At 32.5% G+C, this 260,787-nt stretch overlaps 14 protein-coding genes, 1 long non-coding RNA gene and 1 pseudogene across 23 annotated transcripts; 10 read left to right on the top strand and 6 right to left on the bottom strand.

Annotated features, from left to right (window-relative positions):
• Positions 1-3,683: 3,683 nt before the first annotated feature.
• LOC148628281 (uncharacterized) lies at positions 3,684-6,499 on the bottom strand. The gene is made up of 4 exons (XR_015919405.1): positions 6,370-6,499; positions 4,829-4,885; positions 4,265-4,336; positions 3,684-3,691 (listed from the first exon to the last, which is right to left on the bottom strand). It is a non-coding gene; the product is annotated as an uncharacterized LOC148628281 (long non-coding RNA).
• A 4,622-nt stretch (positions 6,500-11,121) lies between these two features.
• On the bottom strand, positions 11,122-20,340 carry LOC148628280 (ficolin-1-like). Of its 4 annotated transcripts, XM_088585456.1 has the most exons (7): positions 20,170-20,305; positions 18,329-18,400; positions 16,946-17,102; positions 14,601-14,660; positions 14,268-14,395; positions 13,639-13,732; positions 11,186-11,694 (listed from the first exon to the last, which is right to left on the bottom strand). In XM_088585456.1, exons 3-7 carry the CDS (start codon positions 17,010-17,012, stop codon positions 11,612-11,614), a joined length of 432 nt encoding a protein of 143 aa, XP_088441582.1. In that variant the 5' UTR covers positions 17,013-17,102; positions 18,329-18,400; positions 20,170-20,305; the 3' UTR covers positions 11,186-11,611. The 4 variants fall into 4 exon arrangements, 2 of the variants coding, with proteins under 2 accessions (XP_088441582.1, XP_088441573.1); XR_015922550.1 differs by lacking the exons at positions 16,946-17,102; positions 18,329-18,400 and adding an exon at positions 12,707-12,860 and having other exon boundaries at positions 11,122-11,694; positions 20,170-20,340; XR_015922549.1 differs by lacking the exons at positions 16,946-17,102; positions 18,329-18,400 and adding an exon at positions 12,790-12,860 and having other exon boundaries at positions 11,130-11,694; positions 20,170-20,340.
• Positions 20,341-23,454: 3,114 nt separating this feature from the next.
• On the bottom strand, positions 23,455-31,081 carry LOC148628279 (ficolin-3-like). Its single transcript, XM_088564714.1, has 4 exons — positions 30,995-31,081; positions 29,842-29,938; positions 24,154-24,317; positions 23,455-23,723 (listed from the first exon to the last, which is right to left on the bottom strand). The coding sequence occupies exons 1-3, from the start codon at positions 31,046-31,048 to the stop codon at positions 24,175-24,177; spliced, it is 294 nt and encodes a 97-aa protein (XP_088420840.1). The 5' UTR covers positions 31,049-31,081; the 3' UTR covers positions 23,455-23,723; positions 24,154-24,174.
• Positions 31,082-44,894: 13,813 nt separating this feature from the next.
• On the bottom strand, positions 44,895-55,319 carry LOC148628278 (fibrinogen-like protein A). Its single transcript, XM_088564713.1, has 4 exons — positions 55,215-55,319; positions 48,597-48,693; positions 45,756-45,920; positions 44,895-45,450 (listed from the first exon to the last, which is right to left on the bottom strand). The coding sequence occupies exons 1-4, from the start codon at positions 55,239-55,241 to the stop codon at positions 45,209-45,211; spliced, it is 531 nt and encodes a 176-aa protein (XP_088420839.1). The 5' UTR covers positions 55,242-55,319; the 3' UTR covers positions 44,895-45,208.
• Positions 55,320-65,831: 10,512 nt separating this feature from the next.
• Positions 65,832-70,973, bottom strand: LOC148628277 (fibrinogen-like protein A). Its single transcript, XM_088585434.1, has 4 exons — positions 70,858-70,973; positions 69,385-69,481; positions 67,503-67,667; positions 65,832-66,374 (listed from the first exon to the last, which is right to left on the bottom strand). The coding sequence occupies exons 1-4, from the start codon at positions 70,882-70,884 to the stop codon at positions 66,133-66,135; spliced, it is 531 nt and encodes a 176-aa protein (XP_088441560.1). The 5' UTR covers positions 70,885-70,973; the 3' UTR covers positions 65,832-66,132.
• Positions 70,974-79,334: 8,361 nt separating this feature from the next.
• On the top strand, positions 79,335-92,705 carry LOC148628276 (uncharacterized). 2 transcript variants are annotated; one of them, XM_088585413.1, is made up of 8 exons: positions 79,335-79,477; positions 80,396-80,512; positions 83,999-84,148; positions 85,595-85,738; positions 86,790-86,944; positions 88,238-88,544; positions 90,428-90,558; positions 91,266-92,705. In XM_088585413.1, exons 1-8 carry the CDS (start codon positions 79,454-79,456, stop codon positions 91,339-91,341), a joined length of 1,104 nt encoding a protein of 367 aa, XP_088441539.1. In that variant the 5' UTR covers positions 79,335-79,453; the 3' UTR covers positions 91,342-92,705. The 2 variants fall into 2 exon arrangements, with proteins under 2 accessions (XP_088441539.1, XP_088441546.1); XM_088585420.1 differs by lacking the exon at positions 91,266-92,705 and having other exon boundaries at positions 79,350-79,477; positions 90,428-90,562.
• Positions 92,706-94,962: 2,257 nt separating this feature from the next.
• On the top strand, positions 94,963-101,521 carry LOC148628275 (uncharacterized). The gene is made up of 2 exons (XM_088585402.1): positions 94,963-95,013; positions 95,824-101,521. The coding sequence occupies exon 2, from the start codon at positions 96,070-96,072 to the stop codon at positions 98,242-98,244; it is 2,175 nt and encodes a 724-aa protein (XP_088441528.1). The 5' UTR covers positions 94,963-95,013; positions 95,824-96,069; the 3' UTR covers positions 98,245-101,521.
• A 5,084-nt stretch (positions 101,522-106,605) lies between these two features.
• LOC148628274 (uncharacterized) lies at positions 106,606-115,520 on the bottom strand. Of its 2 annotated transcripts, none has more exons than XM_088585370.1 (4): positions 115,361-115,520; positions 110,631-110,715; positions 107,875-108,026; positions 106,606-107,531 (listed from the first exon to the last, which is right to left on the bottom strand). In XM_088585370.1, the coding sequence occupies exons 1-4, from the start codon at positions 115,410-115,412 to the stop codon at positions 107,257-107,259; spliced, it is 564 nt and encodes a 187-aa protein (XP_088441496.1). In that variant the 5' UTR covers positions 115,413-115,520; the 3' UTR covers positions 106,606-107,256. The 2 variants fall into 2 exon arrangements, with proteins under 2 accessions (XP_088441496.1, XP_088441504.1); XM_088585378.1 differs by having other exon boundaries at positions 107,935-108,026.
• A 1,929-nt stretch (positions 115,521-117,449) lies between these two features.
• Positions 117,450-125,687, top strand: LOC148628273 (perlucin-like). Its single transcript, XM_088585390.1, has 5 exons — positions 117,450-117,546; positions 121,031-121,100; positions 123,224-123,312; positions 124,130-124,217; positions 125,411-125,687. The coding sequence occupies exons 2-5, from the start codon at positions 121,046-121,048 to the stop codon at positions 125,635-125,637; spliced, it is 459 nt and encodes a 152-aa protein (XP_088441516.1). The 5' UTR covers positions 117,450-117,546; positions 121,031-121,045; the 3' UTR covers positions 125,638-125,687.
• Positions 125,688-128,873: 3,186 nt separating this feature from the next.
• On the top strand, positions 128,874-130,718 carry LOC148628272 (uncharacterized). Its single transcript, XM_088585358.1, has 2 exons — positions 128,874-129,342; positions 130,427-130,718. The coding sequence occupies exons 1-2, from the start codon at positions 128,944-128,946 to the stop codon at positions 130,700-130,702; spliced, it is 675 nt and encodes a 224-aa protein (XP_088441484.1). The 5' UTR covers positions 128,874-128,943; the 3' UTR covers positions 130,703-130,718.
• Positions 130,719-135,123: 4,405 nt separating this feature from the next.
• On the top strand, positions 135,124-143,857 carry LOC148628271 (plasminogen-like). 2 transcript variants are annotated; one of them, XM_088585338.1, is made up of 5 exons: positions 135,128-135,363; positions 136,612-136,743; positions 138,310-138,486; positions 139,728-139,910; positions 143,311-143,857. In XM_088585338.1, the coding sequence occupies exons 1-5, from the start codon at positions 135,273-135,275 to the stop codon at positions 143,565-143,567; spliced, it is 840 nt and encodes a 279-aa protein (XP_088441464.1). In that variant the 5' UTR covers positions 135,128-135,272; the 3' UTR covers positions 143,568-143,857. The 2 variants fall into 2 exon arrangements, with proteins under 2 accessions (XP_088441472.1, XP_088441464.1); XM_088585346.1 differs by lacking the exon at positions 136,612-136,743 and having other exon boundaries at positions 135,124-135,363.
• Positions 143,858-143,995: 138 nt separating this feature from the next.
• On the top strand, positions 143,996-150,208 carry LOC148628270 (uncharacterized). Of its 2 annotated transcripts, none has more exons than XM_088585326.1 (5): positions 143,996-145,569; positions 146,810-146,941; positions 147,785-147,961; positions 148,943-149,125; positions 149,894-150,208. In XM_088585326.1, the coding sequence occupies exons 1-5, from the start codon at positions 145,479-145,481 to the stop codon at positions 150,148-150,150; spliced, it is 840 nt and encodes a 279-aa protein (XP_088441452.1). In that variant the 5' UTR covers positions 143,996-145,478; the 3' UTR covers positions 150,151-150,208. The 2 variants fall into 2 exon arrangements, with proteins under 2 accessions (XP_088441452.1, XP_088441443.1); XM_088585317.1 differs by having other exon boundaries at positions 143,996-146,414.
• Positions 150,209-153,211: 3,003 nt separating this feature from the next.
• LOC148628269 (uncharacterized) lies at positions 153,212-166,827 on the top strand. 2 transcript variants are annotated; one of them, XM_088585306.1, is made up of 7 exons: positions 153,212-153,334; positions 156,805-156,964; positions 157,757-157,830; positions 158,322-158,462; positions 160,415-160,529; positions 162,357-162,426; positions 163,761-166,827. In XM_088585306.1, the coding sequence occupies exons 2-7, from the start codon at positions 156,872-156,874 to the stop codon at positions 163,988-163,990; spliced, it is 723 nt and encodes a 240-aa protein (XP_088441432.1). In that variant the 5' UTR covers positions 153,212-153,334; positions 156,805-156,871; the 3' UTR covers positions 163,991-166,827. The 2 variants fall into 2 exon arrangements, with proteins under 2 accessions (XP_088441432.1, XP_088441425.1); XM_088585299.1 differs by having other exon boundaries at positions 153,245-153,502.
• Positions 166,828-173,171: 6,344 nt separating this feature from the next.
• LOC148628266 (uncharacterized) lies at positions 173,172-256,803 on the top strand. The gene is made up of 8 exons (XM_088585272.1): positions 173,172-173,299; positions 243,467-243,659; positions 244,058-244,174; positions 250,097-250,198; positions 251,370-251,543; positions 251,868-251,966; positions 252,689-252,809; positions 256,058-256,803. The coding sequence occupies exons 1-8, from the start codon at positions 173,210-173,212 to the stop codon at positions 256,110-256,112; spliced, it is 951 nt and encodes a 316-aa protein (XP_088441398.1). The 5' UTR covers positions 173,172-173,209; the 3' UTR covers positions 256,113-256,803.
• Positions 242,316-242,982, top strand: LOC148628268 (uncharacterized; annotated as a pseudogene).
• On the top strand, positions 244,836-246,616 carry LOC148628267 (uncharacterized). Its single transcript, XM_088585286.1, has one exon. The coding sequence runs from the start codon at positions 244,903-244,905 to the stop codon at positions 245,665-245,667; it is 765 nt and encodes a 254-aa protein (XP_088441412.1). The 5' UTR covers positions 244,836-244,902; the 3' UTR covers positions 245,668-246,616.
• Positions 256,804-260,787: the final 3,984 nt, after the last annotated feature.

The raw sequence follows: 260,787 nt of genomic DNA, 5'->3' as shown, positions 1-260,787 counted from the left end.
CAAAAAGCATACTAATATTGAAATCAAAATTAACTAATTCTTGATCATGTGGGAACTTCAATGTTTAATGACTTATGAAGAACAAAACGAAGAAAAGAAACAAACTAAAATACAACTAAACAAAACACAGAAGAAAGCGAACGACAATGAAATGATAAATGAGGAATTATAATATTCATTTAATTATATTTATTATATTAAGCTATGTGCATTGAGACGATCAGAAAGATTTTACAATAAAAACATAAATCAAAATTAATATGAATTTTTTTATCAAGTGTTGTTTTTTGTTTTGTTTTTTTTCTTTTGTTTTGGGTTTGGTTGGAAATAAAAGTTAAGTGACTAAATAGGATCGGAGAGTAATGATGATTTTATTTATTTGTTTATTTATTTATTTATTGTTTTATTATGACCTTATTATGATAATCGATCAAGATTTCTGTTCAAAAGTCAAATCAATAGATGTGAAAGATGTTTTTATTTGGCATTATAGTTTTGAGGAGTTATTTACGGAACCGATACTCGAGCGGAATCTTAATTAAATAAGGATAGTAAGCAAAGGTCTTTCAGAAGCAAGAAAATAGTATTTTACTCATTTTATGAAAGTAGTACTCCACGTTAGAATCATGCAAAATGTGTGTTTCATAGTCGGAAAGTTTAAAATTTCATAGTAAACATAAAGAACCATGAGGCTTTATCACCCTTGTTCTTAGGAGATAAAAATATATAGAATGTACCATAGAATTCAACATTAAGGGAGGGGGATAACTGTATAAATGACACAAAAATACAGTAGAAACTGTTGGATTTTAAATGTGGATTATCTCCTAAGAGCAGACAGATTGGAATGAATAATTATACATTTCATCATATAGACCTATACAGCAACTTGATAACAAAAAATAAAAATGTGACGCCTTTTTTAGGTGTATCACACCTTACAGAATTTGCGTGATTCTTACAAAGGCTACTACTTAATATGTATGTTATTATCACCACACAAATTATTTTAAAGAGCAACAGTTTGTATTACATTAAGGTTTATCAATGTCTTTTGTAACCATAACTTAATCTGTTCACTGTAAAACATATAAATTATGACCCGATGGAACCTAATTCACAAAGTTGTTAAAGTTACCAACAATATATCATTTTTAAATAATTGTCGACGTGACCATGCAAAATGGCATTTACAAAGTTCGAAAGAAAACAGTTTAAATCTGCTATTTTACATAAATATACAAAAGAGCCCCAATTATGAATCATTTCACAATCTATATTATGTAAATAACTTCAAAGGCTAAATATTTAATTACATTGTGTTTCAACCTACCGAAATATGCTTATTTTATTTTTTATGAAACCCTTTAGATATTTCAGTTTTTCTTGATAATGGAACAATCAGAAGGAATTGTATAAGTCATCAGAAGACGCACGAAATGTAACAAGATAAGAAACTGGTAACAGCAAGCACTGTATTCTATAATATTTTAATGGGAAAAACAGCTTACAAGATATACGATAATTAAAGACTTTTGCACGCTTGTTTTAAGCGTGTGTTAAGAGCCTGTCTATGAAAAAACGTTCACATATACACATTTTGTCCAGGAGCAACTTTTAAAAGGTGAGGAAATGAGTTATTTATTTGAAGGATATCTATATAAATACTCATTTGGCACATAAAAAAATCTCTCCGAAATTAACGTTTCTATTTTTAGAAACAAGGTTTTCCTAATTTTATGATAAAATTTCCCAGAATTTGGAGAACGATTTTAATACTGCTGGAAGTATTATGTGTGGTAGCTCTTACAGAATAAATATAGCATATTCATTTACATAATGCATAAGGGTTAATGTAATACATTTAATATTACGACCTTTTCAAGATTTATGCAGGAAATCATATTATAATACAGAAATGTATTGCTTTTCTCAGCAAAAACATATTTCTGAGACTTTTTTGAAAGAAAGAAGTACGTTTAAGGACGCAAACAACATATATTTATATCAGTATTTTTTTAGTTTATACATTTTCCTTTGTAGATATCCAAGATACTTTCTTGAATTATTTCTCTTTTTTGTTGTCATCATCATGAAGTCGTGGATAGTGACGGTGTATCCGTTTGTACCATAAGAACAGATTTCTTCAATGTGTCATAGTTTCACATTCCTCTTTCGTTTACCCCGACTTGACTTTTTATGAGCATCTGCCGTGAAAAGCAGAAAACGATTACTCTACCTGGTCCATACTACCAGTTTTATTGGAGTACGACTTGCTAATTTACTTTTGTTTCTTTGTACGTAACATTTTTGCTATTTTATGTTCTTTATTGCGTATGTCTGTTTTCCCTGTCTGGTCTTTGTCCTCTGATTGCGTTTTCTTTTTATTTCCGCAAAATTTTGGTTCACTTAATTACTCTTTAAGAACAATTTTTGTTAACATACAACATGGTGACAAGAAAGTTCTGTAAATTCTGCCTTATATTTTTCAACTGACTTTTATTAAATGTCCGTCAAGTTATGGGTGAATCATGTTGGCAAAATGTGAAAAATCTTCTAGATATTTGTCAGAGTCAACATGAATCCCTTATTATGGAATGCAATAGGCAAACCCATATCATCTTCGGAGTTTTCCTTGTAATTCCTAAGACATACAATCAAAACTACTTGAGGCGTTATTAATTCTGTATAGAAGTGGCATATATTGCCCATATCATGGGTGCAACACTCTCAGTCAAAGTTGACGGTTTCGGAATTCCTATTTAAATCTCGTTTGGTTTTAATTCTTTACACTATGATTTGAATTCAGAACAGCTTTTGGCCTCGTTCATACCTGATGAAGCTAATTGCTGAACTATGCATGGTGTGCGTCCTAAAACTGGTATCATTTTATTTGATATGCAACAGATACTTTAGTAAATATAAACAAATAAATCAATCTTACAGAATAGTTAAAATTTTGCACACTATTTTTGGTTAACGACCAAAGGGATATTCTGACCTTTAAAAGTCATTGGGAAGAGGTAGAATTTTTTCTCGATTTTCTTGATTAAAATCTTGGAATTATTACATAGCCAGTTATCATTTGTTAAAAAAAATCCGTTTGGGATACATGAAAAGCGTACGTTATACACATGAATTTAACCTAAATATTTATTACTCAGATGTAAGAAAAACAAAAATCTCAAAATGTCCCCTCAAAATTTTCCCTAGATTTCTTGCAATGTAAATACACTTCTTATTGTTCTAAAAGTATGCTTTGTACTATATTCACATACATTGACAATCGCGTCAATAAGTTTTCTTTTGAGTATTATGAAAAAGAGTGGGATTTTTTTAAATTAGTTTTCAAAGATTTCTAGGGGTAGGGGTAAGATCTTTCATATTTTTAAACTTTGAATTATATTATCAATGCAAACCTCATGTTTTTTTTGGAAAACATATACATGTATGCTCATATTTTATGAAATACTACATATGTGTACATAAAAGCAAGTTAAACTTAACAAAAGGTCCATCATTAAATAATTGAACAATAAAACTGAAACCTTAAAAAATTAATATGAAAAATGCCAACTGATTTTCTTGAAAATATTTTTTTTTATACTTCATGTATCAAATTATAAGGATAGCTAGGTAATGAAGATGAATGGGGGTCTACAGGAAACCTAATAGTGTCCAGTCTAATAATCTTTAAAAAAAAAAAAACACCATCAATTATACAACAAAATAGGTAAATTTTGAAGTGCTCTTCTGTGATTACTGATCATTTGCAAAACTTTTATTTATCATTTATATATTTCAAGTACAACATGAAATTAATAAAGTTATAATGATTTAGGCGATTAAGTTGAGGATGTAGACCCCCAAACACACTAGATAAATACATCCACATTTTGCTTTATATTTTGAACACCTTGGCAATACTTTATCAAATCGGGAAATATGGCTTATTGGATAAGACTATTTTTTTTTTTTCTTTTTTTTTTTGGGGGGGGGGTGCCAAATTTGTTTCTATGCATGTGCCTTTTAAGCCTTCATAACTATTTGCCATTTTTCTCAAAAATGACACCCGGATTACTTTACGTAGTCAGGCTCTTGATATTTTTAAAAGTCTACATTGGGATTTTCACATGTACCGTAGAACATTTTTTTAATGGAAGTCTTTAACAATGACACGATGGACAAATCAGTTCTAAACCAATTAAACGTATATGTATATTGTACATCTAGTTCATTTACAAAAGAGAAAAAAACAACTTACGATTAAAAATGAATGTTGAATATTTCAATAATTGATCTGGCTGTGTTTCAGGGTTAACCCCTAGACATGACCCTGAAATTGATATTGTATACATTTCAAATGTCCATAAATGTCGGCGATACTATATAAAACCTCGAGGCATTAAGACATGCAGGTGATTAATTGTGCTGCGCACGTATAACAATAATGTTAATTTGAGATTCTGATTCTGTAGTTTCTTACTTGAAAATGAACTACCCAATAGTTGTAATTGAAAGTAAACAATGACTGAAATGCTACATGCCTTTACATCGACATTTTTCCTTACTGAAACATTCTTATAATTAGAGTTTCTATATGCAAATTCAAAACTATATTTCATTTATGTGTAAGATAGGTACCCCACGAACAATAGTGCTTTCACATCACATTAATAATAATAATAATAATAATAATAATAATAACAATAATGTGTTTGAATGTTTGATTTACCAACATTTAGACAGGGCTCTAGTCTCTGAAAGTTTTATATAATTGAATTCGACGTTAAATTGAATATTCGAGTAGAAATTTATTGTTACATACCATGAAGTTCTTTCATAAAATCGTCTATAGATCTGTTTGTTAATGAATCCACCTTGTCTGGAATTTATCATGAAATAAAAATAACATATAAAAAAGTCATCTTCGTGAGCGACAGTAGTGTATATGGCTTAGTTTGACATTTTCATCCCTGTAGGGTTGTCTCTTTGGTATATGTACCAGACCCATTCTCGTTATATGAACAGCTAACGTCTTGACACTACACATAGTGTTATATGCTTTCATGATAACCAATCTAAAACATTCCTCAATAATACAATGGCATGATTGTGTAAACCATTGAACAATAATTTCATATAAGCAGCTAAGTAATTTTTTGTACCTTAGATATATTTCATTCTGTTCCAAATAAATATTTAATTTGAAATAATCTACAAATTAATCAAGAGTTTAAGGAAGTAGACCAAGGGTACCGCCAAAATGTCCCCAAAATTTGTACTTAATATCATACTAATTGTATTACATCTTCCGGCATTTCTTTCAAAAACTCATATTTTGAACAACTAGAACTAACAAATCACTACTTTTAAGAAATATGAAACAGTAGATAAATAAATCATGTTTAGGGCCGAGAGTCGATTTGTACAAAAGAAAATAGCAATTACATATTAAGACAAATCAATTGAAAAAGTATTAATTTACAAAATATAACATGAACCTTTTATTGGAGTATTATTAGAGTAAATACCACTTGTGATGTAAGATACACACCTAGCACTATTGACATAAACATGTAATGTATGTCAAATGAAATCGGGTTCCATTTTATCTCAATTATTAACTGTTTGAGTTAAGTTTGTATATTTCAATAAACGGTAATTCTATAATCTAACGTCGTCAAATTTGACTTATGCTTGTTATTGCATGTCTGAGTTGTTTGTATGAATCAGGCTAAATTGGAGAAAAAAACACATTCATGCATAAACTCCACCGATCTGACAATATAGTTTTACTCCTGGATGCTGTCTTAATTTGATAAGACCATAATTTGATCTCTACACCACTGGATTAGCTGAGAAATGTTTCAATAAAATGTAAGGAAAACAATCGATAGGGCTTTCTGCCTTTGAAATGTTCATTTTCTGTGCATTTCAATGGAGTTATGACTGATTAAGTGATATGGAAAATATTGTCTTTTTTCCTTGATTCTGATTTTGCAAATAGTCAAATTAAAGTTTAAAACATGGTTGGTTTTTTCCATTTAATGTTTCACCCACTGCCCGATTATTATGGAATATGACACAGGATAAAATAAGTAAAAATGAAGATGAAATAGTAAAACAAAAGCGTAATACCCAGAAATAACTAGAAATGATAATTATTAGCGTTATGACAAAAAAAAATACACTGTTACGTTTTCATAATGTCAACATTCATTTTCGCTATTGAAATTGTTCTTTTCTTTTCTTCTTGTGTTCATTTGTTTTGTTTTGCTTTGTTTTGTTCTTTTTTTCATTTTTTTTTATAAATAATTATATCTCTTACGATAATGCATTTTGTCTAATATAAATCATTTTACTGACCTTGTTGCATCAAATCTCCTTTCCCTAATGTACGAAGGGAATAAGATTCCACAAAAACTGTCAATGTAATTATAGCTGAAAGTTTGAAAAGAGCAGCCATGTTTACCAGCCTAGATTAGTTAGATTTTTGTGTTGCTTTAATTTCAACATTTATTTCATTTGAAGAAAACTACGACGCAAATATTACTAGTCAATTTTATCTTTTAAAGAAAGAACCAAGAAAAAAATGTTTATGCAAGCTTTTAATATTGTTTTTAACGGTTTCAAGATCGTGATGAGAAACAGAGACCCTGTGTATCATAAATTTTAGACGTCTTATTGTGAAATGTTCGTAATCATAAGATAAGATATGCCAGAAAACTGAGATTCTCAATGACAGAATGAGTTTAAGAGAAAAATGTGTTATTAACCAAACGACAAGTAAGACTATTGAAATAAAGAAGCATACTTTCGTGTACTTAATAACATAAATTAGCTAAGAAAATAATTACTTACATTTCAATTAAAACGTATATGACAAACCGATAAATCAAAATCATGGAATAGTACTGGCTAGGACTACTTATATCTGGATTATTTGATACCAGTTTGAATGTTAAAATTCCGTATTGGATTTTAAAAAGTTTGTACCAGTGTCGCATGTGCATATAATTAAAGACCGTTTTGTAAGGAAAGTCGATGAAACGACAACTTGATTATTTCCTAATCGACTAAACGACTATACATGGATGAACCAATGGTATTTTTTGATACAATATTGTCTTTTACAACTTCAATCGAAAACAAATTGAATGAGTTGATATTGATGCAAGTCGCAGTTTTATTTTCGTCGAGTTCATATGTCAACGTGATCACATTTATAAGTTTGATTTTGAGACTGCGACTTTGTGTAATCTTATTGCCAAATGTTTTATTCCAAATATAGTCCAAATAGTTCTGATAAAACAGTTTACTTGCTTCTTATTAATCTCATTATTTATTCGTTCCTTAACTGTTCGATTCTCTAGATTAGAATTTCATCATTGTTATTTGTTCTGAGTTAATCCTTTTATTTACGATTCATGTGCTTTTTTAAAAAGACATTAATAGTTCTTACGAGAAAACCCCATAGTTAGTTTGCTCTGCAATTACAGATTTTAAGCCAAACATTGTCGACAAGTAAAATATTTTTGGATTATTCCAGTCCTTGAACTAACTATTTTTTTTTGAGAATTTAAAAAACAAATTTAGGGAGATATCGTTCAGTTAGACTATTGAGCCGGATGGTCTTATACATTTTTATATGGGTTGGTCGAAATAATCGTATACACCTATTTTGATTCAAATATTAATATGTAATTAATATGACACCGGACATTGTAGCATTTTTTAGTATTGAAAAAAAAGATTTAGTGAAATGTATTCATCTTTAAAATAGTAATTACCTTCTTAAAAGATAGTTAAAATAGGAATCAAACCTTCATCTAGAACTGATTGAATAATTTATGATTGTTTCAAAAATGTGGAAAAAAAATAATGTCGTATATGTATTTATTTTCTATCACATTTCAATCATGTGAATGAAACTTTCATTCTACCAAATGGTTATAAATATCATGTATTGCTACGTTTGCATACCTATAGAAAAAAACAATCCTGAGACTATGTTTTTATATACGAGTCACAGCTTGATGTCAAGCTTAAGATGCCGAGCATTTTATTCAGGTTATGTCTGACATTTTGTCTCCGTCATGTTAAACATTCAAATTCTGCTATGTCTTGTATAAGCTTTAATATGTATTCAATCATTTTTCATTATTTGTTTACCATCACGTTCTTTAAATAATATAATTCTATCAACGCTTTCAATCGATTCTTTTATGTAAATTTTAACTTGGATTTAAAATAATCAAAAATTCTACATCATTCGTTTTTTAGTTATTGAAATAACCTGATCTGCACATTTTTGTCAGTGTTAAACTAGTGCATGGGTTATTTCATAAAAATTAAAAAAAAAATAAATTGAAATATACTTGAAGCTTTTACACCCCCACCATATGGTCCTCCATTAACTCATGTACAGTTATGGTGTACCCATCGGCTCCATAAGCACCAATTTGTTTACTGTGTCATAGCTTTCCTCTTTTCAATCTTGAACATGACATCTTATGAGGAGCCTTACGGATATATTTGAAAAAAGCATAAACTCGCTCGGCCTTCTAGCGAACTTGGCCCATACTCAAAGTGAAGTGGTTAATCGAGTCCGGGTTGGTGCTTTAATTTTGCTTCTGTTTTCGTCTTTTATTTATTTGGTTATTTCTTTGTTCTGTTTGTTTTCTCTTTCTTTTTCTTGTTGTCACCCCGAGTTATGTTCTTTCTGATTACCGTTGGTTTTCTTCCGATTTTCCTTGCACAGAGGAAAGAAATAACTCATTTTGAAAACCGATTAGCAGGTAAACACGCGGTGTACTAGTTTTTAATACTATTCAAACATTTTATTTATTATAAAGAAGAGACAATTAAATAGAGGAGGGGTAATGTATATTAAAGCAGAAGGTGAATTTAAAAGATAATGGTTCAATGAATAGTTTTGATTTAAATGGATTACAATCTAAGAAAACTTAGGTAATTAATCTATTTTATTCCCAATAAAATTTAAATAAATAGTAATGGTAAAATATTTGTGAAATATAATATATTTAGTTCTAATTCTGCCTATGAAAGGTTACTCATTCAAAGGTTACTCATTCAAACAACTATGACAGTGGTCTTGATTTGGAGTAGTAACTAGTAATGTAATTGCAGAGGGTTTTAGAATGATTTAAGAATAAGTTATTAAGTATATCAGTTAACTATGCCCTTGTTGTTAATAACTCATTTTACATTAAAAAAAATGGTTTTGCTTATCCTGTGATAATTTGGGACTTATAAAAGAAAACGATGCTCCATATCTGGATTTTTTTCAAAATAATACCTAAAAGTATTTATAAAATACGGACTATTTTTTAGTATGGCCATTTTTCATGATTTTTATGATACGGCTTAAAATTTAGCACATGCGTCAGTTGATGAAGCGACATGACATGGGGTAGTTGACATATTACAGCATTATTTGTTTACATATGTTGTGCTTTATTATCAAGGAGTTTTGAAATTCTTTAAAGGTAAGGTGTTTGATTTTGCCACTTCTCTTGACGAATCGATTGAAGGCGTGAAACGGTAGTTATCTGCTTTATTCAATTCATTTTCCGTATGGATATTCAAAACAACTATTGTGAAAGAATAGTTATCAGTAGTCCCTTATTGACTTTGAATATTGAAATTGACAACCATTTTGCGTTGTCGGTTAAATGCCGCCATTTGTAGTGTCAATTTCGCGTGTCAATTTCATTGAAGGAGAGTTTACAAGAAGACAAAAAATGATAAATATATTTCAGACAGTTTGGAATTGGAATTAAAAGGATGAAACATTGTCTTTTGGAATTAATTTGTTTTGTAAGTAAATGGTCCAATTTTACACATCGATAAATTTTGAAAAAAAAAACGAGTTTAATCATATAATAATAACTTGTTTACAAGACATTATTAACAACATCTGCATTCCCCTACATAATTCGTAAAAGGAGTTTTTTCGTCAGCACGACAGCAGACGATGCATAGCCCTTCCTGTAAGAATGTCGTACTCGTGGCGTTAGAAAAGTAGTGCATTTTATATTATATTAGGATAAATCTTTAAGAGATTTGCGGTAAAGCTGTACGTGTAGCGCGTATTTATTTATAATATTGTTTGCAGTGTCGGCTATTAGTACAAGTTTGTCGGTTGCCATATTAGATAGTTAGAGCATGCTTATTTCGACTGACCCGTTTGAAACATTTTTGCTCTAATTTGAACACTTTAAGTCGGAAATTCCAAAAGACGCACCGTTTCAACCACTACATTGTGTGGAATTTTGCATTATGTAATAAACAAAAAAATTAAAAGGCAAAGAGAGCTGAATGGTTTGAAAGATTTATATGATGAAAATGTTTTATTGCTTAAAAAACAGTATGATATATGAATATTGTAGATTGTATGCACTTTATATGATAAAATATTTGATTTGTAGTGTCCTCGACCCCATAAGAAAAAATGTTCAAATCTGACACATTTTTGTTTGTGTTTTTGTCTTCAAATATTTGTTATTGTAAAGTTGTTTGTCGTATATTAACTTCACACACAGCATTTTGTATCGTTTTAATTCATGGTTAAACACCTATTGTCTCGTGATTCCCCAAATTATCCAAACATGTAGCGGTATTCGTTTCGTGACAGTTTAAAATAGCTAAGGCATTACCTAGTGAGCCAATTTATGAACAAAATACCGGAAATTTTGGTTCAAGTAAACCAAATATAACTATATCTTAACCCCCTAAATATTTCTGAGAAAACAAATTCTACGACGATTTTGGATGGATCAATTATGGTACCATAGACAACTATCATGCTTTAATTCTAGGACAATTATGATTACACAGCTGCGAAAATGTTTTATGATTATTATAATTTCACTATTTATAATACATTTACCCCAGCGTGTATGACCGGTTACGGAGATTATTTTTCTTTTGTGTTTAGACGACCTTATTCAAAATTTATATATTTTTTTCATGTAATGTTTTTTAGCTCACGTTACCCGATGTTGTTTTCCTACTATCTGGATATTATAAATTTGCATTTAGTAAAGATAAGGGTTTTATTACGATTTTGAAAAAAAAGTATTTTGAAATTAGCCCTTCTTGTATATAAACAGGGTCTTTTGAAATGAACTTTTGCCTCCATCCAGCATGAGGTATAAAAATCTCTGAAGAGATATATAATCGTTCAAGTGTCCGTTTATTGTACATGTTTCTTTATCGCATTAAACATTAATAAATAGGAAATAATCGCTACAATTCAAGAACACAATTAAAGCTAATTAAAGCCTTAATAGATCATACACCTTTAGAATATGGAAAACAACCATTACGAAAAAGTTATAATGACATTTTATTAGATGCAGGTCTGTTGTTGCTTTGTTTTTAAAAGATGGATCCAAAATGTTCAATGAAAATCATTTTTGTAACAGTTAATACCGCCGAATCATCATTCTCGAAAACCGCATGGAATATCCTCCTTTCGCCTTTTGCCATTCTATACCGTTGTCACCACTGCCTTTTGTGTGTACGCCGTTCAGGTTGACATCGTCACAATTATTAAACCACCAACCGCCTCCACCACTTGTCATTACTGCACAGTTTTTGTATGTCTATCATTATCTCTATCCATAGTTGTAAATTGCATTCCATTGTGGTAAGAAAACGAATCTCCTGCAATACAAAGTTATCGATTTTTTTTAGAATGTGAAAACGAGTCGATTTTTCTAGTTTGATACATCGCATATAAGTAATATACACGACGACAACAACAAACGATCAGAATGCAACATGATACCATATCACGCTAGTGCAAATGCAAATATAATAACATTTGTATCATACGCGTATAATCCGGTTTCCCTATTTTATCATTCAGGTTATTTCTTGTTTAACAGCTCAAGGATCTGATGGTATAAAGAAAATGAAATGAAATGAAATAATGTATATTTATATAGTTAACTATAACAAATTAAAAAAAAACCGAAATTGGTTAATTGAAAGTGTTAAAATCATTTATTTTAACTGTTATGGTGAATTGAATCATTCTTTTTTTTTGGCGGAAGACGAGACAGAATGCAAGGTTATAAAAATTACTACGAAATGTATGTATTTACTTTTGATTAACGTTTGAATATTTGTAAACTATGATCAAAACTGGTAATACAATACAAAATACAAAAGTATCCCTAGACGGGATTTAGCAGTCTAATACGTCTTATTGGCGTGGTTAAAATATATATAGACTTAGGCCAATATGTTGTGTTGGAATTGTTGGTCAATAAAGGTGAAATTGCGTGAGGTTCGGTCAAATTGGTTTGGTTTTGGTCCTCGGCAAATCATAATGGACCATTACTGAGCAAACATGGGAAACCTTAAGCAATAATACTATAGTATGTCGTATGTTATGGTGAGTTAAATTGAAATGGATCAATATACAGACTTTATAACAGTGTCAAAATACAAACAAATAGAAAAAAATATGAGAAACTTCTGCAAGGTAATAGATTGATAAAAACAGTGTTTTTTTTCTCTCTCTCTTTTAAGTGCGTTATTTTTTTCAAGTTAAACATTTATTTGCATTTTATTGTTCTTATGTATTATCATAGATACTGACATATTTCGAAATGTTCAAGCCATGATTTCTCTTTTGTTAATCATCTATAATATATAGCGTAGCCTTTGCCTGCTGTGCCACTATATTGCCCTATTGTTAATTGATACTGCAAATCTTCATCGTCAATGTGAAACATTTTATATATAGCATACCAAGCTTCTCCTTCCCAACTCCTACGATCGATTCGAAGTTCATATAGTCCACTTGAAGTAAGTCTATGAATCTTTTCATTCCCAAAATGTAAATACTTTGATAAGAAAACGCATACAAACGTGATAAAAAAATCGATTATATCGCCATGCACTGCTATACGGTTTAGCCATACAAGTTTAAATTACAGAAAAAAAAACGTTGGATATTATTGCCACATTCCCATGTACAAGTGAAAGTTGCTTTTACACATGTCAGTACGTTTGAAATGTTATGTTATCAAACACATTATTTAAAGCTACAACACACACCATACAGCGTTAATACACACTATCGTGAGGCAATAAATTCGTACACGAAAAGTGTGACTAACAGCATCGTGATTTATTTTTTCGTTTTTGTCACTTTGCATGTATTGTTTTAGTTACTTTTGTTCTTTGTTGTGTTTGTCTGCTTGCCATGTCTGGTTTTGTCCCTGGATAACATTCTTTTGATTTCCGCTAGAATCTTGGTTTCCTTGATTACTCTTTTTATGTAAACGTAAGTGTTGCAAACAGGGTTTATAATAACCAAAGAAAGTTAAAAAGTATTAAGAAATCTCTGAAGGGTAAAATAAGTAAAACCATTTTTTGATACGGAATGATGACTTTTCTCCTGACTTAGGCTTTCTGATTTATTGATTAGTCAATGAGGTAACCGATTTTTGGACAAGTGTGAAAAGTGATATGATATAACATATGCAGTATGAGAATCACCAGTATGGTAGCTTTTTTAAAAATAGTGCAAGTGAAATAGTGAAACAATAATAACATACACATTAAAAAATGGATTTGTGAATAACCAATTATTACCTAGCCAAAATTCGTCTAAATTTCCAAAACCATCTTTATACTCTTGCCACGTCCTGTTAAAAGCAACTGATCCGTCATTCCTTTGTTGAATAACCTTGAAATAAACATACAACCGCAATGTTGTTATTTTTAAACGCATTGAAATAACACCGACGTACTCATAATAGGACACGAATTGACAAACGTTAACGTTAACGTTTAATTATATGTTTTTATTGAAATACTATTTTTCGTTATTTTTGTTTTCTTGGTTAAAAATAACATAGGACATTTATTTCGAATTAGAAAAAAAATAGTTATATTAATATTTCGGTATGCTGTCACATGATTCAAGAAGTCACTTTTCATTAGCAGCATTAGTTTAAAATACAGGAAATGATAAAAAAAAAATGTAAACAAGAAGCAATCAAAACCTAGAAATAGATATATCTAGATTTGGAAAAAATGATATAATTGCTATCTATGTTAAAACAACAAATTATCCTTATAAAAACGCGTTTAAAGAAACAGACGCCAAGGTTTTTACAATATCTTATCTTTCTAGACAAAATTGCATGAATTTAGAGACTGCTTGTTGGAAAAAGTAAAAAATATCATCCTTTCAGAAATTATTTTTTAACAAGCCTTACCGTCCAGTTACCTCCATCTACATCCATATTACATCTGACTAAAAATGGAGTCGACCCTCTTGCATATATTGTATGTTGACCTGTAGTCCTTGGCCAAATTTCACTACAGTCACGAACCTGACAAACTTCTTTAAAGTTAGAAAGAAATTTACTGATCAGTAATAATGTAAGTAAAAATGAATCTTATTGCGTACACCACATTTGGTACATAATTAACATCATGAAATAAAATTCTATAGAAACTTTAAGAACAACAAGTTACTTTTATTGACGATAAATGATTTACAATTTAAAGAAAGAATATGTTAAAAGGAAATGTAAAAGAAGACATACCTTTGGAGTCTCTTAGCATCACATTGTACATCTGTTCATATTCTGCGGAATCCCATGATGCTAAAATCAATAGAATAAAGTAAAACACATTTCCCATGATGCTTTTATAAAATGAACAAAACCCAGCAAATAAACTTATTGTCAATAATCAAATCAGTTATCCGTCTTATTCTGTCTTTTTTACGAACAAAACAGTAGGGTTTACAATTTTAGAAATATCACAATACTTTGTTGAAATAAACTAACTATCATTATATGTATAACAATGTAGAAATAATCTGTTTTACAAAAAAAAGTAGAACATACAGTTGTCACAGATTGAAAGAATAATTCTTTTTTTTTAGAATAAAGAACACTTCAGTATTCGTCTTTGTGAGAATCATAAAAATTCTGTGATATATTATACACCACAAAAAGCACATATTTTGTTATTTTTTTTTTGTCAAATTGCTTTATAGGTCAATATTATGAATATGTAACTATTCATTACAATCTGCCTGCTCAGAGCAGATAATCCACATCGGAAATTCAACAGTTAGGTCCTATTGTACTTTAGTGTCATTTACAGAGTTATCTCCCTTAATGTTGAATTCTACATTACATTTCAAATATTTTTATCCCATCAGAACAAAGGTGTTAAGAAAATCCACGTATCAATTTCTGTTTTCTAGGCAAAATATCAATAATAAAACCATGTAGGCTTTCCAACATTTTGCATGATGCTTATCTGGCGTGCTATTTAAATTAGAAGTGAAAATAAACGAAAGCAAACAGCAAGAAACAATACAAACTAACGTATCTGTAGCTAATTTTACTTACTATCAAGATATACTACATTTTTTTTTAAAGTTCTGTTTATACATGTGTATACTCTGCAATCATTCAACTATAATATTGTAAGTAGTGCCAAAATATGTAGCGAAAAAAATGATTACATGTATCTGTTATGATGACCGTAGTTTTACATTCAATGTATGCATTTAGAATTATTTGTATTTTGTTATATATAGTAGATTGTTTTGTAGGAAACAAAAAACAAAAAACAAAAACAATAAAAACTTTTGAGAATATGAATTTTTTGAAATACGACGATACAACAATACTAGAATATGGCAAGTCCCTACTGTATTGAAATATAAGTCATTTAGGAACTTCTCCGTCTAAAAATCTGGCAAAATGTGTATAAGGTGTGGCTTATCATAATATGACATAAGGTAGTACAATACAGTTAGGTTATTTCTGAAAATTTGGTCTCATTTTTTTGAAATAAAGCTGTTTTGAGGCAGTCCACACAGAAATTTCTAGTGTTTTGTCATAAACAAAGTACATATTTTTTAAATCCTTGGTGTATGGAGGTTCAAGTCATTTATAAGTAATTTAGTGACTATTCTTATAAAACCCAGTAGCCATGGTAACATACTGAAAAACATATTATTGAGTTTTAGTACAAATCAAGGGTGCCTTTCCAAAACTAGCATCCAAATACTATGTTTTATAAAATATTAGGCACTTAGATACTACAATAGGATAAAAGCATGCATGGAGTTGGTGGAAAAAAGGTAAAAATAATAAGACCCTTTTCGATTCATTCTCTCACAATTTCAGTCCCAAAAGTTCGTGCGAAATAAGGTATATTGAAAATCAGCCATCTGATGCTGAGGAGAGAACCTAATACGGCAGGGGACTGAAACGTTCCGGATACCATTTTTCATTTAAATTTCACCTGTTTACCATAACATATATTACATCTGCCTATGTATAAATGCTTATCTACATTTAAACAATATATCCACCAAATTAAGACTTTTAATGTTAAGTTTCACAAAATTTAACCGGGTTAACTTGGTGTGCGAAACAGTGCGCCTTAATGTAACTGTATAGTGCACCCTAATTATATTTCATTCATGTACGAGTTATGAAATATCATTTCAAAAACTACATAGCATATACGTAACTATGTGCGTTATATAAACCATAAACCTAATTAATGCGTAGTATTTGAATACTCAATTATTTTTGACATTTTTATAACATTTTGAATACTAAATTGGTATCTGAAATCTAAGATATAAAAATATCAAGTTGGTTTGTGATGTAACATCTTTGTTTTAACAAGGTTGAAAATACAGAGGGCATAAATATTCTTCTTGAAATATTTCAGTGTTTTGAACCAACTTATCTCTCCAGATAATAAGCTTAAGATTTCTTACGTGCTAGATATATCAAGTAGAGAGAAAGAAATAAATCAAGACTTGGCTGAAGAAGAGTGCAATTTGTCCATAAAATCAGGAAAAAAATCTACAAAAATGCATAAAAACTCGAACCCTCTCACACATTAAACATACTTTGATGGTCAAAGAAACAACTGCATTCATGTGCAGAAAGGGTAATAATCAGGGAAAAAGATGTCATATTTCTTATGATTTTTACTGTCAAAGACTGCCTGCACTTCTTTGGCGATTTTTCTCTTAACGTCCAATGCTTCTCTATAGGTTTTTATTTCTAAAAAAAATTGTAGTCAATTAAAACTCAAGTGAAGATCGTAACACGACTGTTTAATGATGACATTAGGCATTTTATTTGTGTCATGAAAACTATAAAAAAACATAAATGTTATTTTGATTGGTTAGTAAAGTAAGGATTGTGTTCCATTTTTTGCCCAATTAATCGATTGTGATAAGCGTATTGTTTTTTTGTTTTTTTGTTTTTTGTCTTTTGTTTTTTGTTTTTATTTCGGTTCAGCAAATACCATGCTTTATTTGGCATGTAATATTTTGACTCTATATAGACAGTCTGAGTTTAAAACAAAGATATTGACAAAATTAAAATATATTAAGATAAAGACCTTGTATTAGTATGAGGCCAGGTATATAAATATTAAGTTTTTTTTAGTAATTTGCGTAGTCTGCATGTAGTTCTAGAGAAAAGCATGTAAAACCTTCAGCTCAATCAATATGTTTTTGTCACCACAAAATTAGTTTTAATAAATTAAATTCAATAAACCACTTTGTTTCTTTTAAAACTTTAACAATAAACTTAAACAAAGTGGATAAAATGCCAACTTAAGAAAACAAAATTTTCGATAGCAAGAAAAGTGCTAGATCTAAGGATTATGTTAGTGCTTAGAATACATACCCTATCCCGGTATTTAAAGACTGCTCAAAGATTTGTTTGACTGAAGAGTTAAGTTTCAATCAAATCTGAATGGTTACTTTATTTGAATTAGTAGAAAAATATATGTGGACCGTCAGAAAATATTAAGTGGCGTTTGTTTATATGTATTTATTACTTATCTATTTATTCACTTTTTCAAATCTTAGTGTAAAAAACATGTAGTATCTTGACAATACTTTAATGCAAAGAACATCAGTAGGGTAGCAGTCGTCTTGTATTTTCTTTCAAAGAACAATCGCCGAGTTTCTCATATGAGGTCAATATTGATTTTTAAGCGAAAAAATACTACATTGGGTACAGATATGTTATCATTGTTGAGATGTCTACAACATAATGATAAATGGGTTTAAACTTTTTGAAGTGACAACTTTAGTCCTAAATAATTTTTAAAAGTTTAAGAATTTCAAGAGTAAGAAGGAAAACAAACACGGTTCAAAATAATAAACCAATATACTATAAAGACCTAAATCTTTTAAATTTAACGATGTCAACAACAAAGAAAGAAATAAGTGAAAAGCGTAATAAACTTAAATTTAATGTATGTGCAAACTTACGATTAAAGATTTGTGTTGAATATTTCAATAATTGATCTGGCTGTGTTTCAGAGTTAACCCCTAAACACGAATCTGAAATTAATATTTTACAAATTGATGTTCAATGGAAAAAATGCGGAAATGCAATAGTTTTATTAAATAAATTGATGAAACATTCGCTGTACAGGTATAGTAACCAAATATAACTTTATGACACATAACTGATTTGGGATTATTCTATTGGTTCTGGTCAATAGAAAAGTTAACCATCAACAACTACTGTCAAACACTTACTAAATGTCTTGAAATGGCTGTTTCTTCATCACATTGGGCATGAAAGTTATGCTTATTTAAACTTTGTTTAAACATTATTCCAATGGTATGAACAGGACGTTAGTAGTTAATCTGAAATTTGTTGACCACTGATCTCATTTGTTGGGAATATGATATGCTGAATCAAGTTGTACGCTGTGTCAAAACTTTTTTTAGTTTCTTTGAGATGATAAAACTTATAATAAAATAAAATTCGTATATTTTGTTTGGCATACATGTCATCGATGACCAAAACTACGTTTTAAAAGCTCTTTAGAAAAAAGTTATGTTTAGGTCTATTGAGACAAGATAAATATTCTTGAAAAAGCAATAACAACATACCATGAAGGTCCTTCATGAAAGCGTCAATCGATCTGTTTTCTGATTGATTCAATTTGTCCGCTATGAATAATATATTATACAAAATCTAATTTCACAAATAAGAATCATCACAAAAACAGGTACATCACAATAAATGTTGTAAATGATACGCATATTCGTTTATTAACTTCTTTAACCATTCACTGATATGTCTCCGACTATGAATAAAAAAAGAATAACAATATTTCTATTTACAAGGTATAAAAATATTAAAAATATTAACAATTGTGAATTAAACAAGTAATTAAGAATAAAACAAGTAAATAATTCATAAATGATAAAAACAAACACACATACAAGAAATAATCAAAAAACCTAAGCACAAAACAAAGACAAAGCCATAATCAAAACCAATGAAACTTTTATCGGGCAATGCTAACATACGGTTTTGTGTTTATTTCTTTTGTTTTGATTTTTGTTTTAATTTTATCTTACGCAAAATCACAACACATTACAAATTAGATGTGTATTAATAAGTAACCATGTGTTGGTGTTCAATGTTATGTATATTTACATTTGAAATTATTTCTTTGTTGTATCCCCGCTTGACATAATCCTTATCCATGGGGTAGTTTTTGAAATTGATTTGATTTAAATATTCTTTATAATTTTAATTTTATATATTTTTTTCCTTTTGGTTTTCGTCAATGTTCGAGTCTTTTTTTCATCGGAACCAGTTTGATTTTAGTGCAACCATATATATGTATAGTAATGTTGACGTTTTGAATGTGTTTGTCTGAAAATCAACCATTTAGTGGGTTATTTTTTAAGATGCCAAATTTTGCGACTTGTTCTATGAATAGGGATATTAGTTTTTAGGTCTTTATATTTTGTGTCCATTTACAATATTCATTGGAGAAAAGAACATATTTGGCTTCAAATTTGTGGATCTTTTATTTATCCTTTTTGCACTTTCTACACAGTATAATCAGAATTGTGTTGTATGTTATACATTTAAATCATCTTCAAAAAGAAAAAAAAGTTTTCTACCTTATAATTATGCAGAAATATAACTAGTAAACAATAAACTGCAAAATACAAACTCTGAAAAATGAAACCGAAAAAAAAAAGAACATTTTTCTCTACTTATATATATAATATTCCCTATAATTTAACCAAATTTGCTACTTACATAATAAACATGCGAAATACTACTAATTATACCCTACCTTGTACCAAATCTCCTTCTCCTAAAGTTTGGACGGAAGAAGATTTCACAGTAACAATCAATGTTATTAAAACTACAATGTAATAAACAGTTGTCATATTGAATTGCAAATGGACTTTACGGTTTTAGCTTCACGTGTTCATTCTAAATAATTAATTTATATAAAGATTTCTAGCTAAGAAACAGCTTATCAATGATATCAATTGAGAAAAAACATTTAAAGGAGACATTGTAAGTGATCTCGAGACGCCTTACGGAGGTTACAAATGATAACTTAAAACGGACTCGTATTACGTAAAAAATGAAGTCACGTACGTGTTGTGGGCGTGAAGATGAAGAATGAGTTTGTTTTAGATAATTTCTAGCGATGCAGCACGAAATTGTTTTCCCAAAGAGATAACAAGTCTGCAAAAATGGGAAATACAAGCACACGCAACGACCGATGAAGGTCGATGATCAAAGAAAACATTTAAACTTTGTTAAAAGCTTACAAATCAGTAATGTATGTCTAGAACTATTCAGTGATTAATTTATGTTACAATGGAAATAAGACACAGGGGCTGGATTCATTTACTAAGAATGCATTTCTAAAGCGTCTATAAAAGGTATCCAGATCTAGAAGGACCATTAAAAATATTAACACATAGTTTTGAAATCTAAGTTTAAATTTTAATTTCTGAACTCCTTCTCGTAATTTGTAATAGGGGTATGGCAACAACTATTTTCTTATTTATTATTTTCTTTATTTTTATTTATTATTATTATTATTATTTTTATAAAGAGTATTTACATTTTATTACATTTCATCCTATTACAATCTCCCCATGTTGTCCAGAGAAAACTAATAAGGGGTTTCTTGTAAAAATGACAACCATAATTCACAGAAATAACACACATAATAAGACTTATTTTTTTAACATATACATATAAAGTTTAAATGCATGTTCACTATGTATGCCTAACATTATGGATTTAAAAATCACGTGTTTACACTCAATATAAATGAAGAGCTGCATTATTTCAGCACGGTAAGGGCTATATACCTGTATAACAAACAACGTTTTACAATACACGACATTTAAGGTAAATATACACATATATCTGTAGTTGGGAAAAAAAAACAAGAACATCTAAACTAACCAGTATATGTAATACTGTATTAACATGAAAGTCTATAAATAGTCTATAGAAATTTCCCGTTATGGTTTGTAAATTACCATCAATATAATTGTTTCTTTTTTAAAATATTTAACTTTAATTTCAGCTATTATCTCTACCAATTTAGAAACGCAAACTGATCGAGCTGAACTCGTAATTTCTAAATTGTCCATTTATTCAAATAAATGAAAAGATCGAATTCCATTTTTTTCTCTCCTTGTGCATTTATTCTAAATAAAATGTCCTTTTTATGCAGATATCGAATTAAAATTCCTTAATTCTGACATAAATTTTGAATTTATTCGTCGTGTCATAGTTTTCCATTACTTTTTCGTCTTCCTCTAACTTGACCTTTTATGAGCAACTCGGAGGGTGTGTCTAGAAAAGCAGAGGACGCTTACCGTACCGGTACATTTGGTCCTTGCTCTCAGAGTTAAAGTGGAGTCCGAGTTGCTCATTTGCTTTTGTTACTTTGTATGTATGATTTTTGTTACTTTTGTTCTTTGTTGTGCATGTCTGTTTTCCAGGTTTGGTCTTTGTTCCTGGGTGGCTCTCTTTTGATTTTCGCTATAACCTTGGTTCCCTTGATTACTCTTCAATAATTATTTTGATTTCCTACAATTGAAAAAAAAAACATGTCAGACATATCTTCTTAATTATTATGCAAAAAATTTTATTGAAATTGTTTTATCTTATTTTTCTATGGGCTTCTTTTTTTAAGATTTAACCATATTTCTATCCAATGAAAGAAACCAATACCGAACATATTTTCACACTTTAATTGACACTTTGGTTTAACATCTTTACGAAACATTCTTTGACTTACTTCAACCTCAACTTCCTTGGTTTAATCACTAGGTCCTTATTAATCATTACTTCCTACTTTGAATTCATTCTTATATTACCTTTTTCAATTTGTTGTGGATTCCGTACGTGTGTATGATTTTATTTTTCAATGCATTTTTAAACACTCATGGAATAGCATTTCAAACCTTTGATTATTCGGAAATGCAGTTTCTTTTATCGATTAAATTATGATAAATCACGTGAAATGTTTTGAAATTATTTTAATTATTATCCCAAATATCACACAGACCTATCATTCTGCTCTTTAAAAAAATGACACCATCATTAACGATTTATATTGACATTTTATACTTCTATTTTAAAATAGCCTTTGTTTTAGGACATCCTCTTAATTTCGGATCCAGTTGTAATAAATACAAAGTTCGGCCATATTTTACTTTGGATGATCAATTATGTACTTTAATGTCCTGGTTTATTTAGTAACAGTAGAGAAGAAATAATACTCTCCTGATGGGATTTTGTTAGACACACGGGCTTTCCATACGTTTTTTCTGGATAAACTGTTTATTTTATAACATCAATATCAGTAGATTTTTAGATCTTTTGCGTATGAATGTTCGTATAGAAGGTTGACAACTTACTTATCATGGTTGTGTCGTGGATTTATGTATTTATGTACATGTATTTTCAAAGATTTTTCTTAGTCTAAGTCGCTTTATATCTGAGCATTAAAATATGCTCCAAGAAAAATTTGGTGATATGTAGACGAAACTTGTAACAAAGGTTTACAACAAAATATTCGAAATGACAGACAAAACATGCAGCCAATAGTCAACATGTAGAGTTAAAAAGGCAAATCCATATTACAACCAGCAATATGACGACAACAGGAAAGTTGGACATTTATAATGACTTGCTTGAAGCATTTATGATAGAATTGGTTGAATTGGGTTTTATAGCGCCCATATCATATCGCTTCCATTACAATTTACTTTTACCGGTATATTGCAATATCAGCAGGCAGCAGCACATTTCTACCACCGGGGAAAATAGGAAAAAATGGTAGTCAAAACAGTTCAGAACTGGAAGATATATAGATGATATAAGATAAATCCCTCTTTTTTGTTATATTTTTCTCATAAACTAATATTTCTTCGTGGATGTTTTATCTGTAGTCACTGAAATATTTTTCTGTGCAAAATATTAACAAAAAACAATATACTTATAATTATAATTTCCAACATGGCTACTGAAAAGAACATGTAAAGTACGAAGGTGAATTATGTACAGATGACAATGACATAAAGGAAAAATATGTAGCGTTTATTTATTCAGAAAAGCAATTAGAAATACGCGTACTGATACATGTATCAGTATCTTCGAATCATCATTCTAGAGTACTTCAAGGAATATGATCCTTTGGCTTTTGTCCATTCAATACCTTTTTCACCACTGTTGGTAGAGTAAATTTCATTTAATTGTACCACCAACCACCATCGCCATGAGCGGAGGTACATTTCGAACTGCTTAAGTCGTCATCCCTGTCTTTCGTTGAGAATTTCATATCGCGGTGGATTTCCATTGAGTCATCTAAATAATATAATATGTTAATTATGAAATTATGAAAATAAACCATAATTCAATAAGCAATTTAAAAAAAACAAATACATGTATCTACATTTGTCAAATACCATTAAAAAAAAGTGCATGTAGTTATTTCAATTTATAAGACCCCTAAAACAAACTATTTTGTCCTATATTAACTTAGTGTAATTTATATCATAATATTTATGCAATGCCTCTTTATTGCTACTGGTTGATTAACAGGAGATACATATTATCGCATTATTATAAAAAAAAAAAAAAAAAAGACTTTTTAAGACCTTACCTGCTTTACTATATATTTGTAATCTTCGACCTCATTTTGTTCCAGATGACAAAATGTTTCTCTTCAGACAAGAGTTGTGCTTTCCAGTAAGTAGTGTGAACATTGAATAATTTATTCTTTTTAAATTTTTACCTGCGTTTCCACTGTATTGTCCTATAGTAAGTTTATACGCTGAATCTTCATCTCCCACGCTGAACAACTTATACCGGCATACCATAATTGACCTTCCCAGCTTTTGATGTTAACATGTAATTCATATCTACCACTTGTTGTTAGTCTGTGAAGTTTGTCGTTTCCTGTAATACATCCCTCTAATATTAATTAAGGTAACTTGGAATAGTAATTAGTAAGGGAACCAAGCTTATAGCGGTAATCAAAAGAATGTAATCCAGGGACAAAGACCAGACATGGAAAACAGACACACACAACAAAAAACATAAAGTAAATAAAATCATACATACAAAGTAACAAAAGCTAATGAGCAACTCGGACTCCACTCTAAATCTGGGAGCATGGACCAGGTGCAAGGGTAGGGTAGGCATCCTCTGCTTTTCTAGAAACACCCGCCGAGTTGCTCATAATAAGTCAAGTCCGGTGTAGACAAATGAGGAAAGGAAAACTATGACCCGTTGAATAAATCATGGTGCAGATGGATGCACCTCAACGATCCACGAGTTCATGATGACGACCATAAAGGTACCAGTATCGTATTGCATATCCCTGAGCAGGTGTACGTCAAAACATGGATGCTATAAAAATATAGTGCATTTTCTTTTTGCCTCTCTACAAACTAATATTTTGCCAAAAGATATGAACAATGACTTATAAAATAGAGCAAACATCACACTGTAAGATGAAGAACTTTTTTAAAAGAAAATCTAACATAATATCATAAAAATGTTCCACTGAAAAGGTTGGTTTGGTGAGTGCAAAACGAAAGTGAAAGTAGGGACAATGGCTATTTATAGTTCGAGACTACTTTTCTGTCCGATCTTCGTGGACTAACCCTATTTTCTTTGCGGGAAATTATTTTTTCACATATCCTTAGAAATGCTACATAAGTGAAAGTTTTATTGAATCAATTTACATATTTTTTAAAAAATCCTAAAAATATGCACTTCACTATAGAAGTCTATGGGAAAATTAATACGATACTGAGACCTAAAACGTCTGTAGAGATGACTTCAATCTTCTAGTAACATAACCATATTCCAGAAGCCTATTTGTTAGAGTTCTAGCGCGATACAAAAAGTCTGCGTAGTTTCGGCAAGCTCTGGCATAACATATGAGTTGTGATATGAACACTACATACGCAGGTGCCGAAGGGATCTTGCCACAGATGAAAGTAAAGTTGACAATTCTGAATGAAAAGTCATCACGTTTGTCGTAAAGTTTGGTCAATAGTTTTCCTTTACCATCGATTTCTAAGTGTAGGTCAAGATATGAGGCTGACTTCACAGTGTCTGTAGTATCCTTTATCTCAAGTTCTTTTGGGTAGATGTGATGTATAAAATTCCCGAAATTAGGATTGTTTAAAAATAAAACGTCATCTATATAGCGGAAACTGAGATTGAAAGATCTAGCCAAACGATATTCTTTCTTTCTGATCAGATCGGCTATAAAGTCAGCCTCGTAAGAGTGGCGGAATAGGTCAGCAAGTAAAGGAGCACAATTTGTTCCCATTGGAATGCCGACCGTTTGTTGAAAAACACGTCCACCACACTGGACATATGTTGTCGATTAAACATTCCAGCATTTTGTAAACATCTTCCTCTGTATATTTGGAAGATGATTGGGAATTATTTCTTACAAAGTATGAGGAATCTCTACCACGAACTATATATTTGTATCTAGGTGTACCATCTTTTTTTGCAAAAACTACGATGTATGATGTTTTTTAAGTCGGGACTTTAACTGAGTATGGGGAATAGAAGAATACAGTGTTGAAAAATCATAGGTTTTAATGCTATTATATTCAGATAATAGTCTTGAACTGATTGTCTCCAAAAGTTTGCAATATTTCTGTAAATGATAAATTTTTGGCCCATAATTTCACTTTCAAATGCCCGTACCAAGTCATGAACATAGTGGTTATATTGCAATTCATTTGGTTTTGTCTGTTCAGTTTTTTATTTAATATGTCTCTCGCTTTGTTATTATTAGTTCGGAAGTTTTATTATTGCCTTTTGTTGCTTCTGTCTGCATATAAGGCTTCATAGTGGTAACAATTGTTTAGGGTATTGAGCATTATTATACGATCTTATAATCCTAATAAAAATTATAATTAAGTGAATTATATACCTAACCAAAAGTCTCCTTCAATGTTTCCGAATCCGTCTTTATACTCCTGCCATGTTCTTTTAAAATCAACAGATCCGTTTTGTCTTCGTTGAATTACCTAAAATGGATTGAACAGAATGGGTCAATCAAATTGCAAAGTTTGGTCATACTAATTGTTATATAATAAATCAGGAGATAATGTTAATCTCATTCCAATCCAAAATCGCAAATTAAAAACAATCAGTAAACTTGAATAAGAAGCCTGAGGTACAAACGGGGGAGAGGGATTTCAGAAGAGCACCACACGAACAACATTTCAATCACACATTTTAAAACATCCCAAAAATATACAAAGAAAAACGATAACATCAAATGCTTCGCAAGGTTGATCAGTTTTTTTTTCTACTTAAAAGACACTTGCCATGCTTCACGTTAAAAATATAGTCTGCATATTTATAAAGCTTTGAGGTCATTTGGAATGGTTACTCACTTTGATATATTTATAATGAAATGAATATCTTGAACAAAATGAAGTGATGTGATGAATTTCTAAATAAATTGTCTACATATACAGAAGTATACAGCTTTTTTTCCTAAAGACAAAACACATTAAACAACGCGTAGCTTTGACTATTCAAACCGCTTCCTTCTAGATCAGGTACGCCAAACTATTTAATAAAAAAGACAACCGTTTACTTATCCTATCTCACCCCTTTCAGCTATCGTCTTTTTTCTTAACAAAATGTACAAATGTATAGGTGCGGTGTTTGATAAATGTTGGCTAACTCACAGTTAGTGTGTGCTATTGTTGATATTAAAACTAACGGAATATGTATGCAAGCATACAAGTATTTAAAGAGTAATCAAGGAAAACAAGGTTCTTGCGGTAATCAAAAGAATGTAACCCAGGGAAAAAGATCAGACATGGAAAACAGACATAAACCAAAACAGATAAACATATAACAAAGAACATAAAGTAACTAAAATAATACGTACAAAGTAACAAAAGTAACTGAGCAACTCGGACTCCGCTAAAAACTTGGAGCATGGACCAGGTGCACCGGTGGGGTAAGCGTTCTCTACTTTTCTACAAACACCCGCCGAATTTAATTGTCGTTCACACAAAAGAATAAAAACTACACTATGATATATTGCAATATAAACATATTCATACCGTCCACTTACCTCCCTCTTCATTCATAACATACACAACATGGAAAGGTGTCATACTTTTAATATAAATGTCATTTACGCCTGTTGTTCGTGGTTCAACCTCACTGCGGTCATGCACAATACACAAGTCTGCAAAATAACAGTACACACACACACACACACACACACACACACACACACATAACACACACGAACAAGCTACAAGGTTTTTACTTCTCACAAAGTCAAAGTCAAGCATTTCCTGCAGCATAAGTACTTAGCAAAATATATAATATTTTTTATTTAAAACCTTCTGATTAAAATTAATATTACACGTATTATATAAGGGAAAGCTTCAATATTGAGTTAAAAAGTAAACACGGGAATAAAACTATGAATTTCCAAAGCAAACTACAAAGTACACCAGCTCTCATTTGAATCTTTAGTTGCATACCTCTTGAGTCTTTCAGCATTAGATTATAAATTTGATCATATTCCTCAGGGCTCCATGTTGCTAAATATACAATAAGAGAAAAGGCGTGATAAAACTTATATCAAACCACAAAATAAGTTATTCAATTAATTTTAGCATCTTTTTCTAAATCACAGCTGATTGTTATATAACCCAAAGTAAATTGAGTAATTATCATACAAAAACTGAAAGTTAATTAGAGAAACACAAAGACGTCCGTGGACTACAAAAAATAAGGTGAAAAAAATGTCATTTTTTTTAACAAAGTTGACATTCACAACATTATGTAGGTTCTTTAGAAATTAAGAGAGCGATTTATTTTTATCTAGGCCCAGTATTTCAAAAATCTATCCACTACATTTATTCAGTGAATAGTTTGCATAGATTTCAGTGGACTTATTCAGAGGATTACTTTTGTCCAGAGGATAAATATTTTGTGCAACCGGGCTATAACACTTACCCGCAAGTGTTGCCTAAACTTCTTCAGCTACTTGTCTCCTCATATCCATTGCCTTTCAGTATATCGTTATTCCTACAAAACGGATTTTTTTTTAATAAAATATGTAAGAATAATTTGGTTAATAATATAAGAGTAATATGACATCCCACTACTATTCATATTAACCAAAATGAATATAAAAAGATAGAACCTTAAGTAGCAGTCTAATGATATATAATTTGATTTCGGATAAATCTGTGACTGCTATTACACACACACTTTTTTGTTAAGTTATAATGTTGTTGTTGTTGTTGTTGTTGTTTTTTGTTTGGTAAATTATACGAAAACAATGCTAAAACCAAATAGTTGTTAGTAAAAGCAATTGGTGGGAAAGAAAAAAAAAACCTATTTGTACCAAGAAGCGATCGAATTCTGTTTGTATGGTACTGTTTGCGTTTTTCCCCACCTACATTTGTATTCTCTATACTTTAACGTGTATGCATGTATTAAAAAGTTTCAACCGTTAACATATTGAAAGAAAACAGTTTAATTGTGAAGGCCTTTGTTATTACAAAGAAAGATGTTCATCAAATATTGTCACAATTTAAAAAAAAAATTAAATCCATGGAAAATATTGCCAAGTTTATTTTATCATTTAAATTCACACCAGACGACAGGTGAATTATATTGACTCTCGGTTTAATACCGACCTTGTTTCAAGGCAGATTTCTTGATATCGAGCACGAGGGACGAAAAACAGTCAAGGACAAATAACAAGAGCTATATAAAACAAATCATGCCTTAAACTTTTTATCTCAATTGTATCCCAGTAATGTAATATTTACCAATTTTCCTATGTTGAACAAAAGTCGTAAACGACAAGTGGATACATTTTGTGGTCTATTATGTCGATTCCTTTTGTGGCTGTTGCATTTGTAAACATCTTCCTCTGTATATTTGGAAGATGATTGGGAATTATTTCTTACAAAGTATGAGGAATCTCTACCACCAACTATATATTTGTATCTAGGTGTACCATCTTTTTTTGGAAAAACTACGATGTATGATGTTTTTTAAGTCGGGACTTTAACTGAGTATGGGGAATAGAAGAATACAGTGTTGAAAAATCATAGGTTTTAATGCTATTATATTCAGATAATAGTCTTGAACTGATTGTCTCCAAAAGTTTGCAATATTTCTGTAAATGATAAATTTTTGGCCCATAATTTCACTTTCAAATGCCCGTACCAAGTCATGAACATAGTGGTTATATTGCAATTCATTTGGTTTTATCTGTTCAGTTTTTTATTTAATATGTCTCTCGCTTTGTTATTATTAGTTCGGAAGTTTTATTATTGCCTTTTGTTGCTTCTGTCTGCATATAAGGCTTCATAGTGGTAACAATTGTTTAGGGTATTGAGCATTATTATACGATCTTATAATCCTAATAAAAATTATAATTAAGTGAATTATATACCTAACCAAAAGTCTCCTTCAAGGTTTCCGAATCCGTCTTTATACTCCTGCCATGTTCTTTTAAAATCAACAGATCCGTCTTGTCTTCGTTGAATTACCTAAAATGGATTGAACAGAATGGGTCAATCAAATTGCAAAGTTTGGTCATACTAATTGTTATATAATAAATCAGGAGATAATGTTAATCTCATTCCAATCCAAAATCGCAAATTAAAAACAATCAGTAAACTTGAATAAGAAGCCTGAGGTACAAACGGGGGAGAGGGATTTCAGAAGAGCACCACACAAACAACATTTCAATCACACATTTTAAAACATCCCAAAAATATAGAAAGAAAAACAATAACATCAAATGCTTCGCAAGGTTGATCAGTTTTTTTTTCTACTTAAAAGACACTTGCCATGCTTCACGTTAAAAATATAGTTTGCATATTTATAAAGCTTTGAGGTCATTTAGAATGGTTACTCACTTTGATATATTTATAATGAAATGAATATCTTGAACAAAATGAAGTGATGTGATGAATTTCTAAATAAATTGTCTACATATACAGAAGTATACAGCTTTTTTTCCTAAAGACAAAACACATTAAACAACGCGTAGCTTTGACTATTCAAACCGCTTCCTTCTAGATCAGGTACGCCAAACTATTTAATAAAAAAGACAACCGTTTACTTATCCTATCTCACCCCTTTCAGCTATCGTCTTTTTTCTTAACAAAATGTACAAATGTATAGGTGCGGTGTTTGATAAATGTTGGCTAACTCACAGTTAGTGTGTGCTATTGTTGATATTAAAACTAACGGAATATGTATGCAAGCATACAAGTATTTAAAGAGTAATCAAGGAAACCAAGGTTCTTGCGGTAATCAAAAGAATGTAACCCAGGGAAAAAGATCAGACATGGAAAACAGACATAAACCAAAACAGATAAACATATAACAAAGAACATAAAGTAACTAAAATAATACGTACAAAGTAACAAAAGTAACTGAGCAACTCGGACTCCGCTAAAAACTTGGAGCATGGACCAGGTGCACCGGTGGGGTAAGCGTTCTCTACTTTTCTACAAACACCCGCCGAATTTAATTGTCGTTCACACTTAAGAATAAAAACTACACTATGATATATTGCAATATAAACATATTCATACCGTCCACTTACCTCCCTCTTCATTCATAACATACACAACATGGAAAGGTGTCATACTTTTAATATAAATGTCATTTACGCCTGTTGTTCGTGGTTCAACCTCACTGCGGTCATGCACAATACACAAGTCTGCAAAATAACAGTACACACACACACACATAACACACACGAACAAGCTACAAGGTTTTTACTTCTCACAAAGTCAAAGTCAAGCATTTCCTGCAGCATAAGTACTTAGCAAAATATATAATATTTTTTTATTTAAAACCTTCTGATTAAAATTAATATTACACGTATTATATAAGGGAAAGCTTCAATATTGAGTTAAAAAGTAAACACGGGAATAAAACTATGAATTTCCAAAGCAAACTACAAAGTACACCAGCTCTCATTTGAATCTTTAGTTGCATACCTCTTGAGTCTTTCAGCATTAGATTATAAATTTGATCATATTCCTCAGGGCTCCATGTTGCTAAATATACAATAAGAGAAAAGGCGTGATAAAACTTATATCAAACCACAAAATAAGTTATTCAATTAGTTTAAGCATCTTTTTCTAAATCACAGCTGATTGTTATATAACCCAAAGTAAATTGAGTAATTATCATACAAAAACTGAAAGTTAATTAGAGAAACACAAAGACGTCCGTGGACTACAAAAAATAAGGTGAAAAAAATGTCATTTTTTTTAACAAAGTTGACATTCACAACATTATGTAGGTTCTTTAGAAATTAAGAGAGCGATTTATTTTTATCTAGGCCCAGTATTTCAAAAATCTATCCACTACATTTATTCAGTGAATAGTTTGCATAGATTTCAGTGGACTTATTCAGAGGATTACTTTTGTCCAGAGGATAAATATTTTGTGCAACCGGGCTATAACACTTACCCGCAAGTGTTGCCTAAACTTCTTCAGCTACTTGTCTCATATCCATTGCCTTTCAGTATATCGTTATTCCTACAAAACGGATTTTTCTTAATAAAATATGTAAGAATAATTTGGTTAATAATATAAGAGTAATATGACATCCCACTACTATTCATATTAACCAAAATGAATATAAAAAGATAGAACCTTAAGTAGCAGTCTAATGATATATAATTTGATTTCGGATAAATCTGTGACTGCTATTACACACACACCTTTTTGTTAAGTTATAATGTTGTTGTTGTTGTTGTTGTTGTTGTTTTTTGTTTGGTAAATTATACGAAAACAATGCTAAAACCAAATAGTTGTTAGTAAAAGCAATTGGTGGGAATTGAAAGAAAGATGTTCATCAAATATTGTCACAATTTAAAAAAAAAATTAAATCCATGGAAAATATTGCCAAGTTTATTTTATCATTTAAATTCACACCAGACGACAGGTGAATTATATTGACTCTCGGTTTAATACCGACCTTGTTTCAAGGCAGATTTCTTGATATCGAGCACGAGGGACGAAAAACAGTCAAGGACAAATAACAAGAGCTATATAAAACAAATCATGCCTTAAACTTTTTATCTCAATTTTATCCCAGTAATGTAATATTTACCAATTTTCCTATGTTGAACAAAAGTCGTAAACGACAAGTGAATACATTTTGTGGTCTATTATGTCGATTCCTTTTGTGGCTGTTGCATTTGTTTTTTTTTGTTTTGTTTTTTTTTTTTTTTTGTTTTTTTTTGTTTTTTGTTTTTTGTTTTTTTTTTTTTGTTTTTGTTTTTTTTGTTTTTTGTTTGTTTTTTTTTTCGATGCCAACAGCAGCATCGCTCCCATTGTCATGGAAGATAATTGTTCATTGGCCATTGGTAGGTCCTATCACCTGCTACTGCAATGATACTTATAACAAAACTGCAATTTCTAATGATAACGTTACGTATAGTCGACTGTGACTTCACCGATAAACTGAACAATGTCTCGCTAATCTTTGAACAGTCGGACGGAATTGATGTCATCGAAGCTAAGAGAGAGGTATGGTATCATGTTATATGATCGCCTAAAATGTTATTACCTTTGGTGCAGATAACATAAAGAAAACAATAGTTTAATACATATGCAAAATCGGCGTTATTTCAATAAAATATGTAATAATAATCGTTATCTAAAATATTTTTTTATCAACGGTTTAATAATAAACTCACGATTTAAAGAGTTAGAAGTATGCTTCAACAGCTGGTCAGGCTTGGTACTTTTGTCAATTCCTAGACAAGACCATGGAAAAGAATAGTCTGCTAGAATTCATTTTGTTATCAAAAAGGTATTGATTACTTCAATTTTAACTTTGTAAATACCAAATTGTTGAGTCCGTATATCTTAAAATCTTGAAGATAAATTCCCAAGACATTACGTTATAAAACCAATACTGACACAGCAAAAAAACCGATCGTTTTATTGCTAAATGGCTTTCAAAACTTTGTTTACCAAGATATGGAAAAAAAGTTTAACAAACGATGTCTAATAAGATTCGAAACTAAGTATATTGACTTATTTGGTATGTTTACTATTATACTATAATTTTACGATTTTTGTTTATTATTGGGAAAGACAACAAAACCTTCATGATTATTTTTCATAAATATTTGATTCATCGAGATATAGACTTGTTTTAAATATTGGTGACATCATATGTCCTGATAATATACTATTAATATTTAAAGAGCGTTAGAATCCATGAGCAAAACATGTTCATGAACATATCAACTCAATCGGTACATCTTCGGCCAATCCCGGCAATGCTCGGAATCAACGATCCAGAGATTGGCCGAGAAGTTGCGATTGATATAAACTGTTAGCAAATATATCAACTGGCACAAGGACAACAGTTAGAGTGACAAAAAAAGAAGAAATACAAGGAAGCGAGTAAGAATCTTACCAAAAAATGCGAGGAAAAAATCAGGTGCTCCGGGAAGTGAGCAATTCCTGTACTGCCACTTAAAGTTTGAATATAATAAATATGTTTAAACATAATTTTTATAGATGGCAAAATGACATTGCACTGAACTACAACATTGTTTTTTTTTGCAAATAACATGAATAGTGTAACGATTTTGAATTACGAACAAATTACTAAAATTAAGAATTAAATACTTTATGATATAATCATATTTTTACTGTAGCTGAGAACATTTTTAACTTAGCAAAAAGGCCTGGAGTCCATTTCACAAAAACAAATATCATCATGTTGATTGTAATACTCTCGAATAAAAACTACTCTGACTTTAATGATAAAAATTCAAAAATCTATTTTCAATATGGAATTGTTTTCGGTAGCCATGCAATATGAGCCAATTCAGAATAAACAAAAAACAGAGGACGCTTACACTACCGGTGCACCTGGTCCTTGTTTTCAGTTTTTAGTGGAGTCCGAGTTGCTCCTTTGCTTTTGTTACTTTATATGTAGGATATTTGTTACTTAATGTTCTTTGTTGTGTATGTCTGTTTTTCATGTCTGGTCTTTGTTCCTGGGTGGCTCTCTTTTGATTACCGCCATAACATTGATTCCCTTGATTAGTCTTTTACATTTGTAAAATAGTACCAAGCGGCCAAAACAAATCTAGTATATTTTATTGCATCTTTGAAGATATATCATTTTTTTAATTTGAAATAAGCGATTGTACATGTTAAAAAAGTTTGTTTTATAAATGACTTTATCATTATTTATTGATATTTATATGTGAATTTGTTTCCAATACACAGCTATTTATTTGATGCATTCAACACTTGAAGATTTAAATATTTGATTTTTTTAAGATCACAAGTGTTTCTTTTCTGAATAAAGACAACACGTATGGAAGATTTCATATTTTAGTAGCACAAGTCTTTTTTGTTAGTACATGCCTATACCTTTTAATATATTTATTCAATAACTTTTTTACCTTTCATTAAGTCGCACCTATTCGTTGATCCGACAGAATTAGCCTCCATAACTTTAAAAAGCAACAGAACTAATAACATTTCAAAAGAGACGGCCATTTTGCAAATGATGTGTATATCTATGGACGTTTCGGTTCAGAAATAAACAAGGTTGCCGACAACAACTGTTTTATATGAAAACTTGACCCCTATACTTAGTTTCGTACGTTCCGTTATAAGAAAGATTTATTATGTGTTGTTATTCTAAAGTAATAGGTCTGGTTTACGAATAACACACTTTGGTGTTTCAAAATCTAAGTTTTTCATACGACTATCTATTATTCCAGATAAGGGTTGTGACCTGTCAATATCACTTTATGATACAAGGAAGTATCATTGCTATGAAACAAAATTTCAATAGTATCCGATTCCCTATTGATGTACCATTTTTTTCTAACTTGATAAGCTGAGGTTGATTAATGACGTATATGTTTACTTAATGAATCAAGGACATACCGTAATTATATATTACTGTGTACAATCATATTCCATCTGATGACGGAAAGAAAAAATTAAAATTCTCCAAGATATAGACCCTTGTATTCTTATTCAAATGTGGTTGAAAGAGCAACTAACTGAAAGCAGATGTTTACCATAAATATCTCCATAGATAATATTGTGTATATTCTTCATGGAAAGTAAATTAACTTTTAACTGACTACGATGTAAGGGAAACAACGTTGACAAAAACATGATTAAAGATAACTATACATTATTTGCAATGAATGGATTATTTCAATTCTCGTGAACTCATAAAATAACTTACTATTTAGCAACACTTCGTTAGATTATCAGCAATGAGTATTTACGTGAAAAAAAATTCCCGGTGATAGTTATCTGGATTCGGTAGTCAGTATATTCCACCTTACTATGTTATTGAAAAAAGATTTTTAACTCTTTTAAAACAAGGGTTATCTCCCTTAAGTTAGCAGGTAAGTGTACACTACTTAAATCTCTTTTTTTAAAATAAATAAAACAATAATACTTAAATAAAATAAATAATATTTGAGTGTGAATATTACGTAACTAATCGGCAGCTTTATATCAGTTTATAAATTTGAGATGTATAAAATAGTTTATATACAAATTTAAAAACTCAATGAATGCAATGAGATGACATAAAATTTCACTTTGAGAAAAAATCAAATTAATAAAAGTCGGTATTTAAAAATCTTTTCGTTTTTATTTCGTTTTCGTTTTTTTAGATACTTTACCATGATGAAGTGGGAAGCCAATCACAAAGTATTTGGGGATTCCGTATCAGAGCACCGTTATAATTGATTAACAATCGATGATTCTATATCAAAACAACAACATAATTGATTAGCTATAATGAATACTTAGCCGTGGTAGTAATTAGAAATTATGAATAGATAAAAACAAACAAACAAACAAACAAAAACAAAAACAAAAGAAATATGTTTTAAGAAATATCAATTTCAAATCTACACTAACAATACCAAAATCTGTTACTATCAATGTTTTGAAAGCACTGAACAAACGAAATTTAGATGAGACACTTACATTCTGAAAAACAAGAAGAAGGCACATCCGTTTTAGGTTCTTTCCGACTAAGGTCCATCACTTCCAAAAACAATAACAACACATTTAAAAGTTCACTATATACAACATTTTGAAGAGACCCTTTAATTCAGAAAAACATAGAACATGCAAATCTGTCTTAGAAAATTGGAAGTCAGGGATCATCACTGAAGCCATCTATTTAAAAACAATATCAGATAAAAACGCATCATTCAGCATTTTTAAAATGTCCTGCTTAATTGAGCTGAATGGTTTTATATGAGGAAGTGTCAAGAAAGTTATAAAACAAAACTACTTTAACTTTAGAAATATTAATTGAATATTTCAGTAAAATGGAGAAAGCGCTTTAAATCTCAACTGCAATAAAAATTTTCATGGGTGTAATAAATTGCTTTCTGTAAAATCAGAGAATGTCATGCATGACTTCATTTATACACTAATAATTGATTTTTCAGACTTCTTTTACAACCAAACAGTATATTAAAGCGTGAAAATTTTAGAAAATTGAAATAATCAGCTGCAAATCGATTAAAATGGGAAGAACTCTACTACGTGAAGAATCGATATGATCGCCTTTCAGTGTATAACATTTAAAAAAGTGTGTTTACTCTTTCGAGTTAAAATACATAAGTATTAGTATTTCTACGAATCAGGCAATTTTCAAAAATATTGATATATTGCTTTTTATCAAATGATGTTAATGTTTACACATTTTCAAAAGGCACTTACATTAAAAAGAAGAACGAAAACCAAATTGCCAAAATAATAATTTCTGTTCACCAGAAAAAGAGGGAAAGAGTCGTCAAGGTAAGCAAGATTCTACCGGAAATTAAATGAATATAATCCACACATGGAAAACAGACACACAGCAGAGAACATAATATTTACCCCATTCCATTTATATTATAGAATCTACCCAAAACAAAATTGTTTTTGTCTGCAAAACGTTTTATATCCAATGTTTATTATCAGAGGTAGACGTAGAAAATAATAGCAGTGATAAGACCTATACTGCTACCACACTTTCCAAAGAAGAGATTGTGGAAAACCATAGATCTGTGCTATCCTCTTTTGGTCTCTCTACCAAGGACGATGATTGTGCTTTACAGTCTATGTACTGGATTCCTAAACTTCACAAGAATCCATACAAACAACGTTTCATAGCTGGATCTGCAATATGTACCACCAAACCTCTTTCAAAACTTTTAACTTCTATACTCACAACTGTCAAAGAGGGTCTGCAGTCCTACCACAACACTTGTTACTCCAGTAGTAGTATTAATTCAATGTGGATTCTGAAAAAATCGAAAGATCTTTTGGAGACAATCAGTTCAAGACTATTATCTGAATATAATAGCATTAAAACCTATGATTGTTCAACACTGTATACTTCTACTCCCCATACTCAGTTAAAATTCGGATTTAAAAACATTATACATCGTTGTTAGAGATTCCTCATACATTGTAAGAAATAATTCCAAATCATCTTCCAAATATACAGAGGAAGATGTTTACAAAATGCTGGAATTTTTAATCGACAACATATTTGTCCAGTTTGGTGGATGTGTTTTTCAACAAACGGTCGGCATTCCAATGGGAACAAATTGTGCTCCTTTACTTGCTGACCTGTTTCTTCACTCTTATGAGTCTGACTTCATAGCTGATCTGATCAGAAAGGAAGAATATCGTTTGGCTAGATCCTTCAATCTCAGTTTCCGCTATATAGATGACGTATTATCTTTAAACAATCCTAATTTCGGGGATTTGATATATCACACCTACCCAAAAGAACTTGAGATAAAGGATACTACAGACACTGTAACGTCAGCCTCATATCTTGACCTACACTTAGAAATCGATGGTAAAGGAAAACTATTGACCAAACTTTACGACAAACGTGATGACTTTTCATTCGGAATTGTCAACTTTCCTTTCATCTGTGGCAACATACCTTCGGCTCCTACGTATGGAGTGTTCATATCACAAATCATAGGTTATGCCAGAGCTTGCCGAAACTACACAGACTTTTTGTATCGCGCTAGAAGTCTAACAAATAGGCTTCTGGAACAGGGTAATGTTACTAGAAGATTGAAGTCATCACTACAGAAGTTTTATGGTCGTCAGCATGAACTCGTGGATCGTTATGGTGTATCCATCAGCACCATGAAAACTGATTTATTCAACGGGTCATAGTTTTCCTTTCCTCCTTTGTCTACCCCGGACTTGACTTTTTTTATGAGCAACTCAACGGGTTTTTCTACAAAAGAAGAGGACGCTAACCATACCGGTGCACCTGGTCTATGCTCCTTTTTTTAGTGGAGTCCGAGCTGCTCATTTACTTTTGTTACTTTGTATGTATGATTTTAGCTACTTTTTGTTCTTTGTTGTGTATGTCTGTTTTTCATGTCTGATCTTTGTCCCTGGATTACATTCTTTTGATTACTCTTTTACATGGATAGAATCTTAACGTTTGAAATTTTGTCACTTCAGATACGTACGGGAGATTTTCCCACCAGAATTTGCATTATTATTAATCAAAAAATATTCACGAAATATAGCAGATCAGATCCATTGAAATGAACACAAGAAGAGTTGTTGTTAGGATGTGACAAATGTATTTGAACAGTTCATTGATTATCTTAATATGCGATGAATAACAATATGCCCGTTTTCAGACAGAAATATACTTAAGAAGGAATCGATATATCTAACATATACAGAAGTGTTATATTATTGATTACTTAACTTGAAGATAAAAAGTGATATTTCCGAAAAATATTTATCACCTGTTGGGTTTTTTTCTTATTTTAATACACACTTAATATTCATCTTAAATATCAGTTTTGATAAAACTCACACTGGAGGAGATTCATGCATGTCAAAAACCTACCGAACTCACTTTTTTTCTTGTTCAGAAACAATTACTGATCACATAACCAGTCTTAAATTTTCAATGGGTAGTTGAACTTTTGAGATTAAAATTATATAGATTGTGCATAAAATTGGCACTTTGCAAGAGTTATCGTTCTTTATTTTGTTTGATTCTTTTTAAATTTTAGTGGGAGATAAATATATATTTTTTTCAGAAGTATTGATCTGAATATAGAAAGGACAATTATCAAAACAAATTTAAGGATTGTTTGTTCGGTGGGGTTTTTTTTCCCCCGTGAATCACTTTAGTTTTGACAATGTATGAATTTATATGAACCGGCCATAGTATTTAAACGAAAGTTGGTTTGGTTTCTTGTTGTATGAGTTACCTCCCTTACAATAAATGATTTATGTTGAAGAACGGGTTAGGTATATTTAACAAAAGGTGGGGATCATTGGATATGCCAAATTTATCTGCATACTAGATACACAAAATGTAGCTTTTCATTGTTTTCTACCATATTTTATGGCATTTTGACATAATACCCCAATGAGTCAGAGCACATTCACATAGAAACCTGTAACAAAGATATTCTGTACGAACTGTGAAATTGAATCGACAACTTCAATCTAGAATAATTTAACCATATATAATATCTAATAATGAATATTGTTTTATTTGTGTCATTAACATAGCTACTTGACATATTTTTATTTTCTAATTATTACTTTATCGTGCTGTGTAATGAATTTAAAATATATTTTGATTGGTTACAAAACAATACTAGTGTTTCTTATGCTTGTTTTATTTACGATTTGTTAGTGCATGTAATATTGTTGTCAATTGTGAATTTTTTGTCATTTTAAAAGGCATATAAATAGTGACACATGCCTAGAAAATGGCCAGAAACGTGCCTTCAGCATGGTGTCGGACGAATAACTTTCATATAGGTAAATGGACCCTTGAAATTGTAGTACAAGTTGTAATACTACAAAATGATCGCTAGGATTGATTTTCGGTGTTGTGATTTGAACTGATAAGAAATGAGTGTCACAACATGTGCTAGAATCGAATATTTTCCTGATGTACAGATAATAAATTGAAAACGATCTCAATGATATTATACCAGAGGTGCCACACCACAAAAGAAGGCCGGAGTTATTTGGGGTATTTCCTCTTTGCCAAATAAGAATCAAAAGTCCCTTACGTAAAACATTAGGAAATTCTTGAAAAGGGCACCAAAACGATTCAAAATAAATTGAACAACTTGAAGAACATAAAAGTACACACAATAAAACAACACGTTATATTAGATTCGTTCTAATAAAATTAAAAAATCTATTTTCTATATGGAATTGTTTTAAGTAGCCATGCAGTGTGAGCAAATTCAGAATAAACAAAATAAACATTAAAATTGGCCTTTTATTTACTTTCTTTTTAGTTTTTTCCTTTAAAGTATTTGTTTGGAAAATAAAGATCACCGATAACTGATTATTCTACTGACACAGATCTTGAATATGACCTGGAAATTTCAGTTAAGCTAAAAATTACAACGACTTTGAAACTTCTGATAATGGTGAATCATAATGTATTTGAAAGTATTTCATTTTTAATTACAGATATTTTGCTATGATGAAATGGGACGTCAAACATAAAGTGCTAGGGAAAACAATGTTGTAAGAACAAATATCATAAACAACTCTTTATTTCTTTTCTCTCTTCTGAACTATTTATTTCAGGAACCGTAAAAGACAATGAACGATATGAAATATCTAAGAGATTTTGAAGCGTGATTTTCACATTTTACGCGTTTCCTTTTCCCTTACAAGCATAAGACAGTACGGTTTGCAGATATTTAAAAAAATAATAATAAAACTATACCACTTAAAAATGACCGTTGCTCTGTTTGAAAAACAAGGATTTCAAAGGATTGTGAAAACTTTTAAGATAGTTCATGCTGGAAAAATATAAATAGAAAATATGATGGGTCAGTGTGCTCGTGTTCTTGTCGATATAAGCTTTGAAAATTTGGGGGAAAATGCATGTATTTTCCATAGGTTTTGTCTTAGTATGTTTTATCTATCAAAAAATCCCGAAGAAATAACAAGAACTTCGTAAAAAGTTCTCAAATAATATCTTAAGTTGTGGTTTATGAAATTATGAAAAGAAAAGTGGGAATCACAGTGCAAGACTTATTCATGCTATAATTAACCAGAGGAGTCGGAAAATTTGCTAAATGACTGAACAAAAGCAGCAAAATCGACAGATTATTATATTTCGTTTTATTGTTGGATCTCAGGTTGGAAGGGGATGAGCGCTTATATACATTTACCCCGCTATATAATGTATGTGCCTGTCCAAAACCAGAAACCTGTAATCCAGTGATTTTCATTAATTTTTATGTTCAATGTTATTCGATTTACGTTTTTTTCTATATAGAATAGGTCGATTTTCATCTTTTATGAGTAGTTTCACTTCATTTGATCTAGGAGTTTTTTACAGCTTGCTTTATGGTATGGGGTTTGCATACTATTTAAGACCATGTGATGACCTGTGGAATTTTAAGTAACACTCCAGCTAAGAATCATGCAAAATGTGATTCATGGGTAAAAAGTTTATATATTTTTATTTTTGATATTTTGTTTGAATTGCCATAGTAAACAGGAATACATATTCAATTTTTCATATAACCCGTGTTCTTATGAGATAAAAATTATATAGAATGCACTGTATATTTCAAAATTAAGGGAGATAACTCTGTAAACAACCCTCAAATACAATAGAATCTATTGTATTTTCAATGTTGATTTTCTCCTAAGAGCAGGCAGATTTGAATGAATAATTACACATTTCATAGTATAGACCCATACAAGAACTTAATTACAAAAATGAAAATATGTAACCTTTTTTTAGGTGCATCACATTTTTCAGATTTTGCATGATTCTTACAAAGACAGCACTTTAATTGCTTGTTGTTTGGTGTTTGGTTGATGACGGTCTCCTTGGCAATCATACTACAACTCCCTTTTTTATATCCTTAAACAATTAAACAAAATAAGAGAACAAGGATAAAAGAGACAAATATAACAAATAGCGGAAAATCTAATTATGTAAAAATCTCTCAAAATATTATTGGTAGACGACTGAAAGCTGCGTATTTTTTCAAAAATAGGGGGTAGTACGTTTTGACAATGCTCCCAAAAAAAATGAAGTTTTCCTTTTTATGCCATTTCACGACGACTCAGTAATACTGAACAACCACGCATTCTAGCATTATAGTGCTTATTGACAGAGTGGGGGCAAATTATTTTGTATGGTGTGAAATATGTCGAGATGTCCTGCAACCGTGGGGATAGATGGGTTGTCATGGTCCGAAATGTCTTTGGGTCGAATTGTCAGGTATTGATAAGCTGATTAAGTCAATTTTGTAAATATTCGGGTGCCATGATTTGACCATCGCTATCTTGGAAAAGCTAAGATTCGATTTGTATTTGATCATCACAGTAGTTTTTTTTTGTTTTCCAAGAAGGGTGTCATTTTTAATTGCATTCACAAAGAAACGAGAATGAAGCTGCTATGATGGTTTTTACCTTCCGATTTACATGCACAACCCGGACATTGGTGTTTATTTTCGCCATAAGTGTACTGAACCCAGTTGATTATATATGTACAACCATTATCGTTCCCTTCGAGAGCGTATTTTATCTCTGACAAACATGTAATAGATGATGTATCTTAATATTATCAACTAATTTATTTAGTTTTTTTAAATGAACCTTATCGTTATCATGAATTTGATGCGTATTACTCCAAAATGTTCAAGACTTATTTTTAAATTTGTGCCTTCTTTGTTGCATCTTAATTGTATTTAGGTCATTTGATAATGTAATTCCGGCCGGTGGTAATTTTATGCTGCCCGTCTATATTGAAATCTACTGAATAATTAATTGTAATGGAAGCTGGAAGTTAAGCGCGCTTTACAAACTGGTTTACCAATCATTTCATTCAGAAATTCTTAAGCCAGAACCATTGCGGTAGTTTCCAATTTTCCGATTGTTTTTCTCAATGTTGCCACTTGCTATACGGACTTTCCTTTTGACTATTGTTTAGAGTTTCTGTGTTTGGAACTTTTTTATTACACTCATGCATATATAAGTTAGGATCTCCAGGAAACCAATTCCTTTCTATAGATTAAATAAGGTTTAAATTGATTAACTATATTTCCCTGATTGGTCAAAAACCATTAAGCATAAGTTCTCAAACAAGTTCTTTAACCTCCATTGTTCGTAAGTACTTCAGTTGTCCTCCTTTCAGTGATGCAAAGTGATTAAAGAAAACAACGTACATTTCAATATGAAAATTCTGTAAAGATGTAACTATTATTTCAAACAACACACATTCACCCATATTGATATTTGAATGAATTGACGGTATTTAAAACATTAAATGATATATTTCATCATGAAAACGTACGATTCCAATATTTCAGCTATGTTTACAGTGGACTTAAAAAAGATTTAAAAGGGTTTGCATTTGTTATGCCTATCGATCATATTGTCATGGACAGATTTAGTTTTGAAAAAATAAACTATTGATGGGTTTTTGAAGCGAGATAATGTCCCGCAGTTTTACATATTTTTGCATCCATGTAGATGTTTTTGTAGTAATGAAACCATAGGAAACAGCATACAGCAACAAGACAACACATTTAAATCCGATATTAAACTTTGAATGTTTAGATCAAGAAAGAGCTCAATACACCTTTGAAGATAAAGCAATCATCTTCATAAAAATAGTAATATTCTTATCTGCGGTTTGCTCACTCCATATACCTGTCAAATATTGAATAAAAGTTGCTTTCGATTTGGAACCTGACAATATCGTGGTGAATATCTCGAGGAATGTGTTAGGTGTAAACGTCTTTTTGTCAATTACATTCGTTTGCACATGATATTTGAATATTGTGTAATACAAAAAAAGATTTAGCTTTTTTGCGAGGAATACCAGGAGCATGCTACAGACGGGTCAATAAATCCGCTACAACACTAAATGATAATCATTTAGACACAAAAATGTCAATACATGAAAACAAAAAATTGTCATTCGGCCGTATGGTCTTTATTCATGCTACCAAAACTCATGGCAAGTTGATTAACGATACAAACGTTTAGGGGCAGGAATTCAAGTAACATAGTGTGGAACACTACCATCCATGCAATCCCTAATAGCATTAAATTGTTTCCACATTAATTAACTGACATATTTTATGACATCAATTGGCATATACACTTATCATCATCACACATACCCTCTGCAATTATCGTTCACAGTATCAGCTACCTGCTGTTCAATCGGTTTGTTGGACAAAAAATATTGGGTTGAAAAGCGGTTTAAGAAAGCAATCGGCAATCAACAGAGCCCTTATTTTTACTAAAACACATTACTAAAATGCAGTGTGTGTGTTTGTGCGTTTGAACATTTCTACTTTTCTAAAAGTAAACAAGTGTTGTACCTGTTAAAAATATTTCAAGAACCTTTTTTTATCCCAAATTAGTTTAAATTTAAACCTTCATTGTACATACACAAAAACATACTTACATAAATTTGTATTTGTCTCAAAAAGGTTGCAATAAGGACATGTGTTCCTTTAGTTTCCCTACTTTTCTAGTTCAATACATCAAAGCACAAATTAAAAACTATTTTGGTTCGACGAGTAACATTTGGTTGCAGCGAGTATCGTCAGTAAAGCTGATATTTTTGATAGTAATGGAACACTTAAAACAAAAAAGGCATAGATGGCGTTCACATCGTACTGTTTTTTTTTTTTCTTTTTTACTTACTTTAAAAATTTCATCTAATTTTGAGCGAAAAGTGTCCAGAAAAAAGGAAGATACTAAACTTAAAGTCAATATTTTCGTATCATCATTCTAGCGTATTTCATTGAATAACCAGACATAGCTGCTGTCCATTCAATACCCCGTTCACCACTGCCTTCGGTAAAGAGACCATTTAAATTTGCGGTGTCACATTCTTTGTACCACCAACCTCCACCGCCATGATTTGTAGTACATACCTCAGGGGCATACTCATCGTTATCATAATCATTTGTAGTGAATTTCATACCGTTATGGTAAGCCATTGAGTCTCCTATAAAACAATAACAGCAATAATTTATTCGTTTTATCTCATTTTACTAAGGTAAACATACAAGAGTTGGGATTGAAGCGAAAACGGTGATTATAAACATCAACGGATTTTGGTTTCACCGAAAAACATGGAACAATGAGCTTTTTGCTAATTACACTTTTCCGGTCGGTCCTCAAATGTAGTCAAAAATTAAATCAACGTAATTCTTATATGAACTATGCGTTTCATAACGATATTTCTGTACATCTTTTTGTCACACGACGACATCTAAATTTTATATGAAAAAGCATGTGTATTGTACAAACCTGCGGTTCCGCTGTAATCTCCAATTGTAAGCTGGTATTTTGTAGAGACCCCGTCAATTTTGAATGTTTTATAAATAGCATACCATGTGTTTCCTGTCCAATCAGCAAGATCAACACGAAGCTCGTAGCGGCCACTAAACGTCACTTGGTGAATTTTATCATTTCCTTCAATGGAAAATACCTTACATGATAGTCTTCATCAAATGTCGTCCAAAAATCTTTCGAATAATAGAAAGTATTATTGTTGCCTCAGCTTTATTTAATTGATTGATGACATGATACTGATAATTGTATTTTTTAATTTCTATGTTGAAAAAAATTGTATTTTCTCATGACTTCGAAAACAAACAATTATTTAATAGGAACGATAACTTTCAGAAGAATATTTGACACAAAATAAGGCAGTAAATCATTGTTTTCGTCAAACTACAAACAATAGAAAATCGTTTTAGTATCAACATCAAAGCCGATTTGACAATATAAACATTGTGATCCGGATTTAAAATGTCATCGGATTTGAACAATTCATATTGGACAAAGTTATCTTACACATTTTAAATATCAGTAGGAATAAACTGTTCACGAATTTTAATTTCATATTTGAACAATTGTTATGTATGTGACGCCGCCACGTATAAATGAAAAATAAATATCGTTTATATTGAAACACTTCAATATCTGTAGTCAATTCATTGGTCAGATACCGAACATCATAATTTTCAATTTCGTAGGAGAAACCCAGTCTAATATTAACTTTAATTGTGTTACTACAGTTCTGTGTTGGTAAACTTATCTCTGTGGACACATGATGCATTCTTCGGTAAATCTTGACCGTCCCCTGATGTCTATAATGTATCCTTTAGAATTTCAAGTTGATGAGATTATCTCCACCCAAATTCGAACAGTAAATTCAAGGAAACTATTGCCAAGATTTGAAATATTGAATAAAATTGATGTGGCTCAAATTTAGTACTCACTGATACTTTGAAAGCAAGTGTTACGCACGTAGTTCTGTTCATATCAACTTAATAGAAACTAAATTTCAGTGAATAAGTCTATCTAGAAATGCCTACACATATACCAATGTATGCATATTGTACCGTTTGATATTGATATAATGCTAAACAGTGTTTCGACAATGAATAGCGTGTAAATGTAATTTAATGAAAAATGGAGCAAAATACCTAGACTGCTAACTAATGATTTTGAGAAAAAAAAAAGACGGCGAATTATTCGAATTGCATAGAGGTATTATTCGGTAACCAAGAAAGAATATCAACTACAAAGAGTAATCAAAGGAACCAAGATTGATTCTAGCAGAAATAAAAAAAAAAAAAACGCAATCCAGGGACAAAGACCAGACTTGGAAAACAGACAGACACGACAACGAGTTTCTGAAACATAAATAGCTCAAAATCGTTCTGTTGGAAATAACGTGCGTTGTTTGACAGTTAAAATACTGGTGTTCTCAGTAGTATAGCATATTTCCGTTGAGACATGAACAATAATGTTACGTAACCGTGCTTCATCAACAAAGTCATATAATGAAATGACCTCATCCCTAACAGCCAAAGTATCGTACAAAGCGGGTAAATAGATATGTATACTTATGGTACTACCATGCAACATTTTGTATCGTAACCTACGACGCCTTAGATTCATATTTATTTCATTATATCAAAGCACTTCCTGGACACAAAAATATATCAAAATGTTAAAAGTTTAAGTGCTTATTGCATGGAGGCTCCAGTAATTAAAACTTAATATTACACACACTTCGATATTGTTAATGCAATTGTTTTTTAAAATTGTTGCTTTTAAAAAGTAACAGTGTTGTTCTCAAATAGTTTTGACAAATACATATATACACATAGCCACTGGTGGAAATATGACTTTTATTATATTTCAATGCTTATATATATTGAAATCTACCAGAAGAAATCTTAACTTAATTTCTTAAATCTTGTTCTATTGATTTGAAATGGAATTATGTAAGTCAAGTCCATAAATCTCAATGTCGATTTGAATTACATTTTCAAAGAACAATAATCTGCAGGGTTTGTTTCTTTGTTTGTTTTATTTTCCCTCGGATATGCAATTGAACCCTTATTAAATATTTTACACATGTAAAGGATGTCTGTCTTTTCGCACACGTTGTTTCGAATGACCATCGCTTTGCATTGCAGCGTTTTAAGTAAGGAGATAGACCTAGGTTAAAGGAAATCTTTAACACATATTTATATAAGACCCATTGAATTTGTTCTAGTTTTTGTTTCAGTCTATAGAAATTAGAATTTGTTAATTGAATAAAAAAACACTTACACTATAAGGTAAAGAAGAACTGCGTATGTATTACCATAGCGAGTTGGTTTAACTATTTTAAGGAATAATCATAAAAGAATTAAATTAACAGGAAACTTACTTAGACATCGGCTTATAATTGAATTACGTGTCAGAGTGAAACAAAATTAAATTGTACTGTCCTCATTGTAGCAATGGTATTATCATTTTCAAACCAAATCATATTCTATTTATAAATTATAGGTGAGGCATTATTATTTGGTCACCGTATAGGCCGTTTAGTAGACAAAGCTATGCAAACAGCTAGCATTTCAAACTCCAGAGCAGCTCCAGTTCCGTACCGTTGACGTTCCTCCTCTATCCTGGAATGGCAAAAGTAGTACCGGCATGGAAACGATCAATGTCACAGAGTTTACTAGCATTTCTTCAAAATTCCGTACAAAGAAGGATTGGCCCTTCAATAAAACAAATGTTTACATTTTGCTTTTGGGGAGAAATGCCTGAAATAAATGGACTTAAAACAATCTTAAATTTACGCACCTAGCCAATAATCCATTTCCAGTTCACCAAAACCTTCTCTGTAGTCTGCCCAACCTCTGCGGAAGTCTGTCAGACCATCACGCCGTCGTTGTATAACCTAAATATGTGACATATATATAATTTAATCTCGATTTTTGGTATTTGTAATGTATATATGTATATATAATTTACATAATGTGTACATAATTTAACCCATTAGAACATATCAATTCATTGTAATGAAGTAGAGTATATTCCGAGTTATCATCCTAACACTGAAAGAATTGAGATATGTAGATTTATAGTTCCTTCGATTTAAATGTTGTAGAGTGCGTCAGCTTTAGAAAGATAATTGAGATAATATTGTCAGTACCATTTCGAAAGTAACTATTTTTCTCATTATCTTGTAAGTATATTTTTTAGCAAAATAAGATATTATATTTCGACTACACATTAGTAATGACACTTCATTTCCGTGCAAATATTTACAATATAATTATAAGCTCTCCGGTGGCCGTTTATGGTTATTTCGACAGTCAGTCTGTTGGAGCATAAGCGTTGGAATAGATATACTGGCTGTCTAAATAATCATAGACGGTTGCGGGATCTTTAAACTATTTGTATGATTTTGCATATCTATATTATTATACGTCAAAATAATTTCCCCTCAACTGAGTTTCCGTTTGTCTTGTTTTGTACGATAGATAAAGAAACATTCGTCAGTATGATCAAGAAAGGGGAAGAAAATGCTTTGTTGTCAAACCAGATAGACGTCACAATACGATTTTTCGCAATAACATAATAAATTACAACTGGTTTTTGTCTACAGGACTGCAGATTATCAATAATACAACAATGGCATGCATTTAGTTTAAAATTAAGCAGTACAAGCACTCGGAGAGTGTTTTTAGCATTTTTTTAAAATAGTATTTCACTGTAAGTATCAAAGGAACCAATAAAGGCTGGGAAATCATTGTGTCATATTGTCACCAAATTTGGTGTATAAGCCCATAGTATGGCTCCACTGAACAAAAATTATATGAATTTCCTTTTGCACACATTATGTTGCCTTGGAAACCGTTGACCTAGATTTTGTCACTGAAACGTTTTCCAGAAGTAACTTTACCAGATGTAGACATATTTAGTCATAACACATCTGAAGCGACCTCAGTTATTATTAAAGCAAGCTTAGTACATGTTTTTGTAAGATTAAACAAAATTAAGAGTACATGTATATGTGTTCTGAAATAAGGGATTCTAAAATACTAGAAAATAGACATTATCAATTTCTGTAAAAAACTAAAAATTTTACCCATTTGAAGTAAGATTTAAGACAGAACGCAACTGTCGACAAAGAAATTGTTAATATCAAATAAAGACAAAAGTTTACTCTATGAAAGATAAAACAAAATACAATGAATATATATTTCTAAAAATAAAAATTATATAATTTAAAAATGGTTACAATGACATTTTTTTTTTAAATGACCTATGAAATTTTCACACAATATTCTTGAAATCTGATGTAATATGAACAATAAAAATCACAAAATGACTATTAACTTTATGTTATCTTAAATTTTGTGTAATTATCTAACCGTTATTCAAACTGTTAAAGTCAAGATACTTGTATGATAGAAACTAGAGGCCCTCGGGTGCGGTGCCTGCTGGCTCATCTGGTTCAATTTATTTCATTTCATGGCAAAATAACTCTTACAAAGAGTCTTCCAATGAATTTAAAACAAAGAGTTTTTGTAGGATTAATCTAAAGATAATTTCACCAATTTAATGTATTTTTTCCATCTTCTATCTATCATAGTTTTAAGATATTCGCTGAAAACTATAAATAAGTCATTTTGCGCCTTTTGAAAGCAATAAAAACTCCAATTAGTTAATTTACAACTTTGAACAAATAGAAATTTTTATATGCCGTATCATAAGGATCGTTTCATCAACAGACATCATTTTTTTCTATCTATTAAAAATTTTCAAGATACAGACTGAAACCTGGAAAAAAATACACGTCATTTTTCTACTTTTAAGGGCAATAACTATAACAAGGAGTCGTCGAACAGCTTTGTTACAATGTAGAGGTCTTCGCGCTAACGACGGGAATCACCATTTATTTGCCAATATTTCTAATAGTTTTTAGATATATGTAGAAATCAACTTTACGACTGTGGCAAGAAAAAGTAGGAATGGCAGCCATGTTTCCTCTTGAGTTTTATGTAATCGGCACATTTTTCAAAGTAAATACCCTTAGAATGACCAAGTTTGGTAATAATCAACTGAGTGGTTTCAGATGAAAAGATTTTAAAAAGCACCAACTACGCAGTGCATTCATATCTATCAACATATATTATTTTCAACTAAATTTATTTCTTGAGTCCTTCAGTAATAGTTTATAATTTTGAAAAAAAAGTATATTAAAAATTAATGAGGGGTTATTCAAACAGACTCAATCATAAACAGCTGAGGAAGCTTCATACTGAAATTAGCAGGTAAAGGAAGTTGGTTGCCTGGAGAGGAATCAATTCCGGAATGAACTCACCATACATGTACACAAAAATATGTACTTATATTGTATATTGCATGATTTTTCTCTTTAAAAAGATATATAATATTAGAAACTGTAAAGATGTATAACAACTTTCAAAAGTTAATTCTTTCAAGATTGTTGCAATGGTTTATAGATGCAACTGTTGGCTTTGGTATTGTTTAAGTTTTATTTTGCCAGAAATGCAATCACATCTCCCTTAGCAAGGCAAGTTATCGTATAAAAGTTAAGAAACTCATTTAACTTTTATTTTGGCATTGGTCAACTGGAGAAATGAATTGCAATATCCAGACTTAAATGCAGAGCTAGGACAACAGTTTTTAGTTTGTCTTCACGATACAAGTAGTAGAAAAGTAACCAACGAAACCAAGGCTCTGGCGGTAATCAAAACAATGTAATCAAGGAACAAAGACTAGACAAGGAAAAAAGACAAACAAAACAAAGAACAAAAAGTAACTAAAATCATACATACAAAGTAGCAAAAGTAAATGAAGAAATCGGGCTGCACTAAAAACTGGAAGCATGGACCAGGTGCACCGGTAGTTTAAGCGTCCTCTGCTTTTGTAAAAATACCTACCGAGTTGCTCATAAAAATAAGTCCGGGGTAGCCGAAAGAGGAAAAGAAACCTATGACACGTTGAACAAATCAGTTTTCATGGCGCAGATGGATAAACCGGATCAGATCAAATATAAAGTCAGCCTCATAAGAGTGAGGGAATAGGTCAGCAAGTGGAGGAGCAAAATTTTTTCCCATTGGAATGCCGACCGTTTGTTGAAAAATGCGTCCACCACACTGGACAAATATGTTGTCGATTAAAAATTCCAGCATTTTGTAAACACCTTCTTCTGTATATTTACAAAGTATGAGGTATCTCTACCAAGAACTATATATTTTATCTAGGTGTACTATCTTTTTTGGAAAAGCAACGATTTATAATGATTTTAAGCCGGGAGTTTAACTGAGTATGGGGAATAAAAGTATACAGCGTTGAAAAATCATAGGTTTTTATATATAGTCCTTGGTTGAGAGACCAAAAGAGGATAGCACAGATTTATGGTTTTCCATAATCTCTTCTTTGGAGAGTGTAGTAGCAGTATGTTTTTTTGCTGCATCGGGGTCTTTGAAAACTGATGTCGCATTGGCACTCATTGACCTACTAAAAACTTTCATTCGTTTCAAAGTAAAAGACCCCGCTCTGACAATGTCTTCTTGTTCTCGTTTTATCCGTTTTCTCGTGTAGTCCTCGACGGCATCCATAAGAACTTTAAAGTTATAATTCCAATTTATGGAGCGTGGTGCACGGTACTTTGGACCTTTAGAAAGGATATTACGTAGAGATTCGTTTTTTGATAATGGTTAAATCTCCCGTGACAACGTGACCGGAATGACATATTTGAATGGAGAGTTTTTACAAGAACAATCATGTGGTTTAGCCTTGAAGTCCTAAATCTCGAGGTTCTGAATTAGCCATTTATAATTGAAAATTTTGGATGCAATGGGTGAAGTATAGCAATATGAAAAAAAAAATTGTATGTATTTGTCTTTGAAATACAGTGGAATTTTGTTGGTAATGTTTTTGTGATGAAGGATGTTAGCCAAATTAATTGCATCTATGCCTTTGTTGACAAACGGTAGTAGAAGAAATGATGTTTTTGTATGAAAGGATAGAAAACATCTATTGAGACATCATGTATTTTAGGTGACGTATAGTGTCGATGACCATGACTCCTTTCCCGTCTTGGATTTTTGTCAAATAAATTCATCACATTTATGATATGTTTATATTGGCTTGAAAGGTTTCCTATACTTTTGGTGTTGTCATTGCATCCGTAAGAAATTGCAGTATCTAGTCTGCGTATCCAGTACTCCTCTCTTTCCTACGATAGCGTTTACTTAGAACGGGACTGTTCGTAGGACGGTGATTTTTGATTGAATGATCTTGTTGATTAAAATGTTGATAAGCTGTGGGTAATTCGGTGGTATTAATTCCCGAACGATAACCGCACATTCTTTTTGTTTAATTGTTTCACCGACATATACAAGACCGCAAAAGTTGCATTCTAATCCATATATTAAGTTTGTTGACTTGCAACGTAAGTCATCGTGACTTCATGTATGGAAAGCTTTGTTTGTAAGGGAACTAGAGAAATAAGTATCGGTTATAAGAATGTTGCATGTATTGCAATTTTAATAACACGTTTAGATAAAGTACAATGTGGTTTGTCATCGTTGTAGTCAAGTGTATCATTTAGAGTGATGGAACATGGTTTGATTATTTAGAAATAGTCAGAATCTTTTGTACTGGAATAGATGGTCTGCAAACCGGACCTGTGATTGGGTACTTTTTGTAACAATGGTCGGGGAACTATCCATACCAGATGTCAGCGTGCTAAGATTCCCAAGTGGGGACACCACAGTCTTACAAGACAACAGTGTATCCGACCTGCTGTCATGTTCAGACCTTTTTTATACTGTGCAACGTCCGAGCCAGTTTTTCTTTCATTCCTCTTGTTAAAACCATAAATTTTAAAATTGTATTAATGGGTTGATGATGCCCTCGGAGACAAAATCCATCAGCAGCGGTATCGACCTAGTGGTGTGAAAAGTATTCAAGGGAACCAAGGTTATAGCGGTAATCAAAGAATGTAATCAAGGGACAAAGACCAGATATGGAAAAAAGACATACGCATCAAAGAACCTTTGTTATTAGATAGCATTGTTTATCTAGCTGTTTATACATGTAAAAGCGTCTGAGCAGGCATATTTATGAAGTAATTTGAATTAAAAAAGTCAGAAAAAATTGGTTTTGTTAGGACTCTCAAAATCCTTTAAACTCCACAAAAAAGTTTGGTAAATAAATTTCATGATGGGCTCGGTTTAAATCCTTCCTATTACAAATGTATTTAATTTGTTATGTGACACTTCGTTTAAAAAGTTATAATTACATAGAAACTTATATAAAATACAAGTACCAGCTAAAAACGGTGGTATGTATGTGCCGCAATACCATTTTGTTTCATAAACGACATGTCAGGATCAGGGTTGCATGGTAATTTAAAAACACAAAACAAAGCTAACACATTCTTGCATTTGTAAGCTTAACTAAGTCATGTAACATACATTTAGATTTCTCTCTATCGTATAGCTATAGTATTAAGATAGTAACAATACTTTGTAGAAACATATCAAAATATTTATTCAGATAAATAAACACTTAGATTACGTGTTTTGATATTTGAGCAACGCAAGAATTGTGGCATAATTAGAGCTAAATAAATTGCTTTCTATGCATTTATGCACTAATTGCTACAGTTACAACTTTTACATTATGATATTTTGCCCGAAAAGTATACCACATTCTATGTTCTTTTTTGCGAAGGAAGGATGAAACTTCATAAAATACAAATTGTTCGATGCCTGCGTTTTATCATGTTGCCATTTTTTTTTCAAAAAAAGATGAAAATGGCAATTTTAAAAAATCCAGATTTTTATGCATTATTAATTACTTTTGTTACAATATCCTAATCAAATTCAATTAATCATATCTAAATAAATAATTCTTTGAATAAGTATTATTCAAAATTAGATAAGTGAATTCGAAATATTTTTACAAATTCTTGCACAAAGCGTGTCAAGTCACTTAATTTTTTATACTGAAAACCCTGTGTTAATCATTCCCACACCACTTTTGATGTTTACGGAGAACTGCTCTTTAACGGCCTAGCAAATTTTTTTCTCCATAAAAAATGATACTTTTCATTCTGTTCTTTAAATTTTTATAAACATTTACCAGTTCAAAAACAAATAAGTAAAGGTAAAAGTTACTGCCATAGACAAGTAATAAGCAAGCAAAATAAAAGAAATGGATATATATATATATATATATATATATATACATGTGTGTGTGTGTGTGTGTGTGTGTGTGTGTGTGTGTGTGTGTGTGTGTGAAAATAACAAGCAACCGTCTGTCAAAGGGTTATGAGCTCGCTTCGAGTGTTAAAACGTGATTTTTTTTAATATTAATATGCTCATTCTGAAGGTGACCGTTGTACTTAAAACTTGCGAGAAAAAATTTTCTTACCAACCAACCCCCGCCATCAACGTCCATATTACAATACGCTTTAAAACTTTCCACTGTTTCACTTGGGTTCAGGAAATAAATCCCAGACCTTTCTCGTTTGGCTTGTTCACAACCTTGAGTAATTGCTGAATGATAAAATAAATGATGAAATAAAACACTATTCATTATTTTGTCACCTTGTATAAAACAGCGTTTCAAACATTATTTATTTGCTTGTTATTTACATAATATATTCGTACTTACATTTTTATTCCGAAAGAATCATAGGAAAAACTCATGAAACTTTGACTTCGAAAAAAAAAACCATTTTATTTAATTTTAGTATCTTTCAAAATCTCCGAGGACCGTTTGTTATGATGTTTAAATCAAGTAAGTTAATAATTTGCGATTTAAAAATTCCACTCATTATGAAACATACAAGTTAAGCATTAACTGTCTTACAGATCTGAAACTTAAACCGTTAAAAATATTAAGTAGTACTCCAGCTAAGAATCATGCAAAATGTGATTCTTGATTGGAAAACTTATTTTCATTTTTTGATATTTTGCTTAAAATGTCATAGTAAACCGAAAGTAACATGTGCCGTTTCATATATTCCTTGTTCATAGGAGACAAAAATCAATGCACTGTATAATTCAAACCCAAGGGAGATAACTATGTAAATGACACTAAAATACAATAGAAACTGCTGGATTTCAGATGTGGTTTATCTCCTAAGAGCAGAGATTCTAGAATAAATAATCATATATTTCACCATATAACCATATAAGGCAACTTAATAACAAAAATAAAAATGTGTAGCCTTTTTTAGGTGTACTACATTTTACGGAATTTGCATGATTCTTACAAAGACTGCTTCTTAACATCTAGAAAACTCACACCGCAGTCTATCTACACATATCACAGGACGGTTACATAAGAAAACTTACTATCATAGTGAACCCATCCGTATTCAGGTATGCTTGATACAGTTTCAATCCGAAAGTCAGCACTGTATCCCTGGCAAACCCGAGTTAAATTATTGTACGATATAGACCTACAGTCCGTTGGCATAACACAGAAACTTGTGCAATGTAGATTATTTATTGCATATTTTTCCCACAGCCTGTGGTCGAACACTTGAATATCGGTAAACGGTTCATTTTGACGATAATAGTCGGAGTCAGTTTCACTTTTTAGTACATGACAAATAATATGAAGAAGAAGTAATTGCAAAAAAATACGATACATCATATTAAGAGACGATGTTCCACAAGCATATTCTCAACCAACGAAAATGCAACTGAAAACAAATCAGTTTAACAGACATGGATATTGACAATAAGGTCGATTGTATCTTTTTCCTTTTGTTCATACCTATTTATTTAAGTAAAAGTCAAAGCAAAGTTTTTATTGTATCATTTAAAACCTTAATGTTTGTTTACGTTTTCTGATAATTAAAATTGGAAACTACTCGTTCAAAAGATCACAAAAATGTTACATTATATATTCGATACAAGTTAAACTATTAACTAATATTATAATCTATATTTAACCAGAGGATATTCAATGAAAAAAAATACAAATTCTTAACCTCTCATGTTTGCTGTTTTAACTTTAATTTATTTAGTTTGGTCAATGTAATTGTATCTTTCCACAGCTCATTTCTTGTGCTTCCATTTCCCCTTGCTTTGAGATTTTTTTGATATCGTATTTTCAATGCTGCTGACAGGAGAAAGTAAACTCTTTTTACTCCTTGAAACACATACATGTACAGCATATCGGTGTTTGCAATATATGATTGGTATTTTTGCATTTAAGTACCAGTCCATATAAAATTCAGACACTGCCTGTCGTACAAGTGAAAACCCACGGAACAAAAAATATTATTTCGATATTATCTCCCACTAAAACCAACCAAAGCAAAGCAAATCAAAAACAATAACTCTTACAAAGTGCTAACTTGATGTACAATATATATGAATTATATCTCAAAAGCGCAACACTCAAATGAAAAACCAAAACTGATTGTGTGGTCTATATCTGATTCTGAATAAGAAATAAAAGTAAAGTTGGTGGGTTTTTGACATGCATGAATCACCTCCTGCCTGATTTTTGCTACTTAATTACAACTGGGTCGTACCAATGCTGGTGGACCAAAGGTCAGAGGGTATTCTCCAACACAGTAGTCAGACTTGATTGACTCCGAATTATATCAGATTGCATTTATCAAATTAATCAAAATTTATAGTATTACAAATTTCAAAATACCTTATACACTGATGCTTCACTCCTTGTATTGTACATAGTAGAATCCCTTGGTGATGGATTTTGCTACATGTTTTTATATTTCTGATTTTGATTACAAGTATTTCTTTTATACAAATAATTTTCAATGCTGCTGATGAGATGTGCACACGTGTACAACATATCAACATTTGCAATATATATGATTTGTATTTCTGTATTTATACAACATTGCTTACGTTTCTCTTGATTAACTTTGTTTTCGGTGTTTTATTCATGAGCTACATGAGGGGTTGAGAAGCAACATAGCTTAGTAATTATAACCCTAACATATGATTTTAATTATGCATTTTTACTTTTAAATGTTATAAGGCATTTAGACTGTGACAAGAGCTATTCTCAGTCAAAACTATATTCAGTGGAATTAGGCAAATATTTCTTGTCAGTAAGATTATCTTTGGAGCAAGTATAAGATTTCGAAAAAAGCTTGTTCACCGTTAACTCGTATAAATTCAAGGTCCAATATCTTCATTGGGGTCAACGGCCCCAAAATGCATGCCATCCCCACTCGGCCACATTCTGACTTACAATCATCAAGTCGTCATATGTACTCAATCCATTTTATATACTGTGTCCTTGGGGAGAAAAAATGATTCAAAAGTATGAATTTGTAGAGATCCGGCATTGTTACTAGTTTGATTGTTACTTGTGTTTATGTTAGCTAATATATATATAATATTAGTGTATACAGAAAAATAAAGAAAGTGTTTGTATGAGGCTAAGGAAGGGGAGGTAACTCCGAGACTCTGCCGAGCAGTTACTCCCCTTCCGAGCCGAATACAAATGCTTACTATATTTTTTTTCTGTAATACACTAATATTGTGTTAATCCTGCAATAAATCAATGTTGATGGTTTTGTGTTGTTAAAAGTATTTAATTAAAAAGTAGGAACCTGTCGTGAGCCCCAAGCATTTGCCGTTCAATGAAAACCCGCGACAAAAAGTACTTCTGAGAGATGAACATTATTTGACGAAATATTGTAAATTGTAACTTTTGCCTTCATAAACAGAACATAAATATTCAAAATCAAACAACAATTTCCGTCATTTAACATGTTTTTTGGATGTGAAATAAATTCTCCTCCGTGATCTAATTTCACTGTTATTGATTTGTTGGATTGTGTGTGTACACATTCAAAGTGGCAATGTTCAAAGTTGCGCCGTAAAACATTGAAATGACACGGCTAGACATGTTTGTTTGGGAGAAGGATGGCACAATGACTTTGGAACGCTGTGACTGACAGATTGACAGAGGAGATTCGACGGGACGCGTGAATGTGCATGTTCTTTGAGCATATTGTGAGAAGCTAAGAGAGCCATTTGATTTGTCCTTGCCCCTGTCGTGTCGCTCAAGATGTTTGATATTCCCCCTGTGTTGGGTCTCTGTCATAGCACTGTAATTGTTAAATGACGCAACATTCTTATGTCCTGAAATTTGCATGATGTCCGTCCCTTGTACATTGTTTTTTCGAAGTTTTCGAACAAGATATTTCCTTGCGCTGTGGTTTGTTAACCTTATGTTTGCATCCAAATTAACCTTTTCCTTCATCGTTTTAACAATCATCCCGAGTTTCCTTTCCTCAACCTTTTGGCGATAATACCAGTTCCTGATTAAATAGTAATTGTAAAGTTTGTCATTTTATGGTGTGTTTTTTAGTGTTTTTTATTATTATTATTAAAGTTTTTGTCTGTTTAATAAAATATGTATAACTATTTCATTTATATTTCAGGACGGTGACAAATTGGATTGATCTATCAGCGAAATCAGCTCCAGACTTTACCCAGGACTGTTTGTTTTTGTGATATACAAACGCAATAATCCGTGGATGAATTCAGGACAAGCATTTTAATAGATGGATAAATACAGGGAAAAAACACGATGGATTAATATGGACAATATCCAATAGTGTATAGAAGAACAATGGAAAAACGCAATAATGATTAATTGATAACATTCAAATGAAAATTGTTGCCAGGTTTTTCAGAAAATTTATGTATTTCAATGTATTTTTTAAACTGCAAAAGTGATGCGCTATCACGATGTGGATAAAATGTTTGTGATAAAGAAAATTTATAATAATAATAATTTTTAAACCAATTCTTGTTTGAAATACTAACCGGAGAGTGTAGTATTCATGTACACCACATAAACCAAAGTGAATACAGTTATTTAACCACACTGTGTTTAGCAGAGCTTCTGGATTGCTGTCCCCAAAAAGGTTCCTTTCATAGAGGAGGTTGATCTCATCATCAGTAATCGGCTCTGCCCGTCGAGGTTTGTTTCCCTTGCCATGTTGCTTTAGAACTTTCTGCTTTGACAGAAGAGCCTCCCGTGTGAGGCAAAATGTATCATCATTTGTCAATTTTTTTATGATAATGGTGTGTCCATACTTATGTCTTTTGAGTTTGCTATCGATGCTGCCGACAATGGATCTTAAAGTACTTGGATCAAACTCGCAACCGTTTTTCTTTCTGATTGTTAGTAGGTAATTGGCCAGCAGCGAATCAAGCTCATCTGAGGGTATTTGATGAAGCTCTCTGTATTCATTTTTAAATTTGAGATATTTTGTTACTTGATCAATTTCTCTAGCAGTTCTCTTCATGGTGTTTTTGTTCTGTTGGCCATCTATGTACTGTTGAATATCATCTTGATTCATGTTATGCATTTAGAGACACTTGGGCTTATTCTGGTGGATTAGGATTTGCCACAGTATGTTGGGCTAATTCAGAAACATTTGCAGGGTCGTTTTGTATAGAATTTGATGTGTCTGCAACTGGAGGGTCAAATTGTTCATTTTCTTGAATGTTTTCGAGCAAATTGCCAATAGTTTCAGATTATGGATTTAGCAATTTCCAGCTGCATTAGAGTACCATTGGTGTCTTTATCAATTTTAGGTTAGTTACATGGTGACCATGTCAGATTAAAGTGTGACACTTCTAGATCCCCTTCTAATTCTAGGGCCTATTTCTGTTATGAGTATGTCTGATTCATCATCCATAATTATAAATGTACAATTTAGCTGACGAATTTTTGTTACAACAATTGAAAAGTGTCAAAATCCAACAAATCTCCAAGAATTGACAGAAAAAAAACAAATAACACCATTTTAATATTCAATCATTTATTTAGTTCATTTTCATAAAAAAAATGTGTCTAAAATCTTTGTTACGACAACTGAAAACAAAGACCATGCTTGTTGACATAATTACCATGTTTACAAACAAGAGATCAAAGGTTAAAAAAAGCAGTCCGGCTTGTGACGTCATGATTGTGGGCGGAGCTTTATTGCTTTATTCGCTACTATACAAATAAAGCAAAAATTTATTTGACACCCGTTATTTGCCCTTTAATGAACTCATTGCAGGATAAAGTTCAGGCATGTGCATTGCCTAAAGAAGCGAAAACCGGGTGGTTCAACATCCTCGAAATTTATTTTCTTTTCGTGCAGCTCAAGCTATATTCTTTTAAGCTTTACCAGTCTGATTCAGAATATGTCCGAATTCCGGAAATATAGCAGTTTTCAAAAGACGGAGGAAATAATATATTCATAACATGTTACCTAATTAAATGCACATCAAACTAGCGCAAACTGACGCAACTGACAGTTTTGCAGAAAATCAAAATATTAATGTCTTTCCTATCTTTGAAAAGCTATGCTTTGATTTAAAAAAATTACGGTCGGTTTTACATTTTTTCAAAAGGCGTGTAAGGTTCTTTAACATCAATTGGAACAGTGGAGAAATACATGATAGCGTAGGTACCATGGAACTAGGAAAAGAAAAGAAAAGAATGCATTGAAAACGAGTGTACAAATTAAAATGTTTCAATTTATTTATCCTGATTATTGTGTATTTGATCGAAATCTTTGCGGTTTGGGTCCCACTTACCCTTTCCAGGGTCAAATGGCCACCCCTTATATAGTACCCAAAAAAAACTGGACAAAGATCTATGTACTGAATAAGCGTTATCTGTGTAAGTGTTTATCAAAAGTAGTCAAAATAAAGCTAAGGAAGTGAACTTTAAAATCACATTTGTAATTTACTACAAAAGTGCATGAATATTTTTTACATGTGTGAGTAATTTGCCTCCGTTCTGTCAGTTAGCAGAAAAGTTAAAAATGTGGATTTTCAGGCTTATTCATTCAAGTTAATTTTTGTTAAAAAAAAATTTAACAATCATCGTAGCATTAGCATAATGATTTTGAAAAAGCCTTATTTATCTTCTGCATGATATGCAACATTTCGATTTCATTTATGCTGGGAATTCACAGTGAAACTGTGTAAGAGTAATCAATGGAACCAAATTTCTAGCGGTAATAAAAAGAATGTAATCCAGGGACAAAGGCCAGACATAGAAAATAGACATACACAACAAAGAACATAAAGTAACTAAAATAATACATACATAGCAACAAAAGCAAATGAGCAACTCGAACTCCACTAAAAACTGGGAGTATGGAGCAGGTGCACCGGTAGGGTAAGCGTCCTCTCGTTTTCTAAAAACAGTTGTTCATAAAAATTCAAGCCCGGGGAAGACGGTAGGAAAAAGGAAAACTATGACACGTTAAACAAATCAGTTTTCATGGCGCCAATGGATTCACCGTAACGATCCACTAGTTCATGATGGCGACCATAAAACTTCTGCAGTGATGAAAATTACCTTTTCAAACATGTAATGAAATAGGAACGTTAGAAGTGGTTAGTGAGACCTTGACTGATGACTATCACCACGGACCAATGAATTTTGTTTTCACAAAATCACGTTTCTGTTAAGTTCGCCTTGTTCTTGCTATAACTAACTGGCATCTAGTCTCGTCTGTTATGGCATACTAAGGTATGAAAAAGAATTTTGGTCATATTTTTATTGCCACCTCCGTTTCCCATACTTTTGACAATTCCAATTTTAGAGTTTTGTATGTGTCTTGACATACTATTAGTACTTACTTTTCCATGGCAATAATATGTTTGCATATTCTCCCTTCCAATTCCCGGAACTTTACCTCCTTAACTTTTTAACTCCACCCCATATACATTTTGATGTTTTCGTTACTTACAATTATCATATGTGATTAAATTGAATATCAATATTATCTGGAAAGTTAGTCATACATCTGCAATTATTTCTCACATTTCTATTATGATCCTGAAAGTGTTTTTTACAGCAATTCGCTAAGCACTCAGACCATATATTGTACCTAAACGACACATATATGACGTTATGGAATAGAGAAACAATGCAAGTGATTAAATCTTGACAATAAGTAAGTATTGAAAATTGACTAAAAATATTCTACATATTTCGTTACATTGGGTTTATCGTAGTTGCAGCTCCAGTAACTAATTTAATTCAAGGGATCAGGATGATAAAAAATACGACACATTTGTCTCAAAACAAGTATTAGTCTTAAATGTCCAGCATTGAAGGATATATTTGTGTACTATCCCTCATTTAGGATAGATTTTTACACAAACAAGTAACAAAAATTAAACAACAGTGGGAAAAGAATAGTTGATACCCAGTTAGTGATTTTGAGGTAGATAATACCTAATAATTTCAGTATGTAGATTTTTATTTTTTTTCTAGAAAAGCAGGGGACGCTTACCCTACCGGTGCACCTGGTCCATGCTCCCAGTTCTTTTTCCCGAGTCCGAGTTGCTCATTTGCTTTGTTACTTTGTATGTATTATTTTAGTTACTTTGTGTCGCTGACTTGATTTGGACATAACTGTGCCCTAATATAGACATTTTTTTAAACATTTAACATAGATGTGTAGGGAATTTTAACTTTTGTTTAAAAACAGTAAAAACAAACTGGTATATAGAATCTGATTAAATAAATTTGATATACAGAACAATTGTACTGACATTTTCATTTTTTTTTTCAGAAATAAAGTTTGGGATCATCGAACGTTTTTTCTCTACATATATAATATTATATATTTCTATAGAATATTTAAGTGTCTTTCGTATTGAAGTGGAACGGAAAAAAAAACCTTCATACATTGCGATTTCGGAATGTTCCGATTTTCTAGGAAAATACCGTTTAATAAAAATGTGTATTTTGTTATATAACATTTACAAATGTGAAGTATAAGACAGAAAATGATTTGGAAAGTCAAATTCATCACCGAAAAGTGGCGTAATGAGAGCGTCGTTTGTAGGTGTACACTAGGTTTTGAATTTAGACCAGTATAAACAAAATGTTCTTGATTTTATGACAATAACACATTGGATTTTGTTAAACTGCATAACGGTTCTGACTGCTTGACTGGAAAATACACACTGGGCATTAACGCGGTATTTTCTTTCTATTTGATATATATTGATCAAACATACTCTTAGGACTAAATGAATAGCATAGTGTAACGAAATACCGTCAAGATATGCGTATGCGGAAGAACGCTTACCCCCACCTACGTAAGTAGTTATTAATGTTCAAACAGAGGTTTAAAATGTTTAAATGTTTCAGACAATTAACCTATTTAATTTATTTGAAACAATAAAACCCGTTAGATGTAATTTTGTTCTGAAATGCAAATATTATGAAAAATATCAATTCACGCTACAATTATTTGAAAAAGAGGACCTGTTATTCAGATAAGAAGAACTTACCACCTGTTGGCCTATTATTGCTCTATAAACAAAATATGCATGTTTTGTACGTCACATGTAACCATGTCAAAATGTAGGTGCAATGCACATGATACCGTAAGTTCTTTTTTGCATCGAATACTTAAACTACCTATAATAGTATTGAATTATAGTATATTGTCGCTGTTTACGATATAATTGCTTGTAATTCAATTTAAGTGATATACTGTGCATGTAGTAATTATTTTCTAAATGCTTTGTACATGTTGGTAAATATAAGCATGTTTAATATCTGCTAATGTTTTAAATTATTCGCGAATTTAGTAAATTAAAAGTTGAAGAACGTCTTATCTTTAAACATAGAAACCTCTCTTAAATTAAAGCTTAAAAACTATATCATTCATTTTGAAAACACCATGAGTACATTAAACTATTTACACTTCTGCATAATAAATGCAGAAGGTTTAAGAGAAAAAATAAAAGACTTAGATCTTCTTATAAGGAATCCGTTTTGATAAAAAAAAATTCTGTTTTAAGTAACAAAACATGATATTTTCGTTAATAACGGATCAAGCGCTAGACGAGGAATTGCAATACTGATTGACAAAAGTATAGACTACAAATTAATTGATCAGTTCCAAGATGAAGGAAGAAATATTTTACTCAATACTGAAATCGAAAATATAATCTACTCATTAATAAATATTTATGCGCCAAATAAAGAAGGAGGACGTTATAGTTTTTTTAAGAAATCAAACAATTTTATTAACCAAAACACAACAAAAAATTTGATACTAGCGGGAGATATGCAAACCTGGATCGTAAAAATTCAATTCATAACAAATTGGAAAGCATAACCATTAAATAGTCTTAAAACTCCGATAAAATCAAATAATCTAATTGACATTCGGCGTCATATAAATCCAATTCACCTACAGAAGGAAGCACCACCGCAACTAGTCGAACTGACATGGTCTTTGTTAAAGCATTTTTTATACAAAATGGTATAAATCTTACGATTTAAGACAAGTGACGATCAAGACCACAGATCATCAGGCAGTGTTTCTAACACTTCAATTTTTGAAAGAAGAATATGGAGAGCCAGATTATTGAAAAATAAAACAAAAGTCAATATTTGAGGACGATATAAAACATTAGGAATATAAAGCTAGGGGTGTACAAATAAGATCAAGAACAGAATGGCTTGAACGGGGGATATCAAATATTAGGAAAAAATCTCGTCAGGTTGGAAAATACCTTAAAAAAACACCAAAAGGGACTTCAACAACTGATCAGAAAGTGATACTAAATTTAGAAGGTGAATTTTATCGAAATATTTATACATTTAATCAAAAACAGGATGATCATACGGTTTAAAATCGGACGAAAGTCAAGGGCTAAGCGGAATTATTACAACAAAATTTTGCCCAAATCGGTAAAATGTTGTTGAAAAATTTGAATCATCGTTACTATTATAGAGAACTCGCCTTTTCATAAAGTGTTCTTAAAATATAAGTATATTCTTTGGTCGGCAAATACACGACTAAGTCTGTTTAAAAACTCCTTAAAATTAATATACGGCGGTCAAAGATGGACCGTACTACAGCAGTTTCTGAGATAGAGCAAACTCATATACAACCATTTGGCATACTGTAATGTAGCAAGTAAAAGGAACTATGTCATATAATTCAACACAGTATTTCTCATTACAGTTTTTATCACACTAAAATAATGTGAGGCTGCTGAAATTACACAGGAATACATTTCATTTCTTAACTCCTTTGAAGTCTTCAAATAAATTCTTGACATGGTGTCAGTTATTTTATATTTTTTTCATTTATTCATTTATTCATTATTATTGTTTTTATAAGAGGGTACAATTTATCAAACTCCAGATCAAACATTCTAGCGTGTATACATATATACTTGGTTTTGTCTAAAATCTAGTACGAATGCAAATAAGATATGCAGATATCTTATTTTATTTTATTTTTTTTTTGTAAACCGTTTTAACGATACAAAGAATAAAAGATAAATTGAAGTCAGTATTTTCGTATCATCATTCTGGCATACTTCATGGAATACCCAGACCTAGCCATTGTCCATTCAATACCCTGTTCACCACTGCCTTCAGTATAGAGACCATTCAAGTTAGCATTGTCACAATAATAGTACCACCACCCTCCACCACCATGAAACGTTGTACATACCCCAGTAGGCCACTCATCGTTATCATTGTCATCAGTAGTGAATTTCATAGCGTCATGGTAAGCCATGGAGTCTCCTAAAATAAACTTTTTATCATTTAGTCCGAGTTGCTCATTTACTTTTGTTATTTTGTATGTATGATATTAGTTACTTTATGTTCTTTGTTGTGTATGTCTGTTTTCCATGTCTGGTCTTTGTCCCTGGATTACATTCTTTTGATTATCGCTATGGCCTTGGTTCACAAATGTGATATATATACAAGATTTGGAAGACAACTCAGATTACATATATATATATATATATATATATATATATATATATATATATATATATATATATATATATATATATATATATATATATATATATGTGTGTGTGTGTGTGTGTGTGTGTGTGTGTGTGTGTGTGTGTGTTTAGATGGCTTTCTTGTAAGGGTCTCGACTGTGTGAGTGGTGATTACCAATTTCTAAATATCAATGTCGTATAGGTTTTAACAAAAGAGCGGACAAAGGGGTATACTCGTTTGTAACAGTCTTTGGTTCTGTAATTAAAAGCAACATGTGAGCGTATAGAAAGAAACCTTTTTATGAAAAAAATATTTATCAATTATGGATTTTTGGCGAAGTCAATACGTTATATATGGACCTGTTCAGATAACACTGACCAAAGACGAAGTCAGAGGTCAATATAATCTAACATGTCCATATATAACGTATTGACCTAGTGAAGTCCTTAATTTATATAATACATATGTAGATGATGTATTATAGATATGGACTGGAGTGTTCTGCCTTGTGTGCGCCGCTTCCGCCGTGATTGGCTGAGAGAAATTACGGAAATGAACGGTTTATATCCGGATCTAAATTTAGAAGTATAGCGTCAATATACATATAAACATAGAAACATAGCATCAATATATTTGAAAATAGAAACAAGGCTTCATATACGTGGAATATCCTTTGCATCACGTAATCATAATTACAAAGAAGACTTATACAATATATAATATTATTGAATACACAAATAAAGATTTACCAGCTGTAAGAAAATATATGTTTTAAAACGCTGATAATTAAATGATCTAGATTTTGTTGACTGTACAAACAGTGTTGCCATATATGCAAGTGGAGTTCTATTTCAATTATAAAATATGTCTGTTATTAATCTTTGAAACTTTTATTTACAATGCACGATATGTACCAACCCGCCGTTCCACTGTAATTTCCAATAGTCAGCTGGAATTGGTTAGAGACCCCGTCAATTTTAAATGTTTTGTAAACGGCATACCACGTGTTTCCTGTCCAATCAGCAAGGTCAATACGAAGTTCGTAGCATCCACTGGACGTCACATGGTGAATTTTATCATTTCCTTTAATGGCAAATACCTTACATTAGTTTTCATTATCAAAATGCCGTCCAAGAACCTTTTGGGTAACAAAAAGTAATACTGTAGACGCGTCGTCTTTGTATGTTATTTAACGTTTTTGTGGTGATTTGTTTTGTTTTGTTTTGTATTGTTTCTTTTTTTTTTTTTTTTGTTTTTTGTTTTGTTTTTGATAAAAGAATATTGTTAATCATTTTGGTTTTTGCTTCAATTAGCAGTGGATTAAGAATATAGTTCATAAGTGTACCAAGTAGCGTTTTAAGTAGTACTGCAGCTAATTTTCATGCACAATGTGATTCATGGTTGAAAAGCCTACAATTGGTATATTTTCAATATTTTGTTTAAATATCATGGTAAAAAGAAGTTAATATGAGGCTTTTCTTATAACCCCTGTCCATAGGAGGTAGATAGTATAAAGAATGTACTATAAAATTCAAAATTAATGAAGATAATTTTATAAATGGCAATGCGACACAATAGAAATGATTGAATTTTCAATGTCAATTATATGTATCCCCTAAGAGCAGTCAGATAAGAATGAATGATTATACATTTAATTATATAGACCCACAGAACATAAATGACAATAATAAAAAGGTGAAGCCTTTTTTGGTGTGTATCAAATGTTATAGAATTTGCATGATTCTTACAAAGACTGCTACTTAATGCAGTTGTGTAATATACCTCGATTAAGAATGTAAACTAAAGAGCAACGTATTGCAAAAACCAGAAAATGCAATGAAAATATATAACCTTAAACGTTCAATGTTTATTATTTATATTGTATGAAGTCATTCCAACCTATAAACATAAAACCTGAAAAAATAATTGTTTTTTTTAACCCTGTTATCATGTTGACTAAAAACTCTATTAGGCTGCACTGTAAGAAAGATCTGTTTTGTGTTCATTTATGATTTTAATGAATATTAGTTACTGAATTTGACACATAAATAATGATATGGCATACAACCTGTCGAACATGGATATTAAACGTACCATTTATTAACTGGAAGAAAAAGTCTATAAAACTAAAGAAAATATTTCTGTATTTCAAATTTGTAAGGGAACTGTGAGGTATAGATAAACAACGTTACCATCTGATTAGCTGTAAGTAGTAAGTCTAAGAATAAGAGTTGGAGAAAACTTACTCGGATATAAATTGATGATTACATATTATGTCAGAGCCTTGAAATTTTAAATTTAATTGTCCTAGTTAATTAATTTCGATGATTACAACAAGCCGAATAAAATATGTTTATGGTATGTTATTATTTTATCATTATTTAGAATGTTCAAACTGAAAGAGTAATCAGAACCAAGATTATAGCGGAAGTGAAAAGAATGTAATCTAGTGACAAAGACCAGACACGGAAAACAGACAAACACAACAAAGAACATAAAATAACTAAAATATTACATACAAAGTAACAAAAGTAAATGAGCAACTCGGACTGCACTAGAAACTGGGAGCATGGACCAAGTGCACCGGTAGGGTAAGCGTCCTCTGCTTTTCTTTTTTCCTTTGTTCTGCCGTGTTGCTCATAAAAAGTCTAGTCCGGGTTAGACGAAAGAGGAACGGAAAACTATGATACGTTGAACAAATCAGTTTTCATAAGACGCTTCTCAGATACTACTGTGCAAGCAAGCGTGTGTGGTGCAATGCCTTTAATTAATGGTTTAAAACAAGGTTAAATTCACATGCCTAACCAAAAGTCTTTCTCAAGATTCCCGAAACCCTCTTTGTAGTCTACCCAACTTCTTCGGAAATCAGTCAAACCATCTTGACGTCTTTGTATAACCTGTGTAAGATATTATTATGGTATGCATTATTTAAGAAATTTAACAATAGTAAAACATTTGTTAACAAACATTTTACATTTCCGTCCAGTTAAAAGTACTGAAATATCTTTTTTCAAAGACTGTTGAAAAACAGTATGCTCTGAACATATGCATGTATTAACACACCCACAAAATGGAAACATTCAATTTGGTTAATGATAAGTTTCAAGTTACAATGTAAATGCATTTTGTTTGGAATGGGACATTTGAAAGTGTATGTTTTTAAGTGAACTTCAATGATGAGTTTATTTCATGAAACTCATGACGACCATACTTTCATAGTAATTTTTGTATATTATGTATATCTAGCATGTAGTAATGTTTAGGCGAGGCGTTGTTTATATGTCTTTACGGGAGATGCAACGTTTAAAGAATATATGATGTAGCAAATATATTAAGACAGGGTTCAAATGGCAACATATGGACCGGTTGGTTCCCCCGATATTATACGGACAGAAGCGTAGCTGAGGTAACTTCAGTACTTTGGGGCTTCCAACCGATCCATATATTACAATTTGACCTGATGTAGCATGCACTATTTGCTATATTATACTTTTTATACATAATTTCCATCCAGTCAAGACAGGATTGACTGTACTTTAGATATAATGGAGTTGTCTTTCTTCGTTTAAATTTAAAATTTGTTTTGTTTTGTTTTGTTTTGTTTTTTTTGTTTTGTTTTTGTTTTGTTTTTTGTTTTTATTATTATTATTATACGTGTATATTCTATTTGAAGGACATGTCCCTTTTGAACTAACATACAATTGAATTTTAAAGAATCCTAGACCAACTTTACAAAAAGCAGATTTAATAGTTATCTTATTTTAATTACCTTCGATAGAAATAGGTTATGCTTGCTTTTCTTTCCAATTGTTACATTATCCTACATTTTTTTCAAATTATAAATTGTCAGTATTTGTAAGAATCGGGTAGTGGTTGAAACATGGTCTATAAAAAACACCATTCTGAATGTTTTATTTGACAATTTGCACCATCAGAATTAAGGAAAAAAGACAAAATTGCCTTAACTCTTGGGTATATTGAGGTAAATTTCAATTAAAAGCACTGTAAAAAAAAAACATTTTAAGGGCAGATAACTGTCGAAAAACCTCATTTTACTATTTCTTTATTGCAAATTTCTTAAGCAAATCCAGGGACCAAAGATCAATTAAAGGTCTTTTCAAATCTATATTGTCAGATCGGTGGTGTTTTTTACCATTTTGCCTGATTCTTACAAAAACTTGCACTTAACAAGTTAAGTCCGAAAATGACTTTTGTATTCAAAGTTGATGGAAAAAGTTTTACCGCCGTTGACAAAAAAAAGATTTTAACTTACCAACCATCCTCCACCATCAATGTCCATATTACAAAACGCTTTGAAACTGTTCGATTCACTCGGATTCAAGAAATAAACTCCAGATCTTTTTTTATCTGCTTGCTCACAGCCTTGAATAATTTGTGCTAAATGATAAAATGAAACATCATTTATAGGTTTATCATATTTAGGAATTACACATAATTACTAAAATTTAGTTATTAAGTAGATGTCTTTGTAAGAATCATGCAAAATCTGAAAAATGTGATATACCCCAAAAAAGGCTACATATTTTTATTTTTGTAATTAAGTTGTTTTATGGGTCGATATTATGAAATGAGTAATTATTCATTCAAATCTGCCTGATCTTAGGAGATAATCAACATTGAAAATCCAGTAGATTCTATTGTATTTGAGCGTCATTTACAGAGTTATCTCCCTTAATTTTGAAATCTACAGTGCATTCTATATAATTTTTATCTCCTAAGAGCACGGGTCATATGAAAAAACACATGTTATTTTCTGTTTACTATGACATTTCAAACAAAATATCAAAAATAAAAATATGTAGGCTTTTTACCCATGAATCACATTTTGCATGATCCCTAGCTGGAATGCTACTTAAAAGTAATTCCTGCCTTGTTTGTTTAGTACATGTTTTTACTGATTTTCTTTACTTATTACGAGTAATTACTAAATAATTCTGACATTTTTACACTTATGTACTAAGCATATATTAAATGCTTGATTTGATTAAAAATTAAATATCTAAGTAATCTGAAGTGTTTCCATCAAAGACTGAAAAATATAACAGTCATTTCTTTAATAATATGTGCAGTTTAATGAGAAATCAGACAAAAACCAAACACGAAGACACTGAAGGAAGACTTCAATGGAAAAAGTTTGGCGATACCTTCAGAAAGACCTTTGAAGATAAGACAAGCACATGACAATATATTGTCTTTTCATATATTGACTATTGGAAGATATTAATATCGATGACAACAGTGAAATTTGTGAGACAAGACAAGAGACAAGACTACAATCCATCGTAAATGGACAATGCTTTGTAAAATGCAGCTGCATGTTGTTCGTGTAAAATTTGCAGAACGTTTTAGAGTTGAATTATGCAATTCAAAAGGTCATAATAATAAAACATGTCCTTATCAGTAACATTTACCTTATGCTATTCTTTCTGTGAATAATTTACGTTATATAGTAAATTACATTTAATACAATAGCAATAAAACTATGATCATTCAACCCTTTATACTTCTGTACAGGGCATAAGTATAGATATATTTTAACTATACTTCAAGTATGGTCCGTGAAACAAACACTTATAATTCATACACAAAGATATACATAATATCGTTAGAATTATAAGAGTTTGCTTAAACCCTATATCGTTTACCCTATATCACATACCGTATATCACACCTCTAGACCAATATCTCATACGATATATCCGAGACCTATATCGCATACCCTATATCACAAGTCAGGGGTAAGACAAGGATGTGTTATGTCATCCGTTCTATTTATTATTGCCATTTATTGGGTAATGAGAACAACCCTTTCAGAGAACAACACTGGCTTGAGATGGACATTATGTACCATACTAGAAGATATTGATTATGCTGACGATCTAGAATTACCATCGCATACAGAAGATCACATGCAAAAAAGACGCAAAAATTAGAAAATAATGCTAGAATGATTGGACTTAAGATCAATGCCAGAAAGACCACCAGTAATAACAGTAGATGGAAAACAATTAGAACAGGTAGACTCATTTAACTACCTAGGAAGCCCCTGTATGGCTCCGAGTGGAGAATGACAGAAAGAGACATCAACAAACTTTCTGTATTCCATGACAACTGCCTAAGGAAGGTAGAAAAAAATTCTGGCCAGAAAAAAAATCTCCAGCAAAGACCTACACACAATAACAAACGCAAAAGACATGGAGACCTTACTAATGCAAAAAAAAGATGGAGATGGCTTGGTCATGTTCTTCGCAGAACATCAGACGACATGATCAAGGTAGGCCTTAGATGGACACCTGAAGGAAAGAGAAAGAGAGGTAGACCAAAAACAACATAGCGACGAACGATAGAAAATAAAATTAAAGACGATGATTCACCTGGGGTACTATTGAAAGAAAAGCAAACGACCGAGAAGAGTGGAAGAAACTTTTCCTTGCCCTATGTGCAAATAGGCATAGCAAGGACTATGGAAGGAAAGAAAGGATATCACAACCTTAAACCTTTGTCGCATCCCTAAACCTATATCCCCTTCACAGACCATACTTGAAGTATGGTTAAAATATTTGATTAACATGACATATCAAAATCTTATCACATGAGGTAACAACCCTCGACCTATATCACCACGGTTTGATACAGCATGAGATACAGATTTTGAAAATAATTTAGTATATCACATACATCGCAGGTAAGCAAGATAATTATACTGTATAAAAATACTTACTATAGTGTATCCATCCATTATCAACTATGCCTGGCACAGTTTCAATCCGGAAGTCAGCAGTGAAACCCTGGCAAACCCCAGTTACATAATTGTATGACATAGATCTACAATCTGTTGCTGTAAAACAGTGTTGTGCGCAATCTTGGCTACTAATTGTTAGTTTGTCCCACAGTATATGATCAAAAACTTGAATATCAGTGAACAATTCGTTTCGGTGAAAAACTTCAGAATACGCTTCACTTTTTAATGCAGAACAAACGAAACTTAAAAAATGTAAATCAAAAAAGAGAATATATTCTATCCATAGAGACATTATTTTGACAATCCAGAATTCGGTCGAAATTTGTTTCAGAATTCTTTTGTCAGCTTGAAAAGGCATGGATAATGGCGATACAATTTTTCGATTCTGTTAAAATTTTACTTTTAGTTAAAGCAATTTAAAAGTCTACATTATTGTTTTAAAGATTTTTGTTTGTTTAAAGGCTGGGTTTTTGATACCAAATTTCGGAATTAATGGGTAATTATAGACAAATATGGGTAATATTTACCAAAAGCAAAGTATCTTAATTGCATTTTAGAGAACAACAGTTTGTTCAAACAGTTCAAAGAATGTTGCATTGTATTGTCGATATGAGTTAAAAGTGTAAATTGAAATATCCAAACCTATTTCATTGTGTATTAACACACAAATTTAACCTGAAATCGAAAGCCTGCTGTCTTAAATTTAGTTTTCAATATTGTTTGCAAATCTTAAACGTGATAACAAAAATGTCGGTAGCATCATGTTATTAGATATGTTTAACTACATGTACTTCATGCAAATACCATATGTTTAACCTTTTGATACAGGAATTTCAGACCCTCAATGTACCCCGAAGCACAGCTGGGTTGCACTTTTTGTTCTAGCATCTATTCGATTTGTCAGTTTCTATAAACCAGTATACTGTATGTTTCCTTTCCTTCTTGTTTTCCCTCATGCTGTGAGTTTTATACATTGTTACTCAAGTACCAGTATCTTTTTAAGTCGCTAATATTGTCAGCGACTTCTTGCACTCGTTATTTCAGCACTGTACATTTATATATGATTTGCACAATTATATATTGCAACATCCTGCAGATCGGTGCAGTAGAACCGTCAATTCTAGCTTCATGCGAGATCAAATTGTACCTCTTAAATACCATACGTGTACATGTGTTCTATGTTATTACGAGTTATTCAAATAGAGTTTGAGCCCGCAGGGCGAGGTGCCATTTTACTTGTAGCAGAGCAGAAAGTTTACATTAAACAATGAAATGATCAGTTAGCATTGAAGTTTCTGTAATATAGCTGAGAAACGCCTAGTCTACGAGCAGTTTTGATTGAGAAACATTTGGGTCATCACGGTTAATTTTAAATAGAGTATATATCGCAACTTTGCTTGAAGTTTGCCGATTGAGGAACTGTTGTGTTGCACAACAAAGTTCAAAGTTCAAAGTTAAAAAGTACTGATAAAACATTACAAAACAGGCTTTAACGAGTTTTTAAAACCGACAAAAGCTTTTAAATCGTTCTAAAATGTCAAGTATATTTTTGAAAAAGGAATACACTTATTTTGCTAGAAATGTACAAATGTAGATGTCAAAAGATGTGAAATGGAAAATAACATGAATTTATATTATCAAACGAGCTAAAATCTTCAAGTTTCAATTCACTAAAATCTGATTTGTACGTTTGTCATACATATACCTGTATCTACGACAGGGATTATAGTGAAAATGTGAAAATCACCGATTCATTGGGAGTTTAGTTTTAATAGGTAGAGCAGTGAATTCGCCTGGAAGTTGAAAGTACGCCAAAATCAGGGTCATAGAATATTTGACGATTATTAGAAGTCTCCAGGTTTTGATTTGATTTAATTTGCAACGTAGTGGTTTCAGTATGTTAAATGTATACGCTGTAAGTGTCGTAAATTATTTTAGCTAAATAGACCATTGTGTGTTTTCTATCCTAATTCGTATATATGCAAGGTAAATTGTATACTTTCCTGTAAAAACACTAAACCTTTACAGGAAAGTTTGTAGCCATCGCGGAAATACGACTGACAAAAAATAGTACTGCCCCTCTAGCGCACCAGGCCGTAAACCGGAAGTGAAAAACGATCGCTGGGATTTTAGGGTTTGTTACTGATAAGGAATAAGTAGGTCTGGACCAGAAACAAGTATTTTCCTGATATAAATAAAAAAAACTTTAGTATCATTTAATGGATTTTCTTTTAAATTAGCTCACACTTCCTTTGTCTCGATTCATGCGTTATTTTTCATATCTCGCACTTTTTCTACCTTTTGGGCAGAAAAACTATGGTATATGACTTTTGTACTAATTACATGTACATTAGAGGACTTAATGTGAAAAGTCAAACAATGAAATCTTTAAAGGAGACTACTAGGTATGGAAAGTGAGACCAAAGCTTTATATAACAACAATAAATCGAAATATATCTATTAAATTTCGACAGAAATTCGTCTCCCGTCTTTTCTTTCTTTATACATAACGGAACTGATATAACTAAATAAATGTGTTGTTCTTTTCAAATCAGGACGAGTTTCACCCTCACAGTCTTTATGCACTTTTTCTGAACACGCATGTATCGTTTTCTAACTATGTTAAATTTGGGTTTTGTGCACCAACACACTGAGAATGGGGATTTGGCGGCTGCAGAGCCTTAGAAATATTTGATTCCATTTCTATCCCGGATCTCTTGTAAGTTTCTACGGCGTTACCACTTTGTCCGCTTCTGTTTGAAACAGCCTTTTTGTCAAAACCTGGGTTGTACAATATATTGATGCACACGTTACCTTTCCGGAGTGGTTTGATATGTTGCGATCCTGTCTATCAATACCTGCACTATCAACATGTACGTAGAAAGTTTGTTAATGACAATTACTTGATGTGAAAATCTTATATCCCCTGATAAATCCTCCAATGGTCGCCTGTAGAACGGACCTAGATTTGGAATGTGGGATAGATACTTTTTAAACAAAGCAACTACATCTCTAGGGTTCCTGACATCTTCCCGTGGTGTATCATGCCTTGGCTCTACCTTGCGTTGATTATAAGCACCTTGAAAGTTTTAAGACGCCCGTCCAAAGAATTCCAGCTTGTGTTTGTTAGAGGCCAAATCATAGGTTACCAAATATTGTCATGCCGATAGATCACGGTGTTCGTCTATGCCAAGTAGACTGTTCTAAGCTCTTTTATGCGGAAGTCAAATGCGTTTTGGAAAGTAGGAACATGCAAGTTGTTTTTTTTTTCATTAGAGTAGTTTCTGGTTTGCCGTTTTTTCGCAAATACCTATGCAAACCAGATATAATATTCTGTAAGGTGTTTGGAGCATAGTTTGTTCCATCTTTTCGTCTAATTTCAATTATGAAACGACAAGGCCAAAAATCAAGTTCTACTTGTTTACATAGAAGTGGATCGGTCGGAACCTTCTGAAATCGCGATTCAATAATGGTGCGTGGTTACGAATTTCTGTTGATGGTCCACTCACTTCATAAGGATAATGCCCAATTGTTAGACTTAAGAGTGTTCTGAGGCACTCGGCCTGCATTTTTTTATTTTAAGTTCCTCCTCTGTTGCCCCATGCAGGTCCGGGTGTTAAATGAATAGGCCTGCAGCAGCGCTATGCTTGTCGTAAAAGGCGACTAAATAGTGCTCAGAAACCTAGCCGGGAGCTAGGCGCTCTGCCACAGAGCAATTGGGATGTGTGCCCCAGGTGGTGGAATGAGGTACCCCTGGCATGTTACATGCTGGGGTTGTCAGGCTATTATACGGAAAATCTGACCGCAAACCATAGTGGTGCAAATTGTTGGGAAAGATGTCACGTTCCTCGCACGTTAAAGAACCCTGCTGTGGTATTCGATAGGAGTAGGAACCTTTGCGCTCCGCCACAAGAGGCTAATTTGCCCGACCCTGCCCATCCCTCCCTTTTTCTAGTGGCAATCAAAATTTGTCGACCCTATTATCCTTGTGTCCCATCCTTTTTTCATTTCATCATCATTTCATGTTCATTTTATCATCCTTTTCATGTTTACCGTCTGAATATAGCTGAAATATTGCTGCTCGGACGTTCAACCCTAACAAACAAAAACAATCGTCCTCTGTTACTGGCTCTGCAAATCTAAAACGGAAAACATCTTCATTACATAACATGTATAAGACAATACAAATGTATAATATATATAAGTAAACATACATGCATATATTAATATATAATGTCCATTTGGTTGGGGGGGGGGGTTACATATAAATAGTAAGAAATCAAGTTTCATGTGTGCCTTGACAAAAACTAAACTAGAGGTTCTTATGAGCCTGGATCGCTCGGTAGGTTCGATAAGCATTATTCATTTTTTGTGAAAGCGACCATGTTTTTCTTTGATAAAAACTCCTAACGCTTATACCTACGGAACTTTTCATGAAATACAGTCAAGTAATTTCTAAGGTGATTTTTTTAAAGTAATAACATTAAAATTAGCAAAAACAGGTTTCCGTCATTTCATCTAGGAATTTGGGTTATGGGCTTGAATAGAATTGTTGAAGCTGAGCAAAGCAAGATTTTTGGCCTTGTCGTTTAGTAGTTGAAATTGAACGTAAAGATGGAACAGACTATCCTCCAGACACCTTACAGAATATTACATCTGGTTTGCAAAGGTAGATTTGTAATGAGTTTGTTTTGACATCACGTGAAACTGATGATGCTTAACTATGACAACCTAACCGATGGAGCTTACAACTTGGCATTTCAATGGGAAAAAAGTGATGGCAACTGGACGATTCTGTGTGGGCTTTTATGTCCTGAATGTTTTCAATCAATAACAGTTATTGATTTCATAGATTAGTTACACTTGTTGAGCCAATGAAATAATTAATTAAAATACGAAACATAGCGCAGTCATTACAATATTCACCATAATACGGATTTAGTATTTTAGTAATAAATACTGACAAAGCGAGAACAATGCTTCGGCTATCTTTTTTTTTAAGTACTAGTTTTATAATAGCATTGTACATTAAGTGTTTGTATCACGCAAATATATTTTAGTGAAAAACGTATTAATACTAAATGAAGAAAGTAATTTATGTTGAAAATCGTCGCATTTATTCAACCCAGACGATCATTGAACACATAGGATAATGTGAAATTTCGGACATTTTCGAAACAAAATCCTAGTGTAATTTTTATAATGTGGTGGTGAACCTGGCATACCATCAAAAATTGTTAATTTGGGTTGAAAGTGCATTTGTATAAGTACCGTGATATTTCCTTCTATATTCCCGTTGAAAGAACAATTCTTGGATTGAAATACCATAAAACGAAAATTCGTCCGATTCAAGTCTTACTATCTGGTTTCAGCAGAGGAATGTTTTCTTGGTGTCTTATGTATTGCTGGTGAGTTGCTGGTATTCATATGAATACCAATTATAGGGCTTGTCCTAAGTTTCGTTTTTCAACTTCTAGTAAACATATTTCAAGACCTGAATTGTTGTCAAAACTTTTTTGTTTGCAATTGCTTCCCCGAGGTCATGTGATTTTTGTGTGTGATATTTTAAAGAAAAATTGAAAGCCATTTGTAATCAAAATGATGAATTTAAATAAAAAAAGTTCTATGCTAACAGTTCGCAACAACAAGCTTGTATTAAGATATGTTTGAAAGCGATCCCGATTCTTTCCTTTTATCTTATCCCTATATTTGGTAATTTGACGATTATTTGAGGTGTAAGAATTATAACAATCGAATATAATTGATTCAGTACAGGAGTACTTTGATTCTTTATGTACTATTTGACCTGCCATTGTATATTTCTCTTGCATAACTTTTTTTTCTAGACCATAACTTAGTTCTTTATCTAAATGTTTTGTTTACATCTTACACCTTACTAGTAATTTATTCTAGGTAATTCCTTGAAACTATTTTACTGAGTAAGATAAGTTTAATAATGTATAATCTCTCACCCATTTGCGCCCCTCATAGCATCTTGTCTATTTATAGAACTTACAACGTTAAATGAATAATTTATTACGTGTATAAAATGGTGCAATAATGTATAGAAAAATGTACTGACAAGTTTTGTTTATGGATTTTCAATATGGCAACGACAGATTTGTTATCGGTAAGTATCACATGTGTGAGAGATTGTAATTGAATACGAGTTAAGAGCTAACGTCGTTTCGGTGAAATGTGTTGGTTGTTTATTTACATTTTATTTTCTATAAACATAATTGTTGAATTTACAAAAGAGCTGCATTATTTAGGCTTGTATTATCCTCCCTAATAATCTAATATATATATGGCATTGTATCTAAAATAATCATTATCCTGCCTAACAGTCAAGTGCTTTGATGATTTTAATGATGATTTAATTGATGTCAAATCAATAACCATGTGTAAACATACAGCCAGTTTGTAAATGTAACCCCGATCACATACACTGCAACTATAATGCCTACCCTTTTCATATATTACTAATCATAAAAGGTAGACCGATATGGGCCACATGTCTATACCTACCCATTGAACATCGGTTGGAATAACATAACACTCGAACTGTTCTATTTTTACTCAATATGTAGTCATATGTTAACTGTTTATAATTTCCACGTTGTCTTCCAGAGTTATCGGTCCTTCGTAGAAGAGAAAGGTCTAACATTTAAATTATTATATTAAGTATAATTAAGCATATTATGACATTCTATTAGCAATAATTTTAATTTTAATGATGCAATCAAGACTCTGTAAGATTAATATTTTAATATTTACATGTATTATGCATTTTTGTTATTACCAGGTACATGTATATGATATATAAATTATGAATATCATTTCAAATTAGAGAATACCTAAATATAGTTTAAAGTCCTTTGAGAAAGGTTCATTCTGTGTTTAAATCTTATGCTTTGTTAATTTAAGCACTTAACCATAATCCAAACTTTTAGCTCTATTAAACTTGAATGTCCACACTAACCCTAACTATTTAGGATTCGATCATTGTGGTCACATCAAGCAGCACCCTGTGACATTTTATTTTCAGTATGACACACCCTCTCCGGATACCATAGACAGGATATTAGCTACAATTTATGGACAGTGTATTGGAGATGCTATTGGTCTATTGTCCGAGTTTCTTACTAAGGCAGAAACTAAAGAGGTAAATATTTTCTCGTACTTTTATTGCAATGTGGTTTGAACACTCTGATTTCTAAAATGGTATGTTTGTTCGTTTGTTTTTTTTTGTTTTTTTTTTTGCATTTTTTTTTTCATTTAAGTAACATCATTTTAAAGGCACCATTTGACAAAATATGATGAAAACTATTTTTGTGTAATTACTAAGTCTTGTCCAAACTGTAACTTACAGGATCATGATGAATGTGTTTTGATTTATGTTCTACGTATTGCTTTTTTTTCCTTTCCTCGTTCGTCTACCCCAGACTTGACTTTTTATGAGGAACTCGGCGGGTGTTTCTAGAAAGGCAGAGGACGCTTACCCTACCGGTACACCTGGTCTATGCTCCCAGTTTTTAGTGGAGTCCGAGTTGCTCATTTGCTTTTGTTACTTTGTATGTATGATTTTAGTTACTTTATGCTCTTTGTTGTGTATGTCTGTTTTCCATGTCTGGTCTTTTGTCCCTGGATTGCATTCTTTTGATTACCGCTATAACCTTGGTTCCCTTGATTACTCTCCCATCGATCTAATATCCATGTTTATCCTGCAAAGGACGCATTATCTGCCAATATTGCCTGTCCAATATTGTAAATCGATATTGGGCAGTTATTTTTAGAAATAACGTGGGAACTACTTTTTGCCTTGGAAACTGTAATTAAGCAATATGGCGGCCTCCATGTTGATGTCGCTTAGAAAATCAGTCATACATGTTGTACGTTTTCTGCATGTAATATTTCTCCTCGTTGGAAATTATAAGTTTGAATATTGAAATCGTGACTTGTTTTTATGTGATGTGTAAATAAATGGTGTCTGGGTATTTTTTGTGTTATTTTGTATAACCCTATGCTGGTCTATCCCTCTCGTTCCGCATTCCACTGCAGACGACCGGTAGTCGTCCACCACAAATGTCTTCCGACAGTGAAACGGAGCCTGCATCGCAACTTAAGATGGACTGGTCGCCAACGTTGAATTTCCAGAATCTTAATGTTTACATGCATCCACCGTCGAATTCCATGCATGTTTCGACGACGTGACGTCATGATAACGTAAAAGCGTTTGACAAGACTTGTTGACATTTTTATCCAGGTGTAAAATAGTTACCTTTTTCATTTACAGTATTGTGATATGTGGTTTTCACGATATAAAGTTCATAATAAATCATAAATTTATGAACTCATTTTAACGCCCATTGTCAACAATTTCTTCAAAAAAGTGCGTCGCCGGTTACGCAAACAAGAAATAAATCAGCCCCGCAACCGTAGTGTTGTATAAGAATCATTTTTTGGCTTGGAATTACAAAGAAAATATCTTTCAAAATACTTTTAAAGTCATTTATATTTATTAAAATATTCAGGTTACAAATACAGTAAGCATTTTCTCTCGAATGTATTATTTTAAAATGAATTGGCAGAGTCGTTCGGATTTGCATACCCATACTGTCGCTAAGATATTACTTCGGCTCTGTCGTTAGAGGCGCGATAGGGGTACTTTTTGTAAACCACGTAAAAAAGCGATTTCACATAGAATTGACTTCAACCAATATTTGTTTTTGCAGGATAAACACAATACAAAACCAGTGTCCTAGCATATCGGAAATATGGGTTACTCGGCGCGAAACGGGGTTAAATCGCTCGGCAAAGCCTCGTGAAACCCCCATTTCTTAGCCTCGTACCCATATTTCCGATATGCTAGGACACTGAATATGTATTATATATCTATTTGGTAACAGCCCGATTTTTTTCTTTTAAACTGAACAGCTCATTTATATTTCAAACAATTATCACCATGCCGATTTTCTTGTGAGGGGAAAGTAGCGGCTCACATAAAAAGACTGTAGGGACAACCCCAAACCAGGATATGTTTCCAGGGACTTAAATCTTTCCTTCGAAATATGAACGGTCGTCACTATAACCAAGTTGATCATGATATTGTACCTAATTCCAGAATTACTGATTACTTCATTAGGCAGCATGGTGGGTGTCTAGCAAAAAGCGGGAATTCCTTCCACTTAAGGAGCACCTGCATTCACCCCGCTGCGATAAATCACCCCTCCCCCTTTTGACAAATTACCGCCCTCTAGGGGAGGTTAAAATAACATATGGGGTATGTTAGAATAACCCCAGGGGTCAATACTTCATACAATACACTTATAATGACCACTTGGTTAAAATATCATGTGACACCGGTCCTTTTGATGAGACTTGTTCCGCTTGTCTTTGATACCCTCCTTTTTATTGAAACTTCGATATTTTTGCTTTTATTAACACCAATACAACCAGATGGAATGTCCTTAGAGAAACTTTTTGGAACACCTTCCTATCACTGTCATGTATACAGAAAAATGAATTAATGTCTTTTAGTCAAAAAAGGAAACGATTCTCAAAATTGTCAATGTCATATATTTTTCAATTTAAACTTTATGTAATTACAATTCTGAATTTAACGCAAAATAAAGCAATTAATAATTTTTGTTTCCAAGAATTTGGAAATGAATACGACGAAAATTCTCTCGTCCTGTTATAGATGTAAATCAATGTACTAGTATGCCAATAATTTGGCGACTGCATCGGATAAATAATGTGCTATCTTAAAAGTGGAAAACAAATCAAGATTAAGATGCCACAGTTACTCTTTAAACTCCCATCTTCTTTTCAGAAGTCTTGCGCGGTTTTCTCGCTCTAGCGAGGAACGCGTGACAGCATTCGTGTTCGTACAAGCTAAATTTTCCCAAAATGCTGCAAGGTTTGCGTCAAGCTATTGCAAAGAAAAAATAGAACAAAGTTTCAACATAATGACCATAGTAAGATCTATGCATCGTAGGTGATAATCAGTGGTACCTGCAAAATGCAGTTATACTTTTTATTATGGTGGTATGGCGTCTTTGTTTTAACAAATATTCATTGAAAGAGTTCATTTTGATTAGCGTAGGCAAGATACGTATGTTACTACTTTCAGGCGTTCAATTATACATGAAATCATTTGCACTTGAGAACATTATCATAAAGACCCTCACATATAGGACACATACGTGTAATAGTATATTTCAAGGGATCTTCAACATAGAAAAAAATACATATGGGTCCCGTGGAAATACAATATTTCAAAAATAAAACACACGCACAAACACAAAAATATAGATTCTCCTTCAGTCTGGAGGTGGTTACATGTAGTTAAATTTTAGATTTCAACCCTATAGCTTCAGCGAGTGGATTAAATCTATAATTTAACTATCGAGAGTGGAGAAATTTTGTAATCATCGGGAGCATGGGATGAGAATCTGTTTCTCTCATGAAATATATAGTTAAATCAGAAATGTAAAATTGCGGGAAAACTGGCAGAAATTTAATCACCACCCGATGGTTAAAAAGTCACATTCATTTTTAAACACCAGCTTAGAATGGAAGAAATTAAGTTAACCAAGTATAGTACTTGTAACTGCATCTCACATTGCTTTAATTTTATAAATTTTAGCTGTATAAAGATGTAGCAGAGGAACTTGAATATAGTCACAAATCGATTGGTAATGATATGCATCGAGTTCGCTGGAAAGAAGGGGATTGGACGGACGACAGCGATCAGATGATTCTAATAATGAGATCATTGGTTGACACGGATGGCAAGGTTCGCCTACATATTTTATTCGGAGGTGTATCTTTTTAGCTGACTTAGCCGAAGGTCATATGAGCTATTACCATCACTTGGCGTCTGTCGTCGTCGCCCGTCGTTGTTAACAATTTTTACAAAACTTTCCTCATCTGCCGTACTCTACTTGACCAATTAGAACCAAACATGGTATGAATGATCCTTAGGGTATTCTTCATAGAACTGACTTTGGGATTTTTGATCCGTCGTAAAAACATGGCCGCCTTTACTAAATATTTAGAACATAGGGGTCAGACAGAAGTTTTTCGTATATACAATGTATCTCTGAAAACCGTTATTGTTAGCCAAATTCTGACGTGGTAAAAGTGTTCAGCATGATGAGATCTATTGGTATTTAAATTGTCGTTTTAATCTGTAAAATCATGTTGGTGTTATTGCTCTTTTTCGACGTTTTTTTGTTTTTGTTTTTTTGCTCTTTTTAATGATTTTCTTTCGTAAATCTTCTCCACTGACATTATTTGACCAATTAAAACCAAACTTGGTATTAATGTTCCTTAGGGTAGAACTGCATAGAACTTATGCGGGGATTTTTGATCCGTCGAAAAACATGACCGCTGAAATAGAACAAATAATTAAGAGATGTGACAGAAGTTTTTTTTGCAAATAGCTCTAAAACCGTCAAGTTTAGCCAAATTCTTTATATTGTTGAAATAATCATTATTATATGGCCTACAAAAGACTTTAGTATGCCAGGGTCAAAGGTTTTGGAAGACTCCTTGTTAAAGTTATCGCCCTTGAAAGGCGAAAAATTATGTTTTAGCTGTTTTCAGCCAATATCTTGGAAGCTATAATAATTAGAAATAAATTTTAATTGTTGAAATGATCCTAATGATTAGTTCTTTAAAAGTCTTCTTTTGAGTCGAAATTTTTGTCAACTCTTGGTTAGAGCTGTAATAATTGCCCTTAAACCAGGTGAACGATTCAGGTTCTTGGGAGTCCTTGTTTTTTCTTGACTTGAAATTTACTGCTTAAAATCTTAACTTACTGAAAAAATAAGAACTACGTAATACAATGTTTCTGTCATGTTGAATTAAAAAAATATACATCATGTAGTCAAAGTATCATGCGCGTATATGTCATTATTCTGTGTCCGTATCCATGTTCACAATATTTTACACTCAAATTTGAACAACAGTCATAGATATGGTGTAAAGTAAGTTCCCGATACATTTTTTGTACTAGACTTATTTCTTTAAATTGGTGAATTATCTTATCACGGAACATATTAAATTGGATTAGCAAAATAAGCAAAGTGTCGTAAAAAGATCTAATATACGTTTTGCTTGATCGGTTACACTGTCAGCATTCAGTGGTTTGAATATTTGCAACCTAGAGAAAAAGACTGATAAAGTGGCGTGTTTAGTAGAATTTTTATTTATGTTTTTTTTCCCTTATCTTTTCCAGCCTGACCACAAGAACTTTGCTAAGAAACTACTAGACTGGATAAATCATGGGTTCCCAGAGTTAGGCGATTATGCTGGGCTAGGACAAGGTGCCACAACAGCCAAAGTTGTTACGAACAAAAACTTTTTAAAGGATCCTCATGGGGTAAAAAATTACATCTGTATAGTTATGTCCGTCTGTACACAAAGGAATGCTTTCTCCTCAGTTATTGTTAGTGAAACAAAACCTAGCAATAATGATCTTTCTTACTTAATAATCTGTTAAAATACGAAAGTATTAAACCAATGTTAAAATTTCAAAAGAAGCAATAAAATGCAGAGAAGATTCCAGATACAAAATACATGTCTAAAAGAAATATTAAAAACAAAATAAAATATCGACAAGGGAACCCAAATCAAGCACCGAAAGTTGGCGTAATGAGGATGTCGTTTATAGGTGTACACTTGTTTCGAATTTAGACCAGGTGCAACAAAATGCTCTTGATTTTGTGAAAATTACTCCTTTGAATCTTGTGATATTGCAAATCAGTGAACAAATTCTGATCTAATTGCTGAATAGGGCATTAGTAAATACACTTTGATCATCGACGCATTGTTTTTTTTTTTCTATTTAAGGTATAACTCATCAAGTGCATTATTATCAGTAAATTAACTGCATAGTGTAAAGGAATACTATCATGGTCTGCTGAACAACGCTTTCTTCCACTTACATTAATAATATTTCAATGTTCAGTCGGCGCTTTTGATTTTTAATTGTGGCATGCAGGCAATTAACCTTTTTAATTTATTTGAAATAATAACACCAGTTAGACGTATTTTTGTTCTAATATGCAAATATCAATTATTAAGCAAAGATTAGAAATTAAGTCTATTTTTTCTGTAACTATACTTAAGTACAAGGTCATATAAATTCAGATACTGCTTATGGTAGGAGCTGTTGCAAAATGTCAATTTTATGTACAATCTGTATAACTATCTCAAACGTGGAACAACCAAGTGATAAACTACCTGTATGACTGGTTACAAATGTATGTGATCAGTAACTGTTCATGAACAAGAAATAAAAGTGAGTTCGGTGGGTTTTTTTTACATAAATGAATCACCTCCTGTGTGAGTTTTAGAAAGATTGCTATTTAAACAATCTAGGTCGTTTCCATCTTTGTTTTCATATTAATCTGTGTATTTTGATATTAAAGATAGCTGAACAAATTTGGGATATCAATGGACGGCAGATTGCTCCTAATGGTGGCGTAATGAGGACGTCGTTTGTAGGTGTACATATGTTTTGGAATTTAGACCAGGTGAAACAAAATGCTCTTGATTTTGTGAGAATAACACATTTTGACCCCAGGTAAATTACATATTTGTACCAGATTGTGTTACGCCACCTCTTGTGGATAGTCTTTATACTATTTGTGAATGAAAGTCAAGTCATTTATCAAAAGAGTTCGATAGCAAGTGATGTATTTCTTTTTTCAATTTTCTTTGTTTTAAATTATATTGATTGACAGTACAGTATAACGAGGATGGATATGGTGAGTATGTGAGACAACAACCCCACCAGGGTGACGAATGTCAGATCATGGCCTCCCATTGATCTTCAATTAATGATGAAAAAACCATCACACCACTGGGCAGGCTGCAGCTGGCCCCAAAACCACATTATACACAGGTACATCGAAATAGATGCCTCATATACTCCATCAACATAAACGTAAAAATGAAATTGAAAACGAAACAATACATACTGAGGCCAGAAACTCCTGAGTTGGAACAGGCGCAAAAGAACATTTAGTTTAACGTATTTAGTAGTTTAGTTAGTTATTTGATTGAAAGATTAATATAGAGGACATACCATACCAGACATAATTTAAGCAATATAAGACTGAAACAAGTCTTTTTACTTAGTTTTGGTGTGTCAAGTGTAAGTTTTTGTAAGAATCGGGCTAAATGGGAAAAATAAGAAACATGCATGTCAAAAACCCATCGACTGATAATATAATTTCACTTAAATATGCTTTCTCTCTTTGGAAAGACCATTATTTGATCTCTGCATCACTGGATTTACAAAGAAATTGTTCAGTAGAATGTTAGAAAAATGAGTTATCTGTCCTTGAAATGTTCATATACAGTGCATTTCAGTGAAATTACAACCCAGTTTACCAAAATGATAAGGATAGTCTTGTCTTTTTTCCTTGATTCTTATGGTGCAAAGAATGAAATAAAACTTTTAAAATGGTCTGCATTTTCAAACTATGTTTTACCCACTGCCTGATTCTTACAGAGACTGATATTTACATGTATATGAGTAATCAAGGGAACTAAAATTCTAGCGGAAATCAAAAGAATGTAATCCAGGGACAAAGACCAGACATGGAAAAGAGACAAACACAACAAGGAACATAAAATGACCAAAATAGTACATACAAAGTAAAAGAAGTAAATGAGCAATATGATATTGAAAACAAAGGCATCCTGCATTTACATCATAACGACAATATGAATGCAGACCAAAATAAGAATGACATTTGTACTTGTAAATAAATTGCATTTCAACCATACTCTTTTACATGTTTTAAACATGATAAGTAAGTTACAAGAACTATAATTAAAAGAATTTATACTGATGTTGTTTCTTCTACAGGTGCCAAGCTTCTGCAGTTGCAGTTTCTGTAGCCATAGCAACCATGCTACAAGGAAATCACAAGGACAAGAAAGGCCATTTCAATGTCAAGGATATTATAAAGGAGTGTTACGATTATGCTTCAGTTTGTTTAAAAACGGATGAGCAGAAAAAAGAATTTTTGACATTTCTTAAATGTGCCAATATCAAGGACCTAAAACTAGACGAAGAGGGTAAAATAGGGTACACCTATAAATCAATGGGTAGTGGATTCTGGGCTTTGAAACAAAACGACTTCCGGAAAGCAATTACTAAAGTCATGATGCAAGTAAGTATAGGTATCTATTAAATGGATTTTTCTTTCTCTGTCTTCTTTCATAATCATACAGATTTATATAATTTTAATGACCAAATAGTGTTTGAAATAATGTAAAAAGATATCTTAAATTAATTTTGTTTCAGTTTTACAAAAAAATATGTACAATTCATGATAAAAATGCATACATTTGTTTAAAAAAAAAAGGTATTTTTTCAAAGAGTCATTTGGCGGGAGAGTGTGCTATAGAAATCTGATGTGCGTTTTAGTTGCAAGGATATTGTTCGATGACCAACAATTTTCTTTGTGAAGTATGAAAGCATGACATTGGAGTGTTTTAGAAATTGAAAAAAATCATATGCCAGTTTTTAATTGCTCATTACATAGTCTAAATTTATTGCAGTATTTTGTATAAAATAGTCGAATTTCACCAAACCCTTTAAAATTGGTAGTCACTGCTAGCACGCAGTATAATTAGGATATATAGATATCGACTGGTTGTATCAAGGTCAGAATAATGTGCACGAGTTGGGTAAAATGAATACCTTCGGGCTGTTACCCTTTGACCTAACTTCAATAAATGTCCGGCTCAGTGTGTCGAACTAGTACAAAAGCTATCTATCTATTTATTTATCTTTCTTTCTTGTCTGTGCCTACCTACCTATCTATCTATCTATCTTGTCTGTGTCCATCTATCTATCTATCTATCTATCTATCTTTTCTGTGTCTATCTATCTATCCATCTTCAAAATATGTCTATCTATATCTATTTTATATGTTTTATCTATCTATCTATCCCACAAAGTTTAATAAAGACGTTCCAAGCTGCTTAGAAAATAGTTTGGACAGACGGACAGACAGACAAGGTAAAATCCGGTCCGGTCCGGAAACTTTGTTTGCGGGGGGTATAATTATGTCATTTATGTTCACACTAGTATGTATTCAAATCAATAAAATAAATATTGATGATATAAACTAGTTATGAACAGCTAGTTACACATATAATATACATGTACATCAACAACTGTTAAATGATAAACTACAAGTAACCAGATCGATAGATAGATAGATATACTATAACCACATGGATACATTTGTATATGCAGTCTGTCAGGAATTTATGTTTGGACAATAATTTTAGAAATTATGGTGGTTGGACTTAAGCGTTTTTCTGCAAAACTTGGTCTCATGCATTGTCCGTAAATCCTCCTTAACAACTTTGAGGATTGTTATGAAACTTAATAGGATGTCAGATTACCATATTAGGATGTGCATTTTGTCAGGAATTTATTTTTGAACTAGATATGTAGGAATGATGGCTGTCGGAACTTACGCATTTTCAGTAAAATTTGTCGGATGCATTGTCCACATCTCCACCTCAACGACTTGCAGGATTGTTATGAAACTGAGATTACCATATTAGGATGTACATATTGTCAGGAATTATGTTTAAACAGCAGTTGTAGATATGATGATCCTTGGAACTAACGCATTTTCGGCACAACTTTGTCTGATGCGTTGTCCACATCTCCTCATTAAGGACTTGCAGGATTGTTATGAAACTCAATCCAGGAGTTAGATTACCATATGGAGATGAGCATACTGTCAGGAATTAATCATATTTTGTTATTATGTTGTCAACAAAAGATAGTACTGATTGCTGTTTAGAAATGGCAGCATATTGTGTGTGAAAAGTGCGTAGTCTATCCACCATACAAATTGTGTCCAATATGAATTGTATGTCAACATTGGTCTCCAAAGGTACAGAGTTCAACAGTCTGCGGGGATATTAGTCCCGTTAGGGACAATGTCTAGTTAGTAACACTGTTATACCCCTTTCCGTCATCAATAAAAAGGAAAATATCTATAAAATTTTATATTCTTTCTCATCACAGGGTGGAGATGCAGATACGAACGCCTGTGTAGCGGGAGCTTTGTTAGGATGTAAACTTGGACTTTCAGCATTGCCGGACTCATGGGTGACAAAACTTAAACACAAAGGCTGGCTAGATAAGGAAATTAAGCAGTGAGTTTAACTAATGGAGTCATGAAATGCATCATTGCATTTCAAATAGTAAGAATGAGTCAAATACTGAAATGACCTGGTTGACCAGTAATGTTGAAAAATAAACCAACTAGGTAAATAGATAGCAGAATTGCGACATCCCATGATATGGAACCCAATACTGAAGTTGCATACCAAATATCTAGTGTCTGTGAGATATAGTTGCTGAGAAAAGGTTACGAAAATATTTGTCCCGTCCGCCCGACATTTCGCGAAGGTTACCCGACCAATAACTCAAATCAAAGGCATTAAACACGACTAAACAAGAGTGTGTGTGATTTGTAATATTCAGTAGTTTACTTTGATTAGCTTTGATTTGCACGCTTAAAGCAGAATTTTTTAACCTTTAATTGTATTTTAAATTTTTTGTTATGTACATAATGAACTGCAAGCCCCTAATATGCATAAGAGTATCAAAAACTAAAATTGTGTCTACACTTGCCCCAAGTTCAACATGCTGCGGTCGTATCATGAATCAGTTTAATTGAATGCAAACGATTTCATTAAAAACAACATTTACACAGTTTGGTGTGTTACTTACCAAATTCTCTGATTTCACGGAATTAATGATGTTGAGTAACTTTCATCCATATTGGTACAAAATATAAGCATGGGAGGTAATTAAATTCATTCTCGGATTTTAAACTAATAGTTTCTTTTTATTACAGATATTTTGCTACGATGAAATGGGAAGTCAAACACAAAATACTAGAAGATACTGTGTTAGAAGATCAAACTGCATAGTGACTATCAATGTATTAACCTCAAATAATTTCAATTTTGCAGTTTACGAGTGTAATTAATTGTGCGCAATAGCAGTAATTGTCAGCAAAAATGAATCAATGTCACACACCTCAGGTGTTTTGAAATATGATATCTCACTCTAAGTGTTTTATTAGCATTTAAAAGGAAGTGGAGCAAGATTTTACAGTTTGCTGCAGATATTCAGAAAAAAAAATTCTCTATGGAGAAAAAGCAAAGTTTTTAAACGATATTGACACTACTATTCTCAATAGTGACTTATATTCAAATAAATTTTTTTTTTAAGACATGACTTTCTTTTAATGGTCAATGTTAATTTGATTTCTTATACTGTCTAATAGTGTTAAGTAGAGCAGTTGGATTTAGAGAATATTGTATAATTAAAATGTTGATGCAAAAAAATCAATATTGGCTTATATTTTCATACGACTGCAAACGAGAATTAATTGGGTCAAAATGGTACATTGTATCATCCTGTCGTCGTCGTTGGCGTCCGTTAACTTTTATTTTCGACAGTTTGAGGAAAACTTATCAGATTTAAAAAAAAAATTCTACACATTGTTCCTAGGGACATGGCTGAGAGCCCTATAGTTTTTGGAGGTTTTTGCCCCATCCCTTTTGGAAATAAGGGGCTGAAAATGTGGAAAATATATGTTATCATTAGCATTGATAGAAAAATCGTATTGTTAATCCGCTGTTTATGACAGATGTCAATCTGTTCCTTTTGAAATTCTGTTTTAAACTAATTTTACAGAGTAGGCTTGATTTTTACTGATAAAAGGGGTTCGGAATTTTTTTCTTTTGGCCTATACCAAAAAATAATTGTTTTTGTTTTTAGATGATATCTAATGAAAATCTCATTCTGCGTTTTAATCAAATTTCCGGTACCTCTTACGGTTTTCGAGGTTTAAGTGGTCAAAGGGGGCCACACCACAAACAATCGTCTTTTTATTTTTGGTTCGATTTCGAAAATTTTTGATTAATTTTCAAAATTGGTGCTTTATTGTGTCCAAACCAAGTGTTGTATCCATAATGAACTAAAAGTCCCGAATAGTATGCTCAAGTGTGTCAAAAACTAATATAGTGTCAACACTTGTCCCATTTGTTCAGGGTTCGACCACTGCGCCCCACGAAGCTCTTTGTTGATATTGGCCGGGTTATCTTTCATATATAGTAAATTTGAGGCAAATGTTAACCGTATTATATTATATTATATTATATTATATTATATTATATTATATTATATTCTTGAAGGGTTGTTCTTGATGTAAAATTGTTGTGCAAATTTATATGTTTTCAATTAATTCTATCATGATATTAGAAACATTAAAATCATGATAAACTGACCTTAATTTATTTATTTTCTTTACTGCAAACAATAGATTTAAGAAGGTCATTTGACATCATTTCGGGTATGCCAAAGAAAATTTATAAGAAAACTGTTATGTAAAGCAGTCGGAGAATATACATGATTCATTTTTGTTCATAAATAGGTCGTGGTCGTTATATTTTGAGTTCGAAAAAGAAACCATTTGTCTACTCTTGGTAGTTGATTTTTGTTAAGACCAAATCATTATAAAAAACAGCTAACGCAAATTTCACTGAATTCTAGAAATACCTACTGACACTAAAAGTACTTATGTTCTAGTTCGCCTGGCTCCAGCGAACATAAATTATTTAAACAATTACAACTAGACACTTCTAGAAATGAGCTCTCCTAGACATAGTAGCACACTTTTATTTTACAAAAAACAATAATTTTAATAGTCTCGTCACCGAGACCAAAACAGTCCAGACTCTGTACAGTCCTATAACTCAGAAATTCCTACGAACACCGCTAACTGCCTGTCCAAACACTGACTTTCACTGACAGCATTTATAATACACATTCCACAAAACAACATAGAATTTAATTTCTGATAGACGGTATATTTCATAATCGACAGAATTAGATCTTATATACAAGAGACGCCTATAAAAAAATTGAGTTAAGGAATTTTGGTGGTGGGTGGAAGGGGGTGTAACCGGTGTGCTACTAGGCAAAGCTTCAAATGACGAACATCCTTCAAACATCCTTATTTATACCCTTATACTAGAAGATCATGCTTTGCATGAACCCGCCAACAGGGTTGTTAGTCGTTAAACAAGAATTCATAAATAAAACATATACCCGTTTTACAGGTATACATATCAGTACGTCACACTTAATCATAGTCGTACCTGTAAACATGTTTATGATTTGTAAACATTAACACATGTTCACCTGTATGCGTTAACCGTAACATTTATAAATATATATGTACTGGGACTAGGATTACTTTTTCGTGTAAATTAAATGTCATTTTAAAGGTCTTCGGTCATAACGGATGTTACCATAGCTTGCCTTGCCGATCTGAAATGTCCTAACAGGGTCTATCCGCAGCACCTTAGTTAACCCTTGCTTTATTGTGTTCGTTTCCATCATTTGTCTGTATTCGAGTAGCTCTCCAGATAAGAATCACGCAAAAAGTGATTCATTGTTGGAAAGCCTACATATTTTTTTTTTATATATATTTTGCTTAAAATGTTATGGTAAACAGAAATTAACATGTGACTTTTCATATAACTTGTGCTTTTAGGAGATGATAATGTACTGTATAAATCAAAATTATTGGAGATTACTCTGTAAATGACACTTAAATACAATAGGAACTATTGGATATTCAATGTGAATTATCTCCTAAGAGCAAACATATTGGAATGAATGATAATACATTTCATCGTACATGTGTAGACCCATAAAAACAAATAAATAACAAAAATAAAAATATGTAGCATTTTTTGTAGTGTACCACATATTACATAATTTGCAAGATTCTTACAAAGCTTAATTACTCAATCTTTGGGTATTTTGTGTGATGTTATAGCCAAGGGCTTCCCTCCATTTGCGCCTTCGGTAGCACTTCTTAGATATTTCGGTCGGGCTCTAAAAATACACAAAATGAATTTAGTGCATAGGGGAGTAGTTGAACTCTTGACTTTTATAATGTTGTTGAATTATTAAATATTAATAACAATTATTAATGGGATAAATCCGTGTTGCAGACAATTTATATGACACCCATCCGAAAATACACACAATCATGTATGTATTGAATACGCTCCAGACCTAACGGGTATGTGCATGGACCGCATATAGATCTTACGGGTATGTAAAAACGAAAAGCACATTTATGCCTGAATATATTTGATTTAATCCTGTGCATTTATATATTTATTATTATATTTCTCTAATTTCTATGTTTCAATAATCGAATGACCGTTAAATACATCGAAATTAAAGTAAAAATCAGCACCACATCTGAACTACATGTATGCCCATATACAACATCATTCGACGGTTTGCATAAAATGCACTTTTTAATTATTTTATCTTGCAGTGTTGCATGGACAATAACAATTATGAAATTTTCTAAAGGTGGACAATCAGGGGGAAAATAATAATAATAATAATTATAGTAATAATATTGGCAATGGTAATATTTATTTAGTATATACATATGCTAAGTTACAAATGTATTTTTAGCACGATGGGAATATTTTTTCTATTTATAGTGATTTTTTATCAGAACGAGATTACCTTCATTTTAACTTACTTATTTCGTTATTGCATTGGTAAGTATACATTTAACGTTTTTAACATATTATTTTTATTTAACCTCTTTTAATATATGCTATATAGACATGTTTATGACTTCTGTGTATATACGGCAAATTAAAATCGATTTAAAAGGGGTACATGGCGTTGAAATTGTTCTACTTGCTATTCTCACCTGGCTAAAGCTGTATTTTTGGAGATTGGTGCATTATAGTTAAAAATCGATTTGAAAACTTTTCTTTGACTTTGCAGAAATTTTACTGACTGAATCTCTCTAAAAATGACAGATAAAGCTTATTAAGGTTAAAGTATTGTAGCTATACTTAATAAGACCCAAACATACAGTTCACATGCACACAACATCAATCTGTGTGAACTCCAATAAAAACCGCTGTTGTGTAAGAACTCCTGATGAACGAGCAAGTCCTGGGCTTGCAAGTCGCCCACCAGGCAAAAATTAATATACTGTATTTTAAAAGCGCATTGTAATTTGCGCATGCATCCAAAGAGCCATATACGTATTGTATATAGTTTTATACAATCACGTACATATATGTTGTATGTGACTTCATATGTACATACATGTAATTATATTTATTTGTTTCATGTTAGTATACAATCTTATACACGGAACTACATGTATAACACTTTACGTAGTTATATCCCACAAATGACTTCAATATTCCATGTACACGTATAATTTATGTTACAGATACATGTCAGAATTTATGCTTCTAGAGGTTTTCGTACGTATTATATGTATTATGTGGGTATTTTGACAGTTAGTCTAAAATTTAAAGAACTCAGGCAAATGTTAATATTTTTAGGTATTTTGGAGAACCATTTGTATACCTTAAGACAACTGTATGTATACCGTAAGACAATGAGTCACCCGAAGTGGGTTTCTTCATGAACTTGATAAAGATGAAGCCTGAGATGGATTTTTCAGGGTCTGCTTCAACTAGATGGAGTCCATAATTATTTTTCGCGTGAATTGGTATGAAAAAATTCCGATTGAATCCAGTTTACTACGAATATTGTATTTTCAATTGTCTTAGAAGTAAGGACTAAATATGGAGTTGTGTGAAGTCATCAGTTTGCGTGTGCTTTTGTGTATTTTCCCCTTTTTACTAAGAGCATTTTTCAGCTATTCTGATACTTACGACTCTTGGTTGATATACTTGTATAACCCAGTTTCAATAAGTATCATAATTATAAATTGTACTATCCATACAAACAAATATAAATGGATATTAAGATACTTGATGCCATGTTGTTCTTTAGTACTCTTAAATGAACTGACACGCAACAAACGATCATGTTGGCTGACTGAATTTCGTCGGATATGCGAACAGTCTCTTAATGATTTTTCACTATATAATTTTTTATACCTAAATTTTTTAATTAAAATGATACAATTGGACATTAAATATATTGCACTTCACATATTTATGAAGTGTTACGCATTCATGTCAAAATATGGTCACTGGAGGACTACTTTTTATATACTGTTAATGCTATTTAATTCAATACTTTTTGTGTATCTGGGCCAATACGTCATGGTATTTGTAACTCATTGGATAGCATATAAGAAAATGCAAACAACAATAACAACGAAAATGGATGCAAAAGAACGGACAAGTGATTATACTTTACCACGACTTACAAAATACGAACGCCAACACTCTTATGAACTCTTCGTCAATGGTGTCTCTATGCACAATGGGTCAGAAGCTTACATAAACGGGATTCGAACACCACTTTGTGGCAAAATTCACTATAGAGTAGAAGGTGAGTCCGTAGTTATGTCATGTACAAATTCTGTGATACACGATTTATACTGTCATGGCTTTCACATTCATCGGGCGAGTTTTACAAGTGTCAAATATTACTGGATATATGACCACTTGGATGATGTTAACTTAGCAAAACATTTTAATTCAAGGGAACTTCGTATTGATGTTCTAAAAGACGTTGACTTCAAAAAAGAATTTGGCTTATGGACAGATATTGAGTTTTCCCATCGAAGCAAAAATATTACACTTAAAATAAAGCTTGGTAATTTTTTTATTCACAAAGAAAAATGCATAAGACAAGCCGTAAATATACCAAATGGTAATATATTAGAGATTTCTAATATCCGTTTTTATACTGATGTATTTGACTTCACATTGGCAACAAGCATGGACAGTTATATTAGGAGCAACAAATCGGGAGATACTTATACTTTATGCAAGAGTGATTTCGAAGGATGTAGACCCTTTGTTAGCTATTTATATTCGTTATATAAGGATGTTCTGGGATATTTTCCACTGAATTCTGTAACATGGAACTATACCGACGGGAAAATTCATGCGACATCTCTTTTTTGCATTTGCAGTGCAGCGTATGGTCAGCACCAAATAATAGTTAATCTTTACAAATACTCAAAAGCAGTAGGAAGACAAGTGATAGAAGAAATAAAACTTCCTTACACATTTCTTGTTTTACCGATTGGCGATACGAATCTATTTCATAGTAATTATGAAAAATTGAAAACTGAAGTTTCAAACATATTGTCAGCAAATGAAAATGGAGACTGGAGGTATCCATTCCAGTTTATCATAGAAGATGAAAATTATTTCATTTCGATGATGAATATTTTTGAAAAAGCTGTTTCTGTAATATTTACATTAGACATTATAATGATATGCATTGTTTATGTGAAGCTGTATCACTACCTTTTTGTTAAACAATTGGTTCAGCTCATACTGAATATACCGGAAGATGTTTGTATTGGCGATACTATCGATGACAGAGTTAAATTCGACGTAATGGTAGTCTGTGCAGAGGACGATGATGATTTTTCAAACGAGTTAATTGTGCCTTACCTAGATACCTCCGGCTTTTCAACACTTAGCAATGAAGATATCATTCCTGGAAGAAGTGTTTTTAGTAGTTATGTAGAAGCTGTTGAATGCAGTCGTATGTTTATTGTTATTTACTCAGACACACTAAGACAGGATCGATTCATACACAATTTTGTTTTAGAAGATTTGATTTTGGATATCGTTGTCAATCAAAACAATCGAAACCTTATTGTTATCAAGAGGATCGGTGTACACTTACCAGAATTTTTTACCCGGATGCGTAATGTTACTATAGTTGAATGGACAAATAAAAATAGTATCAGTGGTAACTTGGATGTACTTAATAATCAAATTAGATATCTTCGTTCATCAAGAGGAATGCTGGCTAGAACACAATGATTTTTATATAATTGCATCAAAATATGTTGTCGTTTAACAAACATGCACGTTATGGAAATATTTCCTTTGTTGTCGATAGTAACTGCAGCGGCATTCGTAGTCATTTAAACAAGTTTTAATAAAAAGGCCTATATATAGGATTATTTTTCTGTCTTTCTAAAAACTTTTGACAAAACAGGGGGCCATTTACAAACGGTTTCTTTTGTTTATGGACAATGGTATAAGACAGTATACATTGTAAGTATACCAATCTCTATGAAACAGTACCAATACTTTTCATATCACAAATCGGGGTCTAAATTTGAATTTTGATTTCAAGAAAAAGAAAGCTTCGTTTTTTTATTACAGTCATATGTATTTTAAAGCTTACAATTCTTTTTAGATTTCGATTTTTACCCCGTTTTCTTTTTCGATCACGTGAGGGTCCCAAATTAAGACTTGAAAGTTCCTGTTTTTTTTTTATAAGAAAAACTTATTCTTATAGGTTAATTGGTATGATGGTCCCCTTTTTGGACTTATGATCATAGTTACACGTAGATGTTAATGTGCAATTTCTACTTTCAATTCTTCGACCACTAAATTCCTTCCTTTATGAGAAACATAATATGCTTCATCCAACATGTTTCCCATTCCAATATATGAGCTGTATCAAACTTGAAGGATGTGCTCAGTCCCCAACTGTACAAGGTTCAATACTTTGAGGTCCTATATAGCTGTGGTTCCATTCCTATTTTTTTCAAAGATGAAAATAATATTATATTGTACCTACGATTAGAATAATTGGATATCTGTTCTTGCAAATTTTGACAATTGCTGAAAAAGCACTCCCCTATTATTCGGTAAGCATTTCTAACTTAACGACACAATCCATTTGAACTGTGATATATTTGTTTTTGTGATAGAACAATGATTAGACATTTTTGATTAAATGATGTTGGTTTTTGAGAAGAGGAGGCGAGTGTATGGACATTTTGAGACTCTATAACTGATATTTTATTATGTGAACTTTTGATTACGTTAGTCTTTGAGAAGAGGAGGAGAGTGTATGGACATTTTGAGACTTTATAACTGATATTTTATAATGTGAATTTTTCTGATTTTCATCCGTTCAAACAAATATATAGCTAGTCAAGTTTTAAACTTTTCTTGAATAAACATTTGCTTTTTTGATGATTGTATAGTAAGTTTAGATTTACATTGTACGTTTAACTTTCAATGGCAGTCAACCATATAATCTTTTGAAAGTGATAGCAAAAGATAATTTTCTGTAACAATTAGAGAGTATAGACGATATAGTGATTTCTCCGTGCACGTCCGGGTGTCAAAAGAATAGGCCTGCAACAGCGCTAAGCTTGTCGTAAAAGGCGACTAAATAGTGCTCAGGAACTTAGCCGGGAATTGGGGTACCCCTGGCGTGTTATATGCTGGGATTATCAGGCTATAATACGGAAAACTTGCCCGCGATAGTGGTGCACCGTGTTGGGAAAGATGCTACGTTCCTCGCACGTTAAAGAACCTTGTTGTGGTATTCGATAGGAGTAGGAACCTTTGCTCTCCGCCACAGGAGGCTAATTTGCCCGACCCTACCCATTCCCCTTTTTTCTAGTGGCAATCACAATTTGTCGATCCTATTGTCCTTGTGTCCCATGCCTTGTTTCATTTCATCATCATTCATGTTCATTTTATCATCCATTTCATGTTCATCGCCTGAATATAGCTGAAATATTGCTGCTCGGACGTTAACCCCCAACAATCAATCAACCGATATAGTGATTAATTGTTTAAGTGTTAGTTTTTGTAAGAATCAGGCAAAATCGGAAAAATAATCTAACCGATATTACAATGTACATGTGATTTCAATAAGGATGATTTTTCTATTTGAAACTACTATAGACACTATTTAACCCCTTCATCACTGCATTTGTTCAGATTTATTTTCAGTAGAATGTTTGAAAAATTAGATTTTGTACAGTTATCTTTACTTGAATTGTTAATTTGTTGTGCCTGTCAATGAAATTATGACTTAATTTACCAAAGTGAAATGGAAAATCTTGCCCTTTTTCCTTGATTCTGGTGATACAGATAGTGAAAAAAACACATTCAAAACGGTGGGTTTTATCACACCATGTTTCACCCACTGCCAGGTTCTTAAAAAAATGATACTTTAAAAAAAATGTTAAAAACAAAATCAATAAACCCTTTCGTTATAAATAAACGATGACTTTAAAAGAATTCAAGATACGATATTGTGAAAGTACATGTAGTCCGTTTCAATAAGTTATATTTATAGCATAGTATTCCGAGTTAGACAAATAAACTTTCGAACGCGCAGCGTGAGAAGTTTATTTGGCTAACGAGGAAGGCGTTGCTATAAATGATTTGTAACATGAATGACACGCCCATGACAGTCCGTGCAGAAAAAAATGACGTTTGGCGGGAAAATCTAATAACCCGCACAGTAGGCAGTATGGCTGAGGCATTCTCTCTACCAGATTGGTTTGACATTGAAAATGTAGAAAGCGATGATTTGGTTCTCTCTCAGGTGTGTATTTTTTAATTGAATTAGACTGATTTACGCTACTTGTCTTTTTGAAGGCTTTTAAACACAACTATTCGGGGCATGGACCCCCTTTTTTGGCCCAAATGTAAAAAAATCTATTTATTTTTCCATATTTACAATTTTCTACAATATGTAGGCATATAACAAGACTCAAAACTCCATAACCAGTCGATTACAATACCTTTTCTACTATCCACACGATCCGCAAGATTTTATTGTTTTACCTTGGGACCCAAAAAGGGGGGGTCCATGCCCAAAATACCTGTGCTTTTGATCGGAAATCGGTAAAATTTTTCTCCGATGTGATGTCATTTATATGCCCTATATTGGCCCTTAATTTTTGGAAATATAGATATTTCATTTTTTTTTTAAAACGATTGTTTACTGTTTTGCAGGTTCTTCAAGATGAGTAGACATTATATTTTTTGTTCTCTGTCTGGCAAAGAAAACCTGCAGAGATTTAAAGATTTGTATTTTATTATATGAAACCTAATAAAATTGACATTTGTATGTGTGCTTTTTTGTAGGCGTAATCTTTTCCCAAAGAGGCGGAGCTTACCCATGCAATATTGGTTTTAGTGTTTTGGTTATTTCATGGCTGTTTCCTCATTGCATTATATAGGCCCATGTGACCTTTCATGCAATATTATTTGGTTGCTTCAATTTAGAGCATACATTTTGGTACATGCTTGTCGTCTCTATGTTATTCCATAAAAAGATCAAAGGAAAAAAGAAGATTCATGTTACAACGATGTTTATATGAATCTTAGTTATCCATTGCGTTGACAAAAACATCATTTATATTTTATTTTCATGTTTACATGATACAATAAATTTATACAGCTTTTTGACTGTGATCCCGTTGGAAAGTACATATTTAAAACGAAGGTGGCTTGAGTTAATGACAGTTCAACTATTTATATGTGTGTTATTCATTGGAAATATATTGAAACAGTTTTAAGTAGTTGTTTACAAAAAAGTCGCATTATATCTCAAACTGTAAAACTGATTATTTCAATTTCCGATATAAAGTGTCATGCACATATTGAACATTCATATATTTATATACATGTGCTTTGTTCCTAAATCTCGTCTGAATATAGCTGAAATATTGCTGCTCGGACGTTAAACCCCTACAAACAAACAAACATCTGTTCCTAAATACTGCCGCCTACACTAGCGTCTAAGAGGAGTTTTCGTAAACAAGTCGATAACGTATGCCAAGTAATGCAATTGATCGTAAACAGAGGATGTTTAGAGTAATCAAGGGAACCAAGGTTATAGCGGTAATCAAAAGAATGTAATCCAGAGACATACACAACAAAGAACATAGAGTAACTAAAATCATACATACAAAGTAACAAAAGAAAATGAGCAACTCGGACTCCACTAAAAAGTGGGAGCATGGACCAGGTGCACCGGTAGTGTAAGCGTCCTCTGCTTTTCTGGAAACAACCGCCGAGTTGCTCATAAAAAAGTCAAGTCCGGGGTAGACGAAAGAGGAAAGAGTAAAAGAAAACTATGACAAGAACAAATCAGTGACTGTAGTATCCTTTATCTCAAGTTCTTTGGGGTAGATGCGATGTACCAAATCCCCAAAATTAGGATTGTTTGAAGATAATACGTCATCTATATATCAGAAACTGATATTAAAGGATCTAGCTAAACGATATTCAATCTTTCGGATCAGATCAGCTATAAAGTCAGCCTCATAAGAGTGAAGGAATATGTCAGAAAGTAGAGGAGCACAATTTGTTCCCATTTGAATGCCGACCGTTTGTTGAAAAACACGTCCACCACAAGATTTTGTAAACATCCTCTGTATATTTGGAAGATGATTTGGAATTATTTTTCACAAAGTATGGGGAATCTCTACCACGAACTATATATCTGTACCTAGGTGTACCATCTTTTTGGAAAAACAATGATGTATAATGTTATTTTATGGTCGTCATCATGAACTCGTTGATCGATACGGTGTATCCATCTGCGCCATAAAAACTGATTTTTTTCAACGTGTCATAGGTTTCCTTTCCTCTTTCGTCTACCCCGGAGTTGACTTTTTATTGGAAACTCGCAGAGGACACTTACCCTACCGGTGAATCCAGTTTTTAGTGGAGTCCGAGTTGCTTATTTGCGTCTTTTCCTTTGTATGTACGATTTTAGTTACTTTTTGTTCTTTGTTGTGTATGTCTGTTTTCCATGTTTAGTTTTTGTCCCTGGTTTACATTCTTGTGATTTCCGCTATAACCTTCTATAACCTTGGTTCCCTTGATTATTCTCCCAAAAAAAAATCCATACCCCCCCCCCTCCCCCACCCGGAAAATGTTGCTGCCTGATGATAGTGCTAAAAATAAAAAGATAGAACAGGTAATAAAAGTGACATTGTCATGTTCACCTATCAACCTTTCTGTTCATTGTTTATTTTCCACAACAACTTTCAATCGCGTTTCGTCACGGAAAGAAAAAAACAGGGCCTATATTATCTCACAATAAAATGATTGATTGATTGTTGGGGTTTAACGTCCGAGCAGTAATATTTCAGCTATATTCAGACGATGAACATGAAATGAATGATAAATTAACATGAAATGATGATGAAATGAGAAAAATGGATAGGACACAAGGATAATAGGGTCGAAAAATTTTTATTGCCACTAGAAAAAAGGGGCGCAAAGGTTCCTACTCCTATCAAATACCACATCTGGGTTCTTTAACGTTTGAGGAACGTGGCATCCTTTCCAACATGTTGCACCACTGTGGTTTGCGATCAGGTTTTCCGTATTATAGCCTGACAACCCCAGCACGTAACACGCCAGGGGTACCCCATTCCACCAGCTGGGGCACACAACCCAGTTGCTCTATGGGTAGAGCGCCTGGCCCCCGGCTAGATTTCTGAGCACTATTTAGTTGCCTTTTACGACAAGGTTAGCGCTGCTGCAGGCCTATTCTTTTGACACCCGGACCTGCATGGGGACTCACAATAAAAAGTCAGGATACAAAATAATATCCTAGCACCACTCCGTCTCATACCCATTCAAAATTGCCAACGTTTGCTCCATGTAATAGACTAGCCACTAGTTTTGCGTTTTGATATTTTATTTGCAGATGATACTAATCATTTTGAACATACACAGGAAGGTTGTTTTTATTACGATTTGACGTATCTTTACACTCGTTTCATGGCAAACAAGTATAGAAAACTAGTAGTGGTAAGATTTACAAGACAATAAAACAAAAAAGCCCATTTATCAGCTATTCATATAGATGAATCAGGATGGTTATAACATTATACTATTACATCGAACTATACTAATGGGGCTATTTGAGTCCCATCCAATTTTTGCATTTGCACCGCAGCTTTTGGACAGCACCAAATAATAGTTCATCTTTACAAATATCTTTACAAGTCCGCAAAAGCAGTAGGAAGACACGTGATAGAAGAAATTAAACTTCCAAACACCTTAGTTTGTTGTTTTATCGATGAGCGATAAGAATTTCTAATATTACGTCTTCATATCGTCAAACTGTCGGTACAACCCCACCTTTAGCACTTCCACACTGTCTCTTTTCTTTTCGCTGTCGCTTCGAGACAAAATACTCATTTAAAAACATTTACGCGATGATTTAACGGCTGAAACTATCTAATACTATACTGATACTGATTCAATAGACGGCTTACTTGGATTTGTGGGTTATATCTTAATTAATCCAACTTCCATACGGGGGGTGTTAAAATGAACAGCCGTTATTTTGGCTACGCATAGGGAATTTTTTTGTGAAATAATGTTGAGCTAGTCGGAAAGCGTGACGATAACATCGATAAGAGATACGATGTGATGGTAGTCTGTGCAGTGGAGAATAATGATTGTTCAAACAGTTTAATGATACCGTACCTTGAATCGTCAGGTCTTTCAAAATTTTGCAGTGAAGAACTATTATTAATAGTTTTGTAGAAGACTCAAACTTGCTTTAACAGGATCAGCTCATTTACAATTTTGTTGTCGAAAATTTGATTTTGGATATCGTTGTCATGCAAAACAATCAACATCTTATTATTGAAAAACGGTGTTTACCTACCGGAATATTTACTCCAGAAGTGTAATGCTATAAACAGTATTCTTTGTAAGTATCATGCAAATTCCGTAATATGTGAAGCACCACAAAAAGATTTCACATTTGTTTTATAAGTTTAAATGGTGAAATGTAAAATTATTTATTCAAATCTGTTTGCTCTTAGGAGATAATCCACATAGAAACAGTTTATATGCTGTTTTAGTGCCATTTAGATATTTATCTCCCTGATGTTTTGTATCCCATAGTACATTCCGTATTTTTTTTTATCTCCTGAGAACAAAGGTTATATGAAAAGCCACATTTTTCATTCATTTGTTTTTTTTTTATTTTCATTTGAATGCAATATTTTATTATTTAATTGGTATATTTTTTTTCATTTGAATGACCTCATGACGTCATAGAAGTCCTATCATGCCAATATTGCATATACGCGAATGATAACTGTCGCTTTTAATCGAAAAATCATGATTAAATAAAAAAATATTTCATTCAAATAAAAAATTAAACCAACTGAATGAAAATTATTGCATACAAATTCAAAATTATTGCAATTGAATGAAAAATACTGCGTTTAAATTGAAAAGTATACCAATTGAAAGAACAATAACGCATTCCAATACAAAGTTATACTAATTGAATGGAAAATATTGCATTTAAATGAGAAGAGTAAACGAGGGAACCAAGATTCCATACAAAGAAACAAAAGAAGTAAATGAGCAACCTGGACTCCACTGATAACAGGGAGCATGGACCAGGTGATCCGGTAGGGTAAGAGCCTTATGCTTTTCTAGAAATATCCACCAGGTTGCTCTTAAATATCATTTCGAAAGAGAGAAGGAAAACTACATTTTGTTGAACGGTTCAAATCGGTTCACATGGTAAAGATCATCCTCCCAAGTTAGGGTTTTGAGACCACCTTCGCTCCTTCAAAGCCCTGACAACAATCATTCATATTTAGCGAGTATTGTTTGGCCGATTGGTTGTTTCTCCGGGTGCGAAGCACCAATGAAAATCGATTTGACATATAACGTCATTGGAAAGGTAAAAAATAACACGAGGTAATGGATATTACGGTATTGCTAGTAACTGACAGTTGTCATAAATGATTCAATATGAGCAAAAATGATACCAGTAGAGTATGTTTAGAGTCTTTACCAAAAAAAAAAAAATAGACGTTATGTATTTGCCAAAACGTTTACCCTTCAAAAACAGTCAACAGATGTAATAGGAATTTACGAAAGGAACGAATGATTTTCATCCCATTTAGGTTACAGTTGTTTCCATAAACCTAATAGATTTAAAAAAAAAAAATACAGATTAGCAGAGAGGCTTATTTCAACACTACCCTGCATATCTGGCTTTTAATTAGTAAATTTTCTAAAATTTCTGAGTTGAAAATATGGTAACTCCGCTAAAGTAAAAACCCCTGGATGTATTATGATAAATGATGTACCAAATTAGATGAAAGTTTGGAGAACGGCAACATATACTTTTTCATGTATTGGAAATAAGAGAAATGTTGATATTTTACTGTTTGAAATTAGTTTTTTTTTAAATGACCAAATTAATCTATATTTTTAAAGATTCATTAATTTTAATTTGTCTTTGAGTGTTTATAAAACATTGATTTTGTTAAAACAATAGGTTGACGTCACAACAATGGTTTAAATTCTTTTGATTTCCGCTAGAATCATTGTTCCAATGAACGTTTATTGCCATCAAGATTTCAAGATTTCAAGATTTTCTTTAATTAACTCAGACATGGAATACATGTAACTTGAGCAAAACAAATTGAAACATATTTTATACCTAATATATTATATATATATATATGAATTAAAACAGATACATTTAAATAATACAAAAAATAACTTCATAATATTAATAAACATGAATGAAGCACATCCATCATCACCAAACATAAAAAACAATAAATAACAAATAATTCCTGAATTAGAACAATAAGGCAATCTCCTAAATACACAACGACAAACGTTAATACACCTCAACATTACATATAGAGAGTAGTCCTATCATGTTCGATATATTTGGATGTTTAAGATAGCAACTAGGAATAAGTTTACATCTTTGAGAAACTAAATGGTCAAATTTGCATATAAATAAGGAATGAGATTCATCATTGACAACACCAATAATACATAAATGACATTTTCTGGGTTGCTTAGGAACAATATTCCATCTACTCTTGATTACTCATGTAAACAGCTGACGTCAGCTGTGCAATAGACGTAAATGTCACAAAATATGGGTCTATCAGAAGTACATTTTTAAAATGGAAACTATAAAATACAAAAGTTTTTTAAAAAATAATTATTTTGCCTTATAGTGATAACCAATTTTAGGTTGACAAAGTGTTAGTTGCTGTTCACAAGATAAGGTGTCGGCCCTATTCCATATTGATTGCTTGTTACATTTACTGGTTCACAACCTTTGTCCGAAAAGGGCATAGAATTAAACCCAATGTTACCAGTTGACGGCATCCCACTGTATGGTTGTAATCCAAGGCTATGTGTGTTATTCAAATTTGAAGGGTAAGACCCTGATGTAGGACTTGGGTAATTCTGTAACCCTTGTGAATATGGGGTCATTCCGGAACTGTCAGTAGAATATGGTGGTGGTGGACTCGAATCTGGAATACACAATTTTAGTGAATTTTGTACATTGCATGTAACAGAAATAGAAGTCAATTTTACCTTAGAAACAACTTGTTTATATGAACTTATTACAGAATTGCAGATCGGATCTTTATTCTACAATATATGTTTTTTTTTTATTTGTCGCTATTGCTTGGTCGGAAAATCGTAATTAAAGAAAATTGGTATTGTGTCCTCTTGAGTGAAAACAAATGTATATATACCTCAAGTACATTTTAGAGTAATGAAGAAATAAATAAGTACTATTTTTTGTCTGTAAACTAATACAATATGTTCAATTTCAATTCATCATTGTTTTTAGTGACAAAATTTACTCACATGCAACATTTGTACTGCCCATTGTATTTCCACTAGCCGTCGTTGACTTACTACACACACCCCTTTTTCGTATCAAATAGTATAAAACGTAGCCGATAATTGCTGCCCCAATACAACCAGCGACAATTCCCGCATAAGCACCAGTACTTAATCTGAAATGAAAAGAACAAGTAAACTATAGAGAGAAACCCGTTCATTAACCCCTTGCGCTGAAAAGATATGCTTAACGTTCATGTCTATTCACTCTGAGACCATTGCATGTCGTACATGTGCTTGCATATAAATAACATGACTTTGTACTCACGAGTCTATTTATACTGTGTATGAAATGTTGACTGCGATTTGGGAAGTAGCATTGACTAAAACTGTGGAATGTCAATACATGTAATTTCAAAGAGTAATCAAGATCCGAGCGGTAATCAAATGAATATGTTTCAAGGATAAAGACCAGGCAGGAAATAGACAGGAAACAAACAAAATAACACGTACAAAGAGAAAACCGGACTCAACTAAAAACTGACAACATGGACTATGGGCACCAGTAAGGTAAGCGACATCTGCTTTTCTTCAAACAACCGCCGAGTTACTCATGCAAAGGGATTTGCTACGCATGACACAATGTGTACATCAAATAGTAAAATGTATATTACACTATACAAGATACTACGGTTGCTGACAAGGTGAATTTGTATTACATTGCACTTAATGAAATATACAAGACTTATCAGCCATACTTAGGGAAATACCATCTTATTTTTCATAAGTAAGGGGCGGTAGGATCAAATTTGAAATAAAAAGGTAGGATTGAAATTTTCGAGAATTTAAAAAGCCTGGACCGGCCATAAAAAAAAAATAAAAAAAGCGAGATCTATTGTTGCCCTATTATTTTTGTTTGTATTCAAGAAAAAAAGACAGGACGATCAGGACCTAGATTTTCTCAAAATAAAAAGACAGGATGGAAAATTTGGGCATAGCCCCGAAAAATCAGATGGTCCATTAATTATAAAAACGGACCACAGAGAATCACAAATCTTTAGAATAATCTACATCTTTATTCTGACTCGAAATAGACGAAATAGAGCAAATCACTATAACACCACAAGCTTTCTATACTGTGTGCTCAAACACTGCATAGACAAAATAGAATCAAGAGATACAAATATTTGTATCACGTATGTATTGCAGATTCAATATCTATAAGATAATCATATTTTCTAAGGGAAAACATTCGTTTGTGACAACTGACTATTCATCACACTATGATAACATGAATTAGTAAGTATAGCTCTGCCTTAAAACCAGACAGAAGCTTCTAAAGGGTGATTCGTTGCATTTTATAATACCAAATATTTTTATTGCAAATCTGTATTAGGAAATATAAGTGCTAATATAAGTAGTCCACTGGGGATATTAAAACTCAAAATTTGGTTATGTTCTACTACAGAAAAAGTACGGGAAAATTTCTCGCCAAAATTTTTACACACTAACCAGTCAAAAAATATTTTAAAATACAAAGGAAAACCCAAATATTTTTTGATTGGAAATCCTTCAGTAGGCCTCATAGAAACTTTATTCAAAAATAAAAGTGCAAATGAAAGTTGCCCACTGGAGGTATTAACACGTAGTTTTTGGTTTTGTTCTACTACTGAAAAAATACAGGAAAACTTCCCACCAGAGTTTTTACACTATAACCAGTCAAAATATTTTCACGGTGAGTAGCAGATCCAAGGACATGAATATAGGAAGAATTGTTTTTAGGATCTAACAAACGTATTTATACAGATTCATTGATTATTTGAAGATGTGCTGAATCACCACCTGCCTGGCTTTTATGCACAAACATACTTAAGTACCATTCCGTATAAGAACCAAGGAATGGGTGGTACAATTATCATTTTTCTCAGTTTGGTATATTACATCTAGAAAACAACCAAAAATAACTATTTCATTAATCATGAAGCATGTGTGATGTAGTTATTTTTTGACTGGTTATATAGGGTAAAAGTGTGGTAAAATCTTCCCGCCATTTAACCATAGTGCATTTCAACTAAATTGGACATATCAATATCTTAAAAAGGCATTTTGATGATTACTTGTGGGGATTATGAGGTGTAAATACTTGGATTGTGTAATAAAAAATGCGGGTTTTTTTTGTTTGTTTTTTTCATGTGCAACACATTATACACACTTTGCAAAGTGCCAATTTCATGTACAATCTATATAACTTTTATTTCAAATGCGCAAAAACCAAATAAAAAACTAAGACTGGTTATGTGATCAGTAACTGTTCCTGAACAAATAATAAAACTGAATTCGGTGGGTTTTTGATATGCATGAATCACGTTCTGTCTGATGTTTAGAAAGACTGATACTTAAGTCGAAAGTGTTATTTTGAAGTCCAAAGCAGACATTCTAGTTCTGAAAGATTCAGCAATAAACGTCCAACTTCATATGGATTTTTTCTGAGCATTTGGTTTTTCAGCAAATTTTCTTTTTTTAAATATGGATTGGTGTGTTTCTTAATTTATGTTTCTTGTGTCACACAGTGTATCAATCAAGTTAAAACTCACTACATAGACCCAAAACGCGAATGAAAAAAACTTTCAGCTTTTCTCACCATGATCTCGCTTCGTTCGGCTTTTCATTCTATTTCCGCCTCGCCCTGATCTGGAATTCTGGCTTAAATTCGCATCTGAAACCAGAATCGACTTGATGACAGATGTAGTTACATATTACAAGTACATGTAAATACTTACGACCATCCAGAACTGGAGTAGTAGGAATATGTTCTATATCGACCATATCTTACTCTGACTCTAGATCTTGCATGCGTTGATAATGCTGAAAGACAGGATAGGATAGTGTATTCATGTAGGTCTTATCTATGAAGGACGGAGCTGATTACATGTAACATAATGCAGCAGCCTTCGCGTTTGTCATGTACACTCTTAATATTGGGTTTTCTGATATTCGGGGTTGAGTGGTACCAGTATTAGTACATGTATTGCAATTTATGTTGTAATTTACGTGATTTATCTCACCATATAAACAAGTTTCGACCGCGGATGTATCTGTGCAGTGCACTCCAGTAATTATCCAGAAGTAAGTAAAATATAGTAACACTTTTTCGATAAAACCAAGAAGATAGAAATGATTATGTTAATTTACGAGGCAACTCATAGCTTCTGATGGAAATATCAAAGACCAGAGAATTGAGAAAATTCTGGGTAATTTTAAAAGATGTTAACTAGAAATAGTTATACGACCAACTCTATTGCTTTATCAAAAATTGAGTAAAGAGTAAAGGGATGCTGGATGTACATTTTACACATAGTTCTGCCTAAAAAAGCAAAGGGCGATTCATCATATTATCTTAAATATTCAGTGAAACTGTATAAATTCATTTGTTAGGTCCTAAAACAACACTTCCTATGTTCATGTCTTTGGATCTGCGACATGTATTTATCGTGAAATATTTTTTTACTGATTATTGTGTAAAAAATTCAGCGGGAAGTTTTCCTGTACTTTTTCTGTAGTAAAACATAACAAAATCTGAGTGTTAATATCTCCAGTGGGCAACTTTCATTTGCACTTTATTTCTGAATGCAGTTTCTATGAGGTCTACTGAAATAATTTTGAACAAAAAGTAACTGGGACCTGCCATTATATCTTGAAAAATTATTTGGCTGTTAAATTGTAAAAATTTGGGCGGGAAAATTTCCTGTACTTTTTCTGTAGTGGAACATACCAAAATGTTCATTGTTAATATCTCCAGTGGACTACTTCTATTGCTCTTATATTTCCAATTACAGTTTTTTGATAGGTCCTAAAGAAGCATTTCCAATAAAAGGTATTTCGAATTAAGAAATACATGAACCACTTAAATATAAGCCTCTAAGTTTTTAGGCAGAGCTGAACTTATTAATAAATTCATTCAGAAAACATTACTTACGTGTAAAAAAAAATCCGACTGCAGTAATTGAGTTTAGATTTATTATGATTCAATATAAAAATCTAATACTACATGGCATCTTTGATGTCAGCGTTTTTTCTAAACGGCTTAATACACAAACTTTAAATTTGTTTGTACAATGTTTATTCGTTTATTATTTGTTTCATTCAAGTTATAGGACTTAGATGTAACTAAACAAGCTGAGAAATTTGATGAAGCGGGTACCCGTTGAATAGAATAGAATATTAAAAAAATAAAACAATCATCTGCCATTTATATTATGGCACATACAACATATATGTACATACTGTATTTATAATGTGTCGACACAGTGGCGGATCCAGGGGTGCAGGAGGTCGGCATCCTTCCATTTTATTGGAAAATTGGTCATTTTCATGTGTAAAATTGACAAAAAAATGGCAAATAATGTCCCCCTTTTTCTGAGGAACCTCGGCTGGCAACCCATGCAACACCGCAATCCATTCACAATGAGGTTTTTTAAAAAAAAGGCTTGCCAATATGTTACATACGTGAAAATAAATATTCATGTACATTTTGTATTGCAACTTGAATATTGGTAATGGGTTGTATGTATTACACAGTACTATTAAAATGTATTTGTCAAATTCATGAAATGGTTAAAAAATTTCTTTAATTATACTGATGATGGGGGCAGAAAAGGGACAGGAACAATTATCGAAATGAATGCGTTTCGTTTTAATACAGTCATGTTTACCACAACAAAAAGGAAGTTAGAACAGGAAATTAAAAAATGGGATCTCACGAGTATTAAATTTCAATCGTTTTTTGAAAAAAACCCTTAATTTCATCTATTCATTAAGATAGACCAGATATGAAACCCGAATAAGAAATTCAACTTTAAATTTACTAATTTTGTGCTTAAAATTTAAAGTATTAATTTAAACATTTTTAGAGTATGGCATTGGTTTGAGTAGAAACAAGTTATGTTAATGCTGTAGGTATTAGGATTAATTTTTACAGTTCTGTTGGAGTTATTAAATTTCGTATGAGTTTTGAAGGAGTTCTATGTACAAGTTTCTTGTGATCTTTTTAAGATGTTTTAACGGTTTATTTCAGTTGGAGTTACTAGCTCATTCACATGCGAAATTTTTCACATGAAACTCATACAATGAGAAATCATAAGTTTTGATATGAATCATTCGTATGAGTTATTACATGATTTTTTTTGGTTTAGGCTAGCTTTCGAAATGAAAACCAACTTACTACAATCGTTTTATGCAGAGCTGCGTTTTATGAATGCGAACCTGACATTTCTAAAACCGGTCATTACAAAAACACACACATGCTTTACGAAACCACAAACATTAAGCTTGGAGAGTCTCGCTAAATCATTGCCTTTAAAAGGCGAAACATGACGTTTTTGCAGTTTTAGTCAATAACTTGAAAACTATAATAGATAGGAAAAGACTTTCAATTAATGAAATGATCGGTCGCTCTTTCCGATAAGACCTACAGGAGTTTCTGTACATGTTGGAATAATTTATAAGTGCAACAACTCTTGAAATGCAAAAAATTACGTTTTATGCAGTTTTTAGCCAATACAAATGTATCTTGAAAACCATGATAATAGATAAACAAAAACTGTCGACTACTGCAATGATCCTTTAGGTATAGTTCTTTTACACTGACGAGTCGATCTCCATTGAAGATCTGGGATTTCTTACACGAGTGTGAGAAATTCTGTCTTTTCACGCAGCAGACGAGTCTAAAGACGAAGGAAGAATTTCTCGCACGAGTGGACGAAATGCCAGATCTTCTATAGATGACGAGTGTAAGAACGTATTTTTTCCACTTTACAGCTTAAAATTGTGAAATCACAATAAAGGAACTGGAACTTTTTTTGCGTAACATGTGTAAACAATATACTGACCCAAATGCATATATTGTCATTTGCGTAGTAGATTTTGGTATACACAGCATCGAAGTTAATCAATTAACAATTAAATGACATGAAATAACAATAAATGATCGAATAGTTTATAGGGAACATATTTGCAAAACAGGTTCTCACGTCTATCTTGCATGAATTGTAATTTGTGAATTGGGAGCAGTAAGTGTGTAATATTTACATGCTGCTGGAATTTTACTGGATATACTCCAATGGTGGATTAAAATGCCTGTCCAATGTATTAAATGAAATCATTATTTCAGGGCTATGTTTTGTCATGAGCAGTGTTATTTTGACCAGTTGTTTAATTATATATGTACATGGACAAAATATAAATGTAAGCACATGCCCGGGTTCTCCGCCATGTAAACAACTGGGGGACACGTTGTTCAACTATTAAAGCATAAATCCGGAAAAAGTCAACTAAATAATAATCAGGAGCTGGGCTTTCCACTATTTTAAATATTTAATCCACTGTTCTAAGTATATTGTTTATTATTATGTTATATAGATGTTAAAATAAGTTATGAATAACATGAGTAACGCTCGATGTCACAAGAGTGGAGCATGATGGTAAGCTAACTAAAGATACAAAACGTGTAGAGAATATAACACACCAACCCGCCCCCCCCCCCCAAATTGTAAATAAAATATTAAAAATTCTAACTCTGACCAATGGATAACTTTCTAAAGTTCAATCAAACCAAAATATTTACTTGTCAAAAGCAATTAATTAAATCAGTGTTATGTTCAACGGGGGACAGTGTCATAAAATGTTATCAAAATAAAACTACAGATCTTTATCCTGTGATGCTGGGATAAATCAACAGATGGTCGTGAGAAAGTCTGTGCATACAACTGTTAACATTAATCTTAATCCTGATCTAGCTAATTACCATTTACTATTTACTGACCCACAATTAACCCAAAACATAACAACAGAAAATGTCATATTATAGCAGCCTTTGTAGTATAGTGGCGATTACATCAGTTTTTATCAGGAGGCTGGAGTTCGAATCTCCACAGAGGTTTTGTTGCTATAAAGTTATTATAAATACGATTTACATGAAATCCACGTCGAAGTTTCAAAATGAAAATAGACAGACGACATTGATTAATTTATTCATTGACCTTTTGAACTTTACTGGTCAGGACTACTTTTATTTTGCTCTTTGCATTTGGCTACTTTACCCATGACAGACACTTTTGGGTGCACTTGTCTATGTGCTGTCTGTCATCGAAAAACAACAAAAAGGAAGAATTTAAAAATCTCTAATGGGTCAAAGTTGTATGAAGACTCCTTGTTGGAGTTATTGCCCTTGAAAAGGCGAAAGCGATTCAGGCTTCTTGGAGCCTTTAGTAATACAAATCCATAGTCAAATATAGAAATATGTGTGGTCTGTATTTGTTAAGTGAATCATAAAATTAATGTTCCCTAAATAATTATTGTTAATTGGCAGCATATTTATTCTGCAGATAAACGAGTGTTAGGTACCTAATTTAGTTGATAAATCCGTTTATCAAAAGTTATGAAAATTTATTTTACAAGGAACATATCAATTAAAAGTATGATATTAATAATACACGTGTAAATTTAAACAAACCTGCAAGTAAACACACAAAAACGATGGAAACAGTTTTCATAATCTTGTCCATTTCACCATGAAAAAATCTGCATGCACCTACACGGAACTTTTACTACGTTTGTGAAAATGTATATGGGTCAGGAAATGGGCAATCCCTACATATTACAAGTCATTTAACTCTTTGTTAAAGGTAAATTTCATGTGTTTTTCCACTGTAAATTGAAACTTCCCGGAGAATGAACTAGAACGACTAATAGGAGTGTACATGTAATTTTAAAAGGCTAAGTTAATTTTAATGCTTAAACTATAATTTGATATTATAGATAACACATTGTAATAGCTATATTATAATAGGCATTTTTTGTTTAGCTCATCTGGTCAAAGGCCATGTGAGCTATTGCCATCACTTGGCATCCGTCGTCATCGTCCGTTGTCGTAAACATTTTTTTCAAAACTCTTCTCCTCTGAAACTACCTGACTAATTAGAACCAAACTTAGTATGAATCTTCCTTAGTGTATTCTGCGTAGCTTTAAGTAAGGGATTTTTGGTCAGTCGAAAAACATGGCCACTGTCACTAAAAACAGAACAATGGGGTCAGTCAGCAGTTTTTCTCATACATTTCTAAAGCAGTTAAGTTTAGCCAAATTCTTTCAATTGCCTAAATGCTCCTTATTATAAAGCCTACAAAAGCCTCAATTGGATCAAAATTGTCGGATGACTCATTGTTAGAGTCATTGCCCTTGAAAGGTGAAAATGAAATGATGTTTTTTTTTCAGTTTTCAGCCAATATCTTGAAAACTATAAAAGATAAAAAGAAACTTTCATTTGATGAAATTATCCTTGTGATATGTTCTGCCTTAGTCTTCTTTTGGCTTAAAATTGTCGGACAACTAACTTTTTGTTAGAGTTATTTCCCTTGAAAGGCAAAAATTGAACCAGGTGTGCCTTTCAAGCTCATGTGAGCCTCCGATTTTACATGTGTTACACTTTCACTCCAGAAAAAGGACATGTGCTACATTTCTGTACTAAGCTTGAATCCAAGAATAAGAGAGGATGGAAAGAACAGGACACAGGTGCAATAAAAAGGTAAAAGGTGAAAAAAAATGGACAAGAAATTATAAGACAAACCAGAAAACTCACGATGTGAGACCAAGGTTTTTGGGCTGGAACTTGGAATATTATTATTTTTAATAACCCCAAAAATATTTGTGTTTCCTATAACACCGTTGAAAAATAAGGGTAGGCAGGTAGAGATGTTTTTTTTTTAATTTTTCTTACACGCAATGGGAAACACTCTGAATTGAATAAGGCTTATTGAAAAGTGATGTGAAAAAACTTGAGGGTGCTCTATATTTAACTGATAAAACATATGGTGAGTAGGGTAATAAGAAAACAAACATCTTTTTTTTATTTGGCCTTGTCATTTTTGTTTAAATGGATGGTCGCATGCACTTGAATGATTCTGTAGATAACAAGAATATTTACTAAGTATTCTTAAATCTATTATGCTAAGAATTTTTACTGCCATTGAGTTTTGGATCGAAATATTCGTGAGATTTCAAAAGTTAAAAAAAAGTAATTCAATTTAGAACTTCAGTTTGGAGGGGGGACCCGGGTGTATTGGTTTACTTTGGGGTGTGGGTGTCGAAAAGTTAGTACCCTGTCGGATTGATCATACGAAGGTTTTTTTTTCGATGATAACTATACCTCTATTGGGGGACGAACATTTGATTCTTTTTTTAGGGTGGGGCTGGCAGTATTGGTCGGAGCAAAGTATTTGTTTTATAAGGTTGTTCAACTTTTTATCTTGAATTACATATGTATTTAAATTTTCGTTTTGGGCGCATCAAATACTGCATGCAAACTTACAATTGGATAATTTAAGTGAATTTAGAAAATAGTCGCAAAACACAAAATATTAGGGTCTCTAAAATGATCTTTTAAACAAACGAAAAAAAAAACAGCTTTCCTAATGAACAAACCCAACCAAACGCCACCTATCCAGGCCGGATATTCATACTACATTTGGCTGTAACTGAAATCGTGCAAAAAAGGAAAGCAAGTGCGACTTATCCATTTTTATACTTGATTTGGCGGTATCTGAAATCGTGCAAAGTAGCTAATCGAGCGCGACCTTTCATGTGGAGGTACCTAGCTTCACTCGTGTGCTAGACGTTAAACAGGAGCGGATCAGTATTGCAAGGTTAGTAAATGTTCCTTTAAGTGTACATGTAAGTCTTAACATAATACGAATCAGGCAAAAAATGGGAAAAATCAGAAACAGCTATACATGTAAAGAAACACTAATCTGACCCAAGACTGATTTATCTTTAGAAAGACCACCATTTGATTTCCGTATCACTGGATTTGTTCAGAATTTATTAGTGTTAAAGAATTTCAATAGAATGTTAGTAAAATGAGGTTTTGACAGAGTTATTTGCCATTGAAATGTTCATTTTCAATACATTTCAATGAAATAATATTAAACTCAATTTACCAAAATTTGGAAAATCTTATCATTTTTCCTTCATTTTGATGATGCAAATAGTCAAATTACAATTTTTTTTCATACTACGTTACACCCACTGCCTGAATTTTAGAAAGCTGACACTTAAATGTTCTTATTTCACCGCCAGTGCATGTTCATGTTATTTACTACAGTACTGAGGTTGCATATTTGATAGTGGGAACAAGCCGCTGTGCCTACACTTTGCAATCGATTGTAAAGGAAACCATAGAGCAAACTTCATGTATACGATAAATGGATGACTTTTCATTCCGTATTGTCAACTTTACTTTCATCTGTGGCAACATGGAGTTTTCATATCACAACTCATACGTTATGCCAGTGTTTGCCGTGACTACACAGACTTCTTACAATTAGGCTTCTAGAATAGAGTTATGTTGCTACAAGATTGAAGTCATCACTACAGAAGTTTTATGGTCGTCATCATAAACTCGAGGATCGTTACGGTGTATCCACCTGCACCATGAGAACCGATGTATTCAATGTGTCACAGTTTTAAATTTCTTTCCTCTTTCATCTACCCCGTAATTGACTTTTTATGAGCAGCTCGGTGGATGTTTCTACAAAAGCAGAGGACGCTTACCCTACCAGTGTACCTGGTCGATGCTCCCAGTTTTCAGTAGAGTCCGAGTTGCTCATTTACTTTTGTTGCTTTGTTCGTACTATTTTGGTTATTCTATATTCTTTGTTTACTTGTATTACTGTCTGTTTGCCTAGTCTGGTTTCCCTGTCTGGTCTTTGTCCCTGTATTTCCGCTTGAATCTTGGTTCTTTGATCACTCTTTAATAAGAGTTATACGATGGTGCATTTGTTGCGTTTTACCATATCTTTTCCCTTTTCTATTTAATCGTTTTATAATGCCATTCGGGATGTGTCCTACTTTTTAAATGATGTCTTGGCTTCTACAAATTTCACGACCTTTGCAATGTATGAACGATTAAACGTACATGTACATGTATATAAGATGCCTACATCTTCAATTATTTAAAATTTTTAATTAAAGTGGGAGTGCTAGAGGATCGGTTGAAATTTGGGCTAATTTAAGATCTAGATCTGCAATTATAAGTCAAGAATTGTTTTCTTTAATGGGACTTCAGATGTAATTTAAAAAAAAACACCTCAGAAATCGGGGTTTTTTTTAATTAAAAGGATAGTAGCAACCATGTACGTAGAATGTATATTTTTTGTATCCGTGATTACCACCAGAATTACTTAGTGTTAAAGAATTTCAGATGATGTATATATGGCAATTATAATAAAAAGGTTTTCTAATAAAAAGGATTTTGAAAATTACTCTCTACGATGAGGCCAGAACTTTATCCCATTCTGAGCCGATTATACAAATGCACGTGTCTTTTTAACCATCGGGTGGTGATTAAATTTCTGAGAGAGGTTTCCCGCAATTTTACATTTCCGAATTCTCTACAGATTTCATTGAAGAAACATATTCTCCTTCATACATGATTCATCCACCCTCGATAGATAATTTTTAGATTTAACCCACATGCTGATGTTTGTGGGTTGAAATCTTAAATTTAATTATCTGTTGTAGAGAAATTTTGTAATCCACTCGAGACTGAACGAGAATCTATATTTTACTGATCTGGAGCTGACATGTCAGTTAAGTGCTAGTGGCCCTTTAAAAATCTGCATTTGTGTAACGTACGCTCAGTTTCTTTGTTTTTGTTTTTACAAAGGAATCAGACATTATTGAACTGATTTTTAGGCATGTGTAATATTTTTTCCACAGTGGCCAGTTTTAAAAAAAGGGGATGGTTGTGGTCGCGCCAAGTACTTTAACCCCGCCGCATTTTTTGCGCCTAATCCAAGTTGGGAATTTCTGGCCTCTGTTTGACCTGTTTCGTTTTCGCTCTAGTTTACTTAATATGTTAATTACTGCAGTGTATAGAAGCAAGCTATATCGCTGTACCTGTGTATGTTTTAGGGCCAGCTCCCGCCTGTACACGCACGTGTAATAAAATTTTCCTTCCTTTATACATGTACTTACTAAAACGGTGTCATTCAGTAAAGCGAGCCAACAATGATTCCGAGCTATTTCCGGCTCATATTATGGAACAACTTTTCTCTAGATTCCTGTCATATTTTGCACTGTTAAAACTGTCCATGGCTTCTTATTTTATATTTACGGTTGCAGTAGTTAAAAAGTCAATATATTGGACATTCCTTGTTGAATTGTTATCATTCATTTTAGACTATGTCTTAAATATAATAGCTCTGAAACTTTGCTATACATATCTTGATGTGTTATTCAACAAAATCAAGTGCCAAGTTTTGAAAAGTATATTTTAAACTACTATAATTCCATAAACCCCCCCCCCCAAAAAAAAAAAAACAAAAAAACAAAAGTGTACACAACATGAAATTATTTTTCAAATAAACCTACAGCTTACAATATTCAGATATTCCTGATCCTTAATGTATGAAAGGTAAGTAGGGAAAACGGATATTGATTTTCATAAAATTATAATAATTATTGTAATTTCTTCAAATCTTGCGATAGTTTATGATGTAGTCCAGCTAAATACCAACATCAATAATTATAAAATATGAAAGTTTTCACTAAAACTTAAGTCTCAAACAGTTAATATTATATACATTGTACGTATTTGATGCATGTAATTTTAACTTAGTATATTTTGTCTAGTTAGGTCTCAGACTTTGACTTTAACGGAGCCTTAACTGGCGAGAAAGCAAATGGCAACGTCTTGAAACTGTTCAGTCAATAATAGTACATTATCCGTCTGTTAAACTGTACAATATTTAAAATTGGCGAATGCACGAAATTATTTGCAGTTTTTCTTAAATATTTCATCACGAGTGACCATGTTTTTGACCATTTTTTTATAATAATTCTAAATACAATTAACAAAATATGTTTACATCGGAAGAAGATGACTATTACTTAATGCCCGTTATGCCTGCTGGCATGTAGTGAAGCGATAAAGGATCTCCATTGGTGACGGTCTTCGGCAATCCTTTTAACAGTTCCCCAGGTTTGGTTTCTGTCCTTCATCTTGATTACTTGTAGTTTACTGTATACACATGTAGCGTAACAATGTATTGTGGTTTGTTCCATAAATATAGTGCATTAAATGTAAACGGCGATTCAGTCAATTCTTTTGTTTTTTTTTTCCTTCAGGAATCACGTATCAAGATGAACAAGCGCCATGCTTTCGTTGGGTTTATCTTGTTCCTTTGTATAGTAAAAGGTATGTGTATAATAGATTAGCTCTTAGGGTGTATTTTTTCTTTCTTTTATTTCAGTTAAGCCTTCTTTCGTTGTCGAAGATCATAAACCGAGCGTCTATTAATATGCATTACAAAATGATTATATTGATGACGGAAACCAAACATTTATGCATTCCAAAATTATTTACATTTGATTACTATTTGGTGTAGATTACGGATAGAAGACAGGGATAGGGCTGGTTCTGTGACCAGTGCCTTGTGTCCCTCTACTGTATTGGCTAATATGTACTGCCATGATAGTTTATTCCATTGTGTAATTGTGTGTGTCGGAGGGGGGAGCATTGGAGAAAGAGTATTTGCAGCAATCTTTTGAGGTCTGAATGTGCTTATAAATGTACTACCTGCTTTTGATATTAGTACTGCTACAACTTTATGAATCATTTTATAGAAGAAAACCAATCTATATCTTAAACGTCGGACTTGTAAAGGATTCCAATTTAAAGTTGAAAGCATGTCTGTAACTGAACTTGTGTTGTGATACGGGTTGCAAGTGAAGCTGGCTGCTTTTGCTGTTTTCCTTGAGAGTCCCTAATTGTTGAACAATTATTATATTCTAATTTATGGTCGTACTACACTTTGAATGCATATGCAGGCTGTCAGTGGGATTTTTCTTTCTATTGATACTATTTGCTGTTTTTGATAATGGTCCCAAATGGTTGAACAATATTCTTATTTCGGTCGTATTAGAGTTTTATATGCATGTGCAGAGTGTTCAGCGGCCCTAAAATTACTACTTCTTGTTTCATTTTGGCTATAATTCCTTAAAACAAACTTAAAATTCAAAGGGAATTGTTACCTTCAATGTGTTTCTTGAAGTTACTTGTAATTACATGCTCCAATAGGTAACAACAGATACAAGTCAATGATATATGTCTTTAGTTTATTGGGTCAGGTTTGTCACCCTTTTTCAATACTGGGCATTCACTGGCGTGACGCCAATTATCTTGTATTTTGCCTATGTGTAGTGTTTTTTGTAAAAGTAAAGTTAATATTGGAGTGATCGATGTTGCACATTGAATTAGATTCTACCGAGTATTTGGTCTAGCCTTGCTGCTAACTGGATGTTCATGTTTTTTACAGCATTTTTTTCTATACCTGTATAGATATTGGGATGTGGTTTACTATTCTTTTAGGGCAATATTTTATCCGCCTTTGTGTGTGTAGATTTAATTTTCCTAACTCTATTCCCTTTCGACACCCTCTGTTGATTGTGTATGGTCTTCTTGGAGTAGAAAACTTAATAAATAAAAGATATGCTCTTGAAAAAAAAAGCTGAGGCCATCCACTTGGTCTTTGTTTTTACAAAACAATATTTGTCTTATTTTGTTGTACAAGATTGGCAAAGTTAAAATCTTAAACATTAAAGATATTTGTGCATGTACTTGTAATGGCTGATAGTCGTTTCTCAGCTGATGGTATTATCTATTTTGAATTTACCTACTAACTATCTGTTACTGTATTGTACGTCTCCGAAGTACTGTTGACTTATAATTGCAGGTCTATAGTTGTACAACATGTACGTCCTTAAAAAAGAAAACTATTATTCAACCAAACGGTAAAATTTAGACTATGAAAGTTCCAGAAATCTGGAAGATCTTGTAATAACAATTTAACTTCTGGCAAAAAGTTTACAAAGTGTATTCTCAAACAAATATTATATTTTTTACATGACATGTACCTACGGGTTTTACAACGAAAGTAGAATGCATCATTATACATGCATATGCCATCTGGCCGATGCTGATGGGAATTAAAGTCCCTTTGACAGAACCTGTGTACTTAAACCACTTTACCTGTCAGCAAAGTAATAATGTACATGTAGTATAGGGGTATGGTGCCCGGTACGGTAGATACGGCTTAGTCCGTACTAATAATTTTCGCTCTAAAACTATTGTCAAAAAAGTTTTAAAAAATAGGGTATTTTACGATAGCCAAAAGAACCCCCTGACCAGGTGCAATTCCAGTATTAGGTTACACTTTTCTAAAAGTACATGCAAACGTATACATGTACAATAAGAAGGAATAAATCATATCAATCATAGCACAAAACATTGCATTCATTCGGTCATGTTTCTGTTTTCAGAAAATTATGCCTGTTTCGAAGGATGGAATCTTAATAGAGGACGATGCTATTATTTTAGCAGTTTCAAAACAGATTTTTTCACGGCGTTGGTATGTTTTAAGGCCATGAAATAAATGAATGTGTTTTCGCTAACATACTATAAAAACTTGGGTTGACAGGCATGCAAAACTTTCATTTTTTAATAAAGTTTTCGACTGGTTTGTGTTGTAGGCACATTCAGACATAGTCATGTTTGTCAAAGAACTACCATAAAGTTTAGGGTAGGCACAAAAATTCGGGTGGGTAGGGGTAAGAGAAACGCAGGTACTCTTAGGCCTCATTTGAATTTTAGTAAATTCTGAAAAAAATGAAATATATTCTACGCCACTTGCACAAAAATGCTTTACAATTTATTAATAGTTGTCTTGTTTTTTGCCTCTTTCCTAGACCAGTATATGTCAGCACTTTGCATCTGTGTTAATTTTTTTATAATTTCAAAACCTTATACATGGATTGTTACATGTACCTTATTTGGGCTAAAACATCCATGAGGTATATTACATTGGAATCTTCGATAAAACTCTGCTATCTGTATTATAAATCAATGGACAGTAGTAGACTTCAAATTAAGTTATTCAATTTATTTGAGCCAAGGTAAGAACTTGCATATTTTTTAAATATCCAGGTACTTACCGAAGTGAAAATACAGTTTAAGTTTCTAAGAAAAATGTTTACAACCAGTTTGTCGGATGTTGGTGGGTTATGTCCCTTTGAAAAAAAACATATTTTAAAATGGCTTGCATTCCGTAAATATCGAAAAGGACTTTTCAACAATTTTATGCCTAAGGTTTTGATCACATTACTTGAATAACATCCAATAATGTTTTTGGGTTTTTTTTCTTTTGTTTTGTTTTGTTTTTTTTTTAGAGTTTTTGCAGAGTTTATGGAGGGATGTTGGTAGAAATAGACAACCAAAATGAATACTTAGCATTGAGAGAACTAGGAAGTGGCCGAAGTAAGTCTCCTTTCAGCATGGTAAAACATATAATCTAAAATCAATTACATGTACATAGTTGCCATATCCGTCACACTGTATAGCGAGAAAAGCGATCGTGTACAGGTTAGATGATGTAATTTCAGCTTGATCGTGGACGGATGTAGATAAGGATCGTGAATAAGAAGTTTGTTTAATTTTTTATACTTCCTAAGAATTTGACATTGTAAAATATACAGAAATCTGCAATATTTATAATATTGATAAATTTGTATTTAGAAACCACTGGATCGATGCAACCAACTACTGGTTGTTTTCGTATTTATTCACCACCCCGAAAGTGAAACTTGTCTGACCCGAACTGTGTATCATATATTACATTTATTTACTGAACTTACAGTCGCACAGAATTCGAATCCCCCAAAACACCGAGTCTCCGATTCTTATATTACTCATGGCGGAATCTCTCGGTGCTGGAGTTAGCTTCTTGTATCGTTTCATTGGCTTTTCGATGACTAAAAATACTTCTTGTGTACAATTTATTTTACAATCTTGAACAACTGAAATATTTCGTCTTAGGGTGGCTAACCATGTGATGAGAGGTTACTCCTTGAAACACATGAGCAGCAGCAAATTTAACCGAATGCAGCGTACCGAAATTTGTAGTTTTTGTATAAGTATTCCTAAATGTCCTATCCTCATTGACCAATATGAAGACTGCTTCAAATATAGCAAATGACCTCTGCATACGTTTTTTCTTTCACCGCGTGTCTTTGAAAGACCTTGCTCTACCAGGAACAAACGCCTGAGTTAAACCTGATTTTAATAGGGTGCATGATTCATTTTTTGTGTTGTAGCTGTTTAAGTAATGTGACAATATATTAGCAACAGCGAAAAAAAACAATTTTAAAAAACTTTTTTTAAAAACTAAGCCATTTTAAAAATGCAGCTGTTTCACTCTATGACTTGTGCATACATATTTTGGAAAATATTTAAGTACCAGTCCTTATGAAATTTCAGACAATGCCCATATTAAAGTGATTAATGGTGATGTTAATATGTAAAACGCATGTAAACTTTCGCATTGCAGTAGATAAACTATCGTAGTAGAGTAAAATTCACCTAACTCAACCACCAACTTTATCTAAGCTCACTTAGACTATTTATAGGTAACAAACGAATTATATTGATAGTGATTTTTTTTGTTTTTACAGGAAATGATATGTATTGGATAGGTTTGACGGACTTATTTGGTGAAAACATTTGGATGAAAGCAACAACCATGAAGAGGCAAAATTTCAAACTGTGGGAGAAACGCATTCCAAAGAATGGAAGAGGAAATCAACATTGCGTTACCATGGGTTTTGTGCGGCGGTTGCCATTTGGAGTATGGAATTATGACAATTGTGAAAGTAAACGGCAGTTCGTCTGTAGGAAATAACACAACAACTGTAACTCAATATTGGTTTAAGAATAAATGTACATACCCAGTGTCCTTGTCATACGAATTTATTTATTTTACGCTTCCCTGTCCAGAGTTTGACTGTCCCACCGAAAAAATAATCACGGATTCTTGGATGTTTCGATTGATCACACACTTGAAACTTGATTTCAAAATTTGATTGTTATGAAAGAATGCATTTTAAGTAATATCAATGATTTTTTTTTGCAGACTGTTCACGTCCTCCACCCAGTAATATGTAGAAGATATTGAAATATTTTATATTTGTGTACATGTAATATCCTTTTTTATCAATGTAACACTAGGGTGACTCCAACAGGATTTCAAGTGAGAAGTTTACATATTTTGCCATGAAATATGCATGTAATATAAAAATTCGTCTGAAGAATTTTTCATTTTAACTATAATTCCTAGCTTCTGTATTGTTAGCCTAAATAAATGATCATTCTCACTTCCCATATATATGATGTATCACAGTTTGAGGAAAGAAAAAATTTACTTGTATCAAGCACACTACGCCGTTCACAAACGAAACGAGGTATTGTTGCATGAGTTGACCTCATAAAGTGGAATAGTGAACTCAGTTGAGTCAATGATAAGGTAAGAATCTTTCAGATTCAGCATTTTCCAGCTTTACATTGATACATAAATAGCAACACATTCAAATACAAATTGAATGACAATATATAGGGTCTTCAGATTCGTTGTCATATTTACCTTGGTATGTTGTGTCCAGTATACATTTCGAATTTAGCGCAGTTGAGGTATTAGTATGTAAAGCGGTAGTTAGCTTGTGATTATGTACCAGTTGTGATGTGTTTTAGAGTAACATATTTTATCATACAATTGGTCGTTTTTTACATATTATGGAGTTAAAAAGCTTAAAAATATTTTATTTTATTGAAGAAGGTAAAGTTTTCTTTTAAATGCCTAAAACATTGCAATATTGGGTAATACTTCTACTGCGACTCTGAAATATAAGATTGAAGTCAAATGGGACGTGGGAACTCTACCATCTTACTTGCCAGTGCATTACTACATAGAAATTTAGCATACATACACGACTAAGATACAAATGTACGATATGCCAAAAGATGTGAAATGAAAAAGAACATGAATGTATATCAAGACAATCGACTACAATAAAAATCTGTGTTTATGGGGAAAATAAGAAAATCACTGATTGATAGGGAGTTCAGTTTAGAAGGGCATCGAATTCACCTGAATGAAAGCAAGCCAAAATCAGTGGCTTAGAATATTTGACGATAAATAACTTTAAAAGACTTCAGTTTTTGATTTTTTTCTTGTTGCTTCTCCAGTTTACCATGGGTTATGTTCTTACAGCTGTACTATTCACTTATTTAGTTGATATCATTATAAAATAAAAAAAAACATTACATCATCAAACCCCCCAAAAAAATCCAAACCTAAAAAAAATCAATGAATTAATATACCATTCTGGTACATGTTAGTAATACAAATAGTTAATGTTAATATGTAAAACGCATGTAAAATGTTAATATGTAAAACGCATGTAAACTTTCGCATTGCGTCCGATGAACTATCGCAGTAGAGTAAAATTCACCTAACTCAATCATCAACTTTAACTAAGCTCACTTCAACTAGAGCATTGGAACTTGAAAATATGTTTAAATTTTTTATCATATCTTTTTGAAAATTGATTTTTTTTTCTATGTGGTAGCATTGAATGGAACAAGACACATGTATATTGGTAACAAAAATATATTTAAATACTCTTTTGGAGGCATTTTAGAGACATCAATAATAAATTATTCTCCTCTGTCAATTTTATATGAAAATTGTAACTCATTATGAATTCTAATTGTGTAAGATTTAAGTTGATTAAGTTGAATAATGTTAAGTTTAGTTTTAAAAGAAAGTTTAAATTTAGTTTCCTTAATTTGCCATTTTCTGGATGTATACATCGTCGGAATCAGATTACAACGATAAACTATACCCAAAAATACAAACTCAACCATTTTACGATATCACACTCTCAGCACATTGGTATTGTATACATGCGTTTCAGAAGGTATACAGTGCATATGAGAATAATGACAAATTTGTGTGCTCAATTTTGACTTTGGGAGAACCTTAACCATTACCATAATCTATAACGTTATTAGACTTGAGTTGTACAGAACCGTAATACTATTCTAGTGTAAAACCATAGTATCGAAAATATCATAGTTTCCTATGCTATAATAGTATTATACTATACTATATACTATATACTATAATAGATTACTACATTTTGTATAACAAATGTTGAAGAGGTGTCAAATCTCAATAGAACGATTTAAACACATAAACGCTGGACTACATTTTTATATAAAATCATGTTTTAATGGATAGGATACAGAAGATTAAACCACATTGATAAGAGTTAACGTTCAGTACTTTAACTCCGCCGCATTTTTTCGCCTGTCCCAAGTCAGAAACTTCTGGCCTCTGTATGTCTTATTTTGTTTTCACCTCATATATAGTTCATTTTTATGTTACCTGAGTCTTCCGAGGATCCGCCACACTGTGTATAATTATGTCTTGTGGCCAGCTGAAGCCTGTCTTGTGGTGTGGTGGTTTCCTCGTCGTTAATTGAAGACCAATGTGGCCTTGGGCTAACATTTTCATTTCGGTGGGTTGTCGTCTCTTTGACATATTCATAGGTAGAACGGTACTATTTCTCTTTATTTTAGGTTGGCCTTTTGTGTACCTTACTGAAGTATATACTTTCGGACACTGTGATTGGACAAATCGTGCTGATACCCAAAATGTTTCATTAATTCCAGGCTCTAACGTTATTATACTTTTAAAAAATTGCATTATATTTTTTGAAAACCTTTTTATATAAATATTATGATCTTTTAAAATTTGTGTGCCATTCGCAGAAAAAGGGGGAAGTTAGACCCAAAACTTCATCTGCCTAAAATACCAAAGAATCGAGACGGTTATGATATGACTTTGATCACAATTTTAGGTATGGAAATGGAGATATGACTGGAAAAAAGTCAGTTTATAGCTCCGTCGGTGTTTTAAAAGGGTGATTTTTTCAAAAGTTCAAATAGTATCGTTCTACCTTCACTGGTATACTTATTATCGTTCTACTTATCTCTGTTGTCGGAAAAGACTTCTGAATCAGTCTGGTCAGGTCACAGCTGCCAAATTATCTCAATCTTGTTCATAGTAGTGATAGATACCTTGTTTATATATTATAACACTGATACTAAAATAATCATTATAAATTTGCGAAGACCGACCATCAAAATGTATGTGCTTGTGCTACTTCTTGCGATGGGCTTTGCCAAAGCAGCTCCTTCTGAATTTTGCAAGGATTTATTTCCAATATCGGGACTTTCTGACAATTTCAATGAAACGATCGCTCATGCTATTCATTCACTTTCTGTGGAAGGCTTGAGGTTGTTCGATCCTTCAGCTACCTCCATGAACCATATACCGACTGTTAACCACGATCTAACCAAACCCAATAAGGTCTTACCATACGCTCCATCAAATCCCGTCGGCCATGACTTTGAGACCGACACCATGAACATTCTTGATTCAATTCTGTCAAGTCTTGGCTCTAATGATGACGGACTTGGGCCAAACTGGTCCGCCATAGAGCGAGTTGCTCACACATTCCATATGTGGGACTTATGGATGAAGGTAAGTGCAAAATATATTGTCATGTACATGGATGTTGTTCGTAAATTGCATGTTTTTTTTTCTTGTGGAATTTATTATGCACACGTAGTTCTTGAGTTTCAAAATGAGATGACATCAAATTCAACATTGTCGATAATTACATAGTACTGTCTGTAGATTTATAGTCTTTGCGACTTCCAACGGCTCGACCCTCAATCAATATATGTTAACTAGACATCTGATTTCAATTTTTAGCGTTCCGTTATATGCATACCCATCAATTGCAACATATATACTAATAAAATATGGGATTTTTTAAGTAGTACTCTAACAAGAATCATATAAATTCTGTAATATGTGATACACCCCAAAAAAAGCTATACATTTTTATTTTTCTGATTAAGTTGCTTTATGGGTATATATGATGAAATGAATAATCATTCATTCTATTCTGTCTGCTCATACAAGATAATTCACATTGAAAATCCAACGGTTTCTACAGTATTTTAGTGTCATTCACAGAGTTGTCTCCCGTTATTTTGAATTCTACAGTGCATTCTATATATTAACTTATATCTCTTATGAACAAGTTTCTATGAAAACACGTTTTTTTCTTCTGTTTACTTAAGGATTTTAAACAAATATAAAAAATATGTAGGCTTTCCAACCATGTATCACATTTTGCATAATGTTTAGCCGGATTGCTACTTAAGTGCTTATTTCACATAAATACAGTGAATACCTACATTTCTGGCTGCATATTAATTATTTTCATTTCAGTTTCGTTTTGTTGTTTTGTTGTTTTCAAATACTATAGCTGTTGACTTCTGTTGCTTTTGCGTTAGTTTTTTTTAATATTTGTTTGTTTAGTTATTATCAGATAATACATAGTGTACATGTAATTCATTTTAAGGGTTTTTCATCACACAGGTCATTGTACCAAGAGTTAGTAGGATATTTCGTAAATGCTATTACGCACTAAATGGATATGTAGATAAAAATATAAAGTCATACTCATATATAAGTAGATTGAAGTAAATATTATCAAAGGGAAAATACTTTATGTATAATATTTCTTAAGTGAGTGCACTAAATTCTTTTACAGATTTTGAATAATGCATGGAAGACTGTAAAATCCAATCCTCCACATCAGGAAGTCTGTAATTGCCTCTTAGACGTCGGTAACAATGGCATTACAGCAGCCGTTGGGTGGGTGGCTAACCATTACAAGACCGGAACACCAATCACCCTTTTAAACAGACCCATTCCAAAACTTGTAGACGCTAAAACCTGGGCGGTATGGAAAGATCGTCTTCTGCACTATTACACTGACGAAGCATTGAAAGATGCAGCAATGTATCTTCATTGTGCAACACAATAAATTTATTTCAATGCTTCATCTTTTTTTTTTATCTTTCTCTCTGTTGTAAATTGTTCTATAGTTTGGTTCCGATAGACTTTTGCTGATCATCAATACACCTTCGGAAAAAAATGTAAACATATTAATCACTACTGCTTATCAACTTTTTATGCTACCTGTTTGAATTGCAATATTCCGGGATCAATTAAAGGTTACCACGCCTCAAAGTTGGTTTTCATCGGAAATGCGGTCTGCGCAAAGGTCGTGTCCATTGCGGCCATTTCAAATTTCCCGGAATCTGATAACTGCTATCTGTTAAATGGACTTTGAACTCCCCTTTGTCTAATGCCTTAAGTTTTATCATCATTTCGGCTATTCGCGTTTCAAATTTCCCGGAATCTGATACTGCCATCTGTTAAATGGACTTTGAATTGCCTTAAGTTTTACCATCAGTTCGGCTATTCTGTTATTACCCTCTGGTATTAATCCTACTACTCATTGGTCAGTTTTTTGTTGTTTTTTTTTTCCGACGCAGTTGGTATAGCTTCGTTTCTTGCCCTTTGACCTTAAGACGCTCTTCCATGGTAACGCAAGTAATCTAATCGCAACTCTGTTTCCCGATTGGCCAAATACAAATAAATTAGTGGCATTCGAAAAAAACTTAATCGAAAATTGAAGTGAATAAGTAAAAAAGAACAAATTTCACTGCATCAGCTATCCTTTTTTTGGATACTTGGTACTTGTTTAACATTGATTAAAGATTTGTCCATTCTTCATAAGTTGTTGACAGGTCAAACGTTAGAGATATAGTTATACAGGTGCGAGGTCAAAAATGTTGTAAGAGTATTTCCCCCATTTGGTTTTCATTTCCTTTCTTTAGTGTGACATCACGTACTGTCAATAGCTATTTTGTTACCAATTTGCCACAGAAATGTAGGACAAGGATCAGAGTCAAAATGCCATGGCATCAAATACAGTTCTATACGTGGAGTTATGATTTAATCAAGTGAAACAATGTCGAACAGTAGTGAACATGTACATATGTACGTGTCTACTACATTTTATGACTCTAAAATTAAAAATGATTGTATTATTTTCTAAAAACCCTCATATAAATCCGGAAATCTGCTTTCCTTTGTCCGGAAAGATTTCATTGAGTGTCAGTTGGTCAATATAGACCTTTACGTAACTCTATAAAGCCTCTCGACAGATTTCTGTGCAAACGCACGACTATCAATAGATCCTAACTGTATAAGTAACTAATTTGGAGGAGGGCTTAGATTTTGCTCCATAACTTTCCTAAATTGGGCCCACCTCATACTCTTTTCACCAAGCCAAGTGACCTTTAATCCGTGTCTTTGAAGGCCAAGTTTGTATCCCCCAATTCTTGCTACTGCTTTTTTCAGCCCAGTGGATGACAGAGGAACCAACAAACCAAATATTTTTAGAACCAGCAAACCACAATTATAAACAAAAATATAAGAGAAAATTCTAAGACAATTAATGAGTCATATTTAAAAGATAGAATTCAAAAATTCAATCGAATGTATTTTGTTTAGGCTTTTGGAGACCAGTACTGATTCCACTTATATATTGACTGTGGAAAAGGCATAACCTCTTATTGAAAGAAATGCAAAATACTGTACTGTAACAAATCTGACACTGGGGCGGGCCAAGTATTAGAGAGGCCATTTGATATGCGATATGAATTCAAGGTTTCAAAGGCGGAGTTCTAAGTTTACCAAGTGTTGGATGCCATGGATCTGTCAACTAAAACATTCAGTATCTACATCTTTCAAAGATGGTTTGGTATTTCTGTTTTCGCTGCATCTGCTGTGAGGCATAGATGGTGAAACCGCTGAAAATAACAACGTGATAAAAAATCAGCCAAATTATTAAGCTTGCCCCTTATGTGAACTGCTTTCAATAAAATATTAAACTGCAGGGTACAGAAAACAAGCTTTCTCACTTTCATCACTCTTTTTGATTTTGACGACTTTTGTTTATAACTGTCACATCTGCTTCATTGTCAATTTTAAAGACAATTTTTTTTGTTTTTAAGGTCAGAACCTCAAATGGATAAAGCGACTACTACTGGGAATAACTCTAAAAATGTAATATTCGATAAAATACCATCATCAAACCATTGCCTTGGCAAGCAGCTTTGAGCCCATTTTCCAAATAAATTCCGAAACCTTTGTCTTCCCTCCTTGCACTGTCAGTGAACAGCTCAATAATACCATTAGAAAACCATATACCGTCAAGCATGACGGTGATGCCATTGTAACTGTCCAAAAAGGAAATCCCGAATTTTGTGGTGTGGAAGCTTAGCTTGGTAAGTTACGTCAATCAATCGTCTGCAAAAAGCTATACTAAGAGCAATTACCTGACAAGCAAAATTTAAAGAGCCTATCAAGGACTAAAACTCTCTCAGTGTGACTTTTTAGACTTTATAAACATAAGCAATGACTGACGGATATTGTTCAGCTTGTCTTCTGGCAGTAGCATCTGCATATTTATTGTACCAAATTCGACCCCTAAATATTAAAATCTCAGTTGGTTCTACTGTTTTGTCTTCTGCTAAAGAAAACGCCCCATGACATACACAAATCTCTGACTTTGTCTAGTGTAATCTGACATACATTAGAATGGGCTTCACCACCAAATAAAAATCATCTAAGTAATGGAGAATGTTTTCGTTTTTTGACATATCAACAGTAGCCCAATGAAATGTAGAGGAAAATTTCTCAGAGTGAACAGCTAATAGAAGCTCACTGTGGTAAGCAACGATCAAAATAAAATTGGTCTTCAAAACTGAACCCTAATAGGTCAAAGTCAGTAGGGGCAACTCTCAATAAACGGAAAGCATTTTTTATATCAGTGTTTGCAAGATTTCCTCCAACACCCATTCGTTTGATCATTGACACAGGGTCATCAATACTTGCATATTTTACTTAACACATCTGCTCATCAATAAAGTCATTAACAGAGTTACTTTGCGGATATGAGAGATTGTGAATTAAGCGGTAATCTCTATTCATTTTTGGTGTTAAGAAAATAGGAGAAACTCTGAAATTTGGGAATGGAGATGAATCAAAACTCTGACAAATTGTACATTTTCAATAACACTTTTGGAGTTTTTGTTTATTAATGGCAGACGAGGCCCAGAGTAATCAATTTAAAACCAAACTTTATAATTTCATTTGCTAAATGTTTGATTGGATAAGCATAAGATATTTTTCAACCATATCAACATTTATTGGTGACACACCAAGAGCATATAAATCCTCATCTCTTCTTACAGGTTGACAATGGGTGGTCTCCAAAACACCTGAAACGTTTGTGAGCAAACTTACAAGATTGTCCGTATGAGCATTTATTGTTGGGAGCCAAATTAAAATTCTTGCATGTTCGTTGAGGTCTAGCATCCTCGTTCAGTGGTTGAGATACTTTGTTTTGAACTGTATACCTAGACAAGTCATTGTTTGCTGAATGAGACACATGTTTTGCAAATATTTGAAGAACTCTTGTCCCTTACTTTCATACTTTTCTAGCATAATATCCATAAATACAGTAAATGCAGAGGTCCATATACAATGCATGTAACTATATTCGATATTCTGTCTTATCTAGAGGGGGTTACTGTAACTTGACCACCCTTAATAGACAAATCACCTTCAAATTGTGAGTCAGGGGCTACATGCAGGTCTCTGCCTGCTTTCAACAGTAGGGTCATGTCTTCATACTCTCCTGACCAGATTATTTCTTTAAGTTTTAATGGTATATGTGTAATAACACTATCAAATATGCTTTTATGGATGGGGAGGCATGGGAATGAATATGAATTAGGCAGTTGTCTGAAATAGTTGAGTGAGAGTCTTGTCCATGGATATTCGACTCTAAATTAATTAAAGTGGACTCTCATTAAACCTACCCATAACATTCTGTGAATCACATGACTGTACTGGGATCGGTCGTCGACTGAGAGTGTGCGGTGTGTTGGGTCCTGATTACCTTTATACCTCCTGTTTACAAATCAACTCGTCGCCAAAGAATTCGGATTCTGTTTCAGTACAAACCTACATGTATCGTTGAACCCCACTAGGTCAAAAGATCAAGATTTTTTCTGACTCTATTGTTCGGGCGTCTAAATCATCATAGGAATAAACTAAATGCATATATAGATCTAATCATTTTCTCAGCTCTCCAATGGTATCACGAAAAAATGCGGTACCACTTACGGTTACTGAGTTATTAGATGAAAAATATGTACCCCTACCCAACCGAAAAATCGCTTCAATTGACATATTTATACTGCTAAAAATGGCTTTCTCAAATTAATAAACAGACATGAATTTAACCCCAATTATCTTTTATGAAATTTAATCCTTTTCATCATAACATCTTAAGTAAAGCACTCATCTTATAGTCATTGAAGTAGTGTAATGATGTTTATAATTTCAAAAGATCTTTACATATCTCATTTACTTGCATTTCTTAAAATTTCACCAGTTCATTTTTAGGTTCATGTATTCTTTACTTGCATTTATTAAACCACAAATTATGTAAAACAGTAGCTCATTAAACCAATATGAACGTGGAGTATACAAAGATGCAAAATGATTGGCCAGCAAAATGTAATGTGAGGGAAAAGGACACCAAGCGGAGCAAAGCTAAACATGGTATGTAGATGATTTTTTTATTTACAAAGGGAGGGTACGGGGAAAGGATTTCCCCCTATTTTCAGCTGGTGAATAAAAAAATGCACTTAGTAACCATCGGGTAGTAATAACATTTCTGCGAAAAATTTGTAGAAACCTTGGAAAATGTAGAATGGGGAAAATTTCTTTCCCCGGTCGAGATTTTCAACATGCTCAAATCTTAATTTTATAATTGAGGACTGAGAAGAAAAAATAATCAGGAGGAGAAGCAATTGGTTTTTTCCCATGATGAAGGTGAGTTTGAACCACTCATTACAGAAAGAGAATCTATGTTTCAAAAGTGTACAACTACAAGTATGCGGATGCACCAATACAAGTACACGAATACTGATTATTTTCGTTATACAATTTCTCCGTTTAACGTACTCCTTTTTTATCGATTACTAGACTTGTTTCAAAAAATTGCACGAAATTCAAAAAATCAACAAAAAGGGGGTTGAAACCCGCAAACCACCATAGATCCTCCACAGCATATTGTTCCACATTTCACTAGCCAGACAGACACATACTGAGACTTACATTGATGTATTTTCATGTGTACCATCACAACTAAACTGCGGTGTGTAGCCAAATGTAAATGTTCTTCGAAACATATTCCCAATTCTAATGTAAGAAATGTTGCTAACAATGAATTTGTAACATCTGCAAATCTAACAAATGATTAATTTCAACGAATCAAAATGTAGCTTCGTTCCGGAAAAGTTGGAGTACCACAGCGTAACTCGAACGAAATCAGTATAGAAAATTCAAGCATGGCCAAAAATACATTCGACGGAAAATCGATTCATGTATCTCCTATTCTCTGTAAGAATCAGGCATTGAATGAATCAAGCAAGACTTTCCACGAATTCTTATTTAAAACGTTATCTTAAATATGGCATTTTTTTCTATATTAGGTGTCAGTATTTCGAGGCATTGCAATTTCTTCATCAATGGGAGATTACTCACCTTTCTACTACTTTGACCTCGATTTTCAGCATTTTCTGCCATTATGGGCTCATAGTTTATGGTCTTTTGAAGACGAATTGACAGTTTTTTCGTCAAATAATTGTCTTTTTTCTGAGCATGATCCATTGTTTTTTTTTTAATTTTTACGAGATTCTAACACTTAATAGTACGCCTATTAAAACACAAACACATACATTTTATTGACGTCAATTAATAATTAAATTCATTTCCACGATGAATTTCTATAACTGTTTTCTTTAGGTGGACTATGCAATAGTAAATGCAAAAACCAGTTCTGGAAAGGATACCTTGTCGGGTTATGTACAGGAACAGCTGTCTTTGTTGTTATCTTACTCATCATGAACAATGGCGGAGATCACAAAAACAGCTGTTGTAAGTTCTTATTCTTGAAGTTTGTTTTTCGAATTCGACACCATATATACATGTAAGGTTAAAAAGGGGACAATTATTATTGATTTTTGAAATAATGCATTTAAGTTTACTTAATTGGCATCTATAATTTGTGTAAACGTTCTTTACAATATACACCATCATCCATTTGATGTTACAATGAATTAAGCATTTGCTATTGTAAGAGAAAAAAAAGGAACCTGGATTGCTCACCTGGTTCTTTTTTTGTTTTTTGTTTTGCATTTAAAGGGCATTGACTCTAACAAAGAGTCGTCTGACATCTTTGATCCATGAAGCCTTTTGTACATATAGGCCTCATAAGGATCATTCATCAATAATTGAAGGTTTTGTTTCTGTTTATATGTGTATAGTCATCAAGATATTGGCTAAAACTGCAAACACACTCGACATGTTTCGCCTTTCATGGACAATAACTCTAATAAGGAGTCATCCGACAACTTGACCTTTGTAGAGTTCTTCAGGTTCAAGATGGAAAGCTGCAATAAAAGTTTCCGATATCGCTTATGGGTTTTTGAGATATATGTAGAAATAGGTGACTTGACCCATGTGGTCTGAAAAAGCAACGACGGTCATGTTTTACGCTTTATCTATATAGTTGACACAATCTTAAAAGAACATAGTACCCTAAGGATGCTGGTTACAAAGTTTGATAATAATCCACTGAGTGGTTTCAGAGTAGAATATTAAAAAAAGTTTTCGACGTCAAACGACGACATGCGACGAACGCCAGGTGATGGCAATAGCTCACATGGTTTATGGACAGGTGAGCTAAAATGTAACTGTTACAACCCTCACATTCCAATAAAGACAGCAAAAAAATCCTGGATTCTACATGGTCATACATGAACGAATACCTAATCGATTTCTCTAAAATTCCCCACTGTGAAACGTTTCTTTAACAAAGTATTAAAAATAGATTTTCATCTTTCAGAAAAGAAGAACAATTTAGTAAATTTAGCATCTTTCAGAAAATAAGAATGATTTAGTAATCTTAGGATATAGATTTAATGAATGCCTCATTTATCTTTATTTTACATGTACATTGTGATAAAGTGTGTACAAATTTAACATCTCAGTCATTACAAATGATCAAAACACTGTTAATAATTATTGCTACATGTAAAATATTTGGCTTCTTCACCAAATTGAACTTGCAAATCCATTTCGTCTTATAGTAAGTAAAGAGGTTATCTTCAGGAAAGAGGTTTTCCCTTAATTCAATTTCCATAACCTTATTAATAAGAGCTGTTTTATATTATACATTTGTAACTGGACAATCCAGAAGGAGAAGTTACATTTTACCTTTCTATCAAACAATATTGTAGAGCAGCACATTAGGCAAAATTTAATACAGATGGTCATTCAATCAAGAGAAGACTTACTCTTTTCCCTGACGTTATATATCTTATTCGTCGTAAAATATATTGCATTTCTGTAATATCGTTGATGTCCGATTTTACAAAATTACACTTAAACAATTATAATGTGTATTAACAATATGTCTAATTAGTGCATTTACCATTACAGTGAATTTACTTCAAAATTTTCAATCAAAAAATTCAAGTTTCATGAACATTACCACGAAAGTCGAGACCACATTCGTCACCACGGAAGAGTCATCGGCACCACCACGATATGCATCAACATCGCCATCATACCTGACAACTGAAAAGCCTTTTATGTTGCATACATGCAGTGCACAAGGTACTTATTTATTATATATGTAAACAGTCCCCTAAAAAGATTCGGATTCATGTGCATTTATCAAAGGTCTTTGCCATATCAGCTGTATTGAAAATAATTGGTCAGCGACGATCAACTGATAATGAAGTTCGGAACATTTGACAGAAGTTATGGACCTTATAATCACAGCAGCACTAACATGATATGTAAAATGTGAACCAAAAATATGATTTCCTAGCAAAACAAAAAAGAAAAAAAAAGAAAAGAAAAAAAACATCAGCACGATAAGAGACCTGGGTCCAATCGGTTACATGTAGTCATGAGAGAGGATTACCGCGCATTTCTCCGTGTTGCCTGGAATCGTAAAAAAAATCTATTCTGTGGATCGATTCAGAAACTCGGACATCTTTGCTCCCAAGTGTCTGAAACTGTGTGTGGCTGTATATAATGATGCTTTTTTTCAGCACATTCGGGAACATATGATACTTTTATGCCGTTTGATTCTCTACGTATTTATTTAGTTCTTTTGAGTTGTATGATTTGTTCTTCGTAAGTTTTCCCTGTGAAAGTTTAGCCTTTATTCTATATAGATTGAATATCGACAACCTAAAATCATTGAGTTATCACATGTAATATTTCAAATCATTATTATATTGAAACATTGCTAACTTAACGCTGGTCCATACACTGTTTTGGACTTATTCTACAAGTTTAAAATGAAACTAGAAAACTGTGGGTAATGCTTAATAACTTGATACTCCCACCCCCCCACCCCCACCCCCATTTGATAACATATATCTTTAAACATCCATATTGATTTGGATCTGAATCTAAATCTAAGTGCACAATGGGAATATGCAATACAGATTTAATGAAAGTTCCATTTAGTTCCATTCAGTTGTGTAAAAGGAGTAACGGATAAGTAATGCCCCACATGTCCCCATATTCATAAATGACGAAGTCCATGTTTTGATACGAGGAACACCTTAAATGATTCGGATCAAACTCTAAAATAGGAGGTGCACAATTGGAACATGTGGTAAAGTTTCACCCCCAACACCGTATACTGCAAGTTTGCAAGTGGGGTATAACTAAATAACGCAAAATCATGTTAGACAAAATACGCACTATATGTAATATATCCGGAGTATTAATTTTAGGAGGAAAATATATGTACATGTAAGTTATATACTCTGTCTCTCTTTTTGTCTTAATTTGGCGTTATTGTTGAAGCTGTGCTGTTTCTTTTTTTATCTATTTAGGAGGTTGTACTAATCCTCCAAAGTTACACGAAGGAACAGAATGTATATATGAATCGAAAGACGGGAGAGCAGCTGCTAGATACACAGCCCTGGCGAAAAGGGATATCGATACTTTTGAGCATTGTCCAGTATCTGTTTGCCGTGGAAACAACAACTGGGGTACTTTTAATATTTCATTTTCGTGTAAGTAATGTCATAATTTGATTAGTATGTCTTCCAAATGGTTATTATTTTTATCATTATTATTATTATTATCATTATTATAATTATAGAATTGATAAATGTGTGTTATCATGGGCCAATATGAACTAATGACCCAAGGCAACGAGGAGTTTCAGACTTAAAGTCAACTTCAAGTAGAAATATGTTTTCCTCTGACCGTGTTTTGATTTACCCTAAAGTAATTAACAAGATATGTAGTGCTGCGGACAAGTCTCAAAAAGTGCTTTAGTTTTCGAGTTTAATGGGCCTAGAGGGTATACGGCTATGTTATATGTCAATGGAAAGATAAATCAATGCAGTTTTTGAATATCCTTCTTTTTAAACTGAAAAGTGGTAGTCTAAGAGTTTTCTGTTATTTTGCATTAATTAGAGGTGGGGTCAAAGATCAATCGACCTAAATACTCTTTGATAAGTAATTTAACTGAAATAATTTATTGTAGGTATTAGGAAACAAGTAACATGTAAAGGTAACATGTATAGAATTTCAAAAATGTAAAAAGGGACTCTTTCTGTTGAACGTTGACTATTTAATCACAGAACAAAATTGCCCCTAAACATGGTTGCATTTTAGTGCATTTTCAAAGATTAAGATATAAAAGATACCGTAGAATATTATAATGTATATCTAAATATTCTTTACTGAGTAACAAATAAAATAAGCACAACTTTCTCGATTCGATTTGCGACATGAGCTTTACAAAATATGTTAAAGGTGCAAATTGTCGCATATTTTAAGTACTAATCATACTAAAATTGTAAAATACAAATCATTTTCCGGACATCCTGTTCTGTTTCCGAACTGTTGGTACAACAAAAAAGCGTGAATATTATCAAAAGTGACTTATTTTTTGAAATGATCATTATTTTTAAGCAGATAAATAAAATATTGACATATTTCTTTTCTGTTATTCAGTAATCGAGTGCTCAACAATGTTCGTTTTGAGAAAATTGGAAGGAAGAACAGGATATCCATAGTCAAGACAAATCACCACTAATACAAAAAATCTCATAAGAATAACATATACAAATTTAAAGAATCAACTAGCAAGCCAGGCTTGATAAAAAAGGTGGTTTGGACCAGGTTCAATGGCAGGATATTAATATTTTAACGCCTTTTTTTCTGTTTTTCATTAAGCGCCTGTCGAACTGGTCTTATATAATTGGTGTGAATCCGGTTTAAACAAAGGAGGGAAACTCTGGCATTGCTTAAAAGTCATCTACATGTAGTATGTGACGATGAAAAAGAGAACGTTACAAAGATTTTTTGTAAATGGATTAATTCAAATGAAATCGGCTTTTACTATCATATAGACCGATGAAAAGTTCCCAAGTTATGAGTTGCTTATTTACGATTCCTAGATTTTACGTTACGTTACGTTCTTCGTTAGACATGGGTTACCGTCCTGCCCTTCCATTGTGTGAAGGGAAGGGGACAAGACCGTCACCCTAGGGTAGCAACGATGCTTTTACAGTTGTCCTCCCATATTCAGTTTCATTCTTATTGGTATTTAGATTATAACAAATCAGTCAGAGTGAACCATAAAGTGGCTCACTTATTCATTCTATGCCCGACAATTAAAACTATAGCATTGTAATTGTTCAAAACAGCTTATCTACTTTGTCAAAATATGATAATAGAAGTAACGCACAATTCAATGCACAAATCACTTACTACAACTGCTCTGTACATGTAAGTTTACGTCGCAAAAAGGGAAGTTTAGAACAACTAATAGACAGTAAATATACAAGCGATAGATTGTTTCCCTTGTTTTTAAACGTCTTGATCAGAGCTCCCCTCTCATTTTTTTAATATTCTTGATCCGCTCCTGGCCTGGACAAATATTTCCTTTGAACTAATATTCTATAACAACTATGTTACCATTGTGTCCTATTCATACAGCTAATAAAACTTGTGTCTTTTTGAGAGGTAAAAAAATCTTAGAAGATTTTATTACGTCTGAGCTTCTTTCTTCTTTTTGCGTTAGAATTTTTACAAATGAATCTGGTTTCTTTTTGTCAACTCGTTCAGTATAATCCGTTCAGAGCAGCGGCAGACCCAGACGGGGTGCATGGGATTGGCATCCCCTTTTTATTGGAAAATTTGTCATTTTCATTTGTAAAATTGACAAAAAAATTGTTAATAATATCCTAGTACAAACACACACCCTTTTCTGAGGAACTCCGGCTGGCACCCTCCTTTATACAGTGTGGATATTGCATTACAAGCATCAGTCTGGCGCACAGTCAAGCACCATAAGACGTAAATATTGTCGTAACATATATGTACATGTTTGCACATGCCCCACTGCGAAGTTAAAAGTTTACAGTTTATGTATTGTCAACTTTATTACGAAATCCAGCCTTATCATAAACCCCCCAAGTCGCATTTTTTGTTTGATAATCCCTGATACAAGGTTAAATCTTTAAGACTTTATTTGAAGTCCAATCATATAAAGACAACTGTAAAAAAACATGTATGATTTTTGTATGTACAAAAATAAATCTCAAAACCATAAGTCTTTTCACCAAAACGTAAAGTAGACTCACTACTTTACATGTGTGTCTGTTCACAAAACAGTCTGGAAACTAGACAAATTGTCCGGAAACGATTCCGTGCTATACAATTTTAGTACAATTATTAGTTTAAATATGTGAAAATTTGCTACTTCAAACTCACTTTGCAAAGCAAATGTTGCAGATCGAATTGAGTACGTTGTGTTTATTTTATTTGTTATTCAGTAAAGCAAAATATTTAGATAAACATTGTAATATTCTACGGTGTCTTATCATCTCTTAATCATTGAAAATGCACTAAAATGGAACAAATTTTAGGAGCAGTTTTGTTCTGTTATTAAATAGTCAACTTTTGACGGAAATCTTCCTTTTCACATCTTAGAAATTCTATACATATGATCTTTACATGTTACTTGTATTCCGTTACCTACAATGAACGATATCACTTATCGAAGTGTATTGGGGTCAATTGATCTTTGACCCCTCCTCTAATTAATGTAAAATAGCAGAAAACTCTACCACTTTTCAGTTAAAATATTGATATTCAAAAGCTACATTGATTTATCTTTCCATTGACATATGATACAGTCGTATACCCTCTAGGCCCATTAAAGTTTAAAAAAATCCTTAGCCTGAGCACTAATGTGCCCGGTTAAACAAAGCTAAAAAAAAGATTTTCCTTGAAATCTCAGCTCACTGACAGATTTCGACCAATCAGATCATTTTAAATTTAAGATTTGGGGAAAACTAGGTTTTGAGGAGACTCTCAACTTGAAATTTTTAGGAAACCCTTATATTACATTGTACATTAACATCACTGTGGCGACATAATATTCACGTTTTATAGCTGGAGAGTGCTACACCAACTCAATGAAAGGAGGTGCTGTGTATAAAGGGAAGATTACCTGTACGGTAACGGGACGAAGATGTCAGAGATGGGATAGGGACTATCCGCATAAGAGAAACATGAAGCTTATCCCCAAAAACTTGGATGATCTACGTCATAATTATTGCAGAGACCCTGGTGATGCAGGCAAAGTTCCATGGTGTTATACAACGGACCCTAAAGTTCGATGGGAATTCTGTCACGTGACAAGATGCTGAACGAAAGTATACATGTGCACATGAGTATATATGCGGCCGTTTACAAACATGTAAGATTTATGAAACAGTAATATTACCACACCTAACATTTTTCGCATATAAACCACATTTTTTGTCAACTTACATGTATTTTTTTCTCGGTATTTTTTACTTTTATTGTATAATTATATGTTTTCGTAATTGTTGGCCGGTAATGTAATTTTGATATTAATAATATGTTTTATATCATGTATGATATTTTTGTGGTGTTTCAATGATATGTATTAAAGAAGATATTGATACTGATGGTATTTTGACAAAAGAGATGTTTTTGTTATACCACTATTGTTATCACCATATATCAATGATCGTCGTTTTCTACAGGAAACCAGAGAAATGGTGGCATAATTTTGAATTAGATTTTAAGATTTTATGAATTGTTTGCATAGAAACCTTAAAACTCTTTCAGATCGTAGCTTAATTTATCATATGCATTGTTCCCTTCTTTTAGAAATGGAGAAATGGAGTCCCTCCCAAATACTCAGAACTTACATTTATACAACATTTAAAATTGACTCGCAAAATAAAGGATTTGCCAGGTTTGTGAATGAATGGGTCCGAATTTCACTCACACACACAAAAAAACCCAAAAAAACAAACAAAAAAAAACTGTAAGTATTTTTGTTCTTTGTCTTTTAGACTGTCATTATAGGAAATGGACAATGCAAAGGCAAATATTCAACAGACAAAGTGACATGGTTGTAAATTTCATTATTCGAATGTTTACTCTTTTTTAAATTGTTTTTTTATTCAAATGTCGGATATAAATGGAATAAAGCAGAAAAAAATACTGCCACACGCCTCAGTCAGTTAATCAGCACAGCCAAGTTTGTTTGCAGCTACACATTGTACAATAGCTACATGTACAAGGAATTTGTATCGTTGTAATCCGCACTGCGAAGGGTGTAGAAGGTTAGCGAATGAAGTTATATAATATTATGCTGATCAAATTGGAATTATATACATGTACTCCTCCTGGATATACCTGTCGATCTAATACCATATTCCAGATAAAATGTCCTCCTGAAATCCGGAAATCTGCTTTCCTTTGTCCGGAAAGATTTCATTGGGTGTTAGTTGGTTTATTAAAATGTTAAATAGAAGTAATTGTGATACTGTACAGTCATGCACAACCTTTACGTAACTCCGTAATCATATATAAAATATAAAAAGGTTTTTCGATAGATTTCTGTGCAAACGCACGACTATCAAATAGTCCATGGGCTGGGAGAGTCCATCTTGCATCCACATACAACAACAATCAGCAGTGTCTTTACAATTTTCAAGTACCTTTATACTCCTATTTACGAATCAAATTGTCGCCAAAGAATTCGGATTCTTTTTCAGCACAAGCCTATATGCATCATTGAAACCCACTAGGTCAAAAGGTCAAGGTTTTTTCTGATTCCTTTGCTCGGGCGTCTAAGTCATCATAGCAATTAACTAAATATAGATTAATCATATAGCCCATTTTCTCAGCTCTCCATGCAATGGTATCACGAAAGATGCGGTAACACTTACGGTTATTGAGTTATTATATAAAGAATGTACCCCTACCAAACCGAAAAATCGCTTCAATTGACATATTTAAACTGCTGAAAATAGCTCTCCCACACTAATAAACAGACATGAAATTAACCTTAATTATCTTCTTTTATGAAATTTAATCTTTTTCATCACAATATCTTGAATAAAGCACCCATATAATTGTTATTGAAGTGGTGTAATGATGTATATAATTTTAACAGATCATCTTTACATATCTCATTTACTTGCATTTATCAAAATTTCGCCAATTCATCCTTTAGATACATGTATTTTTTTACTTTATAAAACCTCAAAATTTGTTAAACAGTCGCTCATTAAACCAATATGAACATGGAGTATACACAAATGTACAACGACAAGTCAAAAAAATGTAATGTAAGGGAAAAGGACATCAAGCGGAACAAAGCTAAACATGGTATGTAGATGATAATTTATTTACAAAGAGAGGGTACGGGGAAAGGACTTTCTCCCATTTTAAACTAGTGATTAAAAACTGCACTTCTTAACTATCGGACGGTAATTTATGGTTATAACATTTTTGCAAGAAATTTGTAGAAACCTTGGAAAATGTAGAATGGGGAAAATTTCTTCTCCCGGTCGAGATTTTCAACATGCTCAAATTTTAATTTGACCATTGACGACGGAGAAATAACCTTAATCAGGAATAGAAGCTATTGTTTTTTCCCATGATGAAGGTGAGTTTGAACCAATCAAAAGAAAGAGAATCTATGTTACAAAAGTGTACGACTACAAGTACACGAATGTACAACTATATGTACACGAATGCTGATTATTTTCGTTATTATTTCTATCCAGTTTCTCCGTTTTACGCATCCCTCTGTTATCGATTACTACACTTTTTTCGAAAAATTGCACAATTTTTGTTTTTAAAATCAACAAAGAAAAAATGTGTTCAAACCCCCAAACTCCTAGTTTCACCACCGCCCATTAATCCATATTTCACTAGCCAGATAGACACATACTGAGACTTACATTGATATATTTTCATGTGTACCAACAAAAGTAAACAGTGATGTGTGTGTAAATGAGTATAGCCAAATGTAAATGTTCTTCGAAACACATTCCCAATTTTAAAGTAAAAAATGTTGTTAACAACGGAAGTGTACCATCTGCAAATCTAACAAATGATTAATTTCAGCGAATCAAAATGTAGCTCCGTTCCGGAAAAGTTGGAGTACCACAACGTACCTCGAAGGAAATCAGCATATAAAATTCAAGTGTGGTCAAAATATATTCTCTGTAAGAACATTGGATGAATCATTGTTGAAAAAAGCAAGTTTTGTCCATGAATTCTTATTCAAAAAGTTATTTGAAATATGACATTCATTTCTGTATTAGGTGTCAGTATTTCGAGGCATTGTAATTCTTTCGTCAAAGTGATATAACTCACTTTTCTTCTACTTTGAACTCGGTATTCAATAGACCATAAAATATCAGCCCACAATGATTGTCAAACTAATGCGTTTTTTTTCTGAGCATGATCCATTATTTATTTTTAAATTTTACGCGATTCCAACACATTTCAACACTTAATAATAAGCGTATTAAAACACAAACAAATACATTTTATTGATGCCAATTAATAATTAAATTCATTGACTTTCAAAAAGAATTACTATAACTGTTTCCTTTAGGTGGACTATGCAACGGTAAATGCAAAAACCAGTTCTGGAAAGGATACCTTGTCGGGGTATGTACGGGAACAGTTGTCTTTGTTGTTATCTTACTCATCATGAACTATGGCGGAGATCACAAAAACAGCTGTTGTAAGTTCTAATTCTTGAAGGTTTTTTTACGTATTCGATGCCATTAAAGCCTGGTATGTATAAAGTTGAAAAGGAGACAATTATTGATTTTTAAAATAATAATACTTGGAATCCATGATTATATGTAAACTACTTACATTTGTATACACAAATATTACTGTCATGTTCTAACAATATACACCATTATCCATTTGCCTTTTGTACATGTATTCCTTATCATAAGGATCATTCATCAATTGAAGGTTTTTTTCTGTTTATTATTGTTATCAAAATATTGGCTAAAAACTAAAAACATCAAGTTTTGCCCTCCTTTCAAGGGCAACAAGTCTAAGTCGTCCGACAACTTTGACCCAACGGACCTTTGGTAGAGATCTTCAAGTTGAAGATGGAAAGTTGCAATAAAAGTTTCCAATATAGCTTATCGTTTTAGGGATATATGTAGAAATGGGTGACTTGACCCCAGTGGTCTAAAAAAGCAACGGCGTTCATGTTTTACGTTACATCTACATAATCGACAAAATGTTAAAGACAAAACTACCCTACGATGCTGGTGACCAAGATTGGTAATAATCCACTGAGTGGTGTCAGAGAAGATGTTCAAAAATGTTTAAGCGATAGACGACGAACGTCATTGGACCGATTGTAAAATGTTTGACTATAAATAGTATTGCAAATCTGTTGTAATTACACATGTCACTATAATAAACAATCCACTTACTATTTTAATCGTCGTAGAATCTAGTACTTTACTGTAATATTGTTGCTGTCCGATTTTATAAATTACACTTACATAATCATAAAGCGTATCAACAATATGTCTTATTAATGCATTTACCATTACAGCGAATTTACTTCAAAATTTTCAATCAAGTAATTCAACTTTCCTGAACATTACCACGAAAGTCGGGACTACAGTCGTCACCACGGAAGAGTCATCGTCACCACCAAGATATGAATCAACATCGCCATCACTCTTGATAACAGAAAATACTTTAATGTATCATACATGCACTGCACAAGGTACTTATTTATCACATATTTAAACAGTCTCCAAAAGACGTTTTGGGATTCATGTGCGTCTGTGAAAGATCTTTGCCACTTTAGCTATATGGAAAATAATTGGCCATCGACGATTTACTGATAATGAAGTACGGAACATTCGGCAGAAGTTATGGACCTTATAATCACAGCAGCACTAAAAATAACATGTTTTTTCAGCACATTCGGGAACATATGATACCTTTATGCCGTTTGTTTCTCTACGTATTTATTTAGTTCTTTTGAGTTGTATGATTTGTTCTTCGTACGTTTTCCCTGTGAAAGTTTAGCCTTTATTCTATATAGATTGAATATCGACAACCTAAAATTATTGAGTTATCATATGTAATATTTCAAATCATTATTATATTGAAACATGTCTAACTTGACGCTGGTCCATACATTGTTTTGGACTTATTCTACAAGTTTAAAATGAAACTAGAAAACTGTGGGTAATGCTTACTAACTTGATACCTTCACACCAATTTGATAACATACATCTTTAAACCTTCATGTTGACTTTGGATCTAAATCTAAAATAGAAGGTACACAATGAGAATATGTAATAAAAATTTAGTAAAAATTTCATTCAATTCCATTCAGTTGTGTAAGAGGAGTAACGGATAAGAGATGCCCCACATGTCCCCCATATTCACAAATGACAAAATCCATGTTTTGATATGAGAAACACCAAAAATCGATTCGAATCAAACTCTCAATACGAAGTCCACAACTGGAACATGTGGTAAAGATTCTGTAAAAGTTTCATTCAATTTAATTTAGTCGTGTAAAAGGAGTAACTGATAAGAGATGGGTCACATCTGTTTAACGGAAGGACAAACGCACAAACATTTCTAGGTCACATGGGAGGGGGTAATCAAATAAGTTAACGCATATCATGTTCGACAAAAAGAACGCGGAATATAAAATCCACCGCAATAATATTTTTTTTTATTTATTTAGGAGGTTGTACTAATCCTCCAAAGTTACTTGAAGGAACAGAATGTATATATGAATCGAAAGACGGGAGAGCAGCTGCTAGATACACTGCCCTAGCGAAAAGGGATATCGATACTTTTGAGCATTGTCCAGTATCTGTTTGCCGTGGAAACAACAACTGGGGTACTTTTAATATTTCATTTTCGTGTAAGTAATGTCATAATTTAGTATGTCTTGCAACTGGTTATTATTATTATTATTATTATTATTATTATTATTATTATTAATTTCATTATTATCATTATTATTTTTATTATTATAGAATTGATATATTAAGTGTTTAATCATGGGCTGGTATGAAATAATGACTCAAGGCAACGTGAAGGTTCAGACTTAAAGTCAGCTTTATTGTATGCTATTTATGGTTCAGTTTTTGTGAGGGATTTTTATATTATTCTAATAAAGAATAGAAATTCATAGGTGCTAAAATGACAATTATATACAATACTATCTTCCTGTGGGAGGTATTAAAGTGCTCATACTGTCTGTCCGACTGTTCGATCGTCTTGAAAAATGAGACAGGGTGATCTATAAAACATTCTTTATCGCACAGTTCGATTGTACACCTCCTAGAATACCTGACCAATGGGCTTCCTATGTTTCTTGGAAGAGAGGACTGGTGTATTATGTAACTATACATGTATCAAGTTTAAATATGTTTTCCTCTGATCGTCTTTTGTATTACCCTAAATAAATTAGCAAGATGTGTGCCCGTTTAAAAAAAGACGACATGAGATTTTCCTTGAAATCCTTCCTCAGCTCACTGACATATTTCGACTAATCAGATCACTTAAAATTGAAGATTTGAGGAAAAAACAGGTTTTGAGGAAATTCTCAATCTGAAATTTTCATGAAACCCTTTTATTACATTGTACATTATCATCACTGTAATGACAAAATATTCACGTTTTATAGCTAAAGAGTGCTACACCAACTCACTGATAGGAGGAGCTCTCTATAAAGGGAAGATTACCTGTACGGTAACGGGACGAAGTTGTCAGAGATGGGATAGGGACTATCCACATAAGAGAAACATGAAGATTATCCCCAAAAACTTGGATGATCTACGTCATAATTATTGCAGAGACCCTGGTGATGTAGGCAAAGTCCCATGGTGTTATACGACAGACCCTAAAGTTCGATGGGAATTTTGTCACGTGACAAGATGCTGAATGAAAATATACATGTATATGTGCATGAGTATAATTATATGCGGTCGTTTACAAATATGTAAGATTTATGAAACAGTAACCTAAACTGTTAGCATATAAACCACATTTCTTGTCGATTTACATGTACTTTTTTCTCTGCATTTTTTACAGTTATATATATCATTTATATAATTTTCGGAAATTGTTGGCCGTTAGTTTAATTTTGATAATAATAAAATTCTACACATCATGTACGGTATTTTTGTGGTGTTTCAATAGTATATGGTATAGCAGATACAGATACTGATGGTACTTTGACAAAAGAGGTGTTTTTGTCATACCACGATGGTTGTTGCCATATATTAATAATTGTCATATCTTCAGGAAACCAGAGAAGTGGTTGGTTGATTTTTTTTTATTAAATTTAAAGATTTTATGAATCGTTTGCATAAAAACCTTAACACTTCTTCAAATCTTAGCTTAATTTATCATATGCATTATTTTCTTTATTTAGAAAAAAAAACATTGATTCTCCGCAGAATACTCGGATTTTCATTTAAACAATATTTCCAAATTAACTCGCAAAATAAAGGATTTGCCAGTTTTGTGACTGAGTGGGTCCGAATTTCACTCACAAAAAATTGTAAGTATATTTATTGTTTGTCTTTCAGACCCTCATTAAAGGGACTTGACAATACAAAAGTCGATATTCAACCGACAAAGTGGCATGGTTGTAAATTTCATTATTCGAATGCTCATTTTTTCCTTTAAAATGGTTTCTTGTACAAATGTACGATATGTCGAAAATAAATGGAATAAAACAGAAAAATACTGCCTCACGCCTCACTCAGTTAATCAGTACAGCCATGTTTGTTTGCAGCTACACATTGTACACTAGCTACATGTACAAGGAACTTGTATTGTTGTAATCCGCACGCGAAGGCTAGAGAAAACAGTTGTATAATAATATTCTGCTCATCAGATTGGAATTATAAACATGTTCTCCTGGATGTACCTGTCGATCTAATACCATTCCAGATGTAAGTCATCTTGTTACAAGTACACGGGATGTACAAATGTACTTACTCAAGCAATGTCAAGCTATTTAAGTACGTCTATGTCTATGAATCGGGCAAATGTGTATAAGGTGTGTCACATAAAGAAATGAAACGCAGAGATTGTATTGCTTTACCTTTTACCTCATAACATCCAGAATCAATAATTAAAGAAGTCTTAAGATATTGTTTAGTCATCTAGTTAGTTGACCTGCACTTTGAAACAATGGCGGAAAAATTTTCCTACACTTTTTCCCTATATAAGCAGTCAAAAAATATCGACGTCACAAATGTTTCAGGATATAATTAATATTGAATATATTAATGACCTAATTGGGAAAATGGTGTGCCATCCATTATCTGGAACATAAATGATAAAAATATAAAGTAAAAATAATGCTCAAAACCAAGTTATTAAGTGTCAGCCTATGAAAGAATCAGTCAGAGGGTAAAACATGGCTTAATAAATCCCAAAATTTTGAAAGTGCAATTTAAATATTTGCATCATCAGAATCAAAGAAAAAGGACAAAAATTTTGGTAAATTGAGTTATAATTTCATTAAAATGAACTGAAAATGAACATCTCAAAGGCAGATACATGTAAAAACATGTAACTCTATCAAAAACCTCATTTTTCAGACATTCTATGAAAAGATTTCTAAGCAAATCCAGTGATACAGAGATCAAATAGTGGTCTTTTCAAATAGAAAAATCACCCTTGAGTGAAATTATATTATCAGATCAGTGGGTTTTTGACATGCATGTTTCTGATATTTTTTCCCTTTTTTGATTTTTACAAATACTTACTCTTAAACATGAACATCTTGAACAGATGAATAAAGTATGTTTAGGCCCGTTGATCAAAATTTTTATTTTAAAAAATGGTGGGGGGGGGGGGGGCAATCCAGAGAGATGTAAAAGGAAGTTATTTTAAATATAACTTGATTAGCCTGTTTTGCCGAATTACATATATTTACGAATTAAACAGACTGAGGTGGTGGAGGACTGACTGTTCGCATGTATTTTACACAACACGATGTAAAATTCGCATGAATGAAAATAGCTAGTTTTTTTAAGTAGCTGTCTATGTAAGAATCATGCATAAACCTGAAAAATGTGATACACCCCAAAAAGGCTACATATTTTTATTTTTGTGATTAAGTTGTTTTATGAGTTTATGCTATGAAATGGGTAGTTATTCAGATTTATCTACCTTAATTTTGAAATCTACAGTGCATTCTGTATAATGTTTATCTCCTAAGAACACGGGGTATATGACAAACTGAATGTTTATTCCTGTTTACTATGGCAATTCAAACAAAATATCAAAGATATGTAGGCTTTTAACCCATGAATCACACTTTGCATGATTCTAAGCTGGAGTGCTACTTAATGTCAAATAACCACCCAGATTTTCGAGATAATATATATATATATATTGGTCTAGGGCGCTGGACTTTGTGCAGGCGGTGTTGCCATAGATGTCACAGCGGTACGAGTTCGAGTCCCGCGGAGAGAACGACCAAAACTTTGCATTGCAAATTTGACAGTTCTAACATCGTTGGGAATTTTTCAGACCTTTCTATACGTTTACATATCTTCGATGGAGCAGTGTAGTGAATAGAGTCGTCACATTTTGAGACGTTTGTATAATATTGATTTGTTGTGACATGCATCATTTATTTGATCCTCTGTCCTACATAATAACATCTAAATGAACTGCCCCGTACTACCATACATCGTGTACTAAGTTACAGCCCTAGATTAATCCTACGAGGAGGAATGACCCGGCCAGCGAAAGCTATATTTATATAGAGCCTAGCTGGCCGAGTGGTCTAGGGAGCTGGACTTTGTGCAGGCGGTGTTGCCATAGATGTCACAGCGGTACGAGTTTGAGTCCCGCGGAGGGAACGACCAAAAATATGCATTGCAAATTTGACAGTTCTGACATCATTGGGAATTTTTCAGACCTTTCTATATATATATACAAAGAAAGATAACCCTACTAGGTTGGTGATTGACAAGTCATTGCTAAATATAGTATCCAAACATAAACACTGCAAACATGTGTACGTGACCAACAAAAGCGTCGCATTTAATTCTGATCAAGGAAGTGGAACCTCTTATTCATTGTACACATTGTTTTGAAGGTGTGTATTTGTCATAATTTGGTTTAGATACAAGTTTAACAAAGGAGTGTTTAAACTAATATAATAAAACCTGCCGGTAAATTTCCTGGCTAAAACCCGAATTTTCTCCTATAAAATAGAAAGTGGGATTAAGTGGAATAGAAAGTGTTGGTTTTTCTTCAGTTATCGGTAAGTGTACTGCCACAGAGTGTAACTGCACTGTCAGATAATTTATTATAATGAATTTTACTTTCTCTTTTTTACTTTGTAATCATAACAGAATAAATGATGATCACTGTACAATACATATACATCTAGTTGAATCCGTGGTGAATGTAGTACTACATGTGTACATTTGTACAGTTATGCATCATTAATATTGGAGAAACAGTTTTGTATATAATAATTATATGTGACAGTTAAACTACAAATTCAGATGTAGGCTACAATATGTAAAATAGTGAAATTGAAGGTATTTTAAATAAAAATATAAGTTGAAACTTTGATTAAAGAACCCACTCCTTTCTGTAAATGATAAACCGAATTAGGCTTTGTTATGCGAGGACAAGTAGTGTATCTTTTCCCAGTGACCCAGTTCCAGAAGTAATGATCAGTTACATGTATAGTTACTAAATCTAGTTACAATGTACCATTTGTATTTTACGACATTTAAAAAAGACCCATAATTGATTTTCTGATCGCAGCGTAACAATATGTCCCTTTCTGTTTAATATATAGTAACATGTATAGCTAATACATGTATATACAAGTACTATCAAGATAGAAGTTTTAAATCTATCAAAATGTTATTTTTGTGCCCATACACCCACAACGCGGAAGGGGACATAGAAATACCGGTGTCTGTGCCTCCGTCCGTCACACTTTGTGGACGCCGCAACTCCACGGAAACCAGTCAACGGATTTTGTTCCAATTTTGTAGGATGATGTACGGTTGTATATTGCCCTGACATTTTGATTTGACAATTTAACACTGCGAAACTGGGACTCCTGCTTGCACTTCAATTTTTTTTTTTGCGGCGATAGAGACATGGGTAGGTGTTATATGATTTTTTTCTTCAGAAACAGTGCATGCATTTTTTTTACCTTCCCTTGCACTTTTATCATTCTGTTACGATTTCTCATAGGTTTTTTTGCAGATTTACCATCATAGGAAAATCTTATGGTATATGGGGAACTTGGGAGATTCACACTTGAAGTACATAATGAGTTAAAATGGTGTGTTTTTGGCATAGAGTAACTTCTAATGAGAGTAAATTGTCAGGAAAATTATATAAATTATTACTGTACTTAAGTGAGCATGATAATTTTAATTTTATGTGGATTAATTATATAAAGTCTATATTTGATGATTGTGGTTATAGTGAAACATTGAATTTCAAGAAAATGTCAATTTTAACTTTTTAAAGATGAATATTAAACAGCGTCTCCAAGACCAGTTTATCCAAAGATGGTTCACTGATATGAACAATTCATCTAGAGGGAAATATTACTCTAAATTTTAAACACGAATTTCGATTGGAACCTTATCTTTTAAAACTAAAATCGGGGCAACGGGTACGTATTTGTAAATTAAGGGTTTGTAATATTAAATTTCCTGTCGAAACTGTAGATGGCGGAATATACCAAGGTACGAAAGATTGTGTACAGTATGTGGATCTGGTATTGGGGACGAATATCATTATTTATTTGAATGTAATAACAATATAGATTTAGATATCAGAAGAAAATTCATTCCGAGTTATTATATTAGGTATCCTAATAGAGAAAAAATGTATGGTATGTTGAAATTTTGTAATGTAAAATTATTGATAAATTTATCAATTTTCATTCAGAAAATCAAAAGTTGTTAAATTGATTTATCATATGTATGTTGATGTAATGATTCATTGTTTTGTCATCGTACATGTGTGTTATTGGTATTGTGTAATATTTATATGTATATTTATATGCATTTACTCCTGTTACGCAGTAATCTGCGGCTGAGTTTTCTTAATAATAATCGCCCCGTGCAGGTCCGGGTGTTAAAAGAATAGGCCTGCAGCAGCGCTAAGCTTGTCGTATAAGGCGACTAAATAGTGCTCAGAAACCTAGCCGGGGGCTAGGCGCTCTGCCCACAGAGCATCTGGGAAGTGTGCCCCAGGTGGTGGAATGGGGTACCCCTGGTGTGTTACATGCTAGGGTTGACAGGCTATAATACGGAAAACCTGACCGCAAACCATAGTGGTGCACCGTGTTGGGAAAGATGCCACGTTCCTCGCACGTTAAAGAACCCTGCTGTGGTATTCGATAGGAGTAGGAACCTTTGCGCTCCGCCACAGGAGGCTAAATTGCCCGACCTTACCCATCCCCCTTTTTCCAGTGGCAATCAAAATTTATCGACCCTATTATCCTTGTGACCCATCCTTTTTTTTTCATTTCATGTTCATTTTATTATCCATTTCATGTTCATTGTCTGAATATAGCTGAAATATTGCTGCTCGGACGTTAAACCCCAACAACAAACAAACAAACATTAATAATAATCAGTATATAGTAAACAGAAAAGGACGGATAGGGTGAAACGTAACAAATGCGCTAGCGTTTACCGAGATAAAAAATACCAAGTACTTCTATTCTTGTCTTGGGTGCATAGCAAAGTGTAATTCGGTTTATCATTTCGAGAAAGGATTATGGGTTCTTTAATCAGAATTTCATCGTATATTTTTATATCCACTTTATATTAAAACGGATTATTTGTTTAATGTGTCATAGTTTTCCTTTCCTCTTTCGTCTACCCTCGACTTGACTTTTTTATTAGCAACTCGGCGGGTGTTTCTAGAAAAGCAGAGGACGCTTACCCTACCGGTTCACCTGGTCCATACTACCAGTTTTTAGTGCAGTCCGGTTTGTTTATTTACTTTTGTTACTTCGTATGTATTATTTTAGTTATTTTGTGTTCTTTGATGTGTGTGTCTGTTTTTCATATCTGGATTACATTATTTTGATTTGCGCTAGAATCTTGGCTCCCTTTATTACTTTTTCAGAGATTACCAAAACACGCCTTTTATTCTCAGGAAGGCCCGACAACAAAGCAATAAAATCTACGATAACTGAATGATGACAAATATTCAAAATCAAGCTAAAAAGTAATTGTTTGGAACATTTTTGCCGCGCTTTTTCCTATATTGGCAATAAAAAAAACGTTGACGTCAAAGATCCTTCAGGATCAGTTAATAGCCATTCGACGGTTTTCTAGATGTATTTGAATATATTTAAGGCAAAAACATTTTTAACGAAAAAAATGTGCAGCGCATTGCCTGATTTTTACCCAGAATTGACGGGTACTTTAGTTTATACATGCAATTGGCATGTACATGAATTATTTGAACAGTACATTGACTCGCTAACCATTCAGATCCACCCATTTATCTTGTAAACTGCGACTCTTTTTTCTCCTAAATCAGTTATACATTTTGTATATATATTTGTAGATTTTGTTAGCAGTAGAAATGTCTTCAAGTTGAGTAAAGTTAAGAAACATTGGAACACCTTTATAGAATGGCAACTGAAATTAGAAAGGAAAAAGTTGATCTTCCAGGAGGGTACACCGGATGTCTTGCCTTTGTGTTATACGATGTTTTTACAAAGGAGGTTAGTACTGTAACAAGTTTGAAAAATATGGCTCATTATGATACATTTAATGATTAAAAAATGTTGCAAAAATATTTGGGGGTAAAAAACAACTTAAAACAAATATAACTTTTGTGTGAATACTGATCAAACTTAAATTTTAACTCGTTACTCAATAACCTTACGAAGTGCTTAAATCTAGAAATATATATTTTATTCGACATATGCTTTAGAATGGAGATACAACAACATATAATGGCATTTTAGTTGAAGAGTACTTCGTCGTCAATCGTAATTTGATGGCGGCAAATAACCGTTAGATGCTCTGCTGACACATGCACGTAGCCAATAAAGTCAATCTTCGACTATCCATTAATGACGCCATCAAATCTCCAAATACATTTTTTTTTTCATTGACTAAATAAAAAAAGAGAAAAAAATATGTATTTGAAGATTTGATGACGTCATTAGCATTATTACAAATGTTTAACTTAAACCTAAAAGGTATTGTGTAAGTATTCTTAAGAGTTAGGCAGACGAGTGGTACAGGTGACATGGACTATTGACAACCCATCTTACCGACAGTAAAGGCATGGCTAAGAGCCTTTGCCCACTTAGATAATTAAACTGACAGAATTAGTACTTATTGATTTGGTAGAGTAGTAATCTTTGTTCAAAGCTCAAGAACCTTTCTGTTATGCCAGCCTCTTATCGATTCCGTGTTTTAATGGCATGCGCAAGCTAAATGTGTACTAATGTAAATACATGCTTTAAGCAAAACTGAATTCTCTAAATGTTTTATCAATTTCATAGGAATGTGACAAATACATAGAAATTGCTGAGAAGAAGGGTTTTGAAGCTGCATTATTGAACATTGGTGGAAATGCGTAAGTTAATTTAACCAAATGTATACGTAGGGCTTACGATCTTCCATGTGAAGAAGAGGATAGTTTAAATGGCATTGTAACAAAAATACTTGACCTGACATTACGTCGGTAACTCGGTTGATGTTTCTAGAAAAGAAGACGCTAAATTAGAAAGCAATAATAAAACATGATTCTTAGATAGAACTGTACTATACTTTTCATGTGAACGTAACCATGTTCCGATCTTTTTAGTGGAAAATGTTTCATTTTCATCTGTACAATTGGCAAAGAATGGCAAATAATATATAAGACCCCCCGCCTTTTTCTGTGGAACCCCGACTGACACCTCCTCCTTTTCAAAGTATCTGAATCCGCATCTGCTGTGTGTTTGGTGCTCGGTTCGTGTACTTTGTTCAATGATCCTTGCCCTTTCATATTGAATATATTTTTCCTTGTATCAAATACTTCGGATGACATTCTTACAGTGGTAGCTTTTCGAACTTTTTCTTCAGCCAATTATTAATGACAGACGTAAGAAACAGCTCACGTTGTATATGGGATTCGACTGAAGAAGTTGCCAAAATCTGGAGCAGAATCAAGGATTTTATACCGGAAGTATGGTGTCAAAGGAAAGTCTTGGGTCTGAATGAACGGTAAAATAAAAATAAAACAAAATAAAAGTCCATGGCTTGTAATAAACTATTACTATTAGAAAACACATAACTATATTTAATATTGAAAGCAGCCAGAAGAAAGTGCGCAGTTAAATGCAATACATACTGCACTGAATATATGTCCTTATAATAACGTGATTACAATGAATGGATCTCATATTAATTTTACTACAAGGTGCTGTACCACAAAAGGAAGTCTGAGATTGATTTTTTGGGTTGTGACTTGTGCCAGTAAGAATAAGGAACCAGATACAATTTCTTTTTTCGATTTCTTGACGATAGCTTTTTTTTTATTTCTGGTCTGATTTTTAAGGAGACCCCTGCCCAATTTTTTTCCTTTTTCCAGAGGTTCTTAAAACACTTTAAGAGCCTTAGATACTCAGTTGAACTTACAACATTTATCAATATACATTTTTGTCAAACATGGTAACAAAGCATGATACCTTTTCACATGAGATATGTTCTTACATTTCAGGGGAACTGCCAGAAGAGCAGGCTCTAGGACAGTTCTAACCTCTCAGGGGAACTGTCAGAAGTGCCGGCTCTAGGACAGTTCTAACCTCTCAGGGGAACTGCCAGAAGAGCAGGCTCTAGGACAGTTCTAACCTCTCATGGGAACTGTCAGAAGTGCCGGCTCTAGGACAGTTCTAACCTCTCAGGGGAACTGCCAGAAGAGCAGGCTCTAGGACAGTTCTAACCTCTCAGGGGAACTGCCAAAAGAGCAGGCTCTAGGACAGTTCTAACCTCTCATGGGAACTGTCAGAAGTGCCGGCTCTAGGACAGTTCTAACCTCTCAGGGGAACTGCCAGAAGAGCAGGCTCTAGGACAGTTCTAAACTCTCATGGGAACTGTCAGAAGAACCGGTTCTAGGACAGTTCTAACCTCTCAGGGGAACTGCCAGAAGAGCAGGCTCTAGGACAGTTCTAACCTCTCATGGGAACTGTCAGAAGTGCCGGCTCTAGGACAGTTCTAACCTCTCAGGGGAACTGCCAGAAGAGCAGGCTCTAGGACAGTTCTAACCTCTCATGGGAACTGCCAGAAGAGCCGGTTCTAGGACCGTTCTAAAAGTATCATAGAACAGTTCTAGAGCCAGCTCTTCTGGCAATTCTGCTAACAGAACCGGCTTTACGAGAACAGTTCTGCTGCTAGAGTCAGCTCTTCTGGTAATTCAAGCAGAGCCGGCTCTACGAGAATAGTGCTAGTAGTTTAGCCAACTCTACGAAAACAGTTCCACAGTTGAGCCGGCTCTGCTAGAGTTGTCAGAAGAGCTGGCTCTAGAACTGTTCTAAATATGTCACAGAACTGCTCTTCTGACAGTTCTAGGACAGTTTTGTGAGAGGTTAGAACTTATCTCATCTGTACTGACTTAGTTAATAGTGCAAGGTTTGCCAGGTGAGCGATCCGGGCTCTTCGAAATCTTCTTGTTCTATAGAACCAAGATTTCGATCTGATTGGTTAATTTGATTAAACATTGTATTTTTGTAGGTTTCTAGACGTTGGCAATTTAGTTTGTAAGGGGAGCCAGTAAAAGTTCATTTGCCACCGTTTAGATTGGCAACGAGAAATCTTGAAATACAACACGTACAGTAATCTAAATGTCAAAACAGTTAAAACTCTGTAAAAATTAAGTCTACGCATGGGTTGAAAATATGAGCATAGACCCTTTTGTGGTTACTTGATGAGCGTGCTCAATATACATTTCCGCGAGGTATGATTTGGGTAGAACAAAAGACTTTTTCTCGCGGAAGTGTATGTTGAGCATGCTCTACACATGCTTATTGACTATCCCACATTTAGCACAAAAGGATCTTCTGATGGTGTTATCCAATGAAATTATCCGTTACGACGAATGTTGCATTACAAGTGTACATGTATATTAATACACACCTACCTGTATCATACTTCGTACATTTATGACCCATTATTTGTAGACTGAGAATTCTGCGATACGACCCAGGAGAATATTTTAAACCGCATTTAGACGGACAATACAGACGTGAAAATGGCGAGCGGAGTTACATCACTATCCAAATATATTTAAACGAGGTATTTACTTTAATCAAAATACACCTACTTGTAAAAATTCACTACAACCGGCTGCTTCTATTCATCATGAGGTACGATGTCTGTTACAAGTCTCAGGGGTATAGAATACGCAACTAACACTTTTCTAAAATTTACTTGGCTTGTTTAAATTTCTTGAAATTTTATTCAGTATTTTACTTTGATTTAAAGAAGCAAAATAGATAAATTTAAGAAATTTTAACCACATTTTTCAAGGGAATAATTTCTATGAACATATAGTAGCTTCATCTTCAAAACTTCTGATCACTAAGATGCTTTTGTTATGTACCTCCTTAAGGCACTTGTTGTGTACCCCCTTAAGGCACAGACAATTTTCTTCTTGATGGGGATGGGGGGCTGGGATTTTATATTAAGTTAGATTTTTTGTTCAAAATAATCTCAGCCCCTCCCCTCTTTCAGTGTAAAAATGGCCGGTGCCTATTAGGCAGCTTTAATTCAAACAACAAGGTAACGGACAATTGAATTTGTACAGTTAGTTTTGAGCTAGCTTATATATGCCAGAGCTGAAATGATTGATTATTATCATGCTAATATTTTGGCAGATACCCTTCCCAGTCTATTTTTTTTTTCAGCTAAAACAAAGTATCCTCAAGTTTTTGTTTTATTTTTTAGTCTCATGAACATGTATTTTTCAATTCGCAGCCGTGCGCATTTGAATTCACTTTGCGTTCACACGCGTTCAAACGTTAAATTTTGCAATGGATCGCTTTTAAGAAATCGCTTTCGTCAAAATCATCATTTTAATTCGAATCATCGAAAACGTATCAATATCAGAATTCAATAATGCACATTATTTCATTTCGCATTGAAAATTCATTTTACGTGTGAATCCGTTTCTGAATGGAATGCAAATTATTTGACCGTGTGAACGCACCATCAATGCAAGAAAAACAGCAAAGTAATAGGAAAATTGCTATCAATATATACTATACCTACCTTATTTGTTCAAAGGTGTATTACGAAAGATGCATGCATGTAATATTTATTTTTGGTCTTAGGAATCCTTTTAAGTACATGTAAGAAATGATGCTGTTAGAAATGCATTTGAGCAGAATACAAAGTAACTGGACTTGTCAATGTATGTGTATTACCAGGAATGGATCAGAACTTTTTGCAGAACTGCCATGAAGCGTGATCCGGTTGATAACTGTTGAAACTTTCTGAAAATTCTGAAGATATGTAAGAACGCATAAATGTGCAATTCGTGCCTTTTTATACACCTCCACATGAAGGGGCAGGGTATGTGACACCCTTCCGAAAAGTTACCTGTCCGTCAGACTGTCCTTCCCCGACAGTTTGCGGATGATAACTTAAAAAGATATGGAATGATCATCTACAATCTTCTTCAATCTTTTTATATTTATTAAGTATCATAAAATACACATGAAACTCGATTTGCAGTCTAGTCGGATAATTTATAGAAAAGGAATGACCATTTAAAATTTGTTTTACCCCTCCCCTATTTTTGCAACGTGGCGGGGAATCAATACACGTCCTGTTTGATGCATTATTTTTTTTTAGATTTTTAAAAAGTATTCCGATTGAAAGGACAAAATTACGAGGTTCTTTGTCATTTGTGTTTTTTTTCTAGATGTTATCTCTGGATTGTGTTCTTATTGATTACTGTTCCAGTCCTGATTCCCTTGCTTTACTTTCACTTCTTTTTATTTGCGCCACAATTACTTTTGCGCGACTTTTGAAATAAAACTTTGTTGTTTATTAAGATATAGCGATGGCTGATTCATTTGATCCAGTTTTGTGTATTCTGATAATATGATGTTTTAATAGGGTTTTAAAGGTGGTAGCACGACATTTCTTGGAAATAAAGGCAGTAGAAAAGAAGTTGTTCCCAAAACAGGTACAAAATTTACATACCCGCTCAACGAGTCGAATGTATGTAATTAACTTCATGTACGTTCGTCTGTTCACTTGTTTGACTACATTTTCTATGTGCATCTTATTTACATGTAAGTTGAAGTTCCTTCAAAATAGTGTTTCTGGATGATTATTAAAAAGTGTTACTATTTTGTAAAGAATACAGATCAATTTTAATACTTTATTACTGTTGCTGATATCTCCCTTTTCAATTTTTATAAATTTCATTTTCATTTTCCGAGTTTTTATACTTCATTTATATAAAAGGGGGATTTACCATAATTGCACGGTAACACGAAAACGCATCAAGCATTTTCATGAAATTCGTTGGTTTTTAGCTCACCTGGCCAGAGGCCATGTGAGCTATTGCCATCACTTGGCGTCCGTCGTCGTCGTTAACAATTTATCAAAATTCTTCTCCTCTGACACTACTTGACCAATTGGAACAAGACTTGGTATGAATGTTCCTTGGGGTATCCTGCATAGAACTGATGTGGGAATTTTTGATCGGTCGAAAGACATGGTCGCTGTTACTAAAAATCGAACGTAGGGGTCAGACAGTAGTTTTTTGCATGTATCTCCAAAACTGTTAAGTTTAGCTTAATTCTGATGTGGGCAAAAGTGTTCAACATGATGAGATCTATCTGTAGTTAAATTGGGATTTTTGATCCGTCGAAAAACATGACTGCTATTACTAAAAATAGAACATAGGTGTCAGAGAGTAGTTTTTTGCATATATCTCCAAAACCGTTAGATGTAGCCAAATTCTCAATAGCTGAAATGGTCCTTATTATTAGGAATACAAACGTCGTCAGGGATAAATGTTGTCAGACGACATTTTGTAAGAGTTATAATTGCCCTTGAAAGGGGAAAAAATTACGGGTTTTTTTCTACAGATTTCAGCCAATATTTGTTAACTACGATATATAGAAAGAAACTTTCAGTTGCTGAAATGATCCTTATGAAAAGTCCTATCAAAGTCTTCTTGAGTCAAAATTGTTGGACATCTTCTTGTTAAATTTATTGCCCTTGAAAGGCAAAATTCAAGCAGATGAGCGATTCAGGCTCCTGGGAGCTTCTTGTTTATTATTGGAATCTTCATTTTGGTTTCTATATATATGGTGTAAAATATTTAATCAGAACTGTATCAAGCTTGAATTTGGTGTCCGTATTTACCCCATCTGTTCAGGTTTCGAACTCTTTTGGTGTATTTAGCTGCGTTTCGCGAAGCATTTTATTTATTAACTAATCCTATCAATTTAATGACTGAATTATTAGTCTCTGCAATGTAAAGACAGAAAAATGTATTTATTGCAGGGTCAATATTGGTATTTGAACATCCAATCATGCATGAAGGATCTGAACTTAAATCTGGAAGAAAATATACTATACGTACGGACATAATGTACTCAGCCGAGCCTTACATCCCAGAAAATAGTTCAAAGGATGAAGGGAAAGAACTGAGCGATACGTTCTCGGAGATTCAACTTGCCCAGAAAGGGGATGGCTATATTTTTGAACAAGCAAATGACTGTGATACAGAATAAAATCAATTTAAAAAATTTTACCCGGTCTTCTATGTAAGGGTACATGTGTGTTGTAAGCAGTTTTTTTCGTCTGTCAGTATATGTGGGGCGCATTTCAATTTTTAATTTAGTATTTTATGTTATTTAATTACAAGTAACCAATGACTTAAATTACAGTAGAAATGGACCATTTAATATGTTTGCAATTTTGCTGTAATTTTGAATCCCAACTTTTACGTAGAACCAATACAGAGTAATATTGGGCATGCGCTCTGGACTTATTTGACTGTAGGCACGAAACCACAATTAATTTTCCCACTGTCTTCTTTATAGCCTTTCTGTAATTTAAAAAAATTCCACCGGCGGAATTCAATTCAGATTTTCAGGGGATGTTAATTTGAACCTTCCAACAACTTATATAAAAAATATAAAAAAAATTTACCATTATTTTTTCAAATTTTATGCATAAACACAGAGATACCCTAAAAAATGACCCAAAATGGCTTCTGGATGTCACAAACTTGACCTTTTTTGACCTCACCAAATCACAACCTAAATGTCAAATTTCTCATTTCAACACATCTACTAAAATAATTTCATTATTCCTCTTCCATTTGAGCACAAAAAGTATGAGAAATTCTGAAAGGAAGTGTTTCTAAAAAAATTTGGAAAAATCCCCTATTATTATAGGAACTAGATTCGTATACAACGAAAAGCTAAGGGCAAATAATTGTGGTCTCGTACCTGTATGGTGTTAACTTTAGTTTCCTGTTATACAGGTATTTTGTTTTTAGTGACGATCAGCAACATAATTTCCATACAATTTCATTTACAGAAGAAGTTATGACAGAATGTGAGATAATTTGAAAACCTGAGTGTATTAAGTCACCAAACAGTCGTATCAGATCGTCATCAGATGTCTAACTGTATAATAGCACAATGAAAAACTTAAATGAATGTTGTTTTTTGATGTAACTAGTTAATGAATAAGTCATTAAATGAGTATTTTCATATCCTCGAACAGTAGTATTTTGGCCTCGGTCAACGATTCCTCGTGCCTATAAGCTAACCTCGACCCAATACGACTGCATCGAACCTATTATAGGCTTCAAATGAAAATAGCCATTAAATAATACATTGTACTCAGTAACTATAGAATTGTTATTAGATATATTATATGTTATTGTGTTGTGTTGTTTTATATTTTATTGTATTGTTTTACTTTGTTTTGCAATTGTATTAATGTAAATGATACTATTATATTATGTCTTCAGTGGCAAAATTCATATAAATTGATATTTTCAACTTTCTGACAATCATCATGAAGGGATGTATTGAAGATTCGTAGAATTTGAATTATTACGTAATTATACGTCAATTTTTCAAACTTTTATTTATGTGGGCCTTTTTAAGACACACAAATCAGATTTGTATCAGTAAAAGTATGAACCTGGTAGGTACATGTATCCTGTTCACCAAAGTTCTTAAGTTGAACAATATAGTTCCATGAACACAAGTCTTGTATGAAATTTTAAGTACCAGTCCACATAAAATTCATACACTGCATATGGTAAAGTGATTCATGGTAAAGAAAACCCACCAAAAATGATGCCTTTTCACTCTACATATGCTATACTTTCACATAACAACAATCTTTTCTGCATTCAGACCCGCATTTTTTAGAAAATCAACCAAATTAACTATTGAAATTAACCAAATGAAGCCAAATCAAGAACGATAACTTGCAAAGTTCAAATTTCATGTACAATCTATATAATTTTTATCTCAAAAGCGCAGCAACAAAATGGAAAAAAACTAAGACTGGTTATGTAATCAGTAACTGTTTCTGAACAAGAAAAAAAATAAAACTGAATTCGGGGGGTTTTTGACATGCATGAAACATTTTCGGTCTCATTTTTAGAAAGACTCTACTTAAACAATTCTGCATAAGAAGAAGAAGAGGGTAATGATAATTTTATTTCCAAATTAAAGGGCCCCACATGAAGCATGGTACATGTACAATGTAATTGACATTACAAACAACAGGGCAACTACTTTTTGCAACATATAAAATACAAGTCACTAAAATTTGTAATGATGACATTCACGAACAGATTTGCTATGAAACACAAGGACTATATAGTTACAAAGTCTAGAGTCCCATGCACAGACTTAAAAATATAAAGATCGTATTGTTTTTGATTTTTAGTTGTTCTAATTTAAAGCTGCCAATTGAGACCATCCTCCCAAGTCAGGGTTTTGAGTACACCTTCAACTCAAACCCCTGACTAGGGAGGATGATTGAGACTGGCAGATAGAACAGCATTCCTCTTGAAAATAGACATTGTACTCTTTGTAACACAGAGTCAATAGATGTTGAATATCATTATCTGTTTGTGAAAATAATGTCATGAAAACCTTAATGTTTAAGTATAATATCCCAAGATATTTTACATGTTACCGCTTCTATTTTCATAATATATATGAAGAATAAAAAAACCCACATAATTTCGTTAAAGGATGCTCTCCGTATTTGAAAAGATTATTATTTGACCTCTGCATCACTGAATTTGCTCAGAAAATTTTCAACAGAATGTTAGAAAAATGAGGTTTTTGTAAGGGTTATCAGCCCTTGAAATGTTAATTTTCAATGCATTTCAATGAAATTATAGCTCAATTTCACAAAATATCGAAAATCTTGTCCTTTTTCCTTGATTCTGTCAAATTACATTATCAAAATGGAGTTCTTTTCATGCCATGTTTCACCCACTACCCGATTCTTACAGAGGCTGACACTTAAATGTCTTTTGTAGCACTGCCATGTACCTGAGATTTGCAATAAATTGTTCTGTTCTGTTCTGTTATGTTATATCTACTCTGTTTATATATATAAGACTGTACCAGCGGAGGATCTAGACACTGAAAATGAGGGGTACCAGCCTGAGTTCCTCAGAAAATGGAGATTGCTAGGACATCATTTACCATTTTCTGTCAAATGACAGATTTTCCAGTAAAAAGGAGGGATGCTAATTCTCTGCACCCCCACTAAATTCGCACCGGTGTACTACAAATTCACATGTTCGGGTTTTCTTATTATTATTGTTACTATACATATATTTTTTTTTCAAATAGATCAATACAAAATACTTTACAAACGTATATGTAGACTCTATCTTTTGTGAAAGACGGCATACCTTGCATTCGTAGCTTTTTTAGTCATGCGCTTTAAATTTGTTCAGCTTAAAAGTTTCCAGTTCTAAAGATATAGATTCCCAAGTACAGAGATGAAGTCTTAGATAATGTCCATAACATGATAAGCATAACAGAATCTCTGATTTAATGGCTGTCATTCTGTTAAGATTTTTTTTTTGTTTTCTGAACATTAACTATGAGCTGGCAGTTGTTTAGTGCTCATGAAATTATGTAAATGAAATCAGTAGGTCTGTTTCTGCCAATATCACGGTATCTTCTGAATGTTGGAGAATGAAGAACTTAATGAAAGAGTAATCAAGGGAACCAATATTCTAGAAGAAATCAGTAGAATATAACCCAGGGACAAAGACCCCCCAACTCATGAACCAAAATATAATTTTCAGCTACCCTTATACCTGCCATTTACGAATCATGTTGTCGCCAACAATAAACTAAAACGTTTTTTGTATTTTTTGGCTACTTTTTATACTTCGTTGAGGCAAAAATCTACATTTTTCTTTGAACGCCTTTCTAAAAATCGCAGTAAATTGACATAAATATATGTATCAACATGTAGCCCAATGACTTAGCTTTACAATGGTATCAAGAAAGTTGCGGAAACACTTAGGGTTTAGGGTTAAATGGGAAAAAAATAGAAAAATCGCTCAAATTGACAGATTTTTCAATGTCAAAACCCCAAGAGCATTTATATTTCAATAAAAATGGCTATTTTCTGTTTAGAATTATCACAATTAATACATTTATGTTCTTGTGATGACCTCTGGTGATATTCGTATTAAATATTTATTAAAAAAAATGAAAAAAAGTGGATTTTCGATTTTCCCATGAAAAGTCGCATAAATTCAACTTTTCTAGTTATTGCTAAACTAAAACGACTCAAATTATAAGGTACCATTCGATAGATAATTTAATTTTCTACATAAATAAATTCGAAAACCAATTGTCAAGAAATAATTTTCAAAAAAGGTTAATAATATTACCCCTACCCCTAGAAAACAGGTCTCAGTGTCGAACAGAATTCTCAATCACAGCATACGAACAATGTAAAACTCATATTTTAGACATTCTTAATTAAGATGATGATGTACCCAACATATCTGATCAATACAGGTGCTTAAATTTTTTTGGGGGGTAACAAATTTTTGAATTAAGACAATGCAGGTAATAAATTGTTTGATAATACTATTATAACGAAACCTTCCTAAACCAAACTCATTTTGGTTGGACTGTAGAATTTGTTCGCTTTGTTCTGTTTGATCAGGTTTAAAATACATTTAAACTGATATTAAGGGACTTTTAAAAACGTCTGGTTTAGACAGGGTTTCGGGATTTTCAAAGTACTGTATGGACAAGTTTCATTGTACAGGGCTTTTGGATGGTAATCAATGTACAGTAATTATAGTTTTCTTGTTAAAAAGTTTGACTTAAGTAAATAAACATGCTCCTCAAATTTTCTAGTCAGGGGATGACCAAGGAACAGTATTGCAAAAAAAAAAAAAAAAAAGCTAAAGGCTTGAAAGCTTAAGGTATTGCACCGGAGTATTTCATTTCCATCTCGTACACGAAAGAGTCATAAATAATAATTACGTGAAAACACTATCAAAATTATATTTTAATTTATGTGTTAATCTTATAACCAGAATAGGTATGATGATTACGTCAAAGAGACAATAACCCCACCGGGATGAAAATATCAGCCCATTGCCACCCATTGTTCTTCAGTGAACAACGAGGAAACCTTTAAACCACAGGGCAGACTGTCAGTGCCCCCAAAACATCATTATACATAGGTACAGCTAGAGTTGTCCCAATATAACAAGTAACATAAAAATAAACTAAAGGTGAAAACGAAACAGGACAAACAGAGGCCAGAAATTCATGACTTTGGACAGGCGCAAAAATTTCGCGGGTTAAAGTACTTTGGCGTGATCGCAACCCTCCCTCTTCAAAATCTGGCCACTGTGGAAAAAAAATATTACATATTTATTTTCGTGGATTTTTACGTAAAACTATTGAAAATACGAAAAAAATACCTTGCAATCAAAGTGACCAGCCCCCCCTTTGATGGATGATATCAAATGATCTATCTTTCCTAGGTGTCTTTGATATTTTGCGTTTTTATTTGTCACATAATTGCTGTATAATATAGGCTATCCGAAGAAAAACAACATACTTTTTATTAAGAACATGGGCTTTTTATTACTGACAATGGAGGCATTTATGGCTAAAATACATGTTTTATTGAGTTCCCACAATCTATAAGTGCAAATTTATCGATGACTATACAATGTAAATTAATTCGTAAACAAACGAACATGCATATTATAAGTACATACTTGCTCAGGAGAATTTTGACAATTACACGAGCCACCGTTATGCGAATGGATATTTCTTGATGGTATTAGTTGCAGGCTTAGTCAAAACTACACAGGGTTGTTTTGATTTTCCACATATAGTAGACGCATATATTAGGCTTATGTTATAAGACATTCATGCCATATTTTTTTTATTCACATACCATGTACGAGTGAAAGTGACAAAAGCTATCGCTGCAGTAGTGTACGCTGTGCGTAGGCGGAGGTGCCCTAAAATAAAGAATACCAAAAACAAAATTATTATACGTGGAATTAATACAGAATATATATGTCCACGCATGTCAACATTATTATGTTTAACCTCTGCCACCAAGATGTAAAGTCACTGATTTTTGTTAAAAAAAATGTTGAACTGTTCTCATTGAAATGGGGACGATGCAATTTCAAGGAATATTTTGGAGGCATAGTATTCAAAATGCAAAATTAAACTTGACGCAGTGGAACGATTATCTTTTCGGATTATACATTCCTCTTGATGTTCTTTTCGGAATGTTCATCGTCATAGGAATATTTGGGAATGGGGCTGTTCTATATGTGCACAGTTTTAAGATAATAAAAAGGAAAGATGGAGAATATTTTATTCCATATCTTGCATCGGTAGATTTAGTTGGATGTATAGTTTGTTCTTCATTTGCTTTATCAAGAACTCTCCGGCCTGTTACCTACGATTACGAAGTTGGCTGTAAAGTTGGGACATTCCTAAGCGGATTTACAATATATTTCTCCATGTTTCTTTTGTTTGCCATCGCATGTCAAAGATATGCTAAAATTTGTAAAGGTAGAGGATTCATTGAGAGGAGCAAAAGATGGAGCGTTCTTCTCTTCATTTCATTTTTAGCGGTTGTGCTTGCTTTACCGACACTGGCGACGACCGGATGTATTCCATTTTACAGCAAGTTTCGAGATGCCACAGGACAAATATGTGCTACTTTACCAGGAACGGCCCCGTTTATGTATGATGTTATTCTCATCTTAGTGATTCCACTCTGTTGTATCGTTTTTCTTTTGTTATATTTTGTCATTGCCATGAAAATAACCAAATCTTTATATGCTCACCGAAGAACCAACGCGATCCATCAATCAACTGACGTCATCACATCCGTTTCAAAACATGTGCAAAACAGTGCGAATTCAACTATAACCAAACACAACAAACAAATACGGGGTAAAATTACGATGGTTTTTACTTTCATTACACTTTCTTTTATCATGTGTACACTACCGAAAGCCATACTTATGATATTTGAAAATTTTACGGAGAATTTTTGGCATGAAATTAATGATAAGGAACGCGTACTTTTATTGTTTATTAATGAGGGATACATATTATTCTTTGTGATTAATCCTTTCATTTATGCGTTTCTTGATTCATCGTTTCGAACACATTTAAGAGGGGTCAAGAAAATTCGTATGAGAAAGACAGCTTCATCAGTTGACATTCCGGAACCAGTTTGGGATAGTCATACCAATTCATAATTGACAGTTATGTTAATGTTATCGATTAATTGTCTGTTTTCAGAGATAAACGTGCGAATATAACATAGAGATCGGATAAAATTGGTATTTTAAGGAGGTAGATCTAGGGTAGGGGACACAACTCTTACAATTAAGTTATTCAACTTTTTACTTCAATCTCATGTTATCATCAAAGTAACTTGGACTGATTTCATTCTGTTTCAAATGAAAGCTTGATAGGCTTTGGTTAAATTGAACATGATACAAACATATTGATTTCATGAGTTATGTCCTTTACCCTAAGTCTCTCTCCTTAAACTTATTTTCTCTTCTGACATTGTGAAAATTTACCAAAAGCAAAATTGTAACTATTGTACGTTTAAATGCAACTCGAAGTTTTAGTACAAGACACAATGGATTCAAATAATGAGTTAATCACATTGCATGCAGTACAGATTGTGTGCGAGACAAACTGAATAGTAATTTCTATTTACATGTAAATGGAGAATTGATCTATAAACATTTATAGGATATTTATCTTTTTTTTACTCCATCTTAAGCCGGCGATTAAAAATGCACGTGACTTTTAAAACACCGGGTAGTGATTAAATGTCTGCGAGAGTACTCCCGCCATTTTACTTTCTGAGTTCTCTTCATATTTCATGGGAGAAACAGATTCCCCTCCGATGCTTTCGGGGATGACAAGATTTCTCCACTCTCGATGAAGCTCGTAGGTTGAAATCTAAAATTTAATCTATCGAGTGGAAAAATCTTATAATCCCCTCGAGACTGAATGAAAATATATATTTATACCACCGCAAAAATACGGTTGTATTATGTTAATATGATACTGTTGTCGACTTTGTTAATTTTTTTTCCGTTTCCGTGTGAGAGCTTAGAGTTGTAGTGAACCAAATAACATAAAAGTTTGATATATTGTTACTTGCTACTGGAAGAAGTTTGCTATTTAGAATGGGGTCACTGGTCCCTACGTACCGTTCTGTAAAAAGGTGTTAAATAGGATACTTGAGTTTATTTAAAATTGATGTAGGCTTATTTCTCATTCAATTATGACAATTCTTGTTTAAGTAGCAGTCTTTAAAAAAAATCAGACAGGAGTTGATTCGCGCATGTCAAAAAGCAATCGAATTCATTTTTGTTACCCGTTTAGAAACAGTTACTGATTACATAATCAGTCTTAGTTTTTCATTTGGTCGTTGCACTTTTGAGAAAAAATAAATAAAAATAGATTGTACATGAAATTGGCACTCTGCAGGAGTTATTGTTCTTGGTCTAGATTGATATAGTTGATTTTATTGGGAGATAAATGTATGGTTTTCTCAAAAGTACAGACGTGAATATTGAAAGGACAACTGTTACACAAAAATATTATAGCATATGTAGATTGAAAAATATCATCATTTTTTGGTGGGTTTTTCTTTACCTTGAATCACTTTGATATGGGCAGTATCTGAATTTTATATGGATTGGTACTTAAGTCACCGTCACGGTGTATCCATAGCACCATGAGAACTGATTTGTTCAACGTGTCATAGCTTTCCTTTTCTCTTTCGTCTACCCTGGACTTGACTTTTTATGAGCAACTCAGAGGACCCTTACCCTACTGGTGCACCTGGTTCATTATCCCAGTTTTTTAGTGGAGTCCTAGTAGCTCATTTACTTCTGTTATTTTGTATGTATTATTTTAGGTCATTTATATGTAATTTCTTGTATGAGTCTGTTCTTTGTCCCTGGCTTTTCGAGTTATTTATGGATTAAAATCATCTGTATTAATACTTTTTTTTTCTTGTATTGGATATCTGCCTGCGGTTATGAATCAGATTTCAGATATCTCGTAAGATTTTATAAGGGGTCCCAGGGGCTACACACAAAACAAATAGTTTTATTCTATTCCTTATCAAAGTTTGAATTAATTTTTCATTTGATTCCTTTAAGAAGTTTATTCCTGCAATTCCAATCAGATTTGGAATATTTCAAACATCTTTTTTTTAAATAACAAGGAATTAAAGGCCAAAAATATATTTTTTCAGTATAATTCAAAGTAAATACATGAAGCTATAGAGGGTATACTGATAACCATATTCTTTAAAAGTTATTGTTTTGAATATTCGGACGATGTAACAAATAAATGGAATAAAGCATAGCAGACCGTTTCATACCTTTTCCTGTCGAAGACATGGAAGCCATATTTGTTGACGATATGAAATCTAGAAATCTACAGAGTTGTGAAACACGTCACTGCGAAAGAATAACTTCATTGAACAAGGTAAATGTACATGTATAAATAACCGATACATCACCTGTACACAAACTTTAATAGTACATACACATGGAAGTACACATACAATAACTTTCAAACCTTAATCGAAACCTTTATTACAAAGAAACATTTAGTAGAACATAGAAATCATTCGAAAACAAATTTCGTCTGCATTAACGAAAGAGGTACATAATTTCTGAAAGAAAGTACATGTAGAAAGCAAGTCATGGGAATTTTTGTGGTGTAGCCACCAGGCGCGGATCCAAGGACAGGCGTGCCGGGCGTACGCCCCTTCTAAATCCTTAAGAAAAAAAAATTTTACCACGCGTTTCATCCCATAATATTATTTTGCCTTGCTGTGCATGGCATTTAATCCAATTAACGCCCCCACTCCCCCATCTAAACTCAAATCCTGGATCCGCCCCTGGCTACCATATTTTATTTCTCATGCATTTTGGTTCTTTTTTTTTTTTTAATTGAACTGAATCAGATATTCTTTTGAATATGATTATGCTAACTTTGCATCTAATTCATTCAATCGGAACTACTCAGTCATTTCCGCTACACCAAAAAATAATCTCGGATGCAGAAAGGAGAATTTCTTCTTGAAAAAAATGCCGGCATTGGAGTCATACACGACTCAAAATAGTTCTGTCTACCAGGTGGCGCTAAAAATTTGGTTAGATATCACAAGAAATAAAGAACATTAACTCAGTCAACAATTTTGGCGCGAAGCGAGCAGCTAGGAAAAACACAATGGTAAAAATTCCAACCAGTAAAACTATACTTTTAAAATCGGATCGAATTAGAAAGGCTGAGGAGTTCCATTTGTTAATTCATTATGAAATAACCACCTTTATTAACTGACAAAAGGAAAAAGAATACTTGTACTCCAATTAATGGCCAATGCTTTAATAGCCCACAAAAAGTTATATAATCATACAGGGTGTAGCCATCGCCATACCTTATTATTCAATATACATGTACATAATTCAGAAATTCCTGAATTTGGACAGACGAAAAATTGCGGCGGGGTTAAAGTAGTTTGGCGTGATCAAAACCCTTCCCCATTAAAATCTGGCCATTGTGAAAAAAACATATTACACATTTAAACACACCCAAAAGTCAGTTCAAAAATGTTCGAGTCCCTTGTTAGAACGGAAATAAAGAAACTGAATATAAATGTACAAACTAAGAACTACTAGCAGTTAACTGACATGTCAATACCAGACCAGTTTATACCTACAAAAAGCTATGTCACCGTCGTATATGCATATGTAAAATCAATCCACATTCTTCCCATGCGGTGTTGAGAATCACGATACATCATAAGTCAAGTTTGTTATTCAAATTATAGAAATTCAATAAGCTTGAAGCAATGAGATTGCACATATTACCAAGCTTTCGTGGGGTACTGGGTGCCAGTACATCTTGAAGTTTAACTTCATCCGGGTCTAGAATTATTTTCATACCTGCTGCCATCTTTGGACTTGGCTGCACTGTAAACGTATAAAGTAAAGTACAGTAGTTAGTGAACAGATGGATAATGGATAATATGACCTACGCAACAGCCTACATCTGAGCATCGCACTGATACATCATTTTTGTCTTACGTTTGTAAAATCATTGATAAAAGGGAAGATAGCTGAAAGGGGCAAGATAGGACACTGAATAATCCTGCGTACCGGATCAAGATACTGAAAATGATCCTTTTTTTTTTTACATTTTTTCTTTGTTTTTGAATTGCATATTTTAGTTTTAAATAAATCTAAAGGCTACTTCCACTTTGCATTCACTTTCCCTATGATATCCCCTGGTTTGACTGAACGTCTATCGTTAGTCTCACATGCGATGCTCGGTATGAGTGATAAATTAGTGTACCATTTATTTACATTTGTCAAGTTAATTCTTGAACCAGCGTACCAGGTCCTATTAATAGTGCTGAATTATTTTGTTTTGTGAAGTTGTGTTGTTTTATCATTGGTGAAACAGTTGGTAAATCGATTATACTTAAAATCAAGTCATTGGCATTAAAACCAACCCATTTCAAAATCAGGCAACAAGTTAGTGAAACAATCGAACATACAAGTATTATCAAATTTCTCTCATATTTTAGCTATGATGTATTTTTTCTCTCATTTTGTATCCCATTGTTGACAAGGCGACCTGGAATCTTAAATTTCCTAAAACATACTACGGCACCGACCATTTTTACCCTGTGAGGGTCCTGGGATTTGACATCGTATACATTTTTTTTCTCGCACAAGCACTGCAGCAACCGAAATAAATATATTTATTTGAAAATCTCCCTTGTGAAGTAATGAGGAAAATGTAGAATAATGATTTTAACCTTTGAAATAGGATGAGTAAATGAATTTTCCCACCATAATTTTGAACATTTTTTTCAAAAAGACACCAGCCCCCTCCAACCTGTGGGGCAGAAGCAGAAGATACTTAATAGAGTGTCCATGCAAACAACTAGGCATTTTTTAAAAAAAAACTGTCCATCTTTTATAACTGCAACGGTTAAAGAGAAATTGAACAAAAAAAAAAAAGAACATTGATATTCTTTGAAATTGGAAGACAACTCTTTCATTTTGTGCAAAATTTGCTTGCTTCCGTAGGGCTCTTTTAAATCTATTTCTTAGCCATCCATTGTCGATTTCAAAGAAATCTTTGTACTTTTAGACATACATGTACATATGATACAAACATTACATTTGAAAAAAAAATCCGTTTTTTTTACTTGTTGACCTATACCCTGGAAGGGGAGGAGGTGACTGAATACATCAAATATTAATAGCGTAAATTAACAAGAGTTGTAACTCTATTACTAGTATATTACAGGAAAATAACGTTAAATAGAATATGAATGTACGTTAACTTTACATTTACATTAACTTTACATTTATAATATATATAGAACATGAATGTACAGTAACTTTACATTTATAATATATTTAGAACATGAATGTACAGTAACTTTACATTTATAATATATTTACCTAAATATGCAGTATACAAGGAATGCACGTAACTTTTATTCGAATGATACAGCGATAACAATACACACATTCCTAGAACGACTGCAAAAATAATTTTGATTTTACTATCAACCTTGGCTGTCATAATATATGCTATAAATGAATGAAAATAAATAAATAAATAAATCATTCAATCAATCAATCAATCAATACATAAATCATTCAACCAATCAATTAATAATTGAATAAATGAACAAATAAATGAATCATTCATTCAATAAATTAATCAAACGAATTGAGGTAAATTTGTATTATTTAGCGGTTTCAAGAAAGTGATTATTTTGGTATTCATCAATAACCTATGGAAGCCCAGAGGGGACATTCAAAAATATAACCGTTGGCGACGATATTACTAAATGGTATTGTAATATTTCGTTTATTGGGCAAAAATATTTACCGTTATCTCATTAATATGGGGTAGGCATTGCCTAAATCAGCGAGCACGTGGGCTTTACTATACATGTACCGTCTGTGCAAGATTCGTAAAAATAATAATGGACATTACAAAGAGGAGGGGGGTCGACCCGGATGAAAATTTTTGCTTCGCAAGTGCAATATTTTTATATATAATTAAACTGCAAGCAAAATCAATATTTCTATTTGAAAATATGTCTTGTTAATTAAAGGGGAATTTTTTTTCAATAAATGAATAACTTTAACAATTTTTTCCCAAAAAATTCCAATCCCATAACCCCTTTCCCCTTGCTCTCAACATGGTCAATAACTTTATAGCACTTCGCGATGCTTTACATTTTTATCCTTAAGGGCATTTCTATGGCAAGCCAAAGTGGACAAAAATCAAAATTTTGTGATATTAGAAAAACCCGATCTTGTATCGCATCCGGTTTTCTGTTATGTCACGTGAAAAAAAGAAATCCGAGAGTGATGCGAGATCGGCTTAAATTAAATGAATGGTAAAGCGGTTAACCCCTTTTGTTGCGGATGGCAAATACCTATAAAACCTTAAATGAATATAGAGAGGGTGAATAGAAAAAATAATATTACTCTTAATTTAATATGTATTAAAAAATGCAATCGACATTGCAATTGATACTTTTTGAAAGTACGACATACTTTTTGAAAATTACAATATATATCGTACTTTTGACAAAGTAACTTTATTGTAATTTCGGTAAACGATGTAGTATTTCTGACATAGCTACAATCGTAATTTCGACGTAATTTTTTTTTCCAAATGGTCCTAACCAGCTTCCGTACTATTGACAATAACATTGCAGGATTTTTATTTATTTTTTATTTTTATTATCGAATAGCACCGTATACCCTTTTCTGTTAATTTTCAATACAAATGTATTTATATTGTATTTACATAGTAGTACATGTAAATGATGCTTCTTATATCCTAAGCATGTCTGTTGTATGTTTATATGTATTAATTGTCAGTATTGATAAAGAGACGGATTAAAAGCTTAATTAGAACAATCCGAATCCTGTTTGTCAAACTTCGTCTGATCCATTTTGTACATATGTTTGATATTTATAAATAAATTATGTTGAAACTTATTGCACCATTGCCGTGATAAATTTTAAACAAGAGATAAAGCTACCATAAAATTTGCGTGTGACTAAATTTCACTTCATAGATTTATCTATATGTTGATGTGCAATAATGGTGCTTTATTGTATATCTATTTATATTAATTACAAGGAATATGACTAATATCTGAATACATCAAAATTTAATATTTAGATCGAAATATATGTTTTTGTATTATATGTATAATAAGTGTTTGTAAAACCCTATATCGTTTACCCTATTTTGCACTCCTAGACCTATATCGCCTACCCTATATCACAACCCTAGACTTATATCGCATACCCAATATCACAACCATTCACGGACCATACTCGAAGTATAATAGTTAAAATGTATGATATGATGGACATGACATGTCAAAATCTGTATCACATGCGGTATCAACCCTCGATCTATTACACCCCACGGGCGGGTGACCTTTGGGGTGATATAGGAGCCTGGCCATTACTTAATACCACATGTGATACAGATTTTGAAATGTAGTATTCAGCATTTATTGATCAACTAACCAGAATACGTTAAAATATGTCAAAAACTGAAAATTGATATGAATTCAAACCGGGCATCTATACGGGACCAAGATGAAAAAAAGAGGGCCAATATGGATCAAACCAGGGCCAATACGGCATCATAACTTCCGGTCGTTTGACACCGCCATTGTGAGTTAGAATTGGATTTCATGATCTTTGATCACCAGATCTAAAAGCTGCAGAAACATAAAATATCTTCCATTTTATACAAAAAGGATATTTAAGACTGATAAAAGCAAAAAAACCTACATGTTCTTGGTAAAACACGAAAACAATGTTCTGTAAATCATCTGGTTGAGTTGGTTAATAAAATTGTCAATAAATATGTAATTTCATATTGCCCCTGTTATAGGTTTTGGTCAATCATACTGGTCTGGACAGCCGTATTGGCCTCGAAAATGCCTCGGGATCAATTCGACCGCCTCGACCAATACGACAGACATCAAACCTATAACAGGGCCACTATGATATTACATATTTATTAACATATAATATTATCTTGTATAAAGAACTTTGGTTCGATTACGCATAACAAAACCAAAGTTCTTTATACACGATAATATGTTCAGATATTAGTAACAGTCCTTACAATTTGATATTTTTGGCAAAAACTATGACAGTTTTATATTAAATTATCAATAATAGTTTATTAACCAACTACCCAGAATACGTTAAAATATGTCAAAAACTGACCAGTTGATATGAATTAAAACCGGGCATCTATACGGGGCCAATATGAAAAAAAAGAGGAACAATATGGATCAAACCAGGGCCAATACGGCTTCATAACTTCCGGTCGTTTGACACCGCCAGCAGACGGACATTTTCCAAGCAAACTAGAATGGAACCGAATTGTGAAAAATGCAGTAAACCAAAGACACGATTCCGATTGGAATAACAAAGTTTAAGATCATGACAATTTTTCAACAGATACACGATTCAATCTCAGTCGCTAGAGTATGGTCTTATTCCTCAAACTTTTTCATCGCAAAACTGATCTCATCTACACCAAGAAGACACACTCAGCCTTGCAAATTATGTAGCAGAATTGTTCATGATATCAAGATTCATGCATGCATAGATTGTACTATTACATCTCCTTTACTCGACATTTGGTAGGATTTACTTATCGAGAATCTTCCGCTTGAACTCTATGTCGAATTGAGTGCGTGCGATGACGAGTAACTGTACTGCATTATGCTCGGAAAACAGCCAGCCACAGTACTCATAAAAAGTGAATTGAATTCTTTCCAACGACTGTGTTATACCCATGTTGTAAGGGCCACTGCAGCCTAAGATAAAGAATTGTTAACTTTAATACTACAGAAGATGAAAGTACAGCTAATAATACTTCAGAAGATGTGTTGGAAATGAACCCTACAGATTATGAAAAGAGAGATATAAGTTCAAATGATATTATTGTTTATATTCTATACACCACTTAACACATTTTGACACTAACATTTTGGTTTTGCTGGGCCTGCTGTGAATTCTTTCGGAATGACTGTTTGTGCAGACCATGGATGTCAAAAAAGAGGATTTGATAGTTTAACTGGTAATGTATAGTTTTGCTCTATATAATTTAAGTAGAATGTAGGGAGGCTTTTGGTATACATATGATTTTTTTAACAAACAACTTGAAATAATTATGAAGCTGTCTTCGTAAGAATAATGCAAAATTAGGTTACAGACCACCAATTCAACCAATGAGCATTTGGAACGTACGCAAAAATAGTCCTACGCAGAAATTACCCCTGTTCCTCATAGTGCTGTGAAAAAAGTTCTCATCTCATTTAAAAAATTTAAACAGTTTCTGAAAGGAAAAACATTTCTGTACATTTTATAGGTACATTTTGCTTCTTGTGATGTGAAGCCTAATCTCCATAATGATTTCTAAATATACCCCTATCTTGTGAAAACACTGGGATTTCCCATGCTATTTATAGACACTTCACTTCCGGTGACCAGTACTGCACTGCAAGTCTGCTAACCCCACATGCCATTCTGAGGATTGTGAGCTGACATATGTAGAATCATGCTGATATATAGTCCTCTGCAGGTTAAAGTTAAGGTAAAGTCCAGAGAAGCCATTGAATATTGTGAAATTAGCATAGAAGCCTATGGGAAGTGGAATTAGTGGTTTTTAGCCTTAAGCTGAGGCCATGGAAAAATGATAAGTTTCTTGGAATAGCTTTAAACTACTTGAAGATCTTGTAAACTTTGCTATGAGAGGAATACACTACAAAAATCCTTCAAAATATGCAATTTTTTAAGTTATAGGTCCAAATTATGGGAAATTGGTCTTTTTGGCTGAATTTTATGTCCTATCTTGTGAAAAGTGTAGAAAACTTAGTAAAAATATCAAATATTTAACTTTGAGGGCTATATTTACTTAAATATGGTGGTAATCAGCACTTGAAATCAAGTTTTGTGTAAATTTGAGCAAAAATTTGATTAGAAATGAGGAAAAACTCACTTTCATTACTGCGGTTAAGGACATATAAGCATTTCCCTATGGCAACATGGAAAATGCATTTTTGAGTACTTTTTTTGCTTTAGGTGCCCTTAACTTGCCATGTTTTATTGTGAAAACACTGTATTTACAAATTTAAAGCCAAAGATATCACCTTTTGCGAAAATTTAAAGATTTAGGGTTTTTGACATGTGATCAAGAAAAAGGGGGAGGCATGTCAGACATAAATTTTTAAAAATAGACCAATTTTTCAGAAAATGACTACTTTTAAAGGCTATCTCTTTATAAATATTGTTAAAAAACAAGTTGTGATTGATTTTGTTTATTTGAAAAGTCAGAAAAAGTTCTTTGCAAATATTTAATGCATTTAAGGATGGTAGAATATTGTCACTTTTTTGCTCGCGCAACTTGGTTACCCTATATTTAAAAATCAAATATTTAAAAAAGTGCTTGTCACATTTCACTGAAACTTTGCAAATGCATTCAGTATGTGTATAGGAAGATACTTGTATAGTTATATATTTTTTCTAAGACAGAAAGTGACTCTTTAGGTTACAGACCACCAATTCAACCAATGAGCATTTGGAACGTACGCAAAAATAGTCCTATGCAGAAATTACCCCTGTTCCTCATAGTGCTGTGAAAAAAGTTCTCATCTCATTTAAAAAATTTAAACAGTTTCTGAAAGGAAAAACATTTCTGTACATTTTATAGGTACATTTTGCTTCTTGTGATGTGAAGCCTAATCTCCATAATGATTTCTAAATATACCCCTATCTTGTGAAAACACTGGGATTTCCCATGCTATTTATAGACACTTCACTTCCGGTGACCAGTACTGCACTGCAAGTCTGCTAACCCCACATGCCATTCTGAGGATTGTGAGCTGACATATGTAGAATCATGCTGATATATAGTCCTCTGCAGGTTAAAGTTAAGGTAAAGTCCAGAGAAGCCATTGAATATTGTGAAATTAGCATAGAAGCCTATGGGAAGTGGAATTAGTGGTTTTTAGCCTTAAGCTGAGGCCATGGAAAAATGATAAGTTTCTTGGAATAGCTTTAAACTACTTGAAGATCTTGTAAACTTTGCTATGAGAGGAATACACTACAAAAATCCTTCAAAATATGCAATTTTTTAAGTTATAGGTCCAAATTATGGGAAATTGGTCTTTTTGGCTGAATTTTATGTCCTATCTTGTGAAAAGTGTAGAAAACTTAGTAAAAATATCAAATATTTAACTTTGAGGGCTATATTTACTTAAATATGGTGGTAATCAGCACTTGAAATCAAGTTTTGTGTAAATTTGAGCAAAAATTTGATTAGAAATGAGGAAAAACTCACTTTCATTACTGCGGTTAAGGACATATAAGCATTTCCCTATGGCAACATGGAAAATGCATTTTTGAGTACTTTTTTTGCTTTAGGTGCCCTTAACTTGCCATGTTTTATTGTGAAAACACTGTATTTACAAATTTAAAGCCAAAGATATCACCTTTTGCGAAAATTTAAAGATTTAGGGTTTTTGACATGTGATCAAGAAAAAGGGGGAGGCATGTCAGACATAAATTTTTAAAAATAGACCAATTTTTCAGAAAATGACTACTTTTAAAGGCTATCTCTTTATAAATATTGTTAAAAAACAAGTTGTGATTGATTTTGTTTATTTGAAAAGTCAGAAAAAGTTCTTTGCAAATATTTAATGCATTTAAGGATGGTAGAATATTGTCACTTTTTTGCTCGCGCAACTTGGTTACCCTATATTTAAAAATCAAATATTTAAAAAAGTGCTTGTCACATTTCACTGAAACTTTGCAAATGCATTCAGTATGTGTATAGGAAGATACTTGTATAGTTATATATTTTTTCTAAGACAGAAAGTGACTCTTTAGGTTACAGACCACCAATTCAACCAATGAGCATTTGGAACGTACGCAAAAATAGTCCTATGCAGAAATTACCCCTGTTCCTCATAGTGCTGTGAAAAAAGTTCTCATCTCATTTAAAAAATTTAAACAGTTTCTGAAAGGAAAAACATTTCTGTACATTTTATAGGTACATTTTGCTTCTTGTGATGTGAAGCCTAATCTCCATAATGATTTCTAAATATACCCCTATCTTGTGAAAACACTGGGATTTCCCATGCTATTTATAGACACTTCACTTCCGGTGACCAGTACTGCACTGCAAGTCTGCTAACCCCACATGCCATTCTGAGGATTGTGAGCTGACATATGTAGAATCATGCTGATATATAGTCCTCTGCAGGTTAAAGTTAAGGTAAAGTCCAGAGAAGCCATTGAATATTGTGAAATTAGCATAGAAGCCTATGGGAAGTGGAATTAGTGGTTTTTAGCCTTAAGCTGAGGCCATGGAAAAATGATAAGTTTCTTGGAATAGCTTTAAACTACTTGAAGATCTTGTAAACTTTGCTATGAGAGGAATACACTACAAAAATCCTTCAAAATATGCAATTTTTTAAGTTATAGGTCCAAATTATGGGAAATTGGTCTTTTTGGCTGAATTTTATGTCCTATCTTGTGAAAAGTGTAGAAAACTTAGTAAAAATATCAAATATTTAACTTTGAGGGCTATATTTACTTAAATATGGTGGTAATCAGCACTTGAAATCAAGTTTTGTGTAAATTTGAGCAAAAATTTGATTAGAAATGAGGAAAAACTCACTTTCATTACTGCGGTTAAGGACATATAAGCATTTCCCTATGGCAACATGGAAAATGCATTTTTGAGTACTTTTTTTGCTTTAGGTGCCCTTAACTTGCCATGTTTTATTGTGAAAACACTGTATTTACAAATTTAAAGCCAAAGATATCACCTTTTGCGAAAATTTAAAGATTTAGGGTTTTTGACATGTGATCAAGAAAAAGGGGGAGGCATGTCAGACATAAATTTTTAAAAATAGACCAATTTTTCAGAAAATGACTACTTTTAAAGGCTATCTCTTTATAAATATTGTTAAAAAACAAGTTGTGATTGATTTTGTTTATTTGAAAAGTCAGAAAAAGTTCTTTGCAAATATTTAATGCATTTAAGGATGGTAGAATATTGTCACTTTTTTGCTCGCGCAACTTGGTTACCCTATATTTAAAAATCAAATATTTAAAAAAGTGCTTGTCACATTTCACTGAAACTTTGCAAATGCATTCAGTATGTGTATAGGAAGATACTTGTATAGTTATATATTTTTTCTAAGACAGAAAGTGACTCTTTAGGTTACAGACCACCAATTCAACCAATGAGCATTTGGAACGTACGCAAAAATAGTCCTATGCAGAAATTACCCCTGTTCCTCATAGTGCTGTGAAAAAAGTTCTCATCTCATTTAAAAAATTTAAACAGTTTCTGAAAGGAAAAACATTTCTGTACATTTTATAGGTACATTTTGCTTCTTGTGATGTGAAGCCTAATCTCCATAATGATTTCTAAATATACCCCTATCTTGTGAAAACACTGGGATTTCCCATGCTATTTATAGACACTTCACTTCCGGTGACCAGTACTGCACTGCAAGTCTGCTAACCCCACATGCCATTCTGAGGATTGTGAGCTGACATATGTAGAATCATGCTGATATATAGTCCTCTGCAGGTTAAAGTTAAGGTAAAGTCCAGAGAAGCCATTGAATATTGTGAAATTAGCATAGAAGCCTATGGGAAGTGGAATTAGTGGTTTTTAGCCTTAAGCTGAGGCCATGGAAAAATGATAAGTTTCTTGGAATAGCTTTAAACTACTTGAAGATCTTGTAAACTTTGCTATGAGAGGAATACACTACAAAAATCCTTCAAAATATGCAATTTTTTAAGTTATAGGTCCAAATTATGGGAAATTGGTCTTTTTGGCTGAATTTTATGTCCTATCTTGTGAAAAGTGTAGAAAACTTAGTAAAAATATCAAATATTTAACTTTGAGGGCTATATTTACTTAAATATGGTGGTAATCAGCACTTGAAATCAAGTTTTGTGTAAATTTGAGCAAAAATTTGATTAGAAATGAGGAAAAACTCACTTTCATTACTGCGGTTAAGGACATATAAGCATTTCCCTATGGCAACATGGAAAATGCATTTTTGAGTACTTTTTTTGCTTTAGGTGCCCTTAACTTGCCATGTTTTATTGTGAAAACACTGTATTTACAAATTTAAAGCCAAAGATATCACCTTTTGCGAAAATTTAAAGATTTAGGGTTTTTGACATGTGATCAAGAAAAAGGGGGAGGCATGTCAGACATAAATTTTTAAAAATAGACCAATTTTTCAGAAAATGACTACTTTTAAAGGCTATCTCTTTATAAATATTGTTAAAAAACAAGTTGTGATTGATTTTGTTTATTTGAAAAGTCAGAAAAAGTTCTTTGCAAATATTTAATGCATTTAAGGATGGTAGAATATTGTCACTTTTTTGCTCGCGCAACTTGGTTACCCTATATTTAAAAATCAAATATTTAAAAAAGTGCTTGTCACATTTCACTGAAACTTTGCAAATGCATTCAGTATGTGTATAGGAAGATACTTGTATAGTTATATATTTTTTCTAAGACAGAAAGTGACTCTTTAGGTTACAGACCACCAATTCAACCAATGAGCATTTGGAACGTACGCAAAAATAGTCCTACGCAGAAATTACCCCTGTTCCTCATAGTGCTGTGAAAAAAGTTCTCATCTCATTTAAAAAATTTAAACAGTTTCTGAAAGGAAAAACATTTCTGTACATTTTATAGGTACATTTTGCTTCTTGTGATGTGAAGCCTAATCTCCATAATGATTTCTAAATATACCCCTATCTTGTGAAAACACTGGGATTTCCCATGCTATTTATAGACACTTCACTTCCGGTGACCAGTACTGCACTGCAAGTCTGCTAACCCCACATGCCATTCTGAGGATTGTGAGCTGACATATGTAGAATCATGCTGATATATAGTCCTCTGCAGGTTAAAGTTAAGGTAAAGTCCAGAGAAGCCATTGAATATTGTGAAATTAGCATAGAAGCCTATGGGAAGTGGAATTAGTGGTTTTTAGCCTTAAGCTGAGGCCATGGAAAAATGATAAGTTTCTTGGAATAGCTTTAAACTACTTGAAGATCTTGTAAACTTTGCTATGAGAGGAATACACTACAAAAATCCTTCAAAATATGCAATTTTTTAAGTTATAGGTCCAAATTATGGGAAATTGGTCTTTTTGGCTGAATTTTATGTCCTATCTTGTGAAAAGTGTAGAAAACTTAGTAAAAATATCAAATATTTAACTTTGAGGGCTATATTTACTTAAATATGGTGGTAATCAGCACTTGAAATCAAGTTTTGTGTAAATTTGAGCAAAAATTTGATTAGAAATGAGGAAAAACTCACTTTCATTACTGCGGTTAAGGACATATAAGCATTTCCCTATGGCAACATGGAAAATGCATTTTTGAGTACTTTTTTTGCTTTAGGTGCCCTTAACTTGCCATGTTTTATTGTGAAAACACTGTATTTACAAATTTAAAGCCAAAGATATCACCTTTTGCGAAAATTTAAAGATTTAGGGTTTTTGACATGTGATCAAGAAAAAGGGGGAGGCATGTCAGACATAAATTTTTAAAAATAGACCAATTTTTCAGAAAATGACTACTTTTAAAGGCTATCTCTTTATAAATATTGTTAAAAAACAAGTTGTGATTGATTTTGTTTATTTGAAAAGTCAGAAAAAGTTCTTTGCAAATATTTAATGCATTTAAGGATGGTAGAATATTGTCACTTTTTTGCTCGCGCAACTTGGTTACCCTATATTTAAAAATCAAATATTTAAAAAAGTGCTTGTCACATTTCACTGAAACTTTGCAAATGCATTCAGTATGTGTATAGGAAGATACTTGTATAGTTATATATTTTTTCTAAGACAGAAAGTGACTCTTTAGGTTACAGACCACCAATTCAACCAATGAGCATTTGGAACGTACGCAAAAATAGTCCTACGCAGAAATTACCCCTGTTCCTCATAGTGCTGTGAAAAAAGTTCTCATCTCATTTAAAAAATTTAAACAGTTTCTGAAAGGAAAAACATTTCTGTACATTTTATAGGTACATTTTGCTTCTTGTGATGTGAAGCCTAATCTCCATAATGATTTCTAAATATACCCCTATCTTGTGAAAACACTGGGATTTCCCATGCTATTTATAGACACTTCACTTCCGGTGACCAGTACTGCACTGCAAGTCTGCTAACCCCACATGCCATTCTGAGGATTGTGAGCTGACATATGTAGAATCATGCTGATATATAGTCCTCTGCAGGTTAAAGTTAAGGTAAAGTCCAGAGAAGCCATTGAATATTGTGAAATTAGCATAGAAGCCTATGGGAAGTGGAATTAGTGGTTTTTAGCCTTAAGCTGAGGCCATGGAAAAATGATAAGTTTCTTGGAATAGCTTTAAACTACTTGAAGATCTTGTAAACTTTGCTATGAGAGGAATACACTACAAAAATCCTTCAAAATATGCAATTTTTTAAGTTATAGGTCCAAATTATGGGAAATTGGTCTTTTTGGCTGAATTTTATGTCCTATCTTGTGAAAAGTGTAGAAAACTTAGTAAAAATATCAAATATTTAACTTTGAGGGCTATATTTACTTAAATATGGTGGTAATCAGCACTTGAAATCAAGTTTTGTGTAAATTTGAGCAAAAATTTGATTAGAAATGAGGAAAAACTCACTTTCATTACTGCGGTTAAGGACATATAAGCATTTCCCTATGGCAACATGGAAAATGCATTTTTGAGTACTTTTTTTGCTTTAGGTGCCCTTAACTTGCCATGTTTTATTGTGAAAACACTGTATTTACAAATTTAAAGCCAAAGATATCACCTTTTGCGAAAATTTAAAGATTTAGGGTTTTTGACATGTGATCAAGAAAAAGGGGGAGGCATGTCAGACATAAATTTTTAAAAATAGACCAATTTTTCAGAAAATGACTACTTTTAAAGGCTATCTCTTTATAAATATTGTTAAAAAACAAGTTGTGATTGATTTTGTTTATTTGAAAAGTCAGAAAAAGTTCTTTGCAAATATTTAATGCATTTAAGGATGGTAGAATATTGTCACTTTTTTGCTCGCGCAACTTGGTTACCCTATATTTAAAAATCAAATATTTAAAAAAGTGCTTGTCACATTTCACTGAAACTTTGCAAATGCATTCAGTATGTGTATAGGAAGATACTTGTATAGTTATATATTTTTTCTAAGACAGAAAGTGACTCTTTAGGTTACAGACCACCAATTCAACCAATGAGCATTTGGAACGTACGCAAAAATAGTCCTACGCAGAAATTACCCCTGTTCCTCATAGTGCTGTGAAAAAAGTTCTCATCTCATTTAAAAAATTTAAACAGTTTCTGAAAGGAAAAACATTTCTGTACATTTTATAGGTACATTTTGCTTCTTGTGATGTGAAGCCTAATCTCCATAATGATTTCTAAATATACCCCTATCTTGTGAAAACACTGGGATTTCCCATGCTATTTATAGACACTTCACTTCCGGTGACCAGTACTGCACTGCAAGTCTGCTAACCCCACATGCCATTCTGAGGATTGTGAGCTGACATATGTAGAATCATGCTGATATATAGTCCTCTGCAGGTTAAAGTTAAGGTAAAGTCCAGAGAAGCCATTGAATATTGTGAAATTAGCATAGAAGCCTATGGGAAGTGGAATTAGTGGTTTTTAGCCTTAAGCTGAGGCCATGGAAAAATGATAAGTTTCTTGGAATAGCTTTAAACTACTTGAAGATCTTGTAAACTTTGCTATGAGAGGAATACACTACAAAAATCCTTCAAAATATGCAATTTTTTAAGTTATAGGTCCAAATTATGGGAAATTGGTCTTTTTGGCTGAATTTTATGTCCTATCTTGTGAAAAGTGTAGAAAACTTAGTAAAAATATCAAATATTTAACTTTGAGGGCTATATTTACTTAAATATGGTGGTAATCAGCACTTGAAATCAAGTTTTGTGTAAATTTGAGCAAAAATTTGATTAGAAATGAGGAAAAACTCACTTTCATTACTGCGGTTAAGGACATATAAGCATTTCCCTATGGCAACATGGAAAATGCATTTTTGAGTACTTTTTTTGCTTTAGGTGCCCTTAACTTGCCATGTTTTATTGTGAAAACACTGTATTTACAAATTTAAAGCCAAAGATATCACCTTTTGCGAAAATTTAAAGATTTAGGGTTTTTGACATGTGATCAAGAAAAAGGGGGAGGCATGTCAGACATAAATTTTTAAAAATAGACCAATTTTTCAGAAAATGACTACTTTTAAAGGCTATCTCTTTATAAATATTGTTAAAAAACAAGTTGTGATTGATTTTGTTTATTTGAAAAGTCAGAAAAAGTTCTTTGCAAATATTTAATGCATTTAAGGATGGTAGAATATTGTCACTTTTTTGCTCGCGCAACTTGGTTACCCTATATTTAAAAATCAAATATTTAAAAAAGTGCTTGTCACATTTCACTGAAACTTTGCAAATGCATTCAGTATGTGTATAGGAAGATACTTGTATAGTTATATATTTTTTCTAAGACAGAAAGTGACTCTTTAGGTTACAGACCACCAATTCAACCAATGAGCATTTGGAACGTACGCAAAAATAGTCCTACGCAGAAATTACCCCTGTTCCTCATAGTGCTGTGAAAAAAGTTCTCATCTCATTTAAAAAATTTAAACAGTTTCTGAAAGGAAAAACATTTCTGTACATTTTATAGGTACATTTTGCTTCTTGTGATGTGAAGCCTAATCTCCATAATGATTTCTAAATATACCCCTATCTTGTGAAAACACTGGGATTTCCCATGCTATTTATAGACACTTCACTTCCGGTGACCAGTACTGCACTGCAAGTCTGCTAACCCCACATGCCATTCTGAGGATTGTGAGCTGACATATGTAGAATCATGCTGATATATAGTCCTCTGCAGGTTAAAGTTAAGGTAAAGTCCAGAGAAGCCATTGAATATTGTGAAATTAGCATAGAAGCCTATGGGAAGTGGAATTAGTGGTTTTTAGCCTTAAGCTGAGGCCATGGAAAAATGATAAGTTTCTTGGAATAGCTTTAAACTACTTGAAGATCTTGTAAACTTTGCTATGAGAGGAATACACTACAAAAATCCTTCAAAATATGCAATTTTTTAAGTTATAGGTCCAAATTATGGGAAATTGGTCTTTTTGGCTGAATTTTATGTCCTATCTTGTGAAAAGTGTAGAAAACTTAGTAAAAATATCAAATATTTAACTTTGAGGGCTATATTTACTTAAATATGGTGGTAATCAGCACTTGAAATCAAGTTTTGTGTAAATTTGAGCAAAAATTTGATTAGAAATGAGGAAAAACTCACTTTCATTACTGCGGTTAAGGACATATAAGCATTTCCCTATGGCAACATGGAAAATGCATTTTTGAGTACTTTTTTTGCTTTAGGTGCCCTTAACTTGCCATGTTTTATTGTGAAAACACTGTATTTACAAATTTAAAGCCAAAGATATCACCTTTTGCGAAAATTTAAAGATTTAGGGTTTTTGACATGTGATCAAGAAAAAGGGGGAGGCATGTCAGACATAAATTTTTAAAAATAGACCAATTTTTCAGAAAATGACTACTTTTAAAGGCTATCTCTTTATAAATATTGTTAAAAAACAAGTTGTGATTGATTTTTTTTATTTGAAAAGTCAGAAAAAGTTCTTTGCAAATATTTAATGCATTTAAGGATGGTAGAATATTGTCACTTTTTTGCTCGCGCAACTTGGTTACCCTATATTTAAAAATCAAATATTTAAAAAAGTGCTTGTCACATTTCACTGAAACTTTGCAAATGCATTCAGTATGTGTATAGGAAGATACTTGTATAGTTATATATTTTTTCTAAGACAGAAAGTGACTCTTTAGCTGAGGCCATGGAAAAATGATAAGTTTCTTGGAATAGCTTTAAACTACTTGAAGATCTTGTAAACTTTGCTATGAGAGGAATACACTACAAAAATCCTTCAAAATATGCAATTTTTTAAGTTATAGGTCCAAATTATGGGAAATTGGTCTTTTTGGCTGAATTTTATGTCCTATCTTGTGAAAAGTGTAGAAAACTTAGTAAAAATATCAAATATTTAACTTTGAGGGCTATATTTACTTAAATATGGTGGTAATCAGCACTTGAAATCAAGTTTTGTGTAAATTTGAGCAAAAATTTGATTAGAAATGAGGAAAAACTCACTTTCATTACTGCGGTTAAGGACATATAAGCATTTCCCTATGGCAACATGGAAAATGCATTTTTGAGTACTTTTTTTGCTTTAGGTGCCCTTAACTTGCCATGTTTTATTGTGAAAACACTGTATTTACAAATTTAAAGCCAAAGATATCACCTTTTGCGAAAATTTAAAGATTTAGGGTTTTTGACATGTGATCAAGAAAAAGGGGGAGGCATGTCAGACATAAATTTTTAAAAATAGACCAATTTTTCAGAAAATGACTACTTTTAAAGGCTATCTCTTTATAAATATTGTTAAAAAACAAGTTGTGATTGATTTTTTTTATTTGAAAAGTCAGAAAAAGTTCTTTGCAAATATTTAATGCATTTAAGGATGGTAGAATATTGTCACTTTTTTGCTCGCGCAACTTGGTTACCCTATATTTAAAAATCAAATATTTAAAAAAGTGCTTGTCACATTTCACTGAAACTTTGCAAATGCATTCAGTATGTGTATAGGAAGATACTTGTATAGTTATATATTTTTTCTAAGACAGAAAGTGACTCTTTAGGTTACAGACCACCAATTCAACCAATGAGCATTTGGAACGTACGCAAAAATAGTCCTACGCAGAAATTACCCCTGTTCCTCATAGTGCTGTGAAAAAAGTTCTCATCTCATTTAAAAAATTTAAACAGTTTCTGAAAGGAAAAACATTTCTGTACATTTTATAGGTACATTTTGCTTCTTGTGATGTGAAGCCTAATCTCCATAATGATTTCTAAATATACCCCTATCTTGTGAAAACACTGGGATTTCCCATGCTATTTATAGACACTTCACTTCCGGTGACCAGTACTGCACTGCAAGTCTGCTAACCCCACATGCCATTCTGAGGATTGTGAGCTGACATATGTAGAATCATGCTGATATATAGTCCTCTGCAGGTTAAAGTTAAGGTAAAGTCCAGAGAAGCCATTGAATATTGTGAAATTAGCATAGAAGCCTATGGGAAGTGGAATTAGTGGTTTTTAGCCTTAAGCTGAGGCCATGGAAAAATGATAAGTTTCTTGGAATAGCTTTAAACTACTTGAAGATCTTGTAAACTTTGCTATGAGAGGAATACACTACAAAAATCCTTCAAAATATGCAATTTTTTAAGTTATAGGTCCAAATTATGGGAAATTGGTCTTTTTGGCTGAATTTTATGTCCTATCTTGTGAAAAGTGTAGAAAACTTAGTAAAAATATCAAATATTTAACTTTGAGGGCTATATTTACTTAAATATGGTGGTAATCAGCACTTGAAATCAAGTTTTGTGTAAATTTGAGCAAAAATTTGATTAGAAATGAGGAAAAACTCACTTTCATTACTGCGGTTAAGGACATATAAGCATTTCCCTATGGCAACATGGAAAATGCATTTTTGAGTACTTTTTTTGCTTTAGGTGCCCTTAACTTGCCATGTTTTATTGTGAAAACACTGTATTTACAAATTTAAAGCCAAAGATATCACCTTTTGCGAAAATTTAAAGATTTAGGGTTTTTGACATGTGATCAAGAAAAAGGGGGAGGCATGTCAGACATAAATTTTTAAAAATAGACCAATTTTTCAGAAAATGACTACTTTTAAAGGCTATCTCTTTATAAATATTGTTAAAAAACAAGTTGTGATTGATTTTGTTTATTTGAAAAGTCAGAAAAAGTTCTTTGCAAATATTTAATGCATTTAAGGATGGTAGAATATTGTCACTTTTTTGCTCGCGCAACTTGGTTACCCTATATTTAAAAATCAAATATTTAAAAAAGTGCTTGTCACATTTCACTGAAACTTTGCAAATGCATTCAGTATGTGTATAGGAAGATACTTGTATAGTTATATATTTTTTCTAAGACAGAAAGTGACTCTTTAGGTTACAGACCACCAATTCAACCAATGAGCATTTGGAACGTACGCAAAAATAGTCCTACGCAGAAATTACCCCTGTTCCTCATAGTGCTGTGAAAAAAGTTCTCATCTCATTTAAAAAATTTAAACAGTTTCTGAAAGGAAAAACATTTCTGTACATTTTATAGGTACATTTTGCTTCTTGTGATGTGAAGCCTAATCTCCATAATGATTTCTAAATATACCCCTATCTTGTGAAAACACTGGGATTTCCCATGCTATTTATAGACACTTCACTTCCGGTGACCAGTACTGCACTGCAAGTCTGCTAACCCCACATGCCATTCTGAGGATTGTGAGCTGACATATGTAGAATCATGCTGATATATAGTCCTCTGCAGGTTAAAGTTAAGGTAAAGTCCAGAGAAGCCATTGAATATTGTGAAATTAGCATAGAAGCCTATGGGAAGTGGAATTAGTGGTTTTTAGCCTTAAGCTGAGGCCATGGAAAAATGATAAGTTTCTTGGAATAGCTTTAAACTACTTGAAGATCTTGTAAACTTTGCTATGAGAGGAATACACTACAAAAATCCTTCAAAATATGCAATTTTTTAAGTTATAGGTCCAAATTATGGGAAATTGGTCTTTTTGGCTGAATTTTATGTCCTATCTTGTGAAAAGTGTAGAAAACTTAGTAAAAATATCAAATATTTAACTTTGAGGGCTATATTTACTTAAATATGGTGGTAATCAGCACTTGAAATCAAGTTTTGTGTAAATTTGAGCAAAAATTTGATTAGAAATGAGGAAAAACTCACTTTCATTACTGCGGTTAAGGACATATAAGCATTTCCCTATGGCAACATGGAAAATGCATTTTTGAGTACTTTTTTTGCTTTAGGTGCCCTTAACTTGCCATGTTTTATTGTGAAAACACTGTATTTACAAATTTAAAGCCAAAGATATCACCTTTTGCGAAAATTTAAAGATTTAGGGTTTTTGACATGTGATCAAGAAAAAGGGGGAGGCATGTCAGACATAAATTTTTAAAAATAGACCAATTTTTCAGAAAATGACTACTTTTAAAGGCTATCTCTTTATAAATATTGTTAAAAAACAAGTTGTGATTGATTTTGTTTATTTGAAAAGTCAGAAAAAGTTCTTTGCAAATATTTAATGCATTTAAGGATGGTAGAATATTGTCACTTTTTTGCTCGCGCAACTTGGTTACCCTATATTTAAAAATCAAATATTTAAAAAAGTGCTTGTCACATTTCACTGAAACTTTGCAAATGCATTCAGTATGTGTATAGGAAGATACTTGTATAGTTATATATTTTTTCTAAGACAGAAAGTGACTCTTTATTTAAGCTGAGGCCATGGAAAAATGATAAGTTTCTTGGAATAGCTTTAAACTACTTGAAGATCTTGTAAACTTTGCTATGAGAGGAATACACTACAAAAATCCTTCAAAATATGCAATTTTTTAAGTTATAGGTCCAAATTATGGGAAATTGGTCTTTTTGGCTGAATTTTATGTCCTATCTTGTGAAAAGTGTAGAAAACTTAGTAAAAATATCAAATATTTAACTTTGAGGGCTATATTTACTTAAATATGGTGGTAATCAGCACTTGAAATCAAGTTTTGTGTAAATTTGAGCAAAAATTTGATTAGAAATGAGGAAAAACTCACTTTCATTACTGCGGTTAAGGACATATAAGCATTTCCCTATGGCAACATGGAAAATGCATTTTTGAGTACTTTTTTTGCTTTAGGTGCCCTTAACTTGCCATGTTTTATTGTGAAAACACTGTATTTACAAATTTAAAGCCAAAGATATCACCTTTTGCGAAAATTTAAAGATTTAGGGTTTTTGACATGTGATCAAGAAAAAGGGGGAGGCATGTCAGACATAAATTTTTAAAAATAGACCAATTTTTCAGAAAATGACTACTTTTAAAGGCTATCTCTTTATAAATATTGTTAAAAAACAAGTTGTGATTGATTTTGTTTATTTGAAAAGTCAGAAAAAGTTCTTTGCAAATATTTAATGCATTTAAGGATGGTAGAATATTGTCACTTTTTTGCTCGCGCAACTTGGTTACCCTATATTTAAAAATCAAATATTTAAAAAAGTGCTTGTCACATTTCACTGAAACTTTGCAAATGCATTCAGTATGTGTATAGGAAGATACTTGTATAGTTATATATTTTTTCTAAGACAGAAAGTGACTCTTTAGGTTACAGACCACCAATTCAACCAATGAGCATTTGGAACGTACGCAAAAATAGTCCTACGCAGAAATTACCCCTGTTCCTCATAGTGCTGTGAAAAAAGTTCTCATCTCATTTAAAAAATTTAAACAGTTTCTGAAAGGAAAAACATTTCTGTACATTTTATAGGTACATTTTGCTTCTTGTGATGTGAAGCCTAATCTCCATAATGATTTCTAAATATACCCCTATCTTGTGAAAACACTGGGATTTCCCATGCTATTTATAGACACTTCACTTCCGGTGACCAGTACTGCACTGCAAGTCTGCTAACCCCACATGCCATTCTGAGGATTGTGAGCTGACATATGTAGAATCATGCTGATATATAGTCCTCTGCAGGTTAAAGTTAAGGTAAAGTCCAGAGAAGCCATTGAATATTGTGAAATTAGCATAGAAGCCTATGGGAAGTGGAATTAGTGGTTTTTAGCCTTAAGCTGAGGCCATGGAAAAATGATAAGTTTCTTGGAATAGCTTTAAACTACTTGAAGATCTTGTAAACTTTGCTATGAGAGGAATACACTACAAAAATCCTTCAAAATATGCAATTTTTTAAGTTATAGGTCCAAATTATGGGAAATTGGTCTTTTTGGCTGAATTTTATGTCCTATCTTGTGAAAAGTGTAGAAAACTTAGTAAAAATATCAAATATTTAACTTTGAGGGCTATATTTACTTAAATATGGTGGTAATCAGCACTTGAAATCAAGTTTTGTGTAAATTTGAGCAAAAATTTGATTAGAAATGAGGAAAAACTCACTTTCATTACTGCGGTTAAGGACATATAAGCATTTCCCTATGGCAACATGGAAAATGCATTTTTGAGTACTTTTTTTGCTTTAGGTGCCCTTAACTTGCCATGTTTTATTGTGAAAACACTGTATTTACAAATTTAAAGCCAAAGATATCACCTTTTGCGAAAATTTAAAGATTTAGGGTTTTTGACATGTGATCAAGAAAAAGGGGGAGGCATGTCAGACATAAATTTTTAAAAATAGACCAATTTTTCAGAAAATGACTACTTTTAAAGGCTATCTCTTTATAAATATTGTTAAAAAACAAGTTGTGATTGATTTTGTTTATTTGAAAAGTCAGAAAAAGTTCTTTGCAAATATTTAATGCATTTAAGGATGGTAGAATATTGTCACTTTTTTGCTCGCGCAACTTGGTTACCCTATATTTAAAAATCAAATATTTAAAAAAGTGCTTGTCACATTTCACTGAAACTTTGCAAATGCATTCAGTATGTGTATAGGAAGATACTTGTATAGTTATATATTTTTTCTAAGACAGAAAGTGACTCTTAAGCTGAGGCCATGGAAAAATGATAAGTTTCTTGGAATAGCTTTAAACTACTTGAAGATCTTGTAAACTTTGCTATGAGAGGAATACACTACAAAAATCCTTCAAAATATGCAATTTTTTAAGTTATAGGTCCAAATTATGGGAAATTGGTCTTTTTGGCTGAATTTTATGTCCTATCTTGTGAAAAGTGTAGACAACTTAGTAAAAATATCAAATATTTAACTTTGAGGGCTATATTTACTTAAATATGGTGGTAATCAGCACTTGAAATCAAGTTTTGTGTAAATTTGAGCAAAAATTTGATTAGAAATGAGGAAAAACTCACTTTCATTACTGCGGTTAAGGACATATAAGCATTTCCCTATGGCAACATGGAAAATGCATTTTTGAGTACTTTTTTTGCTTTAGGTGCCCTTAACTTGCCATGTTTTATTGTGAAAACACTGTATTTACAAATTTAAAGCCAAAGATATCACCTTTTGCGAAAATTTAAAGATTTAGGGTTTTTGACATGTGATCAAGAAAAAGGGGGAGGCATGTCAGACATAAATTTTTAAAAATAGACCAATTTTTCAGAAAATGACTACTTTTAAAGGCTATCTCTTTATAAATATTGTTAAAAAACAAGTTGTGATTGATTTTGTTTATTTGAAAAGTCAGAAAAAGTTCTTTGCAAATATTTAATGCATTTAAGGATGGTAGAATATTGTCACTTTTTTGCTCGCGCAACTTGGTTACCCTATATTTAAAAATCAAATATTTAAAAAAGTGCTTGTCACATTTCACTGAAACTTTGCAAATGCATTCAGTATGTGTATAGGAAGATACTTGTATAGTTATATATTTTTTCTAAGACAGAAAGTGACTCTTTAGCTGAGGCCATGGAAAAATGATAAGTTTCTTGGAATAGCTTTAAACTACTTGAAGATCTTGTAAACTTTGCTATGAGAGGAATACACTACAAAAATCCTTCAAAATATGCAATTTTTTAAGTTATAGGTCCAAATTATGGGAAATTGGTCTTTTTGGCTGAATTTTATGTCCTATCTTGTGAAAAGTGTAGACAACTTAGTAAAAATATCAAATATTTAACTTTGAGGGCTATATTTACTTAAATATGGTGGTAATCAGCACTTGAAATCAAGTTTTGTGTAAATTTGAGCAAAAATTTGATTAGAAATGAGGAAAAACTCACTTTCATTACTGCGGTTAAGGACATATAAGCATTTCCCTATGGCAACATAGAAAATGCATTTTTGAGTACTTTTTTTGCTTTAGGTGCCCTTAACTTGCCATGTTTTATTGTGAAAACACTGTATTTACAAATTTAAAGCCAAAGATATCACCTTTTGCGAAAATTTAAAGATTTAGGGTTTTTGACATGTGATCAAGAAAAAGGGGGAGGCATGTCAGACATAAATTTTTAAAAATAGACCAATTTTTCAGAAAATGACTACTTTTAAAGGCTATCTCTTTATAAATATTGTTAAAAAACAAGTTGTGATTGATTTTTTTTATTTGAAAAGTCAGAAAAAGTTCTTTGCAAATATTTAATGCATTTAAGGATGGTAGAATATTGTCACTTTTTTGCTCGCGCAACTTGGTTACCCTATATTTAAAAATCAAATATTTAAAAAAGTGCTTGTCACATTTCACTGAAACTTTGCAAATGCATTCAGTATGTGTATAGGAAGATACTTGTATAGTTATATATTTTTTCTAAGACAGAAAGTGACTCTTTAGGTTACAGACCACCAATTCAACCAATGAGCATTTGGAACGTACGCAAAAATAGTCCTACGCAGAAATTACCCCTGTTCCTCATAGTGCTGTGAAAAAAGTTCTCATCTCATTTAAAAAATTTAAACAGTTTCTGAAAGGAAAAACATTTCTGTACATTTTATAGGTACATTTTGCTTCTTGTGATGTGAAGCCTAATCTCCATAATGATTTCTAAATATACCCCTATCTTGTGAAAACACTGGGATTTCCCATGCTATTTATAGACACTTCACTTCCGGTGACCAGTACTGCACTGCAAGTCTGCTAACCCCACATGCCATTCTGAGGATTGTGAGCTGACATATGTAGAATCATGCTGATATATAGTCCTCTGCAGGTTAAAGTTAAGGTAAAGTCCAGAGAAGCCATTGAATATTGTGAAATTAGCATAGAAGCCTATGGGAAGTGGAATTAGTGGTTTTTAGCCTTAAGCTGAGGCCATGGAAAAATGATAAGTTTCTTGGAATAGCTTTAAACTACTTGAAGATCTTGTAAACTTTGCTATGAGAGGAATACACTACAAAAATCCTTCAAAATATGCAATTTTTTAAGTTATAGGTCCAAATTATGGGAAATTGGTCTTTTTGGCTGAATTTTATGTCCTATCTTGTGAAAAGTGTAGAAAACTTAGTAAAAATATCAAATATTTAACTTTGAGGGCTATATTTACTTAAATATGGTGGTAATCAGCACTTGAAATCAAGTTTTGTGTAAATTTGAGCAAAAATTTGATTAGAAATGAGGAAAAACTCACTTTCATTACTGCGGTTAAGGACATATAAGCATTTCCCTATGGCAACATGGAAAATGCATTTTTGAGTACTTTTTTTGCTTTAGGTGCCCTTAACTTGCCATGTTTTATTGTGAAAACACTGTATTTACAAATTTAAAGCCAAAGATATCACCTTTTGCGAAAATTTAAAGATTTAGGGTTTTTGACATGTGATCAAGAAAAAGGGGGAGGCATGTCAGACATAAATTTTTAAAAATAGACCAATTTTTCAGAAAATGACTACTTTTAAAGGCTATCTCTTTATAAATATTGTTAAAAAACAAGTTGTGATTGATTTTTTTTATTTGAAAAGTCAGAAAAAGTTCTTTGCAAATATTTAATGCATTTAAGGATGGTAGAATATTGTCACTTTTTTGCTCGCGCAACTTGGTTACCCTATATTTAAAAATCAAATATTTAAAAAAGTGCTTGTCACATTTCACTGAAACTTTGCAAATGCATTCAGTATGTGTATAGGAAGATACTTGTATAGTTATATATTTTTTCTAAGACAGAAAGTGACTCTTTAGGTTACAGACCACCAATTCAACCAATGAGCATTTGGAACGTACGCAAAAATAGTCCTACGCAGAAATTACCCCTGTTCCTCATAGTGCTGTGAAAAAAGTTCTCATCTCATTTAAAAAATTTAAACAGTTTCTGAAAGGAAAAACATTTCTGTACATTTTATAGGTACATTTTGCTTCTTGTGATGTGAAGCCTAATCTCCATAATGATTTCTAAATATACCCCTATCTTGTGAAAACACTGGGATTTCCCATGCTATTTATAGACACTTCACTTCCGGTGACCAGTACTGCACTGCAAGTCTGCTAACCCCACATGCCATTCTGAGGATTGTGAGCTGACATATGTAGAATCATGCTGATATATAGTCCTCTGCAGGTTAAAGTTAAGGTAAAGTCCAGAGAAGCCATTGAATATTGTGAAATTAGCATAGAAGCCTATGGGAAGTGGAATTAGTGGTTTTTAGCCTTAAGCTGAGGCCATGGAAAAATGATAAGTTTCTTGGAATAGCTTTAAACTACTTGAAGATCTTGTAAACTTTGCTATGAGAGGAATACACTACAAAAATCCTTCAAAATATGCAATTTTTTAAGTTATAGGTCCAAATTATGGGAAATTGGTCTTTTTGGCTGAATTTTATGTCCTATCTTGTGAAAAGTGTAGAAAACTTAGTAAAAATATCAAATATTTAACTTTGAGGGCTATATTTACTTAAATATGGTGGTAATCAGCACTTGAAATCAAGTTTTGTGTAAATTTGAGCAAAAATTTGATTAGAAATGAGGAAAAACTCACTTTCATTACTGCGGTTAAGGACATATAAGCATTTCCCTATGGCAACATGGAAAATGCATTTTTGAGTACTTTTTTTGCTTTAGGTGCCCTTAACTTGCCATGTTTTATTGTGAAAACACTGTATTTACAAATTTAAAGCCAAAGATATCACCTTTTGCGAAAATTTAAAGATTTAGGGTTTTTGACATGTGATCAAGAAAAAGGGGGAGGCATGTCAGACATAAATTTTTAAAAATAGACCAATTTTTCAGAAAATGACTACTTTTAAAGGCTATCTCTTTATAAATATTGTTAAAAAACAAGTTGTGATTGATTTTTTTTATTTGAAAAGTCAGAAAAAGTTCTTTGCAAATATTTAATGCATTTAAGGATGGTAGAATATTGTCACTTTTTTGCTCGCGCAACTTGGTTACCCTATATTTAAAAATCAAATATTTAAAAAAGTGCTTGTCACATTTCACTGAAACTTTGCAAATGCATTCAGTATGTGTATAGGAAGATACTTGTATAGTTATATATTTTTTCTAAGACAGAAAGTGACTCTTTAGGTTACAGACCACCAATTCAACCAATGAGCATTTGGAACGTACGCAAAAATAGTCCTACGCAGAAATTACCCCTGTTCCTCATAGTGCTGTGAAAAAAGTTCTCATCTCATTTAAAAAATTTAAACAGTTTCTGAAAGGAAAAACATTTTTGTACATTTTATAGGTACATTTTGCTTCTTGTGATGTGAAGCCTAATCTCCATAATGATTTCTAAATATACCCCTATCTTGTGAAAACACTGGGATTTCCCATGCTATTTATAGACACTTCACTTCCGGTGACCAGTACTGCACTGCAAGTCTGCTAACCCCACATGCCATTCTGAGGATTGTGAGCTGACATATGTAGAATCATGCTGATATATAGTCCTCTGCAGGTTAAAGTTAAGGTAAAGTCCAGAGAAGCCATTGAATATTGTGAAATTAGCATAGAAGCCTATGGGAAGTGGAATTAGTGGTTTTTAGCCTTAAGCTGAGGCCATGGAAAAATGATAAGTTTCTTGGAATAGCTTTAAACTACTTGAAGATCTTGTAAACTTTGCTATGAGAGGAATACACTACAAAAATCCTTCAAAATATGCAATTTTTTAAGTTATAGGTCCAAATTATGGGAAATTGGTCTTTTTGGCTGAATTTTATGTCCTATCTTGTGAAAAGTGTAGAAAACTTAGTAAAAATATCAAATATTTAACTTTGAGGGCTATATTTACTTAAATATGGTGGTAATCAGCACTTGAAATCAAGTTTTGTGTAAATTTGAGCAAAAATTTGATTAGAAATGAGGAAAAACTCACTTTCATTACTGCGGTTAAGGACATATAAGCATTTCCCTATGGCAACATGGAAAATGCATTTTTGAGTACTTTTTTTGCTTTAGGTGCCCTTAACTTGCCATGTTTTATTGTGAAAACACTGTATTTACAAATTTAAAGCCAAAGATATCACCTTTTGCGAAAATTTAAAGATTTAGGGTTTTTGACATGTGATCAAGAAAAAGGGGGAGGCATGTCAGACATAAATTTTTAAAAATAGACCAATTTTTCAGAAAATGACTACTTTTAAAGGCTATCTCTTTATAAATATTGTTAAAAAACAAGTTGTGATTGATTTTTTTTATTTGAAAAGTCAGAAAAAGTTCTTTGCAAATATTTAATGCATTTAAGGATGGTAGAATATTGTCACTTTTTTGCTCGCGCAACTTGGTTACCCTATATTTAAAAATCAAATATTTAAAAAAGTGCTTGTCACATTTCACTGAAACTTTGCAAATGCATTCAGTATGTGTATAGGAAGATACTTGTATAGTTATATATTTTTTCTAAGACAGAAAGTGACTCTTTAGGTTACAGACCACCAATTCAACCAATGAGCATTTGGAACGTACGCAAAAATAGTCCTACGCAGAAATTACCCCTGTTCCTCATAGTGCTGTGAAAAAAGTTCTCATCTCATTTAAAAAATTTAAACAGTTTCTGAAAGGAAAAACATTTCTGTACATTTTATAGGTACATTTTGCTTCTTGTGATGTGAAGCCTAATCTCCATAATGATTTCTAAATATACCCCTATCTTGTGAAAACACTGGGATTTCCCATGCTATTTATAGACACTTCACTTCCGGTGACCAGTACTGCACTGCAAGTCTGCTAACCCCACATGCCATTCTGAGGATTGTGAGCTGACATATGTAGAATCATGCTGATATATAGTCCTCTGCAGGTTAAAGTTAAGGTAAAGTCCAGAGAAGCCATTGAATATTGTGAAATTAGCATAGAAGCCTATGGGAAGTGGAATTAGTGGTTTTTAGCCTTAAGCTGAGGCCATGGAAAAATGATAAGTTTCTTGGAATAGCTTTAAACTACTTGAAGATCTTGTAAACTTTGCTATGAGAGGAATACACTACAAAAATCCTTCAAAATATGCAATTTTTTAAGTTATAGGTCCAAATTATGGGAAATTGGTCTTTTTGGCTGAATTTTATGTCCTATCTTGTTAAAAGTGTAGAAAACTTAGTAAAAATATCAAATATTTAACTTTGAGGGCTATATTTACTTAAATATGGTGGTAATCAGCACTTGAAATCAAGTTTTGTGTAAATTTGAGCAAAAATTTGATTAGAAATGAGGAAAAACTCACTTTCATTACTGCGGTTAAGGACATATAAGCATTTCCCTATGGCAACATGGAAAATGCATTTTTGAGTACTTTTTTTGCTTTAGGTGCCCTTAACTTGCCATGTTTTATTGTGAAAACACTGTATTTACAAATTTAAAGCCAAAGATATCACCTTTTGCGAAAATTTAAAGATTTAGGGTTTTTGACATGTGATCAAGAAAAAGGGGGAGGCATGTCAGACATAAATTTTTAAAAATAGACCAATTTTTCAGAAAATGACTACTTTTAAAGGCTATCTCTTTATAAATATTGTTAAAAAACAAGTTGTGATTGATTTTGTTTATTTGAAAAGTCAGAAAAAGTTCTTTGCAAATATTTAATGCATTTAAGGATGGTAGAATATTGTCACTTTTTTGCTCACGCAACTTGGTTACCCTATATTTAAAAATCAAATATTTAAAAAAGTGCTTGTCACATTTCACTGAAACTTTGCAAATGCATTCAGTATGTGTATAGGAAGATACTTGTATAGTTATATATTTTTTCTAAGACAGAAAGTGACTCTTTAGGTTACAGACCACCAATTCAACCAATGAGCATTTGGAACGTACGCAAAAATAGTCCTACGCAGAAATTACCCCTGTTCCTCATAGTGCTGTGAAAAAAGTTCTCATCTCATTTAAAAAATTTAAACAGTTTCTGAAAGGAAAAACATTTCTGTACATTTTATAGGTACATTTTGCTTCTTGTGATGTGAAGCCTAATCTCCATAATGATTTCTAAATATACCCCTATCTTGTGAAAACACTGGGATTTCCCATGCTATTTATAGACACTTCACTTCCGGTGACCAGTACTGCACTGCAAGTCTGCTAACCCCACATGCCATTCTGAGGATTGTGAGCTGACATATGTAGAATCATGCTGATATATAGTCCTCTGCAGGTTAAAGTTAAGGTAAAGTCCAGAGAAGCCATTGAATATTGTGAAATTAGCATAGAAGCCTATGGGAAGTGGAATTAGTGGTTTTTAGCCTTAAGCTGAGGCCATGGAAAAATGATAAGTTTCTTGGAATAGCTTTAAACTACTTGAAGATCTTGTAAACTTTGCTATGAGAGGAATACACTACAAAAATCCTTCAAAATATGCAATTTTTTAAGTTATAGGTCCAAATTATGGGAAATTGGTCTTTTTGGCTGAATTTTATGTCCTATCTTGTGAAAAGTGTAGAAAACTTAGTAAAAATATCAAATATTTAACTTTGAGGGCTATATTTACTTAAATATGGTGGTAATCAGCACTTGAAATCAAGTTTTGTGTAAATTTGAGCAAAAATTTGATTAGAAATGAGGAAAAACTCACTTTCATTACTGCGGTTAAGGACATATAAGCATTTCCCTATGGCAACATGGAAAATGCATTTTTGAGTACTTTTTTTGCTTTAGGTGCCCTTAACTTGCCATGTTTTATTGTGAAAACACTGTATTTACAAATTTAAAGCCAAAGATATCACCTTTTGCGAAAATTTAAAGATTTAGGGTTTTTGACATGTGATCAAGAAAAAGGGGGAGGCATGTCAGACATAAATTTTTAAAAATAGACCAATTTTTCAGAAAATGACTACTTTTAAAGGCTATCTCTTTATAAATATTGTTAAAAAACAAGTTGTGATTGATTTTTTTTATTTGAAAAGTCAGAAAAAGTTCTTTGCAAATATTTAATGCATTTAAGGATGGTAGAATATTGTCACTTTTTTGCTCGCGCAACTTGGTTACCCTATATTTAAAAATCAAATATTTAAAAAAGTGCTTGTCACATTTCACTGAAACTTTGCAAATGCATTCAGTATGTGTATAGGAAGATACTTGTATAGTTATATATTTTTTCTAAGACAGAAAGTGACTCTTTAGGTTACAGACCACCAATTCAACCAATGAGCATTTGGAACGTACGCAAAAATAGTCCTACGCAGAAATTACCCCTGTTCCTCATAGTGCTGTGAAAAAAGTTCTCATCTCATTTAAAAAATTTAAACAGTTTCTGAAAGGAAAAACATTTCTGTACATTTTATAGGTACATTTTGCTTCTTGTGATGTGAAGCCTAATCTCCATAATGATTTCTAAATATACCCCTATCTTGTGAAAACACTGGGATTTCCCATGCTATTTATAGACACTTCACTTCCGGTGACCAGTACTGCACTGCAAGTCTGCTAACCCCACATGCCATTCTGAGGATTGTGAGCTGACATATGTAGAATCATGCTGATATATAGTCCTCTGCAGGTTAAAGTTAAGGTAAAGTCCAGAGAAGCCATTGAATATTGTGAAATTAGCATAGAAGCCTATGGGAAGTGGAATTAGTGGTTTTTAGCCTTAAGCTGAGGCCATGGAAAAATGATAAGTTTCTTGGAATAGCTTTAAACTACTTGAAGATCTTGTAAACTTTGCTATGAGAGGAATACACTACAAAAATCCTTCAAAATATGCAATTTTTTAAGTTATAGGTCCAAATTATGGGAAATTGGTCTTTTTGGCTGAATTTTATGTCCTATCTTGTGAAAAGTGTAGAAAACTTAGTAAAAATATCAAATATTTAACTTTGAGGGCTATATTTACTTAAATATGGTGGTAATCAGCACTTGAAATCAAGTTTTGTGTAAATTTGAGCAAAAATTTGATTAGAAATGAGGAAAAACTCACTTTCATTACTGCGGTTAAGGACATATAAGCATTTCCCTATGGCAACATGGAAAATGCATTTTTGAGTACTTTTTTTGCTTTAGGTGCCCTTAACTTGCCATGTTTTATTGTGAAAACACTGTATTTACAAATTTAAAGCCAAAGATATCACCTTTTGCGAAAATTTAAAGATTTAGGGTTTTTGACATGTGATCAAGAAAAAGGGGGAGGCATGTCAGACATAAATTTTTAAAAATAGACCAATTTTTCAGAAAATGACTACTTTTAAAGGCTATCTCTTTATAAATATTGTTAAAAAACAAGTTGTGATTGATTTTTTTTATTTGAAAAGTCAGAAAAAGTTCTTTGCAAATATTTAATGCATTTAAGGATGGTAGAATATTGTCACTTTTTTGCTCGCGCAACTTGGTTACCCTATATTTAAAAATCAAATATTTAAAAAAGTGCTTGTCACATTTCACTGAAACTTTGCAAATGCATTCAGTATGTGTATAGGAAGATACTTGTATAGTTATATATTTTTTCTAAGACAGAAAGTGACTCTTTATTAAGCTGAGGCCATGGAAAAATGATAAGTTTCTTGGAATAGCTTTAAACTACTTGAAGATCTTGTAAACTTTGCTATGAGAGGAATACACTACAAAAATCCTTCAAAATATGCAATTTTTTAAGTTATAGGTCCAAATTATGGGAAATTGGTCTTTTTGGCTGAATTTTATGTCCTATCTTGTGAAAAGTGTAGAAAACTTAGTAAAAATATCAAATATTTAACTTTGAGGGCTATATTTACTTAAATATGGTGGTAATCAGCACTTGAAATCAAGTTTTGTGTAAATTTGAGCAAAAATTTGATTAGAAATGAGGAAAAACTCACTTTCATTACTGCGGTTAAGGACATATAAGCATTTCCCTATGGCAACATGGAAAATGCATTTTTGAGTACTTTTTTTGCTTTAGGTGCCCTTAACTTGCCATGTTTTATTGTGAAAACACTGTATTTACAAATTTAAAGCCAAAGATATCACCTTTTGCGAAAATTTAAAGATTTAGGGTTTTTGACATGTGATCAAGAAAAAGGGGGAGGCATGTCAGACATAAATTTTTAAAAATAGACCAATTTTTCAGAAAATGACTACTTTTAAAGGCTATCTCTTTATAAATATTGTTAAAAAACAAGTTGTGATTGATTTTTTTTATTTGAAAAGTCAGAAAAAGTTCTTTGCAAATATTTAATGCATTTAAGGATGGTAGAATATTGTCACTTTTTTGCTCGCGCAACTTGGTTACCCTATATTTAAAAATCAAATATTTAAAAAAGTGCTTGTCACATTTCACTGAAACTTTGCAAATGCATTCAGTATGTGTATAGGAAGATACTTGTATAGTTATATATTTTTTCTAAGACAGAAAGTGACTCTTTAGCTGAGGCCATGGAAAAATGATAAGTTTCTTGGAATAGCTTTAAACTACTTGAAGATCTTGTAAACTTTGCTATGAGAGGAATACACTACAAAAATCCTTCAAAATATGCAATTTTTTAAGTTATAGGTCCAAATTATGGGAAATTGGTCTTTTTGGCTGAATTTTATGTCCTATCTTGTGAAAAGTGTAGAAAACTTAGTAAAAATATCAAATATTTAACTTTGAGGGCTATAGTTACTTAAATATGGTGGTAATCAGCACTTGAAATCAAGTTTTGTGTAAATTTGAGCAAAAATTTGATTAGAAATGAGGAAAAACTCACTTTCATTACTGCGGTTAAGGACATATAAGCATTTCCCTATGGCAACATGGAAAATGCATTTTTGAGTACTTTTTTTGCTTTAGGTGCCCTTAACTTGCCATGTTTTATTGTGAAAACACTGTATTTACAAATTTAAAGCCAAAGATATCACCTTTTGCGAAAATTTAAAGATTTAGGGTTTTTGACATGTGATCAAGAAAAAGGGGGAGGCATGTCAGACATAAATTTTTAAAAATAGACCAATTTTTCAGAAAATGACTACTTTTAAAGGCTATCTCTTTATAAATATTGTTAAAAAACAAGTTGTGATTGATTTTTTTTATTTGAAAAGTCAGAAAAAGTTCTTTGCAAATATTTAATGCATTTAAGGATGGTAGAATATTGTCACTTTTTTGCTCGCGCAACTTGGTTACCCTATATTTAAAAATCAAATATTTAAAAAAGTGCTTGTCACATTTCACTGAAACTTTGCAAATGCATTCAGTATGTGTATAGGAAGATACTTGTATAGTTATATATTTTTTCTAAGACAGAAAGTGACTCTTTAGGTTACAGACCACCAATTCAACCAATGAGCATTTGGAACGTACGCAAAAATAGTCCTACGCAGAAATTACCCCTGTTCCTCATAGTGCTGTGAAAAAAGTTCTCATCTCATTTAAAAAATTTAAACAGTTTCTGAAAGGAAAAACATTTCTGTACATTTTATAGGTACATTTTGCTTCTTGTGATGTGAAGCCTAATCTCCATAATGATTTCTAAATATACCCCTATCTTGTGAAAACACTGGGATTTCCCATGCTATTTATAGACACTTCACTTCCGGTGACCAGTACTGCACTGCAAGTCTGCTAACCCCACATGCCATTCTGAGGATTGTGAGCTGACATATGTAGAATCATGCTGATATATAGTCCTCTGCAGGTTAAAGTTAAGGTAAAGTCCAGAGAAGCCATTGAATATTGTGAAATTAGCATAGAAGCCTATGGGAAGTGGAATTAGTGGTTTTTAGCCTTAATTAAGCTGAGGCCATGGAAAAATGATAAGTTTCTTGGAATAGCTTTAAACTACTTGAAGATCTTGTAAACTTTGCTATGAGAGGAATACACTACAAAAATCCTTCAAAATATGCAATTTTTTAAGTTATAGGTCCAAATTATGGGAAATTGGTCTTTTTGGCTGAATTTTATGTCCTATCTTGTGAAAAGTGTAGAAAACTTAGTAAAAATATCAAATATTTAACTTTGAGGGCTATATTTACTTAAATATGGTGGTAATCAGCACTTGAAATCAAGTTTTGTGTAAATTTGAGCAAAAATTTGATTAGAAATGAGGAAAAACTCACTTTCATTACTGCGGTTAAGGACATATAAGCATTTCCCTATGGCAACATGGAAAATGCATTTTTGAGTACTTTTTTTGCTTTAGGTGCCCTTAACTTGCTATGTTTTATTGTGAAAACACTGTATTTACAAATTTAAAGCCAAAGATATCACCTTTTGCGAAAATTTAAAGATTTAGGGTTTTTGACATGTGATCAAGAAAAAGGGGGAGGCATGTCAGACATAAATTTTTAAAAATAGACCAATTTTTCAGAAAATGACTACTTTTAAAGGCTATCTCTTTATAAATATTGTTAAAAAACAAGTTGTGATTGATTTGTTTTATTTGAAAAGTCAGAAAAAGTTCTTTGCAAATATTTAATGCATTTAAGGATGGTAGAATATTGTCACTTTTTTGCTCGCGCAACTTGGTTACCCTATATTTAAAAATCAAATATTTAAAAAAGTGCTTGTCACATTTCACTGAAACTTTGCAAATGCATTCAGTATGTGTATAGGAAGATACTTGTATAGTTATATATTTTTTCTAAGACAGAAAGTGACTCTTTAGGTTACAGACCACCAATTCAACCAATGAGCATTTGGAACGTACGCAAAAATAGTCCTACGCAGAAATTACCCCTGTTCCTCATAGTGCTGTGAAAAAAGTTCTCATCTCATTTAAAAAATTTAAACAGTTTCTGAAAGGAAAAACATTTCTGTACATTTTATAGGTACATTTTGCTTCTTGTGATGTGAAGCCTAATCTCCATAATGATTTCTAAATATACCCCTATCTTGTGAAAACACTGGGATTTCCCATGCTATTTATAGACACTTCACTTCCGGTGACCAGTACTGCACTGCAAGTCTGCTAACCCCACATGCCATTCTGAGGATTGTGAGCTGACATATGTAGAATCATGCTGATATATAGTCCTCTGCAGGTTAAAGTTAAGGTAAAGTCCAGAGAAGCCATTGAATATTGTGAAATTAGCATAGAAGCCTATGGGAAGTGGAATTAGTGGTTTTTAGCCTTAATTAAGCTGAGGCCATGGAAAAATGATAAGTTTCTTGGAATAGCTTTAAACTACTTGAAGATCTTGTAAACTTTGCTATGAGAGGAATACACTACAAAAATCCTTCAAAATATGCAATTTTTTAAGTTATAGGTCCAAATTATGGGAAATTGGTCTTTTTGGCTGAATTTTATGTCCTATCTTGTGAAAAGTGTAGAAAACTTAGTAAAAATATCAAATATTTAACTTTGAGGGCTATATTTACTTAAATATGGTGGTAATCAGCACTTGAAATCAAGTTTTGTGTAAATTTGAGCAAAAATTTGATTAGAAATGAGGAAAAACTCACTTTCATTACTGCGGTTAAGGACATATAAGCATTTCCCTATGGCAACATGGAAAATGCATTTTTGAGTACTTTTTTTGCTTTAGGTGCCCTTAACTTGCCATGTTTTATTGTGAAAACACTGTATTTACAAATTTAAAGCCAAAGATATCACCTTTTGCGAAAATTTAAAGATTTAGGGTTTTTGACATGTGATCAAGAAAAAGGGGGAGGCATGTCAGACATAAATTTTTAAAAATAGACCAATTTTTCAGAAAATGACTACTTTTAAAGGCTATCTCTTTATAAATATTGTTAAAAAACAAGTTGTGATTGATTTTTTTTATTTGAAAAGTCAGAAAAAGTTCTTTGCAAATATTTAATGCATTTAAGGATGGTAGAATATTGTCACTTTTTTGCTCGCGCAACTTGGTTACCCTATATTTAAAAATCAAATATTTAAAAAAGTGCTTGTCACATTTCACTGAAACTTTGCAAATGCATTCAGTATGTGTATAGGAAGATACTTGTATAGTTATATATTTTTTCTAAGACAGAAAGTGACTCTTTAGGTTACAGACCACCAATTCAACCAATGAGCATTTGGAACGTACGCAAAAATAGTCCTACGCAGAAATTACCCCTGTTCCTCATAGTGCTGTGAAAAAAGTTCTCATCTCATTTAAAAAATTTAAACAGTTTCTGAAAGGAAAAACATTTCTGTACATTTTATAGGTACATTTTGCTTCTTGTGATGTGAAGCCTAATCTCCATAATGATTTCTAAATATACCCCTATCTTGTGAAAACACTGGGATTTCCCATGCTATTTATAGACACTTCACTTCCGGTGACCAGTACTGCACTGCAAGTCTGCTAACCCCACATGCCATTCTGAGGATTGTGAGCTGACATATGTAGAATCATGCTGATATATAGTCCTCTGCAGGTTAAAGTTAAGGTAAAGTCCAGAGAAGCCATTGAATATTGTGAAATTAGCATAGAAGCCTATGGGAAGTGGAATTAGTGGTTTTTAGCCTTAAGCTGAGGCCATGGAAAAATGATAAGTTTCTTGGAATAGCTTTAAACTACTTGAAGATCTTGTAAACTTTGCTATGAGAGGAATACACTACAAAAATCCTTCAAAATATGCAATTTTTTAAGTTATAGGTCCAAATTATGGGAAATTGGTCTTTTTGGCTGAATTTTATGTCCTATCTTGTGAAAAGTGTAGAAAACTTAGTAAAAATATCAAATATTTAACTTTGAGGGCTATATTTACTTAAATATGGTGGTAATCAGCACTTGAAATCAAGTTTTGTGTAAATTTGAGCAAAAATTTGATTAGAAATGAGGAAAAACTCACTTTCATTACTGCGGTTAAGGACATATAAGCATTTCCCTATGGCAACATGGAAAATGCATTTTTGAGTACTTTTTTTGCTTTAGGTGCCCTTAACTTGCCATGTTTTATTGTGAAAACACTGTATTTACAAATTTAAAGCCAAAGATATCACCTTTTGCGAAAATTTAAAGATTTAGGGTTTTTGACATGTGATCAAGAAAAAGGGGGAGGCATGTCAGACATAAATTTTTAAAAATAGACCAATTTTTCAGAAAATGACTACTTTTAAAGGCTATCTCTTTATAAATATTGTTAAAAAACAAGTTGTGATTGATTTTTTTTATTTGAAAAGTCAGAAAAAGTTCTTTGCAAATATTTAATGCATTTAAGGATGGTAGAATATTGTCACTTTTTTGCTCGCGCAACTTGGTTACCCTATATTTAAAAATCAAATATTTAAAAAAGTGCTTGTCACATTTCACTGAAACTTTGCAAATGCATTCAGTATGTGTATAGGAAGATACTTGTATAGTTATATATTTTTTCTAAGACAGAAAGTGACTCTTTAAGCTGAGGCCATGGAAAAATGATAAGTTTCTTGGAATAGCTTTAAACTACTTGAAGATCTTGTAAACTTTGCTATGAGAGGAATACACTACAAAAATCCTTCAAAATATGCAATTTTTTAAGTTATAGGTCCAAATTATGGGAAATTGGTCTTTTTGGCTGAATTTTATGTCCTATCTTGTTAAAAGTGTAGAAAACTTAGTAAAAATATCAAATATTTAACTTTGAGGGCTATATTTACTTAAATATGGTGGTAATCAGCACTTGAAATCAAGTTTTGTGTAAATTTGAGCAAAAATTTGATTAGAAATGAGGAAAAACTCACTTTCATTACTGCGGTTAAGGACATATAAGCATTTCCCTATGGCAACATGGAAAATGCATTTTTGAGTACTTTTTTTGCTTTAGGTGCCCTTAACTTGCCATGTTTTATTGTGAAAACACTGTATTTACAAATTTAAAGCCAAAGATATCACCTTTTGCGAAAATTTAAAGATTTAGGGTTTTTGACATGTGATCAAGAAAAAGGGGGAGGCATGTCAGACATAAATTTTTAAAAATAGACCAATTTTTCAGAAAATGACTACTTTTAAAGGCTATCTCTTTATAAATATTGTTAAAAAACAAGTTGTGATTGATTTTTTTTATTTGAAAAGTCAGAAAAAGTTCTTTGCAAATATTTAATGCATTTAAGGATGGTAGAATATTGTCACTTTTTTGCTCGCGCAACTTGGTTACCCTATATTTAAAAATCAAATATTTAAAAAAGTGCTTGTCACATTTCACTGAAACTTTGCAAATGCATTCAGTATGTGTATAGGAAGATACTTGTATAGTTATATATTTTTTCTAAGACAGAAAGTGACTCTTTAGGTTACAGACCACCAATTCAACCAATGAGCATTTGGAACGTACGCAAAAATAGTCCTACGCAGAAATTACCCCTGTTCCTCATAGTGCTGTGAAAAAAGTTCTCATCTCATTTAAAAAATTTAAACAGTTTCTGAAAGGAAAAACATTTCTGTACATTTTATAGGTACATTTTGCTTCTTGTGATGTGAAGCCTAATCTCCATAATGATTTCTAAATATACCCCTATCTTGTGAAAACACTGGGATTTCCCATGCTATTTATAGACACTTCACTTCCGGTGACCAGTACTGCACTGCAAGTCTGCTAACCCCACATGCCATTCTGAGGATTGTGAGCTGACATATGTAGAATCATGCTGATATATAGTCCTCTGCAGGTTAAAGTTAAGGTAAAGTCCAGAGAAGCCATTGAATATTGTGAAATTAGCATAGAAGCCTATGGGAAGTGGAATTAGTGGTTTTTAGCCTTAAGCTGAGGCCATGGAAAAATGATAAGTTTCTTGGAATAGCTTTAAACTACTTGAAGATCTTGTAAACTTTGCTATGAGAGGAATACACTACAAAAATCCTTCAAAATATGCAATTTTTTAAGTTATAGGTCCAAATTATGGGAAATTGGTCTTTTTGGCTGAATTTTATGTCCTATCTTGTGAAAAGTGTAGAAAACTTAGTAAAAATATCAAATATTTAACTTTGAGGGCTATATTTACTTAAATATGGTGGTAATCAGCACTTGAAATCAAGTTTTGTGTAAATTTGAGCAAAAATTTGATTAGAAATGAGGAAAAACTCACTTTCATTACTGCGGTTAAGGACATATAAGCATTTCCCTATGGCAACATGGAAAATGCATTTTTGAGTACTTTTTTTGCTTTAGGTGCCCTTAACTTGCCATGTTTTATTGTGAAAACACTGTATTTACAAATTTAAAGCCAAAGATATCACCTTTTGCGAAAATTTAAAGATTTAGGGTTTTTGACATGTGATCAAGAAAAAGGGGGAGGCATGTCAGACATAAATTTTTAAAAATAGACCAATTTTTCAGAAAATGACTACTTTTAAAGGCTATCTCTTTATAAATATTGTTAAAAAACAAGTTGTGATTGATTTTTTTTATTTGAAAAGTCAGAAAAAGTTTTTTGCAAATATTTAATGCATTTAAGGATGGTAGAATATTGTCACTTTTTTGCTCGCGCAACTTGGTTACCCTATATTTAAAAATCAAATATTTAAAAAAGTGCTTGTCACATTTCACTGAAACTTTGCAAATGCATTCAGTATGTGTATAGGAAGATACTTGTATAGTTATATATTTTTTCTAAGACAGAAAGTGACTCTTTAGGTTACAGACCACCAATTCAACCAATGAGCATTTGGAACGTACGCAAAAATAGTCCTACGCAGAAATTACCCCTGTTCCTCATAGTGCTGTGAAAAAAGTTCTCATCTCATTTAAAAAATTTAAACAGTTTCTGAAAGGAAAAACATTTCGGTACATTTTATAGGTACATTTTGCTTCTTGTGATGTGAAGCCTAATCTCCATAATGATTTCTAAATATACCCCTATCTTGTGAAAACACTGGGATTTCCCATGCTATTTATAGACACTTCACTTCCGGTGACCAGTACTGCACTGCAAGTCTGCTAACCCCACATGCCATTCTGAGGATTGTGAGCTGACATATGTAGAATCATGCTGATATATAGTCCTCTGCAGGTTAAAGTTAAGGTAAAGTCCAGAGAAGCCATTGAATATTGTGAAATTAGCATAGAAGCCTATGGGAAGTGGAATTAGTGGTTTTTAGCCTTAAGCTGAGGCCATGGAAAAATGATAAGTTTCTTGGAATAGCTTTAAACTACTTGAAGATCTTGTAAACTTTGCTATGAGAGGAATACACTACAAAAATCCTTCAAAATATGCAATTTTTTAAGTTATAGGTCCAAATTATGGGAAATTGGTCTTTTTGGCTGAATTTTATGTCCTATCTTGTGAAAAGTGTAGAAAACTTAGTAAAAATATCAAATATTTAACTTTGAGGGCTATATTTACTTAAATATGGTGGTAATCAGCACTTGAAATCAAGTTTTGTGTAAATTTGAGCAAAAATTTGATTAGAAATGAGGAAAAACTCACTTTCATTACTGCGGTTAAGGACATATAAGCATTTCCCTATGGCAACATGGAAAATGCATTTTTGAGTACTTTTTTTGCTTTAGGTGCCCTTAACTTGCCATGTTTTATTGTGAAAACACTGTATTTACAAATTTAAAGCCAAAGATATCACCTTTTGCGAAAATTTAAAGATTTAGGGTTTTTGACATGTGATCAAGAAAAAGGGGGAGGCATGTCAGACATAAATTTTTAAAAATAGACCAATTTTTCAGGAAATGACTACTTTTAAAGGCTATCTCTTTATAAATATTGTTAAAAAACAAGTTGTGATTGATTTTTTTTATTTGAAAAGTCAGAAAAAGTTCTTTGCAAATATTTAATGCATTTAAGGATGGTAGAATATTGTCACTTTTTTGCTCGCGCAACTTGGTTACCCTATATTTAAAAATCAAATATTTAAAAAAGTGCTTGTCACATTTCACTGAAACTTTGCAAATGCATTCAGTATGTGTATAGGAAGATACTTGTATAGTTATATATTTTTTCTAAGACAGAAAGTGACTCTTTAGGTTACAGACCACCAATTCAACCAATGAGCATTTGGAACGTACGCAAAAATAGTCCTACGCAGAAATTACCCCTGTTCCTCATAGTGCTGTGAAAAAAGTTCTCATCTCATTTAAAAAATTTAAACAGTTTCTGAAAGGAAAAACATTTCTGTACATTTTATAGGTACATTTTGCTTCTTGTGATGTGAAGCCTAATCTCCATAATGATTTCTAAATATACCCCTATCTTGTGAAAACACTGGGATTTCCCATGCTATTTATAGACACTTCACTTCCGGTGACCAGTACTGCACTGCAAGTCTGCTAACCCCACATGCCATTCTGAGGATTGTGAGCTGACATATGTAGAATCATGCTGATATATAGTCCTCTGCAGGTTAAAGTTAAGGTAAAGTCCAGAGAAGCCATTGAATATTGTGAAATTAGCATAGAAGCCTATGGGAAGTGGAATTAGTGGTTTTTAGCCTTAAGCTGAGGCCATGGAAAAATGATAAGTTTCTTGGAATAGCTTTAAACTACTTGAAGATCTTGTAAACTTTGCTATGAGAGGAATACACTACAAAAATCCTTCAAAATATGCAATTTTTTAAGTTATAGGTCCAAATTATGGGAAATTGGTCTTTTTGGCTGAATTTTATGTCCTATCTTGTGAAAAGTGTAGAAAACTTAGTAAAAATATCAAATATTTAACTTTGAGGGCTATATTTACTTAAATATGGTGGTAATCAGCACTTGAAATCAAGTTTTGTGTAAATTTGAGCAAAAATTTGATTAGAAATGAGGAAAAACTCACTTTCATTACTGCGGTTAAGGACATATAAGCATTTCCCTATGGCAACATGGAAAATGCATTTTTGAGTACTTTTTTTGCTTTAGGTGCCCTTAACTTGCCATGTTTTATTGTGAAAACACTGTATTTACAAATTTAAAGCCAAAGATATCACCTTTTGCGAAAATTTAAAGATTTAGGGTTTTTGACATGTGATCAAGAAAAATGGGGAGGCATGTCAGACATAAATTTTTAAAAATAGACCAATTTTTCAGAAAATGACTACTTTTAAAGGCTATCTCTTTATAAATATTGTTAAAAAACAAGTTGTGATTGATTTTTTTATTTGAAAAGTCAGAAAAAGTTCTTTGCAAATATTTAATGCATTTAAGGATGGTAGAATATTGTCACTTTTTTGCTCGCGCAACTTGGTTACCCTATATTTAAAAATCAAATATTTAAAAAAGTGCTTGTCACATTTCACTGAAACTTTGCAAATGCATTCAGTATGTGTATAGGAAGATACTTGTATAGTTATATATTTTTTCTAAGACAGAAAGTGACTCTTTAGCTGAGGCCATGGAAAAATGATAAGTTTCTTGGAATAGCTTTAAACTACTTGAAGATCTTGTAAACTTTGCTATGAGAGGAATACACTACAAAAATCCTTCAAAATATGCAATTTTTTAAGTTATAGGTCCAAATTATGGGAAATTGGTCTTTTTGGCTGAATTTTATGTCCTATCTTGTGAAAAGTGTAGAAAACTTAGTAAAAATATCAAATATTTAACTTTGAGGGCTATATTTACTTAAATATGGTGGTAATCAGCACTTGAAATCAAGTTTTGTGTAAATTTGAGCAAAAATTTGATTAGAAATGAGGAAAAACTCACTTTCATTACTGCGGTTAAGGACATATAAGCATTTCCCTATGGCAACATGGAAAATGCATTTTTGAGTACTTTTTTTGCTTTAGGTGCCCTTAACTTGCCATGTTTTATTGTGAAAACACTGTATTTACAAATTTAAAGCCAAAGATATCACCTTTTGCGAAAATTTAAAGATTTAGGGTTTTTGACATGTGATCAAGAAAAAGGGGGAGGCATGTCAGACATAAATTTTTAAAAATAGACCAATTTTTCAGAAAATGACTACTTTTAAAGGCTATCTCTTTATAAATATTGTTAAAAAACAAGTTGTGATTGATTTTGTTTATTTGAAAAGTCAGAAAAAGTTCTTTGCAAATATTTAATGCATTTAAGGATGGTAGAATATTGTCACTTTTTTGCTCGCGCAACTTGGTTACCCTATATTTAAAAATCAAATATTTAAAAAAGTGCTTGTCACATTTCACTGAAACTTTGCAAATGCATTCAGTATGTGTATAGGAAGATACTTGTATAGTTATATATTTTTTCTAAGACAGAAAGTGACTCTTTAGGTTACAGACCACCAATTCAACCAATGAGCATTTGGAACGTACGCAAAAATAGTCCTACGCAGAAATTACCCCTGTTCCTCATAGTGCTGTGAAAAAAGTTCTCATCTCATTTAAAAAATTTAAACAGTTTCTGAAAGGAAAAACATTTCTGTACATTTTATAGGTACATTTTGCTTCTTGTGATGTGAAGCCTAATCTCCATAATGATTTCTAAATATACCCCTATCTTGTGAAAACACTGGGATTTCCCATGCTATTTATAGACACTTCACTTCCGGTGACCAGTACTGCACTGCAAGTCTGCTAACCCCACATGCCATTCTGAGGATTGTGAGCTGACATATGTAGAATCATGCTGATATATAGTCCTCTGCAGGTTAAAGTTAAGGTAAAGTCCAGAGAAGCCATTGAATATTGTGAAATTAGCATAGAAGCCTATGGGAAGTGGAATTAGTGGTTTTTAGCCTTAAGCTGAGGCCATGGAAAAATGATAAGTTTCTTGGAATAGCTTTAAACTACTTGAAGATCTTGTAAACTTTGCTATGAGAGGAATACACTACAAAAATCCTTCAAAATATGCAATTTTTTAAGTTATAGGTCCAAATTATGGGAAATTGGTCTTTTTGGCTGAATTTTATGTCCTATCTTGTGAAAAGTGTAGAAAACTTAGTAAAAATATCAAATATTTAACTTTGAGGGCTATATTTACTTAAATATGGTGGTAATCAGCACTTGAAATCAAGTTTTGTGTAAATTTGAGCAAAAATTTGATTAGAAATGAGGAAAAACTCACTTTCATTACTGCGGTTAAGGACATATAAGCATTTCCCTATGGCAACATGGAAAATGCATTTTTGAGTACTTTTTTTGCTTTAGGTGCCCTTAACTTGCCATGTTTTATTGTGAAAACACTGTATTTACAAATTTAAAGCCAAAGATATCACCTTTTGCGAAAATTTAAAGATTTAGGGTTTTTGACATGTGATCAAGAAAAAGGGGGAGGCATGTCAGACATAAATTTTTAAAAATAGACCAATTTTTCAGAAAATGACTACTTTTAAAGGCTATCTCTTTATAAATATTGTTAAAAAACAAGTTGTGATTGATTTTTTTTATTTGAAAAGTCAGAAAAAGTTCTTTGCAAATATTTAATGCATTTAAGGATGGTAGAATATTGTCACTTTTTTGCTCGCGCAACTTGGTTACCCTATATTTAAAAATCAAATATTTAAAAAAGTGCTTGTCACATTTCACTGAAACTTTGCAAATGCATTCAGTATGTGTATAGGAAGATACTTGTATAGTTATATATTTTTTCTAAGACAGAAAGTGACTCTTTAGGTTACAGACCACCAATTCAACCAATGAGCATTTGGAACGTACGCAAAAATAGTCCTACGCAGAAATTACCCCTGTTCCTCATAGTGCTGTGAAAAAAGTTCTCATCTCATTTAAAAAATTTAAACAGTTTCTGAAAGGAAAAACATTTCTGTACATTTTATAGGTACATTTTGCTTCTTGTGATGTGAAGCCTAATCTCCATAATGATTTCTAAATATACCCCTATCTTGTGAAAACACTGGGATTTCCCATGCTATTTATAGACACTTCACTTCCGGTGACCAGTACTGCACTGCAAGTCTGCTAACCCCACATGCCATTCTGAGGATTGTGAGCTGACATATGTAGAATCATGCTGATATATAGTCCTCTGCAGGTTAAAGTTAAGGTAAAGTCCAGAGAAGCCATTGAATATTGTGAAATTAGCATAGAAGCCTATGGGAAGTGGAATTAGTGGTTTTTAGCCTTAAGCTGAGGCCATGGAAAAATGATAAGTTTCTTGGAATAGCTTTAAACTACTTGAAGATCTTGTAAACTTTGCTATGAGAGGAATACACTACAAAAATCCTTCAAAATATGCAATTTTTTAAGTTATAGGTCCAAATTATGGGAAATTGGTCTTTTTGGCTGAATTTTATGTCCTATCTTGTGAAAAGTGTAGAAAACTTAGTAAAAATATCAAATATTTAACTTTGAGGGCTATATTTACTTAAATATGGTGGTAATCAGCACTTGAAATCAAGTTTTGTGTAAATTTGAGCAAAAATTTGATTAGAAATGAGGAAAAACTCACTTTCATTACTGCGGTTAAGGACATATAAGCATTTCCCTATGGCAACATGGAAAATGCATTTTTGAGTACTTTTTTTGCTTTAGGTGCCCTTAACTTGCCATGTTTTATTGTGAAAACACTGTATTTACAAATTTAAAGCCAAAGATATCACCTTTTGCGAAAATTTAAAGATTTAGGGTTTTTGACATGTGATCAAGAAAAAGGGGGAGGCATGTCAGACATAAATTTTTAAAAATAGACCAATTTTTCAGAAAATGACTACTTTTAAAGGCTATCTCTTTATAAATATTGTTAAAAAACAAGTTGTGATTGATTTTTTTTATTTGAAAAGTCAGAAAAAGTTCTTTGCAAATATTTAATGCATTTAAGGATGGTAGAATATTGTCACTTTTTTGCTCGCGCAACTTGGTTACCCTATATTTAAAAATCAAATATTTAAAAAAGTGCTTGTCACATTTCACTGAAACTTTGCAAATGCATTCAGTATGTGTATAGGAAGATACTTGTATAGTTATATATTTTTTCTAAGACAGAAAGTGACTCTTTAGGTTACAGACCACCAATTCAACCAATGAGCATTTGGAACGTACGCAAAAATAGTCCTACGCAGAAATTACCCCTGTTCCTCATAGTGCTGTGAAAAAAGTTCTCATCTCATTTAAAAAATTTAAACAGTTTCTGAAAGGAAAAACATTTCTGTACATTTTATAGGTACATTTTGCTTCTTGTGATGTGAAGCCTAATCTCCATAATGATTTCTAAATATACCCCTATCTTGTGAAAACACTGGGATTTCCCATGCTATTTATAGACACTTCACTTCCGGTGACCAGTACTGCACTGCAAGTCTGCTAACCCCACATGCCATTCTGAGGATTGTGAGCTGACATATGTAGAATCATGCTGATATATAGTCCTCTGCAGGTTAAAGTTAAGGTAAAGTCCAGAGAAGCCATTGAATATTGTGAAATTAGCATAGAAGCCTATGGGAAGTGGAATTAGTGGTTTTTAGCCTTAAGCTGAGGCCATGGAAAAATGATAAGTTTCTTGGAATAGCTTTAAACTACTTGAAGATCTTGTAAACTTTGCTATGAGAGGAATACACTACAAAAATCCTTCAAAATATGCAATTTTTTAAGTTATAGGTCCAAATTATGGGAAATTGGTCTTTTTGGCTGAATTTTATGTCCTATCTTGTGAAAAGTGTAGAAAACTTAGTAAAAATATCAAATATTTAACTTTGAGGGCTATATTTACTTAAATATGGTGGTAATCAGCACTTGAAATCAAGTTTTGTGTAAATTTGAGCAAAAATTTGATTAGAAATGAGGAAAAACTCACTTTCATTACTGCGGTTAAGGACATATAAGCATTTCCCTATGGCAACATGGAAAATGCATTTTTGAGTACTTTTTTTGCTTTAGGTGCCCTTAACTTGCCATGTTTTATTGTGAAAACACTGTATTTACAAATTTAAAGCCAAAGATATCACCTTTTGCGAAAATTTAAAGATTTAGGGTTTTTGACATGTGATCAAGAAAAAGGGGGAGGCATGTCAGACATAAATTTTTAAAAATAGACCAATTTTTCAGAAAATGACTACTTTTAAAGGCTATCTCTTTATAAATATTGTTAAAAAACAAGTTGTGATTGATTTTTTTTATTTGAAAAGTCAGAAAAAGTTCTTTGCAAATATTTAATGCATTTAAGGATGGTAGAATATTGTCACTTTTTTGCTCGCGCAACTTGGTTACCCTATATTTAAAAATCAAATATTTAAAAAAGTGCTTGTCACATTTCACTGAAACTTTGCAAATGCATTCAGTATGTGTATAGGAAGATACTTGTATAGTTATATATTTTTTCTAAGACAGAAAGTGACTCTTTAAGCTGAGGCCATGGAAAAATGATAAGTTTCTTGGAATAGCTTTAAACTACTTGAAGATCTTGTAAACTTTGCTATGAGAGGAATACACTACAAAAATCCTTCAAAATATGCAATTTTTTAAGTTATAGGTCCAAATTATGGGAAATTGGTCTTTTTGGCTGAATTTTATGTCCTATCTTGTTAAAAGTGTAGAAAACTTAGTAAAAATATCAAATATTTAACTTTGAGGGCTATATTTACTTAAATATGGTGGTAATCAGCACTTGAAATCAAGTTTTGTGTAAATTTGAGCAAAAATTTGATTAGAAATGAGGAAAAACTCACTTTCATTACTGCGGTTAAGGACATATAAGCATTTCCCTATGGCAACATGGAAAATGCATTTTTGAGTACTTTTTTTGCTTTAGGTGCCCTTAACTTGCCATGTTTTATTGTGAAAACACTGTATTTACAAATTTAAAGCCAAAGATATCACCTTTTGCGAAAATTTAAAGATTTAGGGTTTTTGACATGTGATCAAGAAAAAGGGGGAGGCATGTCAGACATAAATTTTTAAAAATAGACCAATTTTTCAGAAAATGACTACTTTTAAAGGCTATCTCTTTATAAATATTGTTAAAAAACAAGTTGTGATTGATTTTTTTTATTTGAAAAGTCAGAAAAAGTTCTTTGCAAATATTTAATGCATTTAAGGATGGTAGAATATTGTCACTTTTTTGCTCGCGCAACTTGGTTACCCTATATTTAAAAATCAAATATTTAAAAAAGTGCTTGTCACATTTCACTGAAACTTTGCAAATGCATTCAGTATGTGTATAGGAAGATACTTGTATAGTTATATATTTTTTCTAAGACAGAAAGTGACTCTTTAGGTTACAGACCACCAATTCAACCAATGAGCATTTGGAACGTACGCAAAAATAGTCCTACGCAGAAATTACCCCTGTTCCTCATAGTGCTGTGAAAAAAGTTCTCATCTCATTTAAAAAATTTAAACAGTTTCTGAAAGGAAAAACATTTCTGTACATTTTATAGGTACATTTTGCTTCTTGTGATGTGAAGCCTAATCTCCATAATGATTTCTAAATATACCCCTATCTTGTGAAAACACTGGGATTTCCCATGCTATTTATAGACACTTCACTTCCGGTGACCAGTACTGCACTGCAAGTCTGCTAACCCCACATGCCATTCTGAGGATTGTGAGCTGACATATGTAGAATCATGCTGATATATAGTCCTCTGCAGGTTAAAGTTAAGGTAAAGTCCAGAGAAGCCATTGAATATTGTGAAATTAGCATAGAAGCCTATGGGAAGTGGAATTAGTGGTTTTTAGCCTTAAGCTGAGGCCATGGAAAAATGATAAGTTTCTTGGAATAGCTTTAAACTACTTGAAGATCTTGTAAACTTTGCTATGAGAGGAATACACTACAAAAATCCTTCAAAATATGCAATTTTTTAAGTTATAGGTCCAAATTATGGGAAATTGGTCTTTTTGGCTGAATTTTATGTCCTATCTTGTGAAAAGTGTAGAAAACTTAGTAAAAATATCAAATATTTAACTTTGAGGGCTATATTTACTTAAATATGGTGGTAATCAGCACTTGAAATCAAGTTTTGTGTAAATTTGAGCAAAAATTTGATTAGAAATGAGGAAAAACTCACTTTCATTACTGCGGTTAAGGACATATAAGCATTTCCCTATGGCAACATGGAAAATGCATTTTTGAGTACTTTTTTTGCTTTAGGTGCCCTTAACTTGCCATGTTTTATTGTGAAAACACTGTATTTACAAATTTAAAGCCAAAGATATCACCTTTTGCGAAAATTTAAAGATTTAGGGTTTTTGACATGTGATCAAGAAAAAGGGGGAGGCATGTCAGACATAAATTTTTAAAAATAGACCAATTTTTCAGAAAATGACTACTTTTAAAGGCTATCTCTTTATAAATATTGTTAAAAAACAAGTTGTGATTGATTTTTTTTATTTGAAAAGTCAGAAAAAGTTCTTTGCAAATATTTAATGCATTTAAGGATGGTAGAATATTGTCACTTTTTTGCTCGCGCAACTTGGTTACCCTATATTTAAAAATCAAATATTTAAAAAAGTGCTTGTCACATTTCACTGAAACTTTGCAAATGCATTCAGTATGTGTATAGGAAGATACTTGTATAGTTATATATTTTTTCTAAGACAGAAAGTGACTCTTTAGGTTACAGACCACCAATTCAACCAATGAGCATTTGGAACGTACGCAAAAATAGTCCTACGCAGAAATTACCCCTGTTCCTCATAGTGCTGTGAAAAAAGTTCTCATCTCATTTAAAAAATTTAAACAGTTTCTGAAAGGAAAAACATTTCTGTACATTTTATAGGTACATTTTGCTTCTTGTGATGTGAAGCCTAATCTCCATAATGATTTCTAAATATACCCCTATCTTGTGAAAACACTGGGATTTCCCATGCTATTTATAGACACTTCACTTCCGGTGACCAGTACTGCACTGCAAGTCTGCTAACCCCACATGCCACTCTGAGGATTGTGAGCTGACATATGTAGAATCATGCTGATATATAGTCCTCTGCAGGTTAAAGTTAAGGTAAAGTCCAGAGAAGCCATTGAATATTGTGAAATTAGCATAGAAGCCTATGGGAAGTGGAATTAGTGGTTTTTAGCCTTAAGCTGAGGCCATGGAAAAATGATAAGTTTCTTGGAATAGCTTTAAACTACTTGAAGATCTTGTAAACTTTGCTATGAGAGGAATACACTACAAAAATCCTTCAAAATATGCAATTTTTTAAGTTATAGGTCCAAATTATGGGAAATTGGTCTTTCTGGCTGAATTTTATGTCCTATCTTGTGAAAAGTGTAGAAAACTTAGTAAAAATATCAAATATTTAACTTTGAGGGCTATATTTACTTAAATATGGTGGTAATCAGCACTTGAAATCAAGTTTTGTGTAAATTTGAGCAAAAATTTGATTAGAAATGAGGAAAAACTCACTTTCATTACTGCGGTTAAGGACATATAAGCATTTCCCTATGGCAACATGGAAAATGCATTTTTGAGTACTTTTTTTGCTTTAGGTGCCCTTAACTTGCCATGTTTTATTGTGAAAACACTGTATTTACAAATTTAAAGCCAAAGATATCACCTTTTGCGAAAATTTAAAGATTTAGGGTTTTTGACATGTGATCAAGAAAAAGGGGGAGGCATGTCAGACATAAATTTTTAAAAATAGACCAATTTTTCAGAAAATGACTACTTTTAAAGGCTATCTCTTTATAAATATTGTTAAAAAACAAGTTGTGATTGATTTTTTTTATTTGAAAAGTCAGAAAAAGTTCTTTGCAAATATTTAATGCATTTAAGGATGGTAGAATATTGTCACTTTTTTGCTCGCGCAACTTGGTTACCATATATTTAAAAATCAAATATTTAAAAAAGTGCTTGTCACATTTCACTGAAACTTTGCAAATGCATTCAGTATGTGTATAGGAAGATACTTGTATAGTTATATATTTTTTCTAAGACAGAAAGTGACTCTTTAGGTTACAGACCACCAATTCAACCAATGAGCATTTGGAACGTACGCAAAAATAGTCCTACGCAGAAATTACCCCTGTTCCTCATAGTGCTGTGAAAAAAGTTCTCATCTCATTTAAAAAATTTAAACAGTTTCTGAAAGGAAAAACATTTCTGTACATTTTATAGGTACATTTTGCTTCTTGTGATGTGAAGCCTAATCTCCATAATGATTTCTAAATATACCCCTATCTTGTGAAAACACTGGGATTTCCCATGCTATTTATAGACACTTCACTTCCGGTGACCAGTACTGCACTGCAAGTCTGCTAACCCCACATGCCACTCTGAGGATTGTGAGCTGACATATGTAGAATCATGCTGATATATAGTCCTCAGCAGGTTAAAGTTAAGGTAAAGTCCAGAGAAGCCATTGAATATTGTGAAATTAGCATAGAAGCCTATGGGAAGTGGAATTAGTGGTTTTTAGCCTTAAGCTGAGGCCATGGAAAAATGATAAGTTTCTTGGAATAGCTTTAAACTACTTGAAGATCTTGTAAACTTTGCTATGAGAGGAATACACTACAAAAATCCTTCAAAATATGCAATTTTTTAAGTTATAGGTCCAAATTATGGGAAATTGGTCTTTCTGGCTGAATTTTATGTCCTATCTTGTGAAAAGTGTAGAAAACTTAGTAAAAATATCAAATATTTAACTTTGAGGGCTATATTTACTTAAATATGGTGGTAATCAGCACTTGAAATCAAGTTTTGTGTAAATTTGAGCAAAAATTTGATTAGAAATGAGGAAAAACTCACTTTCATTACTGCGGTTAAGGACATATAAGCATTTCCCTATGGCAACATGGAAAATGCATTTTTGAGTACTTTTTTTGCTTTAGGTGCCCTTAACTTGCCATGTTTTATTGTGAAAACACTGTATTTACAAATTTAAAGCCAAAGATATCACCTTTTGCGAAAATTTAAAGATTTAGGGTTTTTGACATGTGATCAAGAAAAAGGGGGAGGCATGTCAGACATAAATTTTTAAAAATAGACCAATTTTTCAGAAAATGACTACTTTTAAAGGCTATCTCTTTATAAATATTGTTAAAAAACAAGTTGTGATTGATTTTTTTTATTTGAAAAGTCAGAAAAAGTTCTTTGCAAATATTTAATGCATTTAAGGATGGTAGAATATTGTCACTTTTTCGCTCGCGCAACTTGGTTACCCTATATTTAAAAATCAAATATTTAAAAAAGTGCTTGTCACATTTCACTGAAACTTTGCAAATGCATTCAGTATGTGTATAGGAAGATACTTGTATAGTTATATATTTTTTCTAAGACAGAAAGTGACTCTTTAGGTTACAGACCACCAATTCAACCAATGAGCATTTGGAACGTACGCAAAAATAGTCCTACGCAGAAATTACCCCTGTTCCTCATAGTGCTGTGAAAAAAGTTCTCATCTCATTTAAAAAATTTAAACAGTTTCTGAAAGGAAAAACATTTCTGTACATTTTATAGGTACATTTTGCTTCTTGTGATGTGAAGCCTAATCTCCATAATGATTTCTAAATATACCCCTATCTTGTGAAAACACTGGGATTTCCCATGCTATTTATAGACACTTCACTTCCGGTGACCAGTACTGCACTGCAAGTCTGCTAACCCCACATGCCATTCTGAGGATTGTGAGCTGACATATGTAGAATCATGCTGATATATAGTCCTCTGCAGGTTAAAGTTAAGGTAAAGTCCAGAGAAGCCATTGAATATTGTGAAATTAGCATAGAAGCCTATGGGAAGTGGAATTAGTGGTTTTTAGCCTTAAGCTGAGGCCATGGAAAAATGATAAGTTTCTTGGAATAGCTTTAAACTACTTGAAGATCTTGTAAACTTTGCTATGAGAGGAATACACTACAAAAATCCTTCAAAATATGCAATTTTTTAAGTTATAGGTCCAAATTATGGGAAATTGGTCTTTCTGGCTGAATTTTATGTCCTATCTTGTGAAAAGTGTAGAAAACTTAGTAAAAATATCAAATATTTAACTTTGAGGGCTATATTTACTTAAATATGGTGGTAATCAGCACTTGAAATCAAGTTTTGTGTAAATTTGAGCAAAAATTTGATTAGAAATGAGGAAAAACTCACTTTCATTACTGCGGTTAAGGACATATAAGCATTTCCCTATGGCAACATGGAAAATGCATTTTTGAGTACTTTTTTTGCTTTAGGTGCCCTTAACTTGCCATGTTTTATTGTGAAAACACTGTATTTACAAATTTAAAGCCAAAGATATCACCTTTTGCGAAAATTTAAAGATTTAGGGTTTTTGACATGTGATCAAGAAAAAGGGGGAGGCATGTCAGACATAAATTTTTAAAAATAGACCAATTTTTCAGAAAATGACTACTTTTAAAGGCTATCTCTTTATAAATATTGTTAAAAAACAAGTTGTGATTGATTTTTTTTATTTGAAAAGTCAGAAAAAGTTCTTTGCAAATATTTAATGCATTTAAGGATGGTAGAATATTGTCACTTTTTTGCTCGCGCAACTTGGTTACCCTATATTTAAAAATCAAATATTTAAAAAAGTGCTTGTCACATTTCACTGAAACTTTGCAAATGCATTCAGTATGTGTATAGGAAGATACTTGTATAGTTATATATTTTTTCTAAGACAGAAAGTGACTCTTTAGGTTACAGACCACCAATTCAACCAATGAGCATTTGGAACGTACGCAAAAATAGTCCTACGCAGAAATTACCCCTGTTCCTCATAGTGCTGTGAAAAAAGTTCTCATCTCATTTAAAAAATTTAAACAGTTTCTGAAAGGAAAAACATTTCTGTACATTTTATAGGTACATTTTGCTTCTTGTGATGTGAAGCCTAATCTCCATAATGATTTCTAAATATACCCCTATCTTGTGAAAACACTGGGATTTCCCATGCTATTTATAGACACTTCACTTCCGGTGACCAGTACTGCACTGCAAGTCTGCTAACCCCACATGCCATTCTGAGGATTGTGAGCTGACATATGTAGAATCATGCTGATATATAGTCCTCTGCAGGTTAAAGTTAAGGTAAAGTCCAGAGAAGCCATTGAATATTGTGAAATTAGCATAGAAGCCTATGGGAAGTGGAATTAGTGGTTTTTAGCCTTAAGCTGAGGCCATGGAAAAATGATAAGTTTCTTGGAATAGCTTTAAACTACTTGAAGATCTTGTAAACTTTGCTATGAGAGGAATACACTACAAAAATCCTTCAAAATATGCAATTTTTTAAGTTATAGGTCCAAATTATGGGAAATTGGTCTTTTTGGCTGAATTTTATGTCCTATCTTGTGAAAAGTGTAGAAAACTTAGTAAAAATATCAAATATTTAACTTTGAGGGCTATATTTACTTAAATATGGTGGTAATCAGCACTTGAAATCAAGTTTTGTGTAAATTTGAGCAAAAATTTGATTAGAAATGAGGAAAAACTCACTTTCATTACTGCGGTTAAGGACATATAAGCATTTCCCTATGGCAACATGGAAAATGCATTTTTGAGTACTTTTTTTGCTTTAGGTGCCCTTAACTTGCCATGTTTTATTGTGAAAACACTGTATTTACAAATTTAAAGCCAAAGATATCACCTTTTGCGAAAATTTAAAGATTTAGGGTTTTTGACATGTGATCAAGAAAAAGGGGGAGGCATGTCAGACATAAATTTTTAAAAATAGACCAATTTTTCAGAAAATGACTACTTTTAAAGGCTATCTCTTTATAAATATTGTTAAAAAACAAGTTGTGATTGATTTGTTTTATTTGAAAAGTCAGAAAAAGTTCTTTGCAAATATTTAATGCATTTAAGGATGGTAGAATATTGTCACTTTTTTGCTCGCGCAACTTGGTTACCATATATTTAAAAATCAAATATTTAAAAAAATGCTTGTCACATTTCACTGAAACTTTGCAAATGCATTCAGTATGTGTATAGGAAGATACTTGTATAGTTATATATTTTTTCTAAGACAGAAAGTGACTCTTTAGGTTACAGACCACCAATTCAACCAATGAGCATTTGGAACGTACGCAAAAATAGTCCTACGCAGAAATTACCCCTGTTCCTCATAGTGCTGTGAAAAAAGTTCTCATCTCATTTAAAAAATTTAAACAGTTTCTGAAAGGAAAAACATTTCTGTACATTTTATAGGTACATTTTGCTTCTTGTGATGTGAAGCCTAATCTCCATAATGATTTCTAAATATACCCCTATCTTGTGAAAACACTGGGATTTCCCATGCTATTTATAGACACTTCACTTCCGGTGACCAGTACTGCACTGCAAGTCTGCTAACCCCACATGCCATTCTGAGGATTGTGAGCTGACATATGTAGAATCATGCTGATATATAGTCCTCTGCAGGTTAAAGTTAAGGTAAAGTCCAGAGAAGCCATTGAATATTGTGAAATTAGCATAGAAGCCTATGGGAAGTGGAATTAGTGGTTTTTAGCCTTAAGCTGAGGCCATGGAAAAATGATAAGTTTCTTGGAATAGCTTTAAACTACTTGAAGATCTTGTAAACTTTGCTATGAGAGGAATACACTACAAAAATCCTTCAAAATATGCAATTTTTTAAGTTATAGGTCCAAATTATGGGAAATTGGTCTTTTTGGCTGAATTTTATGTCCTATCTTGTGAAAAGTGTAGAAAACTTAGTAAAAATATCAAATATTTAACTTTGAGGGCTATATTTACTTAAATATGGTGGTAATCAGCACTTGAAATCAAGTTTTGTGTAAATTTGAGCAAAAATTTGATTAGAAATGAGGAAAAACTCACTTTCATTACTGCGGTTAAGGACATATAAGCATATCCCTATGGCAACATGGAAAATGCATTTTTGAGTACTTTTTTTGCTTTAGGTGCCCTTAACTTGCCATGTTTTATTGTGAAAACACTGTATTTACAAATTTAAAGCCAAAGATATCACCTTTTGCGAAAATTTAAAGATTTAGGGTTTTTGACATGTGATCAAGAAAAAGGGGGAGGCATGTCAGACATAAATTTTTAAAAATAGACCAATTTTTCAGAAAATGACTACTTTTAAAGGCTATCTCTTTATAAATATTGTTAAAAAACAAGTTGTGATTGATTTGTTTTATTTGAAAAGTCAGAAAAAGTTCTTTGCAAATATTTAATGCATTTAAGGATGGTAGAATATTGTCACTTTTTTGCTCGCGCAACTTGGTTACCCTATATTTAAAAATCAAATATTTAAAAAAGTGCTTGTCACATTTCACTGAAACTTTGCAAATGCATTCAGTATGTGTATAGGAAGATACTTGTATAGTTATATATTTTTTCTAAGACAGAAAGTGACTCTTAAGCTGAGGCCATGGAAAAATGATAAGTTTCTTGGAATAGCTTTAAACTACTTGAAGATCTTGTAAACTTTGCTATGAGAGGAATACACTACAAAAATCCTTCAAAATATGCAATTTTTTAAGTTATAGGTCCAAATTATGGGAAATTGGTCTTTTTGGCTGAATTTTATGTCCTATCTTGTGAAAAGTGTAGAAAACTTAGTAAAAATATCAAATATTTAACTTTGAGGGCTATATTTACTTAAATATGGTGGTAATCAGCACTTGAAATCAAGTTTTGTGTAAATTTGAGCAAAAATTTGATTAGAAATGAGGAAAAACTCACTTTCATTACTGCGGTTAAGGACATATAAGCATTTCCCTATGGCAACATGGAAAATGCATTTTTGAGTACTTTTTTTGCTTTAGGTGCCCTTAACTTGCCATGTTTTATTGTGAAAACACTGTATTTACAAATTTAAAGCCAAAGATATCACCTTTTGCGAAAATTTAAAGATTTAGGGTTTTTGACATGTGATCAAGAAAAAGGGGGAGGCATGTCAGACATAAATTTTTAAAAATAGACCAATTTTTCAGAAAATGACTACTTTTAAAGGCTATCTCTTTATAAATATTGTTAAAAAACAAGTTGTGATTGATTTTTTTTATTTGAAAAGTCAGAAAAAGTTCTTTGCAAATATTTAATGCATTTAAGGATGGTAGAATATTGTCACTTTTTTGCTCGCGCAACTTGGTTACCCTATATTTAAAAATCAAATATTTAAAAAAGTGCTTGTCACATTTCACTGAAACTTTGCAAATGCATTCAGTATGTGTATAGGAAGATACTTGTATAGTTATATATTTTTTCTAAGACAGAAAGTGACTCTTAAGCTGAGGCCATGGAAAAATGATAAGTTTCTTGGAATAGCTTTAAACTACTTGAAGATCTTGTAAACTTTGCTATGAGAGGAATACACTACAAAAATCCTTCAAAATATGCAATTTTTTAAGTTATAGGTCCAAATTATGGGAAATTGGTCTTTTTGGCTGAATTTTATGTCCTATCTTGTGAAAAGTGTAGAAAACTTAGTAAAAATATCAAATATTTAACTTTGAGGGCTATATTTACTTAAATATGGTGGTAATCAGCACTTGAAATCAAGTTTTGTGTAAATTTGAGCAAAAATTTGATTAGAAATGAGGAAAAACTCACTTTCATTACTGCGGTTAAGGACATATAAGCATATCCCTATGGCAACATGGAAAATGCATTTTTGAGTACTTTTTTTGCTTTAGGTGCCCTTAACTTGCCATGTTTTATTGTGAAAACACTGTATTTACAAATTTAAAGCCAAAGATATCACCTTTTGCGAAAATTTAAAGATTTAGGGTTTTTGACATGTGATCAAGAAAAAGGGGGAGGCATGTCAGACATAAATTTTTAAAAATAGACCAATTTTTCAGAAAATGACTACTTTTAAAGGCTATCTCTTTATAAATATTGTTAAAAAACAAGTTGTGATTGATTTGTTTTATTTGAAAAGTCAGAAAAAGTTCTTTGCAAATATTTAATGCATTTAAGGATGGTAGAATATTGTCACTTTTTTGCTCGCGCAACTTGGTTACCCTATATTTAAAAATCAAATATTTAAAAAAGTGCTTGTCACATTTCACTGAAACTTTGCAAATGCATTCAGTATGTGTATAGGAAGATACTTGTATAGTTATATATTTTTTCTAAGACAGAAAGTGACTCTTTAGGTTACAGACCACCAATTCAACCAATGAGCATTTGGAACGTACGCAAAAATAGTCCTACGCAGAAATTACCCCTGTTCCTCATAGTGCTGTGAAAAAAGTTCTCATCTCATTTAAAAAATTTAAACAGTTTCTGAAAGGAAAAACATTTCTGTACATTTTATAGGTACATTTTGCTTCTTGTGATGTGAAGCCTAATCTCCATAATGATTTCTAAATATACCCCTATCTTGTGAAAACACTGGGATTTCCCATGCTATTTATAGACACTTCACTTCCGGTGACCAGTACTGCACTGCAAGTCTGCTAACCCCACATGCCATTCTGAGGATTGTGAGCTGACATATGTAGAATCATGCTGATATATAGTCCTCTGCAGGTTAAAGTTAAGGTAAAGTCCAGAGAAGCCATTGAATATTGTGAAATTAGCATAGAAGCCTATGGGAAGTGGAATTAGTGGTTTTTAGCCTTAAGCTGAGGCCATGGAAAAATGATAAGTTTCTTGGAATAGCTTTAAACTACTTGAAGATCTTGTAAACTTTGCTATGAGAGGAATACACTACAAAAATCCTTCAAAATATGCAATTTTTTAAGTTATAGGTCCAAATTATGGGAAATTGGTCTTTTTGGCTGAATTTTATGTCCTATCTTGTGAAAAGTGTAGAAAACTTAGTAAAAATATCAAATATTTAACTTTGAGGGCTATATTTACTTAAATATGGTGGTAATCAGCACTTGAAATCAAGTTTTGTGTAAATTTGAGCAAAAATTTGATTAGAAATGAGGAAAAACTCACTTTCATTACTGCGGTTAAGGACATATAAGCATTTCCCTATGGCAACATGGAAAATGCATTTTTGAGTACTTTTTTTGCTTTAGGTGCCCTTAACTTGCCATGTTTTATTGTGAAAACACTGTATTTACAAATTTAAAGCCAAAGATATCACCTTTTGCGAAAATTTAAAGATTTAGGGTTTTTGACATGTGATCAAGAAAAAGGGGGAGGCATGTCAGACATAAATTTTTAAAAATAGACCAATTTTTCAGAAAATGACTACTTTTAAAGGCTATCTCTTTATAAATATTGTTAAAAAACAAGTTGTGATTGATTTTTTTTATTTGAAAAGTCAGAAAAAGTTCTTTGCAAATATTTAATGCATTTAAGGATGGTAGAATATTGTCACTTTTTTGCTCGCGCAACTTGGTTACCATATATTTAAAAATCAAATATTTAAAAAAGTGCTTGTCACATTTCACTGAAACTTTGCAAATGCATTCAGTATGTGTATAGGAAGATACTTGTATAGTTATATATTTTTTCTAAGACAGAAAGTGACTCTTTAGGTTACAGACCACCAATTCAACCAATGAGCATTTGGAACGTACGCAAAAATAGTCCTACGCAGAAATTACCCCTGTTCCTCATAGTGCTGTGAAAAAAGTTCTCATCTCATTTAAAAAATTTAAACAGTTTCTGAAAGGAAAAACATTTCTGTACATTTTATAGGTACATTTTGCTTCTTGTGATGTGAAGCCTAATCTCCATAATGATTTCTAAATATACCCCTATCTTGTGAAAACACTGGGATTTCCCATGCTATTTATAGACACTTCACTTCCGGTGACCAGTACTGCACTGCAAGTCTGCTAACCCCACATGCCATTCTGAGGATTGTGAGCTGACATATGTAGAATCATGCTGATATATAGTCCTCTGCAGGTTAAAGTTAAGGTAAAGTCCAGAGAAGCCATTGAATATTGTGAAATTAGCATAGAAGCCTATGGGAAGTGGAATTAGTGGTTTTTAGCCTTAAGCTGAGGCCATGGAAAAATGATAAGTTTCTTGGAATAGCTTTAAACTACTTGAAGATCTTGTAAACTTTGCTATGAGAGGAATACACTACAAAAATCCTTCAAAATATGCAATTTTTTAAGTTATAGGTCCAAATTATGGGAAATTGGTCTTTTTGGCTGAATTTTATGTCCTATCTTGTGAAAAGTGTAGAAAACTTAGTAAAAATATCAAATATTTAACTTTGAGGGCTATATTTACTTAAATATGGTGGTAATCAGCACTTGAAATCAAGTTTTGTGTAAATTTGAGCAAAAATTTGATTAGAAATGAGGAAAAACTCACTTTCATTACTGCGGTTAAGGACATATAAGCATTTCCCTATGGCAACATGGAAAATGCATTTTTGAGTACTTTTTTTGCTTTAGGTGCCCTTAACTTGCCATGTTTTATTGTGAAAACACTGTATTTACAAATTTAAAGCCAAAGATATCACCTTTTGCGAAAATTTAAAGATTTAGGGTTTTTGACATGTGATCAAGAAAAAGGGGGAGGCATGTCAGACATAAATTTTTAAAAATAGACCAATTTTTCAGAAAATGACTACTTTTAAAGGCTATCTCTTTATAAATATTGTTAAAAAACAAGTTGTGATTGATTTTTTTTATTTGAAAAGTCAGAAAAAGTTCTTTGCAAATATTTAATGCATTTAAGGATGGTAGAATATTGTCACTTTTTTGCTCGCGCAACTTGGTTACCCTATATTTAAAAATCAAATATTTAAAAAAGTGCTTGTCACATTTCACTGAAACTTTGCAAATGCATTCAGTATGTGTATAGGAAGATACTTGTATAGTTATATATTTTTTCTAAGACAGAAAGTGACTCTTAAGCTGAGGCCATGGAAAAATGATAAGTTTCTTGGAATAGCTTTAAACTACTTGAAGATCTTGTAAACTTTGCTATGAGAGGAATACACTACAAAAATCCTTCAAAATATGCAATTTTTTAAGTTATAGGTCCAAATTATGGGAAATTGGTCTTTTTGGCTGAATTTTATGTCCTATCTTGTGAAAAGTGTAGAAAACTTAGTAAAAATATCAAATATTTAACTTTGAGGGCTATATTTACTTAAATATGGTGGTAATCAGCACTTGAAATCAAGTTTTGTGTAAATTTGAGCAAAAATTTGATTAGAAATGAGGAAAAACTCACTTTCATTACTGCGGTTAAGGACATATAAGCATATCCCTATGGCAACATGGAAAATGCATTTTTGAGTACTTTTTTTGCTTTAGGTGCCCTTAACTTGCCATGTTTTATTGTGAAAACACTGTATTTACAAATTTAAAGCCAAAGATATCACCTTTTGCGAAAATTTAAAGATTTAGGGTTTTTGACATGTGATCAAGAAAAAGGGGGAGGCATGTCAGACATAAATTTTTAAAAATAGACCAATTTTTCAGAAAATGACTACTTTTAAAGGCTATCTCTTTATAAATATTGTTAAAAAACAAGTTGTGATTGATTTTTTTTATTTGAAAAGTCAGAAAAAGTTCTTTGCAAATATTTAATGCATTTAAGGATGGTAGAATATTGTCACTTTTTTGCTCGCGCAACTTGGTTACCCTATATTTAAAAATCAAATATTTAAAAAAGTGCTAGTCACATTTCACTGAAACTTTGCAAATGCATTCAGTATGTGTATAGGAAGATACTTGTATAGTTATATATTTTTTCTAAGACAGAAAGTGACTCTTAAGCTGAGGCCATGGAAAAATGATAAGTTTCTTGGAATAGCTTTAAACTACTTGAAGATCTTGTAAACTTTGCTATGAGAGGAATACACTACAAAAATCCTTCAAAATATGCAATTTTTTAAGTTATAGGTCCAAATTATGGGAAATTGGTCTTTTTGGCTGAATTTTATGTCCTATCTTGTGAAAAGTGTAGAAAACTTAGTAAAAATATCAAATATTTAACTTTGAGGGCTATATTTACTTAAATATGGTGGTAATCAGCACTTGAAATCAAGTTTTGTGTAAATTTGAGCAAAAATTTGATTAGAAATGAGGAAAAACTCACTTTCATTACTGCGGTTAAGGACATATAAGCATATCCCTATGGCAACATGGAAAATGCATTTTTGAGTACTTTTTTTGCTTTAGGTGCCCTTAACTTGCCATGTTTTATTGTGAAAACACTGTATTTACAAATTTAAAGCCAAAGATATCACCTTTTGCGAAAATTTAAAGATTTAGGGTTTTTGACATGTGATCAAGAAAAAGGGGGAGGCATGTCAGACATAAATTTTTAAAAATAGACCAATTTTTCAGAAAATGACTACTTTTAAAGGCTATCTCTTTATAAATATTGTTAAAAAACAAGTTGTGATTGATTTGTTTTATTTGAAAAGTCAGAAAAAGTTCTTTGCAAATATTTAATGCATTTAAGGATGGTAGAATATTGTCACTTTTTTGCTCGCGCAACTTGGTTACCCTATATTTAAAAATCAAATATTTAAAAAAGTGCTTGTCACATTTCACTGAAACTTTGCAAATGCATTCAGTATGTGTATAGGAAGATACTTGTATAGTTATATATTTTTTCTAAGACAGAAAGTGACTCTTTAGGTTACAGACCACCAATTCAACCAATGAGCATTTGGAACGTACGCAAAAATAGTCCTACGCAGAAATTACCCCTGTTCCTCATAGTGCTGTGAAAAAAGTTCTCATCTCATTTAAAAAATTTAAACAGTTTCTGAAAGGAAAAACATTTCTGTACATTTTATAGGTACATTTTGCTTCTTGTGATGTGAAGCCTAATCTCCATAATGATTTCTAAATATACCCCTATCTTGTGAAAACACTGGGATTTCCCATGCTATTTATAGACACTTCACTTCCGGTGACCAGTACTGCACTGCAAGTCTGCTAACCCCACATGCCATTCTGAGGATTGTGAGCTGACATATGTAGAATCATGCTGATATATAGTCCTCTGCAGGTTAAAGTTAAGGTAAAGTCCAGAGAAGCCATTGAATATTGTGAAATTAGCATAGAAGCCTATGGGAAGTGGAATTAGTGGTTTTTAGCCTTAAGCTGAGGCCATGGAAAAATGATAAGTTTCTTGGAATAGCTTTAAACTACTTGAAGATCTTGTAAACTTTGCTATGAGAGGAATACACTACAAAAATCCTTCAAAATATGCAATTTTTTAAGTTATAGGTCCAAATTATGGGAAATTGGTCTTTTTGGCTGAATTTTATGTCCTATCTTGTGAAAAGTGTAGAAAACTTAGTAAAAATATCAAATATTTAACTTTGAGGGCTATATTTACTTAAATATGGTGGTAATCAGCACTTGAAATCAAGTTTTGTGTAAATTTGAGCAAAAATTTGATTAGAAATGAGGAAAAACTCACTTTCATTACTGCGGTTAAGGACATATAAGCATTTCCCTATGGCAACATGGAAAATGCATTTTTGAGTACTTTTTTTGCTTTAGGTGCCCTTAACTTGCCATGTTTTATTGTGAAAACACTGTATTTACAAATTTAAAGCCAAAGATATCACCTTTTGCGAAAATTTAAAGATTTAGGGTTTTTGACATGTGATCAAGAAAAAGGGGGAGGCATGTCAGACATAAATTTTTAAAAATAGACCAATTTTTCAGAAAATGACTACTTTTAAAGGCTATCTCTTTATAAATATTGTTAAAAAACAAGTTGTGATTGATTTGTTTTATTTGAAAAGTCAGAAAAAGTTCTTTGCAAATATTTAATGCATTTAAGGATGGTAGAATATTGTCACTTTTTTGCTCGCGCAACTTGGTTACCCTATATTTAAAAATCAAATATTTAAAAAAGTGCTTGTCACATTTCACTGAAACTTTGCAAATGCATTCAGTATGTGTATAGGAAGATACTTGTATAGTTATATATTTTTTCTAAGACAGAAAGTGACTCTTAAGCTGAGGCCATGGAAAAATGATAAGTTTCTTGGAATAGCTTTAAACTACTTGAAGATCTTGTAAACTTTGCTATGAGAGGAATACACTACAAAAATCCTTCAAAATATGCAATTTTTTAAGTTATAGGTCCAAATTATGGGAAATTGGTCTTTTTGGCTGAATTTTATGTCCTATCTTGTGAAAAGTGTAGAAAACTTAGTAAAAATATCAAATATTTAACTTTGAGGGCTATATTTACTTAAATATGGTGGTAATCAGCACTTGAAATCAAGTTTTGTGTAAATTTGAGCAAAAATTTGATTAGAAATGAGGAAAAACTCACTTTCATTACTGCGGTTAAGGACATATAAGCATATCCCTATGGCAACATGGAAAATGCATTTTTGAGTACTTTTTTTGCTTTAGGTGCCCTTAACTTGCCATGTTTTATTGTGAAAACACTGTATTTACAAATTTAAAGCCAAAGATATCACCTTTTGCGAAAATTTAAAGATTTAGGGTTTTTGACATGTGATCAAGAAAAAGGGGGAGGCATGTCAGACATAAATTTTTAAAAATAGACCAATTTTTCAGAAAATGACTACTTTTAAAGGCTATCTCTTTATAAATATTGTTAAAAAACAAGTTGTGATTGATTTGTTTTATTTGAAAAGTCAGAAAAAGTTCTTTGCAAATATTTAATGCATTTAAGGATGGTAGAATATTGTCACTTTTTTGCTCGCGCAACTTGGTTACCCTATATTTAAAAATCAAATATTTAAAAAAGTGCTTGTCACATTTCACTGAAACTTTGCAAATGCATTCAGTATGTGTATAGGAAGATACTTGTATAGTTATATATTTTTTCTAAGACAGAAAGTGACTCTTTAGGTTACAGACCACCAATTCAACCAATGAGCATTTGGAACGTACGCAAAAATAGTCCTACGCAGAAATTACCCCTGTTCCTCATAGTGCTGTGAAAAAAGTTCTCATCTCATTTAAAAAATTTAAACAGTTTCTGAAAGGAAAAACATTTCTGTACATTTTATAGGTACATTTTGCTTCTTGTGATGTGAAGCCTAATCTCCATAATGATTTCTAAATATACCCCTATCTTGTGAAAACACTGGGATTTCCCATGCTATTTATAGACACTTCACTTCCGGTGACCAGTACTGCACTGCAAGTCTGCTAACCCCACATGCCATTCTGAGGATTGTGAGCTGACATATGTAGAATCATGCTGATATATAGTCCTCTGCAGGTTAAAGTTAAGGTAAAGTCCAGAGAAGCCATTGAATATTGTGAAATTAGCATAGAAGCCTATGGGAAGTGGAATTAGTGGTTTTTAGCCTTAAGCTGAGGCCATGGAAAAATGATAAGTTTCTTGGAATAGCTTTAAACTACTTGAAGATCTTGTAAACTTTGCTATGAGAGGAATACACTACAAAAATCCTTCAAAATATGCAATTTTTTAAGTTATAGGTCCAAATTATGGGAAATTGGTCTTTTTGGCTGAATTTTATGTCCTATCTTGTGAAAAGTGTAGAAAACTTAGTAAAAATATCAAATATTTAACTTTGAGGGCTATATTTACTTAAATATGGTGGTAATCAGCACTTGAAATCAAGTTTTGTGTAAATTTGAGCAAAAATTTGATTAGAAATGAGGAAAAACTCACTTTCATTACTGCGGTTAAGGACATATAAGCATTTCCCTATGGCAACATGGAAAATGCATTTTTGAGTACTTTTTTTGCTTTAGGTGCCCTTAACTTGCCATGTTTTATTGTGAAAACACTGTATTTACAAATTTAAAGCCAAAGATATCACCTTTTGCGAAAATTTAAAGATTTAGGGTTTTTGACATGTGATCAAGAAAAAGGGGGAGGCATGTCAGACATAAATTTTTAAAAATAGACCAATTTTTCAGAAAATGACTACTTTTAAAGGCTATCTCTTTATAAATATTGTTAAAAAACAAGTTGTGATTGATTTTTTTTATTTGAAAAGTCAGAAAAAGTTCTTTGCAAATATTTAATGCATTTAAGGATGGTAGAATATTGTCACTTTTTTGCTCGCGCAACTTGGTTACCCTATATTTAAAAATCAAATATTTAAAAAAGTGCTTGTCACATTTCACTGAAACTTTGCAAATGCATTCAGTATGTGTATAGGAAGATACTTGTATAGTTATATATTTTTTCTAAGACAGAAAGTGACTCTTTAGGTTACAGACCACCAATTCAACCAATGAGCATTTGGAACGTACGCAAAAATAGTCCTACGCAGAAATTACCCCTGTTCCTCATAGTGCTGTGAAAAAAGTTCTCATCTCATTTAAAAAATTTAAACAGTTTCTGAAAGGAAAAACATTTCTGTACATTTTATAGGTACATTTTGCTTCTTGTGATGTGAAGCCTAATCTCCATAATGATTTCTAAATATACCCCTATCTTGTGAAAACACTGGGATTTCCCATGCTATTTATAGACACTTCACTTCCGGTGACCAGTACTGCACTGCAAGTCTGCTAACCCCACATGCCATTCTGAGGATTGTGAGCTGACATATGTAGAATCATGCTGATATATAGTCCTCTGCAGGTTAAAGTTAAGGTAAAGTCCAGAGAAGCCATTGAATATTGTGAAATTAACATAGAAGCCTATGGGAAGTGGAATTAGTGGTTTTTAGCCAAAATCTTAAAAATGTAGTACACCTAAAAAAAGGCTACATATTTTTATTTTTGTAATTTAGTTGTTTTATTGGTCTATACTATGAAATGTGTAATTATTCATTCAAATCTGCCTGCTCTTAGGAGATAATCAACATTGAAAATCCAATAGATTCTATTGTATTTAAGTGTCATTTACAGAGTTATCTCCCTTAATTTTGAAATCTACAGTGCATTCTATATAATTTTTATCTCCTAAGAACACGGGTTATATGAAAAACTGACAAGTATTTTCTGTTTACTTAGCAATTTAAAAAAGAATATCAAAAATAAAAATATGTAGGCTTTTTAACCATGACTCACATTTTCCATGATTCTTAGCTGGAGTGCTACTTATGTGCTTTGCTGGTTAAAGCTTGATACTGGTACACCAGCAGAAGTTGAACCCTGACCAAATGGCACCAATATAGTCATTTAAGCTGGATACTGCTTTTATTTTTAACCATAATGGAATCCGTCTCATACCTTTATTACTTGCATATAAATTTATAAAATTTCATGAATAGACAATCTGAAAGACGGACTATGCAATTTTTATATTCCCAAATATTTAGTTAGGGAGGGTATAATCAGCAGCAAAACAGAAAAATCCCTCTTAATGTTCCCCTGCTGCTGGAAGAAGACATGACAATACTGCTGTCCATCCATATGTGTGTCCATCACACTGAACAGATTATGTTTGACAAATTTTACAAGAGTTATAGGAATTTGCAGAATTTATTCATAATACACCATAGATACATTTTGTGGGCACAAATCCATGGCAACCGCGCAATGGATTTTGTTCAAATTTTGTTGGATTGTTAGTCATTATATGTAGTTTATCATATTATGCATCCATTTTTGTTTCAAAAATTTTTACAGGAGTTAAGGGCCTTTCGCAATTTAGCTTTATTGCAGAGGTTGGGAACTTGTGGTTATGTTTAGCAATCATTTGCGAAAAATGTAGAATCATAATTTTATATAAAATGGAGGGGGCTTTCACTAACAAGATAAAACAATTGACTGGAAACTTTTGTAGACCTTATCGTGATAATAATGGAATAATATTCATGACTGTCTTAGGTCAAACTTTTTTGATGAGCAAACGTGAGTATGGTAATAAAGTTGTTAAAACTATTATTAAACATCGCACATGTGGAACACGTAAATGATGGAAAAGAATTAGACCTGGCAGAAAGCCAAAACCACACAGATGTGTATGGAACCAAAAAGGATCAGCAAGGCTGATGGGGAGTCAGGCCGGAATGCAGGCTATCAAAGAGATGATGGAGCAAGGAACACCTGTGAAGACAATTGAGGGAGATGGGGATAACACTTTGGTAGCAAGGCTGAAAGCAGAACTTGGTTTAACAGTTACAAAAAAAAATGGATAAGAACCATACAGTTAAAAAAATTTCAGCTAAATTGTATAGTCTTCAGAAAACTGACAAAGATGTTAAACTCAGCAGCTTGGTAATAAGACATTTGACCAAATCACTCAAATATGTCTTTGCCAAAAACCAGGGTTGCCCAGATGACCTGAAAGAAAACCTAGAAGCCTTGATTCCTCACCAATTTGGAGATCATGACCTCTGTAAACCCAGTTTTTGTGGTTATAAAAGAAAACCTGGCATAAAATATCTGCACAGAAGTTTACCATACAAAGCTCCTCTTAGTAATACAGTACTAAAGGAAAAGCTTCAAAAGATTTTTGAGCCAGTGATTGCCAAAGCAGTTGTTTATTCTGATTTAGGGTCCAGCCAAGCATGTGAACATGCTAACAGAGCACCATCTTTACGTGCTCCCAAACATCTTCACTATGGAGAGAGTGAAAGCTTGGATTTCCGTGTCAAAGCCTCAGCTGCTTGCATTAATGAAGGAAGAAAGTACTTGTCTGAGGTTAAGAAAATATGAACTTCTATGCTAGTTTTTTTTCAAGCATGTTATTACCTTGTATGATTTCAATTGAGAGCATGATTAAGAGAAAAAAATATTGTTAAATTGATTTATATTTATGTCCCAGTTCAAACTATAATTCTGCATACCTTTTGTACAAATGTAGACCTAATCAAAGACAATTTCTATTACATGTATTTCAAATTATATGTAAAAATTAATTATTTAAAATTTAAGTCACACCATAACTTTTAAATGGAAATGCATTAAAATCACTGGTCTTCTTCCAAAATTCTGTTTTGTGCTTTGTTGCAATTTTACGTCACTGTCATGTACCTGATACTTATCAAAGGACAATTTCAGACAGTAAATATGATCTAATATCAACATATCAGCTATAGAAGTATGCAAAGATGAGGTACGGCAAATGTATTCAATCCCCAGATTGACTACACTCAATCAAGCATCCTTAAATAATACAATATATATCTTCTGTTCACAGACATTCCAAAAGAATGGGCTTTCCCCAGACAGCTATACAGTTTCATATAACTTAAAGAAAGATATTGAAAGAGAAAAGCGTCAAGGAAAGTCCATATTACCAGAACAGAAATTACGCCGCCTAAAATTAAAGGAAGAAAGATCAACTTCCAAAGGAGCCTGTGAGGCGTCAGAGGGTGCAAGCTATGAGTCCGGTATGTAAACAGAGTTAGACCAATCCTAAGATGAAGGTTTATGATCTGTTTAGATTCTTGTCACATATTAACTTTGTATACCTTTTGTAGGAAGTTAAAATTATCTACAATGGAAAACCCATTGGTACATTCATATAGAAAGGCTGAGGTACATTTATGGGTGAAATTTACCCTGTTTTGTGGAAATTGATATTTGAGTCCAGTCAAAGTTTTACTTGCTGTTGTTGAAGATTAATTGCCTATATACTCAAATAAGGGTCAAAATAAGTTAATTATGAATATAACCAAATTTCTTGAATTTTGTGAATTACTATCAACATTTTAACATAAAATTAAACTCTCTTCGTCAACTGCATAGACTCAAACAGACGTGCATCTGCATGGTTGTTTCTTTTCAGAGATAAGTCTAACAGAACAGGCAGATAACATTGAAATGATTCCTGATGCTATTCCAAAGCCAGCATATACTTCAGTACCACCTTTGGCCAATCCAACTTTTGTTCTAATAGACTTGAGTAAGTAATAGTACTTTTAAGGTACCAAATCAGGTCTACAGAGAAAAAAAATAAGTTATACAATTATGCAATTTGTAAAATCCTTGTTCCTATACGCTAACATTTACTATAAACAATGACTGATGCCATGTTTGATGAAATTAACTTTTATCTGTTTTCAAAGAAATAAGAGGTCTTGAAATATGAGGATGTTTTACTTACTGAAATGCCTACATTGAGCTAGATTTTTTGTTACATTTTGAATCCAATTATACATTTATATACCAAATATCTAAACCATTCATACCATGCATATGGGACCGCTTCGGTGGCAGCATGCTCACCATAAGTGTAACAATTTGTGAGATTGATCACACTAAAGACTTTAAAGTTAGTAGATACTGCTATCTACATGTTAGTCAAAAACAATGCATGTAGGATAAAGAATGAATATTTGTTGGCTATAAGTCAAAGCTAGCACAATAAAGATCTGATTCGGCATGTTAGACTTTTTCAAAGTATAGTCTGTTTGTTCAAACGTACATTCTTAACAGATCTGCTAAAGAACAATCAAGAAAGGTCATTTATATATATGCAAGACTTGGCAAGGGGAATTTTCATGAAATTATTCAAAATTTATACAAATTAATTTTCTGACAGTCAGAAGAAATATACTTCCACACATTGTGCAGATAGCAGCAAAATAACACAGAACACAGATTAATTTCAGTCGATATGTGTCTCCTGAAATGCCATTGTCCGATGAAGCTGAACAAGTAACTGGGATTGTTTGGAATGGACAAAAACTTTTTTTAAAAGGGGTAGAACTTGATTTTGTTAATATTAGGGCTGCCATATCAGATTTTTTTCTTTGGTTAAAAAAGTTCAATAATGTTTTACTTGTAGCACATAATGGGAAAAGTTTAGATTTTCGAGTTTTGTCAGCAGCTTTTTATAATTGTAGAATGTTTGATAATTTTACAGAAAGTGTAGTAGGACTTGTAGACTCATTAGCTTTATTTAGATCCCAATTTCAGAAAATAGGAAAATACAGTCAACCGTATCTAGCACAACATTTTTGTAAGGAAATCTATAATACACATAATGCTGAAGATGATGTAAAGATGCTTGACAAAATACTTATTGCAGCAAATATAACCACGGAACAACTGTTTAAGTACTCATATCAAACAAATAGTCATCTGATACAGGAAAACTTCATCAATGCAAAATCTAAGAACTTACCAAGTTCTCATCCCCTTATTGCTAGTGATGTAATGAAAATGACAACAGCAGAGAACATGGCTGGATCAGGTTTAAGCTGTGTATATTTAAAACTTATATATGTTCGTAAAGGAGAAGATGGTCTTCTTTATGTTCTTATGTCAAAGAACATTTTTGGAAAACCAAGGGTTTCAAATGATAAAAAATTAATGTCGTCTGTGGTACAAAAATTATGCAAGTTTTTTTTGCAGAATTGTGTTAAAGTGTTCATTAGCTCATTTGAACCATAGTTCTGTATGTGTCATTTAGGACTGATGTATCCCATGCTTTGAAGCAGTGTGTATAGTGAAAACGGTGACCTTTTTTTTCCATGCAATTACTTTGCTTGTGGTTAACCCCATTGTTATGAAATTTGGATATTATTTTATTATTGACTACTACTTTGTTAAATGTTTGGTCTATTTTCAACATTTTTTGACTGGTTCCTCATAAAAAGTCCTGCTGGTGTTTTTCAATCAGATTTCAGATATCCCATTCAGTTTTTGTGTTATAAAGGGTAAAAGAGGCCCCATCCCAAAAAATTGACTCTTATTTTTGGTCTGATTTTGAAATATTTTGATTGAATTTAAAATTGTGTGCATATAGTGTCCAAACCTGTTGTTGTGTCCATAATGAATTGTAAGTCCCTATGCTTAAGTGTGCCAAAAACTAATATTGTGTTTGCACTCTCAAGTGTTCAGGATATGACCACTGCAGTTGTATCATGCTGCACTCTGTGAAGCTTTTTATTCTCATTTGATAAGACGTGATCAGCTATAGCTATAAGTGTTTTGAAGGACTTGAATTATCTAAGCATGTTGATTCAATCATTTATTGCAATTGAGCAATTAGGTTTCGTAAAATACTCTAGTTGATAGATACATTTGTATCACATATTTTTGTCATAACTTATTTTGTTATTTTTATTTGTGCTTGATAAATAATGTTGGTATTATAAATGCATGTAACTAGCCTTCTGCGTTGATGGGGTTCTTGTTTTTTGTTGGCCCTTTTCTTTCGTTAATCTTGTGATAAGTATTTTTCATAAAAATATATTTTTTACTGAAGATTATTCATTGTCAAGAACCATCTCTTGATCCATACCAAATAGAATAAATATGTATTGCAAGACATTACATGACTGTAAACATTTGTAACTCGTGCTTTTATGTGATGAAAAGAATTATGTGAATTTAGAATTCAGAGTATGGATTACTTCTAAATAAATTATTTCATGTTTGTGCAGTTTTTGGTTATTATATGTATGCAGTTAGGATCCCGAGATAAGTGTTGAGGGAACCCTTGTTAGATTTGCTGCCAAAATGCCAAATATTTATTTGGCTTTGGTATTGTCTCATTTATGAAAAAGAGTCTTTTAAACTTTTTTACAAACTAATGACCTCAAGACATCATTTTGAATCGACAGGGAAGAAATCGTCATTCCTAATAATTGGGTTTTTAATTCCAACTTCACTTTGTGTAATAGTGTAATACTCTCGTGCACCATAGTCACACATTTCTATATCTATAGTTTGGAATAGTGATACATATAAATGCATACTTGCAAGAATATGAATTCCAAAATACCTTGTGTTAGAGGTTGGACTTAACCATATACATCTAATGATAAAACTGATCAAATTATTAAAAAAAATACACACTTTTGAGGATTGAGTATTAAAAGGAAATTGTTATCAGATTTTAGCCTTTAAGGTGACATTAACCTTTAAACTTTTGGTTGTTAAATGTCCCTATTATGACACACTATCAAAGTTGTATGCAAACTTAAAGTATTGTGAAAAAACAAGAGATAAACGGAACGAGACACCAAAAAATATATATATAATTGACTGCCAGTCTACATCTCACGACAATGACCTTGACATTGCAAATCTTAATTCATAGAAATTGGCGCGGTAAAAGTCTCTGATTTTTTTTTCACAACATTAACAATAACTAAAGTTATTTTTAATGCAAATGTTGAGTGCCTAAAAAATGTTGTATTTCTGGACTCCTTAATTTCTGAGGTTGTGCCTATTTAGCCTTTTCTTCTATTTCTTTTTTAGTAACAACCATACATGTCTAAAAATAGAACAACCTATAGCTATGAGAATTTTATTAGTTTCAATTGATAAGAACATCTTTATGGTTCCTCTTGAGGTATATAGTAGTATATTATATTAAAGTGGTTACTGTCATTTGAACACTTCTTGTACCCCCTAACCCCCAAAATATGGCAAAAAGGGGGGTGAAATAACCAAGCCATGTGCTAATACCTTGAACATTTTACGGATTTTTATTTTATAGTAAGAACCACTTGACACCTCTGCTTATAACTACTGATAAAAAACCAAATTATTTTGCTGGTTGTTTTTGGGCCATTTATGGGTCGGATACCTTAACAGTTAGAGTGGGGAAACGCTCTAGGACCCACAGAACAGCGTCAACAGAACAGCCCAGCCTCTAGTAGGACATACTCTGAGTTCTTAGGTCAGGTATCCCGAAGGCTGGGGTCTGCTACCTCCAACTACTAACAGACATCTACTAACATAATCCTCGCAAGGGGTGATCGTGCTAGATCCGTAAGGATAATTAAGACCGTAAAAACCACCAATCGGAAATTCTATCAGTAGAAATGGCCATACTGAATTATATCGTTATAATTATGGCTTTTTATATGACCGCAAAAATTTTCACCCAGCTTACTATAACTTACAAATTAATATGAATAAGAAACTTAAGGTTAAGTGTAAATGTTTTGTGGGACTTACATTTATTATTCAGTGTTTTATTACCAGGTACAAAAAAGAATATTCTCATTGTGGATCAAGGGAAATGGGGAGTCTCTTATGGAATTGAAAATTTCTCAGAGTGTCATATATTTTATGTCAACACTTGAAAAATACACCCAGAAATTTCAACAAATTTACTAGTATTTATTTCATTATATGATTAACATTGTTAGGTATTCATTGATATGACCAAGTTGTTTCCCATGTAGTCTTCCATTAATGAAACTACGTTTTTTTTGTTTTGTTTTTGTTTAGTGTTTTTTTAGGTTTAGTTTAGTTTTGCTTTGTTTTTTGTTTTTGACATGCTTAACTTTCTGATTATAAATATTAGGTCAACTTAAGGAAATGTTGAAATGGAAATTTTAATGTTCTTTGAACAGTTTCATTCTGTGAGGAATCTCATTCTTTGACTAACAATTAATCCAAATCCAAACTCTGAACTGTATTAAGCTTGAATGTTGTGTCCATATTTATTCCAACTTTTCAGTGTTCGGTCACTGCGACCGTATCAAGCTGCGCCCTATGAAGCGTTTTATTTTTGTGTTTAACTTATGAGGCAATTGGTCTGAAGTCTGCATTGTAGATTAGCCCAAACTGAAGAATGTTTTAATCCAGGACCAGATTTATACTTGAACTCTTATCATTGAGAAATTCAATTATGTGGACTTTTGTTATTTTCCAACCAAGCAAGATCTACATGCATAACCAATTTTGAGACGATTGTACTTTCTCATATATACTGTTTTGAAACATAACCTACCCCACCCAAAAAGATAGTAATATATCGCATAACTTGTTAAAAAATTTTTTTTAAATAACACCAAGTCAAGGATTTTTTTTATTGAAGCCTTCTATTATAAAAAATAATCCTTGCTTTAATGGGGTCCTATAATCATGTAAACTAAGTAAAGTACACTGTACTTTGTTAAAAGTTACTTAAGGATTGCAAACTACGCACGTCACGTTCCATATATGACATGACTAAACTTTCGACCTCTCTTTATATATGTCCGTAATATAGGACAACTAAGGTCAGTGTCATGAAAGACAATGAGTACAGTTGAACATGCCTGAACCAAAGCCTAAAAAACCGAAACCTGTCTCCAGCAGCACCTTATTTCCTCCTCCTATTTTCAGCTTTGATGAATTTTTAACCTGGGTAAACCGGACATCTGAATAAACCAAGCATATTCTACAGTCAAGTTACAGTTAGCTTTCGAAGTTTTTACTGAATTTATAATTCATGTAACTTGTGAATTAGAACCTTGATTGTATATAATGAGTTTTGATAGCTAAATGTCTTCAATTGTGATATAAATTAAAATAAAAACAACATTTTCGTGAAAAATCGCCCTTATATTCCAAATGCACATGTAAATGGAAACAACAAGACTTTAGTGTCCTTTTTGTACACGTCAAACCCATGGCATGTTCCTTTTTATTATTAGCGTATTGTTTTTGTTCTGACACGCTATGTTTCTTTTACAATAAATTCATAGAAGAAAAATGTAAGCGCCTTGACCTCGTCAACATAAATTTATTACTTTTAAGTAAACAAGCATAGATATATTTTAAAAGTAAAATTAAGAAAGAAAGATAAATAATTGTTTTACCAATATCCAACCAAGACTGTGGTTTGTGAAATACAGCTGTAGCTCTGTATTTTATTTTCTGTCTTTTATCTTGCCAATATTGACAGAATACTTGCATTTATGCAAACAGCTGTTTTTTCTCATTTATTGTTTACCTTTACATGGTAAGAATGACCTTACAAAAACGAATCACATGACCTTGTCTTAATATTTCTAGCTAAAAGTGAACGCAATGGAAGCTGGGTATGTTTACGTATTTGTCTTGCTCCTTTCTAAAGCTAAATTTTCTTGTCAAGATAATTCCTGGCATAAACCTGAGCATGCAGATAAAGTAGAGGACCCTTCTGAACAAGCAATGTTGGAATGGGAACAAGCGGTAAAAGTTGGCAAAACCTCTGGTAAGTACACGCATACTTTTATCATACTCAAACTGTAGCACTATTTAATAATGGCATTGTTTCTTGTGAATCAGTGATGAAATAGATTCTCAGTGTGTCAGTAATAATTAAAAATCAATAGACATACTGATTTTAGATACGAAAAAATGCTATATTCTGATTTTTTTTTACTTTATTTTTAATATAGTATTCCAACGTATGTTGGATATTTTCCGATTATAGTGATCCAATTCCCGAGAAAAAAGGCAGCTTGAATTATTCGCTCCAAAAACATTAGCAATGACCTACTGTAACATCTCTTGAGATGTTTAACGTTGATTATTCTCATTTCAATCATATACCACCTCCTGTTCTCTATTGTCCATATCTAAATTTCTTAAAATCCCCATTCCCCAAATTATATATGCATATTTCCTTATTATTTTATTACATTATTATCTTATTTTTTTTAATTTTTTTTTTTTTTTTGTATATTATAATTAAACTATCGTTTTTAATTCATTCAACTAAATAAAATGTTTATAAATATAACCATTTTAAACTTATTTCCCCTATCTACCCATTCATAAACCTTATTTATCTGTGTATATCCGTATAAACCTTAGAAGGTGAAGTTAACCCCATGTATGTAGTTTGTTCGCAATCTGCTTTGCGCATGCATATATGTAAATCAACATTTTCAATTAAGAAAATTCGCACAGAAAGGCACATTAAGTAAAGTGTGGAAGTGTTCGAACCAAACTTTCGGGATACTGGTAACTAATTTTATAAAAAAGGAACTTGATAATAGTGTAGAATGTAAGTCCTACTATGCCACACATGGTCAAGACCCCTCGCATAATTGAAAGCGTTTCACCACTGTAATTTTTTTTACATCAAATGAAGAGTAAAAAGACACAACTGATTGTGTCGTTCGTTTTACTGTTTTGTACACTTTGTTTTTCGCTTGTTGTCCGCGTTTGGTATTTCGGCATTGTTTTGCCCACGAGTTTCCCCATATTTTCACTTCCAGCATTGCTATTTATTTTAAGTATATATTATTTTTTATGGTACAAACTATTGTCGTACTTACTGCCTCATGGGTTTTGATTCTCTTCTACAACGAATAAGTATGGAACCAGCGAATAAGAGCAATCAAATCATCATTTTTTCCCTTTAATTGTTAATTCAGATAACACCATTTTCGTAATCGATAGTAACGGTGAAGAAGTTGGTTCAAGGTGGTATACTATCGATGCAGTGTGCGACGACGGTTACTCAGTGGATGAATTCAAACCAAATCCGGGTTCCTTTGAATGTAAACAGGGACCTGGAAGTAGGGCAAGCCTTAATTGTGAAAGTGTCTGTAAGTATTTTATGGACAACTCTTCAATGGTCATGCAAGAAAAAACAAATCCATTTTGTTTCTTGTTTGTATTATCTATCACTCGCAACTCTTAAAGTAAACTATTCAATGACCCCTTTTTGTCTAGATTAAAAACTAAATGCCTTAGATAAACAGGAAGTGGACTTAAATTAATCCCAGAATGTCTTACTTAATGCCATTATTAATTACGATTTATTAGACGAAAGTAATGGAAATTTAATCAACAAATTTAATGAGTTAACCAAATTCAATGTACATCTAAAAACGTTTTTTTTTTATATTTATTTGCATTTGTTATTACAGATGGCTCTACAAAGTCTGTGCGCTGTCCTAGTTACAAGTACGTTAGCGCTTTTTGGATATCTGGAATGACTGTCAAATTAAGATGTTGTGGAGAAGAAGGTAAGATGATAAAAAAAAAAAAAACAGAAACAAAAAAAAAAAAACAAAAAAAAAAAAAAACAAACAAACAAAAAAAAAAAAAAAAACACGTGTTCCACGTCCCTTGAAGGAAGTCATGACTAAGTTTGCAGTGAATTCATAGCTGGATTCTTATGAGTTTCGTATATATAAATGCTTATATTGCTGATTCATACATATACGTGTACCAAAGAAAGAACATAATATGGGAGCCATGCTTATACATTGCTGATTTTATACTACATGTATGTAAAAATAATCAGCCGATCAATCAAACAATTAACATATATTATTGAACCTTATAAAATCTCCATATGGTATACAAAAAACTGCACTTCAGAGAAAAATTGGTGCTAACAGTTACAGGAACTTAAAATTAGCAAACGTAGAGCAAGTTATAAAACAAGCTATTTTCGTTTTAAGCGTTGGAATTAGACGAGCATGCTCAATGTACATTTCCCGCAGAAAATTCTTTTGTTATATTCCAGGACGTATACCTCGCGGAACTATATATCAAGCACGTTCGTTGGATACGGAACCTTGTTACTCTAATATATTTCTAGATTGTTACATTTGTATATGTTTCCTCTATTTTTGTGCTGCATTTTAAAACATTTTATTTGGTAAATTCTGTCGTTCATCAGTGTTAAACACATTTCCATCTATTAAAAATGCGGTTTTTTTTTTGGTTTTTTTTCCCCAAGGTTTGAGATACGATACTGATGATGACTGCACAGTTCATGTCAACGATGACACTGTCAATGGAAAAATACACAAGATTTCATCTGGAAAATATTGGACTGGATTTGGTACAGATGACGGCGGGTAATACTTAAAAGTTGAGCTATCTATAAAAGCCTCACTGTATGTACATAAATATAGTTCTAGGTAAACAAACAGAAATTTTATTGCAAAATTGGATTTAGTTACATGTTTGTAAGCACACGAATGATAACCATGCATGTATCAATTTGAATATAAATATTAGGGCCTATAAAGAATGAATTATAAAGGGAGATAATTTTTTAAATTACAATAGAAAGTGTATATATAACTAGACAAGTAAACAAAACCTGACCATATTTTGTAGCGGAACCTAAAGTGGAAAATGTTAGGCACATTAAAAGTCTTTGATATTTTTTTTCAGTGAATCAGTGTTGTTTAATATGAGACGTGCAAAGTCTTTTAAAAAACTGCAATACATTATCTGACCCCTTCACTACCCTCGGTAGATGGTGTAACTACCATGATGTCTTTGCCAGCTATGCTAGCAAATTAAGTAGCTGTCTTTGTAAGAATCATGCAAAATCTAAGAATATGATACACCCCAAAAAGGCTACATATTTTTATTTTTGTAATTAAAATTGTTTTATGTGTTTGTATTATGAAATTTGTAATTATTATTCTTTCAAATCTGCCTGCTCATTGGAGATGATTAACATTAAAAATCTAATAGATTCTGTTGTATTTGAGTGTCATTTTCAGAGTTATCTCACTTGATTTTGAAATTTACAGTGCATTCTTTATATTTTTATCTCTTAAGAACACGGGTATATGAAAAACTGAATGTTAATTTCTATTTACTATGGCAATTCACACAAAATACCAAAAATAAAAATACAGTTGTGATCACTTCTGATCTCTCTTAAATTCTGTCAGAATCTGTCAGGATTTCTGTTCTACGACAGCAGATAGAACAGGAATCCTGACAGATCCTGACAGGGACCGACAGAGGCTGTTCAGGGTTAGGACGCATTTTGCCCTATTCCCTGACAGATCCTGACAAAAACTGTTCTGGGTGGTGACAAAGAAAATACGAAAAGCTGTTCTAAACTGTCATACCCTTGGACAGTTCAGGACACTAAATCTTTCTATTCTGTGTAACGTAATTTAAACCAGGAAGTCTGCGATTAGTAAATGAAACTGTGTGAAGAATGTAAATTAGCTAACCCGTTTAGGAAACAAATCTTGATTTCAAAATTTACATTGAATTTCCAATTATATATAGAGAGCTCGTCGTGATCATCCCACAATTACTCGATCATTGTTCATGTTCCAATTTTCGTCGATCATGGTCCAGTCACTCATCGTTCAAAAATTATCATTGTTTATATGTATATTTTTATTTACATTCTGTCATACACCTGTGATATTAATCAAATCAAATTATTTAATTATAAAATTAAAGGTCTATGTTTCTGTTCTAAGTGTAAAAGTCCTAACAGATAACTTTCAGATGTTTGGTAAGGCCCGTTTGGTAATTCTCACGAAGTTCAAGATTGAGTGAAAGCTACTTTAATAACACGAGGGTCACAAATCGTCCAAAAAATGTTAAAATTGACAATTTTGCATTAAATGGGTGACTTATGCCTAAATATTTCGATCAAAATTCTTCAAAATGCCACTTTTAGCAACGAAAATGAGTGATAACACTTCCAATTTCCCTACATAGTCTTATATATAGTACCGAAAAAATCAAGTTTATAAATAAAGCATAGCAAGGCTTCCTTCCCGTCGTACGAATCGGGATTCGGGTGCAACGCCTTTTTTCGTAATCACGTACATGTACTGTATGTAATTCAGTCAGAGAAGTATTCTCGAGCTAATGACTCTCAAAATCTGTCAGGAACTCTTCTAATCCACGTATATGTTCTACTTAGAACAGTTCCTGACAGGAGGGTGTCAGGACCCATGACAAATTATAACAGAGCTTGTCCGAAGTCCTGACAGACCCTGACAAGATGTGTCGCGGGTCAGAACAGTTTCTGACAGTTTAGAACTGTTCTGTGACAGCGAATCCTGACAGGATCGATGAGAGGTTAGAAGTGATCGCAACTGTATGTAGGCTTTTCACCATTGAATCACATTTTACATGATTGTTAGCTGGAGTACTACTTTAAGACAATTTTAGAAATGGGTTGATTATCAGTAAAATTCCACAAAAATTTAGGAAAACGTGTAAATGATATAATGCAATATGTACGTAGAATTGGTTGATCAATATGTACGTAGAATTGGATGATCGATATGTACGTGGAATTGAGTAATAAATGTGTACTCATCGTAAAGTTAAGTTTGTGTTCAATGATGAAAGGGAAAAAATGTTAAAACAACATGGCACAGGTCAATAACGGGAAGCTGTTAGTTAAACAGACGTCCAAGGAAAGACAACTCAAACAAAACCCCTAAACAAATCAAAAGCCATTTTAACACGCGTGAATGCGAGCAAAGGAAGAAGTTTGCATCATTTATTACAACGCAATGATTCCTTTTTCTTGCACCATATCAATTTTGCGTTCAGCCTAATATAGTAATATGTTCATATGTACTGACTGATTGTTTGATGGATGTTTTCCTGAATTACTTTAATCAACATGACTATCCATGATAAGCACAATTATATAGATTCACACTAGCCATAATCCGAAAACCAATTTTATCAAATTATGATCTACATTCCAACTTGCAAAAATGCCAAAGAAATCCAGACGATATCTTTTAACAGAAAAGATAATTATATCTACGGCGTCATGTGATGGTCAATTCTTAAGACGAAAATAGAGTGGATAGTCGTACCATTTACATTTGCTTTGTATTTCAGTTTATTAAAAACGACAATAATAAAAACTCGCATCATTGAACTTTTAACATTACCAATCCAGGATTTATCTAAAACTGCAAACAATAGCCTTTAAGACATAAGTATCTAAATCGCACTGGACCAAATAAAAAATGCACAAATGGGTTGAAAATTTACAATGACCTGCAACGCAATATTTGTTCAAACGGAAAGCAGCTGATCTGTTCATTTTCCGACGTAGTCGGTATAGTTTTGCTTTTTACCCTTTGACTTTAAGGACGCTCTTCTATGGAAACGCAAGTCACCTGATCGCAATTCTGTTTCTGGATTGGCCAAATACTGATAACTTAGTGGCGTTCGAAAAATAAAACTGTATGGAAAATTGAAATGGTGTTATTTTCTTGAATGAAATGTAGAAATTTAAAAAGAACAAAATTTTATTGCGTCGGCTGTATCTTTTTTTAAAATAGTACTTGTTCTGTTTTTTTTTCAGAATTACATGGAATAACTATGAGTGTGGATATAACAAAAGAGACAAGGAACTTTGATTGTTTGGATTGAAAATGGCAAAAATTTGCATAAATTCCCTATTCTATAATACTTCTTATTGATACCAACCAACTCAGACCGCCTACGATCAAACCAAAAAAAATATATCGTAAATAACATAATCTCTTTATATTTATTGAATATAACTTTCTCTGTGAATTTGACGCTTAACTACTTCTCTACAACTATTGACAATATATATCAAAGACGCAAACTAGTGATATACGTGTAAAACTTGGAGGTTTTTTTTCCGGTGTGTGATTTTTTGGCATGGAATATATGTCATTGAAATCTGATTCGTCGAAAATAACAAACTTTCCGTTATAAACTTCGTTCCACTTGAACCACAGATTTGCGTTCCATTGTTGGTTTGTACCCAGTGGTTTGTCTAAAACGATGTGTCAGTATTGTTCCATGCGAACCGGAAGTAGAATTAGTGAAAAAGTCGTATCGGTTATGTACAACATAGTGGGGCAATCTTTAGAGTTTTCGACATTTCGAATGTCAAGCTGTCAAGTGAATAGAAAGAATCATAGAAAAAAGGGTTTATATCTTCTGAAATATTAAACCTTTGTCAATGTTTGTTTTGATGTTGAAATATTATCTTGGGTTTGTATTTTACAACTTTCTCTCATACCTAAAGGTATGGATATATTATACAAATGTAATTGTTTTTACTTAAACAAAGGAAATGCGTATTTCTTGTTACCTTACTTCTGGTTTTTGCAATTTGAATGTATTAATATATCAATATCGGCAAAAAAAGCCAAAGCTTGAAAAGAGGACAATTCAGAGACCCCATATTCCACGTGCATGGACTATATGTGACAACGGTAATCGGAGACTAGACCTCTACAAATCTACATACACAACGTAACAAACAGAATAAAATAGAATTACATGTAAAAACTAAAGATAAGGAAAACAAGACACCACATTCAAGACTAAAGCCCCAGCAACATAAACTCCCATAAAAAAGGTGGGATTGACTTCAGGTGTTCTAGAGGGTAACCATGTTCTGCCCCGACAGCGGCACCCGCCACATTCCTTTGAGGTCCCCCGAAACACTCTGTCAACCCAGGGTGTAAACAAAAAGATTTAAACAATTACAACTGCAATTCACATCTAAGTGATATCATTTCATTAAACAAAGTCATCTGGAAATAGTGAAAAAAATCATCTAAAAATGACAGATCAAATGCAGAAAATAAAAAGATCAACTAAACCGTCGAACACGGAACGGTTAATCTTGAACTAGATAATCATACATCAATAATCCATGCGAAAATTAACTACAGCGAACCTAACATTTATGTTACCAAAATGAAATGCATCTCTGACTAATTTTCACTTCTGAATCGATTATTCATTACTCGTAATTAGGTTGTATTTTAGACTAATTTAAAATTTCAAATAAAACCCTCATACAAAAGTATAAGTGAAAAGATCACATTATACCAATGAGAGGGGGACGCAAAAAATAGGTCAGAAAAACTATACTTAGACTAGTGAAATTTTCCTGCTATATATATATTCATACTGTGAATGAAGTAGAAAATGCCATACTAAATTGGAGGAGCTGTGTCAGATGGTTCCATTCTTGAGGGTTTCCTGTCGGCGGGATTCTAGTAACAATGCTTACCTCTGGTCAAGTGTTCACTTCCGGTCAAAGAACATATCAGGGTGCGACATTGCGCAAAAGTGGAGGCTACGCGAATCGAACGATTCTTAATTATCACATATCAAAATTTACTCTATTCATTCGAATTATGTAGACTAAGTACTCCAGCTAAGAATTAACAAAACATGATTCATGGTTGGAGAGCCAACATATCTTTATTTTTGATATTTTGTTTTAGATTTTATAGTAGGCGGAAATTAACATATGACTTTCCATCCCATGTTAATAGGAGATATAAATTAAAAGGAATGTACTGTATAATTCAAAATTAAGGGAGATATTCTGCAATTGACACTGAAATACAATAGAAACTATTGAATTTTCAATGTGAATTATCTTTTAAGAACAGACAGATTGAAATGAATAATAATATATTTCATCATATAGATCAACATAATAAAAAAAATGTCGATATGTGTAGCACTCTTGAGGGTGTACCACATATTTATCGAATTTGCATGATTCTTACAAAGACTGCTACATGTAAATTGAAGGCCGATCAATAAAGTAGACACTGATTCTATGCACACATTAATTATTTTACAAAATGTATCTACATTGTATGTTAACAATATCGTCGCGATTTAAATTCATATTCAGTGTATTTGAAATGCGATATTTTGAATATAAGTGCGGAAAGTAGAGTGCTTTTGTTGGGTAGTAAACTTTGGTAATATCAGGTTTGCCATATTTGAGATAAAAACAGTACAATATGAAAGACAGATAGTTCACAGACCCTAAGGGGGTAAGTCACAGTAACATAACCTTTCCATTTCATGTATTCAGCTTCTCCGATAGCCTAGGACGAGCAGTTCCTACTTCTTGTAAGAATCTGTCGGGCTGCTCTTTGCGTCCGGTTAAATGTAGAAAATCATCAATGAACAAATATAGTAAATTTTCAATTTTCATAAAATTGGGAATTTTCGGATTTTAATATTTTTTTCCATTTCACCTGTAATGGGCAATGTTTTTCAAGTACCCTACTTTAAACAAGCTTTTATATATTCAAACACATTTATACAGCATCTTACTTTTCTAATAAGCCAAGGCAATGTACGATTAAACGTATTACAGGCCATTAGGGGGGAAAAATGGTACCCCTACCCACTAAAATATGCCCCATGTGAAAGAAAATGATCGTTTATAGCATTTTTTTTTCATGGGTAAGGTCGGCAATTTTTTATCTAACTTGACTTAGATACTCTAAGCATCTGAATTGACCAGATAATGTTATGTACATCATTAACTTAATTATGAATGGCTAAAATATGAGTTCTACGGTGTCAATATGATGTGAATGAGATTTCTGTTTGATACTGAGACCAATTTTCTAGGGGTATGGGTAGTATCTTTAACATTTAAAAACAAAATTCTTGAAAATTATATTTTCGTGATTTATTTGTAAAGGAAATTGAATTATCTATCGAATGATTTCAAATTTGAGACGTTTTAGAACTTGTAGACTCGAATTTTTGTGACTTTTGACCGAAAAATCGAAAATCCCATTTTTCGCATATTTTGATAAATTCTGACTACGAAAATCTCCAAAATTCATCAAAAGAATCCCAGAAGTATAAATTGTGATGATACTAAACAGAAAAAAAATCCATTTTTTCTGAAGCATAAATACTCTAGGAGTTTGGACATTGAAAAATATGTCAATTTAAGCGATTTTTCGGCGGCGTAGGGGTATATTGTTTTTCATTTTACGGCAAAACCCTAACTGTAATTGCACTGTTCTTGTCTTGGTACTATTGTAAAGCTGAGACATTGGGCTATACGATGATACCTAAATTTGTTTAGTTTTCTAACACATGCTATCCCAGGAAGGCTACGACGCTCAAACAATTAAGTCACAAAAATCTTGGCTTTTTGACCCTGTGGGGTACAAATATAGGCGTATACTGAAAAAGAATCCGAGAATATTCTTTGGCGACAAATTGATTTGGTAAAGGGAGGTATGAAGAAATAATAAGGAATCATATAACTTTCCAAATAACATTCTAAGGTGCGTTTAATATAATTATAAAAAAAAGAAACGTTGTGCAAATAATATTAATGCTATAAATGGATAAAACCAGAGGAGTAAGAAAATCAAAATAAAAATGCCTGAACATTACCAGCAAACATTCTTATAGTTGACAATTAACACGTTTGTCTGAACTTTCTTCTTTTTGTATAATTCATATACAAGTTGTAGTCCAAGATACAAGACAGATTTGAGTGTTCGTTCATCAGTTTTAACCAGAATGAATCACATATGGAACTATTTATATTAATTTACGGATTGTTGCTACATTGTACGTGTTGTTTTATTAGGAGTATATGTTTCCTTATTAGAAATTTTGACAAATTGAATATAGAATAATAAGTATTTCCAGTGGAATTTTACATATTGTTATATAAAATATTTCGAATAATGCAGTATATAAACGTTTAATTTTCGCGGTGTAATAATTATTTGTACATTTTGGAGGTGAACAAATGAGTGCGAAAAATAGTACACACCAAATACTTTTGTTAACTACGATGGCAGAATGCTACGATGGCAGAATGCGGCCATGCAAAAAAATATTTTTTTATGTCGTTCCCACAACAAAATACGTAATGTTCCTAGTTAAATCGTTCCCTCAGTATACTATGCCGTTCCCACAAGGAAGTTATCTGGTTCCCTGAATATATTATGTTGTTCACTCAAGATACTATGTCGTTCCCTCGAGATAATATATGGTACCCACAAGGTAGTTATATACATGTAGTTCCCTCAATAAATTATTCTGTAGACATGAAAATACCCACTTTATGACACCTTTATTAACTACATCACCAATACATGTTATTGTCTTTTTCCGTAGTTCAAACAATGTTTGGTATGATACAGTACATTTATATAGTATCTTAGCTTTTTACGGAGCCCAGGTTATAAATATTTGAACTTTTTCAAAGCCAATTAGGTGAAAAATTGTCAACCTACCCCAGAAAAAACCACCTCA

This window comes from Perna viridis, chromosome 1, assembly GCF_037379345.1.
Source record: "Perna viridis isolate PV_CMFRI_1.1 ecotype Kerala chromosome 1, ASM3737934v1, whole genome shotgun sequence".
Classification (NCBI taxonomy): domain Eukaryota; kingdom Metazoa; phylum Mollusca; class Bivalvia; order Mytilida; family Mytilidae; genus Perna; species Perna viridis.
Note: the sequence above shows the minus strand (reverse complement) of the source record. Positions and strands in the feature narration are given on the sequence as shown.

Excerpts from the sequence above, each read along its gene's own strand:
- LOC148628280 (XM_088585447.1), bottom strand. The coding sequence starts at position 20,266 with ATGACAACTGTTTATTACATTGTAGTTTTAATAACATTGATTGTTACT. Across the intron at positions 14,396-14,600 it reads GATGCTAAGAGACTCCAAAG|AAGTTTGTCAGGTTCGTGAC; the intron begins GTATGTCTTCTT and ends CTAACTTTAAAG. Across the intron at positions 13,733-14,267 it reads TAGATGGAGGTAACTGGACG|GTTATTCAACAAAGGAATGA; the intron begins GTAAGGCTTGTT and ends GTTTATTTCAAG.
- LOC148628279 (XM_088564714.1), bottom strand. The coding sequence starts at position 31,048 with ATGACACCTTTCCATGTTGTGTATGTTATGAATGAAGAGGGAGGTAAG. Across the intron at positions 29,939-30,994 it reads AAGAGGGAGGTAAGTGGACG|GTAATTCAACGAAGACAAGA; the intron begins GTATGAATATGT and ends AATCCATTTTAG. Across the intron at positions 24,318-29,841 it reads TGAAGGAGACTTTTGGTTAG|GAAACGACAAACTTCACAGA; the intron begins GTATATAATTCA and ends GATGTATTACAG.
- LOC148628278 (XM_088564713.1), bottom strand. The coding sequence starts at position 55,241 with ATGGACGTTGATGGCGGGGGTTGGTTG. Across the intron at positions 48,694-55,214 it reads TTGATGGCGGGGGTTGGTTG|GTTATACAACGACGGCGTGA; the intron begins GTAAGAAAATTT and ends TCACATATTTAG. Across the intron at positions 45,921-48,596 it reads GGAAATGGATTATTGGCTAG|GAAATGATAAAATTCACCAA; the intron begins GTGCGTAAATTT and ends TTTCCATTGAAG.
- LOC148628277 (XM_088585434.1), bottom strand. The coding sequence starts at position 70,884 with ATGGACATTGATGGTGGAGGATGGTTG. Across the intron at positions 67,668-69,384 it reads TGAGAAAGACTTTTGGTTAG|GAAATGATAAAATTCACCAT; the intron begins GCATGTGAATTT and ends TTGCCATTAAAG. Across the intron at positions 66,375-67,502 it reads AAATTACAGTGGAACGGCGG|GAGACTCCATGGCTTACCAT; the intron begins GTTGGTACATAT and ends AGTTTATTTTAG.
- LOC148628276 (XM_088585413.1), top strand. The coding sequence starts at position 79,454 with ATGGCAACGACAGATTTGTTATCG. Across the intron at positions 80,513-83,998 it reads CTAAGGCAGAAACTAAAGAG|CTGTATAAAGATGTAGCAGA; the intron begins GTAAATATTTTC and ends TATAAATTTTAG. Across the intron at positions 85,739-86,789 it reads TTTTAAAGGATCCTCATGGG|ATAGCTGAACAAATTTGGGA; the intron begins GTAAAAAATTAC and ends TTGATATTAAAG.
- LOC148628275 (XM_088585402.1), top strand. The coding sequence starts at position 96,070 with ATGGAGTTGTGTGAAGTCATCAGTTTGCGTGTGCTTTTGTGTATTTTC.
- LOC148628274 (XM_088585370.1), bottom strand. The coding sequence starts at position 115,412 with ATGGACAAGATTATGAAAACTGTTTCCATCGTTTTTGTGTGTTTACTT. Across the intron at positions 108,027-110,630 it reads TACTCCAGTTCTGGATGGTC|ATTAAGTACTGGTGCTTATG; the intron begins GTAAGTATTTAC and ends TTTTCATTTCAG. Across the intron at positions 107,532-107,874 it reads GGGCAGTACAAATGTTGCAT|ATTCGAGTCCACCACCACCA; the intron begins GTGAGTAAATTT and ends TGTGTATTCCAG.
- LOC148628273 (XM_088585390.1), top strand. The coding sequence starts at position 121,046 with ATGAACAAGCGCCATGCTTTCGTTGGGTTTATCTTGTTCCTTTGTATA. Across the intron at positions 123,313-124,129 it reads CAGATTTTTTCACGGCGTTG|AGTTTTTGCAGAGTTTATGG; the intron begins GTATGTTTTAAG and ends TTTTTTTTTTAG. Across the intron at positions 124,218-125,410 it reads AGAACTAGGAAGTGGCCGAA|GAAATGATATGTATTGGATA; the intron begins GTAAGTCTCCTT and ends TTGTTTTTACAG.
- LOC148628272 (XM_088585358.1), top strand. The coding sequence starts at position 128,944 with ATGTATGTGCTTGTGCTACTTCTTGCGATGGGCTTTGCCAAAGCAGCT. Across the intron at positions 129,343-130,426 it reads TGTGGGACTTATGGATGAAG|ATTTTGAATAATGCATGGAA; the intron begins GTAAGTGCAAAA and ends ATTCTTTTACAG.
- LOC148628271 (XM_088585338.1), top strand. The coding sequence starts at position 135,273 with ATGAACGTGGAGTATACAAAGATGCAAAATGATTGGCCAGCAAAATGT. Across the intron at positions 138,487-139,727 it reads GCATACATGCAGTGCACAAG|GAGGTTGTACTAATCCTCCA; the intron begins GTACTTATTTAT and ends TTATCTATTTAG. Across the intron at positions 139,911-143,310 it reads TTTTAATATTTCATTTTCGT|CTGGAGAGTGCTACACCAAC; the intron begins GTAAGTAATGTC and ends CACGTTTTATAG.
- LOC148628270 (XM_088585317.1), top strand. The coding sequence starts at position 146,300 with ATGATTAATTTCAGCGAATCAAAATGTAGCTCCGTTCCGGAAAAGTTG. Across the intron at positions 146,415-146,809 it reads GTGGTCAAAATATATTCTCT|GTGGACTATGCAACGGTAAA; the intron begins GTAAGAACATTG and ends TGTTTCCTTTAG. Across the intron at positions 146,942-147,784 it reads AGATCACAAAAACAGCTGTT|CGAATTTACTTCAAAATTTT; the intron begins GTAAGTTCTAAT and ends TTACCATTACAG.
- LOC148628269 (XM_088585306.1), top strand. The coding sequence starts at position 156,872 with ATGGCAACTGAAATTAGAAAGGAAAAAGTTGATCTTCCAGGAGGGTAC. Across the intron at positions 157,831-158,321 it reads TTGAACATTGGTGGAAATGC|CCAATTATTAATGACAGACG; the intron begins GTAAGTTAATTT and ends CTTTTTCTTCAG. Across the intron at positions 162,427-163,760 it reads AGAAGTTGTTCCCAAAACAG|GGTCAATATTGGTATTTGAA; the intron begins GTACAAAATTTA and ends TATTTATTGCAG.
- LOC148628266 (XM_088585272.1), top strand. The coding sequence starts at position 173,210 with ATGGAAGCCATATTTGTTGACGATATGAAATCTAGAAATCTACAGAGT. Across the intron at positions 251,544-251,867 it reads CCTTAATTGTGAAAGTGTCT|ATGGCTCTACAAAGTCTGTG; the intron begins GTAAGTATTTTA and ends TTGTTATTACAG. Across the intron at positions 252,810-256,057 it reads TTTGGTACAGATGACGGCGG|AATTACATGGAATAACTATG; the intron begins GTAATACTTAAA and ends TTTTTTTTTCAG.
- LOC148628267 (XM_088585286.1), top strand. The coding sequence starts at position 244,903 with ATGCCATTGTCCGATGAAGCTGAACAAGTAACTGGGATTGTTTGGAAT.